The 288,358-nt window shown below is 39.2% G+C and overlaps 3 protein-coding genes across 17 annotated transcripts; 2 read left to right on the top strand and 1 right to left on the bottom strand.

The window, feature by feature from the left end:
* Positions 1 to 48,351: 48,351 nt before the first annotated feature.
* On the bottom strand, positions 48,352 to 71,281 carry TYW3 (tRNA-yW synthesizing protein 3 homolog). Of its 2 annotated transcripts, none has more exons than XM_086390608.1 (6): positions 70,627 to 71,281; positions 66,600 to 66,680; positions 63,661 to 63,759; positions 63,372 to 63,443; positions 60,509 to 60,642; positions 48,352 to 48,833 (listed from the first exon to the last, which is right to left on the bottom strand). In XM_086390608.1, exons 1-6 carry the CDS (start codon positions 70,798 to 70,800, stop codon positions 48,617 to 48,619), a joined length of 777 nt encoding a protein of 258 aa, XP_086246734.1. In that variant the 5' UTR covers positions 70,801 to 71,281; the 3' UTR covers positions 48,352 to 48,616. The 2 variants fall into 2 exon arrangements, with proteins under 2 accessions (XP_086246734.1, XP_086246735.1); XM_086390609.1 differs by lacking the exon at positions 48,352 to 48,833 and adding an exon at positions 49,354 to 52,719 and having other exon boundaries at positions 70,627 to 70,915.
* CRYZ (crystallin zeta) lies at positions 70,938 to 99,646 on the top strand. 2 transcript variants are annotated; one of them, XM_086390606.1, is made up of 10 exons: positions 70,938 to 71,027; positions 71,617 to 71,706; positions 76,152 to 76,275; positions 77,868 to 78,020; positions 81,594 to 81,757; positions 88,174 to 88,225; positions 94,003 to 94,152; positions 97,694 to 97,795; positions 97,894 to 97,989; positions 98,406 to 99,646. In XM_086390606.1, the coding sequence occupies exons 3-10, from the start codon at positions 76,165 to 76,167 to the stop codon at positions 98,568 to 98,570; spliced, it is 993 nt and encodes a 330-aa protein (XP_086246732.1). In that variant the 5' UTR covers positions 70,938 to 71,027; positions 71,617 to 71,706; positions 76,152 to 76,164; the 3' UTR covers positions 98,571 to 99,646. The 2 variants fall into 2 exon arrangements, with proteins under 2 accessions (XP_086246732.1, XP_086246731.1); XM_086390605.1 differs by lacking the exon at positions 71,617 to 71,706.
* A 45,245-nt stretch (positions 99,647 to 144,891) lies between these two features.
* ERICH3 (glutamate rich 3) lies at positions 144,892 to 268,502 on the top strand. 13 transcript variants are annotated; one of them, XM_086390595.1, is made up of 16 exons: positions 144,892 to 145,465; positions 146,648 to 146,873; positions 176,350 to 176,443; positions 179,027 to 179,152; positions 183,667 to 183,738; positions 185,350 to 185,478; positions 190,703 to 190,861; positions 197,313 to 197,531; positions 211,057 to 211,237; positions 217,920 to 218,106; positions 230,493 to 230,794; positions 237,006 to 237,242; positions 247,243 to 247,686; positions 259,161 to 259,283; positions 263,273 to 265,644; positions 266,248 to 268,502. In XM_086390595.1, exons 4-15 carry the CDS (start codon positions 179,078 to 179,080, stop codon positions 265,624 to 265,626), a joined length of 4,482 nt encoding a protein of 1,493 aa, XP_086246721.1. In that variant the 5' UTR covers positions 144,892 to 145,465; positions 146,648 to 146,873; positions 176,350 to 176,443; positions 179,027 to 179,077; the 3' UTR covers positions 265,627 to 265,644; positions 266,248 to 268,502. The 13 variants fall into 13 exon arrangements, with proteins under 13 accessions (XP_086246721.1, XP_086246718.1, XP_086246720.1 ...); XM_086390592.1 differs by lacking the exon at positions 146,648 to 146,873 and having other exon boundaries at positions 144,917 to 145,465; XM_086390594.1 differs by lacking the exons at positions 146,648 to 146,873; positions 185,350 to 185,478 and having other exon boundaries at positions 144,917 to 145,465.
* Positions 268,503 to 288,358: the final 19,856 nt, after the last annotated feature.

Here is a 288,358-nt window from a genome sequence, read left to right as displayed (position 1 = left end):
AGGTGAGCTGACATATACTTAGAAAACTTTTTATTACAAGTATAAATTTAATTTTATCTGAATTTAAGAGGAAAAAATAAAGCATATTGAAATAGAAAGGAATTTTTGAAGTTCCTAGAGGAGGCATTACCTGTTTCTTTAAATTGTTTGTACAGGTTTACAGTCCCTTCACAAGGAAATGAAAATTCACATTTCACTACATCCTTGCCAAAAATGAGTATGGTAATTTTTTTAATTGTATTTTTTTCAGTGCAATTTTCAGTGCAATTGTACTTTCTCATAATTTGCACTCCTTTGATTCTAGGAGGTATATCACAGTTTTCATTTTGGGAATTATTTATGTTTTTTCTTTTAAATTGTATATACACTCTATTTTCTCTGTTTGTTATACTGGGGTGTTAGAAATATGTAAACTAAAGGAATGAAGGAATTGGAAAACCTCCTTTCAGCAGCCATGGTAATAATTATTTCTGACAAGACAAGACACATTAGTGGATGCTAAAATTGCTGTCTACTAAAGGGACTGCCTGGCTCAAGGTAATCCTCTCCCAGGGGACAGTCCCCATCTAAAAGCCAGGAGAGTATGTATGGGATTGGATTTTGAGGATGCTGAATCTAGAAGATAGAATACAAAATTGGAGAAAAGAGAGTTTAGAGATAGCACTAGTATGCCTCTAGAATGGTTGTTGAAAGCTTGGAAAAAGTGATAGCTCACATGAAATGAATGAGAAATGTCCAGAATTGCCATGGCAGGTGATGGAAGAAGAGATTAAAGGGCTCAGAGGTGAGCAGCTAAGGTGCTGGTCAAGTGTGTTTGGACAGCAGATACTCTGTCAAAGCAATAAGGTGAAGGGGCATTAGAATCAGTGAGAAGATCAGTATTGGCTGTTTGCTGCAGTCTTGGGCTATTCTAGAACTGGGCTCCCTAGTGGCAAAGGGTGGGCTTCCCCAGTGGCTCAGTGGTAAAAAAATCCACCTGTGGTGCAGGAGCACAGGAGACATGGGTTTGATCCCTGGGTCGGGACAATCCCCTGGAGGAGGGCATGGAAACCCACTCCAGTATTCTTGCCTAGAGAACCCCATGGACAGAGGAGCCTGGTGGGCTACAGTCTATGGGGTCACAAAGAATCAGATACAACCAAAGCGAATGAGCATGCATGCACCAGTGGCAAAGGGTAAGAAGGATTCTGAAATAATAGAGGCCAAAATGGCAACACGTAACCAGCAGAAGCAAAATGAATACAATGATCATAATGAGGAGCAATTTTAGAGTGACAGCCAAGGGACCTGATCTGCACAGAGCTGTATAGATAGTTAATAGAACACACTATTCTTACAGGCAAGATAATGGGCAGCAAATAACAGCATGCTTTTTAACTGAAAGAAATGCAGATAGATGATCAGAGACTGAGGTCCTCAGCTCCAAACCGCAGTTCATGATTTGGACTTGAACTCAGCAATTTTCAGAGTTGCTGAAAAATGAAGCACTGTCCCCATGAGGAAGATCATAGAACAGTATGGCAAGTGTTTATAGTAATGATTCCCCTTATCGTTTTCCAAAGGGGCTTAGGGATTTGTACTTAGGTGAGCATACACTGGGGAAAAGGGAATACTCATTTGGAAGACTATTGGACATTGGAAAAAGTGTCACAGTAGCCCCTGCCATTAAAGTCAGTAGGGGCCAGCAGTGAATGGAATCCTAATCTTGGTGTTTTTCACAATGGATCTGCTATGTTCAGAACCCAAAGCTATCCAGTGGCCAGCTCTCCAGGCCTTGAGTGTATAATTGAAATGTATGTACTTGGTAACTGGCAGAACCCTCCATGGGTTTCTTGGCCTGTGGAATAAGGAATAGAAAAGTGAAGAAACACACATGGAAACTTCTCAAACTGGCCCCTCCTCTTAGTCAAGTAGTCAAAAATATCATAATCTGGGTTGGATTTGTAATGGCCTGAAAAAGTATGAAGTAATTTTAGAAACAGTGACATTAATTATAACAATATTCCTTCAGTTCCCAGAGAGGTAAATATGCCTTTCCAATTTTTGTTTCTTTTATATTTCAGTAAATGTAGTTTCCTACATGTAAATATCACATTTCTTGAGAAAGTTATTTCTAAATGTCTTACACATTTAATTTCCATTGTGAATAGGAATGTTGATATATTTTCTGAATGTTGCTGGTTTCTGAACAGCTATTCAGGTGCCATTCTAATTCCTTAATCCAGGATGGGATCGTCACCTCCATGATTCAGAAAAACACTCAGTGGAGGGATTTACATAAGGACAAAGCAATCAATTCAACTAATTATTTATTCACCAAGATTTACTGAAGGATTGAGCTTGGTGATTTGTAGGTATACAAAGATGAATAAGTGGGGTGTGCTCAAGAAACTTGTCAGTTTGAAAGAGATAATCTCCATATCAATAATAAATATGGTACAACAATCACAACAAGAAGGGTAGAAGGAATTATTACAGCAAGAGAGAAAGAGAGGGAGGAAGGAAGGGAGAGTAAAGAAGAGGGACTGAGAGAGGGAGGGAGAGTGATGGGAACTGGAGGTGGAATTGCAGATGGTGTCTGTGCACAGGGTATAATGTCAGCCTTGGATAGAAGGTTCTCTTTCCCCTGATAAAAAGAGGAGTGGTGTAAGGATGAATTCATGAAAAAAAGAATAGCAAGAGACATTCTAAGGTTATCTAAAGATGGAAACCGAATAAATTCAGCTCAGTTCTCTTGTTATCTGTAAAGAAATATGCAAAGTCATCTGTGGATGGTAGATTTGGGGGTATAAGAATAAAAAGTTTTTAAATTGGTAACAGGGGAGGTAGAATAGAAAGTAATAAAAGATGATCGAAAACAAGATTTCAGAAGTGTGATCTTAAAGAGAACCCACATCAGAATCACCTGTAGGTGTTTGGTAAAATTGTATACCCAGTCCCACTGTAAACCAAGTGCTCAGGAAACATTAGATGACTTGAATTTGTATGTGAAACAATCAATTAATCTGAATTTTATATTAAGACCAAGGAATAAGAAATAAAGGCAGTCTTCACCAAAAGTGGCCAGTAATAAAAATATATTTGATACTGTGACAAAGGCCAGTTGATGACTTGTGGGAAGGTGACAAAAAATGGGCAGGGGGAGCGTGGATAAGATTAAAAAGTTAAGGAAAGAGTGAGAGAAGAGAAAAGAGAAAAAATTGGAGAAAATGAGAGAGCTACAAGATAGAAGAAATTTGAAGCAGAAGGGGAAGAGAGGTATATATTTACACAGGAAGAAATCAAAAATGTGAGAAGGGCCTAAGTAGATTTGGGGGTTGATGTTATAATGAAAAGTGTTTAAGTGTTAGTCGATCAGTCACGTCTGACTATTTGCAACCTCATGGTCTGTGGCCTGCCAGGGTCCTCTGTCCATGGAATTCTCCAGTCAAGAATAGTGGAGGGGATTGATGTTCTCTTCTCCAGGGGATCTTCCTGACCTAGGGATTGAACCTAGATCTCCTGCATTTCAGGCAGATTCTTTATTGTCTGAGCCACCAGGGAAGCCCATTATTAGTAGTGCTAGTGTATGCAATCAGTTCAGTTCAGTTCATTTCAGTCACTCAGTCGTGTCCGACTCTTTGCAACCCCATGGACTGTAGCCTGCCAGGCTCCTCTGTCCATAGAGTTCTCCAGGCAAGAATACTGGAGTGAGTAGCCATTCCCTTCTCCAGGGGATCTTCCCCAGCCAGAGATCAAACCCAGGTCCCACATTGCAGGCAGATTCTTTACAGTCTGAGCCACCAGGATTTAGCCTTCAGAATAAATTATCACATAGTTTCCACCTTCTTTGGATTCTGATTAGCAACTTTGCTACTCTTTCTCACAGTTATGTATTTCAGCTAGCAATGTGTTGGCTAAATGGAGTATCTCAGGGGAGGATGTTTTTCTACAACATGTTATTTTTTCCCCACAGGATAGCAGATTATACCCAGATCTGATGCTCTTGGAGATTTCCTGTTCTGACTAGCCCTCAGGGCTCAAATAACAGGGAAGCCTGGAAAAATCTGACACAGGGCTGTAGACAGTTATCGTGGTTATTAACCTAAGATGGTCACATACAAATCATCAGGTCAGTACTTTTCCTGTTGTTAAATAATTACTTATTACCTGGGTAAGCAGTCAACTAACTCTCTAACCTGAATGCTGGATTCCTAAATATATTATCACACCTGATTTATATTCGTCTATACAATAAATTGAAACTAAACTCTTTATGATTACAAGCCCAGCACTCCTTTGTTAGATCTATAGCCTAATAGTGGTTGATGCTCATCACAGAGAACTTAGTACGTAGTTGGCCAGTGGAATGGTGACTTTCTTGCAAACTCCTAAGTGAGGGTTTGAAGAGCACAGGTGAAAATAATGAGGGAGAATTATTTTTTCAGGTACTAATATTTGATAAAAATAAAACTGTTTATGTATGTGATGAGCTTCATGGAGTTGGCTGAGATTTGAAGAGCCATCTATTGGCAGAGAAAGAGGAATTTCTTTCAGCAAGAGCTGGAGGAGGCCAGTGGCTTCTATATGCTTCATAGTCATCTCAACAGTCTTACCCACTCTTACTATCTCTATGACCAACAAAACACTCCCTTCCTGCCCCAAGCCATCATGGTGTTCTTTTATGAATTTTCTTCCTCATTTTTATTCTCACTTGATTTAATGAAGATAAAAATGCTTCACATAGAATGCAAAAGATAATGCATTTCTTTTTGTCCCAGAGATGGCTGTTTCTTAGCAGCCCCAGAGCAATGTACTCTGTCAAAAGCTTGTTTTTAGACAGATGAAACACTATTGTTGTAACTTCATGAAGGACAGCAGTCTTGGACAGAGCTAGATAAATTTTTTTAAATGAGTCCTAATTGTGTATTGCTATAAAGTTTCTAGGCTTCCCTGGTGGCTCAGATGATAAAGAATCTGCCTGCAGTGTGGGAGACTTGGATTCGATCCCTGGGTTGGGAAGATCTCCTGGAGAAGGGAAAGGCTACCCACTCCAGTATTCTGGCCTGGAGAATTCCATGGACAGAGGAGTCTGGCAGGCTATAGTCCATGGGGTTGCAAAGAGTCCGACACATCTGAGCTTTCACTTTCACATTCATAGTTTCTAGGTCTTCCCAGGTAGCTCAGATAGTAAAGGATCCGTCTGCAATGCGAGAGACATGGGTTCAATCCCAGGGTTGGGACGATCCCCTGGAGAAGGGAAAGGCTACCCTCTCCAGTATTCTGGCCTAGATAATTCCATGGACTGTAGAGTCCATGGGGTGGCAAAGAGTCAGACACAAGTTAGTGACTAAACAACAACAATAAAATTTCTAAGGACAATTTGAAATTGTATCAATATCCTCAGATCACATTATATGTAAAAATAAAGCTTATAAATAATATGAAACCATAAAAGCATGCATAAGCTTTGGTCTATCAACTCTAATTCTAATAACTAATAACTATCCAAAGAAAAATGGTATACGACTTTTAGTATACCAAAAATGGTATGACTATGTGTTTACCAATCCCATATCTTTTTCTTTCAGGGCACATAGCTCATATCTCCACCAGTTAGGTGGAGTTATGTGACTAAGTTCTAAAATGAAATGTGGGAGAATGTGATGTAGACCACTTCAAAACCCAGGCTATAATGAAATCTTTGTAGAGGCTCTCTTCAGGCTCCCTCTCTCTCTCTTTCAAGCTCTCTCTCTTTTTCTATGTAGCTAAATTCTGAGGAGAATGAAGTTCTAGAAGATGATTGAGCTCTGTGGTAAAAGGCACCTGGGTCTGGACAAATCACATGAACCAAAGTTCCCCCACCAACTAACTCACACGAAAATTCAGTTTTAGAAAGCCACTGAAATGCCTCATTTGTTTATTACTGTATTCAGCCTACTTTCACAAATACACATACTACCAACATTTTACAACACGGAGGAGGAGTGCATAAAGACTAGAAAGTAAAAATGCAGTGGTTATTTTTTTCTGGTGTGGTAGTCTGTCTAGAATATCCAAGAGAGCCGATAAAAGTATTATAGAACTGACGAGGTATTAGACACAGCAGCAGAGTTCAGTTATATTGCTTGAAACAAGGTCAATAGTCAAAATTAAATTATGTGACATCTATACTCAAGCAGCAGATTGTAAAATAAAATTATAAGAAAGGTATTTATGACACCAATAAAATTATATGATATTCAAGCATGAATCTAATAAAAGATGTAAAAGCAAGACTTATATTGAGGAAAATTAGAAAAGATGACCCAAATAATTTGAGAAATGTGCCATGAGTATAGTCAGAGTTCCCCAGAGAAACAGAATCAATAAGGTATATATTAATATGTTATTATATACACAGACTGTGTATATATTATAAGGAGTTGGCTCCACAGTTATGGAAGGGGCAAATCTCAGGATCTGCAGAGTGAGTTGGCAAGCTGGAGACCTAGGGGAGCTCCTAGTTGAGATCTAGTCCAGTGGTTGCAAACTCAAAACCCAGGAAGAGTCAATGTTCAGTTCCAGTCTGAAGGCAGGAAAAAAAATTGATGTCCCAATTTGAAGGCAGTCAGGCAGGAAAGAATTCTTTATTACTCAGGAGAGAGTCAGACTTTTTGTTCTATTCATGCCTTCAATTGATTGGCTGAGGCTCACCCACACTGGGTGGGAGGCGGCAATCCACTTCAGTCCACCAATTTAAATGTTAATCTCATCCAAAAGCACCCTCACTGAGACACTCAGAATAAAGTTTGCCCAAATATCTGGGCGAAATGAACACCAAACCATGTTTACGGATAGGCATGGAAATGGCAATTCTTGCCAAATTGGCTAGAACTTAATATAATTCTTTCCAAAATTTCATTTTTCACACAATTTGATAAATCCTTTTACAAAGCAAGTAGAAGAGTGAAGGGTCCAAAATAATTAAGATAAGCTTTAAAAAAGCATTTTCCCAGGTGGTGCAATGGTAAAGAATCTGCCTACCAGCACAGGAAACGCAAAGACATGGGTTCAATCCCTGGACTGGGAACATGCCCTGGAGTAGGAAATGGCAACCAACTCCTGTATTCTTACCTGGAGAATCCCATGGACAGAGGAGTCTGGCAGGCTACAGTCCATAGGGTTGCAAAGAGTTGGACACGTCTGAGCAACTGCACACACAAGCACATGTGCACACACACACACACACACGCACAAGCTTTAAAAAAGGGAAACAGTAGAAGAGAATTGCTCTTACATTTGTATTAGTTTTCTATGGCTGCTATAACAAATTACCACAAAATTTGTGGCTTAACTTGACATTTATTTTCTTACATTTCTGCAGATGAGAATGAGCCATTTATCACTGGGCTAAAATCAATGACATATATTAATATTCATTCACATACTCATTATTAGAGGCTCTAGAGGAGTTACTTTCTCCCTCTCATTTTGATGTCAGTGGATAAAGGTTCTCCCCTTTGAAGATCTGTGAATTAGATTGGGCCCAACATAATCCAGGATAATCTCCCCATATCAAGGTCCTTAATTTAATCATATCTGTCAAGTTCTTTTTGTTATACAGGATAACATATTCACAGGTTCCAGAGATTAAGATATGAACATCTTTGAGGAGCCATTTTTCTAACTATCACACTACTTATCAAATTTAGAATTACATTATATGAGACCATGTGGCATTGGTATAAGTCTATAAGGATAAAGATGTAGAAAGAGACCATGTGTATTTTAGAAGCTTAGGCCTTTAACTTTTCATAGAAGCATTAGGCCTTCTATGAGAAAGGAGATTTGCAAATAATAGAGTAAAAGATAAGTTATCTAGTACTTGGCACAGGAGCATGCTAAAAACAGATTCCCATGTTATATTTTCTTCAGAAATAAAATTTTAAAATAATATAAAAGGAGAAACTAAATATTTTAAAAGAAAACATTAGAGAATAATTAGAGAGTATCTTTAGGAATCTTTTAAAAGAAGCATTTCTTTAACAAGATTCAAAAAGCAAAAACCATGAAAGACAAGAATGATAAATTAGAGAACTTTAAAATTAAAGCAGTTTTGTGAAAAAGACATTGTAAGTAAAGTGAAAAGACTGACACAGAGACATATTTTCAACCTATATCTTAAAAACCAGTAAGAAGGAAAGAAGAGAAATAGGTAAAGGATATGAACAGACAATTCACAGAAGAAGTGTAACCAGCTGATAAAAATATAAAAATAGTTCCCAAATCATTAGTAGTCAATGACATAAGAATATTCTAAAATAATTTTAAAAATAAAATCCTGTGAGATATAATTTCACACCCATTAAATATTAACAAAGATTAATTAGTGATATTACATCAAGGGTTAGTGATGATGTAAGCAAACATCAATTCTTCTTTATTGCTGATGGTAGTATAAACTGCTACAGCCATTTTAGAAAGCAATTTGATAATACCTCATATGGTTGAAGATAATCATTTCATAGCATCTAGCAATATGACTCCTAGATTTCTCCTCTAGGAAAACTCTTATATATGCTTAGGGGTACATGTGTAAAAATTTTTATTTCAACCTTGTTTGTAATAGTCAGAAATACATGTGCTACCAGGAGACACATCTTCCTGTTAACTCTCATACATGTGTGTATTAATAAAAAGACTTGATTGAAAAAACAACTTGCCATCCTATTAAGCTGGGCCAGTCTAGCAATTTCTAAGAACTTGGACTGGTCCCTTAGGTGGGAATGGATTACATACACATAAAGGAATGCTATTAAATTGAATAAATTAAGTCTATATGTATCAATATGAATAAATCTTTAAAAACTGTTAATTAGAAAGCTGTAAAAGGGTAAATACAGCATAATGCCATGTATGAAAATTGTTACATGAAATGATAGTACATAGTATCCAGGAACACCTACTTCTGTAGTAAAAGTACTAACATATGAAGAAAAATAATACAAAGCAATTTTAGATAAGTTTTACTTCTGAAAAGGGGTGAGGATAAGAGGATGAAGGGATGAGTATATATCTAGACAACATTTTATGATTATAAAAGAGTGAGGTATCAAGCATGTGTTGAAAAATGTTAGCATCTGCTTAATCTTGATGGTGGAAAACAGAGGTCTGTTGCATTATGTTCTGTACTTTACTACATGTTTTATATTTCATATGAAATGTTTCATAATTTTTATAAAGAAAAAAAACCAGAAATGGGCAAAAGATGAGGAAATGACCAAGCAGTAAAAGAAAGCAATTTCTTGAACTGAACATCATACATTACCTTTTCAATTTATTACAATTTATTACAATTTAATACAATTCAATTTATTACAGATTTGCTATGTGACATATTTTTGTACTGAGAATTTGAACAACATCCTATTTTTTTTAAAAAAAGACATGCTCTATTAATTATGCCAGTGTTACTTAATAGTGGAACACTACGCCTTTTGACTTCGACTTCAACCCAACTTTGTTTGTTTCCAATAATACAGACCAGTCCAAATCTTTAGTGCCTGCTGGGTTGTTCCTGTGTAATTGGATGGCTGCTGAATCTCTTAAGGACATACTGCTGCTCATTCACTCAGCTTCTTCCTCAACATTCAGTGAAAACTAAACCATCTGTTGTAATGAATGTAAGGCTTCCTGCTCTCAATTCTATCTTCTGATTCCCCCAGTAAATGCTGGTTGTCACTTTCAATTTAGAAAAACATCATTATACTCTCCAATTCCTCCTTTAGAATTTTCCTGTGAGGATCTCAAAGAACTTCCTCCCATTCAAGGGAGGCATTGCAGTTTGTCCAAGAGACTCAGTAGTGGTATTAGCCGCACTTGATATTCTAGACAAAAAAGAGATTTCAGCAAGCTCCAGGATTTTGTACCCGTCAATTTAAAAGTTAGTGCCAGTCAAGAAGTATGAGTTGTTACTCTTAAACTAAAATGTCAACATCATGCAGTGCTCTGTAGGAAAATTAAAAAAAAAAAAAATGTTCACAGCATTAGAATCTAACTTGATGGACCCTGTGTCAGCTGCAGCTGACAGGTTTTCAGCACTTTCTCCCTTATAGGCTGTGGGTGGTCTCCCGGTTACAGACCCTGGTAAAGCTGGTTAGTGAATCGGATGGGACCAGTGAAGGAAAAAAGTAGTTGGGGAGGAGAGGGTTATGGATGGTGAACTGTGGTAGGAAAACGTTTTCCCAATGAAACTAAACATTAGAGTGGAAAATGTAGACTTTAGAAGGGAAAGTGTAAAATGAGCGATTAATTATGGCAATGTTACTTAGAACTGTCATAGAAAAGGCAGAACTCTTCTTTGGGGCATGGGAAATGGGAAATTTCATCTTAGTAACCAAAAAGCAGAGTTTTAAATATGAGTTAATCAGTTTCCCTAATATACTAGTTTCCTTTCCTTCCATGCTTTCTTCTCCTCTCCTTTTCTTTCCTCTTTTTTTAGAAGCCTCTACAATATCCATTAAAGATGGTCCAGGGATTTTTGTTTAGAGACAGTCCAGCAGTCTGACCTTCTCAGATCCTGAACCATGAGATACTCTCATTGATTACTTTCTAAGGCTCCAGGTAACACAATTAATTTCACTCAATTAGGATATTTAAGTTTTCATTTTCCACTCTGTTGAAAGAGAAGAATCAAGTTCTTGGCCATCTGGTATATACTTGGATCTTGAGCACCGAATGCAACTCATTGTGTGTGTGTGTGTGTGTGTGTGTGTGTGTGTGTTACTGAGGTATAATTGACATAGCATTATGTTCAGGTATACCACATAAGGACTTTCTATATATTGCAAAATGATTCCAGTAAGTCCAATTGACATCTACCACTGTACATAATTAAATTTTTTTTCCTTGTAATGAGAACTTTTAAGATGCAACACACTTTTTAAGAAATATAACCTTTATATCATGTTTAGTTGTTAGCTTGACAGAAATGATTAGTAATAAGAATATATTAAAGAACAAAACAATTAGTGGTTTCACTGTGGAAGCACAAACTTCTGATTTGTTAATAAAAAAACTTCTTATTCTGAATGACCAAAAACACCACCCTTCTTGTTTGAAGAATATATATTAATCTGGCTTGGGCTCTAAATATGGCCACTCAAAAGAAATGTATGAGGTTCTGGCTTGTCCATTTTATTGACAGATTCAGATCTCAACTATATCAGGCCTATATCTTAAGTCTCTTTGTTAGGGACCAGCAATAAATTACCTGAGGTCAAGTTCTGTTTATACAGTGGACTGTTCTGAGAGAATTACCTTCTTGACTTAATAGCTTCCTTTTGGGTGACATTTCTCCCTGAAAGAAGACAAATTGTCTAAGGTCAGCCTGCAGATCAGCTCCAAGTGTAGGAGGAAATTGTAGTGGATCAGCCAAATTGCACCATCTCTACCCGCCAGCATTAGGCAGCACGCCGCCAGTCAGAGGCCTGCCCTGAGGGACTCCAGCCACAGCAGCCTCGGGCTGCTCTTGGAAGAGCAGAATTTTCAAATCTTTCTCTTTAGGCTGTTCTTGAATTTTACCCCCCAACCCTCACCCCCAAACCTTTGATTTCCCTGCTCTTATCAACAATGAAATGGTTTAAAGCTGAATTGCTTCAAAAGGTCTTTCTCCATCTAGTGTTTCTTCATCTAATTAGGGAGGAAGAATAGAAACTGAGGGTGAATCTGAGACTCAACTTGAGCTTGAATCTGCTTGGTTTCAGCCACTGGAGTGACGGAATGAACTCCAAACCGTCGTTTTAGTAAAATGGAAACTTTAGGAGTTAGAAGTAGACCCAAAGCAATGAGTAGGTTTCAGGACATTAAAAACAGAGCAGTTTGTTCTTAAAGATGGTTGTCTTCTACATGAAGAAATTCAAAAAGATAATTTTTTATTATATATTCACCTTCAAAGGAGCTGGTGACTTTGCCAACTGAGTGGGCATTTTACCCCTCCTTTAAAGGAAAAACACAGAGAAAGGGAGAAAAATAGAAATACAAGTCTCTTTTTAATTAAGCATTTTATCCTTTGAAGTTATTCTGATTTTTTTCACATTGATGATGTAATTTATGTAAATAATCATCTATCTATGAAAGGAGTGTGTCTGTCAAAAGCTGAAATAAAAAACATCCGTCATTTTGAAGTGATTAACATTCTCCAGATGTTTAAATCATCAGATTTCAGGAGTTTCTCTTTGTTGTGATAATGATATAGTATCCAGAACAAGAATGTTTACTTTTTTGTATGGGTCAAACGCAGATTTTTCACAATCCTATTAAGGCATGCAGTTCATTGTAATTGTATGTGCAGATGAAAGCATATCCAGTTATTATTATTCCCCTTAATTGTAAACTGCTGCTGGTAATTTTACTGTAAAGCTCAAACAAAAGGAGTGTACTTGAAAGGACCACCACTGCCCACTTATGTAATCAATTTATATATGTCAAGTTTGTACTGGGATGGTTATCCCCTTCTGTTACCAGACATGTGACATGCTACCACCCTGTAGCTCGGGGCCATGCACGCATGCCACTGGCTCCCTTTGCAGGCTGCTTGGAAATACAGTACATGTCGGTGATAATGTTAAACGACAGTTCCAAACTATTTCCCTTAGGCCTGTTTGACCCTTGGGTTCAGGGTAAAACAGGAAAGGTTCCGCTTGCCTTCAAGGACTGAGCATCCTCACCACTGGCAGATTTAACTCGGAGGCTTGGAGAAGCTCCCTGGAGGCCCAATTACCCTTGTTAGAGGACCTATTGAAACATTAATGACATGTAGGCACTTCATTCATAAAGTTGGGCTCAACTCATGTCTAGCATTACCCCCCACACCCTTGCCGGCTTCAGATCTGAAATGCTTGTAGGGATTTATTAAAACCGCTTGACTAGAGCACAAACTGACTACACGCTTATTATGTGCTACCTAAATGCAGACAAGGCTGAGAGGGGGGTTTCAGATCCCCATGTGCCCAGCTCAGTTTTGTAGAACTGCACTAATGAAGAACAAGAGATTCAGAATAATTTCTCAAAAGCTGTACATAAGTGATAATGTTTTGGGTCTTTTTTGCTTCTTGGAGCCTTATACATAAGTTCTGGAATTTAATGTGATTTTATTCCATCAATGGCCACACAGTTCTTCTGTGCTGAACATCACAGATTTCTCTTGGCATCAACAGAGGGAGGAAATGTCTTCCTTTACTGTTCTTACAAGAAATCAAAGCATTACAAGGGTTAGATGATGATGATTCAGACATAGAATACCTTCCTTCTTACTGGACTGAAGCCTTGGTAATAGGCTAATAATTAATAGTTACCATCTGCTATCCCTTGTGCCCAACCTTCAAATCAGTCTTCATTTGTATTTGAACACACACATTCCTTTTAATCATTCTGTGGCCATTTAAGTACTCTGATAAGCCATGGGTTCCTAAAATGTTTCCAAATCATCCCCATCTGACATAGACCCTTGAATTAGAACTTTATTAAAGAGGAAGTATGTATAATAAGCAACCAAGAGCTGTAGCATTGGGCTGGGAATTGGTAACTTGGGCTCATTTCCTTGTTATGTTCAAGCATCAGAGCAAGTACTGGAGCCAGTTCATTAGCGTTCTTGCCCTTACCTTTTCTAAAGAATTTTGATAGCTTCTTTTGTCACATGAAGATGAGTGTTTTTCAACTCTTCTCCCTATATATCCCTCATCTTTCCTTCATTTAGAAGAATTGTTCTTTCTCTAAATTAGAGGAAAAGATGTGCCTCCAGATTTTTATACAAGATTCAGTTCTGCTTGCTGTGAACAGCCAAAGGGTCCAAATTTTCCTGGGTAGAAGAAAAAATGTGCAAAGAAATCTGGGGAAATCACAAAAGCATTTTGTATTCATCACCATTATCATGAAGTCAACATCACTAGACTTAGTATTGATAGAGAACATTTTATCTCTTCAAATAAAATTTAAATGAGAATATTATTTATTAGAAATTTAAACCTGGATCCAGATAGTATAAATGACTTACCCAAGGCCCTGTAATTATTCATTCATCTACCCAGCAGCTACAGTTGCTGGTCACCGACCTTGATGCTTGTAATAGAACAAGAATAAAATCCTCTGTCCTGAAAAAGGAACAGAGCCAGGACTAGAAACTTCGGAGCAGAAAAAACCACCCCCGCTTCCACTTTCTGCATTTCTTTCTGGCACAACTTAAACAGGATTTTATGTTGTGCTATTTTGACAATTAATCCCATGGTATAGATGATAGCCATACTTCTCCAGGCTGTTCACAGTAGGTGATAGCCATATAGAAGAAAAAATACATATTTATTTTTTGAAAGTGTTATCCTGCCACATAATGATAATTATTTTGCCTGAGATCCACAATTAATATCTTTACTGGCACTAAAAACCAAATTTGGTCATGGCCAGAACAGCTTTCTTTTAATAAGTCAAAATTTTCTAACCCAAGTTTAGGCTCATTGGGAATTTTGTGACAATTTTCAGAATAGCTCTAAAAGGGCTAGTGACAAACTTTTCTCACCAACAAACTAGTATCAGACACCAACAGATCCTAAGGAGCTTCAAAGTTCATAAACAAGAGAAGTTAGACAAACAACGGGGAAATTATCAACAAGATGCTCTCAAGACTGGTCAATCCTTCTTGATTTTAAGAAGAAAGGTGGAGAGAGACTGAGACAAACTTGTTTATTGTTATATTTACATATATTAAACACATTTCTTACCCAAACCTCTGGCTATTCACTTCTTTGGTTTTTGAAGCTTTTAAATTAATGGACTTGGCATCTTAGGCAAATCTTTCCTGTTTCATTTCCTTGATACAAAAAAATGGCATGTTCAGTTTTAGCCTAAGTATTTTTAAAATTCCAGCGTAAGTGACTGCAGCCTGTTGACAGAATGTTTTTGGAGATTTGTTATGCAAATGAAAGCTAACAAAATCCTCTCTCAGTCTTACTCTTTCCCTTCCTCATCCTTCTCTCCTTTCTTCTTTTTCCTGCCCGCCATTTGGCTTCTTTGATGTATTGATGTATCGCTCATAGGACCCACTGCCTCTTCCTTCTCTATTGGACCTAACTGTTTTTGTTTTCATACCTAAGCCCTAGCAGACACTTCTTAGCTCATGTCTTTAAATTCATTTTTTCATCCTCTGCATCACTGTCACATTAACCTTTCACATATTCCATTTTCATATTAGTGAATATCCACTGCTGCTGCTAAGTCTCTTCAGTCATGTCCAACTCTGTGCGACCCCATAGACAGCAGCCTACCAGGCTCCCCCGTCCCTGGGATTCTCCAGGCAAGAACATTGGAGTGGGTTGCCATTTCCTTCTCCAATGCATGAAAGTGAAAAGTGAAAGTGAAATTGCTCATTCGTGTCTGACCCTCAGTGACCCCATGGACTGCAGCCTTCTAGGCTCCTCCATCCATGGGATTTTCCAGGCAAGAGTACTGGAGTGGGGTGCCATTGCCTTTTCCGAATATCCACTAGCTATTATAAAATCCAAACTCTTTTGCTTGATCTTTACAAAGTTTTTCTCTCAGAACTCATTTCTAGGGAAGTATTATGTAACACCTTACTGTTTACAATGCATTTTACAGCTACCAGCCCTGAGAGCCTCATAAAAATGTAAATAAAGCCTACAGAAATTAAGGAGAGTGGGAAGTTGCCTTAGGCCAGAGCATAGGCTCTCTTTACCCCATTTTCTTGAAGTCCTAGAGAAAGTCCTAGGAAATCAGTCCTGAATATTCACTGGAAGGACTGATGCTGAAGCTGAAACTCCAATACTCTGGTCACCTGATGCGAAGAACTGACTCTTTGGAAAAGACCCTGATGCTGGGAAAGATTAAAAGCAGGAGGAGACGGGGACAACAGAGGATGAGATGGTTGGATGGCCTCACCGACTCTCTGATAGGAGTTGATGACAGGAGTTTGAGCAAGCTCCGGGAGTTGGTGATGAACAGCGAAGCTTGGCGTGCTGCAGTCTATGGGACTGCAAAGAGTCAGACACGACTGAGCGACTGAACTGAACTGAACTTCATAGGAGGACTTCCCCAGGGAGTCAAGTCAAGATCTTGAGCAAGGTGGGGAGGGCATTTCTGTGAATGGGTAGTCAAACATGAGGTACAGAGCACCAGTGGTGTAAGGAGGGTCAGGGTAGGGGTGTGCTGCACTGGGGATTCAGAGCCTTATTGGGACAGGATATTGGTGCATACAAATCATACAAATAAATGTATGATTAGTCATACGAATAAATATATTAAGAATGGAGGGAGCAAAAAAAAAAAAGAATGGAGGGAGCAAAGTTTCTCAATGTCAGGAGAGGGATTTGCAAATACAAAAAGGGAAAAAACTATAAAGAACCCTGTGATATTTAATTGGAATTGAAGACTTTCATATGGACTCATAAATTTCAGTCACTATAGATATACTAGTAAATATAGATGTAAATATGCATTTAGATACATATATTCCCGAGCTCTGCACACTGAGATTGCCTGAGAACAGAGATACCAGTAACAATGAGCACATCTAGCTCTGAGATCGTAGCTTTTAAATATCATTCTCCACTAAAAGGAACCAGGGGTCCTTAAAAAAAAGAAACAAAAAAACCGACTGATTCTAGGAGTGGAGCACAGGAAGTAAAAGATGTGCCAGAACATCTTGTGACAGAAAGCGAAGAAATGACAGAAAGCAACACATGATGAGGACATACCCTGCAAAAGAAGAAAGGAAGGAAGGAAGGGAGAGAGTGGAAGGGAGGAAATAAAGAAAGGAAGGAAGGACACAAAAATGAGATTAAATAAGCTGCCAGTGTTCAAATAGGAGACAAACTAAGCATGAGAATAAATAATATTATTAATGAATTAAAATGGGAATCTATGAGTCCTTAATTATATAAATTTAAAAATCAGAGGTTGATGTAGAATGGGATATTTACATAGTCCCCAAATATCTGCCTACAAAAAAATACTTCCTAATTACAAGTGAGAAAAGAGTAACTTTACAGTGGAGAAACCTGGGAGACACAGCTTTAATAAAGTGATCAAAGTGAACAACTATAAAGCTGACAAATCAAAATCATGAATTATACTATAGGATGCAATAAGGGGAACACATCACTTTTCGACATTCCTGGCACAGATGCTTAACCAGAATCTAATCATGAAGCATACCAAATGTCAGTTTTGAGAGAAACTCTACAAAATTACTGGCTTATAAACTTCAAAAATGTCAAGGTCACGAAAGTCAGGGAAAGACTGAGCTACTGTTCCAGGACAAAGCAGACTAAAGGGACATGAGAACTGAATTCAACATGTGATTCCAAACTAGGTTTATTTTGCTATACTGTGCATTTTGTGGATGTTTAGTGGAAATTGAATGGGATTGAGGATTAGATGGTAGTAATGTATTGATGTTATTTTTGTGATTTTAATATGTTATTGTGACTGTGTATAAGAATGTTCTCACTTCTAAGAAATAACACCCTAAAGTTTTCAGGGATGTTGGAGCAAAAGATTGACAAGTGATTCTCAAATGGTTCAGGAAATAAAATTTCTTTGTAGAGTACTAACAACTTTTCTGTAAATTTGAGACCATTTCAAAAGTAATAAAATATTTTTAAGTTAAAAGAACAAAGTCATTTGTGAGTTCCCTGTCTAGAGATATATACCCACTGATAACCTTGTTTTATAGCTTTTCACCTTTTTTTCTGTATAGATATTTTAAAATACTATTTCATTATTTTAGTGATCTCAATTATACATTCTTAATATTTTATAGTTTTCTTTTTTCACTTAACAATAATCATGAAAATTTTCTCATTTCATTTAACGCTCTTGTTACTAAACAATGTAAACTGCATGCTAGTGTTTCATCTTTTGGATTATAGCAATTTATTTAATCAATTTCTTATCATAGAACATTTACGTTGTTTTCAGTTCACCTCTGGTTGTTTCCTAATGGAAATCTATAGAAATAAAATTACTGAGTTGAGGAATATGGATAATTTTAAGGTTTATGATACATAATGAAAATTATCTTCCAGAAAAATTCAACCAAGTTACATGACCACTATCAAATATTTGCTGAAATAATCTATTTTCCCACAAGCCTAACAGTGACAGGTGTTTTCTTTTAAAAAATAATCAAAATAAAGTATCTGTGTTCTCATTTTGATTTTAAATAACATACATTTTATATATATATATATATATACACACACACACATACACACACACACAAAATGGAAAGTAAGATACCTACAATATAAATGAAAGAAAAAAGGTTAATGACATTCTATACAAAGATAATATATAAATATATTCAATCGAAAAGAATAGTGTCACAGAAAATAGAAATAGAAAAGGAACTTCTTTTAAACATTTCCTTTTCTATTTCTATTTTCTGTGACACTATTCTTTTCGATTGAATATATTTATATATTATCTTTGTATAGAATGTCATTAACCTTTTTTTCTTTCATTTATATTGTAGGTATCTTAGTTTCCATTTATATTGACATTGTTTCTGTTTTCATTATTATTAGAAAACAAAAAACTTTTCAATTGTGATTTGTCTTTTTTTGTGTTGCCAAACATATTCATTTTATTTAGAAGTATTTAAATGTATTCTTATTTAGTCAGGTTTAGGAAATCATTTACCACCTGTAGACCATCTATTTATATGCATTATGTTTTAAAAGTTATTTAGTCTGAAATTCTCATGTGATGTAGGGATGTAGCTCCCCGTGCGTGCGTCCTAAGTCATGTCAGTCATGTCCAACTCTGCAACCCTTTAGACTGAGCCTGCCAGGCTCCTCTGTTCATGGAATTCTCCAGGCAAGAACACTGGAGTGGGTTGCCATGCCCTCCTCCAGGATAGCTCCCCCAACATGCCCCCCCACAAAAAAAATTGTGAAGAGCAATTGTGAAGGTCCATTGTTAGTCTCAGAAGACAACAAAACTACAAACAATGAGTTATGCTCACTTTGGTCAGCTCCTCGTCTCTGAGGCTTTCTTTAAGCCTAGGATAACCCTTGTTTATAGGCCTGGTTTCTTGGAGCTAGAAGAGGAGCAGTTGTCAAGCTCTAGATATAGAGTGTGACTACTCTTGCCTGGAAAATCCCATGGACAGAGGAGCCTGGTAAGCTGCAGTCCACGGAGTCGCTAAGAGTCAGACATGACTGATTCTTGCCTGAAGAATCCCGGGGACAGGGGAGCCTGGTGGGCTTCCGTCTATGGGGTCGCACAGAGTCGGACACCACTGAAGCGACTTAGCAGCAGCAGCATACAGTATAGGGGCCCAGCAGGATGCAAAGAGGCTTTTCCGCATGATGGTCCTTGTAGTTTCTGTTTGTAGCTTCTCTCTTGAAAAAATAAAAAGTCATGCTTTTTGCATTATAGCAGAACAAATAGAATTGCAATGTTTACAGTATAAAAAGAAAGCATCTATTCAATAAAATACCTGAGGTACTAAGAGGCAAAGGCTTCTAGGTGTATCTACAGTATATTGAAAAATCAGTGATTTACTTCACAAAAACTTACATCTGAATGAGATTTAGAGGAGTCCTAATTTCTGAAACAACTTCAGACAATAATTATGATTAACCCATTTTGAATCTAGATGGCACCTTATTTTCTTTCTTTAATTTAGTTTTTATTTTTATTAAAACATGTCCATAGACTGAACTGTTAGTGTTACCCAGTCGTGTCTTACTCTTTGTGGCCCCATGGACTGCAACCCACCAGGCTCCCCTGTCCATGGAATTCTCCAGGCAAGAACACTGGAGTGGGTTGCCATTTCTTTCTCCAATAGACTGAAGAGTCAAACACTAATACTAAAAATAAAAAGTGTAGCATTCTTTTTGGCAAACATTTCTATTTCCACTTATGAGTATATGATAAGATTCTATGGCTTTGGTTCCCTTATACTTGCATGGAGCCAATGGGTTGTAGCAGAAATGGGATGTGTCACTTCCAGGCTGCAGCATTTAATTACTAAAGTGAAACTCTCCAAAATTTTTTTCACTGATACAGTGACGGGCAACATTCAAGCTGGCAGCTCCTCTATCACCCTGGGTCTATGAGAACATAATAAACAGAGAACTGTCAGGAGTGGACATTTAATGTAAGCAAGAAATAAACATTTGTGCTTAAAGTCACTGAAATTTTGAGATTTCTTGTTTTTGCAGCATAACCTAGTCTATTATGATTGATATAATGATAGCAATATACTATTTAAAAATTATACTGTATATCATAACTGTCTATATTTGTATTCTTTCATTTTATTATTTTATATTATGTTAGTTTATATTATTTATTCATATTTACTAGCTTTCATTATTAGAACTACCATAATAGCAAACATATAGCTATTATTATATGCTAGGCACTATTCTAGTGCTTTATATATATTAATTAATTTAATATTCACAATTATTCACTGAGTACCATTATTATCCCTATTTCATACATGATTATGTAACTTGTTCAAAAGAGTGGCAAGACTGAATTTTGAGTCCAGGCAATTGTTCCCAGAGTCCAGCCTCTCAACAACTAAAGCAGTTCTGTAAAGCTTCTTTAGTTTTCTATTGTGGAATGAATTACCAAAACTTAGTGGCTTTAGTTTTAAAACAACATATGTTTATTATCTCACAGTACCTGTGGATCAGTTATCCGTGCTTGACTTAGCTTCATTCTCTGCCTCAGGATCTCTGTAGGTTGCAGTAAAGACAGCAAAAGAGACACTGATGTATAGAACAGTCTTATGGACTCTGTGGGAGAGGGAGAGGGTGGGAAGATTTGGGAGAATGGCAATGAAACATGTAAAACATCATGTAGGAAACGAGTTGCCAGTCCAGGTTCGATGCATGATGCTGGATGCTTGGGGCTGGTGCACTGGGACGGCCCAGAGGGATGGTATGGGGAGGGAGGAGGGAGGAGGGTTCGGGATGGGGAACACAAGTATACCTGTGGCGGATTCATTTTGATATTTGGCAAAACTAATACAATTATGTAAAGTTTAAAAATAAAATAAAATTGGAAGAATAAAAAAAAAAAAAAAAGACTATTGGTGTGGAGGCTTGACTGAGGAAGAATTCACTTCTAAGTACTTTCAGGTCTGTTGGAAGAATTTCTTAGCAGCTATATGATGAGGAGTCTGGCTTTTTTTCTGGTTGTAGTCTGGTGGCCACCCTCAGGTGCAAGAGGCCACCTGCAGTTCCTTGTTGTGTTTAAGGCCAGGAGGAGAGTATCCCTAGTGCATACTAGCAAGATGACCATAGGGTGACAGAGAGTTGGACACGACTAAGTGACTGAACACACACACACACACATGTATTGTACGGGTAAGCTTCATTTTGCCAGTCTCTCTTTACATGTGTATATGCACGTGATAAAGTAACCATAGGAATGACATCTTGCCACCTTTACCATATTACCTACCTACTTATGGAAGTGTCAGCCCATCCCCTTTGCCATATTCTCTTAATCAGAAGCAAGTCAACATTTTACCTACACTCAAAGGGAAAGGATTTTATAGGGCGTAAACATAGTTAATTTGAGGTCTGTCTCTACAGGTAACATGAGAAAATGGAAGTGTAAGGACAAATAGAAAATATCCATTATATTTTCCAAGTATTACATTTACAGAATTCTATAAAAAGGGACAAGACATTTAAAGAATAAAAAGGACCCCTGGATTTAAAAAATATGATTGATTGATAGGTGCTGCTGCTGCTGTTGCTGTTGCTGCTGCTGCTGCCGCCAAGTCGCTTCAGTCGTGTCCGACTCTGTGCGACTCCGTAGATGGCAGCCCACCAGGCTCCCGCATACCTGGGATTCTCCAGGCAAGAACACTGGAGTGGGTTGCCATTTCCTTCTCCAATGAAAGTGAAAAGTGAAAGTGAAGTCGCCCAGTCATGTCCGACTCTTCACGACCCCATGGACTACATCCTACCAAGCTCCTCCACCCATGGGATTTTCCAGGCAAGAGTACTGGAGTGGGGTGCCATTGCCTTCTCCAAGGACAGTATACATACTGTAATAAGTATGTGTGCTCTCTTCTGGAGGTAAATATTATTTATTTTATTTCATTTAAAAATATCTAGAATACAATAAGATATTACAAAATACACACAGAAGCAAGCAAGTGTGCTGGAGAGGAAGCAGTCAATAGAAACAGACTCAGAGAAGACCTAGTTGTTAGACTTGTCAGACTACAACTTTAAATAACAGTAATACAAAATATGAGAGGATCTAATAGAAAAGGTTAAAAACCTGTATGAAGAGATGATAATCCCACTGCTGGGCATACACACCAAGGAGACCAGAATTGAAAGAGACTCGTGTATCCCAGTGTTCATTGCAGCACTGTTTATAATAGCCAGGACATGGAAGCAACCTAGATGTCCATCAGCAGATGAATGGATAAGAAAGCTGTGGTACATATACACAATGGAGTATTACTCAGCCATTAAAAAGAATACATTTGAATCAGTTCTAATGAGGTAGATGAAACTGGAGCCTATTATACAGAGTGAAGTAAGCCAGAAAGAAAAACACCAACACAGTATAATAATGCATATATATGGAATTTAGAAAGATGATAATGATAACCCTGTATATGAGACAGCAAAAGAGACACAGATGTATAGAATAGTCTTTTGGACTCTGTGGGAGAGGGAGAGGGTGGGATGATTTGGAGGAATGGCATTGAAACATGTATAATATTATATAAGAAACGAATCACCAGTCCAGGTTCGATACAGGATGCTTGGGGCTGGTGCACTGGGATGACCCAGAGGGATGGTACGGGGAGGGAGGTGGGAGGGGGGTTCAGGATGGGGAACATATGTACGCCCGTGGCAGATTCATGTTGATGTGTGGCAGAACCAATACAATATTGTGAAGTAATTAGCCTCCAATTAAAATAAATAAATTTAAATTTTTTAAAAAAGAGATGATAAACTTAAGTACAGACATGGAAACTATATAAAATAGATTCAGACTTTATAAGATAGAGAAGCAAATCTGAGTACTAAGTGTGTTAGTTCTTGGCAGTTAGATCCGAGAGAGGACTATAAATTAAAAAGGTGGGGGAGGAAAAGGAGGAGGAGGAGGGATAGTGAAGCTTGGTATACACTTTGGTACCTCATAGAAGCAGCAGTGAAGGTCAATAAATGTGCTAACACTCCATGGGAACAGTAAAACGGCAAATATCTCAAGATCACACATTCAGTTTATTCATAAATACATATCTTCTGAGAACTCTCAGGAACAGGGACTGAGAATTTTCTAGAGTCTGAGGTCTTACAGAGCATGTGGGAGCAAAAATCAATGAAGCCTGCATGACTACTGTTCATGTTACTCCACCTATAAAATAAGCTGCTGAGGCCTGCTTGAACTTGGGTTTTGATGAATGATAACATCTATTTCCCTTCTTCTGGAATTTTAATGATGGGGAGAAGTGGATTATTTCCTTCTTGTATAGAAAGTTGCTCAGTTGACATAATGCATTCATGTAAGAGATCAAAGAATATTCATCTTGTTTTAGAATAAATCTTACTAATCCAAACAACAGATGCTATTCTACTAAAAGTTACATTTGTCCCTAGGAGAAACCAATATAGTCTTTCTCTTCTCTTCCCTTCCCTTTCCTTCTCTTCTCTTCTCTCCAGAGCACAGTTTATTGTGTGAGACTATGTCTTTTCTATTTTTATTTTATAAAAGGAGGGTTCAGGATGAGGAACACATGTATACCTGTGGCGGATTCATTTTGATATTTGGCAAAACTAATACAATTATATAAAGTTTAAAAATAAAATAAAAAAAAATAAAAGCTACTAAAAAACACTGTAGTTACCTAGCATTTATTAGACAATTTCTTGTTCTCAACTCACTTGTTTTTATTTCCAGTGAAGCTTGACTATATTTAATATACCTTTCTATTTTAATTAATTGCTTATTAGCACTGCATAATCAACTAGATAGATTGCAATCAATAGTTATAATTTCAACATCCTTCAGTTCAGGTTTCAGTGTATTAATTTGAACAAATATACCACTTTGTCAAAAATGGATTTTTTTAGACTCAGTGATAGTCTGAGTCTGAATGGAAAGCCATTTTTAAGAAGTCATTTTTAAAAAAAAGAAATCCAGGTGACACATAGTACTATGTTGAGTATAAATATAATAACAAGGATGATTTCTTCTTACTTTTGTGCAACTAACTTGACAGAAACGTTTAGAACACATAACAATTGTCATTTTTAACACAATTTTTGCAACAACATTTATATCTATAAGATAAAATGTAACAATGGTAGTTACTGAATTCTTAGTTATATCCAGAGTTTTGGTTAAAAAACACTCTGGAGTTTACCATAAAGTCAAATAAGAGTACTTCTCAACATCTTATGCAACTGTATGTGCTTTGTGTGTGTGTACTGGTGGCTAAATCCATGATGGTACAAAGGTGGGGAAGAAGTGAGAGGCACCCAGGGCAACCAGACTGCACGATGGATATAATATGTTCATCAGATCAGATCAGTTGCTCAGTTGTGTCCGACTCTTTGTGACCCCATGAACCGCAGCACGCCAGGCCTCCCTGTCCATCACCAACTCCCGGAGTTCACTCAGACTCACGTCCATCGAGTCAGTGATGCCATTCAGCCATCTCATCCTCTGTCGTCCCCTTCTCCTCCTGCCCCCAATCCCTCCCAGCATCAGAGTCTTTTCCAATGAGTCAACTCTTCACATGAGGTGGCCAAAGTACTGGAGTTTCAGTTTTAGCATCATTCCTTCCAAAGAAATCCCAGGGCTGATCTCCTTCAGAATGGACTGGTTGGATCTCCTTGCAGTCCAAGGGACTCTCAAGAGTCTTCTCCAACACCACAGTTCAAAAGCATCAATTCTTCGGTGCTCAGCCTTCTTCACAATCCAACTCTCACATCCATACATGACCACAGGAAAAACCACAGCCTTGACTAGATGAACCTTTGTTGGCAAAGTAATGTCTCTGCTTTTCAATATGCTATCTAGGGTGGTCATAAATTTCCTTCCAAGGAGTAAGCGTCTTTTAATTTCATGGCTGCAGTCACCATCTGTAGTGATTTTGGAGCCCAGAAAAATTAAGTCTGACAGTGTTTCCACTGTTTCCCCATCTATTTCCCATGAAGTGAGGGGACCCGATGCCATGATCTTTGTTTTCTGAATGTTGAGCTTTAAGCCAACTTTTTCACTCTCCATTTTCACTTTCATCAAGAGGCTTTTTAGTTCCTCTTCACTTTCTGCCATAAGGGTGGTGTCATCTGCATATCTGAGGTGATTGATATTTCTCCCGGCAATCTTGATTCCAGCTTGTATTTCTTCCAGTCCAGCGTTTCTCATGATGTACTCTGCATATAAGTTAAATAAATAGGGTGACAATATACAGCCTTGACGAACTCCTTTTCCTATTTGGAACCAGTCTGTTGTTCCATGTCCAGTTCTAACTGTTGCTTCCTGACCTGCATACAAATTTCTCAAGAGGCAGGGCAGGTGATCTGGTATTCCCATCTCTCAGAATTTTCCACAGTTTATTGTGATCCACACAGTCAAAGGCTTTGGCATAGTCAATAAAGCAGAAATAGATGTTTTTCTGGAACTCTCTTGCTTTTTCCATGATCCAGAGGATGTTGGCAATTTGATCTCTGGTTCCTCTGCCTTTTCTAAAACCAGCTTGAACATCAGGAAGTTCATGGTTCACATATTGCTAAAGCCTGGCTTGGAGAACTTTGAGCATTATTTTACTAGCGTGTGAGATGAGGCAATTGTGCGGTAGTTTGAGCATCCTTTGGCATTGCCTTTCTTTGGGGTTGGAATGAAAACTGACACACAGCAAATGCCAGGTGAAAATCTGAACTTGCAAAATAAACCTATCAACAGTTGATTACTTAATTTCTAAAAGATCCTTTGTTGAGTGAGTGAAAGTTGCTGTCATGTCTGACTCTTTGAGACCTCACGGAGTGTAGCCCACGAGGCTCCTCTGTCCATGGAATTCTTCAGGCAAGAATAGTGGAGTGGGTTGCAATTTCCTTTTCCAGAGGCTCTTTCCCACCCAGGGATCAAACCTGGGTCTCCTGCATTTTAGGCAGATTCTTTACCATCTAAGCCACCAGGGAAGCCCAAATATAGGAAGTGAGTGAGGTGCACTTTTAAATTGTAGGTCCTGGAAAGTATTGAGTTGTTCGCTACTTTTCCTGCTAAAAGCAAGGTACGTGCACCTGCCCTACTTTGAGCTGTGTGTTAGTCACTCAGTTGTGTCTGACTCTTTGCAACCCCATGGACTGTAGCCTCTGTCCACGGAATTCTCCAGGCAAGAATACTAGAGTGGGTTGCCATTCCCTTTTCCAGGGGATTTTCCCAACCAAGGGATAAAACCTAGGTCTCCCACATTGCAGGCAGATTTTTTTTTTTTTTAACTGTCTGAGCCATCAGGGAAGCCCTATTCTGAGCTGATCTGTGGGGTATTATAAACAGTTTCTAGGTCTGACTCACAGGTAGGTTTCTTTCTTTCTTTTTTCTCCCCACAAGGAGTTTCTAAACAGACGCATTGTTTGCTAACAGTTTATCCACTTCTCTACCAAATTTGCCTGGACAACTTGGTATTCAACAGTGGTTGTAAAGTTGATGCTGCTACTAATCTCTTATATGGGTGTACCTGAGAAGAAGGCATTTCAAAAATAAGGTAATGGCGTGGGCCTGGGAGGGTAAAGTTCAACATCTCCTGCCTGAAAATAATCTTCTTGTACCCTGATTTTTCTTCAGTCATTTGTTGTTACTCAGAAGTAGAAGCACAAAGAGGAGAGATTATGGCATCAGTTTCATTTATATGTGAACTTTCTTCATGACCACTTCTGACTTGGGCAAGGGTGAATTTTGCATTTCTGTTACCCCAGTTAAGAAAAGATTCAAATGACCCCCACAAAGTTAGCAATAAAGAGTTTTTTAAAAAAGCAAAAATACTTATCCTTCTAGTGAAAGCTTTTATATTATTTTAAAGGAAATGGATTAGTAAAACTATTTCTTCTTTCACTACCCAAGTATAATTATTGATTTTATGTTTAACCTTTTACATCTCTTTCTCTCTCTTTAAACAATTACATTTCAGAGCTGATGGAATATTGTGCTCCATTAAGAGTTCAAAAGAGATTTGCTCAAAATTAAAAACTTTTGTGCTTCAAAAACACTATCAGGAAAGTGAAAAATCAACCCACAGATTGGGAGAAAATATTCATATATCATATACCCAATAAGGGACTTGCATCAAGAGTATATTAAGAAGTCATATACGTCAATAATTAGAAAACAGCTCAATTTTTTTTAATGGGCAAAGGGTTTGAGTAGACATTTCTCCTCAGAAATGTACAAATAGCTGATATGCATAAGAAAAGATTGTCATCATCATTAGTCACTGGGGACATATAAGTCAAAACTACAATGAGATCCCTTTTTCACCCACTGGAATTACTATAATAATAAAAAAAAGGTGGTCAGTAATGTGTGTTGGCAAGAATTAGAATGCATACATTGCTGATGGAAAATGGAAAATGATGAAGCCATTCTGCATAACAGTTTGGCAGTTTATTACATTAATCATAGATTTACCATATGATTCGGCAGTTCTTGCCTGGAGAATTCCATGGACAGAGGAGCCTGGTGGGCTATAGTCCATGTGGTTACAAAGAGTCAGACATGACTGAGTGACTCAGTCCACTTCAGTTCATTTCAGTTCAGTTGCTCAGTCATGTCCAACACTTTGCGACCCCATGTGGGTTGCATGTGGGACCCCATGTGGGACCCCATGTCCCACTTTGCAGGACACCAGTCTTCCCTGTCCATCACAAACTCCCAGAGCTTACTCAAACTCATGTCCATCGAGTCAGTGATGCCATCCAACCATCTCATCCAACCTTCTCCTCCTGTCCTCAATCTTTCCCAGCATCAGGGTCTTTTCCAGTGAATCAGTTCTTCGCATCAGGTGGCCAAAGTATTGGAGTTTCAACTTCAGCATCAGTCCTGCCAATGAACATTGAAGACTGATTTCCTTTAGGATTGACTGATTTGATCTCCTTGCTGTCCAAGGGACTCTCAAGAGACTTCTCTAACACCACAGTTCAAAAGCATCAATTCTTCGGCGCTCAGCTTTCTTTATGATCCAACTCTCACATCCATACATGACTACATACAAAACCATAGCTTTGATTAGATGGTCCTTTGTTGGTCATGTCTCTGCTTTTTAATATGCTCTCTCTGTTTGTCATAGCTTTTCTTTTAAGGAGCAAGTGTCTTTTAATTTCTTGGCTGCAGACACCATCTGCAGTGATTTTGAAACCCAAGAAAATAAAGTCTGTCACTGTTTCCTTTGTTTCCCCATCTATTTGCCAAGAAGTGATGGGACCAGGTGCCATGATCTTAGTTTTTTAATTCTACTCCTATGTATCTTCCTTTGTGGCTCAGCTGATAAAGAATCTGCCTGCAATGTGGGAGACCTGGGTTCGATCCCTGGGTTGGGAAGATCACCTGGAGAAGGGAAAGGCTACCCACTCCAGTATTCTGGCCTGGAGAATCCCATGGACTGTATAATCGATGAGGTCACAGAGAGTCAGACACAACTGAGTGACTTTCCCTTTTACTTTCCTATGTATCTAGCCATACAATTTGAAAATACATATCCATACACAGACTTGTACACCAGTGCCAATAAAAAGTCTCCCAAAAGTCTAAACCAGAATGGCTGTCTTTGAATGAATGAGTAGACACGATACAGTATATCTATATAGTAGAATGCTATTCATCAGTAAAAAGGGACAGCATGCTACATACAGCATGGGTGAACTGCCAAATCTCAGAAACAGCTCAGTGAAAAAGCTTAACATAAAAGAACATGTATTATTTCATTTAAATGAAATGTTCAATAAAAGGCCAACATAGAGACAGAAAAGTAGATGATAACTGGTCGCATTAGGCTGGGAGTAGGAATGAGAGTGATTGTTAGTGGGTGCGTTTCTTTTCAGGATTGTGGAAATATTCCAAAATTAGATGGTAGTGATAGTTGTACACCTATAAATATACTAAAATTCATTTAATTGAATATTAAAATATGTAAGTTTTATGACTGATAAATTATATTTCAATAGAACTGGAGGAAAAAGAAAGATTTCTTATGAGTTCTGATCCAGATCCTAAGGGAGACTACTACTTACCAGACGGTATTCTTAATTTTGGGAGCCTCACTTTATCTTACAGGTTTGTTATGATCCCAACTAAGTGTATTTAGAAAGATAAAAGTATGGTATTTATTTCATGGAAGTTTTCTCGGCATTTTGGTTTGGAGAAACAGGAGCAGAACTAGGATGTTCACATGCATTATTATTTGCCTGTGATTGACAAGATCCAGGAAGTTGCCCACGATAATCAGCTAATTCTAATTTTGAAACTCGTTTCTTCTAATGAGTTCCAAGGAATGAGATGTGCTGAACTTTTTAACTCCTAGCAAAAATAATCCTTCACTGTCAACAGCAGGAATAGACTGTGTTAAATTAGAAGAGGTATTAAATAATTTTTAAACCTGACAATAGGACTCCACTTTTAAGACTTGTTAATACTTTCTTCCTATAGACCTTAAGTCTGGTGAAAAAGTTATGAAATGCTCCCCCATGCCCCAAAGCAAAGAAAAAAACCCTTGTTTCTGTATCATTTCCCCAGAGAACAAAGAGTATGCTAGTACACAAGCCACACATGTCTTCAGATGCCTGAGTATCAGCTTTGTACCCCATACCTATTTCCCCCATCCCCCCACCCCAGTGGGATAAAGAAAGAAATGGAAAATGTGCTCTCACAAGTTTCAAGTCTCTGTCCAAACTTATTTATTAGGTGTAGAAATCCAAGTTCCAACATTGTTGTTATTTTGAGTGAAAAGTTCTCTCTGAAAATGTAAAATAGGCACATTAAGAAGCCAAATGTACATGAGTTACCTGCTCCCATCCCCCACTCTTTTTTTTTTTTTTAAAGGAGATATTCTGCATGATGGAGGCTAAAAGGTGGCAGCTGTGCCAAAGTAGTGGACCCTAAATCACTGAGCAAAAATGAGAGAGGGGAGGCTCTGATTGCTCACAGTACAGGAGTGAATACGCACTCTCAACCACAAATCAAGCAAGCTAAAAAAAAAAAAAGGCCCAATCAAGGCAGTAATGGCCTCCACTTCACAATCAGACAAGTGCTTCTTACTTGAAAAATCCTACCATTTATAGCTGATTGCTAACCCTGGCCTCATTTCTAATCTAAAGGGCGAGTAATAATTTGGAAAAGGAATTATAACAACTTCCCAACAATTTAGCAAATTGTTATTATTTCAGGGGGAGGGGAGGAGGGTGGAAAGGAGTTGCTTTTGTAATGTGTTTCTCTTGTGGGCTACCATTTACATGACATCAAATCCCATTGCTGCCATGCTAGAACAGCAACTAATATATATTGGAAATATTTTTTTAATGGTGATATCTTATGCCATGTCACATGTTTCAATATGGTCAAAGTTATAGGTCTTCAAGGAAAAAGGGAAGAAGAGGAGTTGTCAATTCTTTTGTATACATTTATCTACAATACTCTAAAATAAGTTTGAGTGAGTGTCCTCGAGTATCTTTGTTTTAGAAAGGATTTTGACCTTTTGGAGAATTTGATTTCATAAAAAAAAAAAAACAAAAAAAAAAAACCACTGTTAAATACTCCATAGGCTTTTTCATTGAGTGTTGCAGTGTTGATGGATTTGGCTCAGATAAGTTATTGCTCATGGAAATATAGTGATATATGGTCACCTTCTACACTTTTATTTTTGAATTTGTACATTAGAATGGATATATATGTAGCAATCATTTCATTAACCTTTTACATTCATAAATATGTGATACCTTTTACATAGGTACTATTTAGGAGACTAATGTAATTATTTTCTACCAAGCAAGACACACATTTTCTTCAGAAAGCAGCTAAGCATACATATTTCATGTAATATTATATGAAAGAGATTTGGACCATGCTGCATTCTGAGAAAGAAAATTAGCCTATAAGAGTATGGGACAGAGGAATTATATATATAATCACAATGGCAAAAAGATAGTGGAGTTCACCCTATTCGGCCTAATTATTATGCAAATAAGGAGACAAAGGCTGGGAAAAGGCAGTAACTTCCTAAAGTCATGGGCTACTAAGTGACAGATTAAATTGAGACTTGAATATCCTTACTCCCACCAATACACCTTTTGCATTATATCTTATTCTTTCAATATCATTCTTCAAAGTGGCTCTAAATTATCTGTTTTTAGTAAAATATGGCATGTTTGCCTCATATAGTACAAACACCAGTGATTTTTGTAACAGGATATGCTTAACATCAACATGCAACTTTAAGCCTATCATGTGAGCAATAATATTGTTTCTGCATGTTTCTTCATGTTCCATTATCTTTGTAGCAAAACTTCATTGTAGGTTAGAACCCTTTTGTTCCTATGACATAAGATGATTCAAATACCATCAATTGAAAATATACTTCTTTCTCTTTTATTCCCCAAATTAAGACCAGTTATCCAAGACAGAATAGACAATTAGTAGCAGAACCAAAACACACTATTGTTCTTTCATTTCTCTTTCCAGGTGGTAGGCAACCAGCAGAAGAATTCTGTGGGCACAATACAGGCCTTTGCAGCTGTACAAAAGGCAATTGACATGCCTGGAAAATCAGGTCATCGTTTTAATTTTAAGTTAGAAAAAGTGGAACTCCCTACTGTTTGAGTCAATGTAAACATAAGCATTTTAAACTTATTTATTCATTTCAGTAGAAAAAAATAACTTCCTTTTGGTATTTTCCATATGTCTGGCAAATACTGGGTATAAAAAAATATATCTAGTTTTTGAATCAAAGGAAATACTTTGATTTTAAATGGAAAATGTTAAACATAATATACTATGTTTTCTGAAGACAATAGATTTTAAGCAGATCTAAAAAATTAGCTTTAGAAAAACAAATACAACTATCTTTATTTATGTGTATAACTAGAGTAAGAAGGCTAAAATTTTTGGATACCCCAAAATGATTTATAGCTTGCAATTACCCACTCCATTCAATATAAACAGGATCATAATTCATATTACATAATCTGTATCACATTCTAAAATACATAATGCTACTTTGAAAAAAAATTTTTTATATCATCTCTCACACCCAGCACCACGGCCTTAAAATGAATTTTCTAAAAGAAATAAGGGATTGATATCATTAAGTCCCAGAGTGGGAAAACAAAGTACTTTAAAACAGAGCTTGAAATTTTAAAACTTTTAAGAGTAGGAAATCTGAGATATTGTAGTGAAAGGCATTCATTTTGTTTTGGAAAGGAAATCTTCATTCTAATGAATACATTTGCTACACTTGAAAACAGTTTGAAGATTAGCAAAAAATCAATAAGACTTTTACTGTGGCTCAGGAGTGTCAGAATGTAAAAGCTTGAAGAAAAAGGCCAAGCAAGCCCCAAAGCTGACACGATATGAAGCAGTGATCACAGGCAAAACCATGAAATGAAACATCATGCTTTCAAAAGTAGCCAAAACATTTTAGTAGAATTAGCAAAAAAGAACTTTAGATAAGAAGCTCAAACCATATTTTTGTTTTACAGTTCTAAAGTTAGATAAAGTAACAAAATCCACTCACAGTCCAACGAGGGGAAAAATTAGGGATCTGAGCCCAGGAAAATGTTTTTCAAGGACAGCACTTTTTTAGGAAACGTCATATTCCTAACCTATTTTATTAAAACCAATCATCTTAGAATATTACAAGCTAAAATGACCCCTGCTGCTGCTACTAAATCGCTGCAGTCATGTCTGACTCTGTGCAACCCCATAGACAGCAGCCCGCCAGGCTCCTCTGTCCCTGGGATTCTCCAGGCAAGAACACTGGAGTGGGTTGCCATTTCCTTCTCCAAAATGACCCCTAGTGCTAGGAAATAGATTCCTTAGGGTAAATTATAAGCGCCAATCTTATTTATATATACAGTAATGATAGCACATACATCTTATCACTGTAATACAATAAGCTGCTTTAGCCAAAACAAAGACATAAAGCATACTATAAAGGCAATCTCTTTTCTTTTGCATATTAAGTAAAGGAATATCTAATCCTCAGATCCACCCAAGGAACATTAGATTTTTGTCATTCAGAAGGGACATTTTTCTCACTACAAAATATATGTTTATACTTGTTATAGCAGATGTAGCTATGAAGAGAAAAAAATAAAGAAGTTTTTAATAAAAATTCTTGTAGCATTGTCAAGGAGAGTGTGTAGAACAATTTCAAGGCAGGCTTCTTGAGTGGTACAGTTACCTCTGTAGAGGAAATCCTAGCTTATATGGACTAAATGGGAAAGTACTCAAGCTATTTTAGCTGTGTAAATCATTAGGCATTATAATGAAACTTTATAATTTTTAAGTATTTAAACACATTTGTATCATTAAACCTACATGAATGAATCTTGTAGCCATTTAACAGTTAATTTTTATATCTTAAAGAGCAAATTTAGGGGGAAAATATAATATTAAGGAATAAAGTTCCCACAAGGTAGCAAAAAAGTGTGACACACACTTTGTAAAGAGATTTCTTTACCTTAGAAAAACAGTACTGAAAGAGGGTTGCATTGATTCAATAATGAATAGTTAAACTCTATTATGACTTTCCTATGTTTGTGGCAAATAAATAAAGCTAGTAAAGTCCAGCCTGATTTAGAGAAGCAAGGAGGGATTAAAACAAAAATTGACAAAAATCCTGCACTCGTGATAAATAAGTAAATGCAAAATGAAATGAAATACAAAACATAGACATATATTTAAACTTTTTAAAACCTATTGACTGTAAATGATAGATACTTATGTTGAAATAGGAGATTTGGTTTGCACTGCATAATTTATCAATGAACATTAGAAAGTAAAAGAGCTAGTAAAATACAGATTTATGATAAAAATTAAAAAATCAAAATTACTTACCTAAACAAGCACAATGTCATTAATTTCAGAATAAGTTAATATTACACACATTTTGCATGTTAAAAATACACAAGACCACTTTCAAATATAAGTTCTGAATTTTGTTCTGAGCTTAATTTGAGAGATTTCCTGAAAACACCATGCTTCTTCCTATGTGCTTATTGCTGCTGGAATAATTATCTAAGAAGAATATGCCATAATGATAAATTTCATTACTCAATAACATCAGTAAACAGTAAAATATTTAAAGAATATTGTACTGCATTATGGCTTATTCTATTTAAATCTCACAATTATAGCAGCCTTTTCTTCTTGTCTTTGTGGGTTGAATTGCCAGGATTTGATAATCTGCTGCTAATGCAAGCTGATATTACAGTCATATGACCTAATTAAACATCAAGATTCATACTTAAAATACATAATTACCAGAGCATCATTTTTAAAAATGTAATTACTAGTTTCTACTTTAATAGCAAAAATTGATGTTCATGTCAACAGACTGTAAAGTTTTCTGGAAAATGTTTTTCTTCTCTGGTTGTAAAGAAACAATGAAAAAGATTTGTGTTGACCGGCATTATTAATTTTATTTTCATGGAATAAATTCTCTTATCTTTCATCACTGTGGAAATTTCTGCTTCCAGAAGTACATTAGGTATCATTTCTTATTGTCACTTTGGATCCATTCATCATTCTTTATTCATTTTTCTTTGTAGGAATATATTTTCATTTTCAGCATTTGAGAAATCCATGCACAACACTAGCATAAAAGGTAAGTGAAGCAACAAACTTCTATTATTTTAAAACAAAATAGACGTGAAGATTTGGGGCTTTGGGGAGGAATTTTTCATTTCTGAATTGCACAAAATCATTCATAATTACCTCTTAGTGATTTCAATATCACAAATCCCTTCTGATTAGCTCTCTTTAAAAAAAAAAAAGAGGAACCCGCTTCAGAATTGTTTGGCCCTGTTGGAAGCCTTGTCTTAGAGAACAGCAGATTATGTAATTAAATTGAATCGTGTATTTTCCATAGAAACAAGGCATGATACTGGAACTGATGCAAGCTATATGCTCATTTCTATATTTAGACCGCTCAGTGTCAACAGCGCAGCAGTCCCGTGACTGATCAACCAAGAGTTAAAGCATCTTATGTAGATTTCCAATTTTAAAAACATGGAAAGACAGCAAAACATAGTGACTATAGAAATGGTTGATGAAAAGTAACTCCTTTAAGGAAATTGTGCTTCGTTTCTTGAGTGAAAGAATTTCCCCACAAAGAGTATTTTCCTGTTGAGAGGTCTGACTTGCTTAGAGTGCAGTATAGAGAAATCTGGGGAAACGGTTAAGTTTCGGATCCAAAAAGGAGATTCAGGCAAGAAAGCAAAAACGTAAGTTCGCCGAGGAAACATGCCAAGTACCTCCAGAAGTTTGTAAGTGAAAATACAAATGTAATATTGAAGAAAAATGCTCCTTTGTTTTTCAAATGCAAAGTGTAAATTAGAGATTATAAGGACAAACCAGGTGATATCACGACTACATCTAGCATAAAATAGTGAGAAGGAAACAAATCACTGAAGATTTGTCAGCATTTGGTGAACTTTATAAGGATACGCTTTCATACTGGATTTCACAACCACACCACCCACAACTGAGCTCCTAAATACTCAGCTGAATTTTGGAATCCTCAGCACTATGCTCTAAATTGAAAGTGTACTTTTTACATTTTACCTGTACATTCAGGAAGAAAATTCAGTGTCACTTAAGTCCCTCAAAATCAAGAGATCAAAAAACTCTGTCAGTGCCTGAAAAAAATCTAGAATATGTTGTCATCAGGAATCAGTGAACATCAATCTTAGAATGATTGTTTTAAATCAACAGCAATGGATTATTTATAGACTTGGTGATTGAATGCAGATATTTATATTTGGTAACTGATGCTGCTGTTTAGTTGCTAAGTTGTGTCCAACTCTTTTGCAATCCCATGGAATGTAGCCCACCAGGCTCCTCTGTCCATGGGATTTCCTAGGCAAGAATACTGGAGTGGGTAAATTTGGCAACTACTTGTTGCCCAAGTATTGAACATTATATTTAATATAAAGAATAAATAGGATTTCATGAGGAATAGTAATATTAAAAACACAAAAGAAAAAAATTTGACATGGAAATCTATAATCCTGCTGAATTTCATTATAATTACCCACCTTTTTTTCTAGGATACCTGTATATAGAATACAGATACACAGAGAGACAGCAGTTTTCTTTGGAGCTTATACATATATAAATATATAGATTTATCTTTTGAATTTGTTAAAAAAAAAATGTTTATTATGGGATTTCCCAAGCAGGAATACTGGAGTGGGTAGCTGTTTCCTTCTGCAGGGGATCTTTCTGACCTGGGGATCAAACCCAGGTCTCCTGCATTGCAGCCATATTTTTTACCATCTGATCCACTTGGGAAGCATTTTCTTTACACATATACATTACTTATATGCGTGAAAAATATTTAAAGACATGAAGATGATCTTACAATTCTATATAGATTTTAGATTCAAGCAGATAAAAATTTGAAATATAGCTTGTTCCCAGTATTTCTTTCATTTTTTCCTTAGACATAATATAATTGTAATAGCATACTGGAACAACAAAAGTGAAAGCTTATGGATATTTGTTGTTGTTATCGCTAAATCATGTCCGACTCTTTTGCAATCCTATGGACCATAGCCCTCCAAGCCCCTCTGTCCATGGGATTCCCCAGCCAAGAATACTAGGGTGGGTTGCCATTTCCTTCTCCAGGGAATCTTCCCAACCCAGGGATAGAACCCAGGTCTCCTGCATTGGCAGACAGATTCTTTACCATCTGAACTGCCAGGGAAACCCTCTGGATATTTATCTTCTGTTCTTAAAATACCATATAGTAAAAATATCATTTGACATTATGTGATTTTATTTTTTAGAAGAGTAAATGGCAGAGTTATTTTTCTTAGTAGCATTGTTTCTTAAAAACAAAAACACCAAAATATTCTCGATTGGTTTTATAAAGCAAATAAAGCAGAGCAAAACTCACACTTCCCACTTCAGTTTTAAATGATGCTCCAACTGCTCTGCTTAGCTCCACTGTGTGTGGTACTCTGCCACCTGGTGGCGGCTTGTGAAACATCTAGACGGTGAGCTTGCGCCTTCTGTTTCTTTTTCCCTTTACCCTCTCCTTTACAGAACTAATGGATTAAACTTCAATTTGACAATATGCCTGTTGCTGTGGGAACACTGGCTACTTCATGTGACTTACTAATTTGCTCTTGCCTCATTTCAAAGCATCAGTACAAATTAGCTGCAAGATTAACAGGAGGCTTGAATAAATTATTGGCAATTGTTAAGTAAAATGAAGTTAGTTAAAATTTCTCCATCTCTGCATAGTGCTTTTCTCCAAGGAGTGAGGAACCGCTTATTTAAATCTTACCATATTCCTCAAAATAGGTAGGGGTATATATTAAATCATGAAAAGCCAAAGAACAAAGGAATTCATTAAATGAATATAATGAGACAGCATTTCCACATATTAATGTGAACATTCCTGCTGCTACATCACAGAGAAATGAACTTAGCAGACAGTTTTAGATGTCATTTCTGTCAACACATCTCATGGATGGGGTAAACTGCTAGATCCAACCTTTGAATAATGATCACTTAGTGATTATTATACACTGATGAGTCATTTCATAATTATTTAAAAAAATAGCAACTTTCTGTGATGAACACATGTAGGGTTCAGAATGTAGTTTCTAAATGCCAGGAAATCAGATCTCTTTGACTGAGAATGTCACACACACACACACACACACGGGAATATTACTCAGCCATAAAGAAGAACAAAATCTTGCCATTTGCAACAATGTTGATGGAATTTCAGGACATTATGCTAAGTGAAATAAGTCAGAGAAAGACAAATATTGTATGAGCTCACTTATACATGAGCTTCCCTGGTGGCTCAGATGATAAAGAATCCTTCTGGAATGTGGGAGACCTGGGTTTGATTCCTGGGTTGGCCAGGTCCCCTGGAGAAAGGAATGGATACTCACTCCAGTATTCTGGCCTTGAGAATTCCATGGACAGAGGAGCCTGGCGGGCTACAGTCTATGGGATTGCAAAGAATCAGACACAACTGGGCAACTTTCACTTTCACTCATAGGAGAAATCTAAAAGCAAAAACAAAATCCCTCAAATCAAGCTTATAGGTACAGAAAACAGATGGTGGTTGCTAGAGGCAGGAGGTAAGGGAGGGGTGGAGGAAATAGGTGAAGGAGATTAGAGGATACAAACTTCCAATTATAAAAGAAATAAGTCATGGGATGTAATATACAGTATGGTGACTATAGTTAATAATACTGTAGTGCATATTTGAAAGTTGCTGGGACTTCCCTGGTGGCTCAGTGGTAAAGAATCCACCTACCAATGCAGGAGACAATGGTTCGATCCCTGATCTGGGAAGATCCCACATACCACGGAGCAGCTAAGCCCATGTGCCACAACCACTGAGCCTGTGCTCTGCAATGAGTAGTCACCACAATGAGAACTGGAGAGTAGCCCCAGCTTGCTGTAACTAGAGAAAAGCCTGTGCAGCAACAAAGACCCTGCATAGCCAAAAAGAAATGCATTTTTAAAAAGAAAGAAAGTTGCTAGGACAGTAAATCTTAAAAGTTATCACAACAACAACAAAAACTTTGTAACTATATATGGTGATGCATGTTAACTAGACTTATTGTTATCATTTCACAACATATATAAATGTATAACCATCATGTTATACACTTGAAACTAATGTAATATGTCAATTATACATCAATTAAAGGAACCAAACTATATTAAAACAATTGGGAACATATTTGTTAGAAACCAACAATGGGCATTAGTGTTTGGGGCATAGACTTCGATTACTGTGATATTGAATGGTTTGCCTTGGAAACGAACAGAGGTCATTCCATCGTTTTTGAGATTCCACTCAAGTACTACATTTTGTACTCTTTTGTTGACCATGAGGGATTCTCCATTTCTTTTAAGGGATTCTTACCCACAGTAGTAGATATAATGGTCATCTGAATTAAATTCACCCATTCTGGTCCGTTTTAGTTAACTGACTCCTAAAATGTCCATGTTCACTCTTGCCATCTTCTGTTTGACCACTTCCAATTTACCGTGATTCATGGACCTAACATTCCAGGTTCCTATGCAATATTGTTCTTTACAGCATTGGATTTTACTTCCATCACCAGTCACATCCACAACTGGGTATTGTTTTCACTTTGGCTCAGCCTTGTCATTCTTTCTGGAGCTATTTCTCCACTCTTCTCCAATAGCATACTGGGCACCTACTGATCTGGGGAGTTCATTTTTCAGTGTCATATCTTTTTGCCTTTTCATACTGTTCATGGGGTTCACAATACAAGAATACTGGTTTGCCATTCCCTTCTCCAGTGGACCATGTTTTATCAAGGCTGTATATTGTCACCTTGCTTATTTAACTTATATGCAGAGTACATCATGTGAAATGCCAGGCTGGATGAAGCACAAGCTGGAATCAAGATTCCCAGGGGAAATACCAATAACTTCAGATACGCAGATGACACCACCACTATGGCAGAAAGCAAAGAGCCACTTGATGAAAGTGAAAGAGGAGAGTGAAAAAGCTGGCTTAAAACTCAACATTCAAGAAACTACGATCATGGCATCCGGTCCCATCACTTCATGGCAAATAGAGGGGGAAACAACAGAAACAGTGAGAGAGTTTATTTTCTTGGGTTCCAAAATCACTGCAGATGGTGACTGCAGCTGTGAAATTAAAAGATGCTTGCTTCTTGGAAGAAAAACTATGACCAACCTAGACAGCATATTAAAAAGCAGAGACCTTACATTTCTTTTCTTTTTTTAAATTTTATTTTATTTTTAAACTTTACAATATTGTATTAGTTTTGCCAAATATCGAAATGAATCCACCACAGGTATACATGTGTTCCCCATCCTGAACCTTCCTCCCTCCTCCCTCCCCGTACCCTCCCTCTGGGTCGTCCCAGTGCACCAGCCCCAAGCATCCAGTATCGTGCATCGAACCTGGACTGGCGACTCGTTTCATACATGATATTATACATGTTTCAATGCCATTCTCCCAAATCTCCCCACCCTCTCCCTCTCCCACAGAGTCCATAAGACTGATCTGTACATCATTGTCTCTTTTGCTGTCTCGTACACAGGGTTATTGTTACCATCTTTCTAAATTCCATATATATGCATTAGTATACTGTATTGGTGAGACCTTACATTTCTGACAAAGGTCCATCTTGTCAAAGCTATGGTTTTTCCAGTGGTCATGTCTAAATGTGAGTTGGACCATAAAGAAAGCTGAGCACCGAAGAATTGATGCTTTTGAACTATGGTGTTGGAGAAGACTCTTGAGAATCCCTTGGACTGCAAGGAGATGCAACCAGTCAATCCTAAAGGAAACCAGTCCTGAATATTCACTGGAAGGACTGATGCTGAAGCTGAAGCTCCAATACTTTGGCTCCTGATGTGAAGAACTGACTCATTGGAAAAGACCCTAATGCTGGGAAAGACTGAAGCCAGGAGGAGAAGGGAATGACAGAGGATGAGATGGTTGGATGGCATCACCGACTTGATGGACATGAGTTTGAGCAAGCTCTGGGAGTTGGTGATAAACAGGGAAGCCTGGCGTACTTCAGTCCATAGTGTCACAAAAAGTCAGACACAACTGAGCAACTGAACTGAACTGAACAATGGGCAAGGCATTGGAGACACAAAAATAAGGGAAATATAACTTTCTCCTTCAAGCAGTCAAAGTTCAGTAGGGTGATGGTGGTGGATATGTATGTGTGAGATTAATACATATCAAGCTTCCCCCCTCTCCTTTTTTTAGAAGATATGGTAACTATATACAATGAAATATTAGCCTTTTTATGGAAAAAAATGATTCCATTTGCATGAACATAGATGGATCTAGTGACTGTCATACTGAGTGAAGTAGGTCAGACACAGAAAGACAAATGTCACGTGATATCGCTTATATATGGAACCTAAAAAAAAAATGGTACAAATAAACCTATTTACAAAAGAGAAATGAAGTCACAGATGTAGAAATCAAACTATGATAGCCAGGGGGAAAGGAGTAAGAAGGATAAATTGGGAGATTCGGATTGACATATATGCACTAGGTAACCAGTAAGGACCCTGGGTCGGGAAGATCCCCTGGAGGAGGGCATGGCAACCCACTCCAGTGTTCTTGCCTGGAGAATCTCATGGACAGAGGAGCCTGGAGGGCTACAGTCCATAGCGTCCAGAGAGTCGGACATGACTGAAGCGACTTAGCACGCACACATGCAAAGACCTACTGTATAGCACAGAGAGCTCTACTCAATACTCTGTGAGGACCTACATGGGAAAAGAACATAAAGAAGAGTGGGATATATTTATAACTGATTCACTTTGCTATACACCTGAAACTAACACAACATTGTAAATCAACTATTCTCCAATAAAAAAATTATTTTAAAGGTAAGTAAGGAAAAGTTGTTCTTTGATATGTATTATTAAAGAGAGGAAAACAAAGTGCTATGTAATGTACAGCATTACAGAGTAGTATAGCTATGGCAAAACAGAGATGGAAGGAGTTAATTCTGGTATGGGCTATCTAGAAAGCTTCTCAGAAGAGGCAACACTTGAGCTGGGCCTTGATTGATACGTAGAATTTAAAGACCACAGAAGAACCTAGCAACCACACAACAGTGTCTTTAATAGTGTTACTGGGAGGAAAACCCTTCGAGGAGAGGGACTTTGTTTTGTCTTTAGGCACTCGATGTTTTCCAAGTAAATAAATAATAAAACCATTGTGCAGTTTTTGCATACATGTATGAATGGCAAGTAAACAATTTGGTCACTGGCAGATTTCACTTTTCCTCTTGAATGACATATTTGGAGGAAAGACTCTTTTCAGTTATCCTTGGAATAGCTAGAGAAAGTAGGCCATTTCTATGATAGTCAGCTGTGCAAAAAGTTTTGACAGAAATATCTGAAAAAATGTATATAGGAAGAGAAAGAAATTCCTAGAGTATTTAAATAATCTGCTGCTTATTTGGAAAATGAACCAAAGAGAACATCCCAGAAATAATAAAAATATAAATAAAAATAAATTAAAAAACATAGTCTTTAAAATATAAAACTTAGTGGGGCAAGCTAGACTGTAAATTAGAAGGAATTAATTTACTGAAAGATAACCTGAATACATGACACAGAATGAAGCACATAAACAGATGGGGTGGGAGAGGAGGTAGATGAAAAGGGTGAGAGAGATGGAAAATAGATAAAGTAGGTCCAATGTATATGACCAACAGCAGTTTCATAAGGAGAGACTAGAGATGAGGAGCAGCATGAAATCCAGACTTTAGTTAATAATTCTGTTTAAAAATGGGCTCCTCAATTGTAACTAAAGCAACACAATAACTTAAGTGGGAAACTGTGCCAGGGAAGGGGGAAGTGGACAGATATATATGAGCTCTCTCTTTCCTTTTTCTTAATTTTTCTGTTAACCTAAAACTACTCTAAAAAAATAAAGCATATTTAAATAAATAAACAGTAACATATGCAATGGGTTAAAATTAAAGTTTAAATTGAACCATTTTAGAGGCAAAAAGAAAAAGGACTGAGAAATAAATACCTAGCAAAAAACAAATACATAAATATCCAGGACATTGAACATAAGCATGTGTAGGTATTAAAATTCTTTTGCAGTAAGAGAGGATGCTAAGGAGTGAGTGGGGTTTCCCTGTGGCACTAGTGGTAAAGAACCCACCTGCCAGTGCAGGAGACATAAGAGCTGTGGGTTCAATCCCTGGGTTGGAAAGATCCTCTGGAGGAGGGCATGGCAACCCACTCCAGTATTCTTGCCTGGAGAATCCCATGGACAGAGGAATCTGGTGGGCTACAGTCCTTAGGGTCGCTAAGAGTTGGATGTGACTGAAGTGACTTACCACGGCATGGCAAGGAGGGAGTGGGATTTGGTGTCTTCTCGGGCCCAGGGCAGCACCCAGTCTCTCTTCTCTACCAATCTAAAAGGTCCAGGGTAATTCTGTTTCCTTAGATAAAGCAGTTAGGCGGCAATTGAGGACTCTCTTCCAGAGTCTTATGCATATACTGTTTACTGAATCTTTATTTTTTTATTGAATATAGTTGATTGACAATGTTGTGTTAATTTCTGCTGTATGGTAAAGTGACTCAGTTATACACATATATACATTCTTTTCCATTATGGTTTGTGCCAGGATATTGAATATAGCTCCCTCTGCAATACGGTAGGATCCTGTTGTTTATCAAATCTTTAGAATACATAGTTCCCTCAGGGGGCAGGTTGAATAAGTAAAGGAAAGTCAATGGATTACAAGCCCTTTAGAGAGATTTTTGAACAAGAGAACACATAGTCATTCCACCCCAGGCTGCTGTTCTCCATACACACAGCCTTTTCCTACAATTCCTGTGTATAGGGATTATTTGTAAAAATTTGTTTCTCTTCTCTTTCCATCTACCTGCCTGACAAGTATTTCCATATTCTACTCATTAAATTAGAAGAAATGTTCCAGATATTCTGAGGCCATACGTTTTTTCTCCCCATATTCCCTCCTGGCAAGACTGCTGTATGTGTTAGTATATAAGAATGTGTACTGCACAGCTTCAAGGAGTGCCATTCACATTGTCAAATACAGGGAATGCCTCTTCCCCCCGGAGTTTATACAGAGTTCAACTTACACAGCTGTCCATGTGGCCGTTCCTCCTGGCAGCTGTTTTAGACCTAAGGAAAAGGACAGTGACTTAACTAATTAATATATTGGAAACACTGGTCTACCTCCATGCTAGGCCACAAGGCCCTTCACATTTGCTTTTCAACCAGTTTGACTCATTTCATACCACATGTTGTATCTCAGCTTTAATGGAATATTTACCATCACTGAATACATCGTGTTCTTTGGTGCCTCAATTATACACACATTCCTTCTGACAACAGGAATTTTTCTTGGATTTTTTCTGTCAAGTGAACTTGTTTCTTGGCCTTTAAGACCTAAACAAAATGGTATCCCCTTGAATTGGACTTGTAGTATTTCCTTGCCTAGAATCCATTATTCTTGTCTCTAAGTTCTTTTTTTTTTAATATAGGATTTAAATTTTTCATTTAAATCTTTATTGGAGTATAACTGATTTATAATCTTGTGTTTGTTTCAGGTGTACAGCAAAGTGAATTTATACATATATCCATACATATATATTGGAGAAGGAAATGGCAACCCACTCCAGTATTCATGCCTGGAAAATCCCATGGACCGAGGAGCCTGGTAGGCTACAGTCCATGGGGTTGCAAAGAGTTGGACACAACTGAGCGACTTCTCTCTCTTATATATATATACACACACACACACACATATATATATATAATATAGAGATATACATGTATCTATACATATCCACTTTTTTAGATTCTTTTCCCATATAGGCCATTACAGAATATTGAGTAGAGTTCCCTGTGCTACACCATAGGTCCTTATTAGTCATATATTCTCTATATAGTAGTATGTATGTGTCAATCCCAGTCTTCAATTTATCGCTCTTCTCCTTACCTACCAATAACCATAAGTTTATTTTTTACATCTGTAATTCTATTTCTGTTTTGTAGATAAGTTAATTTGTAGCCTTTTTTAAGATTCCACACATAAGCAATATCATGATATTGTATTTCCCTTTGTCTTACTTACTTCACTCTAAGACTTACTTCACTCTAAGTTCTTATAAGAGTATGTATTATAGCAGTGATCCTCAAATATTGTTGGCTAGATATTTACCCCCAAAGAATTTTTAAAACTCTGTACCTAATATAAAAAATTTATTTGCATTTTATGTATAAGTTTAAATCACTACCAAGGATATAATTTCTAACACATTAAAACATCAGCTCTTTATAGTAAATGTATGCCATCACTTTCTAAAATATAGCCAAAATACTCCTAATATCTGTCTTAGGTCAGGTTCTTGCAGAAGACACCATTCTGGTGCAAGTGATTTATTAAGCAGGAGCTCCCAGGAGAAATGGGGAAGGGAGTGGGAAAAATATGATAGGGTTCAGGTGAAGTCCAAACCTCAGCCTGATGGGAAGCTTAAATGGCAATTGCACATCCAAGTTTATCCCATTTCTGGGCAACAGAATTGTCTTTTGAAGCTCTGCACTTGTCATTATTGGCTGTGAGACAGGGAGTATGTATGTGGTGGGGGTGGAGGGTAAAGGACAGGAAACAGACTTCCAGGCATTTTTTTCCCTCTACTTTAGAATGAAGAGGCTGCAGCAGCCTAAAGCAAGAGCAGCAAAGCATACAAACTGGGAGGCAAGGGGCAATACTAAGTCGAGGGAGCTGTGGCTATCTGGATGGGTTCCAAACCTATCCTCAAGAATACCCCACGGTGTGATATCATTAATTATAAAAATACACTAGACTTCTAATTCTCAAAGATGAAGTAGATACACTTTTTCCTACTCCTTCCATTAAATGCAGCTAAAAACTCTGCACAGGGAATTCCCTGGATGTCCAGCAATTAGGACTCAGCAATTTCACTGCAGGGCTCCAGGTTCAATTCCTGGTCAGGGAACTAAGATCCCATAAGCCACACAGCATGGCCAAAAAAATAAAAACTCTGGACACTACATATAAAACAAACATAAGAAGACTCTGAAAAGTGACAAGGGAAAGGTAGACCAGCTAGGGATTTGGGAACCTCAAGAACAACACAGTCATGAGTTCCCTAGCTTTTCGCTTGACCTCACATATCCCAGACTGGGCTCTAGAAATGCCAGCAACCTGGAAATGCAGATGGGCACAAACAAACAAAAAAACACAACAAAAGTCTGCTTTCTCTAGCCAAAGAACCAGGAAATAGTCAAACAAGAGAAAACTTCTGAAAAGTAATAGCTATACTGGAGAGGCCCAGCAGTTATTCAGAGTGTAGGAGACAGACCAGGCCAGGAGAGGCAGGAGTCATTGTCTCAGAAGGTAAGGCTCCTGGGATGGATGAGTTTAGCTAGGGTGCAGACAGGAATACAAGACAAAGGCCAAAGACAGAGACTTGGGAATGCCTACAGTGCTTTCCAGGTGGTGCTAGTGGTAAAGAACCTGCCTCCCAATGCAAGAGACATAAAGAGATGCAAGTTTGATCCCTGAGTCGGGAAGATCCCCTGGAGGAGGGCATGGCAACTTACTCCAGAATTCTTGTATGGAGAATCCCATGAATAGAGGAGTCTGGCAGGCTATAGTCTATGGTGTCAGAGAGTCAGACACGACTGAAGCGACTTAGCACGCACACACGCACAATGTCATTATCCTTTGGTTTCCAGCTAGAGAACAACTTGGGAGCTTTAAAAAAAAATGTGCTTATCCCTGGACTTTCTCAGGTCTTTTGTGTTTTTCAACATTCCAAACATGATTCTAAGGTGCAAGAAATGTTGGAAAATGTTAAAAGTTTGGAGAGAAAAAGAACTGAGAAAGATTATAAATAGGGAAATGATTGAGAAGAAGGCATTCAGGATGCTGATGAAAGGGCAAATTCAGGGAGAAGAGTGTTAACAGGCCAAGTGCTACAGGATGGCAAGGAGATGGAGGACTCTAAATGACTAAAGGAAATATTAGTTCTTACTTTAAAGGCCAAAGAGAGAGTTCAGAGCTGTGACAGAAAAAAAGGAGTAAACCTGGGCATATATCCAGACAAAACTGTAATTTGAAAAGATACAGGCACCCCTATGTTCATAACAGCACTATTTACAATAGCCAAGACATGGAGACAACTTAAGTGTCCATTGACAGACAAATGGACACAGATTCGGTTTGGTACATATAGACGATGGAGTATTACTCAGCCATAATGAATGAAATACCATTTGCAGCAACAGGGATGGACCTAGAGATTTTCACTCTAAGTGAGGTAAAAAAGACAAATGCCGTGTGATATCACTTATATGCAGAATCTAGATCACGACATGAATGCACTATGAAATGGAAGTAGTCTCATAGAGATTCAGACTTGTGGTTGCCAAGGGGGAGAGGAGCGGGGGAGGGAAGGACTGGGAGTTTAGGATTAACAGAGGCAAACCGTTACATTTAGGATGAATACAGAAATTAACACAACATTGTAAATCAACTATACTTCAGTAAAAATTAAGAAAGAATAATAATTTTTTTAAAAATAGAAAAGAGGAATAAAGAAAAATCTCAACAGAAACTTTGGAGCTTCCTGGATCCCATTCCTGATAAATTTTAGATGATAGCAGATAGTTATCAAGTTGATCAACTTTTAAAATGAGAGTATAAAATGGTATTTGTCAGAAGGAAAGCATCTGTGATGCAAATCTAAAAATAATTTATATGAAGACTTAGATAAATTATTGAAATATTAGGAAATGCCAAAACCACAACTCAGTGTTGACTACCTCATACAATTTTTATTTGATGTTCTGGTGTTTTTGTCTTTCAATTTATTAGCTCTATGGCTAACTAGTAATTTCTTTTTAAATATATATTTTTTATAATTTGATATTCTGAAAATACATTGTGAAATGTCTTCAACTTATAGTGAAAATAAATAGCAAAATAGTAATATATATGCAAAATTGTCTATTAAATGCTTTCACATTTTTATTTAACTTAGATGTCAGCACTCCTTTGGTATAAATATGGAAGGGATTAGAATTACTATTAAGCAGAAGAGGAAATGGAAGCCCTTGGAAATTGATTTGCTCAAGGACCTCCAACTTCTCTGTCGCAGTCAGAACTCAAACCAAGGCTTCTGATTCTTTGAGGTTTTTCACAGCACATTTGTTTATTGAAATTTCTGTGTCTTAAGTTATCATTTCTGACTGAGGATAGTGAAAAGCTATGCCCACCTGTTCCACAGAGGCTGTGCCAGTGGCAAGCTCTGGTTTACGAGAAATAATGGGGAAAGAAGGTATAAGTATTTTGTCCTGAACAAAAAAAGATATCAGTTGTTTTATTCACAGAGTCTAAAGAAAGGAAAAATCCTGTCCTTGGACTCCAGGAAAATAAGCAGCAAAGTGATCCCCTTGAAAGCTGTTGATTTCAAAGTGAAAACTAAGAAAAATGTTATGATTTTTACTCAAATATTCCTAATGTTAAGGTTCCCTTGGAATGGTATTATAGTTCTGTTTTGAAGTAGACACCGAAACTTAGAGGCATTAAAAAAAATCATAATTTTATTTTTGCAATGACTATGTGATTTAAAAAGATAGTATATGAGTAAATATTATACACAGTTGTTTTTAAAAGTTAAGAGTTTCCCTAAAATATAGAGAAAAGTTAAGAGTTTCCCTAAAATATAGAGAAAAGTTAAATCTTGCTTTTCTGAAAGTCTGATACACTCAACAAACTCTTATTAAGAGCAGCTTTATAATATCTATTAGAAACATCATTCTACCAAGACATTTTGGAACCAAATCTCAGTAATCTTCAGGGAAGATAGTATCACTGATTCCTGGATCATCATGGTCATTATTTTCAAGTTCTTTATCATGTTCTTCATTAACACGTTTGCCACGTGCTTTTCCTGGGTTCCTTTTTTTTTTACGAATATATGATGTATTAACTTTTTCTTTAGGTTGTGAAGTTGTAGAAACAGTTTCTTTTTCCAAAGCATGTTGTAGGCAGTGGTAAAACCTGTAAAGAAATAAAACACTTCTGTTATGTATCTGTGTGTTCTCAAAAAAATGACTGAAATATACCTCAAACATAAAATTACATAAATCTGGTATCTCATGTTAACCTTAAGATATGAAATAAATCACAGAAATAATGTGCTTCTTGTTTTTATGATTGCTTATTTATGAAAAGAAATGCATTTTCAGTTCTTTAAGAACAGTCTTGAAAACTGGATTGGAATCACCTCTTGACAACCTCTATCCTACCTAATTTCTATTCCAGATGTAGGAGTCAAACAAAGGTAAAAAAAAGAACAGAAATATTTTTCTTAAAAAAAAAAATCATAACTGTAACAGAAGTCAATTTTAGAGAATTTGGAAAATATATGAAGTTACAGAATGACCTCCACATAATTACCTAAAAATAACCATTCTCAATATTTTTATTTTTTCCAGTTTATGAGTGTATTCTGAATTAATACATCTGTCCATGTATACATACACCTGTCTTTTATACAATTGTGATATTACAGACAAAGTTTTACTTTGTTTTCTCAAATTTAATATTTATTGAAAACACTTTCCACATCACTAAATGAATTACAAAATAATACTTTTAAATGGTAGTATAACATCATGTCACTTAGACTGTCCTTTATTTTCAAGTTTGCCCAATATAAACAATGTTATAAACATTTTGGAAATAATATGATCTGAGTTTTTAGCTATTTAGGATAGATACTTTGAAAGTAATTACATGGTTAAAAGGTATAAATATTTAAGGCTCTTGATAAATACTGTTTTCCAGAATGGGTATTCAAAAAAAATATGCTCCTAACAGCAGAACTTGAGACCACTTCATTCATACAGTGAATATTACATCAAAAACCGCTTGACTTTGATAGGTGATAAGGGTCTCTCATTATTTAAGTTTTTATTTCTTTGAAAGTGAACATTTTTTGTTTATTGTTATTTGAATTTTTTACTGTAAATTATTCTTCTCCTTCACTCATTTTTCCAGTGGAGGGTTTGTGTTCATTTTTGGCAGACACCGGAAAGCAGCAAGTGGCTTGGTTTGCTCCGTGTGCTTCACATCAGTGCTCCACTGGGAAAGCTGAGGTTGCTAATTTCAACCTCATTGAATCTTGAATTCCTCATTTACAAAACTAGCTGTTATTCTGTACCTAGCACGGTTGTCAGAGGGTTGGTTATATGTGTAAGTACCTAGCACAGACCCTGGCACTCATTAAGTTCTCAAATGTGACTATTCTTACAGAATATAAACTCCATGACACCAAGGACTCCATTTATCTTGTCATCTGTTCTGTTATATTCTTAGCATGGAGTACAGTGCAGCCACACCTGGTTAAAAATATGCCCAATAAGTGAATAAATAACAACTGAACAAAAACGGTAAACATCCGAGGTGTTATCCTAGGTCCCAAATAAAATGATCTAAAAGTTGAGAACACTTCTGCCATTGTTGAGATCTTATCATGCTTTTAACAGTTCCGCCTAGTTGTGTCCGACTCTTGGGGACTCCATAGACTGCAGCACACCAGGCTTGCCTGTCTATTACCAACTCCCAGAGCTTGCTCAAACTCATGTCCATCGAGTCAGTGATGCCTTCCAACCATCTCATACTCTGTCATCTCCTTCTCCTTCTACCTTCAGTCTTTCCCAGCATCAGGGTCCTTTCCAATGAGTCAGTCCTTCACATCTGGTAGCCAATGTATTGGCGTTTCAGCTTCAGCATCAGTCCTTCCAATGAATATTCAGAACTGATTTCCTTTAGGATGGACTGGTTGGATCTCCTTGCAGTCCAAAGGACTCTCAAGTCTTTTCCAACACAGTTCAAAGGCATCAATTTTACGGTGCTCAGCTTTCTTTATGGTCCAACTCTCACATCCATACATGACTACTGGAAAAACCATAGCTTTGACTATAAGGACCTTTGTCAACAAGGTAATGTCTCTGCTTTTTAACATGCTGTCTAGGTTGGTCATAGCTTTTCTGCCAAGGAGTAAGCATCTTTTAATTTCATGGTTGCAGTCACCATCTGCAGTGATTTTGGAGGCCAAGAAAATAAAATCTGTTATTATTTACATTGTTTCCCCAACTATTTGCCATGAAGTGATAGGACCAAATGCCATGATCTTAGTTTCTTGAATGTTGAGTTTCAAGCTGGGTTTTTCACCCTCCTCTTTCACTTTCATCAAGATTCTTTAGTTACTCTTTGCTTTCTGCCAAAACGGTGGTGTCATTTGCATATCTGAAGTCATTGATATTTCTCCAGGCAAGCTTGATTCCAGCTTGTGCTTCATCAAACCCGGCATTTCACATGATATACTCTGCACATGAGTTAAATAAACAGGGTGACAATCTACAGCCTTGATCCTTTCCCAATTTGGATCCAGTCCATTGTTCCATGTCCAGTTCTAACTGTTGCTTATTGACCTGCATACAGATTTCTCAGGAGGCAGGTCAGGTGGCCTAGTATTCTCATCTCTTGAAGAATTTTCCACAGTTTATTGTGATCCACACAGCCAAAGGTTCTGAGGTAGTCAACAAAGCAGAAGTAGATGATTTTCTGAAACTCTCTTGCTTTTTCGATGATCCGATAGACGTTGGCAATTTGATCTCTGGTTCCTCTGCCTTTTCTAAATCCAGCTTGAAGATATGGAAATTCTCAGTTCATGTCCTATTGAAGAATTGCTTAGAGAATTTTGAGCGGTAGTTTGCTAGCGTGTGAGATGAATGTAATTGTGAGGTATTTTGAGCATTCTTTGGCACTGCCTTTCTTTGGGATTGGAATAAAAACTGACCTTTTCCAGTCCTGTGGCCACTGCTGAGTTTTCCAAATTTGCTGGCATACTGAGTGCAGCACTTTAATAGCATTATCTTTTAGGACTTGAAACAGGTCCATTGGAATTGCATCACCTCCACTAGCTTTGTTCGTAGTGATGCTTCCAAAGGCTCTCTTGACTTCAGACTCCAGGATGTCTGGCTCTAGGTGAGTGATCATACCATCGTGGTTATCTGGGTCATGAAGATATTTTTTGTATAGCTCTTCTGTGTATTCTTGCCACCTCTTCTTAGTATCTTCTGCTTCTGTTAGGTCTATACCATTTCTGTCCTTTATTGTGCCCATCTTTGCATGAAATATTCCCTTGATATCATTAATTTTCTTGGAGAGATCTCTATTCTTTCTCATTCTATTGTTTTCCTCTGTTTCTTTGCACTGATGACTGAGGAAGGCTTTCTTATCTCTCCTTGCTATTCTTTGGAACTCTGCATTCAGATGGGTATATCTTTCCTTTTCTCCTTTGCCTTTTGCTTCTCTTCTTTTCTCAGCTATTTGTAAGGCCTCATCAAACAACCATTTTGCCTTGTTGCATTTCTTTTTCTCTGAGATGATCTTGATCACTGCCTCCTGTACAATATCATGAACCTCTGTCCATAGTTTATCAGGCACTCTGTCTGTCAGATCTAGTCCCTTAAATCTATTTCTCACTTTCACTGTATAATCATAAGGGATTTGATTCAGGTCATACCTGAATGGTCTAGTGGTTTTCCCTACTTTCTTCAATTTAAATCTAAATTTTGCAATAAGGAGTTCATGATCTGAGCCACAGTTAGCTCTTGGTCTTGTTTTTGCTGACTGTATAGAGCTTCTCCATCTTTGGCTACAAAAAATACAATCAATCTGATTTTGGTATTGACCATCCGGTGATGTCCATGTGTAGAGTTGTCTATTGTGTTGTTGGAAGAGGGTGTTTGCTATGATCAGTGTTCTCTTGGCAAAACTCTGTTAGTCTTTGTCCTCCTTCATTTTGTATTCCAAGGCCAAGCTTGCGTGTTACTCCAGGTTATCTCTTGACTTCGTACTTTTGCATTCCAGTCCCCTATGATGAAAAGGACATGTTTTTTTGGTGTTAGTTCTAGAAGGTCTTGTAGGTCATCATAGAACCATTCAACTTTAGCTTCTTTGGCATTAGTGGTTGGGGCATAGACTTCAATTACTGTGATATTGAACGGTTTGCCTTGGAACCAAACAGAGATCATTATGTCCTTTTTGAGATTGCATCCAAGTACTGCATTTTGGACTCTTGTTGACTATGATGGCTATTCCATTTCTTCTAAGGGATTTTTGCCCACAGTAGTAGATATAATGGTCATCTGAATTAAATTTGCCCATTCTAGTCCATTTAGTTCACTGATTCCTAAAATGTCGACGTTCACCCTTGCCTTCTCCTGTTCGACCACTTTCAATGTACCTTGATTCACGGACCTAACATTCCACATTCCTATGCAGTATTGTTCTTTACAGCATTGGACTTAATTTCATCACCAGTCCCATCCATAACTGGGCATTGTTTTCGCTTTTGCTCCATCTCTTCTTTCTTTCTGGAGTTATTTCTCCACTCTTCTTCAGTAGCATACTGGGTACCTACCTAGGGAGTTCATCTTTCAGTGTCGTATCTTCTTGCCCTTTCATACTGTTCATGGGCTTCTCAAGGCAAGAATACTGAAGTGGTTTGCCATTCCCTTTTCCATCATGCTCTTATATCCTATTATAATGGGAGATTATGACAGGAAGTTTTTGACATCTACAGGATAGATTGCTATCTGAGCCAATTATGTTCTTTATTTTAATTCAATAAACAGGCTAAGTTCCACTTGCAAAAGCTCTAAAACTGCCCTTAGAAAACCAAGCTAATTGCCTCTTCCCAAATACTTCACACAATGCTAAGATATACCTAACATGATTACCACATTTCCTATCCATATTTTAAGAACTTATGTAATCACCACTATACATCTTGATATTTATCACCATTCTTGGCAGATAACTAGGGCTAAATGGTATTTCTAGAATGAATAAATCAATCTCAAAGAGGGAGGTACAGTGAAAGAGAAAACAGTACTTTAAGAATTAGAGCAAAAGGTTTTGAAAATTTTAAACTGATATTTATTTTAGATCCCATAACATGGTCACAACCTTTTCATTTAATGTATTCCTTATATCCTTGCTTAACTGAAACCTGGTTCCCCACAAACACACCACTGCCTGCATTCCTGTCAAGTGGAGAATGCTTACTCTTTCAGTATCCTGCCCACCAGAGAGGTGAACGATAAGGTAAGAATTCACCTGCCTCACCAATACTTTTCCAGACTAAACTCCTTTATCAGCCCCTCAGATTATCTACCAATATTCTGTTCAGTCCTTTACACTCATGAAAACTTCTACACTTGGCCTGATCTTTGTCTCCAGGTCTTGCCATTATCCTGGGTGACTTCAATGATTGGTTTTCTTCTCATTTTCCACACTGCCTATATAGCATAGTTTTTAAAAATGCCTCAGTAGAATGACTTGCTTTATCTAAAACAAATCTAAGCATGCTACAAAACGGTATGAATCACCCTTATCTGATCATAAGAGGCTATTCATGATGCTCAACATTCTCTTCTATCAGTCTCTCCCCAACCCTGCTCTTTAAACTTAGGTAACCAGGTCTTTTCTCTGGATTCTACTGTATTCCTAGAAAATTAAAGATAAGATTAAATTCCTCTTTTATGAGCATAGCGAATTAACAGCTGTGTAAAATACCTTGTTGACCACACTAAAAAGGTAATTAAAGAGGAATGGCTGTGTTACTTCTAATCTTCCATTAAACAACCTAAGAATTCAAAGCTATAATCCTTGGGGGACCAAAGAAAAAAGTGGTAAAAAGGAACAAAGACCTTTTCCGTGTTGAGAGCCAAGAATACAATTTCAACTACTTTTTTTTCTTTGTTAAGGGAACTTTTAAAATGTCCTTTGGGAAACTATCTTACTCAATAAGTCAGAAATTTGTTTCTCAATTACATGTTTTCTTCTCATGCTATGACCCTTTACACAGCATTCCAAAGCCAGATTCTCAAAGTATATTTTTCTCAACTTTCAAAGGCAACAAAAAGAGCTGGGAGAATAAAAAGAAATATATGCTCAGGCAACTCTTTTTCTGCTCCTCTCCAAAGAAAAGCAAGTTGTCTTCCGTTTTTCCACCTCTGTAGTCAAGATTATCATGACACAGAGCAACTTGTATATAGTTCTCTTCATGACAGAACTTTTCAGACCAGCTCTGGGAAAACGAATTTTTGTTCTTCAGATCAGTTAGGGGACCATGGGCAATAAAAAGCTGGTATTTCTGACTTCTTAAATAGGAACATACAATTAATGAAATCTTAAGCACAACTTCATGTCCTTTTGCATGCGTGCATGTGTGTAAAGTTGCTTCAGTTGTGTCTGACTCTGTAATGCTATGGACTGCTTCTCCAGGCAAGAGTACTGGAGTGGGTTGCCAGGGGATCTTCCCAACCCAGGGACTGAACTCGCATCTGCTGTGTTTCAGGTGGATTCTTGTAACCCTGAGCCACTGGGGAAGCCCTCACACCCTTTTAGGCTTCTATTATTCACAAATAACAAAAGAAGACTATTCTCATATATTATGTATTTGGATTTTTAACTGATTTTAAACTCTAGCATTTCTATTAAAAAACGTATGTGACAGAACCTGTGCCAGGTGCTAAAAACAAGTAAGAGATGGCCTGCGCCCTCAGGGAGCTCAGGGTTTGATGGGAGCGGCAGACTGTAAAGATACATTCAATGTGCCACGAAAAAGCTAAGATAAAATAGGAGAACATGGGGCACTCAGCTCCAAGAAAGATCAAGAAATCCTCCTTGGGGAAAAAAACCCCAAAGCCTGGGCTGAATCGCAAGGATGAATGGGAGCTGGAGAGGTGAATTCCTCCCTCTTCTGGCACAGAGAGGAATTATGAGAGGAAAAACTGAGGGGAGGGGACATCCAAGGAGAAACTACCAGAAAATGTATGTTTTCCCTTTATATTACTTACTTCTCTGACCATAAGTATATAGAGAATTGTGTGAGTTATTTATTTACCAGCTTTATTTCCATTAAAAAAAGTAAGACTTGACTCTTTCTTCTCCTCTATCCTCATTTCTATCTGCTGCCACGTTAGGATTATGCTCTGCACGATCATTCCCATTCACCTTGCTACTTAGAGTCCTGTTACTTCTTACCCAGACTGTGTAGCAGGTCTATTCTGGTAGCCCCATCAGTAAGCCATCTTACATTCTTCCAGAATAATGACCTTAAGTCTGTGAAGCCATAAAAGTAGCACTATTTTTTTTTAAGTAGCACTACTGTTAGAACAAGTCTGTCAAATAAATTCAGCAAGCATTTATTAACCACTGTTTTCCTACCAGACACTCAGAAAATGATAAGAAACTGTACTTGCCTTTGGGGAGCTCAATATAATGTATTGACTTTTAAGTTCCTTTATTATTTATGATTAATTCAATAAAGTTATTGGGTTTCTACTCTATAAAGTTTTAGGATAAGAGATATTTAAAGTGTGGGTATGTATGGACATGTGTTTGGTTGGTATCTGTGTGTGGGGGGAGTTAGTCCTATTTAAAAGGTGACCATCTTGAAGTGGGGAAAAAAGACATGCATGCAATTAAATAAGTGTAATTCAATATGGTTCACATTTCTCTTTGCACTGAGGCATAACAGTAATAATGTTTGTAAATGTTAAGACTCTGAACCAAGGAAATTGTTAAAAAAGGTTGAGACTAAGATAAGATATTAAGGAAAGGCTGCTGGGATATTTGGTTAGATATGTTCAATAGGTTACTAGATATATGGGCCCAGAACTTGGGAGATATTTGGAAGATCTACCGCAGGTGCCGGTAATGGTAAAGAACCCTCCTGCCAATGCAGGAGGCATAAGAGATGTGGGTTCAATCCCTGAGTTGGGAAGATTCCCCTGGAGAAGGGCATCCACTTCTAGTACTCTTGCCTGGAGAATCCCTATGGACAGAGGGGCCTGGAGTGCTGCAGTCCATAGGGTCTCACAGAGTCGGACATGACTGAAGCGTCTTAGCAACCAGTGTCTGGGGAAGCTAAAGCAATGGGCCATGGGAGGAATCTTAGAGAACAATAGTATTTAACCAATAGGTAGAATAACAAGAGAAACCCAGAAGGAAGCTAAGAAAAAGCACCGGAAGAAAAGTAGCAAAGTGATGTCACACAAATGCTTACCAACAGGTGTAAGAAAAATGCTCAATGTCATTAATCATCAAGGAAATGCAAATCAAAATCATAATGAGATATCACCTCACACCTGCCAGGATGGCACTTATCAAAACAAAACAAAAGACAAGTGTTGGCAAGGATGTTGAGGAAAGGATGCCAGTGAACTGTATAATGGCTAAAATTGTGAATTTTATGTTATGTATATTTTACCATAAAAAAGTAAAAAACAAAAAACCAACCATTAGAAATATTTACTTTTTTGCTCTAATTTGCTTAATTTTTATCAATATTATATGCCAATATACTTGGACTTTTTATTCTACATTTTATTTAACATTTATTTTCTTATTACACAGTTGGTGAGAAGAGGAACATGGCTAATTTCATCCAATCTAAGTCAGTCTTGATCTCTTATTAACAGCTACAAGCCCTCCTCTTGTAATTGGTAAATAAACCTCCAAAATTCCCATGTTTCACCTGGAAATCATTATAGATGAAATTATCTTACTCTTCCCATGAAGAAGTGGGCTTGGGAATTGTTTTTTATGAAAGAGACCTCTTGCTATTAAAATAATATTTTAACTTTTGATTATCACATTTCAAGAATATTTCTTGTTGCTAGAATGCTACTCATTAGGATTTTGACTTTTAAAACTTCTCTTATTACAGCTGTTTGAATTGTGAAACTTTGGTCCCATGACAAACCAATTTTATACTCAACATCTGATTGCAGAACTCATCACCTCCAGTGTTTAATTTTTCTCTTTTCCACATCAGAAGAGTAGCTCTTTTTCTGCATTTGGTTGAATATACAGCTGTTCCCCAAGGAGTTCCCTAATTTGTTCACTCTTTCTGAATTCACATGTAATCTTCTAATCAGTATCTTAAGACACTTTTTACCCTTCTTTAATTTTTCACTGATTTTATATGATGAGCATGACTCTCTTGATAGCAGCATGCACACTATAATCTCAAAACATATTTTTGAGTCAATGGATTTAAAGCATAATTTGATTTTATAGTTGGTGAACGTGGCTCAATTAACTTCACCAGGTGTATAGTTAGTTGATCCTGGGCTATATTTATAATCTTGTTGAAATTCAAGTAAGAAAACAGAGAAACTGATTTCCTACCTCCTACTTTTTCACCAACAGTCTCACAGTTAGAATACTAACAAATGTAGCCAACTTTTGGAATGGTACCAATAAATACTGCAGCCTGGCACACTGCAGTCCATGAGGTTACAAAGAGGTAGACACGACTTAGCGACTGAAAAACCACCAATAAATACCTATGTACAGTTCAAACTCTGTAGCCTGGTGGAATGGAGAAGGCAATGGCAACCCACTCCAGTACCCTCGCCTGGAAAATCCCATGGACGGAGGAGCCTGGTAGGCTATAGTTCATGGAGTTGCTAAGAGTCGGACACAACTGAGCGACTTCACTTTCACTTTTCACTTTCATGCATTGGAGAAGGAAATCGCAACCCACTCCAGTGTTCTTGCCTGGAGAATCCCAGGGACGGGGGAGCCTGGTGGGCTGCCGTCTATGGGGTCGCACAGAGTCGGACACGACTGAGGTGACTTAGCAGCAGCAGCAGCAGCCTGGTGGAATGGCTGGGTACCTTCAGTTACTTTCTTGCAATCACTTTTAATGCCCACAGACAGCCACAATATGTCATGAATTAATTAACTTATCTCCAATGTATCTTGGCTGATATAATTTATATGGCATTGCTGGGAGAACTGAGAAATAGTCACTTGCATAATTTTGTTAATTTTATGGTTCAAATAAGGAGCTCTGGCTGAAAAAGCCTGGATGATGATACTGATGTAATTATAGGTTTATTCTCTGTATGAGTCAGTGAAGAAGGAGAAAGGCTATCCTAAGAATCATGACATGACACAGATGGGGCCTGTCATTCGATATATGCTGTCTAAAATATGCTAAAATTGTTAAGACAGATACAAGAAAACTGAAGCCAAGAGAGTTAAGTTGTGGTGGGTATAGGATTTGAACTCGGTTCTGCCTCTGGAACCCAATTCTACCTCTTTCCATCATGCCACTCTGCAGCCAGAGTGGCTTCTGGCTTTAGCTGTTTCGTAAAAAATTCTAGGTATTAAAGAATGTTAAGGTATTAAAGAATGTTAAGCAGACGAGTTAAGCAAGAGGATTCCTTTTCATTTTACAGACAGGATTCTGATGGTAATACGGAGAATGGCTAAGCAGAGAGACACCCTGGAAACATTCTACTCTTAGATCAGTAGTCCTGAATGAAGAATGTGGCAGGAAGGGTGGGGAGAGAAGAATGAGTCAGGAGTGATTTCGGCAGTGACTGACTGGTTGTGAGGGGACGAAACGAGTGCTGCTGCTGCTGCTGCCAAGTGGCTTCAGTCGTGTCCGACTGCGACCCCATAGACGGCAGCCCACCAGGCTCCCCGTCCCTGGGATTCTCCAGGCAAGAACACTGGAGTGAGTTGCCATTTCCTTCTCCAATGCATGAAAGTGAAAAGTGAAAGTGAAGTCGCTCAGTCGTGTCCGACTCTTAGTGACCCCGTGGACTACAGCCTGCCAGGCTCCTCCGTCCATGGGATTTTCCAGGCAAGAGTACTGGAGTGGGGTGCCATTGCCTTCTCTGGACCAAAGGGGTGGGGAGAAAGCAAAAAGGAAATAATAAACGACAATGAGATGATTTCTTCAATAACTCAGAAATACACATCTTACTGATGGTAGGTTAGTGGCATTTATCTTCATATATAAAAAGCAGCATAATTGTCACTTCTTTATATCAAAAATTCTATTCTGAGGAAAAAGTTGAGAAAGAGTAATGTAAAATTAATCAAGCAGAAACAAGGGAAATATAAAGATGTGCACGGACAGCCATAATCCTTCTGACTGGGACAATTATGCCAATTCAAATCTAATTCATGACAAGAGCTGAGTTCTGATCTAGCCAGAGGTATAAAATATTTATCAGATTAAAATTAACCAGGCTGTTCTCAAAAGGAGATTTTAAGTAATCTTCAGTAGGTCCCATCCTGGGGGCAGAGTGTACCGTGTCCCTGGCTGCCTTCGGCTGGATCAGTTATGTCCCTGTGGCTGCTTTGCTCTCACCTGAGTGACTGTTTCTCCTTAATGCCTGGTGCTGGCAGCTGCATGTCCCACTCTCCTGCCGGAGCTTCCTCCCCTTTGTGCCCCATGTAGTACCCACTGCAGTTTGGCCTTTATGTGTACTATGTGCTGAGTCTCTTCAGTTGTGTCCAACTCTGGGCAACCCTGTGGCCAGTACCCCACGAGGTTTCTCTGTCTGTGGGGTTTCCCAGGCAAGAATACTGGAGTGGGTTGCCATTTCCTTCTCGAGGCATCTTCCCAAGCCAGGGATCGAACCCACATCTCTTATGTCTCCTGCACTGGCAGGCAGGTTCCTTACCACTGGCCTACTCTCATCAATTATTTTCATTATCTTTATTATTCATGATAAGGTTACAAATATAAAAGCAGCTGGGAGTATAAACTGGAGATGATGTGTATTAATATTTTCAAAGAAGACCTAGGTATATAAGACTAACATGGAAATATATCATTAACATACCTTTCAATTCTCTTCTTATTTTCTTCCATTTTTTGGTTTGCTATCTTTAACAGGAAGTTGATATATTCCTCTGTCACCATCAGTTTTCCTTGATGGCTTAAAGGAACTTCTAAGCCATGTGTGCTCCGGACAGCCTACAAGGAACAATTTAGATTGGATGACTTATGTACTAGAGACGCTGAAGATAACTAAAGAACAGTCAACTCAGGGCTGTGTTTATATATAGTTTAGCTCCATTACAGCACTTAGGTTTGCACTTTGATACAATTTAGTCAAATACAGTTGAATCAAAGGAGAGTAAATAGATTTCCCCATCATATAAAGTCATTTGCAAAGAAAATCGTTTTATACATCGTCTTTCAGAGAAGCAGATATTATCAAAGAGCCCAATAAACTTAATAGTATCAATCTCACTAAATCTAAGGAAGTTTTAATACACTATTTAAATAAAATAAATGAAACCTCAACAGAAGTTTTAAGGAAAAATCAAAATGGCTTGGATGCTGAAGGGCCTCTTAGCACTGCTTCTGCAGGGTGGTTACAAGATAAAGCAGGCCTGTTCCATCACACAAAGTGGCTGCTTTCTTGATGCTTTAGGGTTGCCAGTCTTAGTAACCCCATTGAGGAAACAGTCAGCATGTTCCCAGTAAACCCAAACACTGGATATAGGTTAAGAAACAACAGAAACTCTTATGAGGCAGAAAAATTCATTCAACGAGCCTTTACTGAATGTCTGCAATTTTCCAGGCCCCACGGAAGGTATGAATATATAGGATGAATACACATGCTGCTACTACTGCTGTTAAGTCACTTCAGTCGTGTCCAACTCTGTGCGACCCCATAGACAGAAGCCCACCAGGCTCCACCGTCCCTGGGATTCTCCAGGCAAGAACACCGGAGTGGGTTGCCGTTTCCTTCTCCAATGCAGGAAAGTGAAAAGTGAAAGGGAAGTCGCTCAGTCATGTCTGACTCTTCGAGACCCCATGGACTGCAGCCCACCAGGCTCCTCTGTCCATGGGATTTTCCAGGCAAGAGTACTGGAGTGGGGCGCCATCGCCTTCTCCGATGAATACACATGGTCCCCATCTAAAAGACAGCTAACACGTCTGAACAAAAAACCAAGTGAACAAAGAATCACAATCCAACACGGTACTAAGAAGAAACACATAAATGTGCGTGTGCACGCACGCATGTGCCACACACACACACACACACACAAAATACTAAGGAAACGTATTCAGTAGAAGAGGAGCAACTGACTGAGACAGGTGGTAGTTTTATGGGATTTTAAAGCATACATATAATTTCACCAGATGTAAAAATGGGAGAAGGGGAGCATTCAGCCAGAGAAAGAACTTTTCTATAGTAACAGGACACGAAAAGCATAATACATTCGGGAAATGACCAACAGCATTTTATCTGGCTGGCGTGGAAGCATGCTAGTGGAACATGAGCATAGATAAGGTAGATGGAAAATAGTTTAAGTATATAAGGTCTTGAAAGTCAGAGAAAATACCAGGTGACCTTGACTTCTTTAAAACGGGCATTCTGACACTACTGGCTAGAGGGACTGAAGGAAAAGATGGGGAGGACGAAGACCAGGCAGGAGACTGCTGTAAAGACAGAGGTGAGAGATGAGGAGGGCTTGAGTAGGGGCAGTGGAAGAGGGCTGGGAGAGGTGCAGTCCGGAGTGAGGACTTAGAGGTAGATGTGACAGATCTGTCACTAACTTAATACAGAAGACAAAGCAGAGAGAGGTGGAAGAGTGGTTCTGTTTTGGCTCGGGCCACCAGATGTACATAGTGGGGAGGGAGATGTGGACTCAAATCAGTACCATGAACTTTGCTTTTCTGTTTACTCATGCTATACAGATGTCTTCTTTCGTAAGCCACCTCTTTTTGGAAAGCAGATTATTTGTTAAAAATAGATAGAAAATTGGGAAGTCTTGGGAGCTAGAATGCAAGACAATCTGAAATACTACAAAAGCAAACAATGTGCACATTGCCAAACAGTAAACACGAACAGTAGCTACTGCAGGAGAGGGCAAAAGTCACTAGGGGCTGGCTTGGCCAGGAAAGGACTCAGAAAGGCTGTGGGACTTGCAAGGAAGTTTAAAGATCCTCTAGTCCAGGGGATGGCAGACTTTTTCTGTAAAAGGATAGATAGTAAATATGTTCAACTTTGCAGGCCATATAATGTCTGCCATTGTAGCACAAAAGCAACCTTAGACAGCAATTCATCAAACAGGGGTACTGGAAATAGTCTCCCGTGGGCTGGATGTGGCCCTAGGGCAGCAATTTGATAGATCCCTGATACAGCTGAAAAAGTTCAGTCCCCGATGGATCCCTGTAGAGGACTTTAGGGCCCATCTGTGATTCTTTGCAATACATCATGGTGCTCATTAAATTGGGCCGTGACTATTCAGAATTCGGAGGCCAAAGAGAATCAGGTTAAAAATAAGTGGTGTATGTGTTAATCGCTCAGTCGTGTCTGACTCTTTTGCGACGCCATGGACTGTTGCCCATCAGGCTCCTCTGTCCATGGGATTCTCCAGCCAAGAATACTGGAGTGGGTTGCCATTTCTTTCTCCAGAGGATCTTCCCAACCCAGGGATCAAAACCAGGTCTTCTTCATTTCAGGTGGATTCTTTACCATCTGAGGCACCAAGGAAGCAGAAAAGTAAGTGGAGGGGAATATTATAAGGCCTCAGGTGTAAAGCTAAGAACTCTGCACTTTGCCCTGTACAGAACAGTCACTGAAGATTTCTGAGCAGGGAATGGCAGGACGATTTGAATAGAAGGTTATTTGATAATCTGGATTACTTCATGATCAAAGAATTGCTTTTTACCAAAAGGTACCTTACCAGCATAGTCTTTCCTCTCTTTCCCACAGTTATGCCGGAGTTCCTGAAGCCAGAATCTATTGCCACTGAATGCTGTAAGAAAATTATTTGTTAAATTCTGATCATCTGGCTAACTAGATAAACACTTTAGCTCTACAAACTACTGAAACATAATATAACCTCAAATCTATAATTAGATAAAACATTAGTTGATTAAACGAGCATTGCATTAATTGTGGTAGAAGAGTTAAAGTTCCAAACTAAATCTACTCATATACCTATAAATTCAAGTATAATCACAAAATTTTACCAGAATCTGTGCATCCTGCAACTGTCGACACTGCACGTGAAGAACAAGTGGCTCGAATTTCAAAATGGCATCGCCCTTCGCTTTCTGCAGGGCCACAATCTAAATATACGGAAAATATTAGGATTAGACACAAATACATGATCCTATTCCTTGGTGACCCTTTATCCTATGTTCCTTCAATATTTCCAAGGAACTTTCACACTCATTCTGCATCGTTCTTCCACAGTAACTTTTCACTCTGCTTTCTTGGATCTCTTTCTCCAAAACTCATTCATCTGCTTATTCTTTTAAGAGACTTGATTTCTAATCCTCTCATAAACTATCTGTGGCATTCTTTCAAACCATACCTCAAACAAGTAAACTATTTACTTTATATTTTTAATAAAGGAATATGGAATGTAAAGACTGTACTGCTGCTGCTGCTGCTGCTAAGTCACTTCAGTCGTGTCCGACTCTATGCGACTCCATAGACGGCAGCCCACCAGGCTCCCCCTCCCTGGGATTCTCCAGACAAGAACACTGGAGTGGGTTGCCATTTCCTCCTCCAATGCATGAAAGTGAAAAGTGAAAGTGAAGTCGCTCAGTCATGCCCGACTCTTAGCGATCCCAAGGACTGCAGAATACCAGGCTCCTCTGTCCATGGGATTTTCCAGGCAAGAGTACTGGAGTGGGTTGCCATTGCCTTCTCTGAAAGACTGTACTGCCGCTGCTGCTGCTGCTAAGTAACTTCAGTCGTGTCCGACTCTGTGCAACCCCATAGACGGCAGCCCACTAGGCTCCCCTGTCCCTGGGATTCTCCAGGCAAGAACATTGGAGTGGGTTGCCATTTCCTTCTCCAATGCATGAAAGTAAAAAGTGAAAGTGAAGTTGCTCAGTCATGCCCGACTCTTAGCGACCCCATGGACCGCAGCCTACCAGGCTCTTCCGTCCATGGAATTTTCCAGGCAAGAGTACTGGAGTGGGTTGCCATTGCCTTCTCTGAAAGACCGTACTAGATCTGTCTAAATGCTTTGTTGTTAGATTGAAGATTGAGACACATGTATTATTATGCTTCAGCTAGAATCTATTATGTGAACCGAGAACTTCCAGATGTTCAAGCTGGATTTAGAAAAGGCAGAGGAACCAGAGATCAAATTGCCAACATCTACTGGATCACAGAAAATGCAAGGGAATTCCAGAAAAACATCTATTTCTGCCTCATTAACTATGCTAAACCCTTTGACTGTGTGGATCACAACAAACTGTGGAAAATTGTTAGAGATGGGAATACCAGATCACCTAACCTGCCTCCTAAGAAATCTGTATGCAGGTCAAGAAGCAACAGTCAGAATTGAACATGGAACAACAGACTGGTTCAAAATTGGGAAAGGAGTATGTCAAGGCTGTATATTGTCACCATGTTTATTTAACTTATAGGCAGAGTACATCATGTGAAATGCTGGGCTGGATGAATCACAAGCTGGACTCAAGATTGCTGGGAGAAATATCAACAATCTCAGATATACAGATGATACACCACCTTTATGGCAGAAAGTGAAGAGGAACTAAAAAGCCTCTTGATGAGGGTGGAAGAGGAGAGTGAAAAAGCTGGCTTAAAACGCAACATTCAAAAAACAAAGATCATGGCATCTGGTCCCATCACTTCAGGGCATATAGATGGGGAACAAGAGAAATAGTGAAAGACTTTATTTTCTTGGGCTCTAAAATCACTGTGAACAATGAATGTAGCCATGAAATTAAAAGACGCTTGCTCCCTGGAAGAAAAGTTATGACCAACCTAGACAGCATATTAGAAAGCAGAGACATTACTTTGCCTACAAAGGTCTGTCTAGTCAAAGCTATGCTTTTTCCAATAGTCATATATGGATGTAAGAACTGGACAATAAAGAAAACTGAGCTCCAAAGAATTGATGCTTTTGAACTGTGGTGTTGGAGAAGACTCTTGAGAGTCTCTTGGACTGTAAGGAGATCATACCAGTCAATCCTAAAGGAAATCAGTTTTGAATACTCATTGGAAGAACTGATGCTGAAGCTGAAACTCCAATACTTTGGCCACCTGATGGGAGGAACTGACTCATGGAAAAGACCCTGATGCTAGAAAGATTGAAGGCAGGAGAAGGGGACGACAGATGGTTGGATGGCATCACCGACTCAATGGGGACATGAGTTTCAGCAAGCTCTGGGAGATGGTGAAGGACAGGGAAGCCTGGTGTGTTGCAGTCCACGGGGTCACAAAAAGTCGCACATGACTTGATGACTGAACAACAACAGAATCTGGACAAGGCAGTTGTTACTTCTGTCTGCCTAACCTACCTGCACCGTTCTTCCTCCTTCATATCATTTGATTCTGGTGCGACTGTCAGTTGTGACCCTGTCGCTCATGGCTCCCACTATATAATATCAGACAATGAGTGCCTGGGTCTGATCAAGGAGAGCATTCTATTCTACTGGCAAAGACAACTCATCTTGGCGGAGAACACCTCACCAGGCAGGATGACTCAGAATCCTTTGGAAATAATACATGGATCTTAAAAGTGAACCTTTTTCTGCTGGGGTTGCTGGCAGCTATCTTTCCCACCACAAAGATTATCTGCAGCAGAAGAGAAATGCAAACATACAGAGAGAACCAGTACCCAGAGGAGACTGAGTGAGTACTCTGAAGACAACATTTAAGCACCTGAGCCGGTAATGTAAAACGCCTGACTAATATGAATTTATATGAACTCACCTAAACATTTTAATTTAGGGAACTAAATAATCCAGCATAGACAGCAGTCTCCCACAAATAAAAAAATAGCCATTGTAATGAGTGCTCTTTAGGCCTTGTAATCTGCAGTCATTAAAATTGTGCACATAAATTGAACTTTCTATTCTTTTCATATATATTTAAAGTGACTGTGAATTAAAGTTTATTTCTAAATTTACATATAAAAACTTACCACATCATCTTTCACACAGGCTTTGTGTGTAACCAGGAGCCAGCAACAGTTTTGTTTCTGAACCTCAGAACCATTTACACTCTAAAATGAAAAAATAACATAATTTAAGTTAGTCACATAATATTTAGAAAATAAGAAGTACAATGTGTACCATATTTTGTGCTTGTGCTGTTCTTAGTCACTCAGTCGTGTCCAACTCTTAGGCGACCCCAGGCTTCTCTGTCCGTGGGGATTCTCCAGGCAAGAATACTAGAGTAGGTTGCCATGCCCTTCTCCAGGAGATCTTCCCAACCCAGAGATCCAACCCAGGTCTCCCACACTGCAGGAGGATTCTTTTCCGTCTGAGCCATCAGGGAAGCCCATTTTAGGCTTTCTCCTAAGAATTAAGAATCACTAAGAACAATTGAATAGGCTTTTGGGCAAAATTAAACATAAAACAAAAATGAAATGAAATTATTTGAGATAGAAAGAAAGTAATTTGTTTATTAAGATAAAAATACTTAACATTTCCTGAAATATGGTCTTGTTTTTGTTAGGAGAAAAGGTATTATTACAAGGGGTTGTACACTAGTAGCCCCTAAGTTGTACTCTAGCTGTTTTATATGATTAGCAGAACATTAAAAACATTTTTTAAAATTCCTTTTGTAAGAAAGCACTGTTTCAGTCCCACACAGGACCTACCAGTTTTTACTGATGCCTGATCTGTTCATACCTTTCTGTGTCCCTAGTCACTATAGGCATAAATTTGTGACCTCTGGATTAGACTTCATATGTAGCACCAAAGAGCACCAAAGAGCTAAGACTGAAAGTTCAGAATTTCAAGAAGGCAAATATTTTACCAGTATTCTTTGCTTATTAACTGTAAAAATGTTTATTTGTCAAGTTCTATTAGGTACTTTGTATATAAACAGAAGAAAAGCTATGACAAACCTAGACAGCATATTAAAAAGCAGAGACATTATTTTGCCAACAAAGGTCTGCATAGTCAAAGCTATGATTTTTCCAGTAGTCATGTATGGACATGAGAGTTGGACCATAAAGAAGGCTGAGTGCCAAAGAACTATGCTTTCTAGCTGTGGTTTTGGAGAACACTCTTGAGAATCCCTTGAACAGCAAGGATATCAAACCAGTCAATCCTAAAGGCAGTCAGTCCTAAATATTCATTGGAAGGACTGATGCTGAAACTGAAGCTCCAATACTTTGGCCACCTAATGTTTAGAACTGACTCATTACAAAAGACCCTGATGCTGGGAAACACTGAGGGCAAAAAGAGAAGAGGGCAGCAGAGGATGAGATGGTAAGATAGCATTACTGACTCAATGGATGTGAGTTTCAGCAAGCTCTGGGAGACGGTGAAGGACAGGGAAGCCTGGCTTACTGCAGTCCACGGGGTCGCAGAGTCTGACTTGACTGAGCGACTGAACAACAACAATAAATATAAACAGATCCTATCCTCAAGGACAGCTGAGAAAGGATACAGGAAACCACATGCACTTTCTATGCAGTAAACATGGTTTATATATAAACTGTAAATTTTTCCAACTAACTTATTGAAATAATTCCAACAAATTGGAACTGCTAGGACTAAAAATATCCAAAATTTATTGTTTTGAGTCTAAACTATAATAGATTTTCCCCTACTATACAGAGGGGATTTCATCAATCTTGGCCCCCAGTGTTTATGTGGGTATGTTTCCTAAAACTGTACAAATGTTAATATTGGGCTTCCCTGGTGGCTCAGACAGTAAAGAATTCACCTGCAATGCAGGAGGCCCAGGTTAGATCCAAATATGGTATTGTAAAGAAATTGCTTTTTGTTTGCTACTGTTCAACTCAGTCATCTTCTTATGCTTAATCCTTACTAGTCACTCGTGTTATTTCATTTTCTTCTTCTTCTTCTTTTTGTTTTATTCATCTTGGTTTATCAATGTCTTTGTTACTGGTTTCCAAGAGCTCATTTATGACTAAGGTTAACCATTTGTCAGGCAATGAAAATGAAATACCATATTTTACTGTCAATTTACTATAATGTTTTATATTTTGGTTGTGTATTAAAATATAGTCATGCTGTGTTTCATGAAAATAAATCAATCACCATACTTCCACAAGGTGACTTTTATACATGAGGAACACAGGAGACTTTGCCATCTGGCTTTGGAATGGAGAAGTGTTGTGCTTCTCCAAATAACTGATCTGTTTTCACTGAATGACCTCAGTCAGGGACTGATGTTTCTGATCTAATGCTGGCTGCCCTAAATCTTACAACCAAATGTGTGACCCATCTCTAGCAAATTAACAGTCTAGTGATATATTTTCAGGACTAATGCCATTTCTGCTTGTCTTATCTATGCTCCTTTTATCCAGATTTTCTCACTTTTTATTTTCCTTCTTGTAATGCCTACTTGTAAGTTGATCCAAATTCTTCCAGAAATAAGGCAAAGTGAAACAAGGTATAAGGTAACACATATAATGAAAAGATGTTCAGGAAAAAGTCCTAAAGGTAGTTCAGAAGAAGTAGTCATTGCTTCCAAGTGGACGTGTGTGTGTGTGCTCAGGTAGGAAAGGGGAGTTTGGGGAGGTATGTCTCAGATATGCAAAGATGGAGGTAAACATTTCAGGAAAAATAAAGATGAACAAAGGCAGATAAATGTAAGAGGAAAAAGAGAATAGTTCAGTTTCAGTGACCAGCTTAAGATGAAGAGTCAGAGGGGAAAAACAGCTGAAGATCCCTGGTGGCTCTGACGGTAAAGAATCCACCTGCAATGCGGGAGACCTGGGTTCCATCCCTGGGTTGGGAAGATCCCCTGGAGGAGGGCATGGCAACCTACTCCAGTATTCTTGCCTGGAGGATCCCCACGGACAGAGAAGCCTGGCCGGGCTACAGTTCATGAGGTTGCAAAGAGTTGGACACGACTGAGTGACTAAACACAACAAAGCACAAAGTATTTCAGCACAGATGAGTGACACACACAAACTGTGCTTTATAAAGGGGAATCTGTTACCAGCGTGTAACTTGGTTTGGAGTAGGGAGACTGGTAGTTCAGTGACCTGTTAGGAAATCACTGCGTAAATTCAGATAAGACAGGGCAGGAGAAATGAGGGAAGAGAGAGAAAGCAAGCCAAGCAATGGAAGCAAATAAGAATGAATAGACCCTGCTAACTTGGGAGACATTCACATGACCTGTCAGTGAGAGATCTAAAGAATGAGTTTACAAGCATGGTGTCTTGCAAGCTCTGAATTCAATCTTAATGTTAAAGTGAACACACAGCTAACTTTTATAGTGCACTTAATATGCCAGGCAGGGTGCTAAAGTTTTAAAGTTGTGTCCAACTCTTTGTGACCCCGCGGACTATAGAGTCCATGGAATTCTCCAGGCCAGAATACTGGAGTGGGTAGCCTTTCCCTTCGCTAGGGGATCTTCCCAACCCAGGGATCGAACCCAGGCCTCCCGCACTGCAAGCGGATTCTCTATCATCTGAGACACAAGGGCTTCCCTCGTGGCTTCCTAAAAATTACCACAGTTGTAATAATGGAGTGGGCCACTAGGAGGCAGTGAACTCCTTAACCATAGCGAGCAGCAATCAACTGGTTAACAATGGTTTGTTAGAGCGGTCGACCAGAAGGGAGCCGCCTCGCCAGACTAAAAATCTTTAAATCTCCTTAGTATTGAAAAAATTAAAATTCCCTTAGTGTTTACAAAAAAAAGTCTCTAACCCTTGCAACTCAACATCATTCCCAGGCTAGTAGTTTCAGCATCATTTGGGGGCTTGTAAGAAATGCAGATTATGCCCTAGCCTTGACGTATAGAATCAGAATATGTATTTTAAAAGTTCTCCCAAGTAATTAATAAACACATTAAAATTTTAGACACATCGGTTTAAGTAACGCTGTCAGTTTAAAGAGACCGAGATCACCGATCAGAGAACAAATTAGGCAAGCTGGGCTGGGGTGTTACATCGGGCGGGTGTAGGAGTTCCCGTCGTGCACACTACAGGGCAGGGCTGGAAGGGCACAAAGGGTCCTCACCCGGTCTAGGAGGATGATTCGGCCAGCGCAGGAACTGGTGGTGAAAAACTGTTCTTGCCCATTTAGGAGCTGCACAATCTCTAACACGTCCTCGTCCACACTGCCCTTCCGGCTGAGGTCCGCTTTGCTCAGACACTGCGCCTTCCACCTCTTGAACTCTGCGCTAAGATCCATGCGACGAAAGAGTTAGAGTCTGGACTTTTCACGTTAGCCTTGTTTTCCCTGGAGGCAGCCATATTGACGTCAATGGTGGCCGGGAAGGTCCAAACTCCTTCCTGGGACCCGCCCCTGGGGCGGAGCCTGAAACTGCTGTGGTCGGCCGGGGCCGGTCGGGCCCGCCCGCTTTTCCCGTGCAATCTCGGGGGACGCTCGCAAATTTTGATTTTCCACTCTAGAACCGGGTAAGTGGTTTTAAAAGTCCCTCAGTTCAGGATTAGGATTTCCCCAGCGCTCGTCCAAAAGGAACCGAGTTGGATTTTGGCTGCGTTCCTTTCCTGCGCCCCGTCCTCCCGGAGGACGGGGATGAGTTTGTGGCCAAAGTTACTCTGCACCGGGGGCTGCTAGTTGATCACCCGTTGGTCACCAGGGAAATTTGACTTACTGGTCCTGAGAGCCCGGTTTTGCTTACTGGCAGGGTCCGCGTTTCGGGTCCCACAGCGGGGCGCCCACCCCGCAGCCTCTGCCTGCCTGCCCCCCACTAGTTTTCCCCTCGGCCTGGGCTCTGGATTCCTGCGGCCTCTCGCGGCTGCTGTGACCCGCGGCCACTCGGGTTCGGGTTTCCTAGGGCTCCTTCTCTCCGGTCTTTCCTCCTGCTTTGATGACATCTTGGAGAGAATTGTGTAGACCCCTTCTACCCCGCCATGACCCTCATCTAGAAGACTCTTCAAAAAACAAAATTCCCTGTTAGCACGTCGTTGGGTATTTACACGTTTCTAGAGGAGACTTATCTCAGTGACCAAGGAAGGTGTATTAATGATTCAACCATTGAAGGGCTAAAGTTTGGACTGATTGTCAGCAACTAGTGGAAATGGCTTCCCACGTGGCACAGTGCTAAAGAATCCGCCTGCCAACATAGGACAGGTAAGAGAGGCAGTTTTGATTCCTCACTTGGGAAGATTCCCATACAGGAGGAAATAATAGCAACCGACTCCAGTATTCTTGCCTGGAAAATTCCATGGACAGAGTAGCCTGGTGGGCTACAGCCCATGGGGTCCCCAAGAGTCGGACAGGACTGAGCATAGCACAGCGTTAGTGGAAAATGGCTGTGTGATTCCCACTGAAACCTTTGGGGCACTCTGTGAGTGTCTGGTCAGCAGTAGTAAATCCCACGGAGCTCTGCTGCCCCAGGGCAGGAAGAGCCTGACCAGTTAGTTCCACCCAATCTTTTCTTCCCAGACACCTGCAGGGGGTTAGAATAACTATCTGATCAACTCCTCCTTCCCTCCTAATCAGAAGTGGGTACTAAGAGCCAGGCCCATGAAGTAGTATCCTGACAAGGTCATTCAGCTAAGAAGAGACTTTTCTTTGGCTGCTTTTAATTAAAAAAATTTTTTTTCTGGCTTAAGAATAAATGATATTATGAGTCATTCTTGATCAACCGTAGCACATTTATAATGTTTGATTCTCTTTCCAAGTTTTTTTTTTTTTCTTGTTAGAAATTCTTGAAAAGTACGAATTTTTAAAAAAATAATATATCTTTGCTTTGGCTTTGTGAATCGATCTGTTCATTCTATGTGAGAATATATTTCCAACTTTTTCCGTATCCCTTTAATTTTCATTTAAACCCAATGGATTCAAGCATAGCTTGAAAAAGATCAGTGTTGAAGGAAGAATTTTAAATTCTGTATTTCCTCTATTTGCAAAATATGGTTGGCAACATTTCATAGGTTAATAAGTAAAACTGAACAATAAACCAAGGTGCTCTGATTGAAAGTTTATATTTGATAAATATAGCAGAAAAACCTGCTAAAGTACATTTTAATTAAAAAACACAAGCAGTGTGATGAGCCCGATGCTGACTAAGTGATTTACTGTGAATAATAGAGTTTACAGCCTGTCAGGCGTGCTCTGAAGCACTCCCCATGTGATGCTGCAGTTCATCTTCACAACGGAGCATTGGCCCCATTTTATAGATAGGAAACTTATTATTATTTATTATTATTATTATTATTATAGTTTTCCTGAAAGAATCACATTCTGTGTATCTCTAGTAGATCCCTTAACTTACGGGCATTTGAAAAACTTCAGACTCAAAGCAGGTGTCTTAATCATAAAATATGTAATGCTACCTCCAAGTTAGCTGAATTTCATATCTCTACCTCAGTCTGTCTCACTGTCATCATTATAAATTCTATCTCTAAGAAATTAAAGGTCCTCTCTGCCAATATTTCAAAGGGTGAGATGAAAAGGATTTTACAGTTAGGGGGAAAAAATGCCCAATAACATTTAAGGTGTTGGGTTTCAGCTCGGCTTCAGTGTGACCCTGGTGAATCTCAACCCCTTAGATGTTTCCTCATCTGTAAGAAGGATGGTGATTTTATTTCCAGTTCTGCATACAATTAAATGGTGGTTTTAGTAACTTGCTTCTGTGAAAATTCTGTTAATGGATGTGAAAGATATGCTGTTTAGAAGAAATCAGGTATTGCAAGGGTTTAAGAATAATAATTAGTATTTTAACAATTTTTTAGCTTAGCACCTATATTATGAAGCAAATGATCCTGTAGGTAGTCGAGGGGGTTCAAAGGCAATGAATGCAGATTGGAGCCTGAGCAATTATAGTGGCAAGGGCTCAGCAGGAAATAAGACCACCAGAAGCAAAGTAGAAGTTAGAGTTGTCAAGGTCATGCCCTGTTTCCTTATGAGCTCCACAGGTTAAGGGGTAGTACTGAGCAAGACCGGGCTGGAGGTGGGGTCTTCTAAATCCAGGATTAAGGGTGAGTCTCTTCCTTTGTTCTTTTCTTCCAACTTAGCAAATGTCCAGATGCGAGGAAAAAAATGTATGTGCTAGATATTTTTGACAGATCCTATTTCAGGGTAATTTTGCTTTTATTATTGCTGCAGTTCTTTGAGGGTACTAGTGATGTCCATTGGTGAGAAGATAGATGTGAGAGCTTGAAAGAAAGAAATAGGGAGGAAGTAAGTAGATATTGAAAGTGGAAAGAGAGCTATACCTCTTAACATGGTGTGTGTGTGTGTGTGTGTGTGATGCACGCGCGCAGGCATTGAAGGGAGATGAGGGCAGAGTGGGGAGTCTGGGGCTTGTTATCCTTGCCCTCTGTGCTCTCTGTGTGTGGCACAGTGCCTCCCTTATAGTTAATGTTCAAAAATGCATGTTGAATGAATAACAACCAATGTTTGGTATTAGTGCTTTGTTTGAATAGTTCTCTGGACTGTGACCTTTTTGAGGTTAAGGACTTGATTTTACAATAGTCCCATAAATATTGTTAAATCAAAGATGACTATAGGATTATAGAACCAAAGATATCTTAATGAATACGAAATTGGAAAGGAGAAGCTGAGGGGGAAAGGAATCATGATATCACTATGTATAGAAGTAAATATTTGCTGGGTTCTGTGCTTCATACCTACCCTGGCTCTTGCATGGTAACCCTGAGCAGAACTCAGTTTTCAGATGAAGAAGCTCAAAAAAAGTGACTGCCTTGCCCAAGGCCACATGGCTAGTAAATGATAGATCTGGGATTCATACTGAGAGCTGTCAGATTCCAAAGCCCGCACTCTTTTCACAACACCATGCTGAGGACGAAAAGGAGAAAAAAAGAGCTATGTTCTTATTTTCAGAGTAGAAAACTCTGGTCTGTACACCCTTTTCTTTTTCTGTTTTATTTTCTTTATATATATTTTCGCTTTCAAGTCTTAAGAAATACTCAGCTTGAGTGAAGATCCAAACAGAAAGGCAGGAGTGAAACTGCGGGGTAGGTTCGGCATGAGCTGCCTGTTCCACTGTCCTAGTTCCTGCACGGGCTTCTTACCCTAGGACTGGTCAGCTGCTGTGCAGTGCGTGAGGCTTATACCTGCTCCTGACCCCACCCCCTTTTTTAGTAAGAATACTGCCCTTTAGGCTATTTCATTGCTAAACAGCCTTTTAGCAATGGAGAGTTTATTTTCTCTTCTATACTAGGTACTGTATTAAATCATTTTGAATAAAGAGTTTTAAAATGGCACAACTTTTGGTTAATTATATCAAGAACTTTCCATTAATAATACCATTAAAGTGCTTTGATTCCCCCCACACATGGAAGGGCATTTTATAGTTAGCATGAGCTTGTTCCAAGGAGTCCTGTGTTGGGCTTCAGTACAGTGAAGTCTGAATTCTTTCATCTCAACTCTTAGTTTCTGCAGCTCTTTTTGATGTTTCAGCTGCTCGTGGTTGGTGAATATGATTACTCCAGAAGTTATCAAAGATGTTCCTGGTGGTGGCAGAGTTTAGCAATATTTGGTGTGGTTAATTTCAAGAAATTGTCATAGCAGACAAGCAAAATTATGGAGGTCAGACAAAGCCCTTTCATTACATCTCTATAGATGTAAGATTTCCAGTTACCCAATTCTCTGTCTATATATATGTTCTTTACCTTTCTAAGCTTATTTTAACTTCGAGTTTTCATTTCAGTATTTACAGTGGTAGAAGAGAAAGGGTAACTATAAATTACACTTATGATTTGCAGAGGATTACACTCAAAGCAGTTTTTAGCTGTTTATTCTTCTTTGTTAAAATGAATGAACTTCATAAAACTAAATGTTTCAGCATGGATAAATCTCAAAAACTTAATACCGAGAGGAAAAAGCAAGTTTCAGAATTCAGTACAATATGACCCACTATGATTATAAACTTTATTTATAAAGTTTGAAAACATGCAAAATAATAACAATAACACATACTGTTTAACAGTGCAAATACATGTTGCAGTGGAATTACATCCTGCCTGAGAAGTATGAGCTCTGAGTTTATGGGAATAGTTACCTCCTAGAATTGTGGAACAGAAATGGGTTTGGGGACGGTTAGAGGCGGCTTCAGTTATATCTATAATACAACGTTTTAGGTTTTTACAGTGGTAAGGCTTGTTAAAGCTGGGTAGCAGGTAAATGTTTATTGTATGTTTTACATTTCTCTCTATATCTGAAATATCATCTAACAAAAGAAGATCTGTTTATCTAATGTTAAGAAAACTTACATTAGCTCCTAGAATTTCCAAGATGTTATAGCCCAAGCTTACACAAAACGAAACCTAAGATAATTGTATCATGCATCGTCTATCCAGATGTTTTTGTTTGTATGTTTGATTCCCTTGTTGAAAGCACTGAATCCCTACAGGAAATAATATGAAGCATTTTGCTTTGTAGCTGAAGGATTTGTAAGATGAAAGGTCCTTAAACATGAAATGAGATCAGTGGTAAGCTCATGATTTAAATTGTTGTTTGAAAAATTGTTTGATCTTCCCCCTCCAGGGGGGAAAACACAGTGATAGCCTAGATACAATATGACAATATGTTGTTTTTTTTTTTCTTAGTATCTAGATCACCATGGCAACTGGACAGAAGTTGATGAGAGCTATTAGAGTTTTTGAATTTGGTGGACCAGAAGTGCTGAAACTCCAGTCGGATGTTGCTGTACCAATTCCAAAAGACCATCAGGTGGAAATCATTACTTATAAACAGGCAATAATTATACTGAGTGTATGTCTCTAGCACATGAAGTTATTGTTCGAAAGAATGATTTATAAAGACATTGCTTTAAGACGGACCCTGGAAAAGGGAATGGCAAAACACTCCAGTATTCTTACCTGGATAATCCCATGAACAGAGGAGTCTGGTGGGCTACAGTCCACAAGGTCACAAAGAGTCAGATACGACTGAGCTACCTTCACTTCTGTTTACACCTTAAGCTCCGACAAAGAGAACATATAATTCTAACTAGTGAAGTAAATGTATAAAAAGAATGAAGTTGAAAATCATCTGTGTAGTGAAGTAATTGGATTTTTCTGAATGGAGTCATGATTATTCAATTACAGTCTTTCATGATCTTTGTTTTATGCATGGGGAGAATAATTTTCTTCTGCATACATGCTTTTTCACATACAAGAGATTTTAAATATAGATTTTAATCATTTCCAGTGACTTTAACAATATACTTTTTCAATAAAAATTGTATATTTTTATTACTGCACCTACCATCACTCCCATGTCTAACTTCCTTAGCAAGCCTTATGAGAGTTTTTACAGTTTGGTTATGATTTGGCAAAGATTTATTTCTTATCATTTCTTCTCAGTAGACTGCTGTGGCAATACAAGCTTTGTCTGGTTTCCCCAAGAGGTCCTTTCATTCCTTCTGTCTTTGCACATACTGTTCCTTTAACCTGAAATATACTTCTTCCATTCTGAAAGATATCTACTAATCCTTTAAGATCTAGATCAAATACCACTTCCTTCATAAGGCCTCTCCTTACTTTGATAGCAGAAGTAATCATTCTGTATTAAGGTCAGATGAGCTTCTATAATAGATGTAGCCTCAAAATTTCAATGGTTGGCAGCCTGGATGGGAGGGGAGTTGGGGGAAGAATGGATACGTGTATACGTATGACTGAGTCCCTTTGCTGTTCACCTGAAACTATCACAACATTGTTAATTGACTATACCCCAATATAAAATAACAAGTTTAAAAAAAAAAATCTCAGTGGTTCTCATTCACTAAATTCCACAATTCTAAAATGTCAGTGGATCGAGTTCTTTCCAAAGTGATTAGGGACCTGTGCTTCTTCCCTTGTGTGGCTCTGCCACCTTCAACACCTGTCTTCTGAGGTCACTAAGAAAGGGTGGAAACACTATGTACATTGCCTAGGAAGGACTCTGTGGGTCAGTCCCGAAAGTAGCTTTCGTCACTTATGTTTACATTCCATTTGACTGCTTATAACTCTGAAGAAACCAGGAAGGAATATTCTTCCTACCTTGCTGTCCAGGAGGAGAAAATAGGTTTGATAGAGTCTCTGCACACATCCCCTCAGATATCTCCACCACTATTTTCCCCAGATGTTTTTAGTATAGCATGTAGACCATTCTGTCTTACCTTTTTATTTATATGGTGATTTCTAAAACTGGAATGTGAGCTCATTGAAGGCAGGGTTCTCCTCTATTATTGTAGCTCCCATGATCACTCCACTCCAGTCCTATGAAAATGCTGAATGAATGCCTAACTGCTCTGTATGAACTGAAGTACATTGTCATTGCAGGTTCTCATCAAAGTCCAAGCGTGTGGTGTAAACCCAGTGGACACATACATTCGCTCTGGCACTCACAATATAAAACCACTTCTACCTTATACTCCTGGCTTCGATGTGGCTGGGATAATAGAAGCTGTTGGAGAGAGTGTATCTGCTTTCAAGGTATTACATTTTAAATTATTTCTATTTTAGCTTAATATGTATATTTTTTAACATTTTGACATAGCTTTAAAATGTGTCTGTATTTAAGTCTTTAAAAGGCTCTATTACACAATTTCTACCACTTGGGGGACTCCTCTAGTCAAAAAAGAAATTACCTTTTATCCAGGGACCTTGCTTGTTTGCATTGTTGGAAATAAGTGTTGGGTAATTTCTGTGTCTCCACATCCCCATAGAATTGAACTGTGATCCTTTGATTTAATAGAAATACTTAAGGAAAGAATATAATAAGCAAGGAAATTATACTGTTTCCTAACTCCTGATAATACTCAGCCAACAAAGTTTTTTCTTTTTTTTTCCTTCTATAAAATTTAGTTCTACAAAATAAAGGGAAGGCTAATTCTTTTGAATAATAAGTAAAAGATGAACAAATGCAAGGTCAACTATACATTTTTAGAGCTATGATTCAGACCAAGGTGGCTGAGTCAATGTAGATGTTATGAGTTATGATCAGAGCTTTTGTTATTTATGTACAAAAAGATATAAAAAACCTAGATAGCATATTCATGTTCTAGCATCTGTCCTCATCATTCCTTGACCTGCTCAACTGTGGCAGCACATTTACCAAAATTGAACTGAGCGAAGATGAACAGGGTCTGGCCCAGGAAGCCAGGAAAATTCCTTTTGCTTTCTACTCCGCTGCCTCAGCAGTCCCGCTCCTACCCCCACCGCTCCACTGAGACGATGTTTACTAATGTCACTAATGGCCTCTATATTGCTGAAGCTAATGGGTCCTTTTATGTTATTATCTGTCTTGACTTCTCTGGGACATTTGACACTCTCAGCCACTTACTTTTTCTTACAAAAAAAAAACCTTCTTCTTCAGCTTCTGTGACATTATATTCTCCAGGTCTCCTCCCTACCCCCACCTCCCATTCCTCTCTGAGCATCCTTTTTCAATCTTCTTTTTCTCTGGATGTTCCTCACTTCTTGGTGTTGCCCAGTGCCCACTGACCCTACGTAGACTCGGCCTTTTGTATTCTCTTCCTTCTTCATGATGGGCTCATATGCTCCCTCAGTTTCCATTATCTAGTGTGATATCTTTAGCTTAGAAGCTGGACCTATTCTTTCCAAATACGGTGGCCACTAGCCATATGTGGCTGTTTGAAATTCAAATTCAATTAAAATTAAAAATTCTATTCTTCAGCTGCTTAATAGAGCCAAGTGTCCAGTGGCCACTGTTGGACAGTGCAGATGGAGAGCATTTATATCATCACAGAAAGTTGTGTTGCAGGGCCCACATCAGCAAACTCTAGGAACCTTTTCAGTTCATTTCAGTCACTCAGTCGTGTCCGACTCTTTGCAACCCCATGAATCACAGCACGCCAGGCCTCCCTGTCCATCACCAACTCCTGGAATTCACTCAAACTCACGTCCATCGAGTCTGTGATGCCATCCAGCCATCTCATCCTTTGTCGTCCCCTTCTCCTCCTGCCCCAAATCCCTCCCAGCATCAGAGTCTTTTCCAATGAGTCAGCTCTTCACAGGAGGTGGCCAAAGTACTGGAGTTTCAGCTTTAGCATCATTCCTTCCAAAGAACACCCAGGGCTGATCTCCTTTAGAATGGACTGGTTGGATCTCCTTGTGGTCCAAGGGACTCAAGAGTTCTCCAACACCACAGTTCAAAAGCATCAATTCTTTGGCGCTCAGCTTTCTTCACAGTCCAACTCTCACATCCATACATGACCACTGGAAAAACCATAGCCTTCACTAGATGGACTTTTGTTGGCAAAGTAATGTATCTGCTTTTCAGTATGCTATCTAGGTTGGTTATAACTTTTCCTTCAAGGAGCAAGCGTCTTTTAATTTCATGGCTGCAGTCCCCATCTGCAGTGATTTTGGAGCCCCCCAAAATAAAGTCTGACACTGTTTCCACTGTTTCCCCATCTATTTCCCATGAAGCAATGGGACCAGATGCCATGATCTTAGTTTTCTGAATGTTGAGCTTTAAGCCAACTTTTTCACTCTCCACTTTCACTTTTACTCTTCACTTTCTGCCATAAGGGTGGTGTCATCTGCATATCTGAGGTGATTGATATTTCTCCTGGCAGTCTTGATTCCAGCTTGTGCTTCTTCCAGCCCAGAGTTTCTCATGATGTACTCTGCATAGAAGTTAAATAAGCAGGGTGACAATATACAGCCTTGACATACTCCTTTTCCTATTTGGAACCAGTCTGTTGTTCCATGTCCAGTTCTAACCGTTGGTTCCTGACCTGCATAAAGGTTTCTTTCTTTTTCTCGTACAAATCTTTGATGGCTCATCAGATTTGCCTTGCTTTAAAATTCTCTCTCTCCTTTTCTTCCCTCTTCCTGGAGTTTAAGAAGCTTGAGATTAGGGAGAATGTCTTGCTATTAATATCCATCACAGAACTAAAAGTACTGCTTTTCATAGTGAATTCTTAAACAGGTTGGGATTATATTCAAATCAATGCAGTGTGTTTTTAAGCTGTAAAAACAGGATTAATCTGATGTTAGTCATACTTGACCATTTGCAGGCAACACTGTTAAGCAGTGATACTTGTTTTTGACTCCTGGGTGCCCTTGGAACCTTTTCTGTCTCTATCTCACCCTATAGTGTTGTATTATAGGGCAAATTTAAGTGTATTGAGAGTTATTGCTTTAATGTTTTGCTTATTCCAAGGACTATTTACTTGTTTTTTTTTAATTGAAGAAACAGGATTTAGAAAAGGTGCTTGTACTGAGCAGTCTAATTTCCTTGGTGTACAGGCCACATGGAGCCAGCTTGTAGTGCTTGCGTGGTGCCTGTCCTCACCCTCAGTTACACATCTGCCTTCCAGTAGTGAGGACCCAGCAGGCGTTTATGGAGAGTTTGTTATATGTTTCTGGTGCTGCAACAGGTCAAGACACTTTTCCTGGCTCATCTTTGTTGTCGGGATCCAGGCAGAGTTGCCTGCCTTTTGGTCCATGCATAAAAAATGAGGGGAATGCGGGAACAAACCTGCAGAAAGGATTTGGAACAGTTTGGAAGAAACCTTACATTGTATTTGTTTCTTCTCCCCAGTGTTTTGTATAAAAAACATGTATGTTAACTACCATTTATTAACTGCTTGATCTGAGCAAATTACTGAACTTATTTATGCCTCCATTTCCTCATCTTTGAAGTGGGATTATCTAAAGGGAGGTAATGAAAGTTTTCCTCATAGACTGTTGTGAAGATCAAATTAGAGAACACTCGTTAGACACTTAATGCTGTGCCTTGCGCAGCAAGCTGTCAATAAAGGTAAGTTATCATCATAATCTTTAGACCATTCTGGACATTCTCTCTTTTCTTATTTTTCCTATTTCCCTTGATTTTTCTTCTTCCTAGTTTCCATAATAAAACATTGAAAAATGTTCCATATTTTGAAGTTGTTTTTATGAGACCTTAGGATGTAGACAACAATATATAAATACTCATTTTATTTCTTGTTATAAGTGTTGCATTCTAAAGGGTTGCACCCATGTTGACAACCGTTTTAATCCCTGAAGCATTTATTAATTTATTGCTTTCCGCAGAAAGGTGACAGAGTTTTCACTACCAGGACCATCTCTGGGGGCTATGCTGAGTATGCTCTGGCAGCCGATCACACTGTTTACACACTGCCAGAAAAGCTGGACTTTAAACAAGGAGCTGCCATCGGCATCCCATACTTTACTGCTTATCGAGCTCTGCTCCACAGGTAATAACACACTCTGTCAGCTTTATAACCAGCACCAGAGGAGGGCGATATTAATTGGAGGAAGGTAATATATAATTTATGCTTCCTACCACCCGTCTACCCATTGGTCATTTTTGGTTCCCATTAAGTTACTGTTAAGGTTTATGGAGCAGAAACTCTGCTAATTTGGTAGATTGTTCTAATCACTGAAGAAAAAGACAAGAACAGCAAAACCCCATCTTTGTCTTCAAGATGCTCATAGTCTAGTAAGGGAGAGAGACATAAGAGTAATAATACTGATATATAATGTGGAAAGGACAGTGGTAGAGATGTGCATAGGGATTTACGGGATCACAAGGGACATGCCTGTGGTAATGAGGTCAGGCTTCCTGGCAAGGCATAAGTCTTGGATTATTTTAAAGCCATGGTTCAAAAATCTCGTTATCCAGCTCCAGAAACTACTTGCTGCAACTTTAAAGTACAGTGGCTCTACCCTAGTCCCCCTGGTCAGTTTCCATGGCTGATACCTGAGGATCTATATCTTAATCAAATTCCCTAGGTATTTGAAAAGCATCAGAGAGCGTTATCCTGGGGAAGGGTAGCTGGGAATAGGAAGGGTATTCTAGAGAATGGGAAGAGCTGGTGTGGGGAGCAAACATTGGGGTATCTGGGGAGAAGAGCTATAGCAGTTTGCTTTTGTTAGAAGATTTCAAGGCAAAAAGTGGCGAAGAATAAAGTTGGAACATAGTAATCTCTCAGTAAATGTTAGCTGTCATTATCAAATAGGTGCACCTCAGATTGTAAAAAGCTAGATTATAGTGCTCACATATTGTTCTGTAAGGACTTAGGGGTCATGTAGTGTTTTATTTGGGAGAATGATATTGTCATATTTGTGTTTTATTAGGATCACCCATCTGCTATGGGAAGGATGGATGTTATGACAGGAGTGGAGAAAGACATGCGAGAATCTTACAGAAGTACCCTCTGAACATTATTAATACTTACGGGCCAGAGCAAGGCTCATGGTAGAGGTGGAGAGGAAAGGATAACTATTTAGGGAGTAAAATCAGAAATATTTGGTAACTATTTGCATGTGGAAAATGAGGGCGCGAAAGAGCTTAAGAATACTTACAGCTTTATAACGGGTAATGTTTGACTTGACAAAGAGAAGGAGGGAAAAGTTTCAAAAGGAAACTGAGTTCAGTTTTGGACGTGAAACTGAGACAGACATCATCATGGAGAAGTCCAGCAGCCTGTCGGATGAAAGAGTCTGAAACTCAAAGGCTGGAGCTTTAAATTTGGGGCTGTCAGCATGTGGTAAGAGCTGACGAAATGAAAGTCAATGAAATTCCTCAGGGAGTGAGAACACCAGTGGAGAGAGACTGGAACTGTACTGAGCATTAACATTTAGAATGTGATCAGAGGTAGGGGACAGTCCTGAGAGAGGCAAAGGGCGTGTAACCCAAGGCCAAGAGAGTCTAGAGGTCACTGAGTCTGTTAAACATCTGTTAAGCTTGTAGGTGTGGAAGCCAGGAAGGCCTCAGTTTTAGTACTGTCTCCACCTACTACTAGTCAAGTTGCTTTCCTGTCTCAACTGTAGTTTATTGACTTGAAAAATACAGATAATAATAGCAAGCACCTTGGGGTGTGGTGGAATTAGATGAGGTAATGCTTATAAAGCTGTTCAGTCATTCAGTCGTGTCTGAGCCTTTGTGACCCCATGAATCGCAGCACGCCAGGCCTCCCTGTCCATCACCAACTCTGAGAGTCTACCCAAACCCATGTCCATCAAATTGGTGATGCCATCCAGCCATCTCATCCTCTGTCGTCCCCTTCTCCTCCTGCCCCCAATCTTTCCCAGCATTAGGGTCTTTTCCAATGAGTCAACTGTTCATGTGAGGTGGCCAAAGTTTTGGAGTTTCAGCTTTTAGCGTCATTCCTTCCAATGAACACCCAGGACTGATCTCCTTTAGGATAGACTGGTTGGATCTCCTTGCAGTCCAAGGGACTCTCAAGAGTCTTCTCCAACACCACAGTTCAAAAGCATCAATTCTTCGGCACTCAGCTTTCTTCACAGTCCAACTCTCACATCCATACATGACCACTGGAAAAACTATAGCCTTGACTAGACGGACCTTTGTTGGCAAAGTAATGTCTCTGCTTTTGAATATGCTATCTAGGTTGGTCATAGCTTTCCTTCCAAGGAGTAAGCATCTTTTAATTTCATGGCTGCAATCACCATCTGCAGTGATTTTTGGAGCCCAAAAAAATAAAGTCTGACACTGTTTCCACTGTTTCCCCATCTATTTCCCATGAAGCGATGGGACCAGATGCCATGATCTTAGTTTTCTGAATGTTGAGCTTTAAGCCAACTTTTTCACTCTGCTCTTTCACTTTCATCAAGAGGCTTTTTAGTTCCTCTTCACTTCCTGCCATAAGTGTGGTGTCATCTGCATATCTGAGATTACTGATATTTCCCCCAGCAATCTTGATTCCATCTTGTGCTTCCTCCAGCCCAGTGTTTATCATGATGTACTCTCCATAGAAGTTAAATAAGCAGGATGACAATATACAGCCTTGACGAACCAGTCTGTTGTTCCACGTCTAGTTCTAACTGTTGCTTCCTGACCTGCATATATAAAGCTGTTAGTACGCGAATAGTACAGAACAAGTGCTCAGTGTGGATGTTGTTAGGGGTGGTAGTTGATGTTGCTACCAAGGAGGGAAACTAGCTGTCAGTGCAGCAGTGAGGACTGTTTGAGAATAAAATAACAGCCAGGCTTAGTGATAGGAGATCAGTGGTGGCTTTTGTCAGATCATTTTCAGTAGAGTGATGGAGCAAAGCTTGAATGAATGGGTTGAGAAAGGAAAAGGAAATCGATTCTTGAATAGAGACTACTCTTAAAAAGCAGGGAGACAGGCAGAAAGAGATAGGAAAACTACTTGAAGAAAGTGTGGGAACAAAGGGTTTTTTTTTTTTTTTTTAAGATGGACAGGACTTGGTTATTTTTATAGCTAAGAAAGGATGTAGCAGAAATAGATGGGAGGCTTGGAGAAGAGGGCAAAATAGCAGATGTAACAAGATCCTGTGCTAGGCAAGGATTGAGCTTAGCACAGAGGTAGAGAGATTGGCTTCTGATCAAAAGGAGAACTCACCTGTTGAACCTGGAAGAGGCAGTGAGAGAGTCAATTCCTAGGGCCGGTTGATAAGAAGTCCCGGGGTCTCCAAGGAGAGAGGGGTCTGGAATTCTCAAGGAGGAGGAAAGAACAAATTTTTTTTCCCTCTACATTCCTTGGTCTTAGTCACATAAGTCATGTTTATCTTTAAGCTTTGAACTGATGATTACACAACAAACAACTCAGTTTAAACTCTGTACTAAGGGTTATATAACAACAGTGTATCCTGCTTGAGGACAGTTTCTGGAAAAAACCTTCTGGCTAATCCTGTTATCTTAAAATGTAAATTAAGGGAGTGGGTCTAGTAAGATCTTTACAACCTCCAGACATTCTTTTGATTCATTGTAATAACTAATTAAAAAGTATATAATTTCATTGCTAACACTAGCGAGGGGGCACTCTTTCTGCCCCCTTCTAATGTCTGTGTCAGAAGCTTTCTCCATCTCTTTTATACTTTAATAAAACTTTATTACACAAAAGTTCTGAGCAATCAAGTCTCGCCTCTAGCCCCAGATTGAATTCCCAAGAATCCCAGAGTCTTTTGTGGTTCAATAGCAACCTTTCAGCGTTGGTATACTTAATGGAAAGTTTGTGGGCAGGGAGGTGAGGCATTGAAGGAACTCGTATGTGATTGCTTCATTTTCATAACTAAATAGGAAGCAAAGTGACCTTTTGAGAATCAGAACTGTAGTGGTACCAAAATGCATAGTCATGTGATTTTTTTTCTTAGGGTATTTAGCCATTTGGATACATTATCCAGGGAAAGTAGCCCATAGTATTAATCCAGGGCTGGAATATTAGTGGCAAATTGAAGAGTACAAAGGAAATGGGAACACTGGAGAGAAAGAAAGAAGTTGGGGTAGTGTCCCGTGGCATCCAGGCTGATGGGAGTGCGGCAGGAGCAGCAAGAGGGCAGAAAAGGAGCAGACAGCAAGCTCTGTGAAGCCAAAGAAAAGGTTTTGAGGGAATATGGGGTTACCGAATCGGAACAGGAGATCAATACTGGTTATTAGTTTCTGATATTCCTCAGGTAGAATGGTTAGGGATAACTACTAGGTGTGGGAAGAGTGGTAGAAATATAGGAGAATTCAGGAATTGTGAGTTTTCTTCCCATGAATGTTGAAATCTCTCAGGTTGAGGCTGGATTTAGGGTGGAAGAAGAAACCTATCGGAAGCTCCAGTGCTTTGGCCACCTCATGCGAAGAGCTGACTCATTGGAAAAGACCCTGATGCTGAGAAAGATTGAGGACAGGAGGAGAAGGGGATAACAGAGGACGAGATAGTTGGATATCATCACTGACTCAATGGACGTGAGTGTGAGCAAACTCCAGGAGAGAGTGAAGGACAGGGAAGCCTGGCACATCGCAGACAATAGGGTCACAAAGAGTTGGACATGACTTAGAGACTGAACAACAAGGAAACCTATGAGCCAGGTCCTAGGCTTCAGTGACTAGGAGGGGGTAACACAGCAGCACCGAAAGCCAGGCCACATGCTCCAGCCCTGCTACAGGCCCCAGGGGCGGAGGACTATTAGTGTTCTCCAGAGAAGCAGAACCAACAATGTGTATATTGATGGATGGAGTCCTGCTGAGTCTAAAATCAGTAGAAAGACCAGCAGGCTGGAGAGCCTGAGAAGAGTAGCTGTTCAAGTCTAGAGACAGTCTGCTGTCAGAATTTCTTCTTGCTCTAGGAGAAGTCTGTCTTTGTTTTGTTAAGACCTTCAAGTGGCCAGGCCAACCCACACTATGGAAGATAATCTGCTTTATTCAAAGTCTCCTGACTTAAACATTAATCTCATCAAAATAGCACCTACACAGAAATATCCAGAATGTTTGACCCATATCTAGCACCATGGCCCAGCCAAGCTGACACTTAAACTTCACCATCACAGTGACTCCACAAGGCTAGAAGGATGGTAGCCATGGAGACCCAGTAGACAGTTTGCCTGCTTTTTCTCCACCTGCTGCAGGCCCAGGGGTTTAGGACAATGTACTTAGTGTGTGGAGACTTGTTTATAAGATTTGGAAAAAAATCATTGAAAGTATTTCATGACCCAGAGTATAATATTAGTAATCCTATTCCCTTAAATTTGTATTTTACTTTTTAAAATGTCTAAGTGTTTTGGAATAGCTGTCTCAGTTTATCACTCCAAACCCTCAGTTTAACTCACTGTGCTCAACCCCCCATCCCCAAGCGAGCATGTTGGAGAAACTTCATTTACTGACTCACAGCTGCCATTTGTCAGCTGTTGGCACACGGCCTTGAGCAGGACTCTGGGTGACTGTGTTCTCACTCTCAGATTGAACAGAATATCTGTACAGGGTGGTGTGATTTAGTTGCTAAGTTGTATCAGACCCTTCGCGACCCCATGGATTGTATAGCCCACCAGGTTCCTCTGTCCATGGGATTTTCCAGGTGAAACTATTGGAGTGGGTTTCCATTCCTTCTCCACTCTACAGGGTGACCACCCCCTACTGTCCTGGTAAACAAGGGATCCTCACTGAGAGTCAGATCTGGACCACACAGCTGTTGCTGGCCTGTGACATCAGCATTTGTCCATGTGAAATAATAAAGCATCACTGTGTCTTGCTGCATGTTTTTGCTTTCAGTGTAATAGAAAAGGAGTGGGTGAACCAGAGGTCAAAAGAATATGTCGTTCTACCAGAGGCTCTGGGCATTTTAGGGGGTGGTAGGGGAACCTGTGTGACAGGACTTGTTATATTTCTTACTCTCTTCCCATTGCTGACTCAGCATTGGTTTCTGAAACAAGGGCTTGGAGCCAGGTTTTGAAAGTCATGGAGAAGGAAGACAGTAGCTGCTGCATTTACTCAGGTGTGAGTCTGAATTATGAAATAAAGACTGAGCTGTAATGACCGTTTTTGAGACACTTTCTATGGGAATGAATGGGAGACTCCAGTTCTTCTGGGTGAAGCAATTTCCCTTGGCACATCCACAAAGCCTCTTAGCAGGTAGCACGATTATGATCCTGGCGCCCCAACAATATCTGGCACATGGTTGACTCCCAGTAGACATTTGTTGAATGAATAAATGAATTGAATGTTTTCTTTTATCTGTGGCTCTAAAGAACCATTGTTTGAGTCTGGGGAGCGTGGAGAATATCTCGGGTTGTCTATCAGGATGAGTTTCCTCTTTGGGTAACTGTTGGTTGAAATGAAGGTAGAATTTTCTTAAGAATTATGACAAATACTGAGCTTAATTAGCTCCAAAGTAAGGCGATGAACCTGTGCTTTCTTTTTCAGTGCCTGTGTGAAACCTGGAGAAAGTGTTCTGGTTCATGGAGCTAGTGGAGGAGTAAGTATTTCTTTCTTTTAAGTTTTTTGCTCTTTTTTTAGAGGTTATGTTTGTGGGTTTCACATTATATTTCTTTAAGTTGCTTTTAAAAACCAAATTTATAAATATAGTCAAGGGTGATGACTTTTTTCTTTTTGTAGTGAGACTTTAGATTCTGTCTTCTGAAGGTGATTCCCCATCATATTCGTTTAGCATTTCTTGGTTAATAAATTCAACAGATTACCCGATCAGAAATGTATGCATTCGGTTTTCCACCTGTGTTGGGTATGGACCAAGATAAATGGGCTGTGTTTTTCTTTTCAAGAAGTGAATGTTATAAGAATATTTATTTAGAATTTTAAACAGTTCTTTAAGGTTAATATAAATTCCACATCCCCTTGGATAAGAAAACTAAGGCTCATTAAAGCTTTACCTCTGTTGCCCCAGACAGCACTGCAAAGCCACACTGTGAGTTCTTCATCCTTTCCAGCTCCCTTCCTGCTCGCCTGCTGCGCTTTGATGACATTCGCAGGGTGCATAGTATACAGCTGTGTCCTTCACACCACAACCCACAACTTAAAATGCTAATGGGTGTGTGTGAGGGGGTGGGGGTTGGGGAATGCTCAGAACTTATCAAACCAGCCCTGCAGTGAAATCACCCAACACAGAGCCGTCAGAAACCTCTTCAAGAAACTGGCTGTCAATCTGCCTCCGAGGAGCTCAGAGGAAAAGTTAGAGCTCTGAGGTTGGAATTTAACAAGAAATCCACATGACCTCTATCCTGCATGTAGAGGCTTTAGAAATTTTGGAGACACGATTTCGCTTTTTTAAAATACAGGGCCTGGGGCTGGATGTATGAGGAAGCAGATTAACCCTTTCAGGACACTGTATTCCAGAGAGGAGATGGAAAGAAGTAACCTATTAATGGCAGATTGTTTCCGGCATAATGAGGGGCATCCTGAAAATGCATTTACCTCTAAAAGTGGACAGGTAGTACAGAGAATTCAAACCTCTGTATAATTGTTACTTTCCGTAGATGTATCATGAGGTTTCAAGCCCAGCTTCCTATGTACTTCCAATAGATCAACTCAAGGATTTCACAGATAGACTGTTTACTTAAAAAAACACCAAGATTGTCTTTCTGGGGCTTGAGAAAATATGACACATACCCTTGTCAAAAACTCCCGTTGTTTAGCCTCACTGAAGAGGCAGTTTGGGGGTTAAATTAAATTTAGCCCTAAATAAATAAATTTAATGCTAAATAAGGACAGAATCTGTCCAACATGCATTTATTTAAATTGCCTTGGCTTTCACAGAGCTAACCTTGTGATCTGTGTCAAAAAGAGAGATTTCAGTAGGAAGGGGAGAGACGAGTTTATAGAAAATCTCTTTTTATTCCCTTTACCCTCTTGTAAAAAGCCAGGTCGCTTCATCATGATTTTTTTTTTAAAGCCAAATCCAGACTGTTCTCCATGCTGGCTGAGTTTGTTAAATCCTTGGCTGGCAGGGATAGGCTGGCGACCTGGTGTGTGAAGCGCTTCTGATCCTCTCTGCCCATCAGGGGGAAACAGTGCTGAGTTTTGTCTTGCTTCTATTTGTACTTTCTGTCCTCATTTAAATCACATTCCTTTGGGATTATGTTGTGTATTTAAAACTGTGTAGAATTTGTGAACACAGCCAACATCCTGATATGTTGGTGGGGAGTGCTCTGTTTTATTGTCAGCAAAATAAATAGAAGAAAAAATAGTTGACACATAATAGTATGTAATCTATTGAAGAAATATTGTTAGTATAATTGTTGACAAGAATAGAATAAGCAACTCTTTAAAATAGCTCTTGAGTGCCCCTTTGAAGTAGTTAGATCATAAGGAGATAATATTTACATTATCTCTTAGGTTAAATTGTGGTTTTATTAGAGGCCCCCCTTTTTTTTAATTGAAAAATTAAAGTAGCAAAAATCAGCCATGCTAACCCCATGGTGTATTGGTATTTCGTGGAACTGAATGTCTCTCACACTCAGAGTGAGTTCCCTGTGTTTGTTTTGGTTAAATCAAACAAATCCTCATCATAACCCAGCGGGGTTCAGGCTCCTCACTCCCATATGCCATACAGTCTTTAAGGTCTTATTTCAGGCTTGGGAGTTTGTGATTCTGTTACAATTTTAATTAGTTTCCATCATCTTTTTCATCTCAATTCTATCTTGCCCAGTCCATAATGACTGTATCTTCCTTTAAATCAGTGGTTTTCAATAAGGGGTAATTTCATACCATCTCTTCTCCAACTTGGGGACATTTGGTGGCGTCTGGGGACATTTTTGGTTGTCACAACTGGATGAAAGGGTCTGGCATCCAGTGGACAGAAACTGGGCATGCTCCTTCTAAGCACCCTTCATTGCACAGCATAGTCCCCACAGCAAAGAATTACCTGGGCCAATAGTGCCAAGCGTGGGAAAGCTGATTCTAAATGTATGGGCTGACCCTTATCTGTACCGTTCATTTGGCATGGGGTCAAACATGTTTCCTAGTATTAGAATTTAAATGATTGCTTTTATCTATATTCCTAAAATAGTTGTATTTCTCCTTTATGCTTAGCACATTTATCTAGTGCTCTAGTGATCTCATGCAATCCTGTGGCTTTAAGTACTATCTATAAACTGATGATTCTCAAATGTATGTGTCCAATTCTGAACTCTTTTCAAGTCCATTATCATATTCAACTAATGATTGAGCATCTATAGTTGGGTGAATCCAGTGTGTTCAAAGTGAATTCTTGATGCTGTCACAAACTTGATCCTCTCTCATCTTCCTCATCCAAGTCAATCTACCCAGTTATTCTGGCCTGAGACCGAGGAGACATTCTTGATTTTTCTCTATTCCTCACCTCCCACCTCCAGTCTTTGATGAAGTCCTTATCTTCTTGCTCCCATGTCCTCCTACCTTCTTTTTGCCACCCATATAATTAGAATGTTCTATTAAAAGCCCAATTCAGATCATATCCCTCTCCTGCTTAAACTCTCCAGTAGTTCTGCATGGCTCTTAAATATAATCCAAAGTCTTTACCTTCAAGGCCTTGTGTGCCTTGGCCTTTCTGTACCTCTCTGGCCTCATCTTTTGCTCCCTTCCACATGTCCCGCCCTTAAGCCTCTTGACCCTCTTTCTGATGTTTGAATGCCCCAAGCTCATTCGCACTTCAGCAGGATAGCCGTGACCGTTCAGCCTATAGCATCCTCCAGCAGGCGTCCCAGACCTGTCCCAGACGGTGCTTGTCCCTCTCTCCATTCGGGTCTCTTCAGAATGCCTTTCCTGATGACCTAATTGGCCTGGTTCTCTATCTCTTTATAACCCAATATGCTATTTTTTTCAAGTATTTTTCATTCTCTGAATTTACTTTATTTGTTTATTTCTTCACGTGTTTATTATCTCCCCCTTCCTAAGAACATACGTTCATGTGTGAAGAACCACATCTTGCACATCAGTTCAGTCAATTCACTTGCATCCGACTCTGCGACCCCATGGACTGCAGCATGCCAGGCTTCCCTGTCAATCACCAACTCCAGAGTTTACTCAAACTCATGTCCATTGAGTCTGTGATGCCATCCAACAGTCTCATCCTCTGTCATTCCCTTTTCCTCCTGCCTTCAATCTTTCCCAGCATCAGGGTCTTTTCTAATGAGTCAGTTCTTCACATCAGGTGGCCAAAGTATTGGAGCTTCAGTTTCAGCATCAGTCCTTCCAATGAATATTCAGGACTGATTTCCTTTAGGATTGACTACTTTGATCTTCTTGCAGTCCAAGGGACTCTCAAGAGTTTTCTCCAACACCACAGTTCAAAAGCATCATTCATCGGTGCTCAGCTTTCTTTATGGTCCAACTCTCGCATTCATACATGACTACTGAGAAACCATAGCTTTGACTAGATGGACCTTTGTTGGCAAAGTAATGTCTCTGCTTTTTAATATGCTGTCTAGGTTGGTCATAGGTTTTCTTAAAGGAGCAAGTATCTTTTAATTTCATGGCTTCAGTCACCATCTGCAGTAATTTTAGAACCCAAAAAGATAAAGTCTGTAACTGTTTGCATTGTTTCCTCATCTATTTGCCATGAAGTGATGGGACCAGATGCCGTGAACTTAGTTTTCTGAATGTTGAGTTTTAAGCCAACTTTTTCACCCTCCTCTTTCACTTTCATCAAGAGGCCCTGTAGTTCTTTGCTTTCTGCCATAAGGGTGGTATCATCTGCGTATCTGAGGTTATTGATATTTCTTCTGACAATCTTGATTCCAATTTGTGCTTCATCCAGCCTGGCATTTCACATGATGTACTCTGCAGATAAGTTAAATAAGCAGAGTGACAATATACAGCCTTGACATACTCCTTTCCCTATTTGGAACTGGTCTGTTGTTCCGTGTCCAATTCTAACTGTTGCTTCTTGACCTGCATACAGATTTCTCAAGAGGCAGGTCAGGTGGTCTGGTATTCCCATCTCTTTAAGAATTTTCCACCGTTTGTTGTGATCTACACAATAAAGGCTTTGGTGTAATCAATAAAGCAGATATTTTTCTGGTATTCTCTTGCTTTTTTGATGATCCAACAGATGTTGGCAATTTGATCTCTGGTTCCTCTGCCTTCTAAATCCAGCTTGAACATGTGGAAGTTCTTGGTTGTTGAAGCCTGGCTTGGAGAATTTTGAGCATTACTTTGCTAGCATGTGAGATGAGTGCAGTTGTGCAGTAGTTTGAACATTCTTTGGCATTGCCTTTCTTAAGGATTGGATTGAAAACTGACCTTTTCCAGTCCTGTGGCCACTGCTGAGTTTTCCAAATTTGCTGGCATATTGAGTGCAGCACTTTCACAGCATCATCTTTTAGGATTTGAAATAGCTCAACTGAATTCCATCACCTCCATTAGCTTTGTAGTGATGCTTCCTAAGGCCCACTTGACTTCACATTGCAGGATGTCTGGCTCTAGGTGAGTGATCACGCCATCGTGGTTATCTGGATCATGAAGATCCTTTTTGTATGGTTCTTCTGTGTATTCTTATCACCTCTTAATATCTTCTGCTTCTGTTAGGTCCATACCATTTCTGTTGTTTATTGTGCCCATCTTTGCATGAAATATTCCCTTGGTATCATTAATTTTCTTGAAGAGATCTCTAGTCTTTCCCATTCTGTTGTTTTCCTCTATTTCTTTGCATTGATCTCTGAGGAAGACTTTCTTATCTCTGCTTGCTATTCTTTGGAACTCTGCCTTCAAAAAGGTATATCTTTCCTTTTCTCCTTTGCCTTTCACTTCTCTTCTTTTCACAATTATTTGTAAGGCCTCCTCAGACAACCATTTTGCATTTTTGAATTTCTTTTTCTTGGGGATGATCTTGATCGCTGCCTCCTATAAAATGTCACGAACCTCCATCCATAGTTTTTCAGGCACTCCGTCTATCATATGTCTTGCACGTAGTAAATAATAAATATTTATCGTATTCATGAATATAGATTTGCCCATGTACATACCTATCTCTTCTACGTAAGTGATAGATGACTTACTGTTGTTATGTAGTATTTTATGTGTACTGTTAAAGTATGAAGTCACTGAGCATATTTTGACCATCTTTAAACCCTATATCTTCTGCACAAAGCAGATGCTAAGTGTTTTGCACAGTGTTTCTTATTTCTTTGTTTAGACCCTTAACATTTATTAGCAATACTCTAGAACCTAGAAGAACCTTTTTTTAATTGTATGTATTTCATAAATGTTTGCAGAGATGCAAAGTTCCTAAAACTCCTGGGCTGTATTTTGTTTTTTAAGGTTGGAATAGCAGCATGCCAAATTGCAAGAGCTTACGGCTTAAAGGTTTTGGGCACAGCTAGTACTGAGGAAGGACAAAAGATTGTTTTGGAAAATGGAGCCCACAAAGTGTTTAATCACAAAGAAGCTAACTATATTGATAAAATTAAGGTAAAATTGTTCTATAATTTTATAAAACTAACATTTTGTTTCATGTTCTTTTGTAATTTTTTTTTATCAACTACTCTCTTAAAGTTGTTTGTTTTGCCTATGTGTTTTAAAGCTTTAATTAATTTAAAAGTAGAGATGTCTACTTTTCAAACCTTCACTATCATTTCTGTCTTGTTTATTTTTATTAAATAAAATATAGCCTCTCTAGAGGCTTATAGTTATAAAAATCAGTACTCTTTAATGCAAATCACATTTCAAGTAAAGCCACAGCTTTGTATTTGCAGCTGTAAGGCATTTTTTAAACATGTATTTTTATATATTGTGAAATGATCACCACAGTAAATTTAGTTAACATCTGTCCCCATACATAGTTATAAAATTTTGTTTCTTGTGATGAGAACTTTTAAGATCTATTCTCTTAGCAACTTTCAAACATGTAATGGCAGTATTCCTAACTGTAGTCACTGTCCATTACATCCTCATGATTTATTTGTTTTACAACTGGAAATTTGTGCCTTTTGATCCCACCTTTATCCATTTCACCCATCCCGCACCCCTTGCCCAACCTCTGGCATCAAAAAGGTATTCTTAATATAACTTCTATTGGTGTAAATTTTCCATAGAAAGTTGAATTATCCATGGATTACAAACTGGATCTGTCTGGCCTAGGGAATTAAGTTTCTTTGTTTATTGGATGTTTTTGGAGGAGAAACCACTACCTCATCAAAAATAGTGAGGCAGAATTTAGTTGCTGTTACATCTATTCCATTGTTGCAGTGGAATTCAAGCAGGTTCTGGAGTTCTCCATCTTTGCCATAGTAACAATTTACTAAACACTGATTACTTTGCTGACCTCAAACTACTTGCTCATGTTGAGAAAGAATTAGGATATCCCAGGTACTGATGACAGTGTAAACAAGGTCATTACAAACTGAGGGAAAAATGAGTGTAAGTTTGTTTATTACCTCTAAATCATCTTGCCAAAAAACTGAATAAAGGCTGTCCTTTGTATATGTTGAGGAATACAAAATTGGTTGAGCATGCACTCCTGATATCATTATCAAAGATGAAGATTGGCCAGTTATTTTAAGAATAGGTTTTTGTTTTGCAATATAATTCTAAGACCACAAGACCTTATAGCTTCTATCTCTTATACTGTTTCCTTCTGCTTAAGTCTCTCTTTCTCCAAAAACATTCTCTTAACCTTTTCTCCTCCCCTTCCCTCCTTTACCACACATTTCTTGAAAAAGTAGGGAGTACTTAAACTGCTCTTACTTCCTTACCTCCCACTGCAATTTTGCTTCCACCCCAGGGCTTTCCAGGTGGCCCTAGTGGTAAAGAACATTCCTGACAGTGTAGGAGATGTAAGAGATGCAAGTTCGATCCCTGGGTCGGGAAGATACCCTCAAGAAGTGCAACCCATCCCAATATTCTTGCCTGGAGAATCCCATGGATGGAGGAGCCTGGTGGGCTACAATCCATGGGGTCGCAAAGAGTCGAACACTACTGAAGTGACTTAGCCCGCATGCACACACCAGCTACTTACGGGGCGTGTCAGGGGCACTGATAATCCCCTCACCAGTCAGCTGCTCTTGGCTCAGTTCTCATTGAACTTGACCCTGACCACACCTCCTGGAAGCTGGCTCTCTTCTCACTTCTCTAACTTCACTTTTAGTCTCCCTCCTCTTCATTTCACTTGGTCTTCCATAGGTCTTTCCTCTTGGTCTCTCACTTTCTCTGGTGCTGCACCTTCTTCCTGATCCATCTCATACACGTCCTTAGGCTTCTGGTTTCCAGCACTGTCTCTGGCCTGTTTCATTCCTTCACACCATCAGCCTGCTTGACATGGCCATTCATCTGGTCCCTCAGGATAGACACCCACATTTCATTTCCTGTTCCTGTTGTTTAATCACCTTTCTCCCTCCTGCACATCAAATTGGTCACGGTATCTATCAGCTTCATCTCTGACATGCCTTTCATATATGTCTCTGTTTCTTTCCTCTTCACTGTTGTAACTTCATTTAGTCCTCATCTGTTCCAGTCTTGACTCTTACTCACAGCTGAGCTAATGCCCCCTTCTGTCTCCTCTACTGTCTCCAGAGTTATTTGGTTCTCTGTTTCAAAGAAAGAAAAACAAAAACATCCTCAGAAATAAACGAGAGCTCCACAAGAATAGGAATTTCTGTTTTCTTGTTCCTTGCTGTACTTCCAGTGCCTAAAACAGTGCCTGGCACAAGAATTAACTAATGAACATCTGTGTCCACAAAGTCCAAATCTTTTAATGTGGCATTTGATGTATTTTCGTGGTCTGAACCAATGTGTAGTCTCTTAGCTCCTACCTCTCCGCTCCCGCCCCCGCCCCCATCTCCTTCACAAATGCATACCCCAGCTCTGCTGGGCCACTTTCCAGTTCCAGCTTTTACTCTCCATCCCTACATCTTTGCTCTTCTGTTTCTTTGGTCCAGACTGACTGCCTCCTGTCTAGCTTCTCCTTGCCCCTTATTCCTTCTGTTCTACTTAAGAACTCCTACTTATCCCTCAGGGCCAGGTTGTCATCCCTGTGGAATTACCTTTGACCTTTACAGGTGATCAGAATTGTAACTTTCCCTCTAAAACCTATGGTTTGTTTCCCTGGTGGCTCAGGTGGTAAAGCGTCTCTGCAGTGCAGGAGACTCGGGTTGGACCCCTGGGTTGGGAAGATCCCCTGGAGAAGGCAATGGCACCCCACTCCAGTACTCTTGCCTGGAAAATCCCATGGATGGAGGAACCTGGTAGGCTACAGTCCATGGGGTCGCAAAGAGTCAAACACGACTTCACTTTCACTTTCACTTTCAATGCAGTACTTAGCCCATCACATCACACCTTTAATTGTAGTGTTTTCCATTTTCCTCTTTATTTTCGGTTCTCTATGTCCATCTTGACATTCATAATACCTCACACAGTGCTGGGCATAGGTGTTCATTTTTTTCTTAAAATGAAAATGTATAGCTTAGCTTATTTAAGAGCCGGTTTTAGATGTTGGGAATTGACATCAGAAAGCCCAAAAGAAAAGGAGTAGTGTGCCAAGCTGATTGTAGACCACTGAGAACACAACTAAATGCACACACACACAGAATACTGCAATACCAAAAAGTCAGTATTTTTTTTCTTTTGTTGTCTGTTTTTTAATAAAAATGGGAGCACCAATGCAGTTTTTGATTTTTGATTTGTTGCTTCTTCCTCTATTAAAATATATTTTGAAGACAGAAAATTTTCACCTAAGGAAGAAGTACTTTATAGTCAAGTTGAGTCTAAACACATGAAAATTTTGGACAAATTTTATTTCATTATAGCAATTTATTTAATACAAATCTGTCATTTTAGATGTGGCTGGTACCTTGGAATTACAGCATCACTGTATAATTAAATTATCTTAGAATTGGCATTATTACTCTTTAAAATATAGCATTTTGTGTCATTTGAAATATATTTCTGTAATATATGGCACTATGATAATCTTTTTTTTTTCCTAATCTACTGTGCATTCTTTTATATTATATAGAAATCTGTTGGTGAAAAAGGAGTTGATGTGATTATTGAAATGTTAGCTAATGTAAATCTTAGTAATGATTTGAATCTTTTGTCACACGGAGGACGAGTAATAGTAAGTATTTCATTTTTTTTATCACTTTGCAGTTTTTTCGTAATTTAACACTATTTTGCAGTAATCTTTAACTGTAGACATGTTGTTTTCCATACTAGGTTGTTGGCAGCAGAGGCACTATTGAAATAAACCCACGGGACACCATGACAAAGGAATCTAGCATAAAAGGAGTTACTCTGTTTTCATCCACCAAGGTAGAAAAGTGATTCTCATACATTGCTGTAATTTGCCTAGTCAGGCAGACTGAAAATTTAAGTCGATGTTAAGGTTAGTTATCTAAGTGGGTTAAGGATTAATCCCTGGAAGATAACTAGGGTGACAATATAATTTATTTTCCAAGCTAGGGCACTTATGAAGGAGAGAGGAGATACTGTTGGTAATTACTAATTACTCCACAACAGTAGGTGTTTTGTAAACTGAGACCGCCACAGACAAATTGCAGTGTTGGTTAACCTATAGGAAACTACTTTTTTTGTAGTTCTGGACAAGTTGACAAAAGCCACACATTTACGAGAAAACTCTTACTGCTTTCTTAGACTCTGAAAAATGTTAATGCTTCTGAAAATTGTCATGTGTTCCTCTACTGAAAAAGATGTTTTCTTTCCCTCAGGAGGAATTTCAGCAGTTTGCAGCAGCCCTTCAAGCCGGAATGGAAATTGGTTGGTTGAGACCAGTAATCGGTCCCCAGTATTTACTGGAGAAGGCTACCCAAGCTCATGAAAATATCATTCATAGCAGTGGGGCTACTGGAAAAATGATTCTTCTCTTAAACTGATCAGTCCTTCCATTGATTTCCTGTGTAATTAGAGGTTTCATATCTCAGTTTTATGTACACTGTGTTTGCTCTACTTAGCATTCATTTGATTCAGTGAGTTCCTTAACATTTAAAAAAAAGGTTTGTCTTTAGTGATCATAAGCATTGGAGTACTGTTTATTTTATAGCTGGCAACTTTCTTTATGCCTTCTACTTCTCATCAAGGAATCATTGTAATAGGAAATAGGATGTTAGTGGTCACTTGGCATTGGAGGACATTACAGAAATTCCTAACCTATACTAATCATTAATCCCATACCTTTGACTAAAACATACTAATTCAAAATAGGACTGCTTGATTTCCAAGCCTGCTGCTGCTGCTAAGTCGCTTCAGTCGTGTCCGACTCTGTGCGACCCCACAGACGGAAGCCCACCAGGCTCCACTGTCCCTGGGATTCTCCAGGCAAGAACACTGGAGTGGGTTGCCATTTCCTTCTCCAATGCATGAAAGTGAAAAGTGAAAGGGAAGTCGCTCAGCCGTGTCCATCTCTTAGCGACTCCATGGGCTACAGCCTACCAGGCTCCTCCATCCATGGGATTCTCCAGGCAAGAGTACTGGAGTGGGGTGCCATTGCCTTCTCCATTTCCAAGCCTATTTCTCCTTATAAAGGTTCTTTAATCTCTGATTAGCCCAGAACTATATTGGACTCTGATGAATCTCTGGAGTAAATGAGACCCCTTTCCCAAACTAACTCATCTAGATCTACAAGTCTCTCAGAAAGGCAAGATAAAAAGTGTCCAGAGAAATTTGTTATTTTCCCAATATTCCCAATATTTTATGATATTCACTAGGTTAATGAGCCACACATTCTGTGAGAACAGCAGCTTTCTTTCTGCTATAATGATACTGGGTGCATAGGTTCCAAATAGATATGTATTGATTGATTCAACTTCAAAGTAAATTTAGAATTATCTCTTTGTGTGATTGGGATCATATATTGTTATTTAAATTAATAATCAAATTAGATGCATTAAGAATGATCTGCTTTTGTTATTATAACATGGTAATTGCAATAAATTCTAGAAGCAATTAAAAATGGTGGTTTTCTAGTTTATTTTACATTTAGTACTTGCCTTATATCAGTTTTACATAGCACCAAACTAAGGTTACTTCCTAACAGTGTTCTGTGTTGGAAGTCTTTATCTAAACTAAATAAAAGGATAATTACCTGGAAATCTTGCCATCAATAATGTATATGTTAGTCGCTCGGTCATGTCCAGCTCTTTGCAAACCCATGGACTTAGCCCACCAGGATCCTCTCCATGGGATTTCCTAGGCATTATTATTGGAGTGGGTTGCCATTTACTTCTTCAGGGGATCATCCTGACCAGGAATCGAACCCAGGTCTCCTGCATTCTGCATTGCTGGTGGATTCTTTACCAACTGAGCCACTAGGGAAGCCATTAACATTATGTCTCAGGAAATGAGGTTTGATTGTTATTTTTGTTCTTGTTTTTCTTCATGTGAACACAGCCTCCAGTCTGTTGTTGTATGGTTGATTCTCTTGACCTGATTTGTTCTCTTGAATAACAACTGCTAGTTTGAACAGGGAATCCTGCTTTCATAGTGAACAGAAAGCACTGCTAACTTTTATAATTCAGGGCCGTCATTGGCTTCTGGCTCATATGCCATGTGGAAGTGTTTTTACTATTTGTATTTTCCAAGTTTATTTGTTATTTCTTTTACAGGTTAGTCTTGTAGAGTAACATTTTAAAAAGTTGTTTAAAAAGCAATGTTATGAATCTAGAGACTAGCATTTTATATACATTTCAAAATGGAAGATTTCTTCCCATTCAAAAAGATAAAGGAATAATTACTTTGTAAAAGTCACCTTAATCTGTTTTCACATTTGCCTCATCTATTGAATAAGCTAAAGCATACTGCTAACTTAACACTGCACAATTAATTAATACAGTTCAGTTTATTTCAAAGAAAAAACTAGCCAAATTTTATGCATTAACTACCATATTTGTGATTATATAGCATCAGAGAAGGCAGTGGCACCCCACTCCAGTACTGTTGCCTGGAAAATCCCGTGGACGGAAGAGCCTGGTGGGCTGCAGTCCATGGGGTCGCCAAGAGTCGGACATGACTGAGCGAGTTCACTTTCACTTTTCACTTTCATGCATTGGAGAAGGAAATGGCAACCACTCCAGTGTTCTTGCCTGGAGAATCCCAGGGACGGGGGAGCCTGCTGGGCTGTCGTCTATGGGGTCGCACAGAGTCGGGCACGACTGAAGCGACTTAGCAGCAGCTTTGGACGTATTTCCTGTACACATCTCCTTGTCATTCTAGTTCTGTCCTTGTCTGAGTTTTCAGCAAACTATTTTCACAGCACTATTGCTGCTTGTAGTCCCAGGGCTACTACCCCAGTCACCAGTGCTGTCCCTGATACAAAGTAGAGAATAACTTGTAGAATCAACAAGCATTATTTCATGTTTTAACCATCTGAATTTCTGTCCATTTGCTTTGACCTTAGAATAGTATTTGCTTAGAATCATATAATATGTGGTTAAAAGATCAAACAGATCAGCCACCCTGAGCCTAAGAAGGTGAACTGTCATGCCAGTGGTCACATGATTAGTAGGATAAACCTGAGCTGACATTATGTTGGTGGGCTGAAATTAAACTCATTTAATTTCCAGGCCTTTGGCATTCCTGGCTTGTAACCCTGGCTACAACACGTGTTGGGCTGCCTGGTTTCCGGCCTCATTTTGCCCAAGATTGTTAGTTCTGACCCTGTTAATCATCTTTGCCTCAGTTGTCACTTACCTTCTGATTCAAGTCCTTTATGAAGGGATTATTCTATTATTTCAAAATATTGAATACATTGAGTTTAGAAGGCACTGTGCTGGGATTTGAGGATACAAAGGTATATAAGACATAGTCCACATTCTTGAGCTTAGAATGGAGTAGAGATGAGAGCTGAGTAAAACACATGGAGTAAAATGTGTGTGTGTATATATATATATAGATAGATAGATAGATAGATAGATTTATTTTAAGGAATTTTCTCATACAATTATGGGGCCTGATGAGTTTCTGTATTGCAGTACTAAGGCAGAATTATTTCTCTGGGAAACCTCAATTTTTGTTCCTATGGCTTTCAACTGAGTGCATGAGGCCTACCTGCATCATGGAGGGCAATCTACGTAAAACAATCTACTTGAAACATGACACACTGACAGAAAACTGACCATCACAAAAGGTGACCTAGGGACAAAAATGAGGGACACCTAGGGTAGCTTGAGGTTGCCAGCTACACACTTAATATTTCAATGCATTTGTTCGCTCCTGCTATCCAAAGTAGCTTTGGCCAGAGAAGTACAAAATAACTTGTATGCTTCAGAAAAGGGAAGAAAAATCAGGTAGCATTTTATAATGTCCTTAGTTCAGCTTTACAGAGGCAAGAAATCCTATGTGTGCCAAGGGGCCTCCACAATTCACAGCGTAAAAGCTTTTTTTCTGCACAAGATAACTCAAGAACAGCAGGTCACTTTGACCTGGCTCTTTCAGCCTCTTCAACCATGTCTCACATACAGGAAAACAGCTCAGCTCAATCCTTAGTTCTTTTTCCAATGCTACCTTTTCCTTTGGTCCAGTGATTTTTTTTAAAATGTCATTTAAAACTGTCAGAGGACAATTTTGCTAATCCATGGGGCTTAGAAATAGCTTGTATTATGGGAGCTTCCTCCAGCCAAGGAAGGAGTCTAGGAAATGTATCATAGAAAGAAATCTAAATCCACTTTGGACCGTGTCAATGATCGATAGGTGTTGATGGGGACAGTCCATGTATGTTCTTTAAGAGGGAGTCTAACACTGATCCCAACTGATTGCCTGATACAGATGCTCATTAAACGTGTGTTAAATGTGGCGATGGGCTTTCCAGGTGGCTCAATAGGAAACAATGCACCTGCCTGTGCAGGAGACATGGGTCCAGCCCTTGGGTTGGGAAGACCCCCTTGAGAAAGGAATGGCAACCCACTCCAGTATCCTTGCCTGGAAAATTCCAGGGACAGAGGGGCTTGGCAGGCTACAGTCTATGAGGTCACAGAAGAGTTGGGCATGACTGAGTGACTGAGCACAAATGCACGCAAGTAAATGTGGCCACCGATTAGCAGTCTTGATTTTATCTTTTCCCAGCTTCATGTAAAGGTATCCACAAAGAGACAACAGTACTAATAACTAAAGAGGAAACCCTGTGCCAAAGTCCATTGGGAATATATACTAACTCCAGTGTCAGTCATTTGACATATTGACCCAAATTACCTGCAGAGTAGGTAAAAAGAAAAAGCCTCCACTCAGTCACTACCTCTAATGCAGGCCACCTAGAGTATCAAACCTTATTACACAGAAAGTATCTGAGCCAGCTAGAGACATATGCCCAGGCCTCAGCATTCCTCATCTCCTTTTTATAGACTACAGGATTAAATTTTTGGTACAACTTCAGGTTCAAGGGAAGGGCGGCTTCGTACTCTTGGATATACAGTCACTCCAGAGAAAGCCTTGTAAATGGGTGGAGAGTGGCAGACTCAGATTGTAGCAAATGCTGGAGACTACACAGCAGTCACGTAACAGACATTTGTCTTTGACTTTAGAAAAGCCAGACTAAGAGCTGTCAATTGGAGGAAAAAGGCACAAATAAAACATGAGAGTTAAAGTTAAGTTTTAGGGGCAGAATGAGGACTATAGCCCAGGAGACAGTGTCTCAAATAGCTCTGAGAAACTGCTCCAAAGAGGTAGAGGAGATGGTGAGTATATATGTGATTTTGGTGAAGGGGAATTACATGCAATCAAGCACATAGGTTTCGCAGCATATTGCTGCTAGTCTTGTGAAGGTCACTGCTAATCACGATGAGCAGACGTCACCATGAAGGACTTTAATGCTTTTCTAGATACAAAGAGATGCAAGAATTGGGCTCATAAAATCTTCTGAAAATATCTAATTATCTGAAACCTGTTCTGCCAGGTTTTCCAAGAGTACAAAGTTCCTCATTGCTGATCTTCACGTGAACTTTCACCCCAGGGGGTGTTGAAAGACAGCAGCTGCAGCAGCTCATAATTTGATCCTTGTAGAGGTAGATGGCAAGTGCCAGTTTGTAGGTGACAGAGCAGAAGACATTCATGTCTTACTTGAGCAAGTAGTTAAGAGGCCACCTCACTCCAGGTATAGATCTGAGAAGAACAGCTCCCTCATGAGCAGGGAGGAGAGCCAAGGTACATGAAGCCCTCTGGTAGGGTTAAGAGCATGGGTTATGGAGGCAGAAGACCTGGCTTTAAATCCTGGCTCTACTATTGACTAGTTGTAGAGTCCTGGGCAAGTTACCAAGTGATCTGAAGTCTCGTTTTCCTTACATGTAATATGGTAGTAACATCTACCTCAGAGAGTTTGTACAAATTAAACAAGATAATGTCTGCTGCTAAGTTGCTTCAGTCGTGTCCGACTCTGTGCGACCCCATAGATGGCAGCCCACCAGGCTCCCCCGTCCCTGGGATTCTCCAGGCAAGAATACTGGAATGGGTTGCCATTTCCTTCTCCAATGCATGAAAGTGAAAAGTCAAAGTGAAGTCGCTCAGTCGTGTTCGACTCTTAGAGACCCCGTGGACTGCAGCCTACCAGGTTCCTCCGTCCATCGGATTTTCCAGGTGAGAGTACTGGAGTGGGATGCCATTGCCTTCTCCGAAGATAATATCTACAAAGTACTTATTAGCACTCTGTCCTGTGGTTCAGTTCAGTTCAGTTCAGTTGCTCAGTCGTGTCCAACTCTTTGCAACCCATGAACCGTAGCACGCCAGGCCTCCCTGTCTATCACCAACTCCTGGAGTCCACCCAAACCCATGTCCATTGAGTCGGTGTTGCCATCCAACCATCTCATCCTCTGTCATCCCCTTCTTCCCTGCCCTCAATATATCCCAGCATCAGGGTCTTTTCATATGAGTCAGCTCTTCGCATCGGGTGGCCAAAGTATTGGAGTTTCATCTTCAACATTAGTCCTTCCAATGAACACCCAGGACTGATCTCCTTTAGGATGGACTGGTTGGATCTCCTTGCAGTCCAAGGGACTCTCAAGAGTCTTCTCCAACACCACAGTTCAAAAGCATCAATTCTTCGGCGCTCAGCCTTTATAGTCCAACTCACATCCATAGATGACTACTAGCAAAACCATAGCCTTGACTAGACAGACCTTTGTGGACAAAGTAATGTCTCTGCTTCTGAATATGCTGTCTAGGTTGGTCATAACTTTCCTTCCAAGGAATAAGCGTCTTTTAATTTCATGGCTGCAGTCACCATCGGCAGTGATTTCAGAACCCAAACAAATAAAGTCAGCCACTGTTTCTACTGTTTCTCCATCTATTTGCCATGAAGTGATGGGACTGGATGCATGATCTTAGTTTTCTGAATGTTGAGCTTTAAGCCAACTTTTTCACTCTCCTCTTTCACTTTCATCAAGAGGCTCTTCAGTTCTTCTTCACTTTCTGCCATAAGGGTGGAGTTATCTGCATATCTGAGGTTATTGATAATTCTCCCAGCAGTCTTGATTCCAGCTTGTGCTTCTTCCAGTCCAGCGTTTCTCATGATGTACTCTGCATATAAGTTAAATAAGCAGGGTGACAATATACAGCCTTGACATATTCCTTTTCCTATTTGGAACCAGTCTGTTGTTCCATGTCCAGTTCTAACTGTTGCTTCCTGACCTGCATATAGGTTTTTCAAGAGGCAGGTCAGGTGGTCTTGTATTCCCATCTCCTTCAGAATTTTCCACTGTTTATTGTGATCGACACAGTCAAAGGTTTTGGCATAGTTAATAAAGCAGAAATAGAGGTTTTTCTGGAACTCTCTTGCTTTTTCCATGATCCAGCGGATGTTGGCAATTTGATCTCTGGTTCCTCTGCCTTTTCTAAAACCAGCTTGAACATCTGAAAGTTCACAATTCATGTACTGCTGAAGCCTAGCTTGGAGACTTTTGAGCATTACTTTACTAGTGTGTGAGATGAGTGCAATTGTGCAGTGGTTTGAGCATTCTTTGACATTGCCTTTCTTTGGGATTGTAATGAAAACTGACTTTTTTCAGTCCTGCAGAAAATGTCTAAAATAATCATCCTTTCATTTTTATTAACCATAAAAAATAAGTTGAGAAAAGAGAGGAATGAAGATGGAGCATCCTGAAAGACGCCAAAAAATAAAAGGAAACCTAAATACAAATTCCCGTAGGAGGTACGAGTCAGCATTACTGAGTACAGTAAACTTCATTGGTCATATGGGTAAATTTTATCCCTCTTCAAAAATGTAAAGAAAAGCGATGAGAAAACAACTAAGAGCCAAAAAAAAAACCAAATACAATTCCAACCTATGTTTTTGGCTGCACCAAGTCTTGTTGCCTTGCGTGGGCTTTCTCTAGTGGCAGTGCACAGGCTTCTCCTAGTGGTGGCTTCTCTTATTGTGGAGCACAGGTTCTAGATGCACAGGCTTTAGCAGTTGCAGTGCGTGGGCCCCGCAACTTGTGGTGTATGGGCTTAGTTGCTCCGTGGCATGGGGAATCTTTCCAAACTAGGATCAAACCCATGCCTTCTGCGTTGGCAGGTAGATTCTTATCCACTGTACCACTAGGGAAGTCCTAAATGCATCCTTTGAATTACAAGTGTGCTCCCTCCAAAGAACCCAGGGGGAAAAAATAGTAATTAAGGAAATCTTTACTGAGCCAACCAAAAGAGCTAAGTTTATTCACTGATAGTATATATTTTCTCCATGCAAAATCAATGGAAAGTATGAGTAATAAGCATATCATTTAAATTCTTAAAATTTTATGTAATTAGATACTTGAAGAAAGTGTGCAAAAGAATCACTATTTACAGTTCTGTTATTTAAAACCTGGACAATGCAAGAGAACAAACAGAAAAACTATTAGTTCAGAAAAGTAGTTAAGTGCATAAGAAATATACAAAATTAATATATATAAATTAATAAAAGTCAGTTGATCAGTTAGAAAATATAATGGAAAAAGACTTTATTCACAATGGCAGTACAACCATTACTAATTCAAAGACAGTGAAATATAACTAACCAAATCTAAAAGAAACATATAGGATCTTAAAAAACAACTATAAAACTTTCCTGGGAGACATAGAAGAACACTCAAAGATTTCTAGTTCAGATTTATGTAAAGATTTTCCTTCCCCTCATACTCTACAAAGTAATTCATACTAAAATCTCAATAGGACTTTTTAGGAACCGAAATCAGATTGATTATATTCTTTGCAGCCAAAGATGGAGAAGCTCTATACAGTCAGCAAAAACAAGACCAGGAGCTGACTGTGGCTCAGATCATGAACTCCTTATTGCCAAATTTGGACTTAAATTGAAGAAAGTAGGGAAAAACCACTAGACCATACAGGTATGACCTAAATCAAATCCCTTATGATTATACAGTGGAAGTGAGAAATAGATTTAAGGGCCTAGATCTGATAGATAGAGTGCCTGATGAACTATGGAATGAGGTTTGTGACATTGTACAGGAGACAGGGATCAAGACCATCCCCATGGAAAAGAAATGCAAAAAATCAAAATGGCTGTCTGGGGAGGCCTTACAAATAGCTGTGAAAAGAAGAGAAGCGAAAAGCAAAGGAGCAAAGGAAAGATATAAGCATCTGAATGCAGAGTTCCAAAGAATAGCAAGAAGAGATAAGAAAGCCTTCAGCGATCAATGCAAAGAAATAGAGGAAAACAACAGAATGGGAAAGACTAGAGATCTCTTCAAGAAAATTAGAGATACCAAGGGAACATTTCATGCAAAGATGGGCTTGATAAAGGACAGAAATGGTATGGACCTAACAGAAACAGAAGATATTAAGAAGAGATGGCAAGAATACACAGAAGAACTGTACAAAAAAGATCTTCATGACCCAGATAATCACGATGGTGTGATCACTGACCTAGAGCCAGACATCCTGGAATGTGAAGTCAAGTGGGCCTTAGAAAGCATCACTACAAACAAAGCTAGTGGAGGTGATGGAATTCCAGTTGAGCTCTTTCAAATCCTGAAAGATGATGCTGTGAAAGTGCTGCACTCAATATGCCAGCAAATTTGGAAAACTCAGGAGTGGCCACAGGACTGGAAAAGGTCAGTTTTCATTCCAATCCCAAAGAAAGGCAATGCCAAAGAATGCTCAAATGACTGCACAATTGCACTCATCTCACACGCTAGTAAAGTAATACTCAAAATTCTCCAAGCCAGGCTTCAGCAATATGTGAACCATGAAATTCCTGATGTTCAAGCTGGTTTTAGAAAAGGCAGAGGAACCAGAGATCAAATTGCCAACATCCGCTGGATCATGGAAAAAGCAAGAGAGTTCCAGAAAAACCTCTATTTCTGCTTTATTGACTATGCCAAAGCCTTTGACTGTGTGGATCACAATAAACTGTGGAAAATTCTGAAAGAGTTGGGAATACCAGACCACCTGATCTGCCTCTTGAGAAATCTGTATGCAGGTCAGGAAGCAACAGTTAGAACTGGACATGGAACAACAGACTGGTTCCAAATAGGAAAAGGAGTATGTCAAGGCTGTATATTGTCACCCTGCTTATTCAACTTATATGCAGAGTGCATCATGAGAAATGCTGGACTGGAAGAAACACAAGCTGGAATCAAGATTGCCGGGAGAAATATCAATCACCTCAGATACGCAGATGACACCACCCTTATGGCAGAAAGTGAAGAGGAACTCAAAAGCCTCTTGATGAAAGTGAAAGTGGAGAGTGAAAAGTTGGCTTAAAGCTCAAAATTCAGAAAACAAAGATCATGGCATCTGGTCCCATCACTTCATGGGAAATAGATGGGGAAACAGTGGAAACAGTGTCAGACTTTATTTTTTGGGGCTCCAAAATCACTGCAGATGGTGACTACAGCCATGAAATTAAAAGACGCTTACTCCTTGGAAGGAAAGTTATGACCAACCTAGATAGCATATTCAAAAGCAGAGACATTACTTTGCCAACAAAGGTTCGTCTAGTCAAGGCTATGGTTTTTCCTGTGGTCATGTATGGATGTGAGAGTTGGACTGTGAAGAAGGCTGAGCTCCAAAGAATTGATGCTTTTGAACTGTGGTGTTGGAGAAGACTCTTGAGAGTCCCTTGGACTGCAAGGAGATCCAACCAGTCCATTCTGAAGGAGATCAGCCCTGGGATTTCTTTGGAAGGAATGATGTTAAAGCTGAAACTCCAGTACTTTGGTCAGCTCATGCGAAGAGTTGACTCATTGGAAAAGACTCTGATGCTGGGAGGGATTAGGGGCAGGAGGAGAAGGGGACGACAGAGGATGAGATGGCTGGATGGCATCACTGACTCGACGGGCATGAGTCTGAGTGAGCTCCGGGAGTTGGTGATGGACAGGGAGGCCTGGCGTGCTGTGATTCATGGGGTCGCAGAGAGTCGGGCACGACTGAGCAACTGAACTGAACTGAGGAACCTGAAAAAATGTTTATGAAGTTCTTTGTGTGTGTGTCTGTTTGTGTGTGTGTGTGTCTATGGGAAGAAAAAAAAAAGAGGACAACTAAGCAGAAATCTTCAGAACAAAAGAGTTAGAAAAAGTCTCGCAAGACATGAAAATTTCCCCCAAATTAGAGTTACTATAGTAGAGACATATTAATCCAAGAATAGCAATAGAGCAGTGGAACAAACAGTCTAGAAATGTTTCTCACTTTCGCAGGTGATAAAAATAGCTTTTCAGAGGGGAAAAGTTACTTAGAGAACTGGGTACCCATTTGGAGAAGAATGACTACAATCTGACTTCACATATAGTATCAAAAGATTTTAGATGGTTAGAATGTTTAAAATGTGATAAATTATATAAAACAGAAATGTGATAGACTATTTTTACAATCTTTAGAGGTGAAAATTTCTTCCTACTAATATTCAAAAGCTTAGATTATAAAACAAAGAGCAAATTAGGAGAAGTGAGAAAAGAACTTCAATAACAGATATGGATTAGTAGTGTTCAAGACATAGTATTAAGAATATTAAGTTTAAAGGATAGAGAAGATGCATATTATAATTCCACTTCTATATTGTTATCTGTGTTTACTTAAAGCATTGCAAGTGATGGGTGCGTGCTCAGTCATGTCTGACTCTGTGCAACGCTATGGACCATAGACTGCCAGGCTCCTCTGTTCATAGGATTTTCCAGGCAAGAATACTGGAATGGGTTGCCATTTCTTCCTGCAGGGGATCTTTCTGACCCAGGGATCGAACCCACATCTCCTGACTGCAGGCAGATTCTTTACTGCTGAATCATCAGGAAGACCATTGCAAGAGATATCTGGTAGTTATTTTTTTAAATGTTTTATCTTAGTGATGGGGTTATAAGTATTTTTCCCCAACACATTTATTTTTCTGACATTTTCAAGTATTTTTTAACAAAATGTTATTTCTGACAAATCAGTAGCTAAATTCTATTTAAGAGAAGTATTTTCTAAAATAAAGATCTAAGGAGTTTAATATCAAAATAAACAACTTATTACATCTCAGAGTCATATATTTATTTTGACTCTTCTATAACTGTATGTCTGCACATTCAGAATTAGTTCTTACCTGTGTTGATAATTTATGATTTATCCTTATGCCATGCTCCATAGAAAATTATAGTGTATTTGTATTAAATTTGTCCTAAGTGGATCATAATGATTTATTTATTCTTGTTTTTTGAAATAATACATTGTCCTCTGAAAATATTCCATTTTCTTTTAAAAAAGATTCTTTTGGTGATAAGAACTACCTGATCTTGAGGAAACTTTGTGTTTACATTCCCAGTAATGAACTCTCAGACTTCACTCATGGTTAATATAAAACCCAAGATGAACTTGGGTTCATCAATTTGTTTTGGATGTTTATTTTGATTGCAGCATCACATTTGAAATCCAACTGAAAGCCTCACTTCTAATCAAAGCAGTTTTAGTAGGTGTGACAAATGTGTTTTAACAAAATTGTACCCTTGCATTATTTGGTGAGCTATTATTTTCTTAGGAATTAACACTGTAATTCTATTTCATAGTTTATCCATGTAATTTGAGTTTTTACATGTCTTGCAGTTTCTTTCATCCTGGAGTAGGTTCTGAGTTTATTAGCTGGTTTCACATATTCTTGTTTATAGATCTATCACCAACTTCTAAGTGCATCTCAGATTATGTTCCTTTTATGTCTATCAAACTACATTTCCACATAAATGAAAACTTTTAAGATGCTGGAATTCTTTGCCTTTTTGTCATCAGCCTGCTGGTTAACCAAATGAAGAATACTATTTTCCAGAGTGTTATTCCACCCAATGGTAGGCAATTTATCTGAAATTTTTTTTCTCATTGAAGAAAACACTAACCCTATTCACACTTAAAAATTTATGTGCAGCCTGCTTCCCTGGTGGCTCAGAGGTTAAAGCGTCTGCCTGCAATGTGGGAGACCTGGGTTCGATCCCTGGGCCGGGAAGATCCCCTGGAGAAGGAAATGGCAACCCACTCCAGTATTCTTACCTGGAGAATGGACGGAGGAGCCTGGTGGGCTACAGTCCATGGGGTCGCAAAAAGTTGGACATGACTGAGCGACTTAACTTCTTTTTTTGTTTTGTCTTTATCTCCTGCTTCACTGGAAGTGATAACATCCCTTATTAAGAATAATTTCTGTCTTTTCTCTGAATCCCATTGCTCTGGCCTCTTCATGAACTTTGGTCTATCAGTTAGCCCCTCAATTTGTACCTTCATTATCTCTTTTAAAATACAAACACCTCAATTTCTTTCCCATCTGGTCTTCCAGAACATCATTTTCCTGGTACCCCTGGACCCTTCTCAGTTTTCTTACAAACACTGCTTCTTCCATTCACCTCTTAACTGTGAATGTGCTTCACTGTGTTTGACTCTTTCCTGTATATGTTGCCCTTGACTGGCACTCCTTTTTCTCTATGCATTCCCTTATCCTGAACCCAGGCATTGGTATCACCTTTGAGCTAATGACTCCCCAACTTTTATCTCCAACCTTCTCTAAGGCCCATATGGACTTCCCCACTGGAAAGCACTTGGATGTTTCATGAACCTCTCCAAATCAGTATGTCAAGAACTGAATTCTTCCCAGTCACAAACCTGTTCCTCTTCTTGTATTTCCTATCTCAGTGCATGAATATAATTTTGAACCTGCTGACCCAAATCCAGCAATCATTCTCTCTTCTTCCCTTTCCTATGTCCCCAGTCCTGCATCCAGTTGGTCACCAAGTTGAATGGATTCTATTCTCTTTGTACCTACAGAATCTGACTCACTGCCCATGCCTTGGTTGGAACCCTTGGTACTTCCTGCTTGGAATTCTATCCTGGTGTTCTCACTGGCTGCTCGACTGTTACTCTTGTCCTACTTTAAATCCATTGGCTACACACTGCCAGAATGTTCTCTGTTTAATGTCTGATTAAAATAGCTTAATGCATTTTAGGAAGAACCATGAGCTCCACAGCTTTGCACAAAGGGCCCTGCCTTTGCAGCTTCAGCCTTCACTACATGGGGTCTTAATCAACACATTGTTCCTTTAGACAATACACCATACTCATCTCTCTGCTCTGACACCCTTCTCAGAGTTTAAACTGAGTTGTTTGTCATGTAATCATAAAAAAATATTTTACGTGACTAAGACTAACGAATGTAGAGGGAAAAAAAGGCATTTGTCCTTTCCTCCTCTTTGAGAATTCCAGACCCCTATCTCCTCCTTGAGAGCCCCAGATTATATAACAACAATGTGTCCTGCTTGAGGACAGTTTCTCCTTCCAGAAAACCTTCTGGCTAATCCTGTTATCTTAAAATGTAAATTACGGGAGTGGGTCTAGTAAGATCTTTACAACCTTGAGACATTCTTTTGATTTATTGTAATAACTAACTAAAATACATATATCACTCCCTCGCTAACACCAGCAAGAGGGGCGCTCTCCATCCCTCTTCTGATGTCTGTGTCAGAAGCTTTCTCTGTCCCTTTTTTCACTTCAGTAAAACTCTGCTGCACAAAAGCTCTTGAGTGATCAAGCCTGGTCCCTAATCCGGAAGCTAAATCTTCTTTGGAGGTCACGAATTCTACACCATTCACCATAAGCTATCAATCTCTTGCCCTAAACAGTGTGAGACGGTCAAACTCGCAACACCCAACACAGGTTGGATGAAATTGGAAAGTGATACTAGTCACATGTACTCACAGTCCAGGGAAGAGGCACTGAATGCCATCTGGGGTCACAAGGGGGATGTATTCAGAGGCAGAATGAACCAGAAGGAGTGTGAGAGGCAGGCTTTGTAGTAACAAGGGGGTAGAGGATGCTGTGGTTCCTGTTGGGGTGTGATTTGTTTGTTTGAAGAGTTTCACAGGCTGGCTTCCAGGGAAAACTCATTAAACTGAGGACAGGATAGTTGTAGCCAGTCTGACTTACAGAGGAACTAGCTGGGTGGGGAGGCTTTCCTGCCAGGTGAAGGCATATCTGGCAAGAGTAGAGGAATGCAATGGCTAAGCTTTTGGGACCCTGTGAGACTGAAAGAGGTCAAGGCAGCACATGAAATTTCAAGCCTTGCAATATGATAACCTCCTGGACAAAGTCTTCCCTGACCACCTCTATCTAGTCAGAGTCGGGCACCTTTTCTGTACTCCTAGAGTAAATGTGAACAGTTGCCACCCTGCCTAGACTGTTAAATTCTGTTTTGGAAGAAGATAGGCCTAAACACACACTCACACACACACACACACACACACAGTCCCCACAAACATAGAAGCAAATAAGCACATCTTACGCTATTGCAATCTACTACTTACTTGCCTGCTTCCATAACTACAGTAGTGTAAATGTCTTGAGTGTAGGGACTCTGTCTTTCATTTCCTGAATTCTCTGTACCTCACACACGGAAGGAACTTACCAAGTATTTCTTGAATAAATGAGTAAATATTCAGTATGGACTAATTTGTGGAATATACCTTCATTTCTGCATGAAAATATACTCAAAATGCATTTTAAAAGTAAACATTCATAACACTTTGATTTCACCAAAGATAGGGAATTTGCAACCAGGTGGTCCAAGCACTCTACCCAATTTTCCCCCAGGGTAGGGGTATTCAGAGGCTGACTGGGGGACTGGGTTAGGCAGTACAGAAGCAACAGCACTCAGGTTCCTGAAAAGTAGACTCTGTCTAGACAGAAATACTTGGGGAAGATTTTTCAGGGAGCTGGGTGCCTTGAGCCCATGACTGGACTCACTGAAATAATAGAATCTGTGTTATTACTATGGCTGTGACCTCATTTACCTCACTTCCAGCCCCCAGGGTGAGGACCAGGACAATTTAATGCTCCTTTCTAAAGTGATTAGAGGGGAGAAATCAGCTTCCAGAGCAGAGGTAGTTTAAAATCCTTTTTCTTCTTTTAATGATTCCTGCTCTTCATCTTCACTTAGTCCCTTCATTCATTTGACCCCTCATTTCTCCTCAGTCCATTGGCCTTAACCTCCCATTCCATCAAGCCTAGGGTGGTCATTAGAAACCCTCAACTGCCTTGAGCCACGTTCGTACAAAAGCCACTCAAGGAAACCTAACCCTGGATCAAACCTATAATCAATCTTCAACTTCCAGCCTTATTTTCACTACTTTGCTTCATCTACATTTAAGTTTATCCAATTGCATGTAGCATATGCTGCTCAGCCTTCCCCTCTGACTTGCCCTTCAAACTCAGACTCTTCCTGCCCTTGCTCCTGTCCATGTCATTTATTTCCCATTTATAACCTTTTCTCCAGACAAAATTGGAAACTCATCATTTAATTTTATGATGATTTGCATGTATTCCTGTGTGCATGTATTTAGAAGATGAACAAGACATTTTTCCTTCTGGAAGGTAGGTAGAATGTGGGAACAGCTATTCATCAGATGTCACTCAAACCATTTGTGGGCGTGAATTTCTATAAATTTAAAAAACACAATTGGAAAGAAGATGGAATCACTGAAGCTTAGTATGATTAGCAGTTTTGGATCAGGAGGACTGAATGTTTTCATCTTTCCTTTTAACTTTCTTGCACTAGAACTTAAGCTTCTTGAGGTGAGGAATAAGACCTAGCAGAGTGCTAGCCAAAAGCAGGCACTCAAATGTTTGAAGAATGAAGGAGGATAAAGGTGGGTTAGGTTTTCCTACCTGTAAAATTTCTGTCTCAACTAATACACACACACACACACACAATGTATATCATATTTAATTTGAAGTTTAAATTGTGTCGCAGAAGAAAACACAGAGGTATGTATACAGGTTTGTACATTAACTATAAATTACAAAATTGACATTTGGATCAAGTATGAAAAAGTTGACCTTATGTGCTATCAAAGCTTAGCTCTTGTTATCTTGCTTCAAAGAAAACCTTACTTTGGATGGTCAACAGAAAAAAAAATGAAATTCTTCAAAAAATAAAAGTAAAACCAATCCATCCCTCAAAACATTTATTTCCCTTTACTATTATTTTTTGGATGAAATAAGCATCTAATCCTCTTAACCTCATTTAATTTTTACCTTGAAAATGTTTAGTAGCCTGTTCTTAAACTTATATTCTAAATACAGAAAGTGCATAATGTAGGTCAGTATTAATTTTTAGAATGTCAATTCAACTTAGCAGGAAAAAAAGCAACTGATATGCTTCAGTAATAACTTCCACTTGTTTTTAACTTGTTTTATTAAAGCTTGCAATTCTATTTAATTGGCATGTAATTTAATTGTCACGTAAGTTATTTAATTATATGCTATAAATGGAAAATGTTGTTTATAGGCAATCATATCTCTTTTGTTAGACTCTGGAATTCTAGATCTTCCTCAATCTCATTTTTATATGTAATTCTTTCATGCTGATTATTTGTATTGCATGATTGATTTATATCATATATTAAATTGATTTTGCCATTGTTTATAGTGGTGTGTGTGTGTTTTGTAATTCAGAAGGCCAAAATTTAGCATACTTTATCAATGAAAACAGAAACCCAGAAAACCTGTGTTTCTTTCTTCAGGCAAAGTAGACTATCACAATATTTCACATATGCCATTCAATCAGCCTGGCTTGCCCTACCCTCCAATCTTTGCCTAATTTCAGCATATTACTTTTGGAGTCAGTGTTCTACTCAGAAAGCTCTTCTGATCTCATAACAGATGGCTTTTTTCCAAGTCCCTTTAAGCAGAATAATAGTATCGAGTCAGACAGAACTAGGGTCTAATCTTTATCTTTCACTAATAGGGCAACCTTGGGCCTCAGGTAGCCTTAGATTTCTTGGTTGTAAATTAGGGACCACAATTACTTACCATATTGGGTTGCTGTGAAATATATTAGATAAATCTTATTGTGCCTTTTCACAATGGTTGGCACATAGAAAGCTTGTGAAAATTTTCTCTCTCTTCTAGTAGGTGCTCAATAAATATATGTTGGATGAGTGAATAAATTACAATTATCTATTCTTCCCAGTTTTATTGATGTATAATTGACTACAATTATCTTTGACTTGTCTGACCCCCACTACCATTTGTCCAGGGACAGGTGATGGTCTTTTGTCTCATGTAAGGTAGAGAATAGTACTTGCCACATAGTAACTGGTTAGTAAATTGTGAAAATCTCTAGCTCTCCCATTTGACTAAAGACTTTCACAACTACTTTAGCACACACCATTCACTTAATGATTATTTGTTAAGCACCTGCTCTCAGACAGGCATTGTTGTCTAGGCAGGTTATAGGTCAGTGGCAGTGTCTGTTTTCATAGCATATGCACTTCATGGAAAGAGGCAGTGATAAGCAAGTAGACAGCTAAGTACACGGAATGTTGAGTGATGATAAGAGCTATAGAGAAAAATCAAGCAGAGTGAGGGGCAGGAGAGTGTTGGGAGCCATTGCTATTTTATGTAGTGTGATTAAGGATGCCACCCACGAAGGTGATCTTTGAACAAGAGATCTAGAAGAAGTAATGGAGTCAGGCATGCAGATAAAATACCTGGACGTAGAGTATTCAAGGCAACGTGAATAACAAGTGCAAAGCCCTGAGGAAGGAGCATGTGGTGTATCTCAACAAGATCGGGAAGCTGTGACCAAGGTGGAATGAGGAAGAGGGAGAGTAATAGAAGGTGACATCCGCACAGTAACAAGGAGATTACCATGGAATCAGAGATCAGTGAAAATATTTAGATTTTTAATCTCAGTCAGAAGTGTACCAATTAGTGTTTTGATACAGAAATAAAAGCACTTTGTGAAGCAGGAAGTGGTTTATATAGAGAATAAGTGCTTGAACATCATTAGAAGGGAGAGAGGGATGGGGGTCTAGGCTGGACCTCCTGGAAAGACTCCTAGAACAAGTCTTTAAAGCACCTTCCAAGCGGCATTGCTGTCTCTGCTCCTATAAAGAAGATGGGGAGTTAGCTACAATCCAGGGCTAACAAACCACCAGCAATATGACATCTGGTTCTCACCACCCAAAGAGTGAGTGACTGGCTATGAGAGCACAGATGCGGAAAATCCTGAGGTCTCTAAGGTGCTGCTTATCAGGGCAATGGCCCAACGGCAGGAAGATGATTAACTCGTCTGCCAAATCTGATGAACCTGTCTTCCAAATGTGGCTTGGGTGTCTGTAGTTGGGGGAACTTATCATGAAATTTGTCTTTCTGGCGTTCGCATACAGGAAAGCAGGCTAGAAGGGGCCCCAATAGACTATCTACCACAGGAAGACGTCAAGGAAATACACGATCTGAACTGTTTCAACAAGACCACTCTGGCTGCTATGTGGAGAATATACAAAGAGAGGCCATCACCATGATCCAGTGAGAGACTATGGTGGTTGGTGTAATTTTGTGTTAGATGAAATATTACAATCTAGGTCCACTCACTCATTGAACTGATGTCATTCATTCACTCAACAGTTTATGCATTTTACCACAAAACAGATTGCATGGCTCAATCCTGGGGAAATGTACTCATGTGATCTTATTGAAAACTGACTAAACATCTCCGTAAAACCAAGAATGAAATGTGTATGGCTATATGAATCAAAGCTTAAAGTCATCTTGCCTATGATGGTTATGTACATCCAAAGATTTCAATAGATATAAACTGTTATCTTTCATTTCTTAATACCAAAAGAGAAATCAGTTTATCCCTTAGTTTGAGTTCACTTGTCTACATGTAAAGCATGTCAAAACTATGAGAAAGCTGGTTATGGACAATTATTCCCTCCCAGGCCTGATGGAGGGCCCAAACACCTTGCACACTTAGCAGCATTGCTTATTTATTTGACCCTCATAAAGGCTCATTGCTTTATAGGTCAGGATGTGGTAAACATTCTGATAAACAAATCCAGGTAATGTAGCCAAAGCTGTTTCGTTGTTGTTTTTTTTTATAAGAAAGTTAGAGTTTGTCTTTTTTCAATTCTTGTATCTCAGAACAATGTAAAATTCCAAACCATGGATAAATGCTACCTGATGACATTTAATTTAGCATCTGAAATACATGTTGCAGATATCAAGCAGATGATTCAAAAACAGACCTTATAATAAACATAATATTTATTTCTTGATCAAATAATTTTACAGATAAAAATAATTCAGTTTGCCTATTTAGCTACTATAGGATACATGTTCCCAGGTGATGGTTGTAACAACCTTACTCACTTTATGTTGTTTTTATTCTCCTTTGTGCTGCTTTTAATATACTTCATAAATACTTTGTTTTGAAGAGAATACTGTGTGTAATGATTATTCTTCTGGAACCATGTAAAGTATTAAATGAAACAGTTTTCAAAATGCATATCTTCTCTACGTAGTACCCAAAGAAGTGTGTGTAACTATATATAACTATATATATATATAAATCATAATCATAACTTTAATAGTCACCTGACTTTTTCTTTTTAAAGTTTCTATAAGCTGTATTTAATGAACCCAATTGAAGGAGGAATATTATATTGGGCTTCTCTGGTGGTTCAGTGGTAAAGAATCTTCCTGACAATGCAGAAGATACCAGTTTGACCCTTAGGTCAGGAAGATCCCCTGGAGGAGGACATGGTAACCCACTCCAGTATTCTTGCCTGGAGAATCTCATGGACAGAGAAGCCTGGGGGCTATAGTCCATGGGGTTGCAAACAGTCGTACACGAAATTAGCAGCTAAACAACAACAGGAAGTTGTTGTTAGGTAGTATGATATAGATGGTTAAAAGTGTAATGTATGCTTTAAAGCTGTAAAATTATGTTTTTATATAAATAAGACCTGAATTAAATAATCTCTTCTCACTCTTCAACTGTCACAGGTCAAATAGGTTTACTAAAGAAGATATTTTTATTGTTTATTTCTAGAATATTTCCTCATACTTTATAGTTTTAAAACTATTGTTTAATGGATATATATGATAAATATGTACATACACACATACATGTGTGCATGTATGCATACATATAGGTGTAGGTAGGATGTACATACAGAAATTTTGAAAAATAAATGAACTATCCATTCATGGAAGGTTAGAGATTTATATTTCAAACTTGTATTTTTCTCGGCAGCTCATTCATCCAAACACTCAACAAATATTTGTAGAATAAATAAATGTATCAATAAGTGCATGCTCTACTCTGATACTCAATGGACAAAATGTATTCTTTAGAATTACTTTGACAGCAAGGGAAACCATGGTCTCTTTCACATTATATCTGATGTCTCAATTTATAATCATAGCTGTTCATTGAAAAATTTTAAAACTTTTTTGGAAGATATTATGGTGATCCAAATTTCCCAGAGATCGTGGGTGTGGTTTTTATGGTAGTACTAAGGCACTGTTGATACAAATTGCCAGTTCTGGGCCCTTGTTTCCCAATTGCATTCATTAAATGTTTTCAGGTGAGATCAATACTTTTTGAAAATTTCCAAATTTAGTTTGTAAAACTGCATGCTTGGCTTGTGGAACAATTATGCTCTTACCTGATGAGAAATATTTTAACTCTTTCCTAATGTTAGATACAAAGAAAAAGATCTGCTTTACATTCTTTGTTTAAGGAAAAGAAATGTCCTCTTTTTTTTTCTAGCCATATAAGCAAGCATAAAGTGTCTTTAAAAATCCTTCTTTCTCAGAGTCCACATCCAGACACACTCTAATATTGGCTGATGCTCCTTCCTAAAGCACTTTCTTCTCTGCCCATCCCCATATTTCCTGCCCCAGTTCAGGCTCTCCTGTCTCTTGAGCTCTTAAACAGCTTTGAACCTTACCTGCCTGGCCTTCACCAGTCTTCCTGCTTCCCTCCACACTGCAATGAGGGTAATTTTTCTAATTAGAAAATCTGATTTTATCACTGTCATGTGTACATCTTCCAGTGGTGCCTGAAGCCTAAACCATCAACCCACACTCCTGAGTTGAGCTTTCAAAGCCCTCTGGGGTTGGGGCCTCTCCATTTCTCCAGGCTCATCTCTCTGCCCACTCTCTGTGTTCCAAGTGAACCAAAATAACTTCTGATTTCCAACCTGCAGCTCCTTTCCCTCAGTACACCCTACTCGTTACTGTGCTTGAATGGCTGCAAGTTGTTGACCATGTTTTGGTGTTAAAGTACCTTGAACTCTGGAAAAATTAGTGTAGCATTAAGTACTGAGATAGCAAATTCTCAGGTTAGAAGCAAGATTTTAAAATCAGAAGGAAATTTAGTAAGAATTCAAGGCTAAAAGAAAATGTGAATAGAAAAAAAAAAAACCCAAAATATTATAAAAAACTTCCCCACCTTGTGTTAGATTTTTAAAAAATGCAATCAACCCTCCACTCCCTTATTTCTCTTAGAAAAGTCACCCAAGGTCACACCCAAAGTAGCGTGAGTTTCAGATCAGCTCTGGGATTCTACACTGACCCTAGTTAAAAGTTGCCTTAAACTTACTCATCCTTCAGGGCTTCAACATCACCACCTCTGTGGATCCCTCCTGATCCATGAGAGTAAATTGTTTCTGTGACCCCTGTAACATCTTGCGTGTCCCCAACCCAAATACAGTACTGACATACTTGTCATCTCCCTAAAGATAGGTGTGTAGATGGACATTTCTTCCCCAGTACATGGCTAGATTACTGAATGGAAGGATCATCTCTCTCCTATCAGTAGTTCAAGTGCATGTCACAGAGCCTGAGACCTACCAGGTAGTCGCACAATATAGGTCTGTTGAAATAAAATCTCTCTGAGAGGACCGTTGACTGAAGTCCATTTTGTTACTGATGACAAAGTGCAGTTTGTTCTTCACCAGTAGGTGTCGCACTAGCTCTATCTTTTTAGAGCACGTTTTGGCTTTTCTGTTCCGCTCTCACATATTAATTGGGTTGTTATGGGAAGGAGATGATAATTTAGGCACTGTTTACAGAATAAAACTGATTTAACCTTCAGTTTTTCTGTGAACATTTTTTCCAAACCTAGTGTTCCAACTGAAATTGCCAAAGTAAAAAAGAAGACTTCAAATTTAAAAGATGATTAGAGTGAAATAAAAATTCAAGATGGGACATCAAGTTAAGAACACAGGAAAAATGTGAAGCACAAAATCAACACCTCAGAATGGTAATGGCATGATAATAGCTGTAGCCACACAACTGTTTCTTTCCATCTCACAAGCAAAAAGCAAATTGTGTTTAGTATCTGAGCAAAAGGGCTCGAAGGAAAAACAAAGCCCAGAATAAAATGTGCTTTGTTTGTAGGGTATCATTAGCTTTGAGGAACTCAAGATCCTGCATAAAGAACCTTTAATCATGCACTTATGAATATTATACGTCTAATACTTGCACAACCTAAGAATCAGGGAAACAGAGAAACAAGCAGAAAAGAAAACAAAGGAGATGATAAATGATCCTTGGAAGTGTGAAGAAATACAGTGAAAAGAATTTTTTAAATAAGATAGAAAATGGCCAGATACACATTACTAAATACTTGCAGCTTGGAACAGTAGAGGAGAGACTGAGTCTTGGAATCTGAAGATCAGGGTTATGAATTCTAAGACTAGCTGGGTGACCTCAGGCCATATAGATCTGTCCTCTCAGATTGTCTGTATTTTGAAACGTAAAATAAAGCTGATATCCAAACTGTGTTGTAATGGTCAAATAAGAAAATGCATATAAATACGCTTCATGTTCTTTAAAATGCTATAGCAACATAAAGTAGTATTGGAGGAGAAACGTGAAATTAACATTTATTCAGCATTTACCCTGTTGCAGGTAAGTGCTGGGGAGCACTTGACATAAAAATACCTTTGATTTCTTCCAGTAGGCAAGACCCACCTAGTCATTGAACTGCATTCACAAGTCCCTACACTCACTCCTGGTCATCTCTGTGTTTCAGTGCAGTTAAGTCCCTACATATGAACAAGTTCCATTCCAAGAACATGTTTGTAAGTCCAACAAGGTTGCCTAGGTACCCAAGTAACACAATCAGCTATACATTACTGTAACAAGATTATAATTTTCACACAAATAATACATAAAAATAATGCCTTGAGAAGCACAACAGCTGGCATACAGGGGCTGGTATTGAGTGACCATGCAAGAAGAGTTACAGACTGGAGGAGATAGAGGAGGTAGGAGATGGTAGAGCTGAAGGATCATCAGCAAAGGAGACAGAGGGCAAGCCACAGTTTCACTCACCCCCATGTTAATGGCACAGATTCTGTTTCTGATGCTAGACTCAATTCTATTTACCCTCTTGAAAAAATGGTTCAGTGGTGTCTGAGTAGTAGCCCTTTTTTTCTCATCATAGATGACATGGTAGCACTGGATCTTCGTGCAGGGTTCTACGTTCAGGCCCTGTGCCTGAAAAACTTAACAGTGCCTCCTCAAATAAAGAAAATCCCCTTGCCATTTCCTGCATCGTGAATCTCTTCAGTTCATCAGTTACTTCTTCTTTCTCTTTGTCTATCTACATCCTTTCTCTGTGCATATTTGTATCTTTGAAAGTTCGAAAGTTGAAGTTTTGTTGGAGGGGACTTATTGTACACATCTCTCACATACGGAAATTATAGATATTACTACCAGTCTCTCAACATTGAGGGATTTTTATGCAGGATGAGCTTTGTCAGAATTGGTAGTCTTGTGGCAGTGGGAGTTAGACCTGGTGCTGTAAAGGAAGCCCTGGGTGTATTTGCCAATAAGTTCCTGCTCGAAGCTTCCTTTTGAAGGAAAAAGATATAAAGGAATTTGTCATCAGATCAAGATTGCAGATACCTTTTACACCTGAAGCGGTAGATAGATAAGACTTTTTTCTTCAGTTGGAAGCTCTCTTCTATTATAGGAGAAAACCAGTTTTGGAAGATGACACCTTGAGAGACAACAGGAATAACCTTGCCCCTGAATGTGCTCTCAACAAACATTTACTAAATAAAGATCAGTTTCTTTATCTTTCAATGTTGGAGATCCATATTTCTTAGTTTGTTGGTTTCAATACATACATACGATTTTAAGTTGTTTAGTAGTTTGTCTTTTCCATTCCAGAATAAGTGGATTTGGACAGGCAAATTTGCTTTCTTGAAAGTACACACTTTTGTATGCATTGGTATCAAGAATATTATTATTCTAACTTACTTCATATGCGCTTGGTGAAAAAGAAGAAGCAAAAATTACAATAGTAAAAGAGAGAAAGGAAAGTCCAAGATTTAATTCAACTGAAAGCAAAACCCTTTCAGCAGAAAGCAAACCTTCTACAGCAATTTATGTCCTCAATTCGATTCTAATATTCTCTCCTTTTATTTGTCTTCAGCTTTTACATTTGAGTTATTTTCTGCCAAAAGAAACCAAATTGTGCAGGAAATTAAACTTTTCTTCCTTAAAAAATTATAGAAGTTTGGATCAGTATTTCACAAACACTGTTAGAATATTAGCAGTCTATGCAATGGATTATAACTCCATAGATTTTCTTGTGCACTTCTGCAAAACTTCATTATATCCATGACTGTTGAACTGAAACTATTGCCAGTTCCTAAAAAGGCAGGTCAAATATTATGTCAATTGCTGATGAGTAGCTCTATTCCTTGACAAGGTTACCATTGCTGCCATTTGATGTTTTTTGCAGAGTGGAATTAATGTTATTCCAGGAGGTAACAGTAATGAACTAAATTTTACATGCACAAAGGAGATTGGACAGCAGGGCAGTCTTGCACTTTGGTTTTTATCTGTAATCAGATTCTTTATCACCACAAATCCTGTCTGTCAAGTTCCCCCAAGTAAGCTGGATTTATTAAAATGCGTTGTTACTCCTTGTTCCAATAATGAGCTCCGCTACTGGTGACTGTTCAAAGAACCACAGAAAAGCAGAGGAGAGGACCTGTTACTATATAGCAAGGAGACTACATAGGCAGTGGGAATTGAATATGACTTTTAACTCCACGCCATGGATGGTAATTTTTGGTTGCTTGCCCATTTGCCTGGGGCAACTAAAAACATCACCTTAGTTTTATTCAGGCTAATTGTCAGCCTGTGCAGTGGTGCCAAATTTGAGAAATGATTGACAATCAGATATACAACCTCAGGTGTATGACCCTGCAGTTCATAGTCATTAGCACTCAGTCATTCAGGGCTGGCCTGCCCTAAAGACATTAGTGGAGGCCAGCCATCTGATGAGACCAGAGAGCTCTGGGGAGGCGCAGCTGCACGTTCTACCCAGATGTTCATGATTTTTGTTGCATGATTGAGCATCCTTGCGCAGGGAAGCTAGATAGCTTAGGGCCTATTGACGACCTTGTCTGACACCCATTTTTGTGCAGGGGCGGTTCAGGCTGGACGCCATCTGGCCTGACTTGGCTGGCCGTTTTATCATGTGGCTGCCTCTCCACGCTGATGGATTTCTCTGAATAGCTGAGTGTGTTGAGCTTCACTAAGAAGTGAAAAACAATGTATAAGCCCTGGAGTTACCATGTTTCTTCTCAGTCTAGAAAATTGAGGACTGCCTCTCTGAGGCTTATTATAATCTCTGTATATGAGCTCCATTACCTTTACAATCCAACCGTATCTCAAATTTTGTTCTTTCTCCATTTATCCTTCTTAAACACATTCCCCTATAGAGTGAAACAGAATTATTCTACACCTGTCACTTTTTTTTGTTGTTGGTGGTGTTTCTCATGCTTTGTTGTTTAACCAAACTTTTATCAAAACTAAAATTCATATGAATAAGCTGTAAGAGCTTACATTTAAAAACAGGGCTGTAGTCAGATGTGCTATGAACTAAAGCATTATACCTTAGTCAGGCAAAGACACTTAAAATTACACAGTAAATGTGACTTTTCCCCTAGTCTGAGGAAAAAACATCCAAGGAATTAAAACAGTCTTGAAGATCTCTTGGTGGTCATCCCAGTTTCTATCTTTGCTGAACTCCCTAAGATCTCTGCTTCTTCCTAAGAACGTATTTCTCAGAGTCAAACTTGGCCTGGAGAATTTTCATGTACCCTTTGGGGAAAATGTAGTCCTCAAGTACAGAGGCTGAAACTGCCTGGGGGTCCAGCAGTCTCCCCAGATTTGATCTTGAGGGGAGAGAGGAATGCCCAGAAGCTCCAGCAGGGCAGTGCAGGGCAGAATATCGAACCCTGCAGTGCAGCGTTAAGTCGGGGAGTCACCCTGAGAGATCCTTCCTTAGATCTGCCCACGGATACAGCCAGTCACACTTCGCTTTATCTTCCGCCTCCCTGCAGAATTCTGCTGGCTCACGTGGAAATGTAACTGCCTGCCCAGACCTCCCGCCCACCCTTCTCTGAAGGACAAGCCTTCCTTTCCAGAGACAGTCAACTCCTCATCTGCTGTCATAAACTGAAAGTCAGTGGGCAGAATTCTAACCACAGATAATTTTTGTTTGGCTTGCATAATGTTCTAAAAATCAGAAAATTTCACCAAAAACATCTGGCATTTTAGCTTCTTTGGAAAAACAAGATGTGGCATTTCTACAAGGCATTTCTAGAAAGTAACAAACAAATGAGCTCTGGAGCCCAGTTTTAGGCAGGCCGTGTGACCACGTCTGCTACAGGCCTGTTGCTCCGTAGTGTCTTACTTTCTCTTTCTCTTTGGGGTTTTTGACTCCTGGTGGAAGGAGGAAGAAAATCATCCTAGATTGGATACAGAGGAGTCAGTAGAACTCATTAGCATACAAAGAAGTGTTGGGTTTCTTATTTCTATTCCCACTCCCTTTTCGAATTGTGATTCTTGGATCTTTCAGAAAAGAAAACATATAGCTGCTTCACTAAACCGTGTACTCTCTGTGGCTGTTTGCTTAGTTATAAAAGCCCTGACAGAAACTTTTTAAATTGGAATATAATTGCTTTAAAATGTTGTGTTAGTTTCTGCAGTACAGTGAACTGAATCAGCTATATGTATACATATATCCCCTCTCTCTTAGAACTCCCTTCCAAGTCATCCTACCTCTTTAGGTCATCACAGAGTGCACAGCTGAGCTCCCTGTGCTCTGCAGCAGCTTCCCACTAGCTAGCTATTTTACATACGGCAGTTTATATATGTCATAGAAAAAGCAGGAGAATTTCAGAAAAAATATCTACTTCTGCCTTTGATACGTTGATAACAAACTGTGGAAAATTCTTAAAGAGATGGGAATACCAGACCACCTTACCTGCCTCCTGAGAAATCTGTATGTAGGTCGAGAAGCAACAGGCAAAACTGGACATGGCACAATGGACTGGTTCAAAATGGGGAAAAGATTATGTCAAGGCTGTATATTGTCACCATGTTTATTTAACTTATATGCAGAGTGTATCATGTGGAATGCCATGCTGGATGAAGCATAGGCTGAAATCAAGATTGCAGGGAGAAATATCAATAACTCAGCTATGTAGATGACACCACCCTTACGGCAGAAAACGAAGAGGAGCTAAGGAACCTCTTGATGAAAGTGAAAGAGGAGAGTGAAAAAGCTGGCTTAAAACTCAACATTCAGAAAACTAAGATCATGGCATCTGGTCCCATGACTTCGTGGCAAATAAATGGGAAAACAATGGAAACAGAGAAAGACTTTATTTTCTTGGGCTCCAAAATCACTGCAGATGGTGACTGCAGCCATGAAATTAAAAGATGCTTGCTCCTTGGAAGAAAAATTATGACCAACCTAGACAGCAGATTAAAAAGAAGAAACATTACTTTGCTGATAAAGGTCCATCTAGTCAAAGCTATGGTTTTTCCAGTAGTCATGTATGGATGTGAGAGTTGAACCATAAAAAGTTGAGTGTTGAAAAACTGATGCTGAGGGGGAAGGCGCCAAGATGGCGGAGGAGTAGGACGGGGAAAACACTTTCTCCCCCACAAATTCATCAAAAGAGCATTTAAACGTCGAGTAAATTCCACAAAACAACTTCTGAATGCCGGCAGAGGACATCAGGCACCCAGAAAAGCAACCCAACTCCTCGAAAGGAGGTAGGAAAAAATATTAAAGACAATGAAAGAGACAAAAGAGGGAGGGACGGAGTTCCGTCCCGGGAAGGGAGTCTTAAAAAGAGAGAAGTTTCCAAACACCAGGAAACCTTCTCAGTGCCGAATCCATGCCGAGCTTTGGAAGCACAGAGGACAACATAACAGGGAGAAAAAATAAATAAACAATTAAAACTCGCAGATTGCGAGCCCTACGGTAACTCCTCCAGCGGAGAAGCAGCGCAGACGCCTGCATCCGCCATTAGCAAGCGGGGGCTGGGCAGGGAGGCGCGGCGCGGGCTGCATCGCTGAGAGTAAGAATCTGGCCTGAATACCCTGAGCACTATCTGAGCGAAATAATTTGGGCTAGCAAACCAGACTGTGGGATATCTACCATGCGAAAAGCCAGCCCTAACCTAAGACACCGCCAGCCCGCGCACGGAACAAAGGACTAAACAGAGGTAGCCGGCTGCAAACCTTCCCCCTCCGGTGACAGGCAGCCAGAGCCGGAAGGGGGCAATCGCAGCCCCAGAGAGACATTATCTATAAAACTGGCTTCTTTGCTAACTAAAACTTATTGGGGGTCTGGACGGTCAACATCTGCCTGAGAAGGTGCGCCGGTTTTACACCCAGATAACCAAGTGGCAGGGAGGCGATAAGTCGCAGCATTGGCGCTCGCCAAACACCTCATCACCTGAGCTGCTCGGACCTGGGAAGAGCACAAAACACAGCCCCAACTAAGTCTGCGCCTCTGAGGACTACCTGAGTGCCTGAACCTGAGCGGCTTGGACCTGGGAGGTGCATGCAACCCAGGGCCAGCCTCGGATTGTTCCCAGCGGAACAACCTACAGCCTGAGCAGTGTGGGCAGGGAGGCTACACGCGCCGTGAGCGGGGGCAGACCCAGTGTGGCTGAGGCACTGCGAGCGCACGCCAGTGTCATTTGTTTGCAGCATCCCTCCCTCCCTCCCCATAGCGCGACTGAACAAAGAGAAGAAATACAGCTCCACCCACCAGAACACCGACACAAGCTTCCCTAACCAGGAAACCTTGACAAGCCACCTCTACATACCCACACACAGCGAGGAAACACCACAATAAAGAGAACTCCACAAACTGCCAGAATACAGAAAGGACTCCCAAACTCAGCAATTTAAACAAGATGAAGAGACAGAGGAATACCCAGCAGATAAAGGAACAGGATAAATGCCCACCAAACCAAACAAAAGAGGAAGAGATAGGGAATCTACCTGATAAAGAATTCCAAATAATGATAGTGAAATTGATCCAAAATCTTGAAATTAAAATGGAATCACAGATAAATAGCCTGGAGACAAGGATTGAGAAGATGCAAGAAAGGTTTAACAAGGACCTAGAAGAAATAAAAAAGAGTCAATATATAATGAATAATGCAATAAATGAAATTAAAAACACTCTGGAGGCAACAAATAGTAGAATAACAGAGGCAGAAGATAGGATTAGTGAATTAGAAGATAGAATGGTAGAAATAAATGAATCAGAGAGGATAAAAGAAAAACGAATTAAAAGAAATGAGGACAATCTCAGAGACCTCCAGGACAATATTAAACGCTACAACATTTGAATCATAGGGGTTCCAGAAGAAGAAGACAAAAAGAAAGACCATGAGAAAATACTTGAGGAGATAATAGTGGAAAACTTCCCTAAAATGGGGAAGGAAATAATCACCCAAGTCCAAGAAACCCAGAGAGTCCCAAACAAGATAAACCCAAGGAGAAACACCCCAAGACACATATTAATCAAATTAACAAAGATCAAACACAAAGAACAAATATTAAAAGCAGCAAGGGAAAAACAACAAATAACACACAAGGGAATTCCCATAAGGATAACAGCTGATCTTTCAATAGAAACTCTTCAAGCCAGGAGGGAATGGCAAGACATACTTAAAATGATGAAAGAAAATAACCTACAGCCCAGATTATTGTACCCAGCAAGGATCTCATTCAAGTATGAAGGAGAAATCAAAAGCTTTTCAGACAAGCAAAAGCTGAGAGAATTCTGCACCACCAAACCAGCTCTCCAACAAATACTAAAGGATATTCTCTAGACAGGAAACACAAAAATAGTGTATAAACTCAAACCCAAAACAATAAAGTAAATGGCGATGGGATCATACTTATTAGTAATTACCTTAAACGTAAATGGGTTGAATGCCCCAACCAAAAGACAAAGACTGGCTGAATGGATACAAAAACAAGACCCCTACATATGTTGTCTACAAGAGACCCACCTCAAAACAGGGGACACATACAGACTGAAAGTGAAGGGCTGGAAAAAGATTTTCCATGCAAATTGGGACCAAAAGAAAGCAGGAGTCACAATACTCGTATCAGATAAATTAGACTTTAAAACAAAGGCTGTGAAAAGAGACAAAGAAGGTCACTACATAATGATCAAAGGATCAATCCAAGAAGAAGATATAACAATTATAAATATATATCCACCCAACATGGGAGCACCGCAGTATGTAAGACAAATCCTAACAAGTATGAAAGGAGAAATTAACAATAACACAATAATAGTGGGAGACTTTAATACCCCACTCACACTTATGGATAGATCAACTAAACAGAAAATTAACAAGGAAAAAAAAAAAAAACATGTATCTATAAAGCTCACTAAAGCAAAGCACAGTAAAATGAGGTATGGCAATAAAAGGCGTTAAATTTATCAAATAAAAAAATAAATAAAGTGCTGAAAAATTAAAGCTGTCAAAAAAAAAAACCCAAAAAACAAAGTAGGGGCAGTATTCTTTAACAATGACAATATCATAAAAAACAAAGAAAGGCTGTAAAAGTGTTCCAGATTAAAAGAGACTTTATCAACATGACAATGAAATGCAATATCTGATCCTGGACTAGATCTTGTACTAGAAGGAAAAAGTGCTAAAAAGGACACTGAGGGTCAGTTAACAGTATTAGAATACAGACAGTAGATTTAATAAAAGTATTTTATCCATGTTAAATCACTGAAGTTGACAACTGTACTATTACAGTTATTAACCGAATATCCCTATTCTTAGGAAATTCAGAAATATGTACTGAAGTATGTGGGATACTTCATGGGAATAAAAACCATGATATCTGCAGCAGGCCTTCCAAGAGTTTAGAAAAAAACTTTTTGGGTGGGGAGCAGACAAATAATAAAGAAATGGGGTGAAATGATAAGAACAAGTGAAAAATCTGGGCAGAGGTTATATGGATATTATTTGTATTATTTTTGGAACTTTTCTTTAAGCTTGACATTAAAAATTAAAAATGTGCAAAAAAAAAAAAAAAAAGAAAAACTGATGCTTTTGAACTGTGGTACTGGAGAAGACTCTTGAGAGTCCCTTGGACTGCAAGGAGATCCAACCAGTCCATCCTAAAGGAAATCAGTCCTGAATATTCATTAGAAGGACTGATGCTGAAGCTGAAGCTCTCCAATACTTTGGCCACCTGATGAGAAGAACTGACTCATTGGAAAAGACCCTGATGCTGGGAAAGATTGAGGGCAGGGGGAGAAGGGGACGACAGAGGATGAGATGGTTGGATGGCATCACTGATTTGGTGGACATGAGTTTGAGCAAGCTCTGGGAGTTGGTGATGGACAGGGAGGCCTGGTGTCCATGGGGTTGCAAAGAGTCGGACATGACTGAGCAACTGAACTGGACTGAACTATGTCAATACTGCTCTCCCAATTCATCCCACTCTCCTCACCCCCTCTAGATACCCAAGAGAAACTTCTAAATTGCCGCATATAAGGGTTGGTGAAGGTGATGGGCTTTCCTTCTTTCAGGGCTGGAGGATCATAGGGGATTGCCATTATCATGCATTCATCAAGTGAAAATTTCCTAGGAGAAGCCTAATGATCCATTTAGGTCAATATAACTCTCTGTGAGGATCTTCTCAAGAACATTTCTGATTCTTCTCTTTCATTATTTGAAGAGATAATGACCTCTTTATCATCAAACACTGCCTACTGCTTTTTTGGACACATCCTCTATAACATGGATATAACATGTGTTCTCACCTATAGAGTCATTGCAATAGGATTTATAATTGTTGTTTGGTTCTGGAAGGTTCTTTCTTTTACTTAACCAAAAATTATCGTATAGATTCTTTCCTTAGTTATCGTCCATGAAACTTCTCAGGCTTTTCTCTCTTTTGCATGAAATCCTTTCAGATATTTACTGACACTGATACTTTACAAGTCATGTTTAATTTAGACATCACCAGTTATTTCAGTGGATTTGTCAATGAGATGCTTTCCAGAGTACTCATCATTTTGATAAATTTACACTTGTTATTGCCTTTTTAATGCAACTATTTTATTTTGGATTATTGAATGTAATACCCAGAAATAAGTGAAACGGTCTTTTTGTATCTTAATTTCAGCAGAGGTCCCCTAGATGGAGAATAAAATAATAGGTGCCAGTAAGGTTGCCAGTTGCCCAACTGCAGGGGGCACCATTCACATCATGGTCTGTGAACAGTACACTTTGGGACTGTACTTGCTGTGCACAACCTTCGTGACCCTACATGGCTGTCCCAGACACTTCTTAGAAGTGCTGATCACAGTTAGAGGATGTGCATTAACCCATCACTCACTCACTACCAGGGTTTAAGAAGGAAGGCAATTCATTGCCAGAAGGCAGAAGCTGGTGGTAAATACTTCATTGGAAAAAGCTATACACATGTTGATTTCTCCCTGATTCCACAACTATGTACCATGGATGAGAGGGAAATGCTTTTCCCTTACCTTGAACCAAATGAAGAGGGATTTCAGAATAAAACTCAGAGAGCTTGGTTGGGCCTTGCCTCTGAATCTGGAGAATGCAGTGACATAAGCACCTAGAGACAGGACCCTATCATGTGGGCACAGGGTCTAGATGTGACCAGATCAATGCATAATACAGAAGAACTTGTCCATCTGAAATGTAAACCAGTATTACATTGATGTTTTTAATTGCCATGTAACAAAATGACTTTGTATTGAGTTTCCAAGCAAATATCTAGGTATTTCTCATATAAACTGCAATTGGGTCATGTATCATGATATTTTACGTGGAAAAATAATTTTTTTTGAGGTCAAATCAGAATCAACTTGCTACAGAGGCAGCAGCATCAAATGTGGATTTAGATTGCCTTGGTTTGTGTCTCACCTTGTCTATCTGGTTGACCAATCCATGAATCTCCCTGAGCCTCAGTGTTCTCCTCCTCTCCTTCCCCTGGCCTAGAATTGTGAGAGTTTAACGGCTGGTATGTGAGGGTGGTTAGCACATTTTAAGAGTTTGATAAATACCAGTTCCCTTCTGCCTTCTTGATGACACCCTTCATTGGTGGATTTGTTCATCCCCAGTCACCCATAGTCTAGTCAAGGCTATGGTTTTTCCTGTGGTCATGTATGGATGTGAGAGTTGGACTGTGAAGAAAGCTGAGTGCTGAAGAATTGATGCTTTTGAACTGTGGTGTTGGAGAAGACTCTTGAGAGTCCCTTGGACTGCAAGGAGATCCAACCAGTCCATTCTGAAGGAGATCAGTCCTGGGTGTTCATTGGAAGGGCTAATGCTGAAGCTGAAACTCCAATACTTTGGCCACCTGATGCGAAGAGTTGACTCACTGGAAAAGACCCTGATGCTGGGAGGGACTGGGGGCAGGAGGAGAAGGGGACAACAGGGGATGCGATGGCTGGATGGCATCACTGACTTGATGGACATGAGTTTGAATGAGCTCCAGGAGTTGGTGATGGACAGGGAGGCCTGGCGTGCTGTGATTCATGGGGTCGCAAAGAGTCGGACATGACTGAGCAACTGAACTGAACTGAACTGAACTGAGTCACCCTGCAGGGGACAGTGTAACACAAGGGCTGAGTGCCATTGTTAAGAAAGTGTCACCACTTATAAGCCTGTGACTTGAGAAAATTACTTCAATTCCCTGCTTCTCAGCACCTTTCTCTGTTAATAGGGGGAAATACCAGTGTTTGAATATAAGATGAAGCATGACATTTAAAGTGTTTAGCACAGAACTTGGCACTCAACACATATTCAGTGATTCTTTTTCCTTAATTGTCATTACTGTACTGCTACTGCAACTATAGCTGAGTTGCTTATTTGCTTTGATGATGAGGCTGAAACTGTCCTCCTGAAACCTGAACAAAAGGTCCATTTGAAACACATTTTACTGTGCTTGCTCTGGGGACGCCAGGACCACCTCTAATTAATAAGTCTGAAAGTGAGTAGCAGGTTTCCAGCAGAGGGAGATAGGGGGAGGAATGGCTACAGAATGCCATTTGATCATCTCGCATTCATTCTGATTCACATTTCCTACAAATATCTCTTGTAAATTCCTCTGAGATGTATCCCCTCCCTAATTCTAGGTGTCATGAGCATATCCCCAAAAGTGACAGGTTACTTTTATTCTGTCCCTTTCATTTCAACCCATCAGCTCTTCCTTTTATTGAATTAACTACAGAGGAGTTGCTCCCCTTATGGATTCCTCTGAATTCCGTCCCCTGCTGATCTCTCTACTAACACTGCAGTATTTGCCATCCTCCTATGCCGGCATCTATGTCTCCTGCTGTGCAGCTTCTCAATGCCTCTCTGGACTCTAGTGGGAAACCTGGGTTATTAGGAGCTTATATGCAAAAAGATGGAGAAAAGTAAATTTAGGCTTGTTTGAGTCAAAATTTGAGATTTGGGATATGAAAGTGTTTGCTAAGCCGCTTAAGTCACTAACTCTTTGTGACTTACTCTAACTGACTAACTCTTTGTGACTCTATAGACCAGAACCCGCCAGGTTCCTCTGTTCATGGAATTCTCCAGGAAAGAATACTGACTGGAGTGGGTTGCCATGCCTTTCTCCAGGGGTCTTCCCAACCCAGGGATCAAACCCATTTCTCTTATGTCTCCTGCATTGGCAGGTGGGTTCTTTAACCCTAGCACCATCTGGGAAGCCAAAATAGAGTTTGACCACCTTTTTATAACCAAGAGCTCCTTGTATATTATTTTTTTAATCATCATAAATCTCATGTTCTGAAAAAGACTACATTTTTATTCAAGAATGATAACAAATACTGCTTCCTTTGAGAAATCTAAATGTGCCACAGTGAGATGATCCATAATTTTTGAGAAAATAGAAAATAAAATGGTGATATTTTTAATTTAGCTTAGCCATGTCACCTGCCAAAGCTATATTATTTTTTCTAGACTTGTGGAAATCTTGAAAATAGCTTGAAAACCCACATTATTACTTTAATAAACCTTTAGCAATTGGCAACCTCAGATTAGGAATTGCTGGTTATAGCTTTAGCTAGAATCATTAAAACCAAGTCTTTAGTGAGAAAGATGTCATGTATGTAAAAGATGATGATTTAAAGCTTTAAATAACTTATTCTATTTTCATTTGTTTTTTAATAAGATGCTTATCATTTAAAAATTTTTTTCAAATTCTTTTCCCATTTAGGTTATCACAGAATATTGAGCAGAGTTCCCTGTGCTATACAATTAGTCCTTGTTGGTTATCTATTTTAAACATAACACTGTGTGCCTGTCAATACCAAACTCCCAATCTATCCCTCCCCCTCACTCTTTCCCCTGGTAACTATTAGTTCATTTTCTAAGTCTGTGAATCTGCTTCTGTTTTTTAAATATCTTCATTTGTATCATTTTTTTAGATTCCACATATAAGTGATATCATATGATAATTTGTCTTTCTCTGTCTGACCTACCCTTGTCTAGTATGATAATCTCTAGATCCATCCATGTTGCAGCAAATGGCACTATTTCACTCTTTTAATGGCTAAGTAATATTCCATTGTATATACATACTACATCTTCTTTATCTGTTCCTCTGTTGATGGACATTTAGGTTGTCTCCATGTCTTGGTTATTGTAAACAGTGCTGCAGTGAACACTGGGGTACATGTATCCTTTTGAACCAAGTTTTTCTCCAGATATATGCCTAGGAGTGGCATTGCTGGATCATATGGCAGCTCTGTTTTTAGTTTTTTAAGGAGCCTCCAACTGTTCTTCATAGTGGCTGTACCAATTTACATTCCCACCAACACTGTAGGAGGGTTCCCTCTTCTCCACACCCTCTCCAGCATTTATTGTTTGTAGATTCTTTTGAGGATGGCCATTCTGACTGGTACGAGGTGATATCTCATTGTACTTTCGATTTTTATTTCTCTAAGACAACACTGAACATCTTTCCATGCGCCTCTTGGCCATTTATATGTCTTCTTTGGAGAAATGTCTATTGGGTTCTTCTGCCCATTTTCTGATTGGGCTGTTTGTTTTTATGGTATTGAGCTGCATGAGCTGTTTGTAAATTTTGGAGACTAATCCTTCGTTGGTCAAGAGGCTTAATTACTAATATCTCATTTATGTAGAGGTGAGCTATTTTGAGGGGAGGAGGCATGGTGGGAAAAGTAAGAGCTCTGGCTCAGAAAGATCTGGTTCCTATTACTTACAAGCTTACTGATAGACTTTTATAAAGCTAGTATACTTCTTTGCACCTTGGTTTCATCATCTATAGAAAGATCAATAACACCTCCCCTATGAGATTGGTGTGAGGATGAGAGATGATGCATGGAAAGGGAAGACATCAACTGGCAGAATACAAGTTGTTATTAAAGAGTGGCTCTTATTATGGGGATGAACAAGCTACCATTCTTTGAAAGCTCACCATATACCAGGCCCTTGTTTTCTGATGAGAAAATTGAGGGATGGAGCCTGTCAGTAGCTTTCATAGCCACTCTACGGCTGTATTAGGTCAGCAAACTGTGATAGCCAATAACCCCCATATTTCAGTGGCTTCAAAAAGTGAAAGTTTGTTCCTTTTTTGTGTTCATGTCGAGTTTGCAGGAGACTCCGTTTCATGCTCTCCTTACTTGAACAATAGGCTAAGGAATGTCGCTGATTGCTGGGGCCAGTGGGTAAAAGGGGATTTCCCTGTGGCTCAGTGGTAAAGAATCCACCCACTATTGCAGGAGATGGGGGTTTGATCTCTGGGTTGGGAAGATTCCCTGGAGAAGGAAATGGCAACCCAGTCCAGTATTCCTGCCTGGAGAATCCCATGGACAGAGGAGCCTGGCAGTCTACCGTCCACAGGGTCACAAAAGAGTCAGACACATCTGAGAGACTCAAAAACAACAACAACAACAGGGGATAAAAGATGGAGAATCCTGCAGAGCCCTCAAATGATTCTACCTCAAAGTGACACACGTCATCTTTCACTTGTATTTCCTCAGCTAGAACAAGAATTATGGCCGTGCCTAATGTCAAGGTGACAGAGATGTGCAAGCCCCATCTGAAGCGGACAAGAAGCAGATGGGTGTCACCTCACATGGTGACAGCATTCCAGTTCAAACCCCAGTCTCTGATTTAAATCTGGATGAAACAGGGGAGCTAGAAACTCTTACTTTTCTTAAACCTGTTCTTTATAACATGGCCTCATTGGTATATCTGAAGAAAATTCTCACAATCTAAATGTCACATATACATAACCACTTAAGTCTAAGTGCAAAGATGTGGTAACAAGCAAAGTGAAGGGGATTTATGTATTTCACTTTTTTGTGATTGTGGATAATTGAAACTAAGTACCTTCCATTTAAGACTTTGCCTCTTTCTTTGCCACTTAGTACCTTTTAAGTCGCTAAAGCTATATTTCCCCTGCTTGCCAAAAGCATCTACATACCACAGCACACCTTATTGTTAACAGCTTCTTTTTTTCCCCTTTGGCTTACAGCCGGGGAAATAGTCTTGGTTACCGTGTGAGCCTATAGAACATATCGGAGGAATGAGGCCACGAAATTTCCTGCTCCCATGTCCAGTGATGTGGAACTCTGGCTCATCAAAGCCCTTCTCCTGTGTCCCCACCTGGGCTGACCATTTAGCTCAGGGACAAAAGCTCCCTGTGGTGACAACCCTGCACAGATGCAGATAATAAGCCCTGTGGTCACGGTGCCTCCTCCTCTACCGAATTGTGGAATCTGAAATGGTCTTTATTAAATGAGAGAAAAACTCATTTCAAAAAAAAGAAAAAAAAACTTAGAGCAAGGGAGAACCCCCACAATTCTGACTTTGGGTCAGCTATGGGGGCTGTGTTACATAATCCATATTTCACAGAATCACCAGATTTTTTCTTTCCAAATACACCTGTAGAGCTCAGGAACTCATGGTTTTGCTGTTTTAATCTGCCCACCTATTGATTTATTTTCACTTGTTCTGCGTTTTCCTTCACCTAGCTGACAGGTGGATAATTTCAGTTTTCAACTTCCATTCCAGAATGGTATTTTCCCCTTTGTATGTTCTTTGCTGCTTGGTCCACAGGTCCATTTCTTTGATCAGGATAGGAAAGTCTCATTAATTCAGAATCTGTGGTCACTCTAACAATGACAATACTATTTTTTTTTTTTAACCTTCGTGCTCTTACGAAGGCAATGGCACCCCACTCCAGTACTGTTGCCTGGAAAATCCCATAGATGGAGGAGCCTGGTAGGCTGGAGTCCATGGGGTCGCTAAGAGTCAGACACGACTGAGCAACTTCACTTTCACTTTCCACTTTCATGCATTGGAGAAGGAAATGGCAACCCACTCCAGTGTTCTTGTCTGGAGAATCCCAAGGACGGAGGAGCCTGGTAGGCTGCAGTCCATGGGGTTGCACAGAGTTGGACACCACTGAAGCGACTTAGCAGCAGCTCTTAGGAAGAAAGTGTTAACTGAGCAGTTCTTAGGGAAAGCATACTCAAACTCCTCTAGGGGTACTTATTTACATGTAACTAACATGTTAATTAGCAAAAAATATCTTTAGTCAGTATTTGTTTCTCAAGGACCTTATCAAGTATTACCTTAATTTTGGGATTAAGACCTTAATCTAGCTTGAATTATAATATGAATTTGTAGGTAATAAAGCTATGCACGCATGCATGCTCATGTCCAGCTCTTTGTGACCCCATTGACTGTAGCCCACCAGGCTCCTCTGTCCATGGGATTTTCCAAGCAAGAATACTGGAGTGGGTTGCCATTTCCTCCTCCAGGGGATTCTCCCAACCCAGGGATCAAACCCCCATCTCCTGTGTCTCCTGCAGGCAGGCAGGTTCTTTACCATTGTGCCACCTGGGAAGCCCCCCAGTAAAGCTATGCTTTTATTTTAAAATACATACCACATTTCAGATGGTTTGTTTCACAAGTTTCACTATCATCCACCTCCTATATGAACAATCTTAGTCTTCTCTTTAACACCATGAATCTACTTTTAACCTGAGTTTAAGAAATGCAGTCTTTTTGTTTATGCAATCAATTTCATTGTAGAGTACTATATATACATTCCCCCCTTTCTTCTGGCTAGAGAAAAGAAAATTCAGTCAGCAGTTTTTCTGATGCTGGAATGCTTAAAGTTCAATGCAGTTTGCTCCCATGGAAGAGCCAAGTCCAGTGCCATTTAAATCAAATGAAGCTGTAAAACATTTTAGAGATTGTTTCTTTTAAGGGCTAGAGGATGTGGACCATTCTATTTACTCTGTCAGAAAACAGATGTGCGGTAATAAATGAAATTCCTGCTTGTCGGTTTCTTTTCACCAGCGTATTATTGAGACATGATGCATGGGGAAAGCTAGGGGAATAGTTGGTATAATCGAGGACAACTTTCTTGCAGTCAGTGAACTTACAGCAATTACCTTCCCCATGTGTGGCTGTATTCCTTACCTCTTTAAGGTGGGAGAGAAGAGAGCAAAGCGTTTAAAATTGGGGGTTCTAGGATCACAGAAAATGGAATCTGAATCCCAGTTGTGCCATTCAGTAGGTGGTATTTAACGTACCTGAATCTTAGTTTCTTTATCTATAAAATAGAAAGAAAAATAACACCCACCTTACAGTTGTGAGAACTCAAGGAGTGAAGCACCTAACATAGCGTCTGGTCCACAGTAAAGTCAATGGATATTCTCTGCTGTTAGGTCAAGAGGAGCCAGACCGGGGTTCTGTGGACTCCAGATATGCTATTTTTCATGGAAAACAGTAGTGTCAGCCATCTGTAGCTGCTTAGGAAACACTGGACCAAATAAGCAAACCTATTGGAAGAAAGTCTTCCACTGCATCCAGACATTGTGAGATCTCTGCTCATTTCCTCTCCCCAGATTCAATGCCTATGACTTAGAAAGCAGTTTTTGGCTAATGGTGGATAATCACAGACAAGGTGAGCTTGTTAACATCTAACAAATTCACTTCTACATGGTTAGAGCCATAGCCAGGGAAATAATTATTATGACTCTTATCACCTGCTTCACATCCTCTCTTCCAAATGGAGTGTCTAGGACAACATAGATTATACCCTTTACACCACTTACTTAACAAATATTTATTAAGGGCTTCCTAAATTCATGGCAGTTTGATTGGCCTGGTGTGGAGAGCAGAAACTTAGCTTGGGGTTGGAGGAGACATGCATGCAAAACACAGTATATGCCTATGTAGCATGAGCAGTGCAGAAAAAGCCTTAGAAGAGGGGGCGGCCCCAAAGCAGTGGCTTAACATGACTGAGCTCTGTTCAGTTCCCATTTTCTTGATAAAACCATCATCTCCTACCTTTTCTTCTCCTCCTCTTCCTTTTTTCTCTTCCAAATCACAACCTCCATTAATGTTTGGGCTGCAGAAATCAGGATAGGTTCTACAGACTGGCTGAGGCCACTGTCAGCTTGAGAGGCTTAAATGGGGAGGTCCTGGCTTGGGGAAGACACCCTCTTCCCGCCAAAGCCCCATCTTCCTGGCCAACTCCTACACATCTTTTTAGGCTCATCTTAAACACTGCCTCCTCTGTGAGTTCTTCCTTGATCTGCCTAGAGAAATTTTGGGATGGGGTGGGAAATGCATATATCAGAATTATAATGGTAATTAAAACACAAATATCCTTTACTCTCAGATTTCTTATGGTTATGCCTTCCCAACAGCTTCTACGTTTCTCTTCCAACGTAGCCAGTCTTCTCCCTCTCCTGGCATAGAATCCCTGGGAGATGGTGAGGAATAATCAGGGTATTAAGGCTAGTTGCAATAAGAATGTGATTAGTGAGAACTGGTGTTCATCATCACAATGAGTGAGTACCTGACAGGAAATGATGGTGATGGGGTAGGATGAGGCCATTAGTCAAAAGGCACCCCTGTATTGCACCATATCCGTACTTCTATCACTGCGCTTTGCACTTACTTTGTCATTCTTCATCTGCGTGTCTATGTAGCCGATATACTTCAGCTTCAGGGCAGACAGTCACTCTGTTTGTCTGTGAGGCCTCAGGTACAGTAAATGCTATTGATTTCCCATGGCCACTAAATAAGTTTATTGAATGTCCATTCCAATCTGTCTGTAGATTCTTTCTAGCTCAGAAATAGGGGTAGAAGGGTTTGGAGACACCTCACCTATCCCGGTTGCTCAGAACTCTAAATTAGGACTGTCTGCTTGAGTTTGTCTCTGTATCCATTGTATATGCCTGCCAAGCCCTTCCTATATAATATCCAATACCATGCTTCATCAAATGACTCACTGGAATTAAGCTAATTAGGGAAGATTATTAGGGAAAGCTGGAAAACAGTTCAGGTTTGAAATTAAATCCGTGTACATTTGTTCTTTATTTTCCAACTTCTCAATGCTGAAGTTCTGAAGGACCCAAGCTAATGTTGGAGGATACAAGGTATTAGGAAGCTCTCTTATAAACATAACCATCTACACTTGTGCCCTGATGAAATGCTTACACTACTTTCTACTGGAGTTTTATGCTCAGTCATGTGACCCTCAGTTGTGACTCCATGGACTGTGACCTGCCAGACTCCTGTCCATGGCATTTCCCAGGCAAGAATACTGAAGCGGGCTGTTATCTTTTCCTCCCCCAGAGGACCTTCCCAACCCAGGGGTTGAACCCATGTCTCCTGCATCTCTTGCATTGGCAGGCGGGTTCTTTACCACTGAGCTACCTGGGAAGTCTCACTGAAGTCTTATCAGTTCAGTTCAGTCACTCAGTCATGTCCAACTCTTTGCGACCCTGTGGATTGCAGCACACCAGGCATCCCTGTCCATCACCAACTCCTAGAGCTTGTTCAAACTCATGTCCATCGAGTTGGTGATATCATCCAACCATCTTATCCTCTGTCATTCCCTTCTCCTCTGACCTTCTATCTTTCTCAGCATCAGGATGTTTTCCAATGAGTCAGTTCTTCACATCAGGTGGCCAAAGTATTGGAGCTTCAGCTTCAGCATCAGTCCTTCCAATGAATATTCAGGACTGATTCCCTTTAGGATTGACACCCTTTGGGATGTGACTGTGCACAAAACCACACACAGTTTTTTGCATGGTTCTGTGTGTATATTTCATAAAATATGTTGATTTTTAAAAATAAAATATGTATTATTAAGTAGGAAGCTAATCACACTCATACATTTCAAGCATAACATTTGCTCCCAGGATTCAGATTTATGCACTAAAAGCAAGGGACTTGGACAGTCCTTTGCTGTCCAAGGGACTCTCAAGAGTCTTCTCCAACACCACGGTTCAAAAGCATCAATTCTTTGGTGCTCAGGTTTCTTTATGGTCCAACTCTCACATCCATACATGACTACTGGAAAAACCATCGTTTTGCCTATACGGACCTTTGTCAGCAAAGTAATGTCTCTGCTTTTTAATATGCTGTCTAGGTTGGTCATAGCTTTTCTTCCAAGAAGCAAGTGTCTTTTAATTTCATGGCTGTAGTCACCATCTTAAGTGATTCTGGAGCCTAAGAAAATAAAGTGGAGTTATATATAGTGCTGAAAGAAGGTCACGTCAGATCGTCATGCACGTCTGTTATATCCGAGGAGAAAATCCTGATGAGTTGATCTTTACCTGTGGGAGAAAATAAACCCTTGGGAAAACTTATTGCTCATCTGTTTATGCTTTCCTTCATTTGCTTGTTGAGTATACTTTGTGAGAATCACTGTGGTAGGTACTGAGGATAAAAGATAAAAGATGTGGTATCTGTTCTCAAAGTCCAGGAGGGTAAATTACCTCTCGGACTACAGTGACAATCTAAGCCAGGGGTGGACTAACTCTTTCTGTAAAGGACTAGATAGTAAATATTCTAGTCTTTGTGAGCCATAAGGTCATTGTGACAACTACTCAATTCTGCCTTTGTAACACCAAAGCAGCCATAGGTGATTTATAAACAAATGTGTGTCTCTGTTCCAACAAAACTTTACTTATGGATACTGAAATGTGAATTTCATGTAATGTTCATGTATCTTATGACATTATTTTTCTTTTGACTTTTTCAAACAATTTACAAATGTAGCAACCATTCTATACTTGTGGAATGTAAAAAATCAGGCAGCAGCAAAGATTTGACCCTTGAGTCATGGATTTCCCACTCCTGACCTAGGAGATGGTTGCTGATGGTTTAGATCTGTGATTTCCAGGTTCAGCTAGTATTCAACCAAAGCAGAGATCCAGTCATCATTCTAGGAGTAGTTCTTGTGTTTCTTCTCTCCTGCTTCTATCAACCTCTTGTCCACAAAGCACAATTCCACAGGTCTTTGTACAAAACAGAAATCTCTTTGTATTTATGATACTACCAGAGACATATGGGGACTTGTTTCCCTGTGAGAAAATGAAAATGACTCTAGTGACTATTTGGTCTCTGAAACAGTTTAATTTACTGTTTTTTTGTTTTTTTTTTTCCTCTTTTCCTTTTTCCCATCTCCATACTAGAAATTAACATAAAAATTCCTTCTGGCTAAATTCCCAATGCATTCTCACAGTGAGCATTTTCTGAAGTGAAAATTAGTAGCTTCCTTGCAGTTTTCATCAGGGATGTGAAATTGTGCAGCTTGCAGGGGTAGTGAACTCAAACCCCATTTATGAATTATTACATGCTGCTCAGGGTACCTCACTGTCTGCTGCGTGCCAGATAGTCTTTCCTACAAACCCTGAGTATCTAAATAGTGGATCTTAATTTTCTTTCTCATTCCACCGGTGAGAGAATACCATTTTCTATTTACACAAATGAATTAATATGTAACAACTAGTACTTACATAATATTATTTTATTTACACCATCCTTAGGGGTTGGTAGCACTTGGGAAAATGATGAAGTCTCTCTGTAGTCCTTCTCTCTCCCTCCCAGTTTTTATCCAGGTGAAATCTTCTTACAGTGAACTTTAAGGACATCATCCAAGGGAAACGACAATCAATAGGAGTAAGCTTATGGGGGAAGGGTGGGTTCAAGTGCCATTTATGGCTGTGCAGTGATTAGGTATATATCTATAAGGCTTCCTCATTTAAACATAAAATGCCACTTCAAATCACATATTTCTTCTTTGACAACCTTGGCCTCTCTCTAGTTGCTCTAGCCATCTGCTCCCCAAAGCAGCCTGGAGTCCTCTGTCTCAGGACCTAAGCTATTGAGCTAGAATGCTATTTTGTCTCTACAGAGATGACTCTTGGTCTTTCAGGTCAGAAAACTCTGATAGTATAGAAAATTTGACTTCTGCAGCAATGCACAGGAGTTATGGAGAAAGGAATCTGTAATTGTTAAAAACCCAGGTTTTGGAATCAGAGTTGTATTTGAATCCTGGTTTTCCCACTTAGAAGCTATTATACACTTCAGGCAAAAAAAATAACTTCTCTGTGTCTTATGAAATGAAGGAAAAAAACCAACTTTAGAGAATAGAGGTAAGGATTAAGTGAGATAATGAACAGTTAGTAAGTGCTCAATAAAAGACCAAGGAGAGCATTTAGTAAGTACTCAGTAAAAATGAGAAGGAAATGGCAACCCACTCCAGTGTTCTTGCCTGGAGAATCCCAGGGACGGCAGAGCCTGGTGGGCTGCTGTCTATGGGGTCACACAGAGTCGGACACGACTGAAGCGACTTAGTGGCAGTAGCAGCAGCAGCAGTAAAAATGAAACCATTTTGAAGAGATTTTTCTTTTTGCCTTCATTTATACTCCAAACAATTGTTACACTGCTGTTTGCCTCTGAGACTACTGAAAAATAATAGATATACATGTAGATATACACCATGAAATAGAGAAGCTCAGGTTCAAGTAGGAAAGGCAGCCACAGATCAGTAAGTAAGTGTGAAACAGATATGTCCAGGCAGAGTGGGACCCCAGAGGCAGGAGTCATAAACTCACCTGGAGATGTCAAAGAAGACAAGATTTGAGGTAAGAGTTGAAGGATGAATAGAAGTTTGTCAAGTTGTCAGGGTAGAAGCATGTTCCCATGAGAGGGAAAGTGAAAATTTGGTCTTGCTAGAGTTTAGGGTAGCAGAGGTGGAGAAAGTGGTCATAATGAGGTTGACAAAGGATGCTAGGGATAGATGATAAAGGGGCTTGAATGTCATGTGAAGCAGACTGGACTCTGACGTTCTTGGTGGGCCTTTAGGACGCGTGGGAAAGCAGAATGCCATTGATGAGATGATGCTTTTCATGCTGGTAAGTGTGGCTGAGCTAGAACTGAGATCCATGGAGAACTCAGTCACCTTGAACGTGTCCAACCCTGACTCATACAAGGCAAACCTGAGGCCGGAGGTCAGATTACCCAGTATAGAACCTGACAAAGCAAAAACAGGACTAGGAATAGCTCATCTGAATCCTAGGCTTTCAACTTCCTCCACACCAAGGCCCCCTTGAATAAACCCAGGCTTCTCTGACTAAGCCTTGCATTTTCCCTACTAGATTCAAATACAAGTTCCAGGAGCCAGCATGCTTCAGTGAGGAACAGCATCTTTCCCACTTTCTGAATATCAGAACCCTCAGCCCTGTCTGCCAGAAGTAGTGACCTCAGTTAGGAGCAAGGTTGGGGATTTTCCAAGGAGGAAATCCAGGAACAGCAATCTCTGGCAGTTGGAGAAACAAAATCAAAAGCCACAGCTTGAACTAACCCTCCCTTCCCAGGGCCTAGCAGAAAGCACACCAGCATAAGCAGGGCGTGTGTGTGTGTGTGTATGTGTGTGTTTTCATGTCGCAGGTGCCTAGGGAACCTGCCCGCGTAGTGGGTGTGTGTGTTCAGATCGCAGGTGCCTAGGGAACGAGAGCCCTAGAGCTACAGCGCAGGGGCCTGGGTATCCTCTCACATCTGGGCCCAGTAAAAGCGCTGGAAGCTGGGCTTCACTTCCAGCTTCCCTGGGCTCGGCTCCAGCAGCGCTTGGGCTTCTCTAAATCCTCCCCGCTTGCCTTCCTTCCCGCCTTAGCAACCGGAGGACGTGGATACCGCGGGCGGGTGAGGCCCTGGGAGGCTGCGTGCAGCCCGGGCGCCCAGGGGCGGCGGCCCAGCCCCAGTGCCCCGCGCACTGGCGACCGCAGTGCGGAACCACCCGGCAAAGGCGACTGTAGCGGCCCCGGCGTGCACAGGTCTCCCGAACCCACCCTCCGTGCCCGCCGCGGGTCCAAAAGGGATCCTGCAAAAATGAGCCATTCTCACCCTGCTGGGTAAGTGACAACTGGAGCTTTTCCACGCCGCGGCAGGTGGCGGCTGCAGCCAGCGGCCCCTCCGCCCGTTCCTCCTGCTGCTGAGGGAAGGGGCGAGCGGGGAGAGGGGGCTGGGGAGAGGAGGAAAAGAATACGGATTCTGGGTCGCAGCGAGGATGGCAGACATCCCAGGCTTCGTATCTCCCCTCTCCCCTCCCTCACTTCTTTCCATGACGTTTACCCCCTTTGAAATGTTCACTCAGGAAGGATTTAAAAATGGATGTGAAAAATGCATACATTAAGCAAGGACATTAGCTGAGACCAAGAGGATCCTGCGTGATGGAACATACGTGTTTAAATACAAAAGCAAAGGTCAAAACATGCGCATTCGTTTGGAGAATCAAGGCTTAGAGATAAATTCTCACTGTGGCGTCTTGCATTCAAACGAGTTGTGCCACGCACTGAGGGAGGTTTCCTGTGAGGGTACCCCATATTTCAGGATTTTTATCTGCCCCATCTCAAAAGGATCATAGGGGTTTTTAAAAAAAAAATATTGTGACCAGGGGAGGTGGTGTGATGCAGAAAGGCAAGAAGGAAGAAGCAAGAAGGGTGCCTTTGTGTTTACACATGATCTCCTGTTGTGTTGGGCAGGGTGACTCCTCGGAAGACATATTTTGGCAATTATTCAGTCTGTTTTAGAAAGTTAACACAGTCATTATTGGCTGTTGAAAAGAAAAAAAATAAAACCAACCCCCAACGGATCTTGGTCCTTTTATTGGAAGAGAGAATATCCAGTTTCCTTTTGAATTAAACAATGTAATGCATATTAGATGTTTTTTTTTTTATTATGATACATCTAGTAAGCAGATAATATCCTAGTTGATCTTGCAACTAATTTGAAGATGCTTTCCTTTTTAATTGAATTTATTGCACATTTTCAAGAGCAGCAAATTAGCAGAGGACAACATATTTAAGATCATTTGGAGTTTGTGATGTCTGAAATACCACATTAGTTCAGGATTTATAGTCAAACTTAAAGATTTTGCTTTTTAATGAATTCTCTGAATGCAAGACATAAATGAAATTGTTTGAAAAAACTAAAGGCCTATAAGGTGCCCTGTTGGAAGTCAGTTTCAGAACTTTTTGGAAAGTGATGAAACTATGCCTAAATAAGCTTCCTATTTTATCTTAAATTGAGTTCAGTTTAGGTACTTGAGGGGATCCTCTGGTCGCTCAGATGGTAAAGAATCTGCCTGCAATGGGGGAGACCGGGGCTTGATCCCTGCATCTGGAAGATCCCTGGATGAGGGCGTGGCAACCCATTTCAGTATTCTGAAGAATACTGAAGAATCAATGGACAGAGGAACCTGGCAGGCTGCAGTGCATGCGGTTGAAAAGAGTCAGACACGACTGAGCGACTAACACTTAGGTACTTGAAGGGTTTGATGCTGAACTGTGCAGTTTTAGTTGCTGTGGGTCAGTGGGATGTAAATGGCACTATTTTTCTGCAGCTGCTTTTTGTAGTGTCCACATTCAGGAAAATGAATGTGTCAGTCATGGTTGTCTTCCTATGTTTTTCAAGTTTTTGGCTAAGTCAGAATCTGATTAGACCATTTAATCATCTATTTTCCAATGTGGAAAAACCTGTAGCTGCTGGCTAAATTGTGCATGATTAAGATTTCAGAAGCTGAAGTGAAATTTTTCTGAAGCTCGATTAGTTCCAAGCACATGGGAAAAATAGGAAAATGTGTGATCTAGTGAAAGAGTGTGCTTCATGGTGCTCTGCAAGAAAGATAGCAAGATGCAATAATAATTGTGCACTAAAATTGTAGACACTGTGTCTCATTCATCTTTGTGCCCCTTTTGCTTATTCCTATATAAAGTAGTGCTCAACAGATGCTTGTGGAATGAATGAATGATATCATCTGACAGTGCATCCAGTCTAGAAGTGGATGGATTCACAAAAGAAAACCATATAAGAGCTAAATATTTATTAAGTGCTTACCATGTGCCAGACTCTAGTCTACAGTTTTACAGGACAGACCTCATTAATCTTCCCACTCACTTCACGAGGCAGATTCTAGTAACTCTTCTTTTCACACATAAGAAAACTGAGGACTGAGAAGTTTTCAGAGATTTTACAGGTAGGAGGGGGTCAGGGCTCTAATAAAAAGCCAAGGAGTCCAGCTGCAGAGCCTGTGTGACTAACCTTTACACGATCTGCCTCTCATGGTCAAGAGCTGAGATGTGGGGGAGCCCTGAATACATAAAAATTCTCAATCAGATCAGACCAACCTCTGACAGGTGTTAGTGGTACATAGGTATCAGTATTTTGATATAGAATTAGAAAATAATATTGTGATAGTGTCTATATGTGTATATTTTTTGTTTGTACTTCAAAAATAAATGAAAACAATAAACAGAAAAACTCCAAATGCCTTAAAAATCACCCAAGAATAAAATTATTCAAATTGCTAAAGTTTTCCCTCAAAATAAGTAGTCATTATTTTTCTTGTCTATGCTACCATTTGGAAAGAATAAAAGTTCCAGTAGCAAATAAAAGGTTTCATTAAAGCTGAGAAAGTTTTCCATCATTACTGAAGCAATTTGTATTTATTACATTTTAAGATTTAAAGTGGTAATAAAATGTAGTTGTACAGCAAAACAGAAATTTGAAATTCCTAAAATTCCACCAGTCAATAAGATACTTTCTCTTGGTGCTTGCTTTGAGTTCCACTGCTTCCTTAATTACAGCAGGAAACACTTGACGTAAAAATTGCAAAGGGCCTGGTGCTGACTTTGTTCCAATAGAGTTTGGAGTAAATAAAAATGGTCTTAAAAACTTCTGCCAAAGATGATAATAGAGACTTTGTTTCTGAGCTGCATTGTAATTTGGGGGAAGTCAACTATAACGTACTGTTTCTAGCAATGCCATCTCTAATGAAATTGTTTTAGAGTGGAAAATTTCAATTGATAGTCCCTCGAGTTTGTTCAATTTCATCCTGAGTTGCTATTTGTTTGTGTGGGTGTTTGTGGGTTGTGCTCTAGTCCTGGAGGTGGAATGGGGATTTTATACCCCTCAGTCATGCATGAGGATAAAATGATATGGCTCTTCTGACTCCTTCAAAGGATCATCACTGAATCCATGTGCAGTGGCTCCCTGTGTGAAAGATAAGCTTGGCTCTGAGTAGAGATAGTCACACTCATCTGTAAATTTGCTTTGAGGAACTGGAAGAATGGGAAGCATTATAGTTTATGAGAAAATAAAAATGCAGAAGATGTATGTTTGGAAAGATTATTCCAAGGTTTTGAAACTTTTCTTTTTTGGTTTAGACTTATTAATTTATACCGTTTAATGTGAAGATATGTTTCTATAGTAACAGAAGATGCTGAACTGTGATTTAGAAAGAATGATCATATCCTTAGTACTCTCAAATCACTCAGTTCTATTTCATCAAAGGCAGAGTACAAAGTGCTATGGGTAAAATTATCAATTTTTAGATAGTTTATAGTGTATATGTATATCCAAAAGATTATAAACCAACATGTCATTTACATATGGAATATCCATTGCATTTTGTCTCTGCCTTCTTTTTATCAATCCAGCATGGTATTTCTTGTTCTGTTTTGTAAAAAATGATATATAATTAACATACAACCTTATATTCTTTGCAGGTGTACAACATAATGATTTGATATTTGTCTACTTTGCAAAATGATCACCACAGATACCAAATGATCTCACTTATATGTGGAATCTAAAACAACAACAACAGCAACATGAACTCATAGATACAGAGAATAGATTGGTGGTGGCCAGGGGTCGGGGGTGGGGGAGCAGTTGGAAAATGGGGGAAGGTGGTCAAAGGTACAATCCTCCAGTTATAAATAAACGTGGATGTGATGTACGTCATGGTGACAATAGTTAATAATACTGTATTTTAAATTTGAAAGTGGCTAAGGGAGTAGATCTTAAAATATATCACACATGTACATAATTTGTAACTATGTGTAGGGTTGACTGTTAATGAAACTGATTACAGTATCTTTGCCTTACTAGCAAGTGTAGTACTTTGTAGGAGCATTCTAGTCTCTTTGTTGCTCACAACTCCTACCACCAAAATTATCTGTGGCACAGAATTTCAGACTTGAAGTAATTAAATATTTGATTTCAAATTGGGTAGTTTCTATTTACCCTCACATTAAATATTAACATGACTTCATGGAGTAAATTGTTTCTGGTTAAAGGAGGTGAATTGAACATGCTCAGTTGTCTTGGCTTCCTCTCTGATCATTTTGTTGCAGAGTTTGTTCTCTTATTTTTTATAGAAGAGATGTCATCTCTATCCCTTTGCTTAACAAACCTGTTCACATAACTAGATGGGAATGGAAAGGGATTTGTTATTTGTTTTATGCCTGCATGAGTGCGTGCTAAGTTGTTTCAGTCGTGTCCGACTCTTTGCAACCCTGTGGACTATAGCCCACCAAGCCCCTCGGTCTATGGGGATTCTCCAGCAAGAATACTGGAGTTGGTTGCCGTGCCCTCCCCCAGAGAATCTTCCCGACCTAGGGATCAAACCCCATGTCTCTTATGTCTCCTGCATTGGCAGGCAGATTCTTTACCACTAGCACCACCTGGGAAGCCTTATTTGCTATACAACATCACTCAGTTCTTTGAAGTTTTCAGAGATATATGACAAACATCACATAGTGATCTATTACCCCTTTTTTTCAATGATCTGTCAAATTACAGCTCAGTTAGGTCCTCCTTCAGTTGTGCTGGAAGCAGACATTGGAAACTACTTGCAATCATATTTGTTGCCCAGTCAAAGCCATTTATTATATCAACACCTACATAATACTTCAAACTGTCCCTTTGTCTCACAAATGTTTTTCTAAGTTCAGTACACCCTAAGAAGACACCATATGGTGAGACGTATGCATTTCTTTTGTGAAAGTGGAAAGTTGATTACAAAACGGAAAGGCAGGAGCTGGCTCAACATGGCTTGGAGTGCATTTTTTAGACAGACCAGTATTAGGAGAGTATATGGAGGAAACTTAAGGGTCTAAAAATTGATTCCGTTCAAACATTCCTTGCCTGGGTTCCCCTAGGAAATCTCTGGGTATCCCATGGGAGTACATATCCCAGTTTACAAACTTCTGGTTTAGCACACAGGGTGCTGTCAAATGAAGGCTGCGGTGTAGCAATCCACACTTCTTTCTCTCATTCCCTATTGAAGATCGGCATCTCTAAGCTGTTAGAAGTAGAGACTTCCCCCAAATTACTTTGGTTATTAATAACTATGAAAAGATTTTTGGGGAGACAAGAAAATAAAACATTTTAAATGTTCAACTGACTCATTGTGCAATTCTAAAATCAACCTGAATAATCCTGATCTGGGATATTTATGTATTTTCAAGACTTTTGCTTTCCACAGATATCAGTTTCAATGAAAACTTCAGAATCTAGAATTTAGTACTGAAATAATTCTTAAGCTTTAGTTGCTGATTTTGGTACAAAACAAAAGAAGTAGTATGCACATGGAATCTTTGGATCTTTCCCTCTATGACTTACTCGGTTCCCCATACAAATAGTAGAAAATCGTATATTCTTTGGAATGATTCCATAAATGTCTGTCAATTTAAAATAAACTGTCCAATTAGGTGGGCTTAGGAACCAGAGATCAAATTGCCAACATCCACTGGATCATCAAAGAAGCAAGAGAGTTCCAGAAAAACATCTATTTCTGCTTTATTGACTATGCCAAAGCCTTTGTCTGTGTGGATCACAATAAACTGTGGAAAATTCTAAAAGAGATGGGAATACCAGACCACCTGACCTGCCTCTTGAGAAACCTATATGTAGGTCAGAAAGCAACAGTTAGAACTGGACATGGAACAACAGACTGGTTCCAAATAGGAAAAGGAGTATGTCAAGGCTGTATATTGTGACCCAGCTTATTTAACTTATATGCAGAGTATATCATGAGAAACTTTGGGCTGGAGGAAGCACAAGCTGGAATCAAGGTTCCTGGGAGAAATATCCATAACCTCAGATATGCAGATGACACCACCTTTATGGCAGAAAGTGAAGAGAAAATAAAAAGCCTCTTGATGAAAGTGAAAGAGGAGAGTGCAAAAGTTGGCTTAAAGCTCAACATTCAGAAAACTAAGATCATGGCATCTGGTCCCATCACTTCATGGCAAATAGATGGGGAAACAGTGTCAGACTTTATCTTTTGGGGTTCTAAAATCACTGCAGATGGTGACTGCAGCCATGAAATTAAAAGACACTTACTCCTTGGAAGGAAAGTTATGACCAATCTAGATAGCATATTCAAAAGCAGAGATATTACTTTGCCAACAAAGGTCTGTCTAGTCAAGGCTATGGTTTTTCCAGTGGTCATGTATGGATGTGAGAGTTGGACTGTGAAGGAAGCTGAACGCTGAAGAATTGATGCTTTTGAACTGTGGTGTTGGAGAAGACTCTTGAGAGTCCCTTGGACTGCAAGGAGATCCAACCAATCCATCCTAAAGGGGATCAGTCCTGGGTGTTTATTGGAAGGACTGATGCTGAGGCTGAAACTCCAGTACTTTGGCCACCTCATGCAAAGAGTTGACTCATTGGAAAAGACCCTGATGCTGGGAGGGATTGGGGGCAGGAGGAGAAGGGGATGACAGAGGATGAGATGGCTGGATGGCATCACTGACTCAATGGACATGAGTTTGGGTAAACTCCAGGAGTTGGTGATGGACAGGGAGGCCTGGCGTGCTGTAATTCATGGGGTTGCAAAGAGTCGGACATGACTGAGCATCTGAACTGAACTGAAAATTTTGAAAAAGAGAAAAAAAATTAAGTTTCTGCATTCATACTGGTTTGCAAGTGTCTTTTGTCACTTTTCTTTAAACTTGAAATCCCAAATGATACATTATTAATATGATTTATATTTTTAAAGAGGATGAGGAAAGAGGAAAATCAGTTGAGGCATTTGGAGGAAAACCTTTTACACTACAAAAAAGGACATACATTTATGCTTTACAGTTACAATAAGATAAATATGAATGTGGACTTCTGAGGTGGTGCTAGTGGTAAAGAACCTGCTTGCCAATGCAGGAAATATAAGAGATGCAGGTTTGATTCCTGGGTGGGGAAGATCTCCTGGAGGAGGGCATGGCAACCCAGTCCAGTATTCTTACAGTTTCCCTTGCTTACTTGCCCCCTGAGCTAGGGGTGAGCTTGTTCCTCATATGGGGTGAGAGTAGGGGTTTATCCAGGGGTTGAGTCAGAGGGGTGGCTTAGATAGTTTGCCCACCCCTTAGGTACTGTTGTGTGCAGGGGGCATGTGCAGTACCCCACTGTCACTCTGGGCTCTTCAAAGCAGCAGTTGGGTTTTTTGGTCTCTTTGTATCTTTTGTCCAGAATTTGACCCAGCTGCCGCAAGCATGTAGTTATTTTTCATCCCATATAGTTTCTTTGTATTTTGTTGCTGGAGGAGAGATGTGTTCAGGGGCAAGCACTGCAGCACTGCAACAAGGGCTATTGAACAGGACTTGGTTAGTGCCCTCAAAAGTAGGTTATTTGAGTGTTGGACACTGCATTTTGATTTTTTTCTTAGTTCCTTGTTTTGCCCTAGCTCCTATGGTTCACCCATATCAAGAATTACTGAATAGCATTGGAAAGGACTGATGCTGGGAGGATTGGGGGCAGGAGGAGAAGGGGACGACAGAGGATGAGATGGTTGGATGGCATCACTGACTCGATGGACGTGAGTCTGGGTGAACTCCGGGAGTTGGTGATGGACAGGGAGGCCTGGCGTGCTGCGATTCATGGGGTCACAAAGAGTCGGACACGATTGAGCGACTGAACTGAACTGATGGTATACAGAAAACCATTATTATACTTTATGAATTAAAATTTCAATGATAATTTTTACTACATAGTTCATTTGTATCTTGTGCTGGCTAAAAATTCAACCCAAATATGTGTGTGTGTGTGTGTGTGTATATGTGTCAGTTGCTCAGCTGTGTCCAACTCTTTGTGATCCCGCAGATGATAGCTCACCAGGCTCCTCTGTCCATGGAATTCTCCAGGCAAGAATGCCAGAGTGGGTAGCCTTCTCTTCTCCAGGGGATCTTCCCGACCCAGGGATCAAACCCAAATCTCCTACATTGCAGGCAAATTCTTCACCATCTGGGCCATCAGGGAAGCCCCAACCCAAATGTAATATGCATTATACCTTTGTTTCCAGCCCAGAAGAAGCCATTTGGTTCTTTCACTAGCCAGAGGCACCAAATCACTCTGTTTGTAGGGCTCCCAGTTAGGGAACACATCCTTCATTGACAAGACCATTGCTGTGCCTTGTTGTATCAGAAAATATATTTGAATTAAACTTATCCACCTGGGAGCTTGCCTTTCTGGATTAATGTCTTTCCAGAGAAAAGAGAAAAAGATGTGACAAGTACAGTAGCCACAGCTTGAAAAATCATGCTTTAGAGAGATTCTGGTCGATATTAGGATTAAAGGTTTTTTGAGAATTGTTGTCAAATTGTTTTTATAGTAAGCCACAAGAAATGTACTTAACAAGTGAAGAACATTTCAAGTGTAGGTGTATGGATTTGGATTTTTAAATAATTTCTCATTGTCTGGTGGGACCCCTCTCACTATTCCTCTTGTCTCCTGCCCCTTTTGTAAGGCAAACTCTTTTGTCTATGGGCAGATTACCGTGAGGTGCCATTTCTTCTTGTGCCCCATGCTCTGGGGACTGTCTTTGGAGAGTTTGATTATCCTCTTGTCATCCAACCCAGTTCCCTGCACAGATGTGGTGGGATCCAGGAGGTATCTGTTTCCTCTTTTGATGGATCATCAATGATCTTTTCTGTTTGTCAGCACAGATAATTCAAAGTCAAAGTGCAGTAGCTTGCATTTCTTTGAACCCAGGAAGCATGTTCTTTGTTACCTTTGTCTAAGTCCATGTTACCTACTTAAATCGATCATCTTTCTGGTTATAGCTGTGTCTGGGGCTAAATTTTGTCTTTCCCCTCCCTACAAATTTTTATGTTGAAGCCTAACACCCAGTGCTTCAGCTATAACTCTATTTGTAAATGAAAGTGAAAGTGAAGTCGCTCAGTGGTGCCCGACTCTTTGCGACCCCATGGACAGTAGCCTGTACCAAGCTCCTCTGTCCATGGGATTTTCCAGGCAAGAGTACTGGAGTGGGTTGCCATTTCCTTCTCCAGGGAATCTTCCTGACCCAGGGATCAAACTCAGGTCTCCTGCATTGTACACAGACGCTTTACCCTCTGAGCCACCAGGGAAGTCTTTAAAGAGTTAATTAAGCTGAAATGAGGCCAATGGTGTGGGCCTCAATCGAGTATGACTGTGGTCCCTATAAGAAGAGGAGATTAGAACACAGACATGTACATACAGAGAGAAGACCATGAGAAGGTATTGGGAGAAGATGGCCATCTGTAGGCTCAAGAGAAAGGCTGGGGCTTATCCTTCCCTCGTGGCCCGCAGAAAAAAATCAACCCTGTTGACAACTTGATGTTGGACTTCCAGCCTCTAGAACTGTGAGACAGTACATTTCTGTTTAAACCATCCAGTCTGCAGCACTTTGTTATGGAAACCCTAGTACTCTTGCCTGGAAAATCCCATGAACCGAGGAGCCTGGTGGGCTGCAGTCCATGGGGTCGCTAAGAGTCGGACATGACTGAGCGACTTCACTTTCACTTTCATGCATTGGAGAAGGAAATGGCAACCCACTCCAGTATTCTTGCCTAGAAAATCCCAGAGACGGGGGAGCCTGGTGGACTGCTGTCTGTGGGGTCTCACAGAATCAGACACGACTAAAGCGATTTAGCAGCAGTAGCAGCAGCAGCGGCACAATGATACTACCTGTTTGCAATTCCTGATGCTTTTTTTTTCCCCAACTTGGTCCTTCTAAAGCTGAAGATGGTTTTTATGACGTGTAGGATCACTGAAAATAAGTGATTTAACAATATGAGGGTCATAGGGAGTGGAGATTGCAAGCCAGAAATTCAAAAAGGGAGATAAAATTGAAAGCAAACAGAAAATATGATTAAAGGACTAAGTGAAGAGAAATAATTAAGGCGATAAGTCAATGATCTCTACTGGTAAGTGTTGAGCTTCTCTTTTGTTAAGTCTGATTAGTAATCAAATTAGTCCCCACCTCTCAGTGTCTGATACTACTTGGGATAGAAAATTGAACATTTGAAGCTGGTGATCCATTTTTCTATGAAGGTTATTATTTTCTTATAGTAGTAATAAACATTTATAAATTAATGAAAATTCTTAGGGCAAAATATTGAAACAAGAGAAGACACAGCAGGGAACTAAACAGACAATATAAATTGCACATAGTAGTTACGAAACAGCATTAAAAGCTAAGGATTTTAAATTGAATTGAATCATAATGTTTTATAGTAGCAGTTAATTTGGCATTCTCTATATACCATGGATGATAATATTTCATATTTGTGAATATTATGTGGCTCTCATTTTAAGAAGTTTTCTCTCTTCATAGCTTGCTCCAAGATATTTACAATAATATTGTTTCTGTTGCTTAGATTCAAGTAAAACTAATCTGCTGTAAATTCGAATAATAGACTTAGAAAGGATCTCAAATCTCTTGGTACTAGTGACATAATAGATTTTTTATTTTCCCTCTAATACTTATCTATATTTTGAAATTTTTCAATGTAGAAAAATTCAAAGAGGGAAATGAAAATTGCTTGAAATCCTCCCATCCATAAATAATCATTTTGGTCATTTTCTTCTTCATTTTTCTGCAGAATATTCCTATTTTTAAGTGATACTATCAAAGCTCTCTTTTTTAAAAAAGCTGTTTCTAAGACTCTGCTGTTTTAAAGTACCATAAGGGCACTGCCCTCATAGTGTTCCAGTTGTCTTCCTACTTCTAACTAAACTGCAAACTCTGTGAGGGTAGAGACCACACCTCTCTATATCTTGTGTTGGTCCAGTATCTGTAGAATTTAGCTCAGGAATTGCTGACATATGTCAACTGTTTTAATGACCATTTATGGTAAATTCCAAGAGTACATTTGCTCATCAATTCAATTAATATTTGCTGAGTGCTTACTATGGTTATCATATTCAGCACACACTTAGTTCCAGAAAGTCATTTGAGTTCTAGAAAAGACCAGAATAGTACGTTTTATTTTTAAAAAAAGATTTAAAAGTCACTGACCTTCCTTAAATTTTGCCATCCTTGGGCAGCAGGGTGATTAGTAGGTATCAGACAGGGATATTTTCATTGGCAAGTAACAGAAAGCCAAATTGGCTTCCCTGGTAGCTCAGATGGTAAAGAACCTGCCTGCAAAGCAGGAGACCCGGGTTGGATCCCTGGGTCAGGAAGATCCCCTGGAGAAGGGAATGGCTACCCACTCCAGTATTCTTGCCTGGAGAATTCCATGGACAGAGGGGCCTGGTGGGCTACAGTCCATGGGGTCACAAAGAGTTGGACACAACTGAGCAACTAACACTTCCACTTAAACTGTAACAACACTTACTGTTTGTTTCATAAGTAGCTGGGAGGTAGGTGATTCTATTTTATCATATCAAGGTCCTTATTTAAAATTTTTTTTGGTCTTTTCCTTATGATACCAAGATGACCATCCTAGATCCATGTACAATAGCTTTATAAAACCATTCCAAACTGAAAGGAAAAATACAGATGAAAAAAATGACTTTTTCAGTTCTGATGAGGTGGATGAACCTAGAGCCTATTATACAGAGTGAAGTAAGTCAGAAAGAGAAAACAAATATCATATACTAATGCGTATATATGAAATCTAGAAAGATGATACTGATGAATCTATTTGCAGGGCAGCAATGGAGATACAGACATAGAGAACAGATTATGGACACAGTAGGGGAAGGAAAGGGTGGGACGAATTGAGAGAGTAGCATGGAAACATATATATTACCATATATAAAATAGATAGCCAGTGGGAATTTGCTGTATGATGCAAGGAGCTCAAACTGGTGCTCTGTGAAAACTTAGAGGGGTGGAATGGGGTAGGAGGTGGGATGGAGTTTCAAGAGGGAGGGGCTGACTGTGGCTGACTCTTGTTGATGTGTGACAGAAACTGCACAATATTGTAAAGTAATTATCCTCCAATTAGAAATAAATAAATTTTTAAAAATACAAAGGAAGGTAAAGAAAAAGATGGTTTTCTTTTAATCTGGGAGGAAAACATTTCCAGAAGTTTTCATTAGACTCTCCTTTATATCTTGTTGCCCAAGATTATCATTGATGCCACGTAGGCATCAATGAACAAGCCTACTTACTACAGTGGGAAAGAATAGGTTTGACTTTCCTAACATCTGTGGGCAATAGGCAAGAGAGAATGGTTTGGGAAAGATTTCTAGGAGCCAGTCAACAGTGTCCAGTGCAGAGCCTCCGTAATGAGCTGTCTGGCTCGGGATATGGGTAGTCTGAGTTGAGATTTGCCACATAGCTGCTGTATGACCCTACGTAAATTCTCTGTCATGTCTCTGACTTGTTTTTTTTCATCCTTGTGGAACATATGTCTGCTTTGTAGGTTTTGTGAGGATTGAATGAAATACTTTAAAGCATTTAGCACAGGGCCTAGCACATAGGAAGTGTTAATATGCTAACTGAGTGCCTGAGAGCTTAGATGCAACGTTTGTGAGTAAGCCCAGCTTTCTTTAGGAGAACTAGCATACCCAAGTTCCGAGCCAGATGTAGACTTGGATTAATTGGACGAGGTATGCTGGAGAGATTAAATTTGGGGGAAGAGTTTTGAAAGAGGGGAGAAAAGATATCTGGACACATTTTAAAAAAGTAAAAAGTATTCTCTAAAATCAGTATTATAAGTACAATCATCATTGCCAGGGTAAGAGTAGCCAGTTGTGACTTTGAATAAGTGAAAGAAGACAACATTGTTTGTTTATTTAGTTGACAAACCCTTAGGAGCAGGCAAGGATGCTGTAAAACCAAGCAAAATCTGGTTTACCTGAGATACTTCAAATTTGTTTTTGTCTCTTTCAAGACTCTTTTGCTCAAGTTTTAGAACCTTGGATATGATACCAAGTGTGTGCACTAGGATTTCCTTTTTTAACTGAAAGATCTTTGCCTTCAATTCTAAGTAAGAAATTAATTTCTGATTTATCTCTGTTCATCTCCAAAATCTTTTAAAAAGTGAGTTTGAGTGTTTTTTCTCCTTGAAATTAGACTCTCTGTCTCTAACTGCCAGCAAATGACTTTTTCACCACAGTTCATAGGAATTTACATAAGGTTATCATTGCTAAATTCTTTCTTATAAAAACTCTCTTTCCCCCTCAATCAGACTTGAGACTGAGAGCTTTGACCCTGGTGGGTATCTTTGAGAGTTGGAAGTAGGTTTAAGGAGTGAGTGAGGCTAATCTCAGGCTACAGTCTGTAGAGAGGGGTTTGAGGTTCCAGTTCTTAGTGAGGATATTGACTCAGAAGGGAAGAAGTCTGATTTCAGGGCCAAATAAAAGAGCAAGGAGGAAGAACTGATCCCAAGGTCCCAGGGATCCCAAGTGACAGGGAGCAGGGCAGCTCAAGAAGGAAGCTGGGGTGTGGGACTGAAGAACATTAAGAAATTGTCCTGGGGAGTGTGGGCAGAAGGCTGGAATGTTTCAAAGGGAAAACAAGCAAAGGTTTGAAGTATCTGCAGGATTAGAAGTGTGTGAAAATTGTCCTTATTTTTTTGTGTTTTTCTAAATGAAAAGCAATGATATTCCAAGAAGAAACTCAATGTTTCATTTAAAAAATAGGAAATAAGCATGTTTGGAGTCAGAAAGGTAGAGGTTTGAATCTCAGTTGTGCCTTATGTGAACTCAAGAAAGTCAATTTCCTTTGTGTCTCACTTTCCTCTTTCAAAAAATGGGGTAAATATAAATACCTCGCTTGCAGGAATGTTGGCACATGTTATAGACACAATGAATGGCAGCTGTTGTGTATTTACTTTGATCTTTGTGCAAAGCATATGCTGCATATGTATTTTTCTCTGTTTGTTTTTTCCTCTAGTTCAATTTTTCAAGCTCTGTTGAGATACAATTGACCAATAACACTGTATAATTTTAAGGTGAACAATGATGATGATTTTATATATGTATATATTATGAAATGATTATTATAAGATTATCAAATCCTTAAAATTTCATTCTTGAAGTACATCAACCAAAAATACGTAAATGTACAGCTCAAAATAAGTAGAAATAGACTAAACTAACTGAGAGGGAAGATAAGGAATGTATTTCTAGTCCATAAATCACTTTCTTGTTCAGTTAAACTAATTTATTTTAAATGGTAACCTGTTTTTAAATTCATGGATTTTTACAATGAAAATTAGCACTGATCCACCTATTCATAACCTTGAAAATGAAACTACCCTTTTAAAGAAACCATGATCTGGACAACTGAGAATTTTTATAAAATGGAAACTCTGACCCAGAGCATTTTTACTTCTCTAGAATACTTAGTTTTCTTATCTAATTCAAGAACTAAGGACAAACTCAGAAAACTGCATCATTACATTGACATTGACAAATACTAGAAGGACTGGTGAATTTTATAAGTACTTTTTAAAAAATGATCATTTAAGATTTAGTCAACCTCTTTAACCTTTGACTGGATGTCCTTACTATTTTAAACCTCACTACTGCACATAAGAGTTACATTTTAGAGGAATGAGACAATCTTTAAAGAGGTTGATTATATTAGCCTTTCCCACCCAACACGCTTGGTAACTTTATTGGTTTTGCCCTCATTAGTGGCTGGTTTTTTGTATTATTTATTTTATTTTTTTAAGAAGCTCTTTGCATTGATATGAAGTTATATTCCAAGGTCAAGTATAAACAATGACCAGACTTCTAAGCCAAGACAACCCACTGAAGCCTATTGAAATATAATATGTAACTGACTTAACTGATGATTTAGTAATATTGCAGAACTCAACTCTCTTTGATTGCACTAATTCTATGGTAAATACTTAACAAGTTTCAACTTGAGTACTGGGGATTTGTGTTCTCTCTCTTTGGGACATTTTGTATATAATGTTTTCCTTTCTTAACATGAGTCTGAACAGCATTTCTGCCCTTTTCATCACCTGTTTACATTTATTTTCTCCCTTAACAATTGACTTGTCATTCAAGACCCAGTTTTGATTTCAGTTCTCCTGGGATACTCATCCTATGTGGGCATAGTTCACTTATTTGTGAAATGGGGTTAAAAATCTGGTGCATAGGGTGTTTTGAAGATTAAATGAGATCATGTATGCCAAGTATGATAAGCTATTATGATTATAATACATCAGACTGTCCTTCCATTGCAGGCATATCTCATTTTATTGTGTTTCACTTTATCATATTTCAAGGATAGTGCATTTTTTTTGCAAATCGAAGGTTTGTGGCAACCCTTCATAGTGCAGTCTATTGGCACCATTTTTTCCCCCCCAAAAGCATTTGCTTACTACATGTCTCTGCATCACATTTTGGTAATTCTTGCAATGTCTCAAATTTTTCATTCTATATTTGTTACCATGATGAAAGTGAAAGTGGAGAGTGAAAAAGTTGGCTTAAAGCTCAACATTCAGAAAACTAAGATCATGGCATCCGGTCCCACCACTTCATGGGAAATAGATGGGGAAACAGTGGAAACAGTGTCAGACTTTATTTTTCTGGGCTCCAAAATCACTATAGATGGTGACTGCAGCCATGAAATTAAAAGACACTTACTCCTTAGAAGGAAAGTTATGACCAACCTAGATAGCATATTGAAAAGCAGAGACATTACTTTGCCAACAAAGGTTCGTCTAGTCAAGGCTCTGGTTTTTCCTGTGGTCATGTATGGATGTGAGAGTTGGACTGTGAAGAAGGCTGAGCGCCGAAGAATTGATGCTCTTGAACTGTGGTGTTGGAGAAGACTCTTGAGAGTCCCTTGGACTGCAAGGAGATCCAACCAGTCCATTCTGAAGGAGATCAGCCCTGGGATTTCTTTGGAAGGACTGATGCTGAAGCTGAAGCTCCAATACTTTGGCCACCTCATGTGAAGAACTGACTTATTAGAAAAGACCCTGATGCTGGGGAAGATTGAAGGCAGGAGAAGGGGATGGCAGAGGATGAGATGGTTGAATGGCATCACCAACTTGATGGACATGAGTTTGAGCAAGCTCTGGGAGTGGGTGATGGACAGGGAGGCCTGGCGTGCTGCAATCCATGGGGTTGCAAAGAGTCAGACACTACTGAGGGATTGAACTGTACTGTACTGTAACCCTTGCCTCTGATTGCTAGTCTAGTAAGGTTCAAACTCAGGAAAACAGACTAGAGAGGTCAGACTCTTAACTACCTACTGCACTCTGCCTCCTCAAGACACAACAGGAGGAATTTGGTGTTAAAAGGAGGGTTAGGGTAATCTGGTTGTACCGTTTCCCTGTTAAAACTCTTCACTGCTGTCACAAAACCATCCAGTCCTGGAAGCATGGGGCACACCATCTTACAGGCCCTTCCTTTGATTTTTAAACAATTTTCTTTTTACTGAGGTAATATATCCTCCCTGAACTTTCACTCGTCACCTGTCACAGTCCTGCTTTCTTAGCACCTTTTACAGGATGACTGTTCACTTACCTGACACCCTACATGCCTTTCCTTCTCCAGGTTGAGCTCTGTGGGGCAGTTGTACCTCATTGAGCACAGTTCAGTTTAGTGATTACAGCACAACAGCCCCTTGTTTGATTTCAGAATATGCCTTTTAACTAGTTGTGAGCTAATTGTCTATAAAAACTACTCTACATCTCGGTTTATTCATCTAGGAAGAGGGAGGATAATAGTACTTTGCAGAATTGTTTTGAGAGTTAAAGTATACAGTGCATGTTACACAGAGAGTTTGGGCTTCCCAGATGGCTCGGTGGTAAAGAATTTACCTGCCAATACTGGAGACACAGGAGATGTGGGTTAGATCCCTGGGTCTGGAAGATCCCCTGGAGGAAGACATAGCAACTTACTCCAGTATTCTTGCCTGGATCATCCCATGGACAGAGGAACCTGGAGGGTACAGTCCATAGGGTCACAAAGAGTGACCAAGCAACAACAACTAATATAGAGACTTTACTGTGCACTACAAAAAAGGAAATGATCAATAAATACTAGTGATAAAAATTATTGGTTTCTAGAACTTTCCTGTTGGTCACCTTTCCTCCAAACAGCCTAGTCTGCTCCCTTAGTTTGGATATTATTCTTGTATTAATGAATAGAAGTGTTTTGTTATTAAAAGATATACAATTCTTAAGTCTCCAGAGAGGAGCTTGGTGGCTCAAGTTAGTTCTTATAGACAATTAGTCAACCTTAGTGTGTCTCAGCCCTGCTGACTCCCCATGACCTGTTTTTCTCTTGCCTTGTCTGTGAACACTGCAAAAACTATCTTACCAGCAGTCAGCATAGTTTGGAGACTACCTTTGTTTTTACTAGTCACTATGTGTAGAGAACACTCTACACATGGACATCACCAGATAGTCAACACTGAAATGAGATTGATTATATTCTTTGCAGCCAAAGATGGAGAAGCTCTATACAGTCAGCAAAAACAAGACCAGGAGCTGACTGTGGCTCAGATCATGAACTCCTTATTGCCAAATTCAGACTTAAATTGAAGAAAGTGGGGAAAACCACTAGACCATTCAGGTATGACCTAAATCAAATCCCTTATGATTATACAGTGGAAGTGAGAAATAGATTCAAGGGACTAGATCTGATAGATAGAGTGCCTGATGAACTGTGGACGGAGGTTTGTGACATAGTGCAGGAGACAGGGATCAAGACCATCCCCATGGAAAAGAAATGCAAAAAAGCAAAATGGCTGTCTGGGGAGGCCTTATAAATAGCTGTGAAAAGAAGAGAAGTGAAAAGCAAAGGAGCAAAGGAAAGATATAAGCATCTGAATGCAGAGTTCCAAAGAATAGCAAGAAGAGATAAGAAAGCCTTCCTCAGCGATCAATGCAAAGAAATAGAGGAAAACAACAGAATGGGAAAGACTAGAGATCTCTTCAAGAAAATTAGAGATACCAAGGGAACATTTCATGCAAAGATGGGCTCGATGAAGGACAGAAATGGTATGGACATAACAGAAGCAGAAGATATTAAGAAGAGATGACAAGAATACACAGAAGAACTGTACAAAAAAGATCTTCACGACTAAGATAATCACGATGGTGTGATCACTGACCTAGAGCCAGACATCCTGGAGTGTGAAGTCAAGTGGGCCTTAGAAAGCATCACTATGAACAAAGCTAGTGGAGGTGATGGAATTCCAATTGAGCTATTTCAAATCCTGGAAGATGATGCTGTGAAAGTGCTGCACTCAATATGCCAGTAAATTTGGAAAACTCAGGAGTGGCCACAGGACTGGAAAAGGTCAGTTTTCATTCCAGCTCCAAAGAAAGGCAATGCCAAAGAACGCTCAAACTACCACACAATTGCACTCATCTCACACACTAGTAAAGTAATGCTCAAAATTCTCCAAGCCAGGCTTAAACAGCACGTGAACTGTGAACTTCTAGATGTTCAAGCTGGTTTTAGAAAAGGCAGAGGAACCAGAGATCAAATTGCCAACATCCACTGGATCATGAAAAAAGCAAGAGAGTTCCAGAAAAAACTCTATTTCTGCTTTATTGACTATGCCAAAGCCTTTGACTGTGTGGATCACTATAAACTGTGGAAAACTCTGAAAGAGATGGGAACACTGGACCACCTGACCTGCCTCTTGAGAAACCTATATGCAGGTCAGGAAGCAACAATTAGAACTGGACGTGGAACAACAGACTGGTTCCAAATAGGAAAAGGAGTACGTCAAGGCTATATAATGTCACCCTGCTTATTTAACTTATATGCAGAGTACATCATGAGAAATGCTAGGCTGGAAGAAGCACAAGCTGGAATCAAGATTTCTGGGAGAAATATCAATCACCTCAGATATGTAGATGACACCACCCTTATGGCAGAAAGTGAAGAGGAACTCAAAAGCCTCTGGATGAAAGTGAAAGAGGAGAGTGAAAAAGTTGGCTTAAAGCTCAACATTCAGAAAATTAAGATCATGGCATCTGTTCCCATCACTTCATGGGAAATAGATGGGGAAACAGTGTCCGATTTTATTTTTGGGGGGCTCCAAAATCACTGCAGATGGTGACTACAGCCATGAAATTAAGACACTTACTCCTTGGAAGGTAAGTTATGACCAACCTAGATAGCATATTCAAAAGCAGAGACATTACCTTGCCAACAAAGGTCCGTCTAGTCAAGGCTATGGTTTTTCCAGTGATCATGTATAGATGTGAGAGTTGGACTGTGAAGAAAGCTGAGCGCCGAAGAATTGATGCTTTTGAACTGTGGTGTTGAAGAAGTCTCTAGAGAGTCCCTTGGACTGCAAGGAGATCCAACCAGTCCATTCTAAAGGAGATCAGTCCTGGGATTTCTTTGGAAGGAATGATGCTAAAGCTGAAACTCCAATACTTTGGCCACCTCATGTGAAGAGTTGACTCATTGGAAAAGACCCTGATGCTGGGAGGGATTGGGGGCAGGAGGATAAGGGGATGACAGAGGATGAGATGGCTGGATGGCATCACCGACTCAATGGACATGAGTTTGGGTGAACTCCGGGAGTTGGTGATGGACAGGGAGGCATGGTGTGCTGCGATTCGTGGGGTCGCAAAGAGTCGGATACGACTGAGCGACTGAACTGAACTGAACCACACCATTAATATTAAGGCCATAAATAAAATAACCTGATGGATCACATCTGGATGCCTAATTAGAATAAACTAAGAGAAATTGTAAATCAATATTTGGCATAATTGCTGAAATATGGCAGATTTGGATGCAAATAAAAAAGAATGAAGAATGTAACACAAAATTGTTTATATGATATCAGTCCAATCACCCTCTACAAAGGGGCAGGCAGCAGAAATTCACTGTTTAATTTTAGCTGGCAGAGTTTTCTTATAAAGGGTTGGAAAATAATTGACCCTATGTCAATTGCTCTTCTGTCCTGGTCTTTCTTCAAGTTTCCTCAAAAGGTTTTTTTTCCTTGCCTTCCTGGGAACTTCTCTTCTAATGTAACTTTGAAGCACACCACAAAGGCACTTATTTGACAAAACCAAAACAACAAGACTAACACTGTCAGCGATGTGTGCTCATCCACACTGAGCATTCTGAATTAGAAAAAGTCCAAATATGTAAAACATGCTCTTCAATCTCTTTTGTTGTAGACTGTTTTCAGTTCTTATCCTGAAGCAGAAGAAATGTTATGATTCTTCCACGTGATTTTTTTAAAGGTTATACATCGATGAATTGGACTAATATATTTGATTTCTGTTAACTGATTGACCATTCATTCAACCAGTTTTGGATGGGTATTTACAGTGGACCTGGCTCCATACTACAACAGATGAAAAGTGTACAGGGAAGAATCTTGTTAATCTAAATGGAGTAATTAAACATGGATGAAAGAAATTCTGGTGGAAGGCAAGACAAAGACCGTAGGAAAGGGATAGGAACAATTTTGTGGGAACTCCTGAGACATTCTGCATTTTCTTTGTGAGGACATGGATCTAAGTATACTAAGGAATCATGCCTAGTTTTAGAACCTCAGTTTCCTGAATATAAAATGAGGGAGTTGACCAGACCTTTGCACATATGAATTTCTGTAATCCACTGATGTAATATGCTGTACTAAGTCACTTCGGTCATGTCTGACTCTTTGCAACCCTATGGACTATAGCCTGTCAGGCTCCTCTGTCCATGGGATTTTCCAGGCAAGAAATACTGGAGTGGGATGCCATACTCTCCTCCAGAGGATCTTCCTGACACAGGGTTCAAGCCGGTGTCTCTTATGTCTTCTGCATTGGCAGGTGGGTTCTTTACCACTAGCACCACCTGGGGAGGGCTCCAGGTAAATCTGTTTCCAGACCCATAAGCATAGATCATCTACTTCAGGAAGCAGTCACAGCATTTTACTTCATGGTGACAATAATTATAAAGGGAAGAAGATTGAATTCTCCAGGGCCAGACATCTTTTAAGGGGTAGAGTTATTATTTGACCTCAAGCCTTCTGGCTCCCAATCTTTTCCTTTTTTTAAATCTCATTAAATTTACTTTGGGCAGGAAGTGTTATAGATGCATTTGTTTTAAGTAATTGTAGAAAAATCATTGCACCTCTTAAGAGTTAAGATGTCAGGTCACATATTTCTTAAATTTCCGACTCTTAAATAACAAACTTGCAGTTTTAATGATAGAAAGCTTTTTCTAGTTATTAGTGCTGCTTTCAAATATTTCATTTGGGGAAGTTGTTTCCATCTAGATATTATTAACTTTCTTTGCTAAGACTCTTACTGTGATTCAAAATCTTTGATTTGGTTGGCTGGCTTGAGTGTGATGAGTTTCTTCATGCAGTGGGAGTTCAGTGGATTCTTGCAAATTTTTTTCTGATGGACAGAAAGAGAGACATTTGGATTGGTGCACTGTACTCCATTCTCCATGAACTGTAACGTGAAGGCAATCAAGCCATAATATCCTGTAGTTTGTTTAACTTGCTTTCCCAGTATAAGCACTTGGTATGTGAGTTGAGGAAAAATTTTATCTGGCTGAAAGCCTGCTTTGGCAGCGGAGATTTGATATAGCCCCCACCTTGGACCCCATCAAAATCTACAAATTGCAGATTTAGTGACCTCTGAAATCCAAAGCACTTCTTGATTAGGCTTCTCATCCTTAGTAATAAAACTGTGCTCATTCACCTAAGTCTCACTTGATTCTGTTGAGCATACAATGGTGTAATCAGGTTTTCCAGATTGGTAGATGAGTTGAGTCTTTCCATTTGTGGCAATGTAAAGAGACATCTTGCATAAAATTTCCTGATTGAAATGCTGCTGAAAAATGTCAGTGTATTTGTTGGAGTCCTTATGTTTTTTTGTTGTTGTTGTTAGGGATAGGAGAAAGTTGAATAGGAATATGAGGCCATTTGGTCAAATATTAAATACAAAAGATCAATTTCTGAATTAAAAGTATATAAAACATATTTCTATATTTTTGCTCATATAATTAATCACTTTATTTATCCCATGTTATATATCTTGCTACTCTTTTTTAAATTTAGTCAGTGGTGTGCTGATAAACTGGGTTTTCAGAAAGAAAAAAAAGAGACTTGTAGTGTTTGCCAATTTTTGTGGTGTAAATACTCCTGGCAATCTTGATTCCAGCTTGCACATCATCCAGCCCAGCATTTTGCATGATGTACTCTGCATATAAATTAAATAAGCAGGGTGACAATATACAATATTGTTATACTCTTTTCCCAATTTTGAACCAGTTGTTTCATGTCTGGTTCTAACTGTTTCTTCTTGGCACACATACAGGTTTCTCAGGAGACAGGTAAGATGATCTGATATTCCCATCTCTTTGAGAATTTTCCACAGTTTATTGTGATTCACACAGTCAGAGGCTTTAGCATAGTCAATGAAGCAGATGTTTTTCTGGAACTCCCTTGCTTGCTCCATGATCCAACAAATGTTGGCAATTTGGTCTCTGGTTTCTCTGCCTCTTCGAAACCCAGCTTGTACATTTGGAATTTCTTGGTTAATGCACTGCTGAAGCCTAGCTTGAAGGATTTTGTGCATAACCTTGCTAGGTCACCATGCTGTGTGCTAGATTCCCAGAACTTACTTACCTTATAATCAGAAGTGTGTACCTTTAATCAGTCTCTTCCATTTCTCCCACCCCTGAGTCCCTGGCAGTCACCATTCTGTCGTGTTTCTATGTTTGGATTTTTTAGACTCCATATATAAGTGAGATCATACAGGGTTTCTTTTTCACGTTCTGGCTTATTTCACTTGACTATCTTCAAGGTCCGTTTGTGTCATAAATGACAGGATTTCCTCATTTTTTTATGGTTGAATAATATTCAAGTGTGTGTGCATGTATTACATTTTCTTTATCCATTTTTCTATTAATGGATACTTAAGTTGTTTCCATGTCTTGATTATTATGAATAATGCTCCAAATGAACATGGAGGTACAGATATCTTTTTGAGATAGTGATTTTATTTCCTTTATATATGTACCCACGTATGGGATGCTGGATCATATGGGAGTTCTATTTTTTAATTTTTTGAGAAGCCTCCATACTGTTTTCTACAGTGGCCGCACCAATTTAAATTCCCACCAATAGTGCACACGGATTTCCTTTGCTCCACATCCTTGGCAAAACATGTTATCTCTTGTCTTTTTGATAATAACCATTTTAACAGGTGTGAGATAATATTTCAGTGTGTTTTTGATTTGCATTTCCCTGGTGGCTAATGATGCTGAGCACCTCTTCATGTTCCTGTTGACCACTTATAAGTCTTTGGAAAAATATCTATTCAGGTGTTTTTCCCATTTTCTAATCTGATTATCTGTCTTTTTTGCTTTTTATTTTGTTTGCTTTTGCTATTGAGTTGTATGAATTCTTTATATAATTTTGATATTAACCCCTTATCAGATACATATGGTGTGAAAATATTTTCTCCTGAAGGGGCTTTTAAAGGTAATTCTCATGAGGACTCAAAGAAAAGGGAGCAGGAGAGGAAGCATCTGCCTTCCTACACAACACATCACAGTAGAGAACACTGGTAGAAATACAGATGGTAATGGCCATTCTGATGGAGTCTCAGACAGAAATGAGGAATATGTTATCGGAAACTGAAGGAAAGGTGATCCTTGTTGAAAGTAGCAAAGAACTTGACTGAATTGTGTGACTGTTCGAGTGTTTTGTGGAAGGCAGAATCATCAAGGCATGGGGAATTTAAGTCATGTGCTCCCAGCTGTGGACCCAGTAATGGTAAAACCAGATTGGATTGAAGCTGCAGTCTTCACCACTACATCCCTCTCCCTCCCTACATCCCTCTGTCTACAGAAGTAGAGATTGTGGGGACTGGCATGCTGGGAGTAGGTATTGGGGTTTAAGAGATTCCTCTATCAGTGTGGTCCAGGATACCTGACTCTCATCATGTTTTGTTTGGACTGACTCACCTTAAGCAATAATCCTGTTTTGGAGCTTTTCCATTTCAGGAAGATGGAAGAGCTGTAACAGATACTGCTCACATCCCAGAGGCCTGGAAGCAGACAAATGGGACTATGTATGTGAAAGCGTAATCTGCACAATGGGACAGAGATTCCACACTCCTTCCCCAGCTGAGGGCATGGTGTCTGACATGGGGACACTCAGTAACTATTTGTGAAAGAATTAGCCTATGACATGGGAAGAAATCAAGCGTGCGCACGCACACACACACACACACCAACACACACACCTATGTATATGCATAGCCCCCCATTGGAGCTCCATGAGTACAGTGTCTGTGCCATCTCTGGGTCCCTGGGGCTGTACAGAATGCCCTGAAAACAGTCAGTACTCAGTAAATGGTCTGTGATGCATATTATAGTGACTTTCCTTTTAGTCTGGGTTTCTATGGGATAGACTCTCTAAGGGGCAGATGGAGGGATTGATAAGAACTGACCTTTTTAGTTCAGAGCCCTTATTATATCATCTACATGGTGGGAGGCAGGAGTCAAGGGTTGAAGGGTCAAATGTTGAAAGGCTGCAGCTGGGAAGGCCGCTCTCCCTGTGACTCAGCAGCTGCTCGTTAATACTCAGGCACCACAGGAATGGGGAGATGCAGACTGAAGCGGGGGAAACAGGAACCATCGTAGAGTTGCTTTGTTTTCTGGGGGGCAGTTTTCCCAGTGCGTTGAGTCAGAAAGTGGGTCGTTCCCCACCCAGGGTACTGGGGTTGGGTAAAGAGTCTTGTCCATCATGTAAAGAAGCCAACAAGTTGGTTTGGCCAGTTAGTTATGGGCCTTTGTGTAAACAGCATGGCGTGTGAGTGATGTGGTCACAGTAGCCAGGTGGTCACTGTGACCAACACAGCTGTTGATCTTATGGATAGGAGCAGGAGAGGATCACAGGGCCGATGTCGGTGACCAGGAAGTCCAGCTTTGATGGATGCCGACAGTAACTTACAAGAGAATGGAATATTCAAGATGCAGCACAATCCCAACCCAGGCGAGGTGACCTCATCTGGTCCAGGATTGTGCTGGGTGCAAGGAAACAATGTGTGTGTGTGTGTGTTGGGGAGGAGAAACAGTGGCAGTGAGTGGAGAGAACAAGGCAGAAAGATCAGAAGAGTTCTACTAAATCTAAGTGTGGCTGTAATTGTAAATCTTATAATTGAATACATGCAAAAGGAAGCTGCAAATCATACCAAGACCTGTGAAGAGAAACAGTGGAAAGGATGAGACAGATCATGGCTGTGACTGAGCCATGGGATTGCTACCCTCTCCCTGTGAAGGGGGCTTGATGGTCACAATGAGGGTGACATTTATATGTTGACTGTGGAAATGTTTGCATTATTTGCTGTCTCTGTTCAGTCTGTTGTACAGAATACCATAAACTGGTATTATGACAGCATAAACCACAGAAATTTATTTCTCACAATTCTGAAGGTTGGTAAATTCAAGATCAAGGCACTAGCTGATTTAGTGTCTGGTGAAAACTTGCTTCCTGGTTCGTGGATGGCCATTTTGCTGTGTCCTCACGTGGTAGAAGGGACACGGGAGCTCTCTGGGGTCTCTTATACAGCGTTAACCTCATTCATAAGAGCTCCACCCTCATGACCTAGCCACCTCCCAAAGGCCCTCCCTCCTAATACCATCACATGGGGGAATAGGGTTTCAACCTGTGATTTTTTTTCTTTTTTTTTTGGCAGCACCACTGGGCCTGTGGGATCCCAGATCCCTGACCAATGCTCCCTGCATGTGGAATCTCAGAGTCCTAACCACAGGACTGCCAGGGAATTCTTCAACCTATGAATTTTGGGGGGAAACATACTTTCAATCCGTAACAACCATTTTACTAAATTTGTATATAATTTAGCATAGTTTCTTGTTAGCAAACAATTCATTTATCTAAAATTTCAGTTAAAAAAAAATTAAGGCATTGTCTGAAAAAGAAATGACTGAGCCTAGGGGGACCCAGCTGGTTATTATTCATAGTCATGGAAAGAGATGCTTTACACATAGCATCCCTACCAGGGGCCCTCAGTCTTTCCTAAACAGTAGAAGGTGAGAAAACGGATGTGTGCAAAGATTTCAACTTGCCTAGATCTATTGCACCTCTCAGTAAGATTGGAGGGGCCTCACAGACACATACTCATTCAATAGGAGCCTGAGAGAGCAGAATTAGAACGAGATGGTGCCAAAGCTGGCTAAGCTTTCCTATTAAGACCTAAATATTAAAAATGTTTCAAAGTCTAAATGAAAAGAATGGGATATTTTACTGTCAATAAGGAAGTTGAGGTTCACATTATCTTAACATTTTGACCCTACTACATTTAATCAGGGTTTTAGCACTCACAGTTATTCCAAAACTATTGATTTTTAAAAATGTGAGCCTGAAAAACAGACAAAAGACTATGTATGATATCAGTCTAATGATTTATCTTAAGAATCTGTGAACTGTGGAATCATGATTGTTAGGACTGAGAGACACCTGCTCACCTTTCTGAAATGAGTTGCTGAAAAGGTATTCTGAGATTCAGAAAGGGTAAGGGATACAACGTTGACCTTTTGGAGACAGGAAACCTTTGATGAACTATAGGACACCAAGACAGTTCATTTAAAAGATGATTTCAAAGCATTACCCAGAGCCGGTTTTGTGTGTGCATTACTGAAGCCCTCAGGTTGTCTTTTTACGTAAACCCAGTGAAATAATGGTTTCCGCAGTTGTTCATGCATCTGCAACTCTCGTGTGGCACCTTGGCTTCTGAGCTTTGTAAATGCTTTTCACTCTTTTTTGTGGACGAAATTAAACTTTCCATACTATTCAACAGCATGGAACTTTCCTGAGGTGGGCATTAAGGAGAAGAGACAGGAAAAGGTCACCAATACCATCTCCATGTAATTAAGGCAGTGCAAATAGCTAAATAAAATTGTTGCTAATGACATTTACTTCATTCTATAATAAGTGTCCCTGCTCTGGTCTCAGAATAAGTTTAAGTTAAGGATCAGCTGTTCAGTAAACATATAGATTATTAATCTTTATGGCAGGTAATAGGGCATGCATTTTTTAGGACAGCTTTATGTTAGGGCTGTGTTTAGGCTTATGTGTTTTCTTTCACTCCCTATGTCTCTCTATGTATATACACACAGTCATATTTATGTGTATGTATATATATGTGTATGCACATTCATGCATATGTGTACATGTATAGTGTACCTGCTTTTGTAAGACAACAGTTAATGAAAGATAGGCTAAAACTTAGAAAACATAGTTTCAAACTTTGATTTATACCCTTATTTTGACTATCTACCAAGGTGTAGCATATGACCAGGGAACCAATTTGTTCTCTTTTAAGTGAAAAACCCTAAAAATCAACTGTAATTCTATGAATTTCTCTTTTTTTGGGGTTCTGGATGTGGAATTAATGAAATTGTCTAGCTATATATGTGGAAGTTAACATTTCTAAATTGCTGAACTTTAGTTAGAAACTTATACCAATAAGAATGTGTCACAAACAAAATTGTATCTTCATGTGTTGAACACATCATTATTTAGATACATAATAAATAACATCAGTCAGATCAGATCAGATCAGATCAGTCTCTCAGTCATGTCCGACTCTTTGCAACCCCATGAATCGCAGCACGCCAGGCCTCCCTGTCCATCACCAACTCCCGGAGGTCACTCAGACTCACGTCCATCGAGTCAGTGATGCCATCCAGCCATCTCATCCTCTGTCGTCCCTTTCTCCTCCTGCCCCAAATCCCTCCCAGCATCAGAGTCTTTTCCAATGAGTCAACTCTTCGCATGAGCTGGCCAAAGTACTGGAGTTTCAGCTTTAGCATCATTCCTTCCAAAGAAATCCCAGGGTTGATCTCCTTCAGAATGGACTGGTTGGATCTCCTTGCAGTCCAAGGGACTCTCAAGAGTCTTCTCCAACACCGAGTTCAAAGCATCAATTCTTCAGCGCTCAGCCTTCTTCACAGTCCAACTCTCACATTCGTACATGACCACAGGACACACCATAGCCTTGACTAGACGAAGCTTTGTTGGCAAAGTAATGTCTCTGCTTTTGAACATGCTATCTAGGTTGGTCATAACTTTCCTTCCAAGGAGTAAGCATCTTTTAATTTCATGGCTGCAGTCACCATCTGTAGTGATTTTGGAGCCCAGAAAAATAAAGTCTGACACTGTTTCCACTGTTTCCCCATCTATGTCCCATGAAGTGGTGGGACCGGATGCCATGATCTTCGTTTTCTGAATGTTGAGCTTTAAGCTAACTTTTTCACTCTCCACTTTCACTTTCATCCAGAGGCTTTTGAGTTCCTCTTCACTTTCTGCCATAAGGGTGGTGTCATCTGCATAATCTGAGGTGATTGATATTTCTCCCGGCAATCTTGATTCGAGCTTGTGTTTCTTCCAGTCCAGCGTTTCTCATGATGTACTCTGCATATAGGTTAAATAAACAGGGTGACAATATACAGCCTTGACGAACTCCTTTTCCTATTTGTAACCAGTCTGTTATTCCATGTCCAGTTCTAACTGTTGCTTCCTGACCTGCATACAAATTTCTCAAGAGGCAGATCAAGTGGTCTGGTATTCCCATCTCTTTCAGAATTTTCCACAGTTTATTGTGATCCACACAGTCAAAGGCTTTGGCATAGTCAATAAAGCAGAAATAGATGCTTTTCTGGAACTCTCTTGCTTTTTCTATGATCCAGCAGATGTTGGCAATTTGATCTCTGGTTCCTCTGCCTTTTCTAAAACCAGCTTGAACATCAGGAAATTAATGGTTCACATATTGCTGAAGCCTGGCTTGGAGAATTTTGAGCATTACTTTACTAGCGTGTGAGATGAGTGCAATTGTGCGGTAGTTTGAGCATTCTTTGGCATTGCCTTTCTTTGGGATTGGAATGAAAACTGACCTTTTCCAGTCCTGTGGCCACTGCTGAGTTTTCCAAATTTGCTGGCATATTGAGTGCAGCACTTTCACAGCATCATCTTTCAGGATTTGGAATAGCTCAACTGAAATTCCATCACCTCCACTAGCTTTGTTCATAGTGATGCTTTCTAAGGCCCACTTGACTTCACACTCCAGGATGTCTGGCTCTAGGTCAGTGATCACAGCATCGTGATTATCTGGGTCGTGAAGATCTTTTTTGTACAGTTCTTCTGTGTATTCTTGCCATCTCTTCTTAACATCTTCTGCTTCTGTTAGGTCCATACCATTTCTGTCCTTTATCGAGCTCATCTTTGCATGAAATGTTCCTTTGGTATCTCTGATTTTCTTGAAGAGATCCCTAGTCTTTCCCATTCTGTTGTTTTCCTCTATTTCTTTGCATTGATTGCTGAAGAAGGCTTTCTTATCTCTTCTTGCTAGTCTTTGGAACTCTGCATTCAGATGTTTATATCTTTCCTTTTCTCCTTTGCTTTTCACTTCTCTTCTTTTCACAGCTATTTGTAAGGCCTCCCCAGACAGCCATTTTGCTTTTTTGCATTTCTTTTCTATGGGAATGGTCTTGATCCCTGTCTCCTGTACAATGTCACGAACCTCATTCCATAGTTCATCAGGCACTCTATCTAACAATAACATCAGTAAGGATACGAAAATATTGTGCCATCCTGGTCTTCAAATCTAGCAGAGGTATTGAATGAGGTTATTGAAAGCATATGGACCTGGGTAATCAGAGGCTCCTCACCCCCCACTCCGCATCCATGGAATGTATGCCCCAGACTTGAGAGAGCAATGTGTTGTTGAGACCACTTGGACCCTGTACATGACTGAACCCAGTTAAGGCCTCTATATAAGGTTTTAAGATTCTGGTGGGCAGGTGTGGAGAGATACTCATCTTGCAACCACCCAAGACAAGTCTCTTAAGGAAGGTCTTAGTTGCCTGGTGGCGTGTGGATCCATGTGGACCAAGGATCAGGCCCACTGGCAGGCAGACTCCCCACCACCGGACCACTGTGGAAGTTCTAAGAAGACTTTCTTGACAAGAGGAGTTGCTGATCTCCTTCTCTGTGTCCCCATTTTTTTTTGTATTTTTCTGTTATTGGATTTTTCACAACCAATTTAATAGTTCACATCTGATTTCCATACTTGTCTGTGGGATAAAATGGCATCAAACTGTCTCCCAGTTCTTATCATCAAACCTAGAAAACAATAGGTGCTTGTTGTTGTTCAGTCACTCAGTCGTGTCTGACTTTTTGCGACCCCATGGACTACAGCACACCAGGTTTCCCGGTGCATCACCATCTCCCAGAGCTTGCTCAAACTCATGTCCATTGAGTTGGTGATGCCATCCAACCATCTCATCCTCTGTTGTCCCCTTCTCCTCCTGCCTTCAATCTTTCCCAGCATCAGGGTCTTCTCTAATGAGTTGGCTCTTTGCATCAGGTGGCCAAAGTATTGGAGCTTCAGTTTCAGCATCAGTCCTTCCAATGAATGTTCAGGACTGATTTCCTTTAGGATGGACTGGTTTGATCTCCTTGCTATCCTAGGGACTCAAGAGTCTTCTCCAACTGGAGTGGGCTGCCATGTCCTCCTCCAGGGGATCTTCCCAACCCAAGAATTGAACCCAGGTCTTCCAAATTGCTGGCTGATTCCTTACCACCTGAGCCACGAGGGATGCCCCAATAGGTGATTAACACCTGTTTATTAAACACGTACATGAATGACTGGTTGGCTGGATGAATGAAAGATAATGCACACTTTGGGGATGAGAGTCAAGAATTCCTTGGTTATCAAGTAACACTTCATAAAACCTTAATGGTTTCATTTTTCTGTTCCAGATTACTTGCTGCATATAATAGTCTCACGGATAAACACCTGGCTGGATATTTTAACAATACAAGGATAAGGCGGCATCTCTTAAGATCAGGGCTGGTAAGATTTGGTTTTGTTTCTACCTGCCCCCTTGTTTCATTAAGTCCAATATTTCCCTATCTTTCCTAGTTTCCTCTTTGAGCTTAACAATGACATCTTTTCCCTTCCCTCACTTTAGAATAATTACTTCCTTTCCAAAGCTCTGATTTATCTATTTGAGTCTATCTTTCAAAAGATAAGAAGAGAGGTCGGGAGGGCTGCTAAGGCAACTTATAAATTATTAAGGAAAATCCCTGTAAGTTTCTAACAACATATTTCATTTGTTTATTCACTCATTTATTCAGCACATATTTATTGAACATATTGTATAAACCAGGAACTATTAGGGAGTTAGGATAGAGAAGTCTTTACTGTCTTCAGGAAAAAATATTGTTTTTAATAATCACAGGATATGATGTGGAAGATATGAACAGTTCAAAATTTTCCTCTAAATTTTTAAAAACTCTTTCATTTCATGTGACAGTTTATTGATACATTAGTGTCTTTCATTAGCTCCAAAACTATCATTTCCAGAAAATTTCCACTTCTCTAAATGTCTATAATGTGAAAACCTTTAAAAAATACTAGTTTTCCATTCAAAGTAAGGAGTGTGGTTATAAAAAGTGTGACTAACGATTTTAGCTATTTACTCTCTTAAAACACAGTGAGTTTCCTTAACTCTCGTTGCCATGGTGTTGAAAGGATATGCATCGCATTTATAATTGTTGTTATGTGCTTGGCAGTCTGTCTGGGTAGATCTCAGAGAGTTTGCTTTTTGTCTCCTGGGGTTTTGTTATCAGATAGACCTGGCTGAAACCTGGCTCTGCCATTTAGAAGACAAAATCTTCAGCAAAACACTTAAGTTTCTCAGCTCCAAAGTGTTCAGTTGAAGAAAGATAATGAAGATAATGATACCCAGCACTCAGAGTTGTGACAATCAGAGATGTAGAAAAAATGGTTGTTGTAATTACTGTGGTTGCTATTAACACTGCTTCTTTGGATAACAGTCTGTGAGCTTCCTATGAAATGGGAAGGACTTTGTATTTCTTATCAACATCATTAACAAGCACTTATTGAATACCAATTATAAACATGGCAACTCAAACAGCAAAGACACAGCCCTTTCTCTAGAGCAGTTGTACAAATACAGTCCCTAAATCGGGAGTGTTCAGCATCATCTGGGAACTTGTTAGAGCACCACTCCAGATCTGCTTCCCTGATGGCTCAGATAGTAAAGAATCCACCTGCTAATGCAGGATATGCAGGTTTGATCAGGGAAGACCCCCTGGAGAAGGAAATGGCAACCCACTTCAGTATTCTTGCCTGGGAAATCCCATGGACAGAGGATGCTGGTGGGCCACAGTCCATGGGGTTACAAAGGGTCAGACACAACTTAGCAACAAAACAACAACACTCCAGATCTATTAAGTCAGAAACTGGAGGAGGGCCCATCAGTCTTTAGCTTGTCTTCCAGGTGATTTTCATCTCAAGTTTAAGCACTTCTGCCCTATGGGAGCTTCCAGTCCAACTGGGGAGAAATAACAATGTTAATTGCTGAGGGAGGGGCAGTACAGGAAGTTCTCAACAATTTTTCCTGATTGGATAAACAGGACATGGTATCCCATGGACAACACATTTCAAGGTCTGTAACTGATTTATTCACAATTCCAAGCACACTTTCTATAACTACACCCCTTTCTTCCATTAGAAAATGCATTCATGAAAAAGATGATCAATAACCAATCACTTGTAGCACAATTCTAGTTGATCTCAATACTTCAATGTGTTGCAATAACAGTGCTAAAAACCTAGTTATCAGTTAAGAAATATGTGGTCTTGAATTAGATGTGAAGAGAAGAGCAGTATTTAAATAGAGGAAAAGGAAGAAGATGAACATTCTAGGAAGTATAACATCCTCAGTTTAGGGAAGATATTAAAAATAGAACAAATACGCCCATAGGACATAGGAAGGAATAAAATAAAAATCAGAAACGATCACTCCTGGGACTTGCAGTGATGTCTCTTGAAACCTGCCTGGAATACTTTGTATCTGTAGTACTGTATAATCTGAAAATATCTGAATCACAGCAAATTAAATTACATTCTGGGCTGGAAAGTAGAAGAAGAAAAGCAGTGTGAAAACAAAGTAATGAAACCAATTATTTTAAAAACAAATTGATGAGATCCTCTGTAGCTTACATGTTTTGCCCTTCAAAGTATTTCCTGTGAGATCATCAGCCTTGTGATCACTGCTCCTATTCATTGTTTCAAGGTAGCACTCCACCCCTTCTTCCCCAATGTGTTCAAAAAAAGAAATGAAAAGAACACCTGGGTTCTATCAAGGGAAAATTGTTACGCTAATGAAAACCTTGTTTTAAACATCAAGTGCACCACCTGTATGTGTTTTCCCAATGATGAGTTTATGAGACTGCCTTTTGCTTTTTTTCCCCTTATGAAACATTCATTAAAAGTGAAAGTTTATCAACCATAGTACTATACTCTGTAGGCTTTAAAGATGCTGCCTATTTCTCTTTCTGATTGACTGACTGTCCATCTATTTCTCTGCTTTGTGTTTCTATGTATGTTTTATTTATTCATTGACAGATCACAAGAAATGGAAGAATACTTTCTGAAAAGGAATACAAACTAAACATCATGAAGAAGGATCACCAAAAATATATCCGGGAGTGCTTAGCCCAGGCTATTTTCCATAAGGTTCTTGATATGGAGGTACAAGTATTAACTATTTCCTTCACAACTGATACTTTCCAGTAAGAAAATTCATACTTTCTGTACCCAGAATCAGGGGAAATTTTTCCTGTATTTCGTTAAAAACGAATGAAACAAGGTGAAAATGAAACAAGAAATACTGTATACCTCTCTAGGTAGTGAAAGGAGGCAAGACACCAAAGTAAGCATTTCTTCACTTCAGTTAGGGAAAAATATGGACATCATTGTATAATTTGTGATATTTAATTTAACAAATGTAGATTTTTAGTCCATAATGGTTACTTTAAAACATACCAGTCCTCACCATCTGTACCTCAATTTCCATTTACTAAAAAAAAGTGACATCTGTTTAAATATCAGTAATTCTAACTGCCATGAATTATTTCAGATTTGTTATTCTTTGAAGGCTCCCAAGCTCAGCCGTATGCTAAATTTCAGGGAACAGGCATTGGAACATCTGCCGTCCCTCCCACTTTAGGCTACATTGGTCAGCATAGATTCACAACCCAAGCATCAACAACTTTTTTTTTCCACTCTGACATGGCACTTTTAGAAGGATATCTAGCTAACTTTATAAATCATTTTAGCCTTGCTCCATGGAACTTGTAGTTTCAAGCATCAACATCGTTTTAATGTCTGTGAAAAAGCATGTTACTTCTCTGCTTGACCAAGTAGCAGTAAATCAGAAAACTTGGCTCATGAAACCATCTACCTGTGGGTGCACCATACAATTACGAGCAACTGTAGAATCAAGAGTAAACCAATATTAAGTGTGAGGTGAAGTGAAGTGAAGTTGCTCAGTCGTGTCTGACTCTTAGCGGCCCCATGGATGAAGTAGCCTGCCAGGCTGCTTCATCCATGGGATTTCCTAGGCAAGAGTACTGGAGTGGGTGTAGTGTTACTGAAAATATTTATTAGTATGCTGCTACTAAAGTGAGCAAGTGTTATGCTCACTTCAGATGTATATGATTTGTTCTTTTAGGAATTCATTTTGTGATTTATGGGCTTCTCTGGTGGCTCAGGCAGTAAAGAATCTGCCTGCAATGTAGGAGACCAGGGTTCAAACCCTGGGTCAGGAAGATCCCCTGGTGAAAGGAATGGATACCCACTCTAGGCAAGAATAGCCTAGAGAATTACATGGACAGAGGAGCCTGGCAGGCTACAGTCCGTGGGGTTGCAGAGTCAGACATGACTGAGCGACTAAGTCATGACTGAGTCACTTTGTGACTTATATCATGTGCATGAATTATATAGAATCATTGTTTATGGCTCTCAAATTCACTTCCTTGTAAAACTATTAGTTGGAATTCTACAACTAATGTTGAAAAAACAGTACAGTGTAAAATTAACCTATACATAATTTCAAACTTAATCAATAGGGACCAAATTCTATATTAGTCTTGATCCTTGAACTTTGGTTTTCTAGAGTTTCATATAATGCACACATCATAACTATTAAATGTGCAATTATTAAAGTCTTTGTCTATTCTTGAAGTTTGAAATAAATAGTTCAGATAAATGTTAATGTGTAATATATAATTTTATATTATACACAATATATTAATATAATTTAAAATAAAATATTCAGTATTTCTAAATTATCACCTTTGTCTCACATTTAGTTTATGCCAATACTGTTTACTAATGTTGTTTTAATATTCATATATTCATTCATGCAAGAAAAGTTAACTGCAAGCTTACCATGTACCAGTATGGGGTTACATGATGTAGCTGCGAGATAAATTTTTTTTTAAAATGCTGTAGGAAGGGATCACATGCTAAACGAGAGGAACAAAGAGAATGAGCCCGAAAAGCAAGTCATTCCTTGCCTCTGTGAGAGTAGGAAGAAGCTGAACAGAGGTCCTGCCATTTGAACTGAGCCTGGAGGACTGAATGCAACTTGACATGAAAAGATCTAAGCAAAGCATTCCTGACATGAAAAGATCTAAGCAAAGCAGATGTGAAGTTGCAGAGGTGTGAGGGGACATTGTGGGTGGAAAAGAAAGCTCACTGAGGCCAGACTGCACTGTGAGTTGGCTGAAAGAGTGGCAGCAAGTGACACTCTCTAGTAAGTTTGGGGCCCTGTTTCTTGAGGCCTTCAATTCTCAGCTAGGTTAGGTGTGTAGGTGATGAGGCGATGAAACATTTTTCAGCAGGGGAGTGAAATTAATGAGCAGAGCTGCTTTAGAAAGATGATGTTGCTAAAAATGTGGAAGATGGATTAATGAGCTGGAAAAGATTGGAGGTGGGAGGTCAATTAGGAAGCTGTTGCCAGAGGGTGTGGGCTCACAGCAGTAGTGGAAGTGCCGGGGAGAAGCAGCTGTCCATGGGGATCTGGAAGAGGGAGAGAGAACAGAGAGCCTGACTCTGCCTGGGCCAGGAGAGGGAGGGAGGCACCTGAGCCACTCTGAGGTTTCTAGCATGGTGGTGTGTGCCTTGCAGGAAATTGGGAACAATGACATGGACTAGATAAGAACCTCCAACTGGTGGGAAAACCTGATAGAGTGCTGACCCGGAAGCCAGCAGGGTCTTACAAGCTGCAGAATGGTTCTGTAAGAAGACTACTGGGGAGAAAAGTGGTTTCAGAGATGGTAGAAAAGAATGGGGCTTCCCGGGTGGCTCAGTGAGTGAAGAATCCTCTTGCAATGCAGGAGACACTGGTTTGATCCCTGGGTCTGGAAGATCTGGAGGAGGGCATGGCAACCCACTCCAGTGTTCTTGCCTGGAGAACCCCATGGACAGAGGAGCCTGGTGGGCTACAGGCCACAGGGTTGCAAAGAGTTAGACAGGACTGAAGCGACTGAGCACTCTCACACACACAGAGAGGAGTGAGGATGGGAGAGGGGGACTGCAGTGAGATGAGAATAAACGGAAGGTGGAAGTGGTTGATAGTAAATCTAATGAAGTTTGGTGATAAGTGGGTGAGATAACAGAAAGAGAAGAAAGGCTTTGAGAAGAGGATTGATGATACTTAGAGAGGGAATGATTGAGTCTGCAGGGTCTTAAAGGCAGCCGGAGGGGATCAAGAGCAGTTAAAAAACATTTTTTAAAAGCGACAGAATATCAAACACTCTCAAAGGTGTCTGAATGATTTCAAATTGAATTATAAGCAGATTATTTTTACGTGAAATTTATTTTTAAGTTATATAACTAATATACTACCAAAACTTTGGAAAACATAAGAAAGCATTAAAAAAGGAAAAGAACTGTGCATAATTTCTCCTCTCAGAGATAACTGCTGTTAACAGTCACATTTCCTTTTTGTCTTTTGCCTATTCATATATAGACATTAATAAACCCATATCATGGTGTGAGAGAAACATGGTTTCTCCACAAAAAAAAAGACAAGCCAGGAAGTTAATGTCAGAAAGAAAGTGAAAGTCGCTCAGTCGTGCCAACTCTTTGCAACCCCATGGACTATACAGTCCATGGAATTCTCCAGGCCTGAATACTGGAGTGGGTAGCCTTTCCCTTCTCCAGGGGATCGCACCCAGGTCTCCAGCATTGCAGGCGAATTCTTTACCAGCTGAGTTACCAGGGAAGCCCAGGACTAGGATTCAAATTACATTTCCACCACTGACTAGATGTGTGACCTGGGGTAAGTTCATGGTCCTCTGCCTCAGTTCCTTCATTTGTGAAACTAGCTGCTGCTTCTACTAAGTCGCTTCAGTCGTGTCCGACTCTGTGCGACCCCATAGACAGTAGCCCAACCAGGCTCCCCTGTCCCTGGGATTCTCCAGGCAAGAACACTGGAGTGGATTGCCATTTCCTTCTCCAATGCATGAAAGTGAAGAGTGAAAGTGAAGTCATTCAGTCGTGTCCGACTCTTAGCAATCCCGTGGACTGTAGCCTACCAGGCTCCTCTGTCCATGGGATTTTCCAGGCAAGAGTACTGGAGTGGGGTGCCATTGAGACTGCTTGGCAATTGGGATTGTTCAAGAAGAGATGATATTCACGAAGCACTCTCCCAGCACTGGGACAGGCACACGATGTGAGCTCGATCAACAAAATTGCATTTCCATGCAGTTCAGCTTTGTACTTTTATCAGCATTACACTCATTTTCCATTTTTAAAGCCAAATCTTTTGGAACCTTATTTTAAAAATTACATTCTGTCCCATTTATATGGATGTGCCCCAAACTTAAACCATTCTCTTTAAGGTTTATAATGCTTCTGAATTTTTGCTTTGAAGGAAAAGAAACTTTCAGACAGCATCTTTGTGCATAAAACATTTTTTTAAATTATTATTTAGATTTCTCCCTAGGTTTAGAAGTGAAATTTATGGGTTATCAGTAGGAGCACTTTTAACTGCCTAATGTATGTTAGGAATTGGCTTTCCAAAGAGTTGTACCAATTTATATTCCCATGTGCACACTTATGCACATGATTCTTCTCCATCTCAGTGACAAGAGGGGTAATTGAGAATACCGTTAGCTAGTGGGGTTATTTTCCTCTCAAAAATTCTTTACTATAATTGATATGATGCTTTCCTTCACTCTTTCCTCTTTATTTAGCGTTACCATCAGCTTGAAATAAAAAAGAAACTGGAGACCTTAGCTAGGAAGGAGCGAATTCAGAGATTTAAGGTAAGGAGTTCCATAACTATTTTACTTCATAATATTATTTCATAATTTTGAAGGTCAGTGGTACTATTATTGAAGCTCTTTGGAGTCACTTTATTTTGGGGTAACTCATAACTGACATCAAATGGTTCCACCATACTTGAATCTTGGCCACTGTTATTTTGGAAGATCATAATAAAATAGGAGCTACTGTACAAGAGAAACTGTATAAGGCACAATTAATTCAAAGAAAAACTTGAAAATGTCCTCAAGTTTGAAATTTTGCTTTTGTATTTTCTTGATTGATTTGTGATAGAGGCCAAAAGATTTGTTTGTCATAAGAAGATAAAAATAGACGGTGATGTTCTCAATGTTATCGAAAATGGAGCATTTTAAGAATTATCCAATGGTGCTTTTTCATGTGAATGTGACCTTTGAAAAATATATGGTAGGAAAGATCTATATTAGCAAACAAAACATAAGATTTAGAGGTTTTGTGAAGTCATTTAAAAATTCCTGTTTTCTACTTTTGCATTTGATATTTCTTGTTTGCAGTCAACTTAGGAAATGTATAAATTTAAATTAAGAGATGAGAGATTCAATTAGGCATGTTTGAAAGGTTTCAGTTTAGATTGGCAGTTTTACTCAATTTGTTGAGTCATTCAAGCCCACATGTTGTTCTTCATTTTCAGTGTAGTGCTACAAATGTGGGACTTAAGACACATTTCACAAACTGATGAATATTCGTGAAGCTTCTGTGGAATAACTTGCAGTAGGAAACAGTCATTTTCCCTCTTGCCTGATAGACTCAAATCTGTCTATTTTATCTTGGTCAAAACATACTATTGTTATAAAAGTGTTGTTAAATAACAGACAATAGGTCAGTTTCTCCGGATCAGAAAAGTTGGTGTGGAAAGATTTGTAGTTAAGTCAATTTTGCCAATAGTGTTCTCTGTCAAGGAATGATAGAGTCTACAATTTATCTGCTGAAGTGTTGATGGAGAAAATAGTAACTGGAAATGGTTTCTGAAACAGTGTTGTATTCACTCTTGCCTGTATGGCCAGACACACTAACCAGGTACATGGGCATGTTGCAACATTGGCAGAAATTCCTGATAGGCACTTTATTTCCTCCTTGTACGGTTTTGATTCATCACAATTTTCACCTGTAGCTGCACTTGGCAAAAGACTTATATTTTAGGCCCCCCTTATGTCATGTATAACCTTTTGCTTATGGCATTATTTAATTTTTTTTTGAGACAGAAATGTAATACTTTGTGGTAGTGTCTACTGATCAGAGTAGTGAGGAACACTGTGCTTCTTCAGTGATCTGCTTCAAGCAAATTAAACATTATGCTAAAACTAAGGATACATTGCATCTGTGGCTTTTACCATGAGCACGGCTATTCCTTTAGGTAAAGCATACTCAGTTTCTTGCCTTTCACTACCATACCTAACTCTCTAATACAGCTGTGAAAACATCTCCTCGTTATTATGATGGTCCTTGGATGGAGTACTTTTGAAAAGCACGAGAAAGAACTTCTCTACTCATATAACATTTCTTCTCTGGCAGGTATTAATTTAACCTAGATGAGTAGTTATGCATTGATTTGTTAAATCACTTTCTTATTCTAGGGAGAGCACACAAGATGGACTATAGAAAATAACACACCCCTCCTGTCTCCCCGCCCCCCCGTTGGCCCCAAGACTAACCGTGGCCATAGTGTTCTGGTCGATGAAGGGCATTCCAGTCCAGTAACACCGGTGAGTCACATTAATCATGCTGACTTGCACCATGCCAATAATTAATTCATGATTTCTTATAACTCTCAGGAAGAATGCTCTTGGGGTACATGGTTGTATCATCCTTATAGTCTTATATCCATTCAAGTCTGTGCCTACTGAATGTCCCACCTTCATCCAATGTCACCACTCTCAAATCCACTTGTTACTACTAGATTAGTTTTCTTGAAGTGCAGATTATTTGTTACTTACATGCCCAAGTACCTTCACTGGCTCTGTGTCGCCTATAGAGAAATCCAGACTCTTGCAATTGACATTTAAGACCCCAAACCACATGACATCAATTTAGCTATCTTAATATTTTTCCTCACCATTACCCTTTAGCACCCTATGTGCGAGTGTGCCAAGTCAGTTCAGTTGTGTCTGACTCTTTGCAACCATATGGACTGTAGTGCAGCACAATTGAGCTGTTGGTTGTTCCATACATGTTCTATATTTTCTGACTTCTGGATCTTGTTCTTGCTATTCTCTCTACTCTTACCTTATCTGTAAAGGTTTTTTATGCACACAAATTCAATATGCTACAGAACACGAACCAGATACTTATTACATCTGAGCTTCTTTTATCAGAAGTATATGTCATAATCTAAAAGAAAAATAATTAAATGCACAAAAATTCTATTAAAGAAATCACACACCCCTACATTTCATTCTAGTTCAATTCATTTACAACCTAGGGGTGGTATTTGCTTGAAGGAATAGGTCGCTTGAAACAATATAAATACAGGAAGAGATTTGCAAAATATTTGCTGGCAGTTGATGGTTTCAGCTTTCAACAAATAGCTTTGATGACATCTTTATTCTTGCTTTTTGTGGCCTAATATATTTCCTTGTTAGCATGAACATTTTTTGGATTGCATAGTATTTATAGACGTATTGCAGTGCTTTCACAGATTATTGAAGTAGATTCATCACATATAGTGTTAAGCTTTGACATTTTTCAAAGGTAAATATGTTTTGACATTTACCGATGAACAGCTCAAGTTATAAAAAGCAACTGTCTTTTCTTTGTTGTTACCGAATTTCCAGGCTTCATTTAAATGTATATGTACATAAATATTCTTTCATTGGGTGGCAGATTCACTAGAATCCCAAAAGCTTATCCTGGGTGAAACAAAAGAAATAATCAAGTTCCGTTTTCTATCTTCCCACCTGTTTTAGGGAGAAAAAAACCCTTGAAAGGCTTTCTTTTCAATTTTCCAGCTGAACAGCCTCAATAAGTAGTTTATGATACATCCAGGAGATCTTAATGTGGCAGGAGTGAGAAAGTAATTTAAAAATTACAGGAAACACTGCACCAGCACTTTAGCAGCCTTTCTGTCTGGTAAGCCAGGATCCCTCACTTGATCACCCCCTGCGGTGCTTCTGCCCTGGAAGGGATACCTATTGTGATCTTGGAATTGTACTTTGCATTTTACAGAAATTCAAGTCCTTCTTTTTTGTTTTCCTGACTTGCTTACATATCCTCTAAACTTGACTCCTGATCTCTCTAGGTGCTATTGGGATGAAGATAATCCTTTGGGGATACTGCCGTCCCTTTTTCTCTTTGAACTTTCTTGAGTGAATAAGGAAAGCATACAGTGAATAGTCACTGCACTTGATCACTAATTGCACCTGGACTTTCAAAATAGCATGTAGCTTTTAGCTGCACCGTGCCATTAAAACTGTGGAGAGTCATTCAGGTAATTTTGTACATGCTTGGAAAATTCACCCCCAGAGATCTTCTTAGAAGAATTAGAAATGCTCGGCTATGCTGAGTAATCACCAGGTAGTGAATTTCAATTCACATTCTGGTACAGTTTTGAAAATGTTAAGCTACAGTGCCATATTTATTCCCAGAAAATACATTATGAACAGTTTAAAGTGTAGCAAATTTAAGGTGGCTTCTGATGTGAACTATAACAGTTTGTAGCTCACAGCTGTTAGTTGAATGGTACAGATTTGTTTTTTAGAGATACATGTAATCAGTTAAACATTTGACTGCCACATTCATCTAACGGAATGCAAATGTGGGGAAGTAACATTTAGAGCACAGCAGCAAATAGATCATGTTTTAGTTTATAGTAACCTGCTTTCCAAATCCTACATTCAGTGTTTCTGTATTCGGTTTGATTTTTAGACAGGAGTGAGTCTTAAGGCATATTTCTTTCACAGAGATCAAAAGAATTCTTTTGGATAATCTGATTCCCTTTTTCAGAAAACATCTAGTTTGATTTCTCTTTGTGGGTTTTAAGACCTTGCACCTTTTGGCTCATAGAGGCTTATATCCTATTTCTTTAAACTAAATGTTGTTCTAGTCAATCTACTTGGTTTCCTGTCTAGGTTTGTGTGCAGAGACCAAAATAATGACTTTAATGTGAGGATTGCTCCCCACCTTAAGTTTCAAGTCCTGTGCTATCTCTACTTTCTCAGTCATAAAAAGCTCAGACTCCTTTTGTGTCACTGATCTGCCATATTTAGTGTGTTGTCTTCATCCACTCAAGCCACGATGGCATATTTTTGTTGTTCAGTTGCTCAGTCATGTCCAACCCTTTGTGACCCCATGGACTGCAGCATGCCAGGCATCCCTGTATATTACCATGTGGGTATTTCAGCCCGAAAGAAGAGGATAGGGGAAAGTGAAGACATTTTTTTTTCTTTCTAAGAACATGATCTGGAAGTTTCATATATCACTTCTGCTCATATCTTATTGGACAAAACTGAGGCATACGTCTATATAGAATTGGAAGAGATGCTGGGAAATATAGTTCTTATTTGTTATAGCCATGTTCCCTAATGGGCTTCCTTGGTAGCTCAACTGGTAAATAATCTGCCTGCAATTCAGGAGACCCCAGTTTGATTCCTAGGTTGGGAAGAACTCCTGGAGAAGGATTAGGCTACCCACTCCAGTATTTTGGGGCTTCTTTGGTGGCTCAGTCAGTAAAGAATTTGCCTGCAATGTGGGAGACCTGGGATTGATCCCTGGGCTGGGAAGATCCCTTGGAGGAGGGCATGGCAATCCACTCCAGTGTTCTTAACCTGGAGAATTCCCATGGATAGCAGTCCATGGGGTAGCAAAGAGTTGGACACGACCGAGTGACTAAGCACAGCACACATGTTCCCTAATAAATGTTACATTACATAAAGAAAGGAAAGCAGATCTTGGGATATATTACTTTTGCTGTCCTTCCCATGTTTGGTTCACAACTGATTCTTCTTACTTGGATGTCCAAATTCACCATCCCTTTTTTTTATTTAACATTATCCTTTATTGCTCATTCATTTGGATAAAATGTAACTACTTCTGTGAAACTTTCACTTTTAATACTTGTCTCATTGGCTTATTCCAAATAACTTTTAGTTCTATGTTTGTTAGTTTGCAGGTATTTTGTTATTATTCTCTCTTTGGTAGTATTTGTGTGGTTCATTTGACACTAATTGTCTTGTGTTGCCATTAGATTACTGTTTCATCTCCTCACAGTGACTACAGTTGGAATTCAGTAAGTGCTGACTTAACAAAAGCAGAGCTTTAGCAACGTATAACATGCTTGTCAAGATGGTACTAAGATCCAGTTTTGGTGGTGGGAGCAGCCCTATCACCATTTTTTATGTATTTATACAACACTTTTCCAGAGTTGAATATTTGTGGTCACTACTAGAGTCAATGTAATAAATCTTTTTTATGAATCATTTACATACTATCTTTCTCACACCCTCTTACCCAAATTTGCATGTATTATTCTTAACAGGTTTACCAGTATTTTATTGTAATAGAACAACTGGGCCAAACATTTTGTTTTTTCCATTTTTGAAACATTGCTGATCTTTACGCTAAGGTTACAATGTTTTGTCATTGCTCCCACAGGCACATCTAATGCTCTGAACTGACACTTTTGGTGTTCTCTGCAGTACATTCTTGATTAGAAAATGCATCAGTCAGGGTCTCAGCAGGAAACAGATGGCTCACACTAATAGGGTAATTAGGACGAGTTTAATAAAGAAACTATTTAGAAAGATGTGGGCAGGGTTAAGGACAACCAACTGGGGATGTAAAGCGTGCTAGGGTGAACACAGTGGGAACCACATCATGTAGGGCTAAGGGGAAAGGGAGGTATTGGACACCAGAACCAGCAGGCGGTTTCTGGAAGAAGACTTCCTGAAGAGCTGTGGACTTTGGTGGAGGGACCCAGTTGGCCCATCGTGACCTTGGCAGGAGGGTCCAGCAGCATTAGGACCCCAGTCTCCTTCCCTCCTGTCTTTGATCTCCTGCCAGTGTCTTTCACTGGCCAAATCCGACTGGAAACCTGAGGTTAGTTGATATGGTCCATTAAGAAATGACTCCCAGCAGCCAGAGCAGAAAGGAGAAGGTAGAGAAGAGGAGCAAATGGAAACCGTCTAGCTTGGAAAACATCTCTGAACATCTACATTTTGGTAGTATTTTCCAAAGTTGCCAGTCACTAGTTCTCATTTTTGTTTTCCTAATAGTTCAAGGAAGAGATAGAATAAATAAATGGTAATGCATTAGAGGTAAGCATTCGCCTTCCCTTGTTTTGAATCATATTGTCTGCTTTTACTTCAGCACTAGTCTTAAGGCTTAAAACCTGGAATGAGTTCATTCTGATTATATTCCCTAGGTCTTCAAAATCGGAACATTATTCAACTTAACATTTAATTGAACAAAGGGCTTCCCAGGTGATTCAAATGGTAAAGAATCTGCCTGCAGTGTGGGACACCTGGGTTTGATCCCTGGGTTGGGAAGATCTCTGGAGAAGGGCATGGCAACACACTCCAGTATTCTTGCCTGGAGAATTCCATTGGCAGAGGAGCCCGGTGGGCTACAGTCCATGGGGTCATAAAGGGTTGGACATGACTGAGCGACTAAAACTTTCATTCTATGTACAGCATCAACTAGGCATTGTCAGTGAGTTTACAGTATGAATAAAATACAGGAACCTAACAGAGAACATCTTTATCTAAAATACTCTACAATTGTGGCATTTAGGTATGTAGAAGACTTCCACACCATATGTTTTAACAAATACATTGGGTCATAAGGGTATGTATAATGGAAGGACATAATTAAAGTTTAATCTGTTCAGTAAAAAGGCACCATTAATTACTCTAGGCAATTTGTTGAGTTATTAATTGGTTCTGGAAACATGTCAAGATACTAATTTAAATGGAATTTTTTCCCCTAATTGTCTAGACAGCCCCTCGACCATACACTGCTCCTGGAAATATGCAGCCTCCATTTCGATTACAACCTCTTCCCAGTAATTCTGCAGTACGAACTGTTCCAAAGATAACTTTGGGATCCAGATCAAAAACCTCATTGCTGGAAACTGAAACTTCATTTCCCATTGGGGTAAATGCTTTTTCTTCTCAGTTTTTAAGATGCTAGATTCAATTAATCTGATCAATGAAATTTATATTGTGTACTTATTAAACACTTGCTCTGTACTTCTGTTTAATTATATTTTACTTTAATTGGAAGACCTATAATTTCTGTGTTATTGGGAAAAATAGTAAGGAATAGACTTGTAATAATATAAGATGATCTCTCATGAACTTGAAAGGTTGTATAAAAACAAAGAGGATCTTTTTATGGCTAGATATGACTTCTAACAGAATAGACACAGTGTTGACTGCTTCCAAATTTTAAAATGCATGAAACCTAGAAAATGAAAATTTCCAAGAATAGGTTGGCATTTGCATGCTGACTTACTTTACCATCAGTGTATGAAATTGCTTCAAGTTTGACTCTGGAGAAGGTTGGATATAGAAGGAAAAGAATGTCTGTCTTAAAAAAGTCCTGAATTAATCACACTCGGAAGCTTGACTATGCTTCTTTTTCAAGGTTATGTCTCAGGTAATTTTCACTTATTTTAAACAGAGCACAGGAAGGAGGCAGGGAAGTCATCAAACATGAGTTACTCTAACAGGGAAGGACAATTGGGACATTTAGTAATTAGAAAAGGTATTGTTTGTATTTCTAAGACCAAGAAGAAACATTTGCCAGCTTAAGAAAGAACCTGTGTTATGAGTACAATTGTAATTATGCTCAAATGGGTGAATTTAGTTCCATTTATTATTAGGAAACATAAGACATATGAAATTAAGATGTTTTTACCTAAAGCTGACAGATGACCTTGTCACTAAGAAATTAATTGAAATAAATTATCTTTCACATTAAAAGTATAAATATAACCCCCAAATGATAAATAATATTTTAATCCAACTAATATGTTTTTTAGCTGGTGAATCACTTTTCACAAACCTTACTTTAGTTAATTAATAGTACATTCTTGGAAAGAAGGATAAATTAAAAAGTGCTGGCATTTTTTCTAGGGAATACTACTTAGAGCTTGGCAGAAGTTATTGGGTCATAAGCCAATTCCGTTGACACTTTCTAGGATCTGATCTCCACTTTAAATGTCCAGAGATTTCCCATTTCAAGCTAGTGTCCAGGAATCGTCAGGTCCTGAGATATTGTCTCAAGCTAACTAAACTAAGACATGACAAGCCCATTTTTATCACTATTGTGAATCAAAATAGGGAGTCAAATCATAATTAGGGGCCATTAATTCACCAGATATCAAATAAATCAAAGCTTGTAGAAACAGTACATTTTCCCCTTGTAGGCAGACCTAGATGGGAAGCCAGATAACAATGAGAAGGTTGCCTAGTGAGTATGGAACCAGAATGAGGGGATATGGTAGAATGGAATGTTAATGGCATCAGGCTGTCTTAGCCTGATGCATCTGTCTCATCTTAGGAATGGGCTTGCCAAAGGTACCAGAAAGCTCAAAGGTCTTTGGCTAAAGCCCTCTGAATCCTCCAGGGATAACTTTCCCTTTAGGACTGGAAATATTCAAAGTCCAATGGGTGGGATTTCCTCTCCCTTAGATAGTACTCAGATGGGCACTCTCCATGTTTGCCAAGGTGATTATATTCTTTTCTAAATTCCTATTATCTATTAACTCTACTTGATCGGACCCACTTTCTATTAGATATGTGACCAATATCAATCAGGTAATATTCAATTTCTTCTGACTAGTAAATGATTTTTCTTTTAGGTGATTTTCCAAATCTGCTCTGAGGTACTGGGTAGATTTATTAATTAAATCTTTACAGGACCTTTTATTTAACCATTTCCAAGTTTGGGAATGTGAATGAGTAAGGGATTGACATTTAATGGTAGCTTATGATTCATGTTGAGGTTTGACAGTAAACAACAAAATTCTGTAAAGCAGTTATCCTTCAGTTAAAAAATAAATTAATTAAAAAATGGTAGCTCATACGTGCTGACAAGGTTGAGATCAATTCCATGTTAATTTCAACCAGCTAAACTTAACATTTTTCATACAGTGGAATTTAATTGGGCATTTACTATTGACTGGGTCCTGCTCTAGGCATTAGTAATATATCAATTATCAAAGCAGACAATGTTCTCTGACTTTTTGGAGTTTATACTGTGATGTACACAGTCAAAATATACCACCAAGAAAAACATATAATTCTTTCAATGGCATTGATGATGAAAATGACTTAATATAAAATTAGACAAGAAATTCCTAAAGAATAATAGTTTGCATGACTGCTGAGTATGTAGTAAGCACCAACTAAATAGTAAAAGATATGTATGGGGGAATTGTTTGAAGGTGTGACATACTTAAGTAAGTTGAATTTTCCAAGTATTAGGAGCGAGGATCTTTGATTTAGGCAAAAGCAATTTGGTCAAAACAGATTGGTTGAGATGCTGTTGAGTAAATTAATGACATGACTGAAAATGATTATACTTGGAATGAGAGTTTCTTATACACTATTGATAAGAACAGAAATTGGTACAACTATTTGTGAAGACAGTATGGGAATATTTATCAACATTTTAAATGAACATGCTCAAGCATTTTAGCATATTGGAATTTATCCTAGGAACATACATGCATGTGAAGAGAAATAGATTCAGGAACTTTAGAATTATAATATTTCCAATAGTGAACGTTTGGAAGACACCTAAGAATTTATTGTTTAAAAATGTTGTAGCATATTAAATAATATTTAAAAATAAGGTAAATTATTTATACTACCATAGGGAGATGTCCAAGATTCTTTGGGCTAGAAAAAAAAAGAAAGGTATGGAGTAGAAGTTTAATTTTTAAAAAATTTACTAAACTTCATTACCAAATAAGGCATGCCAATGATGGATAACTACTTAGAAATTAAAAGTAGAACCTCCCAAGACCAAAAAGTTCTGAATTCATTGATTTTATTGTTTTATTATCTTATTTTCACTTCTTTAATTTATATTTGTTATTACAATGTCAGTGCACACCAGCAGAGAAAAAATTGGAAAATGTAAGAAAAAAATGAGAGCATAAATAATACCTGCAACATCAAGCAATCTAATAATTCTAAGCCCCTTGGTGAATATCTATCTAAATACCTTCTGTTCATAAAAATGTTGATTTCAATCAAAGTATGAAGTACCCATGCCTTTATTTAATCTGCTTTTGTTTAATAGCAATGAGAATGTTTGGGGAATGACTTCTCTTTCTTAAAAATAACTTTTTACAATTTAAGCATCTCAAAATAAAAGATAAATTGGCTGAAAATAAATTTAAAACAATACTAAATAAATTGGTATAAGACAGATTTAAATGATTAAAGATAATCTAAAGTTTGAAAACTACCTCAGATATACAAAAATTATCAATATGTGAAAATTCAGAGGCTCAAATACACATGAAACTAAAATTTTTGATTATGCATTAGGTACTTTTTAGTCATGAAGGTACTAAATGTTGATTAAATTTATATGCTCCACCCCCACAAATAATCCAAATCCTTAAAGGCAACCCTGTGTTTAGAGTCTTCCAGTCATCCCTGATTTTATCAAAATCCACATATAAATTATTTAAATGAAATGTATGACCATGCTGCATGGAGCTTTTTATGTCAGGACTCCAAAAGAATAGATTAACAATATTCTTTTTAAAGCTTGATGAGAATCTTTTATAATAAAGCAAATTTTATTTAATTATCCTTTTACTGATGGACTTGGTAGTTCAACTACATTTTTTTTTCTCTTTTTGTCAAGGAAAAGCATTTTATTTTATATATTGCAGTGTGTACATGTCAATCCCAAGCTGATCAATTAAATTTTTTAGACATATTTGTGTGTGTACCTGTGTGTGTATATTCTATTACACAGTTACATAAATGTACTTGTGCAGTTAACTGGGTAAAATTTGTTCTTACAAGTTAAATTTCTAGGTAAAAATAACTTGAATAGAGACTTTGGGTCAGAGTCAAGGTTTTAGATTCCTTGAAACCATATTATCAAGGAATGTTGTAACACCTGGATGGGTGAAATCAATGTAAAAGAAAAAGTGCAAATATCCCATCATTGAGTGGACTACCCAATCCTGTCTTGAAGTACAACACTTCAAACCTATTGATTCTAAATTGTTTCACTGTACTGGGTCCTCGTAGATTTAATGAATCTCTGAGGTAAAATCCTCAAAGAACTATAAAAATGCCATGATTATATGTTCGGTTTAAAATATATACTTAAATAAGTTTAGAAATCCATGAAAATTTGATTTGCTATGGATACTGCAAAATGCCATTTTTCAACAGGTTGAGGTGTCTTACGTTTGCCTATTAATATCAGTTGCGTTTGCATATAATGTCAATGCCTGTAATTTTGAGTTTGTAATTTTGAATTATGTTAGGTTACCACTTCTACTTCATGCATTCTTATGTTATGAAATGTGATTCAGTTCAGTTCAGTCGTTCAGTCATGTCTGACTCTTTGCGACCCCATGAACCGCAGCACACCAGGCCTCCCTGTCTATTACCAGCTCCTGGAGTTTACCCAAACCCATATCCATTGAGTCAGCGATGCCATCCAACCATACCATCCTCTATCGTCCCCTTCTCCTTCTGCCCTCAATCTTTCCCAACATCAGGGTCTTTTCAAATGAGTCAGCTCTTCGCATCAGGTGGCCAAAATATTGGAGTTTCAGTTTCAACATCAGTTCTTCCAAAGAACACCCAGGACTGATCTCCTTTAGGATGGACTGGTTGGATCTCCTTGCAGTCCAACGGACTCCCAAGAGTCTTCTCCAACACTACAGTTAAAAAGTATCATTCTTCTGCACTCAGCTTTCTTTATAGACCAACTCTCACATCTATACATGATTACAGGGAAAACCATAGCCTTGACTAGATGGACCTTTGTGGGCCAAGTAATGTCTCTGCTTTTTAATATGCTGTCTAGGTTGGTCATAACTTTCCTTCCAGGGAGTAAGTATCTTTTAATTTCATGGCTGCAATCACTATCTGCAGTGATTTTGGAGCCCAGAAAAATAAAGTCAGCCACTGTTTCCTCATCTATTTGTCATGAAGTGATGGGAACAGATGCCGTGATATTAGTTTTCTGAATGTTGAGCTTTAAGCCAACTTTTTCACTCTCCTCTTTCACTTTCATCAAGAGGCTTCTTAGTTCCTCTTCACTTTCTGCCATAAGAGTGGTGTCACCTGCATATCTGAGGTGATTGATATTTCTCCTGGAAATCTTGATTCCAGCTTGTGCTTCATCCAGCCCAGCGTTTCTAATGATGTACTCTGCATATAAGTTAAATAAGCAGGGTGACATTATACAGCCTTGACGTACTCCTTTTCCTCTTTGGAACCAGATGTTGTTCCATGTCCAGTTCTAACTGTTGCTTCCTGACCTGCATACAGGTTTCTCAAGAGGCAGGTCAGGTGGTCTCGGTTTCCCATCTCTTTCAGAATTTTCCACAGTTTATTGTGATCCACACACTCAAAGGCTTTGGCATAGTCAATAAAGCAGAAATAGATGTTTTTCTGGAACTCTCTTGCTTTTTCGATGATCCAGTAGATGTTGGCAATTTGATCTCTGGTTCCTCTGCCTTTTGTAAAACCAACTTGAACATCTGGAAGTTCACAGTTCACGTATTGTTGAAGCCTGGCTTGGAGAATTTTGAGCATTACTTTACTAGCGTGTGAGATGAGTGCAATTGTGCGGTAGTATGAGTATTCTTTGGGATTGCCTTTCTTTGGGATTGGAATGAAAACTGACCTTTTCCAGTCCTGTGGCCACTGCTGAGTTTTCCGAATTTGCTGACATACTGAGTGTAGCACTTTCTCAACATCACCTTTTGGGATTTAGAAAAGCTCAACTGGAATTCCATCACCTCCATTAGCTTTGTTCATAGTGATACTTCCTAAGGCCCACTTGACTTCACATTTCAGGATGTCTGGCTCTAGTGAGTGATCACACCATCGTGATTATCTGGGTTGTGAAGATCTTTTTTGTATAGTTTCTGTGTATACTTGCCACCTCTTCTTAATATCTTCTGCTTCTGTCAGGTCCATACTATTTCTGTCCTTTATTGAGCCCATCTTTGGTATCTCTAATTTTCTTGAAGATATCTCTACAGGGCTATTAAGTGGGGCTCCCCTGGTGGCTCAGAGAGTAAAGAGTCAGCCTGCAGTGCAGAATACCCATGTTTGATTCCTGGGTTAGGAAGATCCTCTGGAGAAAGAAACAGCAACCTATTCCAGTATTCTTGCCTGGAAAATCCTATGGATGGAAGAGCCTGGCAGGGGTTCATTGGGTTGCAAAGAGTCGGACATGAGTGAGCGACTTCACTTTCACTTTGTTTGCCTGTTAATATCAGTTGTGTTTGCCTGCAATGTCAATCATAGTCTTGTCTGTAATTTTGAGTTATGTTGGGTTACCAAATCTGTTTCAATCATTCTTATGTCATGAAATCTAATTATAGGGCAAGAAGGCAATGATGAAGTTCAGGAACTCCATGGACAATTCACAGGGAATGAATCGATACCAATTTCCGAGCATTAACCGTTACATTATGCCTATTCCTCCTCCACTTCCTCCCACCAGTGGAAAAATCACAAGAGAAAATAGACCTGAAACATGGAGAAGGAGAAGATTTCGTCCAACCACTGCTCCAAATGGCTTAGAACCTGTCTTTACTAAGGTGATTATGGAATCAACTTTTCTTTCGTTAATTTAGTACCGATTACATTGCACTTTTAGATTTCTAGATGTGCAGTAACAGAATCTAGGGAAATTGATACCAAATGACTTGCATAAAAAATATAATAATTTTGTAAATATAGTAATTGTAAACTTGAATGAATCCTAAACCAGATATTTGAGTAATACAGTTGAATAGTTTAGCATAATTGACAAAAAAATTAAGTAAATCTTATGCTCAAATTTAGTTTGTACTATACCCATTTCCAAATCATTTATGTCCTTCAGTTTGCCATTAAATCATGTCAGGAAGTATTTAACATTTAATTTGTGAATATTCAGTAACATATTGAAAACCGCAATGTGCCATATAAAATAATTATTAAAACTCACTTTTAATAGTTTTTGGCAAATTACTGTATAATATTTCTAAATATTTTCCTTTCCATGTCCCTAAAATATATTGTTTTGTTGTAATCATTCTTCAAAATACTGATAAAGAATGTAGCTCTAAGGGCATTTACACTTTTACAGATACAGGCTAGTATGAAGGTCAAAAATCTCTTACTTTATAGTGTAAATACACAACCAATAAGCTGTTATATGCAATTTTTGTGGTTACTGGAAACTGGCTGGGTCAACATTTCACTGTTGGAGAATCAGGGAGTGAAGTTCCAACACTGCACATTGATAGCATGCTGGCTCCTCAAAACCAGCCTAGTTCAAGTGCTTTATTTACCCCCATCCACATCTCTCTCCTAGCAGCTATCCTCACCAATAACCTTCTCTAAAAATTGTGACTGTCTTCCTCTTGCTTCCCTGGTGGCTCAGATGGTAAAGCGTCTGCCTGTAGTGCGGGAGACCTGGGTTTGATCCCTGGGTTGGGAAGATCCCCTGGAGAAGGAAATGGCAACCCACTCCAGTACTCTTGCCTGGAAAATCCCATGGACTGAAGAGCCTGGTGGGCTACAGTCCATGGGGTTGCAAAGAGTCGGACACGACTGAGAGACTTCACTTTCACTTTCCTCTTGCTTGCTTAGGTTTCCTTCTTTCAATCTACCTTTCACCAATTCTCTATCTTTGTAACGGTCTCTGACAGAGCATTGTATCCTTCATCCTGGAGGTTCCCTCCCCTTCCTCCCCCAGCCCTGTTCCTTGAGCGTATTTTTCCCATTACATGGCACTTTGCACTGTCTGTCATTCTTCTCTCCTATTTGGATGTTTATTCTTTCCTCTAATATCCATCTGTCTCTCTATATACCCATGCCTTATATAGAGTAACTAAATCCTTTCCTCATATTCTGTAGCCTGGGACTTCTGTTATCTCCTTTCCTACTACAGAGTTCTCTGCAGTCTAGTTTACTATAGCTTCCTTCTAACAAGCAACCCCAGATGACTCAGATTATAGCAGCAACTTCTTTTTATCATTATCGTCAGTTGGTGTTCAGTGGCAATTCTGAGACCCAGACTGGATGAATCATCCCTGCCTGGGGTGTGTTTGCCTCGTGGACAAACAGAGTCATGGAATGCTTTGTAGATTCCATTCAGGAGTGATACTTGTCACTTACACTTGAATTCCATAACCAAAGCCTGACATAGAGTGTAGGTATCATCCTCTTATAAAGAGGTGGCAGTGAATATTTGGAGCCATGATATTAGAATCTACTAATCCACAAATTTACTATGTATTCTTTGAATGCTGGCATTTGTCTCCACCAGGCCAACAAACATGCTGTCTTAAAGGCTGTGGCCTCCATTTGCAAGAACTGTAATTTCTTCATCGTCCTTATTACTACTACTACTACTATGTCGCTTCAGTCGTGTCCGACTCTGTGCGACCCCATGGATTGCAGCCTACCAGGCTTCTCTGTCCATGGGATTCTCCAGGCAAGAACACTGGAGTGGGTTGCTATTTCCTTCTCCAATGCATGAAAGTGAAAAATGAAAGTCAAGTTGCTCAGTCGTGTCTGACTCTTAGTGACCCCATGGACTGCAGCTTACCAGGCTCCTCCATCCATGGGATTTTCCGGGCAACAGTACTGGAGTGGGGTGCCATTGCCTTCTCCCTCATTGTCCTTATTTGGTGGCAAATTTGATTTTCTAATGTTAAAAATATATTACTAGGATGAACTCTACCCAGTCCTACTTTTTTAAAAAATGTTTAAATATCATATAAACCATAAGAATATGTAAAATCTTTATGTTCAGGTTAAACAACAATTAAAAATCTATGTATATACCATTACTTCTCAACAAGTAGCAGACTTTTGACATATGATAAGCCCCCTATTTGCCTTGTTACATCCCTGACTCCTTCTCAGAGCAAGCAGTATACTGACAAATGTGTTAATTGAGTCCCTGCTTTTCTTTGGAGTTCTATTATTTATATGCATAAAACTTCATAAAAAAGCTCAAACTTAGCATCTTAATGAAAGGCTAATATTTCCAGGAGAAAATAAGCTGAATAGAGCTGTGGGTCACCATCTAGGTTTGGTTCCTTACAGTTTTAAGAGCTCCTGGCAGGGAAGTAAGAGAGGTCAGGTCATGAGTGTTTCTAAAAAAATCAGTTCAGTTCAGTTGATCAGTCATGTCCAACTCTTTGCAACCCCATGGACTTCAGCATGCCAGGTTTCCCTGTCCTTCACCAACTCCCAGAGCTTGCTTAAACTCATGTCCATGGTGCCATCCAACCATCTCATCCTTTGTCATCCCCTTCTTCTCCTGCCTTCAATCTTTCCCAGCATCAGGGTCTTTTCCAATGAGTCAGTTCTTTGCATCAGGTGGCCAAAGTATTAGAGCTTCAGCATCAGTCCTTCCAATGAATATTCAGGACTAATTTCCTTTAGGATTGACTGGTTTGATCTCCTTGCAGTTCAAGGGACTCTCAAGGGTCTTCTCCAACACTGCAGTTCAAAAGCATCAATTCTTTGGCACTCAGCTTTCTTTACAGTCCAACTCTCACATCCATACATGACTACTGGAAAAGCCATAGCATTGACTATTATAGACCTTTGTCAACAAAGTAATGTCTCTGCTTTTTTAATATGCTGTCTAGGTTTGTCATAGCTTTTCTTCCAGGGAGCAAGTGTCTTTTAATTTTCTTAGAAAAATGGGGCTCACCAGAATCAGGGCATCTAGTGAAGTCCTCATGTGAGGTAGATGCTGGATGTCCAGCCAGAATATACTCAGGCAAATGGGCTTCTGTAGCTGTGCACAGAGGAGAGAGCAGCAACTTCTCCACCCTGTGGTCATGACCAGTGAAGCATAGATAAGCATCTGAGCCAGCTTCCCCTGGGCATTCTACTTCAGGTTAGGAACACAGCGGCTGTCAGCAGGCATCCTGGCTCTGACAGACCTTGGTGTGTCTAGCTCTTGAGTTCACAAGGCTTCAGTCTGACTTGGTCTTTTTTTTTTTTTTAACTTCTATTCTCTCTTTTTGGAAATCTTATTTTGAGAATGTTGGTACCACTAGACTGATGCTCTAATATTCTTAGCTTTTCTCTCATATTTTCTACTTCTTTACCTCTCTGTTCTACTTGCTGGGAGATTTCTTCAATTTTATCTTCCACACATTCTATTGACATTTTTCTTTTTTAAAGTTTTATTGAAGTATAGTTGATTTAGAATGTTCTGTTAAATTTCTACTGTACAGCAGAGTGACTCAGTTATATATCCTTTATCATATCCTTTTCCATTATGATTTTTCACAGGATATTGCATCTTGTTCCCTGTGCTATATATTGGACTTCCCAGATTGCTCAGTGGTTAAAAAAAAAAAAACACCACCTGCCAATGCAGGAGACGCAGGAGATGTGGGTTCAATGTCTGGGTCAGAAAGATCCTCTGGAGAAGGAAATAGCAGCCCATTCCAGTATTCTTACCTGGGTAATTCCATGGACAGAGGAGCTTGGCAGCCTATAGTCCATAGGGTTGCAAAGAGTTGCACAGGACTGAGCACACATGCATGCTAGACATTAGGGCCTTGTTGTTTATCAGTCCTGTGTATGATAGTCTGCATCTGCTAATCCCAGGCTCTCAACCTTTCCTTCCCCAACCCTCTTCCCCTCCGCAACCACAAGCCCATTCTCTATATCTGTGGGTTATTGACATTTTTCTTTTCCTGCCATATTTTAAATCCTAGAACTCCTTTTGTTCACTGAATGCTACTCTTAAAAAGCATCTTGTTCTGTATGATTTTGATCCTTTGGTACTTGTGGAGATTTGCTTTGTGGGCTAAGATAGGCTCAGTTTTTGTAAAGAATGTGCTTTTCTAATTGTTGGGAGCAGAATTCTTCCAATAGGTAAGAAATGTCCAATTGTGTTACTCATAATTTTACATCCTTATTATTCTTTTTATCCACGTGGTCTCTTAGTTCTTGAGTTCTAGTGAGAATTAATTCTCTGTAGTTGTGGATTTGTCTGTTTCTTTCTGTAGTTAATTGAGTTCTGTCTTGTAAATATTGACAATACTTGCCCTCAATACTCATACTTATATGCCCTCAGATTTAGGATACTTGAACTTACTGGTGAAAATATTCTTTATTATTAAAAAAAGATCCTCTTTATTATTACTTTTGGCCTCAAAATCTATTTGTCTAATAGTACTTCTCCTTATTTTCTTTAGATTATATATTGTTGTTCAGTTGCTAAGTTGTGTCTGACTCTTTGAGACCCCATGAACTGCAATACACAAGGCTTCCCTGTTCTTCACTATCTCCCGGAGTCTGCTCAAACTCATGTCCGTTGTGTCAATGATGCCATCCAACCATCTCATCCTCTGTTGCCCGCTTCTCCTCCTGCACTCAATCTTTCCCAGAATCAGGATCTTTTCCAATGAGTTGGCTCCTTGTATCAGGTGGCCAAAGTATTGGAGCTTCAGCTTTAGCATCAGTCTTACCAATGAATATTCAGGACTTATTTCCTTTAGGATTGACTGGTTGGATCTCCTTGTAGTCCAAAGGACTCTCAAGAGTCTTCTCAAGCACCACAGTTCAAAAGCATCAGTTCTTTGGCACTCAGCCTTCTTTATGGTCCAACTCTCAGATCTGTACATGACTACTGGAAAAACCATAGCTTTGACTAGGCATATCTTTGTCGGCAAAGTCATATCTCTGCTCTTTAATATGCTGTCTGGATTTGTCGTAGCTTTGCTTCCAAGGAGCAAGCATCTTTTAATTTCATGGCTGCAGTCACTGTCTGCAGTGATTTTGGAGTCCAAGAAAATAAAATCTGTCACTGTTTCAACTTTTTTCCTATCTATGAAAACCACAATCACAGAAAGATTATTTATATATATATGAATATATATATTTATATTCCTTTTACTTTCACTCTTCAATGTCTTTAAAGCTTTAGACTTTAAATATGTTTATGTAGCATATGTGTGCTTTCTGTTTATTTCAACTGAGAATCTGTCCATTTAATTAGTGAGTTTAATTACTGATTTATTTTATTTTGCAGTATGTTTAGAATTATTTCTACCATCTTAGTTTATATTTTCTGCTTACCATGATTTTCCTTTGATAGTAGTATCTTATGTTATTACTGCCGCCTCCGTGAAGCTTCTCTCTCTTGCCTCGTGGCACTCTACTTTCATGGTTCTTTGCTCTCTCCTTTTACCTACTGTCGTGCTCCTCTACATCTCTTTCATCTTCACCCCTAAACCTGGATGTCACCATAGGCTTAGACCTTGACACTTGTCTTTCTATTCAAAATTCAAGATGTGATCATCTTCTCACATGGCTTCAGTTGTTTTCTAGATGTCTCTGGGATTTGTCACTAGCTCCTAGGTCCTGGGTTTAAGAATGAAATTGGCACAGTGGGGTAAATCATGTATTTTCATTTAAATATTTGGATTTATTTTATATTTGATCTAGAAAAGACTCATTTAAGGAAAGGTGGCTCTCATGATTAATTTACACATTAAATTCATACTTTCATGACTACCATCCCAAAGAAAATGCTCTTAAAAGAAAGAGGTAAAAGAAAGAGCCAAAGAAATATGGCTTGTTGGCGGCCCATCACCTGTTCCTCTGTGCATATGTAGAACAGGATCCCTGGCTTCTTTGGTCTCTGTCTCTAGGCCATGATCCAGGAAGCCAAATGACATAGTGTAAATTTCACAGCCCAGCACATTGCTTCTGTACCCTGTTGCTTTATAATGTGAATATATAATACCTAGAGAGCTTATAATGCTTTTATGGAATCTCTGCGACTAGTTAGGTTTTACTCTGAGTTTTACCTCACTGATCTGCAGATTTTTGTGTTTCCACTCAGGACTGCCTATCACTTATCTACACAGCTGCCTACTGAAAACATGGATGTCCTATATAGTGTTTATAGATGTGAATAGTGTTTATAGATGTGAAAATAAAGGCTTTCAAATAAGAAATTGCATGCATTCTAAGTTGCCTCAGTTGTGTCCTACTCTTTGCAACCCCATGGACTGTAGTCTGCCAACCTCCTCTATCCATGGGATTCTCAAGGCAATAATAGTGGAGTGGGTTGCCATTTCCTACTCCAGGGGATATTCCTACCCCAGAGATCGAACCCATATCTTCTACATTGCAGGCTGGTTCTTTACCACTCGAGCCACCAGGGAAGTCCAAATAAGAACCTACTTAAACAGTATGTTTATCAATTAAAACAATGAAACATAGTTTGCTTTAATTTCTTATATGTTTTATGAAAGAGAGGGCAAAGAGTTTCTCCAGGCTTGAACTAGTCTGGGGCTTTCTCCTATTTGCCTGAGTTCCCCTGTCCACCTTCCAGACTTCAGATAAGCCCTATGCAATTACAGATGCCTGAAAGGTGGATAGGAAGTTAGCAAACAAAATCAGGAAGCAGAGAGTTAAAGGCAGGAATGGGAGAGGAGTGTAAGCACAGTCCATCTCAGTAGTAGTAGATTCTATATAATGGTGTTAAAATTAAACTTTGTAGACTGGCTCCCAGCTTTTTTCTTGCCTGCTTAAAACCTTTCACTAGCTTCTGCTTTCCTAATGAAAGTGAGGTGTAGTCTGCCTGCTTTAAAATGTCACATTATTATTCACCTATGTTGCGACCTATAGATCAGGATACTTGCCTTTAAGTTTGTCACTTATAGTTCTCAAGAGAAAGGGAAATCCCTGTTTATTTTAGTCAGGCGTCCATCTAGAATATTGTTTGACCACATATCTGGCACTGTGGCTCAGCAAAGTTGATAGATGAAATTAACCATCACACCAGGCCTTGTAGGGTCACCCAGGGAAGCACCAGGACTGTCAGGAGTGAGGGTGGGAGGAAAAGGTGGAAAAGAGCATCTGTTGTGGTTTCTGAGGAAGGATCAGGCAACGGGGGGGTAAGCAGGCTTAGGACAGGATGGTATGAATGATTTTGGCAGGCTTCGGTGTTGGGCTGTCCTCAGTTGTCTGGTGCCTGGTAAGGGTAGCGGAATGTGGGCCCAGTTTGTTAGAGACTGGGGGAGGGTGGATATAGGCTCTCGGTTGGTTGGTTTATATGTGATAAATGTTCTCCTAGGCAAGTCATTTATTATGTCTATTGGTTTAGTCACAAAGTTGTGTCCAACTCTTGTGACCCCATGGACGGTAGCCTGCCATGCTCCTCTTTCCGTGGGATTTCCTAGGCAAGAATACTGGAGTGGGTCGCCATTTCCTTCTCTAGGGGATCTTCCTGACTCAGGTATTGAACCAGAGTCACTTGCATCTCCTGCATTGGGCAGGCGGATTCTTTACCAACTGAGCCACCAGGGAAGCCCATGTCTAGGAACTGGTTAGTCTTGGGTGAGCTATATCCCAGGGTCAGCAAGGACCCAGATGTCAAAACATCAGAATAAAGGGGCATGCTTAGTGTACTAGCATTTAAGGGCTTCTGATTTTGGCCCTTTTCCAGCTTTCTCTCTGCTCGTAGCCAAGCCAAGTTGAACTATTTTCTATACCCTCAACTGGTTGGTCTTCTACTTCCCCATCTCAGGTATATACTTTTTAAAAATTAGTTTATGCCAGATATTCTATGAATTGACTGAGAATGCATAACAGATAAGAAGAATGTGTTTCCCTACCTATCTTTCCCTGATCTTCTCAAAGACTTTATGCTCTATACTGTATTTCTGTACACAGTAAAAGGATTCCATCTCTTCTTCCCTTCAAGAGGACTTTGTTACTTTTCCTATGTTCTTTAATATTTTCTGCTTAGCATAAATATTCATGTACCCTTATTCTTAATTCTACTCCCAGGTTATAAAGCTTGTTGAGAGCAGGTGTTTGATTTTATTTACATTTAGTCACATGTTTATTAGCAGTGTGTTCATAAATGGGTATTGCTTTATTATCCATGCAAAGAGTAAGTTTTAGTTATACTTTTTAGCTTAGGTAAATATTGTAGATGATAATTATGCCTTTCAGGTATAGATCCCTTTTCTCCAGTAACAAATAAAGCCTAACAAATATTAGCTTTGTGGGGAAATCACGCATTTCTTTTGTTTGACTTAATTTAAGTAATATTTTTAAAATTTAAAATAGTTTAAAAATTTCTCCTAGCCAGTGCATTACCTTGGTATTTTTACTCTTAGTTTTTCTCATCAGTAGACTAAGATTTGAGAATGAAAAAGGAAAAACATCGCATGATTTTAATATATTGTAATTCAACATATTTCATGGCAGGCTTGATTTATTTTAGGCAACATTTTCTTTTGAACAATGCTTTTGCTTAAAATTAGCACTGTAGTTTGGTAACTACATAACTAAAAAGAACTTAAAAACAGTATAAAAAAAGTCAGTTCAACAATCAAAATACCTTTGCAGCTGGCATTGTGGAACACCACCCCAGAAGAAAGGAAGAACCAGAAATGCTTCTAGGAGGCAGGGCGGACCTCTACTAAGAGGGTCCGATTTGGGGCCTTCTCACCAAAATCAAAATCCAGCTGGATAATTTCTGGTCTTAACAGACTTAATGAATTCATTCTGTTGAGGGAGATGAGGAAGTAAAGGATACAGTGTCAGTTCAGCGTCCTCAAAATCTGGAGCTCAGATTCCTCCAGAAGTCCAGAAAGACCAAGGCATTTGGGGTTAGGTCAGGAATTTGCATGAGATATAGGTCATACAGTAATAAGAAAAACAGGCAGGGATAAAGTGCAAGGAAGATGCATAGTAAAAGCAAAGGAGGGAGAAGGAGAGAACAAGTTAAAGCCAGTGAGAAAGAGAAGGGAAAGAGCAGAACTAAATGAGGAGATTGAAGACAGGTTTCCATCACAACCAGCAGCTTCCTGAAACATTAGAGTATGAACATTGCAACACTCTTCTAGCTCAAGTCAGAATTTCCTCTCCTAAAGACTTGAATAGGGCTTCCCTGGTGGCTCAGTGGTAAAGAATTTGCCTGTCAGTGCAGGAGACATGGGTTCAATCCCTGGGTCGGGAAGATCCCCTGGAGAAAGAAATGGCAATCCACTCCAATATTCTTGCCTGGGACATCCCATGGACAGAGGAGCCAAGCGGGCTGCAGTCCGTGGGGTCGCAGAGTTGGGCTTGACTTAGTGACTGCGCAAGACCTGAATCAAGAGTCAACATGAAGACTGTCTGCCGCTCTTTATGGCCAGGCTTTTTATCAATATCCAGGCTTAATCAACAAAGGTGGTGTCTTGTTTAACAGGACACCATGAATCACTTTTAATGCTTTAGTACCTATTGAATTCCTGTAAATGTAGAAAGCTTCTGATTTTGGGTGGGGTCAGCCTGCTTTTGTCTCAGCAAAGGTCAGAATGTGGAATCTCTAATTGTTCTATGGCTGTGTCCAGTCAGATCAATGTTTATTAGGCTTTTACTAGGTGTCAGTGGGCTTCCCTAGTAGTTCAGCTGGTAAAGAATCTGCCTGCAATGCAGGAGACCCCAGCTTGGCTCCCGGGTAGGGAAGATCCCCTGGAGAAGGGATAGGCTACTCACTCCAGCATTCCTGGGCTTCCCTGGTGGCTCAGATGGTAAAGAATCCACCTGCAATGTGGGAGACCTGGGTTGGATACCTAGGTTGGGCAGATGCCCTGGGGGAGGGCATGGCGACCCCTCCAGTATATTTGCCTGGAGAATCCCCATGGATAGAGGAGCCTGGTGGGCTACAGTCCATGGGGTTGCAAAGAGTCGGACATGACTGAGCAACTAAGCACAGCACAGCACAGCTGTCAGCACTGACAAGACATAGGGGGTGGGGCATAAAGATCGGTAAGATACTGTCCTTATCTACTGAGAGAGAGGAATACAAGGAAACAGGTCAATGCCATGTGACTCATACAGTTATATAGGCCTTGAGATTAAAAGCATGTTGGTTATGTGTGGACCATTACAATTAATTCAGTTGCTGTACCTTTAGATGTAATACAAGAAATTGCAATAGTTGAAAGATAGTAGGAGTTAGAGACTATAAGACTTTTTTTTTTACTGTCTGAGGAATACTGAACCTTATCCCATGGATATTGGGGATCATTGGAAGACTTTAAGCAGGAGAGTCACATGATCTATTTAGTGACAGTAGATCACTCTGATGGAGAAGGCAATGGCATCCCACTCCAGTACTCTTGCCTGGAAAATCCCATGGGCGGAGGAGCCTGGTATGCTGCAGTCCATGGGGTCGTGAAGAGTCGGACACAACTGACCGACTTCACTTTCATTTTTCACTCTCATGCATTGGAGAAGGAAATGGCAACCCACTCCAGTGTTTTTGCCTGGAGAATCCCAGGGATGGGGGAGCCTGGTGGGCTGCCGTCTGTGGGGTCGAACAGAGTTGGACATGACTGAAGCAACTTAGCAGCAGTAACAGCAGCAGCAGATCACTCTGATATCCAGGAGGAGGGAGAATTTGAAGGACAATAGGATAAAAGTGTGGGGGTCAATTAGTAAGGTAATCATACATCCAGATTTCCTGGAACAGCTCAAATTTATGCTCTTTTTTTTCTAGCATTCTAACTGCAAGTTAATTACAGTGGTCCAGGTATGATATTATGTTCAGAGTTCATCAGGGCTTGTCTTATAGATAGAGAGGAGGGGCTGCCCAACACATCAACAAAAACAGGAACTTTGACACTTATTCAGTCTTTAAAATCTACCTGTTATGTATACCTGGGCAGGGATAAAGAGATGCCAGTGAAAATTTAATATATCCCCTGAATGCTAAGTATTACAAATATATAGTAGCTGACTGGTTCACTACTCAATAGGCTTGTTTTTTGTCAGTTCGGATTATACTTGCTTGAGAAATCTGAAAAGAAATGAGAAGCAAAGTCATAAGCAACTGGTCAAGGAAGTAGGAGAGATAATCCTTAGATGTACAGAAGCTTGAGACTTGCTCCTGTTCTTGAAATGCAACTGAATTTTCATGGAAGCTTCTGATACTTGCTTGAGGACCACAGAAAGGGCCATGAAACCTTGTTAAAGTTTCATCAGTCTGAGTTCATTATAACCTGGGAAGATTGTAAGTTTAGAGGCAGTTTAGTCAACTGCAAGAAACAATCGTTCATTTCTTAGTGGATGTATTTAATCATGAGCTATCACTTAGGCCTCCTATTAGAACACAGAAGGTGTTACTTGGTGGCAATGATTGGGGAATCTTTTAAAAAGGAATGAAGCAACCAGACCCAAGAGAAAAGAGATGTTGCTATCAGAAATATACTTTAGCAGAAAAAATATGAATATGAGTAAATGAAAAGGGTGAAGAGCTTTCCTTGATTTTATTTTTAAACATTCTTCCATCCAGGTTTTCCTTTTGCACTGATGAGGCGGGCCCTTCCTCCACTCTAATCCCACTATTACCTCGTATTTATGTAGTGCTTATCTCCTAGAAGCTCTCAGGACTACCTGTGAATCCATGCCACTTCAGAAAGTATTGCTTAACGAAGTGGGATGTTCTTATTTAATCCTCCACATCATTAAATGCTCTAGTGGGAACTTGGAGCTGGATTTGCCTTAGGCTGGTGATTGTGGGTTGGGCTGCACACGTGCGTGTCACAGCTCCATAGTCGCTCAGGCAAGAGGAAACATGGGATGACTTTGCAACTAGGAGCTGGGCCTGCCATCATACCTATGCTTTCAACTGTGATGCAGAGTGAAGTTTCTAGTCTGCAGAGAATTATCCAGTTTGCTGATTTGCTGTCATGGCTCCTGAAGTCCCTGAAATAGTTCCCTGGATTATCTCTCTATTTGGGAGCTCTGTCCACAGGCAAGACAGTGCACTCAAATTTTAAATCTCAGACTGTCATTTGCAGAATTTCATCAAATTTACCTCCTCTGGTTTTTGTTTCAAAGAAATAAAAGTGAATGAAAAAAAAGAAAGAATACTCCAAGGTAGAAGGAAATGGATTTAGAGATAGAAGTATTATAGAAGTTCCTTCAGAATTTTTTTTTTTTTTGAGCTTTGTCATTCTCAATAAAATGCATGTTTCCAAGGCATCTGTAAGTCAATGAAATCAAACTCAGATCATTGCCTTGGATTCACTGAAAGCTGGTCTCTTCACATTTTTCATTTAGCTAAAAATTGACTTTTAGAAAAGTGAAGTAGATTAAAAGTAATGCCTTGTATCTGTATAGTTCTAGCAGCCTACAATATTCTTACTGGGACCTCTTGAAGTCTTTCAAGGAGCCATTCTATTTCACTGCCTCTTCTTCCTCTTCCTTTTCTTACTTTCCTTTCCCTGTCTTCCTCTTAGAGGTTAGGCAAACAGTGTGCTTATTCACTATTATGAAAAAATACTTCAGAATATAAACCAGGAGGTAAGGCTTTGGATATTTAATCTCACATTTGAGTTTATTGTTTATTTTATACATAATTTAAATTGGTCAGTGCCATAGAATATCAGATAGGCTTATGAGGTGATATTTTTTGGTTGGATGTATTGTTTGCTATTTAAGGCTAATATTGATAGTGTTGGTTTTTCATTGAACTGAATGGCTCCTATTAAACTGGATAATCCCAAATATCTGACATATATTATTCCTGATCCTCAGGGTGACTGCAGGAATAATCAAATGTATGCCTCTCCCTCTCACATAGAATAAACACAGGGAAGGATGTCTTGTCAGTGCACAAACATAAAAAGATAACACTTAATTATAAAAACAATTGCTAAATCACAGTGAACGTCAATTTGGATTAGAAGAAAATTATGTCACCAATATTATTTAATTAATTTGATTTAAATTTTTATTTGGGAACCAGCTAAAAGAACCAAGAGTAGTTTTCCTCTTCACATCATTGATGTTTTTGTTGCATGAAAAAAAGACACATACGTGAGCTAAAAGGTGACAAACTTTGTCCAGATGCCCAGAATTTACATTAAAAATACAAAGCCAAAGTGTATGTATGTTATAATTGTTAAGAGTATTTATTTTGTAATGGGGTTGACTTTTTGTGCACTGTATATGTTGACATGTTATAAAGGTTTTTTTTGCTAGGTACCTAAAAATAGCCTTTTGTATTCTTTGTATTACAGTGTCTTCACATTCTGATTAGAAGGAGATTAGTTAATAAGTCCCCCTTTTTGTTTATTCTAGGATTCAAGAAGGATTCATAAAACACCACTACATAGTAATGCAGCTATTACAATGATCTATTTGGGGAAAAGTGTGCACCTAGCTTATGATCACTCAGATTTCCGGGATGAAATAAAAGTTTATCAACAGCACTGTGGTGGAGAAAACCTGTGTGTCTACACAGGCAAGCTACTTGAAAAAGGTACACATAAAATGTGAATTTTTTTAATTGCTTGCAGTTGATGCTATAGATAAGCTATTGTTGATATAATATCAAAATGACTTCAATCACTGTATGAAATTATGCATATCCAGGGACTTATAAACCAGCTGCCTAAAAGTAAATCCAGATTTACTGCTCCATGATTGAAACTGAAGCAGCAATTACTCTTGCAGATTGTGGAAGAAAGAATTTGGAGTGATTTAACCCAGTAACAGATTAATCTTGAGATATAGATATATGATCATTAAAATGTTGCACGAATAACTGTCCCCCAAATTACAAGTTAACTATTTGGCTTGCCATAGTGAATTATATCATACATTATCCTAAGAGAAAAATATTAGATTGGCAATTTGTTCTTTATTTTTTTTTTTTTATGTTTATGAATGGAAAACCTCTGTATTTTATTTTATTATTTTATTTTTTATTTTTTTTCCTCTAATTTTATGTTATTTTTAAACTTTACATAATTGTATTAGTTTTGCTGAGATAAATCACAAATCCAGTAACATTCAGGATGGACCACACCTAAATAATGCAGTACAAAATTTGGCTAAATGCTTTTATTACATTTTCATTTCCCTTTGATTATAAATCCATGTTTGTTAGCATAAGATAATTTTTATATCCAATATCAGTTCAGTTCAGTTCAGTCACTCGGTCGTGTCCGACTCTTTGCCACCCCATGAATTGCAGCACGCCAGGCCTCGCTGTCCATCAACAACTCTCGGAGGTCCCTCAAATTCATGTCCATCATGTCGGCGATGCCATCCAGCCATCTCATCCTCTGTCATCCCCTTCTCCTTCTCCCCCGAATCCCTCCCAGCATCAGAGTCTTTTCCAATGAGTCAACTCTTTGCATGAGGTGGCCAAAGTACTGGAGTTTCAGCTTTAGCATCATTCTTTCCAAAGAAATCCCAGGGCTGATCTCCTTCAGAATGGACTGGTTGGATCTCCTTGCAGTCCAAGGGACTCTCAAGAGTCTTCTCCAACACCACAGTTTGAAAGCATCAATTCTTTGGCGCTCAGCTTTCTTCACAGTCCAACTCTCACATCCATACATGACCACTGGAAAAACCATAGTCTTGACTAGATGGACCTTTGTTGGCAAAGTAATGTCTCTGCTTTTGAATATGCTCTCTAGGTTGGTCATAACTTTCCTTCCAAGGAGTAAGCGTCTTTTAATTTCATGGCTGCATAGGATTTCACATATTATACCAAAGTGTTTTTTGGTCAATATTTAGTTCTGTGGAACTGCAATTAAAAGGAAGTGTTTTTATAGGACTGTATTTGTTATTTCCTTGCTTAAGAAACTCTTTAGAAAGTGATAGAGTTTTTACTGATTAAAAGAAATATTTATATTTGGGTAATCTAGATATAGACTTAGAGATTGAAAGGAGGAGTTGGAAGTAAGCATGGTGTTTTTACTTTTGACTTTCTGATTTCCCTCATCAATCAAAAACAGTGACTATTAACTTAAAAAAGTTCTAGAACTTAAAAAAAACTATACATATTTAGGGATAAAATATTGAAAACTTTCCAACATAAGAAAGGATAAACATTTGAATGTTGGTTTTAACTTAGTGAAAATATTATATATTCTAATTAATTATATACATATCAAATTATATAATGAACTATATAGTTTTATAATGAAAAAAATTTTTCTTTATAAAAGTGTAAAAAATTTCTTTTAAAAAATAATGCTAGAAATTATTTTTCCCATTTTGTGTACTTGCCAGAAATAGAATTTACTTTGTTTTATTTTGTCATAGCATTTGAGAATTTGTTCCTTTTATTGTGTAGATGAGAAAAAGGAGAGGCCTCAGAGGTACCGACCTCCCCGAGGTCACACTCCCAGCTCTGACCGGGGTTGAGAGCTGATTCCAGCCCTCCCCGCCGCTACGTGCAGGGCCCTTGTTTAGTATTAAATACTATCTGGCCCCAGTTAGCTATTCTCAGTAGCAAAGGGTTTCAAATATTTTTATAATATGAGGGCTATGAAACCCCTAATGATAAATGATTGCACTTATTTTTTGAAAGTGTCATTTTCAACTATTAATTTAGAATTTCTAAAATTAGCTATAGCCTCAAATTGGAATTAACATAATGAAAATTTTCCTGGGTCTTGGATCATGCTTTATTCAACAGAATTCATATCGAATGGCTTTTTGACTGTTGGAAAATGTACATACAATTGAAAAAAGAACAAGATGGCTGAAGGATTTTCTGGGAGATGATATACACTGTGTGATAAGATTGCAAAAGGCTACTGGAGAGTGTTACTCAGCTGACTGTTATTTTGCGTGCATATTGATCCTAGGACTGACTTTATGTTATGTCATTGGACAATCTTAAATAATAGGATGGAATGGGGACTTAAATAATTGAATCCTGTCCACACAATAATTTTATCTCAGCTTGCCCTTGATTGCTAGGAAAGTTCAAACCTGAAAAAGTTGGGTGGCTTCAAGTTGACTTGTAGTTCAGCAATCTTAGCAATTTAACTGGACTGAAAAGAATCTGCCCATCTGCCCTTTTACAAATCAAAGCTGTGTGTGATTCAGTGAAATGTGAATAGGTTTTTAGATTTGTGCTTTAAGAAAAAGGGCCTTTAGCATTATGCTTGGAGCAGTAAACTCATTAAAAATGTGGCATTTGTTAATTTGTCTTGCTTTTGGATGAGCATAACAATACAATTAATTATTTAGGAACATAGCAAGTGCATCTTTCATTATCATAGTGATTCATGATGTCTTGCAGTTTGATTTTAGACATCAGGCCATAGATTGATTGTGTATTATGTACACCTGTGAAGTCACAGAATATTTTTGCTACTTGTAAAGAGTACAGTTCTTCACAGCAGTTTTATTTACCATTCATCCTTTCAAATAAGGCAGAAGTTGGCCTCCTGGGTTCATGTAGATATCAAGAACAAAGTACCTTTTTTCTGGCTCTCTTATAATCCCTTTCTGCCCCATTTTCTTGTATTTCCATAACCTGATCCTGTTGTAACTATTTGTGCATCGCTCACTACATCTTCACAAGCACAGGAGCTGCTTCTCTGGTCCTCCTGCCTCCTCCTCCCATCCCCGCCACACACTGTTATCTGATCTTTTCCTGTGCTCTTTTCTTTGTAACAGGACAAAGAATTTTAAAATCAAAACTGTATTTTAAATTCAAATCTTACCCATCTTTTAAGATTCAGATTAAGGTTGTGAAGTTTTCTCAGCTGACTTCTATTCTGTTTTATCCCTCTCTCTTGATTGGTCATGGTTCTTTGTACCTAAAACTGAAGTATCTTATTGTACCTTGACTTATGTTAACTGTTTTTTTTTTTTCTTGCTATTATATATTGATTTTTTTTTTTAATTTAAAAATAGGTGTAGCTTGCATTCCATAAAGTTCATCCACTGTTAAGTGGACAATTCACTGATATTTAGGAATTTTATAGGGCTGTGCAGTCATTATCTCTGTTTTCCTTTGTGCCCATGCTTTGACAATGAATCCTCACTCTCATAGGCAGCCCCAGGGTAGCACTGATCTGCTTTTAGTTTCTACAGGTCTGCTTTCTCTGGACCTTTTGTAAATGAAATCATACAATAGGTAGGATTTTGTATCTTGCTTCTTTCAGTTAGCATATGGAGTTTTAAAACTTATTGTATATAATTTTTAAAATTTTAATTAATTTATTTTTTGTTGTTGTTTAGTTACTAAGTTGTGTCTGACTCTTTGCAACCCCATAGACTGTAGCCCACCAGGCTCCTCTGTCCATGGGATTTCCCAGCAAGAATACTGGAGTGGGTTGCCATTTCCTTCTCCAGGGGATCTTCCTGACCCAGGGATCAAACCTGTGTCTCTTTGATTGGCTGGTGGATTCTTTACCATTGAGACACCTGGGAAGCTGGAGGATAATTGCTTTACAATATTGTGTTGGTTTCTGCCATACATCAACATGAATCAGCCATAGGTATAGTATTTTTGAGAGTCATCCATTGTAGCATTTATCAATAGTTGCTCTCTTCTCATAGCACTGAATATATTCTGTTTTGTGGATCTACCACATTTTATTCATTTACCCAATGAATGGGTAACATTTGGTGGACATTTGTATTGTTTCCCTGGTGGGCTTCCCTGGTGGCTCAGAAAGTGAAGAGTCTGCCTGCAATGCAGGAGACCTGGGTTCGATCCCTGGGTTGGGAAGATCCTCTGGAGAAGGAAATGGCAACACATTCCAGTATTCTTGCCTGGAAAATACCATGGGTTGGCTACAGTCCATGGGGTCAGAAAGAGATATGACTGAGTGAGTTCACTTCACTTGCACTTTTCCCAGTTTGGGACTATTATAAATCATGCTGCAATGATTTACAAAGACAAGATTTCTGTGTAAACATCAGTTACCATTTCTCTTGAGCTACATCCTAGGAGTGGGTTTGATGGCTTTCACTTCCTAAGAATGGGTCACACCCTCTCCAGTTTCTTTTTGAGGTTTTTTTTTTGCTGTTGTTGAAAACTTGACATTTTAGATCATGTATTACAGCAGCTGTGGATTCTGAATTCCACTTTCCCTCTGGAAAGTTATTCTTGGTTTTGTTGTTGTTTAGTAGCTTATCTAGAACAAATCTGAAGTTCATGCCCTCTTTCATTGGTATATAGCTATTAATGTCTCTGCTCTGATTATTTTTAATTTTGTTTATATTTTTTAGGCTAATCTCTTAGGCTTGTCTCTATTTTCATAGTTTAGTGATCATCCAATGATTTGTCAGAGTAAACACTTTGAGCCAATATACCCTCTGTCTTCTGCCAATGAATCTCTCTGTAGGTTTATTAGTTTCCTGGGGCTGACATAGAAAATGCTCCTAAATTTGGTGGCTTAAAACAATAGAAATTTATCATCTTGTGGTTCTGGAGGCCAGAAGTCTAAAATTAAGGTCTTAGCAGGGTCATGCTCCCTCTAAAAGCTTAAGGGGAGAAACTTTCCTTGCCTCTTCCAACATCTGGTGATCCTTAGCAAAATCCTTTGTGTTTTATGGCATGCAGCTCCATCACTTCCACCTGTGCTTCTATCCTCACGTGTCATTCTTCTCTGCGTATCTGTGTGTGTGTATCCTCTTCTCTTCTTATAAGGACATCAGTCATCGGATTTAGGACAAAACAAATTCTGGATAATCTCATCTTGAGCCTTCCCTGATTATATCTACAAAGACCCTATCTCAGAATAAGGTCACATTCTGAAGTTCTGAGTATTCATGAATTTTTGGAGGGCAATATTCAACCCACTATAGTGGGTTCAGGAGTACATTCAAAGTTCAGACAGTTTTCAGGTATGTTTCAACTTTTATTTTCCACCAGGCTCTCATATTTCCTTTGTACACAGGTGCAAGCTCCCAGTAGGACAGGGATGTGTAAATAGGTTGGGCCTACTTCAATCCATGCTGCTTCCAGTTAGCTGGGGAATGTGTGGAAAGCTTATTGAATGTGTCTGTGACTGCCTTATTGCCTGTATCTCCCTGTTAAATTTCTGGCTAGTCTGCTGACCTGTTGCTTCCTCTAATTAGAACTACAATCTCATGGTTAGAAGAACCTCTGACCTTCCCTGTTAATTTGCTTCTGAGATTGTAGATTATTACTCATAATGCCACTGACCAAAGTTTTTTAGTTTTTTTTTTTTCCAAATCAAGTCATCCTCCACTGACCGTGAAACTGCAGTTTACTTATGGCATGTTCTTCCCTGCTAGAGGGCTTCCAGGTAGTTCTAATGGTAAAGAATCTACCTGCCAATGGAGGAGACACAAGAAATGTGGGTTTGATCCCTGGGTTGGGAAAATCCCCTGGAGGAGGAAATGGCATCCCACTCTGGTATTCTTACCTGGAGAATTGGGTTTTGGAATGTCTAGGGTGAGACTTCTTCAAAGAGCACTATAGAGACATGGAATGATTAAAACCTGTTAATTACAAGCAGTGGTTCTTAATTTATTGGTGAGACTTTTGGGTGGGTAGGGGATCAAGAAAGGATCTCAAATCTAGGCAGAACTGAGAGTGGACTAAGGATAGAATGATTCTGCCTCATCCATATATGTATCAGGATGTTTTGAGTCACCACTAAAAAATAAATGTATTTAAAAACACTACTGAATTAAAAGATAGTCATATAGAAGCATCACTGAGCTCATAGTCACCTTTCATTACGTGCTTTATTGGTAGATAGCATAGCAACATAGAGGTGTGGAGTCCAGAGAGATGTTTGGATTCAAACACTGACTCTCCTACTGTATGATCTTGGCTAAATTACTGAATCCATCTAAACTTAAATTTCTGCATTATAGAAACTGATGATGGTAGTATCTACACTTCATATGGTTGTCTAGAAATAATACATCCAAAGTAATCAAGCGTAATGTCTGGCCATATTAAGTGTTCATATAATTTTAGGTTTTATTATTTTATTACAAGTCAAAGAGTTTTATAATACCTTGGAGTATTTGTTATACTATATATATGTAAAAGAATGTGTTTTTGTGATTAAAAATTGTCCTCAAGTAAAAAAAAAAAAGGAGATCTAGACAATAATATTGTATTTATCTACCAGAAAAATGTGATTTAGAACACGTTAGTTCAAGGTCAGTTGCTTTCACTAATGTATTTCCTTTTTAAATTCCAGAGACCTTTCAGTTTATTTCCAAAAGGCACCAAGGTTTCCCGTTCAGCCTCACCTTTTTCCTGAATGGGATACAGGTGAACAGGTTAAGCTCCTGCTGTGAATATAAGCATCGAAAAGGTTCCAGACTTGGAGGCAAACGAGGCTACTTCGGGTTTGTGTGTGTCGAGAGATCGTCGCCTTGTTACAAGTATGGAAACAAATGTCCTTTGGGAGAGGGCAGGTTTTGCTACATGCTCCTTTGTATGCTTTTACTGATGTATTTCTCAGCACAATTTGTTAAGAATCATATTAATGTAGATGAGCCTAAAATATCTAGGGTTAAGGTTGTTTATCACAATCCTGTGTGTTGTATTTAAAATTATAAGATGAAAAGTAGATTTTCAGTTGTATTATATAGTGGGGATAAAAGCTGGTGGTGTTTCAAATTCTATTTCTTTTCTGCCCCTTCCTTTCCTCGTGATGCTTAAGTTCTGTTTCTAAAGGGAAAGAGGGAGGCTTTTTTCCCACCTCATTCCTTGTAGTAATTGATTTTGGGTTGAGCTCCAGAGCATGTGTCAAGCATCCAGCTTATACAATTGGATATTATAGGTTATGTGTATTAGAGTTATGCCTGCATTATTGTGTAGCCCAAAGATCATTTTCATGCCACTAGTTTCAATCTCAGGCGTAAAAAAATACATGTAAACAGGTCAGTTCTGACTACTATTTATCAGTTTTCATATTGGACATTCTGTTTGAGATCAGTACATTTTCTTGTAGGCTTTGTTTAACTTTCTCCTGAAAGTACTCATGGAAAATTAATTGATTCTGTGCCAAGATAGAACATGGGAGTAAGCCAATCAAAGAATCTGACCCATGGAGCGTCTTCTGATTGGGGAAGTGCAAGTAATATACCAATAAATCAATGCCAATATACCAATAGTACACCAACCAATTAATGTATGTTATTCAGTCATCCAGTCATGTCTGACTCTCTGTAACACCATGGACTGCAGCATGCCAGGACTCTCTGTCCCTCACCATCTCCTGGAGTTTGCCCAAGTCCATGTCCATTGCATTGGTGATGCCATCCAGTCATCTCATCCTCTGATGCCCACTTCTCCTTCTGCCCTCAATCTTTCCCTGAATCAGGACTTTTCCAATGAGTCAGCTGTTTGTATCAGGTGACCAAAATAGTGGAACTTCAGCTTCAGCATCCGTCCTTTCAAGGACTGATTTCAAGAATATTCAAGGTTCATTTCCTTTAAGATCAACTGGTTTGATCTCCTTGCTGTCCAAGGAGCTCTCAGGTGTCTTCTCCAGCACCACAGTTCTTTGAAGGCAGCAATTCTTTGGTGCTCTGTCTTCTTTTAATATATATGAGATGGTAATAAACATAAACACAAGATAAGGTAAGGGAGATAAAAGGAATAAAGGGTCAGAAGGCAGTATTCTATTATGTAGGATGGATAACAAAAGCCTCTCTGATGTCTTTCAAGCAGAAACCAGAAAAAATGTTCCCTTTTTAAAATAGGTTTTCAGGTAGAGGAAAAGCATAGACAAAGTGTGTGAGACAGGATTATGCTTGGTGTATGTAAGCTTGTGTGGTCAGAGCACAAATGAGGAATGGGACAGTGATAGAAGATGAGGTAAGAGAGACAGTGGGGTCAAATCATGCAGAGTCCTATGGTCACTGCAAAGACTTTGACTTTTATTCTGAGGGGGATGGGAAGCCTCTAAGGTAGGTTTTGAGCAATGGCCTGTCATGATCTGACAGTAGCTCTTATGGAAAAAATAAACTAGGGAGGGTGGGGAAATGGTGGAAACTACTTTAATCTAGAGGCAAGACAATGGTGGAAAGAGTTATAAGAAATTAGGTTCTAGATGAATTTTGAAGGTAGGGTTTATAGGATTTATTGATGGATTGGATGCAGGGCATGAGATAAAGAGCTAAGTCAGAGTGATTGAAAAGTTTTTAGCCTAAACAACTCGAAAGATGCCCAGTTAACACAGGAAAGACTAGAAGATGTAGGTTTGGGAGTGGAAGGAAGGCATTTTGGTTTTAGATACATTGAGTTGGAGTCAAATAGAAATGTTGAATAAGTAGTTGGATCAGTTAATCTGTTGTCTGGTGAGATGTCCAGGCTGGAGATATAAATTTGAGAATGGTTTACATATGGATGGCATTTAAAGTCATAAGATGGGATAAATCTGCTTAAGAATGAAAGGCAGAAAGAGAATATGTCTGAGTAATGAGCTCTTGTCACTTTCATTCAAAGGGAAGGAAGATAAAGAGGAACCAGGAAAAAAGCCTAGGGAAGGAAGGCCAATGATTAGACAGAGAACCTAGAGAAAGCAATGTCCTGGAAATGAACAAAATGTTTAAAGAATTAGGCATGATCAACTGGGTCCAAGGTGTGGCTAGGTGAAGCAAAGTGAAGACTCTGGATTGAGCATGGTTTGGTAATGTGTTGGTTACTGGTGATCTTGACACAAGTTGCTATAAGGGAGTGGTAGGAATGCACGTTTGATTGGAGTGGGTTTAATACACAATTGGAGAAGAGCTGAGGCCAGAGATTATAGACAGCTCTTATTAAAGAGTTTTGCTCTGAAGGATGGAAATTGGGTGGCAGCCAGGAGGGAGGATGCAGGGGCCCAAGAGGGACTTATTATTTTTTAAGATTGGAGATATTATAATATGGTTAAAAGCTGATAGATAGGATTAATACCTGAGGAAGAAAAGCATTGATCAGGCATGATATAGAGGGAGATATTTAGTGCTTGAGTAGATGAGAAGAGATGGGACCTGGGGCTCAAATGGAGGTATTAGCCTTAGATGAAGTAACAAGAAGAAAGATGGCTATAGGGCAGAAAGAGATGTAAACTGGTGGATGTTTTTGGACCACCTGGAAGTTCTCTGCTGATTGTCTCTATTTTCTGGTCAAACAAGAATTTGTCAGCTGAGGTTAAGGCTAAGGGAGGAAGAATCTGGAAATTATAGGTGAGAGAAGAGGTACAAGTGGCACAGTGAATGGTCTAGGGCAAGTAGTAGGAATGCTGAGGTGTACTTAGGCCATGCCTGCAGTTGCTTTTCTGTTCCAAGTCAAATACGCATTCTCCATATTTGTGGGCAAGTCATTTAACACATTTCTGTTTAACTCGCAGGAAAGCTAATGAATTCTCATACAGTCATGCATGTGTGAACACGTAGCACTCACTGGGAATTGCTGTATAAATCCAAGCTATAAAATGTTTGGTCCTAAACACTTTCTATGGAGGTTTAATAATCAGTACCAAAATCCGATTGATGGCATCTACTCTCCTATTCAATTCTTAGGAGTATCTGTACAATTCTTTATATGATTTTACTTGGTTTCCTCTAGCTTCTTTCTTTGAAATGTTCAAGCTGGAAAAGATTGAAGGCAAAAGGAGAAGGGCATGCAGAGGAAAAAATGGTTAGAAAACATCAGACTCAATGGAGTCTGATGAAAACATGATTCAGTGGAGTCAATGAAAACATGACTCAATGGACATGAATCTGAGCAAACTCTGGGAGATACTGAAGAATAGAGGATCCTGGCATGCTGCAGTCCATCAGGTCTCAAAGAGTCAGAAACAATTTAGAGACTGAACAACATCAACAAATAAAATGGTTTTGATATTTAAGAGTAAAGTCTATTCAGTCAGTCAGTTCACTCACTCAGTTGTGTCCGACTCTGTGATCCCGTGGACTGCAGCATGTTAGGCTTCCCTGTTCATCACCAACTCCCAGAGCCTAGTCAAATTCATGTCCATCGTGTCAGTGATGCCATTCAACCATCTCATCCTCTCTTGTCCCCTTCTCCTCCCACTTTCAATCTTTCCCAGCATCAGGGTCTTTTCAAATGAGTCAGTTCTTCGTATCAGGTGGCCAAAGTATTGGAGTTTCAGCTTCAGCATCAGTCCTTCCAATGATTATTCAGGGCTGATTCCTTTAGGATGGACTGGTTGGATCTACTAGCTGTCCAAGGGACTCTCAAGAGTCTTCTCCAACACCACAGTTCAAAAGGATCAATTCTTTGGTGCTCAGCTTTCTTTAACTCTCACATCCATACATGACTACTGGAAAAACCACGGCTTTGACTAGATGACCTTTGTTGGTGAAGAAATGTCTCTGCTTTTTAATATGTCTAGGTTGGTGATAGCTTTTCTTCCAAAGAGCAAGCGTCTTTTAATTTCATGGCTGCAGTCACCATCTGCAGATTTTGGAGACCAAAAAATAAAGTCTTTCACTGTTTCCATGTTGATGCATCTATTTGCCATGAAGTGATGGGAGCAGATTCCATGATCTTAGTTTTCTGAATGTTGAGTTTTAAGCCAACTTTTTTACTCACCTGTTTCACTTTCATCAAGAGGCTCTTCAATTCTTCTTTGCTTTCTGCCATAGGGGTGTTGTCATCTGCATATCTGAGGTTATTGATATTTCTTCCTGCAATCTAATTCCAGCTTGCACTTCATCCAGCCCAGCATTTCTTATGATGTACTCTGCACATAAGTTAAATAAGCAGGGTGACAGTATACAACCTTAATGTACTCCTTTCCCGATTTGGAAAAGTATGTTGTTCCATGTCCAGTTCCAACTGTTGCTCCTTGACCTGCATACAGATTTCTCAGGAGGTAGGTCAGGTGGTCTAGTATTCCCATCTCTTGAAGAATTTTTCACAGTTTGTTGTGATCTACACAGCCAAAGGCTTTGGCGTAGTCAGTAAAGCAGACATAGATGTTTTTCTGGAACTCTCTTGCTTTTTCCATGATGTTGGCAATTTGATCTCTGGTTCCTCTGCCTTTTCTAAACCCAGCTTGAACATCTGGAACATTCATGGTTCACACACTGTTGAAGCCTGTCTTGGAGAATTTTGAGCATTACTTTGCTAGCGTGTGAGATGAGTGCAATTGTGCAGTAGTTTGAGCATTCTTTGGCATTGTCTTTGGGAGTGGAATGAAAACAGACCTTTTCCAGCCCTGTGGCCACTGCTGAGTTTTCCAAATTTGCTGGCATAGTGAGTGCAGCACTTTCACAGCATCATCTTTTAGGATTTGAAGTAGCTCAAATGGAATTCTGTCACCTCCACTAACTTTGTTCATAGTGATGCATCCTAAGGTCCACTTGACTTCAGACTCCAGGATGTCTGGCTCTAGGTGAGTGATCACACCATCATGGTTATCTGGGTTGAAGATCTTTTTTGCATATTTCTTGTGTGTTCTTGCTACCTCTTCTTTATATCTTCTGCTTCTGTTAGGTCCATAAGATTTCTGTCCTTTATTGTGCCCATATTTACATGAAATGTTCCCTTGATATCTCTAATTTTCTTGAAGAGATCTCTAGGCTTTCCCATTCTATTGCTTTCCTCTATTCCTTTGCATTGATTCCTGAGGAAGGCTTTCTTATCTCTCCTTGGTATTCTTTGGAACTCTGCATTCAAATGGGTATATCTTTCCTTCTCTCCTTTGCCTTTTGCATCTTCTTTTCTCAGCTATTTGTAAGGCCTTGTCAGACAACCATTTTGCCTTTTTGCATTTCTTTTTCTTGGGGATGGTTTTGATCACTGCCTCTTGTACAATGTCACAAACCTCCATCCATAGTTCATCAGGCACTCTGTCTCTCAGATCTAATCCCTTGAATCTATTTCTCACTTCCACTGTATAATTGTAAGGGATTTGATTTAGGTCATACCTGAATGGTCTAGTGGTTTTCCCTACTTTCTTCAATTGAAGTCTGAATTTGGCAATAAGGAGTTCATGATCTGAGCCACAGTTAGCTCCCAGTCTTGTTTTTGCTGACTGTATAGAGCTTCTCCATCTTTGGCTGCAAAGAATATAATCATTCTGATTTCAGTATTGACCATCTGGTGATGTCCATGTGTATAGTCTTCTCTTGTGTTGTTGGAAGAGGGTGTTTGCTATGACCAGTGCTTTCTTTTGGCAAAACTCTGTTAGCCTTTGACCTGCTTTTTTTTTTTTTTCCTTCTTCTTTTTTTTTATTCAATTTTAATTAAAAAAAAATTATACACGTGTTCCCCATCCTGAACCCTCCTCCCTCCTCCCTCCCCATACTATCCCTCTGGGTCGTCCCAGTGCACCAGCCCCAAGCATCCAGCATCGTGCATTGAACCTGGACTGGCATCTCGTTTCATACATGACATTTCACATGTTTCAATGCCATTCTCCCAAATCTTCCCACCCTCTCCCTCTCCCACAGAGTCCATAAGCCTGTTCTATACATCAGTGTCTCTTTTGCTGTCTCGTATACAGGGTTATCGTTACCATCTTTCTAAATTCCATATATATGCGTTAGTATACTGTATTGGTGTTTGTCCTTCTGGCTTACTTCACTCTGTGTAATAGGCTCCAGTTTCATCCACCTCATTAGAACTGATTCAAAAGTATTCTTTTTAATGGCTGAGTAATACTCCATTGTGTATATGTACCACAGCTTTCTTATCCATTCATCTGCTGATGGACATCTAGGTTGTTTCCATGTCCTGGCTATTATAAACAGTGCTGCGATGAACATTGGGGTACACGTGTCTCTTTCCCTTCTGGTTTCCTCAGTGTGTATGCCCAGCAGTGGGATTGCTGGATCATAAGGCAGTTCTATTTCCAGTTTTTTAAGGAATCTCCACACTGTTCTCCATAGTGGCTGTACTAGTTTGCATTCCCACCAACAGTGTAAGAGGGTTCCCTTTTCTCCACACCCTCTCCAGCATTTATTATTTGTAGACTTTTGGATCGCAGCCATTCTGACTGGTGTGAAATGGTATCTCATAGTGGTTTTGATTTGCATTTCTCTGATAATGAGTGATGTTGAGCATCTTTTCATGTGTTTGTTAGCCATCTGTATGTCTTCTTTGGAGAAATGTCTATTTAGATCTTTGGCCCATTTTTTGATTGGGTCATTTATTTTTCTAGAGTTGAGCTGTAGGAGTTGCTTGTATATTTTTGAGATTAGTTGTTTGTCGGTTGCTTCATTTGCTATTATTTTCTCCCATTCTGAAGGCTGTCTTTTCACCTTGCTAATAGTTTCCTTTGATGTACAGAAGCTTTTAAGTTTAATTAGGTCCCATTTGTTTATTTTTGCTTTTATTTCCAATATTCTGGGAGGTGGGTCATAGAGGATCCTGCTGTGATGTATGTCAGAGAGTGTTTTGCCTATGTTCTCCTCTAGGAGTTTTATAGTTTCTGGTCTTATGTTGAGATCTTTAATCCATTTTGAGTTTATTTTTGTATATGGTGTTAGAAAGTGTTCTAGTTTCATTCTTTTACAAGTGGTTGACCAGATTTCCCAGCACCACTTGTTAAAGAGATTGTCTTTAATCCATTGTATATTCTTGCCTCCTTTGTCAAAGATAAGGTGTCCATATGTGCGTGGATTTATCTCTGGGCTTTCTATTTTGTTCCATTGATCTATATTTCTGTCTTTGTGCCAGTACCATACTGTCTTGATAACTGTGGCTTTGTAGTAGAGCCTGAAGTCAGGTAGGTTGATTCCTCCAGTTCCATTTTTCTTTCTCAAGATCACTTTGGCTATTCGAGGTTTTTTGTATTTCCATACAAATTGTGAAATTATTTATTCTAGCTCTGTGAAGAATACTGTTGGTAGCTTGATAGGGATTGCATTGAATCTATAAATTGCTTTGGGTAGTATACTCATTTTCACTATATTGATTCTTCCAATCCATGAACATGGTATATTTCTCCATCTATTAGTGTCCTCTTTGATTTCTTTCACCAGTGTTTTATAGTTTTCTATATATATAATTTCATCCCAAAACAATGAACTTCACCTTTTTCTCAAGCGCACATGGAACCTTCTCCAGGATAGATCACATCCTGGGCCATAAAGCTAGCCTTGGTAAATTCAAAAAAATAGAAATCATTCCAAGCATCTTTTCTGACCACAATGCAGTAAGATTAGATCTCAATTACAGGAAAAAACTATTAAAAATTCCAACATATGGAGGATGAACAACACCCTGCTGAATAACCAACAAATCACAGAAGAAACCAAAAAAGAAATCAAAATTTGCATAGAAACGAATGAAAATGAAAACACAACAACCCAAAACCTGTGGGACACAGTAAAAGCAGTCCTAAGGGGAAAGTTCATAGCAATACAGGCACACCTCAAGAAACAAGAAAAAAGTCAAATAAATAACCTAACTCTATACCTAAAGCAACTAGAAAAGGAAGAAATGAAGAACCCCAGGGTTAGTAGAAGGAAAGAAATCTTAAAAATTAGAGCAGAAATAAATGAAAAAGAAACAAAAGAGACCATAGCAAAAATCAACAAAGCCAAAAGCTGGTTCTTTGAGAGGATAAATAAAATTGATAAACCATTAGTCAGACTCATCAAGAAACAAAGGGAGAAAAATCAAATCAATAAAATTAGGAACAAAAATGGAGAGATCACAACAGACAACACAGAAATACAAAGGATCATAAGAGACTATTATCAACAATTATATGCCAATAAAATGGACAACGAGGAAGAAATGGACAAATTCTTAGAAAAGTACAACTTTCCAAAACTTGACCAGGAAGAAATAGAAAACCTTAACAGACCCATCACAAGCACGGAAATTGAAACTGTAATCAAAAGTCTTCCAGCAAACAAAAGCCCAGGTCCAGACGGCTTCACAGCTGAATTCTACCAAAAATTTAGAGAAGAGCTAACACCTATCCTGCTCAAACTCTTCCAGAAAATTGCAGAGGAAGGTAAACTTCCAAACTCATTCTATGAGGCCACCATCACCCTAATACCAAAACCTGACAAAGATCCCACAAAAAAAGAAAACTACAGGCCAATATCACTGATGAACATAGATGCAAAAATCCTAAACAAAATTCTAGCAATCAGAATCCAACAACACATTAAAAAGATCATACACCATGACCAAGTGGGCTTTATCCCAGGGATGCAAGGATTCTTCAATATCCGCAAATCAATCAATGTAATACACCACATTAACAAATTGAAAAACAAAAACCATATGATTATCTCAATAGATGCAGAGAAATCCTTTGACAAAATTCAACACCCATTTATGCTAAAAACTCTCCAGAAAGCAGGAATAGAAGGAACATACCTCAACATAATAAAAGCTATATATGACAAACCCACAGCAAACATTATCCTCAATGGTGAAAAATTGAAAGCATTTCCTCTAAAGTCAGGAACAAGACAAGGGTGCCCACTTTCACCATTACTATTCAACATAGTTTTGGAAGTTTTGGCCACAGCAATCAGAGCAGAAAAAGAAATAAAAGGAATCCAAATTGGAAAAGAAGAAGTAAAACTCCCACTATTTGCAGATGACATGATCCTCTACATAGAAAACCCTAAAGACTCCACCAGAAAATTACTAGAACTAATCAATGATTATAGTAAAGTTGCAGGATATACAATCAACACACAGAAATCCCTTGCATTCCTATACACTAATAATGAGAAAACAGAAAGAGAAATTAAGGAAACAATTCCATTCACCATTGCAACGAAAAGAATAAAATACTTAGGAATATATCTACCTAAAGAAACTAAAGACACATATATAGAAAACCTGCTTTGTTTTGTACTCCAAGGCTGAATTTGCCTGTTACTCCAGATAACTCTTGACCCTCAACTAAAATGCACAGTTGTCATAGGACATTGGTTTCCAGCGTTTTGTTAGCTTCATCATAATTTCTCCAAATGAAATCTGTGAATGTCCCAAGTAGAATATGTGGTGTCATTTGATGTGTCCGTGCTGCAGCTCAGGTGAAAGTCAATTCAATGCAGATTGGTTTAAATGGGGCAGGGTTGGATCAGTGAGGGCTACAGCCTTGCTTGTTTGGTTCTACTCTACTTGAGATGACTTTGTTTATTCCAGAAGCACCAACACTGCAGAACTCCGGTAAAAGTTAAAACTATCCCTCAGGAGATTGATATCACTTATAATATTCTGTAACTTTTGTCACACCCATAATAATACCTTTCTTTAGTTATTTTGAGAGATGTGCTTTCCTTCTCCCAGTTTGTTAAAAATGAAGTTCATTTTAATTCATTTAAAACATACTGGTTCCTTGAACTTTTATTATGAGAAGAAGGGCAACTAAAACAATAGGGAGTTCTATTTTTAAAAAGTGATTTGGAATTACCTGTTTTGAGGTCCTTAGAAAACAAGAAAAGTTCAGCAGTGTTCGTTACCAAAGTATGGAGGTTCCACACTGGTACCCATCCCTCAATCATGGGACCTCTTTGAAGAGGCATGGTAGTTATTTTCAGTTGCTAAAGTGAAACACAGGAAGAAAAATTGCCTAACCAAGTAGAATGCATACTGCTTTGAGCTTCAGTAATCAGAATCAACACCTCAAATTATACTCAGAAGTCAAATAGGTAGTCAGTGACGAGGAGAGCACAGATGTTACCCACTTTGTTTGTCTAATTCCCTTAAGCAGATGGGCCATAAAACGTCTGCACAGGCAGTAGGGAGGCATCAAAGCCTCTACATAGTCACAACATAAACTAAAAGTAACAGCATATCAGAGGCTCCAAATCAATGGATTTGGTGTTGCCATTGATAAGAGAAGAACAGCTTGAACAGAAGGCAATGCTAGTAATCATAGTCTTTGAAGATTCATGACACCTTTATTCCAAGGAAAGCAATGTGCTAAGTATATCATCATTATAGTTGAGAAATACTTTATCATGCTAATATGGGTGAGGTAAGTGTGTTCTTATTATCCCATTTTTCACAGCCCCTGATAGTTACTTTGAGTGCCTATCCATTTAGCCTTATTTTATGGGGAGATAGTGAAAGGATAAGTGATTAACTAAGCCCTCATATTTGCTACTGCTAGCCTAGGGATGGCTGAAATTTAGCACAATCTTCATTTGAAGAGATTGCCATTAGTTTTGATTCACACTGAGACGATTTTCAGATTTTTACGTATTGTTTTGATTCTTCCTGGACTGACAAGTCTTGACTACATTCTAATCCCACTCTAATTGGCTCAGTTCACCATGAGTTGTGTGACATGGAGAGAAATAACTGGGCAAAGTTCTAGAGGAGGAGTAGGGAGACCAGTAACTACCAGGAACCTGTTTGGGGTTACAGATTGTCTCTAGGCCTTGGTAAAAACTTCTCACTTTGTGTTAGTCTCTGGTGAGAGTGTGAGTACTTGCCCTGGTGGTAAGCCCGGCCATGTGACATTTGTCTGTGTCAGCAGTCATCTGAGAAGACTGTGAGGTGATGGAGTCTAATAGTCATGAGCTGAAATCCAGTTTCATCATTGACCTGCTGGGTAAAACTGGGCAAGTCATGGAACCCTTAAAGCCTCAGTTTCCTCGTTTGTAGAGTGATGATGATAATTCTTAATTGGTCTGTAGGGGAATGTATCCTATAAGATCATGTATACAAAGTACCTAGCAAAGAGACTGGCACAGAAGGAGCACTTGATACTTTTATTGTTATCATAGTCACTATATTTATTAATGTGTATTATCATAATTACAATTCCTATTTTGATATTATCTTGAGAAACAGGAAAAAACTATAGAAGAATTTATTGATCTTATCTTTTTTATAACTGATTTTTAAAAATATTTTTTAATGTCTTAATACATTCATATCATCTGCTGGCTCACCAGATTTGAATTTGAATGACCATATGACCTCTAGAGATCACTGCCATTTTCAAAGCACAAAAACTTAGTGCAAGCAAAAATCAACAAAAGATTGTGGTACAGGTTTCAAAGTTGTTATGTATTAGTTGCTCAGTTGTGTCTCTTTGCAACCCCATGGACTGTAGCCTACCAGGCTCCTCTGTCCATGGAATTCTCTAGGCAAGAATACTGGTGTGGGTTACCATTCCCTTCTCCAGAGGATCTTCCTGACCCAGGGATTGGAACTCAGGTCTCCTGCTTTGCAGGCAGATTCTTTATTGTCTGAGCCATCAGGGAAGCCCACAGGCTTCAAAAGACCATTCTAAAAGTAATGATGACAATTCTATTACAATAAGCGTTCAGGCTCCTGAAGTATTTGTTTAAAGGGTGTGAAAATATTTGACTGTGTTTCTTAAAAAAAAGTCAATTATTTAGATTCAACTTTATATATAAGTCTTTTTTTGATTGTGATGTTGGAATAATACATTATCAAAGACTGAATGACGTCTTCTGATAACTATTATCTCAGCTTCCTTTTTCTGATAAACCTGAATGTCCATTTATCACATAATTCTAATTTAAAGACTTAAATTTCTATCTCTCTACCTGACTCTATTATAGAGCCAAAAATATACTTTAAGGCACAAAGCTTAGTTTGAGACTATAATTCATAGTTATTAAGTTGCTTCCTTTTCTTTTTTATTATTGTAGGTAAAACTAAGAATTTTTTTGGGTTTACTTACAAGATTGTTATATTAATAAGGAAAAAGTAGTTAATTTGTAATTATGTACACTATGATAAATATGTTTCTTGTAACATTTCTTACTGGGGTAAGAGAAGTAGTTTAAAGATCTTTGCGGTTCTGCTGTGCATAAAGATTAATCACTCTTTATGTTAATGTTTTTCCTAGGTGCATTATTGCAATGGGCCTTGACAAAAAAACAACTTCTCCAAAACCCAGGAAAGAAAAGAACGCTGAGAAAAAAGAGGGACAGAAGAAGGGTGAGGGGAAACTGAGAAAGGATAGAGAGTACCTGATACCAAGAAGGAGAGAGATGGAGGGGAGCAAAGCCTCAGCTTCAGCCATTGTTTCAGCTCAAGAACTACACGCAGGGCTCAGTGAAGTGAGAACCGCTGTGGAAGAAATGGAATGTAAAGAAAAACCAGGGCAAGATGTCTGGGAAGATGACCAAGAAAACATATTTAAATACGGTAATGCATGACACGGTTTTCTTTTGTTGTTGCTGTTCTTTTGTTGAAGTCTTTAGAATGTAATTATGAAAATTTGCGAAAATATCCATTAAATGTTGTTACTCAGTTTTGATCCTCAGGCAACTCTGTTGCAAGGAGGACTCTCCCTGATCACCTTCCTCCACTGTTTTGTGAGGAGTTCTATGTGAGTTGGGCTCCTCTTGTTGAGTTGGGCTCCCTTTGTTGAGTTGGGCTCTGCTGGTAAAGAATCCACCTGCAATGTGGGAGACCTGTGTTCTATCCCTGGGTTGGGAAGATCCCCTGGAGAAGGGAAGGGTTACCCACTCCAGTATTCTGGCCTAAAGAATTCCATGGACTGTACAGTCCATGGGGTCGCAAAGAGTTGGACACGACTCAGCGACTTTTCACTTTCACTCTGTGTAAGTTGTCTTAGAGGAGGGCTGCCTAACTCCAGGAGGTTGGAGGTGCTTTTAGGGGAGTCAGGGAAGAGTTTGTATCTGTGTGGGCAGAGGCTGTGTTCACTTCTGCAGGGAGAGACCAGAATTTTACCTATTTTTTTCAGTATCTGATGTATTTGAACTGTGGTGTGGGAGAAAACTCTTGAGAGTCCCTTGGACTGGAGATCCAACCAGTCCATCCTAAAGGAAATCAGTCCTGAATATTCACTGGAAGGACTGATGCTAAAGCTGAAACTCTAATACTTTGGCCACCTGATGAGAAGAACTGACTTATTTGAAAAGACCCTGATGCTGGGAGAGATTGAAGGCAGGAGGAGAAAGGGACGACAGAGGATGAGATGGTTGGATGACATCACAGGCTCAATGGACATGTGTTTGAGTAAATTCTGGGAGCTGGCAATGGACAGGGAGGTCTGGTGTGCTGCAGTCCATGGGGTCACAAGGAGTTGGACATGACTGAGAAACTAAACTGAACTGAACTGAACTGATGTATTTGCTCTGATGAAATTGATACTTTGGCATCAGGAAGGCACAGCCTGTATGATTATACAATGAAAGAATATTCCATAACTGAAAACATTTGAAAATATAGGCCTGGGGTCCTGGAGCCTGTCTGCATTTCTTGTTTTTTTTTTTTTTCTTCTCTTGCCTTCCCTCTCCTCCCCTCCCCTTCCCTCCTCTCCTCCTTCCTCTGCATCTTCTTCCTTCTAATCCTCCTCTTCTGCCTCCTTCTCCTCCCTTCTTTCCCCTTTAAACATAAACACACACATATGTATGTGTGTGTATATATATATATATATATCTTTACCTTATATGTATATACACACATCCTCATCTTTTGATGTTGTTGCTGTTGTTCAGTCACTAAGTCATGTCCAACTCTTTGCAACCTCATTAACTGCAGCATGCTAAGCTTTCCTGCCCTCACTATCTCCCAGAATTTGCTCAAACTTGTGCCCATTGAGTCAGTGATGCCATCCAACCATCTCATTTTCTGTCACTCTTGTCTCCTCTTGTCCTCCATCATTCCTAGTATCAGGGTCTTTTCCATCAGATGGCCAAAGTATTGGCGCTTCAACTTCAGCATCAGTCCTTCCAATAAATATTCATGGTTGATTTACTTTAGGCTTGACTGGTTGGATCTCCTTGCTGTCCAAGCGACTCTCAAGAGTCTTCTCCAGTGCCACAGTTCAAAAGCAATTCTAAGACATTTCAGACTTCTTTATGGTCTAACTCTCATATCTGTACATGACTATGAGAAAAACCAAAGCTTTGACTATATGGACCTTTGACTATATGGACTACATTACCTTTGCTACAAAGTAATGTCTCTGCTTTTTAATACACTCTCTAGGTTTGTCATAGCTTTCCTTTGATGTAGTAGATATTATTACTCTCTCCATTTTAAGAAAATAAGGCTCAGACATACAGAGAGAAAGTAGCAGAGCTAGGATTCATACTGTAGGAAAGGAAAAATGGCTTTCCCTCTACCCATCTCAGGTTCATTAGCTGTGTCCATGTAAATAAAACCAATAGGAGATCAAAAAGGGCAAACAGAAGCGTGTTAGCAGGTGCATTGTGCATATGGACGGGAGCACTCAAAGCTGAGTAACTCAAAGTGGTGGTTAGAACTTGGGCTTATGTGGCATCTAACAGAAGAATAATACATTTTTTTCAAGAAGCGACGAGGCAAAGGAAAAGAACTTTGAGCTTTCAGGGACAGCAAATTGTGGGAAAGCAAATATTATGTGGAAACTAACATTATATAAGGGCTAGTTTCAGTGAAATTTATGTTGATTTCTTTGGTGCCATCTTTGGGCTGTTAAGGATCAGAGTTGCCTCCTATGATTAACTTCTGTCCTTCCTGGGAGAGAGGAAAGGGGAGACACCTTCAAAAATTTATGTCCTGGGATTCCCTGGTGGTCCAGTTGTTAAGAACCCACTTTCCAATGTAGGGTACATGGTTTGATCCCTGGTCCAGGAAGATCCCACATGCTATCAGGGGCAGCTAAGCCTGTGCATCCCAACTACTGAAGCCATGTACTCTAGAGCCCTTGCTCTACAATAAGAGATGCTACCACAATGAGAAGTCTGGGCACCACAACTAAAGAGTAGCCCCTGCTCTCGGCAGCCAGGGAAAGCCCTCTCACAGCCAGGAAGACCCAGCACAGTTAAAAAAATTAATTAATTAAGAGAAAAATTTATGCCTTGCTTTTAGGGAAATAGGATGAGGGCTGAGAGCTCTTCTATTTACAACTTCTCAGTTGCCTTCAGCTCAAAATAATCCTTATGCCCAAGTGGCATAGTGTGTGGTGGCATACTCTGCTACCTTTAATACCCAGTAAGTCAACTCCAGTGAATATTCAGGGTTGATTTCCTTTAGGATTGACTGGCTTGATCTCCTTGCAGTCCAAGGGACTCTCAAGAGTCTTCTCCAGCACCTCAGTTCGAAAGCATCAATTCTTTAGAGCTCAGCCTTCTTTATGGTCCAACTCTCACATCAGTACAAGACTACTGGAAAAACGATAGCTTTGACTATATGGACCTTTGTTGGCAAGATGATGTCTCTGCTTTTTTAATACACTGTCTAGGTTTGTCATAGCTTTTCTTCCAAGGAGCAAGTGTCTTTTAATTTCATAGTGCAGTCACTGTCTGCACTGATTTTGGAGCCCAAGAAAATAAAGTCTGTCACTGTTTCCACTTTTCCCCCATCTATTTCAGGACATATAGATATGTTTATTTGGGCCATGTTCAATTTCTGTACTTTTTTTCTTAAACCAAAATGGTGCTATGAGTAGCATACTTTATGCCTGTAATACAGCTTTTCTCAAGATCTTTCTAATGGATTTTAAATGCCCATTTCCATTTAAAAGAAAGGAGAAAAAGCTGATAAAGTCTTCAGCTCTCTGTAAAACAGTCACTGATGGTCAGGGCAGCAAGAAGCCTGTGTGGAGGTCAGCCAGGCAGAGTTGCGGCTGGATTGATGTTGACCTTGCACTGACTTGCTTCCTCATTAGTGGGGATGGTAAACAACAACCTAATTACATTCTCAGGGAGAATAAAGATGAAATGCAGAAACAGAAGAAATTATGAAAAGGGATCCAGAAAGCATGCCACTAGTTCATTCATACTGAAAACATGAGTAGATAGATGAAGGAGTTGTTTTGAGCTCTGATGCTAATGCAGAGCTCCTGGTTAATAGAAGACTAGTATTTAACTGTGATGATAGAACAAAGCTGGGGCAGCTTTGAATTTCCTATTTGAGAGAAAGCACTGAAGCTCCTGCCAAAAAGGATGCGGGGATTTTTCCTCTGCTTCAATAATATGACTGCAGTTGTGTCCTAATTGTGGACACTGTACTTCTCTCATTTTAATCAGGTGCCACCGTTAGAGTGTATTGCTGTCAATATAGCACATATTGTGTGTGATTTCTCCTGTGCTACTACCACTCCCTCCACTCCCCAGTCAATCACAATTACTACTGATCTCTAATATTTATTTGGGTTTCCCTGAGGGCTCAGTGGTAAAGAATCCACCTGACAGTGCAGGAGACCAGGGTTTGATCCCTGGGTGGGCAAGATCCCCTGGAGAAGGAGATGACAACTCACTCCAACATTTTTGCCTGGGAAATCCCATGGACAGAGGAGCCTGGCAGGCTCCAGTCCATGGAGTCACAAAAGAATCAGACACCACTTAGCAACTAAAACAACAAAACAATATTTGTTAGGTACCTACTTTCCTTGGCACTATACTGAGCACATTTTAAGCATTGTTGCTTTTAATATTCCCCAGTTTTGTGAGGCAGGTACCACTCATACCATAAATGAAGAAACTGAAACTTAAAGATGTTCAGCAAATTGAGATCACACAGCTGTGTTTGGTACCTGGACACATGACAGTGTGACTCCAAAACCCTCATACTTCACCACTCTGTAATAGTTCATGAAATTGAAGCAATTTATTCATGTACTATCTGTCTCTGCTTATCCTATGACCAGCAGCAAATACCTGTTTCTGATGTGTTTCTGTATGTGTGTGTGTGTGTGTTCTGTGGCTAACTTCAGCTACTCCCTAGGAAGTCTTCCACAATCTCCGAATGACTTTTCTCTCTTAAATTTAACTCTATTCCACTTGTTTGACATTATTTCACATTATTAATCAAGAGTCCTATATAAAAATCTACAGCAATCAAGCCCAATAGTGTTAGAACTAGACTTACTGAGGGTCATGTATAAAAACTATTCAAACATGAGTACAGTATTTCTTGTGTATCTATGTCTTATTTCCTCTACAAAAATTGGATATCTGTTGATAGGCAGGGGCTGTATTACTGTAATGTCTTTAATCTTGCGATTTTATCCTCTTCCACCTGGGAAGTTCTCAATAAAGAGAACCTTACTGGACCAAGTGAGGAGTTATCCTCTTACTTGGCCTGAAATATTTGAATCAAGGTATTTGTTTTCATTAGTACTTTCTGTTTGTATTATGCAATAGAAACCAAATTTTTCATCTTCTTGCTTATTTTATAATTTTGTCCTACAATAATTTGCATTTCTCTTTTTACATATTAACTCTCTTTCATGAAAATATTCTCACGAGTTCTCTTTGTTTGCTTTTTTGTTACAGTTTTTGATTTCACTTTTCTTCTAACATGACCCTCGTACCTTCTCTGCATTGAAAGAGCTTTCTACTTATGCACAGGGCATGCATTTCTGAATTAAGTTTCTCTCATTGTGGCAAAGTGGACTACTCTCAAGTAATTACCCAAGAGGCCCCCACCACTGGAGAAGAAACCAGACTATCTAATAACTAAAACACAGAAAAAGGGAAACCTTTATTTTCCCTGTAATCTTTATTTTAAAGATAATTGTTTATTTGCTTAATTGGTTCTGCATGAAATCCTTTTGCTGTCTATCCTTGGCATGTTGTCACTTCAAGATTTTTAGTTTTTGGTGGAAGAAAAAGGGGAATAATTAAATATGAAAGGTGAAAAATTATAACCACAAGGGACAGATGGCGTTTATCTGATGTGACAGATTCCTTTTCCTGCTGCAGATGTGTTACACTTCTGTAGGGAATGAAGCAAGTTCATGATTGTGACAAGCATATTCTATTTTATAAGAATTTTTATCCTTGGAATGTAATTATTTTATTGATTGTAGGAATGAATAATGCATATGATTTCAGTTCTAGCCCAGGTATAGAATCCTTCATAATGCATTTTTGAGGTCCATTTGGTACTCTCAAAGAATTTACTATTCACAGTGTTACTTCTCAGGGCCTTTGGGCTTGATTAATTGAATTTTTCTACTTCACTATTCATTAACTTGATATCCAAATATTTTGAACATTCTTCCTATAAAATATGACCTCACTGGGTCTCCAAATTAACTTTCATTATTATAATCCTGTTCTCTTCATTTTTAATTTATTTCTAATTTATTGTTTTCTATCGAGTCCTTCTCTTGTCCATTTTGGTTATTGTAGATGACGATGTCCATTTGTAAATGAGCTTTTATTAGGTTTCAGGCTCGTCATTTGGAGCTTCATTTCTTCAGTGCTCTTGTATATGTAACTGATTGCTATCTTTGATCATTTGCTATTAGTTTTCCATGTTCACTAATTGTGTGAAAAAGAAGTGCAGAAAGGCCCAGAGAGCAGAGGATAATGGAGTCAAAGTCCTCATTAAGTGAAATGGGCTCAGTATTAGGGATTCTATTTTCATTCTCATAGTGGAGATTTTCTTTTCTCAGAATATGAAGAAGATTTTGAAGCAGACGAAGAGAAACAAGATGGGAAAGCTAATGAAGAAGGACAGGCTGATGATCAAATGAATGAAATGTCGAAGTCACCCTCGGAGGATGAAAAAGATCATTTAGACCCTGAAAGGGAAAGTGAAACCTCTTTGTGGAAGGCACCAGATGCTGATGACAATGTGAAAGATGAGGGTGATGGATGCTCGGAGAGTGAATTGGAAGATGATAAACAAGGCAAGTTGTTTAGCTTATCATGCGGCATAGGCTGTTTAGCAAGTGTCGCTACTTTCCCTTATATTTAATGAGACAAGCCTCCTTTAAGACTGTTTAGAACGTGGTACCCTTACCAGAAGGTGCTGGTCACCCCATCTTCCATAGATACCCATTATGGAATCCTTTCTCTTTAATTTGCTGGGATTTTCCAGCAAGGCGTCAGGTAAAACTTGTAGTGACACATCTCCTGTTTACTTAGAAAGTTACCTCATTTAAAAAATTTTTTTTCAGTGTTCTCTTATGTGCACACACATATAGACCATTTCTTTTGGCTTTGGAAAATGAAAAGTGGTTCCTATTCAATTAAAGGAAAGTTGAAAATTTCTCCCTTATTTATGCTCATTTTTTTTTTTAATTTACTTTGAACACAAGATGCTGGTATATCAGTTTATGGAAAGATTGATAAAATTTCCCCTGTACAATATTCAAGCCTAAAATGATTCTGAATTTCATAGGGAAAATACATAATATTTCAGGTAGATAAAAAAAACCCTCATTATATGTGGCATATCTTGAATTTTTAAGATTTTTAAAAACATGTCAAGTTACTAAGATAATATCCAAAGAAGGAATCCATTTCTGGCTTTGTCCCTTGAAAATGTTTGGCCAAGGCTATGTAGGTCTTAGTAAATAAATGATATATCTTCCCTGGTACATTCTGGGCATTTTATCAGTGATAATAATAGCCTCTTATATTTAAGTGTGTGTATGTCTATGCAGTTTGCTTTAAACTAGAGAAATGAGGTCACATTATGATGAGTTTTTGAATTGCTGTCCATTTTCTCCATTTTTCACCTCTCAAATTTTTTCCTGTATAAAAATATCAAAAGTTTGAATTCAAGGGATATATTTGAATTATACAAAATAAGAGTAAATTAAGTAATGAAGTAATCACAAGAACAAATAGTTTGTCACTTTGTCCTCTTCAAGAAAGAATTTAAGAAAACCTATCCTAAAATTTCATGCAGACATACACAGGGCAATAAAATAAAGAACAGAAAATTATTTAGAGTAAGAGAGAAGATAATTTTGCTAGGAGCTGCATAGGGGATCATGACTACCCTTGAGTTAAAATAATCCTGAACTTCCTGATAGTCAAAGCAAAGAGTGAAGCGATGTGAAAAGCACAATGTGACAACACATTGTAAAAAACACAATGTGAAAAACTAGAATGACTTTAACTTTCAATACATTTGAAAAGATTTGCTGCCATTTCAATTACAGTTGAAAGAGCTACTGTATATTAATAGTCAGGCACTGAAAATTTTTAGTAAAGTCTTAAATTAAGCCTTTTAAATTTCTCAGTACTTAACATTTTATATTTCTAGGCATGCCTAATATATGTTTCTTTTCTCATCTTGAATGTAAATGTTGAATTTAATTCATATTCCTATATGATATAGAAAAAGTTAAAAGAATTGTATGGAAAAGTGATGTCACCTGAATCCTATTTTAAAGAAACTATACTTGAACCGGGAAAACAGTTTGAAAATGTGTTTGTGTATAAATATAATCTAGTCAAAACAAAGAGGAACTCAATTTTTTATCTCTTCAATGATGGTAGGGAATTGTCATCTATTGATTTTGTCAAGAGTCAGTACATTATTTCAATATACGGTCATCTGAGGATTATTTTTGTGCTGTGTTATCAACTTCCTTCCTGGGATCAAATGAATTTCTTCCAAGATTGAATAATTTTTTAATGTTCAAGCAGACAAAGATATATGCAGTACTTGAATTTTACTTGGAGGGAAAGCTTTAATCATTTAGACCTGTGATTATTGAATAGCTGACAATGATGGGTAAGCTTTAACACTGAATACTGCTTGCAGTTAAATAACTGGAATCCCATGTTTAGGAAAGAATCCTATAGGTATTGTTTATAAGACTCGATTTTGTGCCGAGCTCATATTAACTATTTCACATGAATTATCTGATTTACCTCAAACAACTTTTAAAAAAGCAGGTACTTTTTGCCTCCATTTTACAAGTAAAGAAACTTGGAAATAATGAGATTAAGTAACTCACACAGCTGGAAAGTGGTGGAGCCAAGACGCAAAATTCAGAGCCTGGATTTTGGAGAAAAACAATGTAACGTTTCTCCAAATCAGTCAACATCTACTTGTCTAAAATTAATGCAAATGCCTCTAATAAAAGGATTTTGTTTCCTTAAGAATGTATATTTTAAAGAGGCATTTATCTTGAGCTCTTCATCTTATTCTATTTTTTAGCTTCTGTTTTGTGATTTTGTTTTGCTTTTAAACAGAAGAAAATAAAATGGAAAAATTTTAATTTTACCTAAATTTACCTTTCTCTTCCATTGATCCACTCCCCGGCCTGTTGCTCATTTCCAGTTCATTGCCCTCCTCTTCCATGAGACTCTCCTACTTCCACAGCCTTCACTGAGCTCTTTATTTTATGAAACTTTATCATGCCATAATTCATTTTCCACTTACAGTTCCATGTGTGTTAAATTTTGCCTTTAAAATTAATCACCCAAATTAATAACACACAGATTAATTATACTACAAAAGCTAAGACAGTGTTGTTTTTGTTATTTCTCACAGAGGCAATTTCCTAAAGGATATTTTGTGAATATTAAGAATTACTTGATTAACACCAAGAGTCCCAAAATACTTTTGTCAGTGCCATGCTATCTAGTTACATTTACACTATGTGATTATTATTAGAATTTTATTCAAAACATTGTGTAGAGTTAGCTGCATAAGGTAGGTATAGAATACATAATATTTTAAATAGTTATGTAACGAAAACTATCAGAACATGTAGAATCTAGTCCACAATGTTGGGACATTTAAAAGCCCCAAGTTAAACTGGTTAACTATTTTTCTTTCAGTAATGACATTTTTTAACAATCCTTTTTAAGAGCTCCTTTGCATTCCTGAGATTTACATTTAATCTTTGCCATTATTCTGAAGTAAAAATCTCATTGCTTATTACCATTTCTTTCTTCCACCTACAGGCTCTTTTATTTTCCATCCCATTATTTTGATAACCTGACCCTGTGTTATTCAAAAATATTCTTTTTAGCATGCAGAGTATCAGAATTAGAGATTTCATCCGGCAAACAAGAAATGTGTATTAAAAATGATAATGACATAATAGATTCCTTGGTACGCTCTATTGAAAAGCCAGACAGCATTTCATCTTCAAAAGTCTAAGAGGCATATTGTGACCACTGCATCCTAGACACTGGTACATCCTTTTTATTGACATGATTAAGAATCTTGCTGTTAGTGTTTGGATGCGTTTCATTTGAACCTGCCTGCACCTGTTCCCAGAGGGCAAACAATTGCCCAGGCTGTCACTCCCGTGACAAGTCGGCCCCATTTAAACTGCCAGCAAACAATTGTATCGGTCTGCCTTGATAAATACCCTGTGCTGAGCGGCTCACAAGTGATGGAGTGCCAGGGACTGAGCACCCACTAAGAGAAGACCCTACTTTGAGAATGATGTGTGAGACTTCCCTTCATTTAAAAAGAATGACAGCTTCCTTTTCTCTGCGTTTGTGTTGACAACCCTGGGAGCTAATTCACCACTTGAAAATACATTGTCATAGATACATGTTATAAGGTTGAGGGGGAAAGTGTCATGTTGCTGAGAACAGACTTTTGTGGACAGTTTGGCTGATAGTACCTATGAGTAAGAGGTAAAGACTAAGTAGCTCCTTATGAGAAAGAGAACGGGGGGAAGCGGAGGGAGAGAGACAGAGGCGGCATCTGTTCCCATAACACAAAGAAAGGAACAAGAATTAAAGCAATTTTTTTCTAGTAAAAAAGATAATATTTCACTTGTGCTATTTTTCACTCTATTGAAGCAGTCGGCCTTAAATACTTTAAAAATCTGTGTCACAAAAATATTCTCTTTACCTGACATACTTCAGATATCTCACTCTTCCTTTCTGGGTCTGACTATGGGCTTGAAGAGATGGATATGAGGGAATGATGCTCCTTCTATGTTGAAATTGCATATGCTCTGAAACCACACTCTATGGACTTCAGTAATCCTTAGACAACAGAGGGTTAGGGGAAGATTGTAGGCAGCTTTTGGTCAGAAATCTGCATTTTTTTGCATGGTTAGTCACATTTTAATTTTTCTTAACTGTAAGAATTGCTCATTTTATCTTCACTTTTGGATCACTGAAGTAGGATGGCTTTCAGATGGATACTTAAATACAGCATCATCTTTTAGTTCCCATAAATTACTTATCTATGAGGTGCTTCTCTATAGTTTTGAATCTGCCTTGTACATGGCAGTGATATTATTGAGACACTCAATAAAATCTTGTGAAATGCATGGCTGGTGGACTACATTAATGGATAAATTGAAAAAGACTTAAGCAGCACAGTGTGATACATGATTTGATTATATTCTCAGTATTTTAAGTATTCATATTAATGTTTAGAAAACCCAATTAAAGTTAAATATGGAGGAACTTTTAAGCTTGCTTCTTCTCCTCCTGCTACATCTGAATTTATTTTAGATATTTACCCTTACAAAGTAATGTATATATTTATCTTACTGATGCACTGATAATGAACTCATTTCATTATCAAGAGAGGACATATGTTCTCCCTTATACCAAATACAAACATGTCATTGAAAATGTGAAAGTGTTAGTTGCTCACTTGTGTCCAACTCTTTGCAACCCCATGGACTGTAGCCCACCAAGCTCCTCTGTCCATGGACTTCTTTAGGCGAGAATACTTGAGTGGGTATCCATTCCCTTCTCCAGGGAATCTTCCAGACCCAGGGATTGAACTCGGGGGGAAACATCTCATTACAAAAGCAGTATTTTACAAAAGTTGTTCCTTTATAGCTAATGGACAGTGGATATTATTTAACTTCTGTAGTTTTTACCTTCTAAATCAAGAAAAAGAAGATAAGTATTCCTTGGGATTAAATGAATTGCTTGTAAAGTGCTTACCTCATTGCTTGGTGTAGAGTAGGTGCATAATCATGATCAAGTTTTGTCTTATTTTACTCATTAAATGGTGACTGTGACTACTATTCATAATATAATGTACAGGGTGAAATCACAAGAAAGATTTATTAGAGTGTTACTTATCATACCTTAGGAAGCATCACTACGAACAAAGCTAGTGGAGGTGATGGAATTCCAGTTGAGCTATTTCAAATCCTAAAAGATAATGCTGTGAAAGTGCTACACTCAATATATCAGCAAATTTGGAAAACTCAGCAGTGGCCACAGGACTGGAAAAGGTCAGTTTTCATTCCAATCCCAAAGAAAAGCAATGCCACAGAATGCTCAAAGTGTACCACACAATTGCACTCATCTCACACGCTAGTAAAGTAATGCTCAAAATTCTCCAAGCCAGGCTTCAGCAATACATGAACTGTGAACTTCCAGATGTTCAAGCTGGTTTTAGAGAAGGCAGAGGAACCAGAGATCAAATTGTCAACATCCACTGGATCATCAAAAAAGCAAGAAAAACATCTATTTCTGCTTTATTGACTATGCCAAAACCTTTGACTGTGTGGATCACAATAAACTGGAAAATTCTGAAAGAGGTGGGAAACCACGACCACCTGACCTGCCTCTTGAGAAACCTGTATGCAGCTCAGGAAGCAACAGTTAGAACTGGACATGGAACAACAGACTGGTTCCAAATGGGAAAAGGAGTACGTCAAGGCTGTATATTGTCACCCTGCTCATTTAACTTATATGCAGAGTACATCATGAGAAATGCGGGGCTGGATGAAGCATAAGCTGGAATCAAGATTGCCAGGAGAAATATCAATCACCTCAGATATGCAGATGACACCACCCTTTTGGCAGAAAGTGAAGAGGAACTAAAAAGCCTCTTGATGAAAGTAAAAGAGGAGAGTGAAAAAGCCCAACATTCAGAAAACTAAGATCATGGCATCCGGTCCCATCACTTCATGGCAAATAGATGGGGAAACAGTGTCAGACTTTATTTTTTGGGCTCCAAAATCACTGCAGATGGTGATTGCAGCCATGAAATTAAAAGACACTCCTTGGAAGGAAAGTTATGACCAACCTAGACAGCATATTAAAAGGCAGAGACATTACTTTGCCAAAAAAGGTTGGTCTAGTCAAGGCTTTTGTTTTTCCAGTGGTCATGTATGGATGTGAGAGTTGGACTATAAAGAAGGCTGAGCACTTAAAAATTGATGCTTTTGAACTGCGGTGTTGGAGAAGACCCTTGAGAGTCCCTTAGACTGTAAGGAGATCCAACCAATCCATCCTAAAGGAGATCAGACCTGGGTGTTCATTGGAAGGACTGATGTTGAAGCTGAAACTCCAATACTTTGGCCACCTGATGTGAAGAGCTGACTCATTTGAAAACACCCTGATGCTGGAAAAGATTGAGGGCAGGAGGAGAAGGGGATGAGAGAGGATGAGATGACTGGATGGCATCACCGACTCAATGGACGTGGGTTTGGGTAAACTCTCGGAGTTGGTGATGGACAGGGAGGCCTGGTGTGCTCCGGTTCATGGGCTTGCAAAAAGTCGGACCTGACTGAGCAACTGAACTGACTATCATGTATGATATTAGGGAAGAAGACTGAAAATCGTAAAGAAATTATTATTTGATTTGGTGAGATTAATTTTATCATGTAATTTCTGTAATTATTTATTGAGAACAATAGGTAGAATTTACAGCCAAGAAAACATAGGCTTAGAGAAGTAGCATAACCAAAGTCGTAGGTAATGAGTAGCTTAGTCATGATTGGAGCACCTAGGGTTGTTTTACAGAAAAACATAGTGTTTTCTCTCAATCTTATGTGCGAAATAGTGATGTAAAAGAAGAAATTATTATCACTGTGTAGTTATGATTACATGAAGAGAAAAGATAGTGAAGGGATTTGGGGTTGATTGAATGTGGAGAGAGACAAGTTAGGGATCCTTCTTAGGAGGTAGAGCTGTGGCACCAAACATGATGGTTTTGGCAGAGGACTTAGGGAATGCATGCAAGTCAGGTCGCTACCATGGAGACCAAGGGTAAATTCTTAGCATCAGTACCTAAAGGAGCGTTGAAGAGACTAATGGAATTTTGGTAGGAGGCAGTGCATGCTCAGTTGCTCAGTTGTGTCTGACTCTTTGAGATCCCATGGACTGTGTAGCCCACCAGGCTCCTCTGTCCATGGAATTTTCCAGGTAAGAATCCTGGAGTGGGTTGCCATTTCCTACTCCAGGTAGGAGACAGTGAAGTCTCCTAACATGCCTCCAAGACAAATTTTTTCCCTCCTGATGAAAAAAATTACAATTTACATGTCTGCTCTCAAACTTCCTTTATATAAAAATTTTTACATAAAAACTTTATTTCTAAGAGAATAAATAAAATTAGTGTTGAAAATCCCATTCCGTGGCCCTAAAGCACCTTGAGCTTTTTTGTAGGCAAAGCCTTGCCCCAGCATCTGTATGAAGATGAAAATAAGAAATGAGAGTGAAACAAGATTATGCAAGGAGGTTGGAGAGAAATTTGAAAACTGAAATGAGTTTATAAGGGAGGTCAGATAGCCTCGCCATTCATTCTGCTGATCTTTCTTCTCTTAAGGACTGACTCAAAAATGAACCATAGCTCGTTTCAGCCTTTGAAATAAAATAATTAATAGAAGCTGCTAAAGAAAGAGGAGCCTTCATTTTTTACATTATATGAACAACACTCAGAGCTAAAGGAAATGGCAACCCACTCCAGTGTTCATGCCTGGAGAATCCCAGGGACGGGGGACCCTGGTGGGCTGCCGTCTGTGGGGTCGCACAGAGTCGGACACGACTGAAATGACTTAGCAGCAGCAGCAGCAGAGCCAAAAATGAGCATCTTCATGTCAACATTCAGACGATAGATATGGATATTTTTGGATGTATAACAAGTATCAATATAACATTGTGTCCTAGCTAATTGTGCAGTTAATGAAAACCACTGATCAAACCACTAGCAAACAGGAGTTGTTTTTCTTCTCTTAAAAAAAACAAATGTGAGACACACTGAAGAGAGGGGGAGATCATAGTCCCTGAAGTTTCTCAACTAGTACAAATAAGATAGAGAACGTCTGTCCTTGATCGGTACATTCCCTACCGAGAAACAGCACATCTAGATCTTATACAACAGAGATAAAAAATGAGCCGCTGAAGTATGTGACTCCTTTGAGAAACAGTGGTCATCTGGTGCCTGTCAAGGTAGTTGAGTGATAAGAACAAATGGAATTGTACTTAAGGGGTTCTGTTGCTTAAAGGCTTTTTGGAGTTTGTTTTTTACTGCTGGGTAGCATCTCTGAAATCTTTGTGGAGACTCTGATATGTCTCAGTGACTATACTTAAAATGCTAAACCTTGTCATGGAGAGCCGTTGGGGCTGGAGGAAAGAGGATAAGAGTAAAGACAGGTATTTCTTCCCTTAAACTCTGCCTCAGCTGCTATAGCCATCTGGGTAGCTGCCAAGCAGAAAAGAAAGAAACAGACAAAAAGAGTCCAGAGTACACAGAGAAGAGAAAACAAGAAAGCTCAGCAGCTTGTAAGTGTGGGCTCTTTCATTTGGAAAATAAAAAAAAGTATTTTGTAAAAAACAATTATAACGTGGATCTATTTGGTTAAAAAAATCAAAGGCAAGTTTGTATTTTTCTGGCCCATGGCAGTGTATGCCGTGACATTGAGGCAGCACATCTTCCTTATAGAGTCAGTGTGTGTGTGACTGTCTTGGAGATACTTTGAAGTGTTTGCAGGTAGCAAATGCTAAACCATTTTTGGCTGTGGTAAGTTTCTAGACTGGGTATCTGTAGCATCACATCAGCATACTTCATAAATCTCCTAGAATCTCTTTTATTGATTCTGTGTGCCCATTTCCAGCTCTGCATCCTCTGTCTTCTTCAGAGGACAGCCCTGGGCTACCAGATTGGCTTCACCCTGAGGCACAAAGAGCTTGAAAGTGCCAAGGAGTTTATGTCCCCCCAGGGTGGCCTGTAGCCATGTCTAACTGGAGCGGAGTGTGTGAGCCCAGAGTCCTCCAGGGAGGAAAAATTTTAATATAATTTAGACTTCAGAGTTTCCCCTGAGTTTGGGCTGAGGCTGAGATGTTGCTTGAAATAGCTCCCTTGATTGACTTCTTCCCTTCCCTTCCCTGCTTCCCCCACGCTGGAAGAACTTCTCCTGGAGCATATTCTCATTTCATCACTTGCCTGTGCATCCTCATCAGCATCTGCCTCTGGGGAACCCGAAAAAAGACATTTCCTTCTACACACACACATGCGTGTGCACACACACACATGAGAATTATTTCAAAATATTTATTAAGTATCTAGGTATTATGCAAATACAAAAACTGATGCTGGGAAAGATTGAGGGCAGGAGGAGAAGGGGGTGACAGAGGATGAAATGGTTGGATGGCATCACTGACTCAGTGGACATGAATCTGAGCAAACTCCAGGAAATGGTGAAGGATAGGAAAGCATGGAATGCTGCAGTCCATGGGGTCACAAAGAGTCAGATACATCTGCGTGACTGAACAACAACAACGATGGATATTTTTACTATACTCAGCTACCAGACTATACTAGTATGGTGGGTGTTGCAATAGATAAAAATATAAACTTTATGTACAGAGAATACTGTGGCTACCCAAGATGATAATGAAATAAATGCTTCTGCTGAACAAGTAAAAGATTATTCCATTTCTTCTATAACAAAACAGATAGTTTTTTTCCAATGATATGGCTCTCAAAAAATAAACACTATTTGTTTTCAAATGTGACTTTCTACTAAAATTTTTACAGACTCACAGATTACATAGATTTTTCTTTATCATGATAAGTATGTGGAATATATGGGAAAAGGGAATCAAATCTACTAAACTATATTTAAAATGTCAATATGATTAATTATGAATGTAATTCCCACAATAATTATTAAATTTCCCCTTATGAAAATACAGTGATATCATCATTTTTATTTTTCATAGATGGAAAAACTGCTTCATCAACCTCATCCAGAAGTCACCCATATTCTAGTTCTAGTGAAGATGAATCTGCAGTGGGGGACCAGGAGACCAACGCTGAAAACAGTCCAGATGAAAGTGTCAGAAGTCCATCTTCTCAAGAGTTGAGTGAAAATGATAAGCCAGGAAAAACCCACCTTCCAACTGAGGATTCTCCAGAAATTGAAGAACAAGAAATAATAAAAACAGATATGGAGACCAAGCCTCTGCTGATAGAGGAAAATTTGGAGAATGTTCTTGAACAAGAAGCAGAGAAAGGAACTGGAATGATTGCAGAGAGCTTATTTGAGAAGTCCAGGGAACATGTTTCCAAGGAAGAAAAGGAAAAGAGGAAGAGTAAGCTTTGGGAAGAAAGCACTGCTAAGGTGAAGGACAAAAAGGCAGGTCCCCGTAGGGTGGATAAAGGTGGTAAGTACGGCCTTTGAGTTGACCTGCCATTGTCCCTGTGCATGGAACCTGATCTTGATCACTGCATTCTGCCAAAGCTTGGGAAATACTGTTGTGATAATGCCGGAAGGATTCAATTTTTTCCTATTTCTCTCTATGTCACATAACCATACATGTATTTTCAGCTTGCTGTTTTCCTTCTACTGCATTTAAAAAATTACTTGATAATTCTTATATAACTTGTCTCCTATTTTCTGTAATTCCTTCCTATGGCAGTTCTATCTCAAAAATCAAATAAAATACATGTCTGAAGGCAAGGGTATGCGTGGCTTCTTAGAGGTTATTTAATATTAGCAATGCTATTTGTTCTTTTCTAAATATGCAGTCATCTGTATATATAGCTAACACTGATAGATGATTTCTATGTAATAGTGCTAAGTACTTAGACAGAGAAACTTGCCTAATCCTCACAATGCTCCAAATCCCCACGAGTTAGGTTCTCTTGTCATTGTCTCTTTTTTTAACAGATGACAAAATTGTGGTTTGGAGAGGTTAAGTAAGATGTGAAGGATCACATAGATAATAAGAAACATTCCTAGAATGTGAATTTAGGGAGAGTGGCTCCAGTTTCTGAACATTTCCTATTGCATCTGTGCAGTAGGAATTTAAAGTTAAATGAAAATTTAAAGATTTCGTAGAAATCTCCGAACTTCATTTTGAGTTGTCTGAAGCTGAGTAACTTTCTGATCTAGGGGTTTCCTGGGTGTATAAGAAGTTCAATGTGACATTGAAAGTCTTAAGACGTGTCCCAGGATAATCAGGCCCTGATACCACAGGCAGTGGAAGGTCTGATACTTTTTTCAACTCTAGGAGGACAGTTAAAGGACTAAGTTGTGTCCTGTGGATATTTGGCTCTCACATAGCACCCCATGCCTTATATCTCTCCCATCTCTCCATCTATCTTCTCTACCAACATGGTGGGCATTCTTTTTGACTCCGACGTAAAATTTGTTGTCACATTTTAATATTGCTAAAATCCGTCCATGTTTTAAATCTTATGAATACTTTTAATGTCTACAATATTTTTTTAGAAACTTAAAAGCTGTTATTAAACCACTGGGGCCCATATCCAGGAACTGATGTCAAATAGTTATCTTTCCATTCAACCATCATCATTAACCTTCTGCCATGCACCATGATCAACAAGAAATGTGTAAGAGACGGTTTAATTTCAAAAGACCCTGATTCTGGGACAGAACTGAAGGCAGGAGAGAATAGGAACGACAGAGGATGAAATGGTTGGATGGCATCATTGACTCAATGGACATGTGTTTGAGTAAACTCTGGGACTTGGTGACGGACAAGGAGGCCTGGCGTGCTGCAGTCCATGGGGTTGCAAAGAGCCGGACATGACTGAGTGACTGAACTGAACTGAACTGGAGTGGGTTTCATCCACAAAATGTTAAGAGGAAGGCTTGGCATATACATAACTGGACAAGGTCAGTAGTCATGTATAAAAACCAGAGAAAGTACAAATGAAAGTTTCAAAGGAAGAGAAGGCCCATTTGATAAAGAACACGTAGAAAGTTTTCATGAAGGACATATTTGAGGACTTTAAAGGTTAGATAGGATTTTGAAGGTGGGATGGAGGAGGATAAAAGCATGCTGAATATGGGGAAGTAGCAAGGGATATTAGCTTAGAATAAGTTAAAAACTCTGATGAACAGTTTGACAAACTTCAGCCCACAGGCTGAATCTGGTCTACCACTTTTCTTTTTGTATTGCCTGTGAGATAATATTTTTTTTGTTTTTAAATGATTGGAAAAAAATCAAAGGAATATATGATAACTCATGAAAATTATATTAAATTCATATTACAGTTCCAGAAAATAAAGTTTCATTGAAAAGAGTCATGCTTATTTATTTACATATTCTCAGTTGCAGCTTTTGCTCTGCAAGAACAGAGTTAAGTAGCTGCAACAGAGACTTTATGACCCACGAAGCCCTCAGGATTCACTGTCTGGCCCTTCACAGAAAAAGTTTGCCAACCTCTGCCCTAGAATTATAACATTAAGACCCCCTACATTTTCAAAATGATTTTACCATATGTGAGTTAGGACTCCTATTAAAATACATTTGAAGCTCTTTAATAAAATAATTCAAAAGTTTGATCTTGGATTTCATTGTTCAATTCTGGTATATGGAATATAATCTAGAATATTTGTACAATTTAGCAAACTGCTGACCCAAAAGGTAGAATGTTAAAGTTCAGTAGCAACATTGACATTATTATTTCATTTATTTCCACATCAGAAAACTAGATTGTTTACTTGGATTTACGAAAGTAGACAGCTTTCTGTAAAATAATCTGCACATAATATGGGCTCTAATTAGGTGATACATGGACTAATAGAAGCATTCAACTAGAATCATGTCACTTGGAAAAAAGTGGGTTTTCCCTCCAGATTTGTGAAATGAAAAGTGTACAGGTTTATTGTTTTTCTCAACTATTATGGGAAATCTGTGTTCTTGACTTGATCAGATCTATAATTTTAAAACATTTTGTTATCTTTTCATTCAAATGGGTTCAACATTAGATGGCAAGGTTTATGACTTTCTTATGATCTAATGTATGAAGAACTATGGCTGGAGGTTAGTGACATATTACAGGAGGCAGTGATCAAGACCATGCCCAAGAAAAAGAAATGCAAAAAAGGCAAAAAGGTTGTCTGACGAGGTCTTACAAATAGCTGAGAAAAGAAGAGAAGCTAAAGGTAAAGGAGAAAAGGAAAGATATACCCATTTGAATGCAGAGTTCCAAAGAATAGCAAGGAGAGATAAGAAAGCCTTCCTCAGGAATCAGTGCAAAGAAATAGAGGAAAACAATAGAATGGGAAAGACTAGAGATCTCTTCAAGAAAATTAAAGATACCAAGGGAACATTTCATGCAAATATGGGCACAATAGAAATTATATGGACCTAACAGAAGCAGAAGATATAAAAAAGAGGTGGCAAGAACAGAAGAACTATTCAAAAAAGATCTTCATGACCCAGATAACCACAATGGTGTGATCACTCACCTAGAACCAGACATCCTGGAGTCTGAAGTCAAGTGGACCTTAGGAAGCATCACTAAAACAAAGCTAGTGGAGGTGACGGAATTCCAGTTGAGCTATTTCAAATCCTAAAAGATAATGCTGTGAAAGTGCTACAAAATTTGCTGGCTACTCAATATGCCAGCAAATTTGGAAAACTCAGCAGTGGCCACAGGACTGGAAAAGGTCAGTTTTCATTTCAAACCCAAACAAAGGCAATGTCAAAGAATGTTCAAACTACCACACAATTGCAGTCATCTCACATGCTAGTAAAGTAATGCTCAAAATTCTCCAAGCCAGGCTTCAACAGTATGTGAATTGTGAATGTTCTAGATGTTCAAGCTGGTTTTAGAAAAGGCAGAGGAACCAGAGATCAATTTGCCAATATCCATGGATCATAGAAAAAGCAAGAGAGTTACAGAAAAACATCTGCTTTATTGACTACGCAAAGCCTTTGACTATGTGGATCACAACAAACTGTGGAAAATTCTTCAAGAGATGGGAATACTAGACCACCTGACCTGCCTCCTGAGAAATCTGTTTGCAGGTCAAGAAGAAACAGTTAGAACTGGACATGGAACAACAGACTGGTTCTAAATCGGGAAAGGAGTATGTCAAGTCTGTATATTGTCACCTTGCTTATTTAACTTCTATGCAGAGTACATCATGTGAAAGCTGGGCTGGATGAAGCACAGGGTGAAATCAAGATTACTGGGAGAAATATCAATAACCTCAGATATGCAGACGACACCACCCTTATGGCAGAAAGTGAATAGCTAAAGAGCCTCTTGATGAAAGTGAAAGAGGAGAGTAAAAAATTGGCTTAAAACTCAACATTCAGAAAACGAAGATCATGGCATCCAGTCCCATCACTTCATGACAGATGGGGAAACAATGGAAACAGTGAGAGACTTTATTTTGGGGGGCTCCAAAATCAGTGCAGATGGTGACTGCAGCCATAAAATTAAAAGACACTTGCTCCTTGAAAGGAAAGCTATGATAAATCTAGACAGCATATTAAAAAGCAGAGATATTACTTGCCAAAAAAGATCCATGTAGTCAAAGCTATGGTTTTTCCAGTGGTCATGTATGGATGTGAGAGTTGGACTATAAAGAAAGCTAAGCACCGAAGAATTGATGCTTTTGAAACGTGGTGTTGGAGAAGACTCTTGAGAGTCCCTTGAACTGCAAAGAGATCCAACCAGTCTATCCTAAAGGAAATCAGTCCTGAGTATTTATTGGGAAGATCCTGATGCTGAAGCTGAAACTCCAGTACTTTGGCCACCTGATGCAAAGAACTGAGTCATTGGAAAAGACCCCCATGCTGGGAAAGATTGAAGGCTGGAGGAGAAGGGTAAGACAGAGGATGAGATGGTTGTATGGCATCACTGAGTCAATGGACATGAATTTGAGCAAGCTCCAGGAGTTAGTGATGGACAGGGAGCCTGGCATGTTCCAGTCCATGGGATGGCAAAGAGTCGGACACGATTAAGTGACTGAACTGAACTGTATGTATGTACCAGACCTCTTTTGGTGTTTATTTTTCATTAATAGTTTACAAAATAACATTTAGGAGATTGTGAAAAGTGGTCTTCAAAATATCTGTGGATTTATCACACACGAAAATCACTTTCAACATTTGGTCAGGCTTTTTATTTCTAAAGTTAGAGTTTACAAATCTATGTTGTCATATTTCTATAAAATGTTGTATTTTGCTTTTTATTCCTAACTTTATACCATAAACATTTTTATGTTATTATGTAATCTTCATGAATATGTTTAATGTCTGTGTATTATTCTATCCTGTGTTTTTTTCATAATTTTACCATTTCCATAAGTTTTTCCCTATTTTCACTACTGTTAATAGTACCCTAATATCTTATTACCTAAGATAATTTAAAATTAACAATTATTTTCTTAGGCTAGTTTCCAAGAAGTTTAATTTCTGGATCAAAGGTAATAGACATTTTAAAGTTTTTGAAAAAAAATTCTTTCGTATAAAAGATTGGTTGAAAAGTTTTCATAACACAGAATGGATGAGAATAAGATGAAAGCTAGGGTTTTCCTTGCCTGGCCTTTTTTCTATTTCCTGAGCAAAAACTGTGGATAAGTATTTTTTTGTGTGCATGATTTCAGAAAAGTTTCTCTCTATATAAACATATCTAAATGTATCATATTATATATTATATATACAGATGTCATTTTTATATGCAGATAGAAACACATTTGTTTTACAAGTTGTTGTTTTTCACTTAACACTATATCTTGAATATCTTTTCATATCTGCATATATAACTGTACTTTTATTCTTATTTACTGTACATTTTATGCCATTGTATTGCCTTAGTATCTTATAACTTTGCAACTTTTCTTAAATATTGCTTTCTGTGTAAGAATTGGTAGATTTGTTTTATGGCCTATTTTCCACAAAGGAATAAAATTTCTGGGTTAGAGAGACCTAAAGGCAGAGAGATTAAAGGACAGTGGAAAATGAGACATTTATAAGCAAAATAGCACAAGGACCTTGTAAAATACTCAGGATAATGTAAAAGAATTATGGCATCAAAACCCCTAAGGATTAGTAGATTAATGACAGTTGAGTACTGATGTTTTTAAAATAAACTCCAGGAAATGATGCAATAAATTTGTAAATATTTAAAATAATAGGTAATGACAACTATTCTCAAAGTCTTTATATGAGTAAACATTCCTAAGAAAATTTCAGATAAAATAAACCAGGTCTTGAATGCATCATGTGTTATATTGATACCAAGCAGAGAGGTTATGGTGTTTCCTTCTCCTTAATTAAATCTTCAGTTAGGTGGCTGAGGGAGAAAGGGATGGAACCAAAGTTATGTGCTTAAAATGAAGGTCATTTAGGTGACTCTGCTGCAAAACATAGCTTATATAAATTAAACCAGAAGCTAGTGAAGACTGAAATGTGTATATTTTAATATTTTACTTAGCTCCCTGATTAGAACCTTAGGTTGAAATGAAATGGGGGCTGAGATAATGTGTAAAAGATTCTATCTCATTTTGCATAGCACTGAATTAATCATTTTCCACTAGACTTCGAATAAAAATTGTGATTATGTTAAGAACGTCTCTGTGCCAAAAAGTCACACACAATTGATGTTTTGTTGTGTCTAACTTAATATAACTTAATCTGAATTGTTTTCACTTATAGCAATGGATAAATTTGTAAAGTACTGCATTTAATGCCTTCATACCTTTCATGTTGATAACATAAAGTGATAGCTTCCTTCTAAGTATTTTATAATATGTCACACTTAATTAGGTTTTGTCCAGTCCACCAAAAAATCAGGTGAATTTATAGAAAAGATAAGTCGTATGCAGTGAAGTGGGTAAAGTAAAAGATTATAGTTGCTAGCTACAATGAGATGGTGTCCTTGGGAGTTAATTCAGTATTATAGAGCATAGTGTTATTTAAATGTGTTTAGTTTTCTCTGTTATTTTTAGTTTAAACTGTCTTAATGCATTGTGACAAATTGTATTCTCATGGTGGAGTAATTCATGTGCCTTAATTTGTGAAGTTAATATAATTTATACATTATGAATATAAATAAAATATTAATAAAGTTTTATATAATGTAAAATGTATATAGAAGTAGGCATTTTATACTTTCATATTTGAATCAGAAGAAGTCATCGTGCTTGGCCAAGTAATATAAACCTAAATAGTAGGATTTAAATAAAATGCAATTTTTATCATCATGGACATGAGTCTGAGTGAACTCCGGGAGTTGGTGATGGACAGGGAGGCCTGGCGTGCTGCGATTCATGGGGTCGCAAAGAGTCGGACACGACTGAGCGACTGATCTGATCTGATCTGAGGCAGGATAGAATGGTCTTGATGAAAGAACAAGAAAATCATGCATTAAGAGTTGCAGTTCTAAATACAATTTCTTTTTTGTTGTTTTTTGTTTGTTTTTATATTTTATTTTTATTCTGAGTGAATTGTGAAAGCATATAGCTATTTATTTTCATAGATTCCTTCTGAAATATTTGTTAGGTACCTGTTTATGCCACACTGTTCTCGGTGTGACCGTAACAAAGTGCTTGCCTATATTGAAGTTTATATTCTGGGAAGAGATATGCCCAACAAGTGAAAAACAAACATGTAATGGAGCATATGGGCTAAGTGCTAGCAGAAAAGAAAATCAAGGTAAGGAGATAGAGTGATGGTTTGAGGAAGGGGTAGTATTTTTTAGGGCTGGCCTCTCTCAGTGAGGGGACATTTGAACAGAGAGGGAAATGAGGTGCAGGGGTCAGTCACTCTGTCATTTGAAGAAGAAGCACAGGAAGCAGAGAGACCAGCAAATGCAGAGTCTAAATTGGGAGCATAGTTTTTGAGTGAAGAATTTGGAAGGGGGTCATTGTGACAGGAGCAGAATGGACAAGCTGAGAGTGGGAGATGATGAGGCCAGAGGGAAAAAAACTTTTATGCCATTAGGAGGATTTTATTCTGTGATAGGAAGTCACTGGAAAAATCAGAGCATACAAATGACATGAGTGGAAAGTTTTGAAAAGATTATTCTCGCCACTGTGTAGAGGATAGACCTTAGCTTTCTGAATCTGTTATCTTTGAACAGGTGTGGTCTTGAGTTGTAATTAATCCTGGGTTTTTGTAAGCCATGTTTCAATGCCAAAGGTAACATATGAACATCTTCACTGTGTAGGTAGATGATGTTAGTCATGAATTTTGTCACGGGGAGTTGCCGGGAAGATAATTGATTGGCAACACAAAAAATGATCAAAGAACAGTCATAGTTTTCAAAGTGACTGGGAACTTGGAATAAACCTGGATATATATTTACTCTGTTTTTATGGCCTTCTTAGGCTCTTAAAATTCAGATAAACAGTTCTTGGCAAAACTTTCTTCTGATACAGAACTGCTGGTTTGTTTAGCTTCAAAAGAAGCAGAGGAAAGGGAATGAATTTAGAAAGCTTGCCTACTAATGTTGAAAACCATATCCTTGCCACCACTTTTCAATGACTAAATTATCAAATTTAGAAGGAATTGGTGGAAACTGAGAAGCTGTCAGCAATAGTACAGGTACATAAGACTCCTTATCATTAGAGGTGAAATTATTAATTGACCTCCTTTTTTGAAGAACATAGAGAAACATATATCAAAAGCATCTAAAAGTTATCATGCTCTTTGACCCAATCATTCCAATTCCAGGAATTTATACTGAGGCAATAGTCAGAAATAATAAAATAATTATGATCTGTATTTGAAGTAGCTTTATAATCACAAAAAATGGAAACAATTCAACATTTAACACCAGGCAATTGGTCAACCACATTTTAGTAAAACTTTATTAGAATATTCTGTGCAGTTATTGAAGAATAGTTCTTATTAAATGATACATGGAAACGGTCACAATATTTTGCTAAATGAATAAAATGGGATACAAAATGTTATCTATAGATGTAGTAAAGTGAAAAAAAAATACTTAGAAACCTGCCAAAATGTTGACTACTAGTTGTTTCTGAATGGTGAAACTAGGATATTGTTGTATTTAGTTGTATTGTCTCTGTATTTTTTTATCGTTATTATTTCAAGCTTCAAGTAGTGAATATGTACTCTTTTCATACTTGGGGAAAATAACATATATTATTTTTAAAATGTTTGTTTTCATAATAGAAAGCTAATACTGTAATGTAATAATATTTTGGTATTTTAAAAATATCTCAAAATATCCTATAACATTTGAGTGGAAAAGATGTTTTCCTATGAAATTCTTTGTATGAGCCTCTTCCATTTTGCTGCAGATGCTATGGGAACTGACAGTTCTCTTTGCTTTTAATGGTCATCTTTATAGCAAGGTGAAGGAGCAGAGCCTTGAGGGATGAAGGGCTAAATAGATAGAGGAAACAGGGCGATGTGTCACACTGCTGACATGGGAGTCTCAGCATGCATGGTCCTCCCTTACAGTAGGTGGGAAATGGTCAAGGTTAGATGCTGGCTGAGGTCTTGCTTTTTAAGTTTCAGTTTCAGAAGAACATCTGAGAAAAAAGTGACCAAGTGAGGCCTTTTCTGATCTCACACCTAATAAATCCTTGATGCTCAGGCCAGTGTCCCATTTTTGCTAAACCTGAATCAGGCAGCACCTAACTGTACAGGCTCTCATCAACTTCCAAAGCCTAACCCTCCTGGGGGAAGCTAGCTGACGTGGGCAAGTGGTGATTACAGTCCTGGGAGAGAAGGACTACAAGCTTCAGGAAATTCTGAGTGAGTCTGTAATTTATAGATTATGCTAGTACTATTTGGCTTCTTAGAATAGTCTTTTGGTTCAATAGCTGCTAATTGTTTATTTTAGTTATTATTATTGTAAATCATATTAAATATTTTATTAAGGTAATATTGACACACGACATTATATTAACTTCAGATGTACAACATAACGATTCTGTAACTATAGTAAACCATATTTCTTTATAGCTTGTGGACTACTTGGGGAAAAGCCTAGATGTCCTGTTGGCTCTGATGAAACAGAGCTTCAGTAATTGATACCAAATCAGATTCCCCCCCACCCTCCTGTCCTGCCAACCTGTTGCTTAGTGGATCAAGCAGATTTATACACAAAGACCTAAAACACTGTTTATCTAGACTCTCTAGTTAAACAGTGCCAGAATTAGTGTAGTGGGAAAGATGATATCTAACTTATATATACTACGTTATAAAGTTACTAAAATAAAGATTGACTTGGTTTAAAAAAAACAATGATAACCTAATTGTCATGAGTTGATGTCATCTCTAAACTATATTATTATAAAAAAAAAAAAACCTTTTGTATTTGGTGGATTGGATGAGTGAGGAAAACTGATGCTCAAAGACTTCTTACAGAAGTCTTCCATATTTTTTCTCTTAATGTAGTTAAGTCATTCCATTTTTTCCCTGAAAGCCATGTGAATCAGATATCTCACTATTTGTTTCCAAACACAGAGGGATGAGTAAGTAACTAACTGCCTCTTAGCAACTCACCTTAAATTGAGCAAGGGATCACATTCTAGTTCTGCTTTTTTTGAAGTACAATCTTTGGATCAACTGCATCAGCCTATCTGAGAGGACAGAAAGCAAGGAAGTAAGAGAAAAGGGAGGCAAGGAAAGAAAGGGAGAGAAAGATAGAGAGGGAGGATATTTTGGAGAAACTATGTTTTTATATAAAAGGGATAATCTAGGTCTAGTATTCTTTTGTGAGCTTTTGTTAACCAGGAAGTGGTGTAATGATAGCTGTCAGAGATTTGGAGACACAGGTCATCAGATGATAAGCAAGGGATGTAGACAGGGTTGTGCCAGAAACTAAAGACAAACTTAACGGATATTACAGGTTGCCTAGAATTATATGAAAGTGGGAGATAATACTTGCAATAAACATACTCATCATTTCATCTATTATTATGTATTAGGTGCTTGTGCTTAGTCACTCAGTCATGTCCGACTCTTTGCAACCCCACAGACTGTAACCCGCCAGGCTCTTCTGTCCATGGGGATTCTCCAGGCAAGAATACTGGAGTGGGTTGCCATGCTCTTCTCCAGGGGATCTTCCCAACCCAGGGATCAAACCCAGGTCTCCCTCATTGTAGGCAGATTCTTTACCAACTGAGCCTCCAAGGAAGCCCCATTAGGTGCTTAGGCACTTGTTAATAAGTTAAATATAAACATGTTCTACAGGTATTATTTCATTTAATGCTCCCAATATAATCACTAAGATATCTCTTTTTGACAGATGAGTATACTGAAGTTGAGGCTGAGCCTTAGGCCAAAGAACTTACTCAAGGTGACACAGTTAGTGTGGAACTTGAACTCTTTAGGTCTTTGCATTCCTAAAGCTCAGTGCTAGTAATCAGTGCAGGTAAACAGAAATGTCTACAGCAGCTTTTACTGTCAAATTTATAGGAATTATGCAATATCTTTTCTGCTCTGTCCACATGGAGTGTTGGAGTCACATCACTGAAATATCTACTAACGGACGAAATGCTTATAGTATAGTCAGTCCTGGTAGTTTTAGAGATCTAAAAGAATAGTGATGATTGGGATTATAAAAGCCATAACACGTTTCTAAAAAGGAAAAGGCAACTAAATTCCTTTACAGTCATTTCATTGCATGTGCCTTTGGCAAATCTGTCACTGCTTCTGGCTGTTGCCTTTTTTTTTTTTTATGTAAGTATCTCTTTGCATGGATTTCTTCATGATTTCCTATTTGTTTTCATTTTGAAATCATAGCTTGAGCATTGTTTAATCCTGACATTTTAAAAACAGGATCTTAATGTGAATGCTTTTAAATTAACCCCACTTGCTGCTGTTTCATTTACAATGTTTCCTTGACCTGTTTTTAATACCTTTTGGTATTTTATGTGGTCTCCAATCAGTTGAACAGGTAGTAGCTGAAGCTGTGGACTCTAGCCTCCACTGCCACTATGACTCCAAGGCTGGTGTTAGCAGCACAGAAGGAGAGGAACTCTCAAGGAAGCTGGAGACTGACACAGGTGCAGGTAAGGGTGCATCATTACCTAGGAAAGATCTTCAGAAAGCCTCTGCAAAAGGCAGTGCCATTTCCATCTTTCATCTTCTTATCCTTCTTTCCGTCTTTATTTTCTTTTTGACCAGTGAATGTGATGGCAGGAGGTGGTTGAGCGGCATTAAGGGGAGCTTTGGAGCTGACATCAGATATGAAAGTTATCATCCTTTTTTTGAAAACATTGGTGCCTAGAGTTTGTTTTTTAAAAAAGGATTTCAGATAATAAAAAAGGACTGCAAATAACAGAAAATATTGGTAGGGATTTTCAGACCAATATTATTTCTTAGCATGTCTCCGAGTTAGGTGGATGTGCCTAACTGACCCATTGGAGACTTGAAGAGCCCAGACACATTTCATGATGATTTATTTGAACTCCTTATTTTTTAAAATTAGGCAAGAATTCATTGCCATCAGCAAATGACCTGGCTTTTGATGATGAGTATTCCAGCTGCAGGAGTGCCTATTGGAGTGACTCAACAGACCATGACACATATATATCTAGTCACACAGCCTGTGTCCTTGAAATCAGGTTTCCCTGTATTTAGTAAATTATTTTTTTAAAATAGCCCGATTTAAATACATGAATGTGTGTGTGGAAGTAGTGGGAGGGAGAGGGGGCTTCATTGTGTTCATCATGTGGTCACATTACCCCCCACATCCAATTTTTAATGATGGGCATCAAGCCCTCTAAGGTATTTGAGATTTTACTCTATTTTCAAGCAGACAAATTAGCCAGTCTCACAGATGCATTAGAAGATACAAGATTCCTGGCTCAGAGAAAAAGGACTTTGTTACTCAAGGCAAATAGTAGCAGCCAGATGATTTGCACTTAGGCTGGTTCCCTGAGCTCAAGTTACCCCAGGGAATGTGGAGAGGGCCAGGTGACACCTGAACTTGAGTGGACTGAGTTGCAGAAGGACTCTGGGCTTCAAGAACCCAAGGCTTTCATAGTGGCCATTCAACCAGAGGAGTTCTAACATACCTCCTCAACAATGCAGGCAGAGTAGTTGTTGTCTATTAAATCTGATTCAAGCAAGAAAATATCACATATTGTATGCAGTGAGAGGGGAATGTGGAAGGAAGATTTGTTAGGGCTCTCTGTGTGCCAGGCACTGTGCCAAGCATTTTATGGTTTGTTCTTACAAAGATTCTGTGAGTTAAGGATTGCTATTATCGCTTTATGGATAAGAGAATGAAGGCTTAGAGATATGTTTCCCAAGTTCACACAATTATGTGGCAGAGCTGGTATTCTCACCGAGATCTGTCTGACTCCCAAGTACACACTCAGTCACTAAATCAAATTGCCCCTGTTTTTGAATATTGCTTGGTTTCTTATATTCATTTTTTTTTCAAAAGCCCATGAGGTTACTAGCAAAAACACATCATGTTTTTGTATTGATATTTCTTAGAAGGGCTTCAATTACGCTTTCTCCCTTGCTTCAGGAATGTCATGTCTGACTGCCCTATGAGTGTGTGTGTGTATGTGTGTGTGTGTAATAACTCAGCTAGATGCCACTAGCACTTTTTCTCTGAGAATTTAGGCACAATATATTATTACATAGTGGCTAGGCAATTTTATTACCCTGCTGTATTCCTGAATGTGCTTTAACTAATCCATAAATTTAGAGGTCAACTTAGCAAAACAGAGGACTTTCCTTAAATGTTTTTTATAACTGACTATTGAAGTATACTTTCATGAAGGAATTTGAATAGTAATAGATATACTATTAAAGAGACTTGGTATGTTGTTTCTCATGGCTTTCATTTAATTTTGTTTTAAATCTAGTAATCTGTAAGGAAATAAAACAAACCATATTCTTTCAGGTGAACTGGCTCCATGGAAGCCCATTTGGCTCTACATTTAATATAATAAATAGCTGCTGTGGTATGCTGAGGACCTCCTATAAAAGTTAACAGCACCCTACTTATAGACCTGAGGTTTCTGTTGTGCTGTGTGCTTAGTTGCGTCTGACTCTTTGCGACCCCAAGGACTGCAGCCCCCCGGGCTCCTCTGTCCATGGGGATTCTCCATGCAAGAATACTGAGTGGGTTGCCATGCCCTCCTCCAGGGGATCTCCCCAACCCAGGGAGATTGAACCCAGGTCTCCTGCATTGCAAGTGGGCTTGTTTACTGACTGAGCCACCAGGGAAGCCCCCAAAAACTGGAGTGGGTTTAGCTTATCCCTTCTCCTGGAGAAGTTTCTGTTACTCCTTTGAATGAATATATCAAAAGTTACCCTCCAAATACATTTTTAAAGGGAAATTTAATATCAGCTGTTATTGTCTAACTTCATAATGGCTTGTTTTAATAGCTGGTAAGAGGCCAAGAGGAGGAACAAAGGACAGCCATGTGTGGTGTTAGGAGAGGAACTGCAGTTATAGGACAGTCCCAGATGGAGTAACAGAGTAAGGATGAAGTGAGTAAGATCAGGGCTTTCAGTTTCTGGGAGATTGTTGGTGATGGGGTAGGGGTGAGATGGTTAGCCAAAAGGGCAAGCAAGAGAAAACCATGAGGAAGACACACTTGCCTACATTATACATTTATACCATTTGGAAGTCGGCATCCTGGCATTATAACTTATTTTGTAGAATCTATTCCAGTGTCCTCTACAAACAAAGAAGATTAGATTGATAGAAAGCATTGAGAGGACCATTTGAGAAGCTCTAATCTCCCTAAGTATTATTCTGCAGTTGAAAATTTTAAATGCTTTGGCCTTTGGTCTGGAATGCTTTTATTTATTTTGCGTGGATCACTGTAACAGAAATGCACATATTTGCTAAAGGATAAGAAATCTATCTGGAGCCTTTTAAGAAACACACTGAACTTATATTTATTGAAGTATGATAGCTAACACACCCAGATTTGCAGGAAAGTATGGATGAGAAACTTATGAAATGCTTCAAGTAGGTTATTTATGTTGAAAATTGTCCCATACTACAAAGTCCTGTCTTGCTCTGTGATCCTCTTTTGCCAAAGGCAAATCAAATTCTGAAGGTAGAGGGGAGGTATTTTGACCTACAATACAAATTTGTATCTATAGTAAAAAGTCTTACCTTGAGCTACGAAGTTATTTGATCACTAAATTTAGATATAGTAGCTTTAATGGGCAGAGAAGGCAATGGTACCCCACTCAAGTACTCTTGCCTGGAAAACTCATGGATGGTGGAGCCTGGATGGCTGCAGTCCATGGGGTCGCTGAGGGTCGGATACGACTGAGCGACTTCACTTTGACTTTTCACTTTCATGCATTGGAGAAGGAAATGGCAACCCACTCCAGTGTTCTTGCCTGGAGAATCCCAGGGATGGGGGAGTCTGGTGGGCTGCCGTCTATGGGGTCGCACAGAGTCGGACACGACTGAAGTGACTTAGCAGCAGCAGCAGCTTTAATGGGAGCAATGTATGGGATAATGATCAGTTCATATTGTATTATGATTCTGTTGCTAAATGCTCACATGAGTACAAGAAACCTAGGCTGAGAACAAGCATATTATGGTCCTGTAGGGAACAATGATTGCTAAAATGAAATCCTCACTATTTTCCTTGTTGCATAATTTTTTCTGCAAGTCCTAATATTTCATTTGAAAGTGGGATATATGTATGTGTGTATGGGGTGTGTGTGTGTGTATAAGAAAGAGAGGGAGGGAGAGAGATTTTATTATTCTAAGGCATGGATTTTTTTGTTTGTTTGTTTTCAACAGTTCTGATGTTCAATTTCCTTTAATATCAATGTGTGTCCATTAAATTTGATAGCTCTTTTTTTTTTCTTTTTTCATCACGAAAAGCCATTATTAAATCATGGTGCATGTTACAGCTGATGGAATCCTAGAGTTGAGGAAATGAAATATAATATCAGTAGCCCCTTGATATTATACATAAATATCTCTTATATATAGAAAATTATATGTAATGTCTCCTCCTGCACTTTGATTAAAGTAACCTTGATTTCTAACCTTATTTTATAGCACCGGATAGGAATCTAGTGGTGGAGGAAAGGACTGTACTCAGCTCAAACAAGAAATCCAAGCAAGTTGCATCAGAAGAGCATACCCTGGAGATGAAAGAAGCAGTGGAGGAAGGTGAAAGTCCTCAACACAGGAATGCTGACACAGAAGGAAAAGGGGATACAGCACAGCAGGGAAAAGCCGGGGTTAATGAGGTTCCCTCGGGGCAGGGGAAGCCAAAAGTAGAACAGCTGGCATTAGTAGGACAGTTTACGGAGCAAAGAGAGCTCTCTCAGGGCATAGCAGTTGAGGCAGAGGCAGAAGCAGAAGGGGATAGAAGGCAGGATAAAGAAGGGTTAGGTGCCAGAGAAGGAGAAGCAGCAAAAGACTCTGGAGGTCTGAATGAAGGTGAGGCTGCTGAGGCACGGGCCCTGATGCAAACAGTGCTGGAGACGGAGCAGGCAGCTTCTGAAGGTGGGCAGGCTTCAGAGAGGGCAGTGCTGGCAAGCCAGGCAGCAGCTCTGAACTCAGGGTGTGCTCAGGAGACAGCGGCCCTAAGAGAGGCAGTGAGGCCAGAGAAGGGAAAGTCTGAGAGCGCGGCTGTGAGTGCAGTTGGGTCTGCAAAGCTGGGCGTGGAGGACAGTGAAGAGGAAGCATGTACAGACCTAGAGGACAGGGGACCCATGGAAGACGCTACATCTGACAGAGAGGAGGGTTTAGAAGAGGCAATGCTGGGGCGAGACGAGCCGACCAAAGAGAGAAAGGCAGTCACAGGAATGGAGACACCTTTGAGCTCCTCCACTTCTGAGAAGGTTGAGGCTACTCAGATGGGGAGTTCAGTGGACAGCCTGGAAGGACTTCGTAAGGACCAGGTGGAAAAGGAGGGGATGGTGATGGAGTCAGAGTCTAATACAGATGATGATAGGAAAGAAATGTTACCTGAGGAATTAGACTCAGAAAAGAGAGGCAAGAGGAAAGCTGAGAGTTCAAAAACACCTCTGGGGGAAACTGAATCTGAGAGAGAAGAGGTGACAAGGGCAAAGGTGCTTCAGGATGAAGACACTTTAGAAGAGGAACAAAATCTTAAAGGGAAAGCAGGGGAACCTGTGCAGGAAGAAAGACCAGAGGAAGAGACACAAGCCTCCCCAAATGAAACGGAGTGTGATGCCGAGGGTGAAGCAGCCATGGTGGCATCTGAGGTGACTGAAGACGCAGGGCAACAAGGAGAGGACTCACTGAGAGACCAGGAGGTAGACATGTTTGAAGCGGCCCCTGGATTTGAAAATTCCCTAGAAAACACAACGGTTTGGGGGAAAGGGGAAGGAGGGAAAGGGAGAGATGCCGGAACCACAGAGCACAGAGGCTCAACAGAGCTGCTCTTTAGTGAGAATGTGGCCCACGAAGAGCAGGAAGAGGAGTCTACCCCTGCAGGAGAGAGGGTGTCAGGAGCTCCCGAAACCAAGTCCACAGGGAAAGCACAGACTCCCAGGGGTGCAGGTGAGGCCCAGGGGTCTGCAACCAAAGATCAACATGTGGTCACCAACCAGAAGGGGAGGAATAAAGACGGGCCTTTACAGGGGCCAGAGGGAGTAGCCATCACAGCCTTGACCCAAGATGTTCCTGAGGGAGATTCCATGATGGCAGGAAAACTCAGTGAAGTGATGGATGAGATTGCAGAGGAGGAGGTGGATAAAGAGTGCACGCTGGGGACAGGAATGCCGAAGAACGGGGCCCCTAAGGGGGACGGGAGCGCGCATGGCGTGGTTATGACTGTGGAAGATCCCCATCAAGGAGGAGGAGCCTCAGAAGAAGTTGCAGAGAGGGAGGACGATTCTGCTGAGGGGAAAATAGAAGCAAATAAAGTCTCCTCCTTTTCAGATGTTGCTGGGGAGGAAGCTTGGCACACAGTGGATGAGATGCCAGGAGAAACAGCAGCTGCAGAGAAGGTGGCTGTAGAGGGGATAGTGCTGAGCGGGGAGGATGTACCAGTGGCAGAGGAGATGACTGCGATTTCGGCATTGGAGGCTGAGGTTGAGGCTCCAGAGGAACCTCTTAACCTGGAAGGGAAGGTTCCAAAGCCAGGGCCAGCTGGGGAGGCAGAGAAGGCTGAAACAACCCTAGGGGCTGAGTCTGAGTTGGTGGGGGAGGAGGCAGGGAAGGGGAGTCCTGATGGGGAGCAGGAGTCAGGGGAAGCTGAAGAATTTAGACTAGAATTATCCCAAGAGAGCGGGTCAGAGGCCAGGAGAGAGAGTCCACAGGATGCAGAAACACTTTCTGAAAAGCCCAACTGCAGGGAAATCCAAGAGAAGCAAGAGCTTTCTGTGCAAAGAGGAAGTGAGGACCTGGATGTTTCCTTGAGTCCGGGGAAGGCCTAAGAGACTTCATGGCTGATGGTGAGTTTAAGCTCAACCTGTTTGTAGGATTACACAGATATCCCACCTGGGGTCTCTTCTCCTGTGGGCTGTCTCATCCCTTTATCAGTGCCTGCACACACAGGCTTCAGTTTCAGGGGCTGCTGAGCCCATCAGGATAGGGGCTGGGTGAGATGGACAGGCAAACCAGAGGCATACAGGGACGCATTTCTACCCCCTGTACAACTCTAAATCCCAGCCTCTGCCTTTGCAAGTACAGCTCTCAAGCAGTGAGATCCTCCTCCTCTCCCTTACAGGGCTGGGAAGATGGATACAGAGGAGAGCGTGTGCCATGGGGACAAAAGGAAAAAGGCTTACTTTGCCTTTATATGGGCTCTCTGTCTTCATTTCTGAAGTTCTGTGAAGTTTAATAAATATATATAGCATAAATTAGTAAAATATATTAAAATATTTGAAGCCTGTTAAAAAAATATATCTGTAAAATACTGATGATGTAACTAAAGACCAAAATTATTTCTAGCATTTCCTTGTGTTTCTACTATTTGCATGATGTATACTTAATGCCTGGTTTCTACTATTCTGAGTGATTATATTCATAGTTCTACCCTTTTTATTGTCTTTCAGGATATTTTCAAGATGCCTTCCAGAAGACTTGGAGTGGAGGAGAAGGATTCACCTGAATATCTCACCAGGACTTTTTTTTTTTTTAATCCCTGTGCTTGTCTGAGCGATTCCCAATCTGCCAGCTGGTCTGTAGCACCTCATGCACCTTGAGAAGAGGTGCTCAGCTCCTTCCTAGAGTGCTGGTTTCTGATGGAGGACTGGAAGGCTCTTACCTAATTCTACACCGTTAACATGTCTATATTCAAATCAAACTTATCATTTTCAAAAGCTTGACTCTTACCAAAGATTACCCGAAAGGCCCAGTCCTGATATCTGGGGTTTCTTTAAATTCCTATTTATTTAAAATCACATATTAGTCCCAGCTTCATACATGAGCATTTGATTTAAAATCTTTGGCTTTGTCTGTGAAAATGAGCTCTAAATGTTCTTCCAGGTACCTTCAGTGCTAAAGATTGTTCCAGACCTGTAAGTCCTTCCAGAAAAGGGTTCCATGGCATGTTTATTTACTTATAAATAGTCTATTATGCCATAGTAGAATAGTATATTTCTATTTATGCCAGATCAGTAATTTAATGTCTAAATCTTATTTCAAAATGCCCTTTCTTTTTGCATGTTTCTATAGTCTTGCTTTCTGAGGTGAACAGGTAAATGCTTGCAGCATTTTATCCTTGAGGGACTTATTTATAGGGCCACTCAAATTAAATTAATGTAGTAAATAATTTAGCCGAGTAAAATGAGTAACAATCATTATAGCAGGTAAACATTGCACATCAGCCTGTATGCCAACATTCTAGACTCTAGACTCTGGTTGGTGTCATTCAGTGGAAAAGAAACTTGGATTAAATTAGCATGCTGCTCACCTTCCCAGGTTCTGTTATTTCAAACCTGTGAAACTAACCCTGCAGTGCACTGCAAATCAACGGTCATGACTGCTTTCTAAATTACCCCTGCCCCCCATATCACTAGAAATCGTTGTGTAGCTGTGTCTCTTGGGGATTTCAATTTCCCTGTGACATCTCTGTTCATACACCGGTGTCCCGAAGGGCGCATATGTTTGGCTATCTTTTCATTACGTAAGGAGGTGAAAGAAGATGTCCTAAAGCAGTGATTCTCCAGTTACACTACACATTAGACTTTCATGGGGCACTTTCATGAATGAATCAATGCTTGATCCTACCCCAAGGATTCAGATCTAATTAGTTTTAGATAGGTGTAGGCATTAGTTTTTTGTTTTGTTGTTTTAATTTTTCAGTTGATTTTACTATGTAGAAAAAGTTGAGAATTGCTTCCCTAATCATTATACAGTCCACACTGGTTGCCCTATGTCCCTAAAAATCAGGCATATTATCTTTATTTTTTTTTATCTTTAGAGGTGTGTTTCATTTTAATAAAGGAGTCATTCAGTGATCAAAGGTATTAATATAATGGACCAGTGGTTCGCAAAACGCGGCCTTGATCAGGATATCAGCATTACCCAGAACTGTTCCAAATACAAATTCCTGCCTTCATCTCATACCTATTAAATTGGAAACTCTGTGGGTGGGGCAGAGCAATTGGTGTTTTAACAAGCCCTCTGGGTAATTCTGATGTACACTATAGTCTGAAAACTGCTGTCACGGACTATTGATTGTATTGAAGATTAGTCTCAGTTGGAAAATGGATTGCAGAGGTATTGTGAACTTTGTCTCTTTCTGTCTCTTCTACCCTCTGTGTCTCTTCTCTCTTTTCACTTGAGGAAATGATGGTCACTATAAAAGTGATGACCTCAACTTTAAACTCATTTTTATTATGACTGTAATGATATATATGTGAAATCCTTCAGCCCCACCCCCTTTTAAGGATGAACATCACTCATGGCACATCATAGATCTCCACTGTCTTACATTATAAAATAGGTTTCCTCTCCATTATATCCAATTTCATTTATTGCTAAGCTGCGTTTGTGTGGAGTTCTACAGTATTTTTTCTCTGATCTCAACCTCATTGCTACAGAGCACTTTGAATACATAGCACCTTATGGGAGAGATTATGAACTTGTTAATTCAATTGAAGAATTCATTTTGTACAATGTGCTAAATGGAAATTGCATTGGATTATTTTATATTTAACACATTCCATCAAAACACTTTCTGTAAAATTATCCTACAATCTGCATGTGGGTTTAACTGTGAAATTCAGTGTTGTGATAGTTCAATGAAGTGAATTCTTTCTCTGAAAATACTATGTTGATAAAATTATTTATGTGTTCAACTGAACTGATTTTTTCCCTAGTTTCATTATTAAAAGCATAAATAAACAGTTTCATTATTAAAAGCATAAATAAACCATATGTATATATATGACATAAATGATCCTTTATAAGTAAGACTAGACTTCTAAAATCTTTTGTCATTTCCTTAAAATTTAAACTCCACAAAGTAGAGCAGAGAGAATTATTTTCATTGGTCTGTATTTTTGAGTATATGTATTTACATTCACTCTACATTCACATATGTCTTTCACATACATGTAATAATGTCAGAGAGGAAAATTGTTATCACTATTTCATAGATAAGCAAAAAGAAGTTCAATTAAGTGGCTTGTCTAAAATCATAATCAGTCTCAAGTCTTCTCAGTCCAAACTCTGACTTTTTAAAAAATCACATACACTTCCTTCTAGGAAGAAGAATATTGCTGCTGCTGCTGCTAAGTCGCTTCAGTCATGTCTGACTCTGTGTGACCCCAAAGACAGCAGCCCACGAGGCTCCCCCGTCCCTGGGATTCTCCAGGCAAGAACACTGGAGTGGGTTGCCATTTCCTTCTCCAATGCATGGAAGTGAAAAGTGAAAGTGAAGTCGCTCAGTCGTGTCCGACTCCTAGCGACCCCATGGACTGCAGCCTACCAGGCTCCTCCGTCCATGGGATTTTCCAGGCAAGAGTACTGGAGTGGGGTGCCATTGCCTTCTCCGAAGAGGAATATTAAATAGATACTAATGGCAGAAAGTGAAGAGGAACTAAAAAGCCTCTTGATGAAAGTGAAAGTGGAGAGTGAAAAAGTTGGCTTAAAGCTCAACATTCAGAAAACGAAGATCATGGCATCTGGTCCCATCACTTCATGGGAAATAGATGGGGAAACAGTGGAAACAGTGTCAGACTTTATTTTTTTGGGCTCCAAAATCACTGCAGATGGTGACTGCAGCCATGGAATTTAAAGATGCTTACTCCTTGGAAGGAAAGTTATGTCCAACCTAGATAGCATATTCAAAAGCAGAGACATTACTTTGCCAACAAAGGTCTGTCTAGTCAAGGCTATGGTTTTTCCTGTGGTCATGTATGGATGTGAGAGTTGGACTGTGAAGAAGGCTGAGCGCCAAAGAATTGATGCTTTTGAACTGTGGTGTTGGAGAAGACTCTTTAGAGTCCCTTGGACTGCAAGGAGATCCAACCAGTCCATTCTGAAGGAGATCAGCCCTGGGATTTCTTTGGAAGGGATGATGCTAAAGCTGAAACTCCAGTACTTTGGCCACCTCATGCGAAGAGTTGACTCATTGGAAAAGACTGTGATTCTGGGAGGGATTGGGGGCAGGAGGAGAAGGGGACGACAGAGGATGAGATGGCTGGATGGCATCACTGACTCAATGGACGTGAGTCTGAGTGAATTCCAGGAGTTGGTGATGGACAGGGAGGCCTGGCGTGCTGTGATTCATGGGTTCGCAAAGAGGCAGACACGACTGAGCGACTGAACTGAACTGAAGGTATTATATGTGAATTTTTACATATTTTTGTTTACTTTGTAGATATAAAAATCAAACCTCATTAATATATAATGTATCAATAAGAAAAGGGTTATTTACTGTTCCAGTCAGTATCAGCCAAAGAATATGATAGATTATTTAAATAATTCAAAAGAAAAATAGACAACCAAAGTAAAGATAGGAAGAATTAGGTTTTGAATTTCTTTCTTAACAATTTTATTTTTAAAAATATTTATTTATTTGGCTGCACCAGGTTTTACTTCCAGCATTTAGGATCCCAAGTTTTGGCATTTGAACTCCTAGTTGTGTTATGTGGGATTTAGTTCTCTGACCAGAGATGGAACCTGGGCCTCCTGCATTGGGAGTTTGAAGTCTTAGTCACTGGACAACAAAAGTAGGGCCTGAATTACTTGAGTGAAGCTTTTTCTATGACTTTGTGAACTCTTGTGTTTTAAATTTAAATTATAGTTGAGTTCTTTAAAACTTCTAAGATCAATAATTTAGATTGCAATGGAAAATCATTATTTGAGAAAAGAAGACTTTAAAAAAGATTCATCTAGCATGTGAAATATTCCAACAGCTTCAAGGACTGTGGCCCTTGAGAGGACACTTCTGACCTTAATAACATTTTCTTTACTCTCTTAAACCACCTGATTGTGTCATTTGAAAGATGTTCCCATTTACGTGGCCAGAAACAAGAGGTACAAAAGAACAGGGAATAAATACAACTGGAATTCTTTAGAAGCTGCTCTCAAACTCACCCTTTTCCCCCTTTTATTATGTTTTATCCTTCCCTCTAATATCATGCCTTGCGACGGGAAAGCTATGCTTTTCAAAATAACAGAAAACATAAGCTCTACAATAAAATGCTAGATGTTTGAGAATGCATACTCCCTTTGAAATTCCAATCAGAAGTCTCAGACTATTTAATAATCTGTTCAACCGTGTCATATTTTGGAGTGATGCAAGCCCCCATTTTTATTAGAGAAAATGAGGTACATAGAAATACCTGGAACAGATAAGCTGATACCAAAGAATATAGAAGAACTAACTCTCTGCCTCATTTGTCAAACATTTCCTGGTCTTATTAACATCTGCTTATAATCAAAAGGTATAGGAAGGACAAAATTATAGGAGAAATCTCACATTGTTCAGGAGCTTTGTACTAATGTGACACAGAGACCCTCAAGCTAGTGTGGTGTTCCTCTGAGGGGAGATGAAGGTTTTCAAAGGATGCATGAAGGCTACTTTGCGGATGTCAACCTCCATATACACTTTTGTCATAAAATGGACCTGCCTGAGATCTAGCCTGAGTCAAGGTCTTCCCTTTTGCCAATCTCCCACTCTCATTCATAATAGAGGCCAGCTGTTCATCCATTTACCAGTTTTACTGTGTTGCCTCTGGGATGACACAAAATGACAAAGAAATGATTTGAAATATGGTGCAGGTATTGAGAAAGGGAATGACCTTAATGGGTGGTTAATAAATCCTTCTGCAATTCAAGTGGTTTTCAGTTGTTTTCAAGAAAACTAAATGAGAACCTAATTGACTTGTCAGCTGATAAGCCTCTTAAATCATCTTCGGTATTTTATCAGTCCTTCATTTTTGGTAAATCACTCAGGAGTTCAAAGTAGAGCATTGCTGCACAATACAAGCAAACTACCTCCATTCCCATTTGTTTATATATGTGACATGCACAGCTACTGTACTTGTGTTAGTGTTAGTCACTCAGTCGTGTCCAACTCTTTGCAATCCCATGAACTATAGCCTGCCAGGCTCCTCTGTCCATGGAATTCTCCAGGCAAGAATACTGGAATTGGTAGCAATCCCTTCCCAACCCAGGGATCAAACCTGGCTCTCTCACATTGCAGGCAGATTCTTTGTCATCTGAACCACCAGGGAAGACCCACTGTATATCTTTAAAAAAAAAAAAAAAACAGAATATGTAACAAATGATGAACACTATCATTGTAGCAGAAAATAATATTTGTTCACAGATACACAAACTAATTAAACGTAGAAATCACTACCTTAAACACACATTTCTGCATTTACTTTTCATGTATAAAGTTTATCAAAATTTATGTGTGTTATTTTGATCAGATGTACATTACTAATTATTGCAATGGTCAGTTCAGTTCAGTCACTCAATTGTGTCCGACTCTCTGTGACCCCATGGTCTGCAGCACACCAGGCCTCACTGTCCATCACCAACTCCCAGAGTTTCCCAAACTCATGTCCATTGAGTCCAATGAGCAATGCCAACCAACCATCTCATCCTCTGTCATCTCCTTCTCCTCCCGCCTTCAATCTTTCCCAGCATCAGAGTCTTTTCCAATGAGTCATCTCTTTGCATCAGGTGGCCAAAGTATTAGAGTTTCAGCTTCAACATCAGTCCTTCCGATGAACACCCAGGACTGATCTCCTTTAGGATGGACTGGTTGGATCTCCTTGCAGTCCAAGGGACTCTCAAGAGTCTTCTCCAACACCACAGTTCAAAAGCATCAATTCTTTGGCACTCAGCTTTCTTTATAGTCCAATTCTCACATCCATACATGACCACTGGAAAAACCATAGCCTTGACTAGATGGACCTTTGTAGTTAAGGTAATGTCTCTGCTTTTTAATATGGTGTCTAGGTTGGTCATAACTTTCCTTCCAGGAGTAAGTGTCTTTTAATTTCATGGCTGAAATCACCATATGCAGTGATTTTGGAGCCCCCCAAAATAAAGTCTGACACTGTTTCCACTGTTTACCCATTTATTTGCCATAAAGTGATGGGACCAGATGCCATGATCTTAGTTTTCTGAAAGTTGAGCTTTAAGCCAATGTTTTCACTCTCCTCTTTCACTTTCATCAAGAGGCTCTTTAGTTCTTCTTCACTTTCTGCCATAAGGGTGGTGTCATCTGCATATCTGAGGTCATTGATATTTCTCCCGGCAATCTTGATTCCAGCTTGTGCTTCCTCCGGCCCCACGTTTCTCATAATGTACTCTGCATATAAGTTAAATAAACAGGGTGACAATATACAGCCTTGACATACTCCTTTTCCTATTTGGAACCAGTCTGTTGTTCCATGTCCAGTTCTAACTGTTGCTTCCTGACTTGCATACAGGTTTCTCAAGAGGCAGGTGAGGTGGTCTAGGTTTCCTATCTCTTTCAGAATTTTCCACAGTTGATTGTGATTCACACAGTCAAAGGTTTTGGCATAGTCAATAAAGCAGAGATAGATGTTTTTCTGGAACTTGCTTGCTTTGTCTATGATCAAATGGATGTTGGCAATTTGATGTCTGGTTCCTCTGCTTTTTCTAAATCCAGCTTGAACATCTGGAAGTTCGTGGTTCATGTATTGCTGAAGCCTGGCTTGGAGAATTTTGAGCATTACTTTACTAGTGTGTGAGATGAGTACAATCCTGTGGTAATTTGAGCATTCTTTGGCATTACTTTTCTTTTGGATTGGAATGAAAACATACCTTTTCCAGTCCTGTGGCCATTGCTGAGTTTTCCAAATTTGCTGGCATATTGAGTGTGGCACTCTCACAATAGCATCTTTTAGGATTTGAAATAGCTCAACTGGAATTCCATCATCTCCACTAGCTTTGTTCATAGTGATGCTTCCTAAGGCCCACTTGACTTCACATTCCAGGATGTCAGGCTTTAGGTGAATGATCACACCATCATGATTATCTGGGTTATGAAAATCTTTTTTGTACAGTTCTTCTGTGTATTCTTGCCACCTCTTCTTAATATCTTCTGCTTCTGTTAGGTCATACCATTTCTGTCCTTAATTGTGCCCATCTTTGCATGAAATGTTCCTTTGGTATCTTTAATTTTCTTGAAGACATCTCTAGTCTTTCCCATTCTGTTGTTATCCTCTATTTCTTTGCATTGATCACTGAAGAGGGCTTTCTTATCTCTTCTTGCTATTCTTTGGAACTCTGCATTCAAATGTGTATATCCTTCCTTTTTTCCTTTGCTTTTCACTTCTTTTCACAGCTATTTGTAAGGCCTCCCCAGACAGCCATTTTGCTTTTTTGCATTTCTTTTTCTTGAGGGTGGTCTTGATCCCTGTCTCCTGTATAATGTCACGAACCTCCATCCATAGTTCATCAGGCACTCTGTCTATCAGATCTAGTTCCTTAAATCTATTTCTCACTTCCACTGTTTAATCATAAGGGATATGATTTTGGTCATACTTGAATGGTCTAGTGGTTTTCCCTACTTTCTTCAACTGAAGTCTGAATTTGGCAATAAGGAGTTCATGATCTGAGCTACAGTCAGTTCCTGGTCTTGTTTTTGCTGACTGTATAGAGTTCTCCATCTATGGCTGCAAAGAATATAAACAATCTGGTTTCAGTGTTGATCATCTGGTGATGTCCATGTGTAGAGTCTTCTCTTGTGTTGTTGGAAGAGGGTGTTTGCTATGACCAGTGTTCTCTTGGCACAGAATAACGCCTTTGCCCTGCTTCATTCTTTATTCCAAGGCCAAATTTGCCTGTTACTCTGGGTGTTTCTTGACTTCCTACTTTTGCATTCCAGTCCCTTATAATGAAAAGGACATCTTTTTTGGGTGTTAGTTCTAGAAGGTCTTGTAGGTCTTCATAGAACTGTTTAACTTCAGCCTCTTCAACATTACTGGTCGGGGCATAGACTTGGATTACTGTGATATTGAATGGTTTGCCTTGGAAATGAACAGAGATCATTCTGTCGTTTTTGAGACTGCATCCAAGTACTGAATTCAGACTCTTTTGTTGACTATGATGGCTACTCCATTTCTTCTAAGGGATTCTTGCCCATAGCAGTAAATATAATAGTCATCTGAGTTAAATTCACCCATTCCAGTCCATTTTAGTTTGCTGATTCCTAAAATGTCAATGTTCACTCTTGCCCTCTCCTGTTTGACCACTTCCAATCTGCCTTGATTTATGGATCTAACATTCCAGGTTCCTATGCAATATTGCTCTTTACAGCATTGGACTTTACTTCCATCACCAGTCACATCCACAAGTGGGTGTTGTTTTTGCTTTGGCTCCGTCTCTTCATTCTTTCTGGAGTTATTTCTCCACTGATCTCCAGAAGCATATTGGGCACCTACTGACCTGGGGAGTTCATCTTTCAGTGTCCTATCATTTTGCCTTTTCATACTGTTCATGGTGTTCTCAAACTAAGAATACTGAAGTAGTTTGCCATTCCCTTCTCCAGTGGACCACAATTTGTCAGAACTCTCCACCATGACCTGTCCATCTTGGGTGGCCCTAGACAGCATGGCTCATAGTTTCACTGAGTTAGACAATGCTGTGGTTCATGTGATTAGAATGGTCAGTTTTCTGTGATTGTGGTTTTCAGTCTTCTGCCCTCTAATGGAGAAGGATAAGAGGCTTATAGAAGCTTCCTGATGGGAGAGATTGACTGAGGGGGAAACTGGATCTTGTTTTGATGGGCAGGGACATGCTCAGTAAATCTTTAATCCAATTTTCTGTTGATGGGTGGAGCTGTGTTCCCTCCCTGCTGTTTACCTGGGGCCAAACTATTATGGAGGTAATGAAGATAATGGTAACTGCCTTCATAAGATCCCATGCATGTACTGCTACACTCAGTGCCCCCAACTCTGCAGCAGGCCACCACCAATCCATGCCTCTATTTGAGATTTCTGGACATTCACAGGCAAGCCTGGGTCAGTCTCTTGTGGGGTCACTGCTCCTTTCTCCTGTGTCCTGGTGCACAAGGTTCTGTTTGTACCCTCCAAGAGTCTATTTCCCAGTCCTGTGTAAGTTCTGGCAGCTCTATGGTGGAATTAATGGCGACCTCCAAGAGGGCTTATGCCATACCCAAGTCTGCTGCACCCAGAGCCCCTGTCCCTGTGGCAGTCCACTGCTGACCCATACCTCCACAGGAGATGCTCAAACACAGTTCTGTCTCAGGCTCTGTGGGGTCCCTGGGTCCTGGTGTACACAAGGTTTGTTTGAACCCTCTTAGCATCTCTGGCAGGAATGGGGTTTGATCCTAACACGAAATTGCCCTTCCTACTGTCTTGCTGGGGTTTCTCCTTTGCCCTTGGATGTGGGGTATCTCCTTACATCTGCCCCACCGCCTACCATCTTACTGGGTTTCTCTGACCTTGAATGTGGGGTATCTCTTCACAGGTGGTCCAGAAAGCACAGCCACTGCTCCTGACCTTGGACGTGGGGTATCTCCTCTTGGCTGCTTGCTGCTCCAGCACCACAATTGCAGTGGTAGCTCAGTTCAAAAGAAATTCCCCATATAGAACATTGCTGCTGCTGCTGCTGCTAAGTTGCTCCAGTTGTGTCCGACTCTGCGCTACCCCATAGACGGCAGCCCACCAGGCTCCCCCGTCCCTGGGATTCTCCAGGCAAGAACACTGGAGTGGGTTGCCATTTCCTTCTCCAATGCATGAAAGTGAAAAGTGAAAGTGAAGTCGCTCAGTCATGCCCGACTCTTAGCGACCCCATGGACTGCAGCCCACCAGGCTCCTCCATCCATGGGATTTTCCAGGCAAGAATACTGGAGTGGGGTGCCATTGCCTTCTCCAATATAGAACATTATGGTCATAGAAATATTTAAATAAATTTTTATATAATAATTTAGTTGCAGAGGAATATGACAGGATGATCAATAAAAGACTTTCAAACATAAAAAATATACAACAGTAGGCTAAAATTCTGTGGGCAAAGTGGAATGGAAATGTAAGCATATTAAGGAAAAAATTCTGTGAGATTTCCTAATGCTAAAGAAAAGCTTACTCACGTACTTTTAAAAATGGTCAAGTTCCCCAGGAAATGCTAAAAAATAGAGGTTTTTGTGCAGAAGGCTTTGCCGGGGTCCAGCCCCGGCTGATCCAGGGTATTCGAAGGGGAGACGGCTTCGGCGACTATTTAAATATTCATCAAAGATATAAAGAGTAATAGAATGAGGATAGCTCAGTAGGAAAATTCAGTGGAGAAAAGAGGCTGAGTAGCTTGGTTTACGCGGGAGACCAATAAAACTTCAAGACAAGAAGTTTGCACCACTTACGTAGGCCGCAGGCGTCCGTCCGTTCTCTCAAAGGAGAGGAGACACTGAGGCCTCCCTGGTCGGATCTTATAAGCCCAGGCATAATTAGTAAGCATGGCGGGTTCCGCGCTCCAGATGGAGACTCAGCCAGAGTGAGAGAGAGAGACATGGGGAGACCAGTCTTTTGCGGAACTGATCCCAATTCTTTATTTTCCAGAGTCTGTTTTTATACACTGAGATGTTATACAAAAGTCACGTGGGGACAGCAGTCCTGATTTTTATTAAAGTCAGGTGCTTCACACAAATGTATACAGAGGTCTTAGGGGTGTTACATCATCTTCTGGCCAGGGGCGCCTGCTGACAATTTACGACCCTTTCCTTGTGACAGTGGTCAGTCAACCAGAACACTTTTTTCTCCAAGGGTGATTATTCTTAAAACAGACGCCACCCAAATAAAGTTACATTCCTATAGGGTGAGGGTGTAGTGGGTTTAAGGAAAGAATTTACTTAGCCTAAGGTCTAACATGATTAATATCAAAGGTTAATACTTATTTCTTCTATATATTCATTAATGTGTGTAAGGGCAGGGGATGTGGAGTCTTAGCAACAAAAAATTGGCTCAACAAATGAAAAACCCTTCACCAATACATTTTCTAATCAGCCCACTATACTTATACTAATAATTTTCTAACTTCTCTAAAGAACCTGTTTTTAGAAGGTTTAAAGCATCTCATGCCTCTCACAGTTGGGAGGCTGTGAGCAATCACATGTGGCTGGACAAGCCTGTCAGGCAGGCTAGAGAACCTTCAGAGGAGTTTGTAGGTTGAAACACTCCTGTCACGCCCAGGAATTATTATTAACTGGAGCTCTAAGTTAACTCCTTCTCCAAAAGAGGTGGTGGGAGACAGCCCCCCGTAAAGTCAGAGGTGTAGGGGAGAGCACAAAGTGGTAAAGTAGGCAGGCTCTGGTTATGGGGGTAGATGCTCAAGAATTTCCAGGGGGACTCCTGAGGCTCGATCCCACCTTTGCGTATGTCAAGCCTCCTTCCTCATGACCTTTGTCATGGGCGGAGTGCCTCACGCCGGCCCCCAACAAGTCTTATTGGGTTGTACTTTGGGATGGGCTTAAGCTTTGGGAGGAGGGTGTAGGAGAGGGAAGCAGGAATGGGTTGAAAGCAAAGGGGGGTTGTGGTACAGTTGCCCTAGGGGCTATATCCATCCCATGGGTGCTCTGGAGCTCCGATGGAAGAGTGAAGGCAACAGGGCCACGTCTCTGAGTCCCCACAATGAACCAGTCACTGGATGTGGCTGCCTTCCCAGGAGGGACCACAACCTTTGAATAGGTATCTGCCTTTCATCAAAACCACTTCTGGTGGAAGACTCAGATGTGTGCCAGTAGCAGACCCGCTCCAGGCAGAATAAATGTGTCGGCTGTAAAGTGTATACCAGGGTGGCACGCCATAGCATCCATTACATGGATAAAGGTGCTATCAGATTGGGATGGCATTTCAATTTTTAAAATACATTTAGAAAAGAGATGTAACCATTTCATCTTAAAACAGTCCATTTTATAACATGCTAGAAATTACGTCTGTATCTATTATTCAGATTTATGAAAATGCCTTGTTGTCAGTGTAAAAAATGTGTAAGAGAGGACTGACAGTTTTTCAAAGCTCCCTTAGTGGTTAGTGAGCAAAAATATTTAAAGAGCACTGGTGTAAAGGACAAGGTGTGGCAGCCATCACAAGTGATTGCAAAAATCTCTATTAATGTGTAAAATGTGTTTTGGTTACATGCTACAACAGTGATGATGTCTGATAGAAAAATAAATGAGTGGGTCATGCAGCCTGGGGATGTCTCAAGGAAGGAGTCAGAGTCCTAGGACAATGCCTACCTGTTCCTAAGGAAGAAAGTGTGCCTCTTGAGTGTGTCCGAGTACACAATCATGAAAACAAGTGTGCTCCCATAGCAATTCAGTGCTAAAGAGCAGTTTCAGCACAATTTTTCCAAACAGATAGTATCTATTTCAGGTTCTGCAGATTCTAAGTATTTCAAAACTACTCAACAAATGAGTGTGGGTACTCAACATATGGGTGTGGCTATGTTTTACTAAAGCTTTATTTACAAAGAAAGGTGGCCTGCCAAATTTTGCCTGAGGACTGTGTCTTGAAAAGCAGTCAATATCTATAACTATGTAGACTAATCCTCACGGAAACTCCCTAAACCCTCACTGCCCCATATACTACAGATATTTTAGTTTTCAAAAATATGGCTTAGGCAAAACACTCTCGGACATAAATCACAGCAGGATCCTCTATGACCCACCTCCCAGAATATTGGAAATAAAAGCAAAAATAAACAAATGGGACCTAGTTAAAATTAAAAGCTTCCGCACAACCAAGGAAACTATGAGCAAGGTGAAAAGACAGCCTTCAGAATGGGAGAAAATAATAGCAAATGAAGCAACTGACAAATAATTAATCTCAAAAATATATAAGCAACTCCTGCAGCTCAATTCCTGAAAAATAAACAACCCAATCAAAAAATGGGCCAAAGAACTAAACAGACATTTCTCCAAAGAAGACATACAGATGGCTAACAAACACAAGAAAAGACGCTCAACATCACTCATTATCAGAGAAATGTAAATCAAAACCACAATGAGGTACCATTTCACACCAGTCAGAATGGCTGCGATCCAAAAGTCTACAAGCAATAAATGCTGGAGACGGTGTGGAGAAAAGGGAACCCTCTTACACTTTTGGTGGCAATGCAAACTAGCACAGCCACTATGGAAAACAGTGTGGAGATTCCTTAAAAAACTGGAAATAGAACTGCTTTCTATGATCTAGCAATCCCACTGCTGGGCATACACACTGAGGAAACCAGAATTGAAAGAGTCATGTGTACCCCAATGTTCATTGCAGCACTGTTTATAATAATCAGGACATGGTAGCAACCTAGATGTCCATCAGCAGACGAATGGATAAGAAAGCTGTGGTACATATACACAATGGAGTATTATTCAGCCATTAAAAAGAATACATTTGAATCAGTTCTAATGAGGTGGATGAAACTGGAGCCGATTATACAGAGTGAAGTAAGCCAGAAAGAAAAACACCAATACAGTATAATAACGCACATATATGGAATTTAGAAAGATGGTAACGATAACCCTGTATGCGAGACAGTAAAAGAGACACAGGTGTATAGAACAGTCTTTTGGACTCTGTGGGAGAGGGCAAGGGTGGGATGATTTGGGAGAATGGCATTGAAGCATGTATATTAGCATATGTGAAATGGATTGCCAGTCCAGGTTCAATGCATGATACAGGATGCTCAGGGCTGGTGCACTGGGATGACCCAGAGGGATGGTTTGGGGAGGGATGTGGGAGGGGGGTCCAAGATGGGGAACACGTGTACACTTGTGGCACATTCATGTCGATGTATGGCAAAACCATACAATATTGTAAAGTAATTAGCCTTCAATTAAAATAAATAAATTTATATTAAAAAATAAAAAAATAAGGCAAATGTTGCAAAACAAAAACAAAAAAATATGGCTTAATAGAAAAAGTTAGGAAACAACTAGCACAAATGACCTAATTTCCCTTTAACTCCTCTGTGGAGTAAGATGATTTATTACAATCGTCCTCTCTTTTTAAGACTATTATTAAAAAGCTTCATTTTAGCCAGGTTTTCAAGCCCTTCTTCCATACCATTATCATCTTCTCTGGTACATCTGTTAGAATGCAAATATGAGATGTTGTGAGGAAAGGGAAAGGAACTGTAGACTTGTGATAATTACATTTCCTGTAACATAGGCTGACTTGTTCTGCAATAGAATGTCAGCTCCATGAGTGAACAGGCGTGGTCTGCTAGGGTCCATGTTCAAATCCCTGTGCCAGAAGCAATGTCTGGATATGGTGCATATTCAAGAAATATCAGTAAAAGGATGACTAACGGACTAAAATGCAGAGGTAATACTGTTACGTGTTATCCTGAAATTTTTAAGTCGAAATTTAATTGACGTTGCTAGGATGCAGGGAGAAGGAAATGGCAACCCACTCCAGTGTTCTTGCCTGGAGAATCCCATGGACGAAGAAGCCTGGTAGGCTGCAGTCCATGGTGTCGCACAGAGTCGGACACGACTGAAGCGACTTAGCAGCAGCAGCAGGATGCAGGAGTATCTGAATTTGTGGAGTGAAGAAAAAAATGGTCATTATCTTCATAAAATATTAGAGGTAATAGGGGCCCCAAAGAGCAAAGGTTCCTCCAGCACCTCTGTAGATACCAGACTGAGGAAACAGAGACCCAGTGGGTCTGAGGATTAGGCTACACCCTGATGGTGGTGGTGGTTTAGTTGCTAAGTCATGTCCGACTCTTGCGACCCCATGGACTGTAGCCCAACAGGCTCCTCTGTCCATGAGATTTTCCAGGCAAGAGTACTGGAGTGGATTGCCATTTCCTTTTCTAGGGGGTCTTCCCAACCCAGGAATTGAACCCAGGTCTCCTGCATTGCAGGCAGATTCTTTACCGACTGAGCTATGAGGGAAGTCCATAGACTACACCCTGGTGAGGGTCAAAACAGGATTACAACTCCCATCTTTAGTCTAGAGCTTATTTCACTTCACAATGCTGTCCCTCGTTAGTCAGATTTTCTTGTTAGAGATGCAGAATCCCAATTTCTAATCAAATTCACTGTCTAAAACTTGATTTTTTTTTTTTTTTTTTGGTTTTGGTTTTTAGAGCAGCTAATTTTGCTCTTGCTTTGCAAACCCTGAAATACAAGTTTTCAAATGCAGCTTATTTGAAACATTTTGGCTGTCTGAATTACAGATGTCCCAAGGTCTGTCATTGCCTGTTTACAATCCCCGCTGAGAATACAAAGGTCTATGGTTAGAGACGGCAGAAATACCACGTACTAGTTAATTTATGCACACACATTCATGCTCGCAAACACACACATACACCTCTCATTGATTAAAGAAGAGAAAATCTTTGAAAATGAATGGAAACTCTCCCCATTGAACTAAGCATATTATTAGTGACTCCCTACTAAGCACAGAACTCTGCAGTAGAATTCAATAAATTATAAACCTATCTATGCATATATAAGTCAGCTTAACAAACTCAAGTCTGAATCACTGATTCTCAAATTTGGCTGCACATTAGAATTCCTCCAAGGAGAATTTTTAAACCTCTGGGGGTGAGACTCGGGGATGAGGACATAAAAAATCTCCTGAGGTGATTACTATTTGGACTCAAGGCTTGGCCCTACAGATCTCAATTTTGAGGAACTATTGACTTTAAAAGGTAAACTGTAAATGTGATTTCAGAAGCATAAACTAAATCAGTATAACACAGCTTAACACATTATACGTTTACTACTTTACTCATTTTCTTCTTTTACTCTTCAATTTTTTTACTCATTAAGCCTCACAATGCTAATAGTTCCTATTAGCCCCATTTTATTGATGAAATGGAGACACAAAAAGAGGAAGTAACATATTCAAGTCATAAAGCTGGGAAGTGTCACAAATGGGGTTTAACCCAGGAAAAAGATGGCCCCATCTGGAGCAGAAGTTCTCAAAGTTTATCTTTGAATTACAATTACCTGGAGGGCCTTTTAGTTAGAATTTCCTGGGTTCCACTCCTAGAGTTTTCAGTTCATTAGAGCTGCAAGGCACCTGAAAATCTGTATTTCTAACAAATCCCCACATGATGCTGAGGTTGCCAAACCAGGGACCAGTTTTTGTGCCCAGAGTTCAGATCGTATTTTAAAAAACCCACCAGGTGACACTGATGCACACTGAAGTATGAGAACCACCCTTCTCAAAGGTTCTCCACCTGGGCTGCATATTAGAACCCACTGGAGGGTTTTGAAAGCTCCTGATATTCAGGCTGCCCCCAGACCATTAGATTCTCTGGGGAGTAGGAATGGGTGCCAGTTTCTTAAAAGAGACTTCCCATGCAGCTGGGGTTGAGAACCATTGCTTTTGAGTCTACTCTCTGAGCCAGAACTCTGTATCCTAACCTCCACACCACAGAGAGAGGGCTTCTGACACACAGTACTACTATAATTGTGAGCATAATGCTGGAATCATTCTCTGTCACCCGAGAGGCTGTATTTGAGTCATACCCTATTAGTCTACAAGTCCTTCCCTTCACCGCTGAGGCCTCTTCTAGAGGGGATTGCTTCTCAGTAGCAATTAGCTTCTGTTGTTTTCAAATGTTAATCTCTATTTGCAAACTGCAAAATCTGTGAAGCTGAGTCTCCGGAGATTTGTGGCTGATTTTAATCTTATGGACAGAGGAGCCTGGTGGACTGCAGTCCATGGGGTCGCAATGAGTCAAGCACAACTGAGCGACTAACACTTACTTACTTAGCCTCTGGACAGTCATGGAGAGCTGAGTGCCAGTTCTCAGTAGAACCAGTGCTTCTGGCAATACCTAGCCCATGTGTCTCCTAAGGCTCAGTGTGAAAGGGTCGAGAACCCTGAGCCACCCCAGTCAAGGGATAACCTCTCAACTGAGTGCCTCTAACCAGTATGATAAAGAACTCCACATCTGTCCAGTCCAGACCTGGAAAACAGGTATCTCTGTTGATTCTAAGGGATTGGGGCAGGGCTACATCATAGATTATATTCACCCTGACTCTCAACAGTTATGTCCAGGGAAAATCAGAGTATAATGAACAAGAATGGTGTGAGGAGCACCAACAAAGAGAAAACAAAATTATATAAGGATAATCTGAGGGCTTCCCTGGTGGCTCAGACAGAAAAGAATCGGCCTGCAATGCAATGCAGGAGACTTGGGTTCGATCCCTGGGTGAGGAAGATCCTCAAGAAAGGGTAATGGCAACCCACTCCAGTGTTCCTGCCTGGAGAATTCTATAGACAGAGGAGCCTGCTGGGCTGCAGTCCATAGGATAACAAAGAATTGGACGTGAATGAGCGACTAACACTTTCAATTTCAATCTGAGGCAAAGAGATGGAAAGGGACAAAGGTAGTCTCCATTCTAACTTTTTGGTATATAATAGTGGTTTCCACTTATGGGTTATTACCCCATTTACCTTGCATTGTTCCCATTAAGTAAAATCTAGTGGTAGACATAAGATAGGGCAGGTAGAGCTGGCCATCTGTAGTCATGGGTGCTACATTTGTGGATTCACTCAAAGACAGATCAAAAATTTACATTTTTTTTAATTCTAGAAAGTTTCAAAAAGCAAAACATATATTTGTCATGCACTGGCGACTATTTACACTGCATTTACATTTTATTTACAATTATTTACATAGCATTTACATTGTGTTAGGTAGTATAAAGCAATCTAGAGATGATTTGGGCTTCTCTGGTGGCTCAGATGGTAAAGAATACGCCTGCACTGTGGGAGACCTTGGTTGGGATGATCTGTGGGACAGGAAGATCTCCCTGGAGGAGAGCATGGCAACCTACTCTAGTATTCTTGCCTAGAGAATCCCCACAGACACAGGAGACTGGCAGGCTACAACCCATGGAGTCGCAAAGAGCTGGACATGACTAGCATATGGGAGAATGTACATAGATTATATGCAAACACTATAACATTTTATATAAGGGACTTGAGCATCCTTGGATTTTGGTGTCCAAAGGAGGGTCCTGGAAACCCAGATACTAAGATATGACTGTATTTTATAAATTGATAACACTTATTTATAACATTATATAAGTTTTATAAACAAAAAGAGCGTAGTGTTGCTCATCATCCAATACACAAAGGGTTAAGTCACAACCCATTGCAGTCACCCACTGACAGAACACCCTAAGGGGAATTCATAGTTAAGATGCATATCTAAGGAAGAACTTCAGTGACCCCAGATTCTTTCAGCTTCTCATACATAAAAAAAGCACTAAAATAATTAAATTGAGATGAACTGTTCTCTGTAATTAACAGTAACCTCTTACCAAAATGTATGCTTGATTATGGGCTTCCCCAGTGCTTCATCAGTTAAGAATCCATCTGCACTGCAGGAGACTGAGGTTCGATCCCTGGGTGGGGAAGACCCCCTGGAGGAGGGCATGGCAACCCACTCTAGTATTCTTGCCTGGAGAATCCCATGGACAGAAGAACCTGGCAGGCTACAGTCCATCGGGTGTCCACTGATGCGACTGAGCACACACACACACACACACACGCGTGCTTGATTATACATATTTCCCAGTTCCAAAATTCATATATATACTGACTTCAGCCGTATCTCTTCAGAGTGGTCCTCTCAGAGCTACTGAAAGATTGTTTCCTGGGCTATAGTCCTCAGTAAGTACCCTGGATAAGACTTAACTCATAATTTTTACACTGTGCGTTTTTCTTTAAGGTGATAATGTTATATTTTTACTTTTTGTATATACCCTATAATACACTCACCTCTAAAACTTATCCATCCAAAAGGATAAAGTTGAGTCCCTTTATTCATTCCCTTCCCCTTCCCACCCCTTCCCCTCTGATAATCACTACTCTGTATCTATGTTTGTTTTTGTTTGGTTTGTTCATTTTTTGTGTGTTTATTAGTTTTTATGCAGCCACTGTTGAAAACAGTATAGAATCTTCAAAAAATTAAGAAGAGAACTACCATATGACCCAGCTATTCCACTTCTAGGTCCTTATCCAAAGAACATGAAAACACTAATTGAAAATGATATCTGTACTCTTATGTTCATCACTGTATTTACAACAGCCAAGATGTGGAAACAACCTAAGTATCCATCAACATGAATAGATAAATAAGATGTGATGTATATATATATATGTGTGTGTATACACACACACACACATATATATATACACACACAGTGAAATACTATCCAGCCATAAAAAGATGAAATCTTGCCATTTGCAGCAACATGGATGGATGGATGGACCTCAAGGAATGACTGCAGTTTAATTTTTATTTTACAGATGAGCACAAGAGTTTTGAGATTTTTCTACCTTTCGTTCCTTATTTTTTCTACCTTTTGTTCCTTAAGGTTATATTCTGTGTAATTTCTTCAGAGCTATCTGCCAGTTCTTTTCTGTTTATCTAATCTCCTTTTTAATGCATTCACTGTACTTGTCCATTCAACAATTTTATTTTTCATTTCTTAATGTTGTATTTAGTCTTTAATCCAAGTCTACCTGTGCATTTTTTTCCACAAAAACTTGTCATCTGTTTGTTTTATATTCCATGTAAAGTCCATCAGTAAGCCTTATTCATCTCTCTCTCCTTTTTTTTCTACATCTTTTTTTTTTTTTTTTTTTGCTGAGCCATGTGGCGTGCTGGATCTTAGTTTCCTGTACATTCCTACTGAGTCATGCAGTTGACACGCAGTACATTCCTACTGACTCTTTGCCACCCCGTGGACTGTAGCCCACCGGCGTCCTCTGTCCATGGAATTTTTCTGGGTTGCCATTTCCTCCTCCAAAGACTCTTTCCCACCCAGGGACTGAACCTGAGGCTCCTGCATCTTGTGTGTTGAAGGCAGTTTCTTTACCTCTGTGCCACCCGGGAAGCCTCTTAGTTCCCTGACTAGAGATCAAATCTGTGTCCCTTACAGTGGAAGCACAGAGTCTTCACCACTAGACTACCAGGGAAGCCCAATCATCTCTATAGTAAAGCATATTGAGAAACATTGAGCTATAACAATAGATACTGATTTTGAAATATTCAAAATGAATAGTTTAAGCTAACGCTAGCTAAAAAGTGATATGAAGTTGTGAAAACTAACTATTTGGTATAAGTCACTGATATGCACAAAAACTATTCTGATGTTTTTCTGTAATAGGCATAAAATAAGAATGAAATGCAATTGACTACAGGGCAGGGAAAAAAAGAAGTATAAAAACAACTTATACAGAAACTAAATTGAATTTCTAAACATGCCAAAAAACCTAAGGTATATATATTTATGTCACCTCTATCAACATTTAAAGAGGAGAAAGCATCTATGAAACTCCATGATAAAACCCTGGGATAATACTACAGTGGCAATAATCATCAATAGTATTAAGATAGCAAACTCTCTTATAACAGCAAAACAAATTTAAACATACATGAAAAGATAGATGCACAATGATATTGTCATTTATTATTCAGCATATCTCCCAATCCACCAGACGTTTCCTACCAACATTACACCTATTTCTTCATTATACCATGAGGCATGTGATTGTACTATCTACTTCAACACCCTCTCCTTTAACTACAAAACTGCAAATCTGTCTATTTATTTTTGATGGTCTTATGCTGCTTGCTAATTTTTTCACTCTTTGTGTCATTTTATTTTTAGGATTTTTTTAAGTACCAACCAGTCCATTCTGAAGGAGATCAGCCCTGGGATTTCTTTGGAAGGAATGATGCTAAAGCTGAAACTCCAGTACTTTGGCCACCTCATGCAAAGAGTTGACTCATTGGAAAAGACTCTCATGGTGGGAGGGATTGAGGGCAGGGGGAGAAGGGGATGACAGAGGGTGAGATGGCTGGATGGCATCACTGACTCGATGGATGTGAGTCTCAGTGAACTCCGGGAGTTGGTGATGGACAGGGAGGCCTGGCATGCTGTGATTCATGGGGTTGCAAAGAGTTGGACACGACTGAGTGACTGATCTGATCTGATACACATAGTTACTTTGTATTCTGAAATGGATTCTTCTAACATCTGATATCTTTAGTGTCTGCAACTATTAGTTTATTATTTCTGTTAATTTTTCTTCTTGGTGGTTTATTTCTCATTTATTTGTCAGTACTGAGTTAATTTTAGTTTGAGAATAATTCTTTCAGGATCCAATTTAATGTGCCAATTTTTAATAAATTTCCCCCTCATTGGTACATGAGGCTTAATCACCAATCTTAGTACTAATATCCCACTGCTCTCAGGGCATCCTTATTCTCCCATTTTGCTTACATGATCACTGAAGTTTTTTGCTCACCTTTTTCTAAAGCGTTTCCTTATTCCTTGCAAGTTCAGCATTACAGTAAAAATTTTAATTTTATTCAGGTTTCAGTTGTACTGTAGTGAGAAAGTCCTTTAAAGAAGCAAGTCCCTATATTACAAGAGGCAGACTTTTGATATAATCTTCAAATAATTATCTCATCTAATTGTGAAGTAAGAGAATATATTTTTTTCAAATATGCATAGTTAAAAATTCCCAAGAATAAGATTTGGGTTGACTGTGAAGATACTAGCAATTGAGACTAAATTTTTCTACAACTTTAGCTTCTTAAATGATAGCTTAACACAATTGTCTTAAAATGGTTGTGAAGAGATTTTTAAATCGCAATGCTGTTGTTATTGGCATTTAACATTGTAATGCTCTTTTTAGTGGCATTTAAAATTGTAATGCTCTTGTT

This window comes from Bos grunniens, chromosome 3 (assembly GCF_055505025.1).
Source record: "Bos grunniens cultivar Pamir isolate PY7600 chromosome 3, Bosgru_T2T1.0, whole genome shotgun sequence".
Taxonomy (NCBI): Eukaryota; Metazoa; Chordata; class Mammalia; order Artiodactyla; family Bovidae; genus Bos; species Bos grunniens.
This window is presented reverse-complemented; position numbering and strand designations above follow the sequence as displayed.

Bases quoted from the DNA above. Each gene is read 5' to 3' on its own strand.
- TYW3 (XM_086390608.1), bottom strand. From the start codon at position 70,800: ATGGATCTTAGCGCAGAGTTCAAGAGGTGGAAGGCGCAGTGTCTGAGC. The intron at 66,681-70,626 runs GTGAGGACCCTT...TTTTCATTTTAG, and splicing joins GAATCATCCTCCTAGACCGG to AGTGTAAATGGTTCTGAGGT. The intron at 63,760-66,599 runs GTAAGTTTTTAT...CCGTATATTTAG, and splicing joins CCTGTGTGAAAGATGATGTG to ATTGTGGCCCTGCAGAAAGC.
- CRYZ (XM_086390605.1), top strand. From the start codon at position 76,165: ATGGCAACTGGACAGAAGTTGATGAGAGCTATTAGAGTTTTTGAATTT. The intron at 76,276-77,867 runs GTGGAAATCATT...TTGTCATTGCAG, and splicing joins CAATTCCAAAAGACCATCAG to GTTCTCATCAAAGTCCAAGC. The intron at 94,153-97,693 runs GTAAAATTGTTC...TATATTATATAG, and splicing joins ACTATATTGATAAAATTAAG to AAATCTGTTGGTGAAAAAGG.
- ERICH3 (XM_086390591.1), top strand. From the start codon at position 176,252: ATGAAAGATAATGCACACTTTGGGGATGAGAGTCAAGAATTCCTTGGT. The intron at 179,153-183,666 runs GTACAAGTATTA...CTCTTTATTTAG, and splicing joins ATAAGGTTCTTGATATGGAG to CGTTACCATCAGCTTGAAAT. The intron at 237,243-247,242 runs GCAAGTTGTTTA...TATTTTTCATAG, and splicing joins ATTGGAAGATGATAAACAAG to ATGGAAAAACTGCTTCATCA.